The following is a 262049-nucleotide window of genomic DNA, read 5'->3' on the forward strand; positions in this document are numbered from 1 at the left end:
TAATTGATAGTGTCAATAATTCTCAGTGCTTCATACCCTACATAATTAATTTCCTCCACAAGCTGCAATTATATTTTATCTTCTCCTGTGAGTATTTTTTTGCATCAATTTCTTTATGGACATGTATCTGAGTTTTCTGTTTTCCTCCATTTGCATGGTGGAATACTCTATAAGATCATAGGGCTTAAAAAACACATGCTGCATAGCAAACTAACAAAGGCCCCTGAGTAAAAAAAAAACATACCACAGGTAGCTCTGATTTGATGGAATTGTTTTCCCACTGGCTGCAGGAGCAGGATGAAGGTAGCCTCCGAGACCCAGACACCTAATGTAGCATAAAGAACAGCTCAAAATTTGCCTGTGGTCAGAGAAAGCCATTCTGGTAACTAGGTCTCGCCTAATGAACTACAAGGCGCCGTGAATGACAAATAAATTGTGTTTTTCTATTTTTTTTGGCCAACAAAATGCTCAATGCATCACTAATAAGGTTAATTTGAGTCCCAGTGGACACAAGGCATTAGCCTAAGTGTTTATCTGCCTCAGCGCTGTCCCCTGTTAGACTGACAAACAGGAGCAGTGCTTGCAGTGTCATTACAATGGCACTAAGTAGAAGGTGAATGCCCAATTTACCCATCGGGTTTGAGCCAAATGAACAAGATTCAATCATTAATTACTTGTTGCTTTGTATATGCAAGTAAACGTCGAGAGCATCTGCGGCCAGAGAACACACATGCAGGAGTAACATAGATATCCTCCTCTGTGTGAGGTGTTTAGTCATATATGTAAAATGCATGGTTCTCTGCCTGCACGTCCCATTTCCCTAAACTGATTACAATTACAAATTCAAGTGAGGCCAACGCAGCACAACAGTTATCTACGGCCAAATGATAGACTTCCTTAATTACAAATGGCAGACTTGGAGACTGCTGTTGAATGAATTATTTCTCTGCGATGCTCCCACCGCCTCAGTGCTATTCAGTCAGACAGTTTAAACATGCCAGAGAGCTCAACTAGAGGCTGCTGTTAAATTCACCAGGGCTACTGTTGCATACCGTGGGCTAGATAAGACTCATTTGAATAATTCCCATACAGCCCTGCTGCTTTATCTCTGAGTTTACCCATCAGAAATGTGCGGTGCTGCGCTTATAAAGTTGTCAGACAACGCAGCACCACTGTTAATCAATAACAAGCTCTGAGCACCATGTTGTATTTTGGCTCAGATGCTACTGACATCCCCCTCAGACTTTTAGATCTATAATAGGCTTTGCTTTTGCAGGGAAATTGACATTTTGAATTCTTTTCAGCCATGTCTTTGTTGTGTTTGTGAAATTTTGCGGGAGAAAGCAAAGCGAGCTACACGCCAACGCTGTATGTTTCAGGCTTCATGGGAGTTGAGCGTACAGTGGCGAGAAAGTGACTGCCTAAGCTTCAATCCTTCTGTTGGGATGTGTATGGGAAGGAGGGGGTCTAAGTCCCAAGTCCATTAAATCACTGTACAACAGATTAACAGAAGCCTATTAGTTGAAAAGAGTTCTGAGATTTCCCACTCCCACATGTGCTCCCAGAGTCAGCGTGGCACCTTCAAAGTTGTTGGAATTACCTGATGTAAAACCACACACTTTTCGAGTTACGAGTAACAGGCCAGTCTGTGGGACAGGGTGTAATTAAGAGGAGGGTGTTCGGGACGATAGTAAGTCTTTGATTAAATCTACGAAATCTCTATAGACGGTTGGTGCACTGAACACACAGAGTTCCCTCTGCGAGACACAGACGAGAGAGAACAGACAGTCATTGTGCTCAAGTCTGTCACGGGCACCATGCACTATAAAGGCCTTTACACAAGCATCTGCTATCACTACCATGTTATTTCCAGCTGATCCAAAGTGTCCAGTAGATTCAAACTTGCGATGACTTACGCATGCAGACGGACCGAGTCCAAGATTGCCTCTGCAGCGCGAGCATCTGAAGATGGATATTGTCTTGTGGGTGCCAAGACTATTTTGGGAGCCCCTGACTTGTCCCTGAGCACCCTCTGATCAGCTTTGTCATCAGGTGTGACAGCAGCTACACACTCCCTGGATGCATCCCGACACTCACACCTCAGAAACTAATGGCTCTTTGTCACTTCTCTGTAAGGAAAAGAAAAACTGACAAGAGAAAAGAAAAAAATAAGCAAGCCTCTCTGCCGGCTTCACTTTGCTTCTTCAATTCTTGTAGAAATTGGAAACAAAGAGAGAAAAATCTGGAGATGCCATTCATGATAACCTTGAAGTAGACAGCAGGTATAGAGGCTTTACTGAAGCATATATCTCTATAAGAACATGATAGAGGTTAATGAGTAATAGTTTTATGTGATTAACCAGGAACAATGTTGTAACTGTGTATGACCAAAACCCTCATGAAATACATGGTGTGATGCTGATGTTACTCATCAAACATGTTTCAAATGTTTGCTTCTTATTGAAATTGGAAACAGGGAAAAAAGCCAAAGAATTCACGATAACCTGAAAGTAGGCTGCAGGTACAGAGCTTTTAGCATGGGGTATATCAATATCAATAGTGTTCTTCAATAAGAGTTTTAGATGTATTTAACCAACAACACGAAGTTGTGGCTGTGAAACACCTAAAGCACAGTGGAAAGCATGATTGGATGGTTATTAGTGTTGTAACTCTCCATTTCATTATGCATGTTTTGTTTGATTATCAAGAAATTTGAGACAAAGAGATGCAAGGAGTAAATGTGAAGATGCCTTGGAGTTGGTGACAGGAGGTTTTCCTGGAGGACATTATAAAGGTAAAAACAGGCTTTACTTGGAACAAAGTTGTGCCTGTGGATGATCACACGCATAATGAAAGGCATGATTTGATGGTTATGCTGAGATTCTCCAACCTTTTTCATTCTGCAGTCACTCTTGTTGACTCTTTGACGTTTTCCATTGCTTGTTTATTCCGTTTCCTATCTCATTGCCTATTTCTGCTTACCTTTCCATTTCCTTTGCGCGGCAGATGCGTGAGCCTAGATGGATTCTGCAGTGCGTGCTTATTGTTCAAACACGCCGGAGCACGCGCATTTACGTGCACATTAGCGCTTCCTTTCTCTACTTCTCCTTTTTTTTATATGCTGGTGCGCAATGGTGAGTGGACGAAGTCGCGTCCTGGAGAAGTTTCCGATGCGTGCGTCAGGACAGTGGCGCATTGGACGGTTGTAGCAGAGCTGGATGCGCTGCGAGAGGAGGAGGAGGAGGAGGGAGATCATACATTAACTCCTGCTGGCTGCGGGGACTCTCCACTTGATAGAAGCCAAGGCGGGGAGGATGCGCTCAGAACAACACTGAGGAACCAACAAATGAATCGCAACGGAAATTTCACTTAATTCTGTTCTTGTGGCTTCTTCTTGTTTTCCAGGGGATTGTTTGTTTTACGCAGCGCAAAGAGAGTGAAAGAAAACGCTGCAGAGATGAGTGTCGCGTGGTTTTACATGCTCCTGAAGGATCCCCTCTCCTGATACAGGGACCGAAGAGGACAAAACAAGGCTGCCCATGATATTCCCCAAAAGAAGAACGCAAAGGTGGAGCGATTAGAGAAGGGCTGATGACGGGACTATTAATCCTTTCAGTGCATCCAAAGCACCAAAGGGTATTGGAATCGTTTGGATGGAAATCGGGCGAGTGTTTAGAACTGTTTCTGGTTTTATATGAAACTGGTGATTAATTGTTGTGGCACATCTGCAAGGATTTTTTATTTTTATTTTTATTCTCACTGCCTCTTTTCTTTTTTCCTCTTCCACCGAAAGGTTTTTATGGTATGAGCGGCTCCCCGCTGTGAATTTCCAGAAACTCATCTCAATCTTTATTTATTTTTCTCTTTTCCAGTATTCCTCAATCTAAATGGAATTAGTTGAGCCTGAAGCCGTTTGTGAAAGGAACAGACATGGTACATGGGCACAGCTTCCATCACGGTAAGTCATCCGTATTCATCGGCTGAAGCACACATGGTCAGAGCCTCTTATTGCATATGCTCATGCTACCGAGGAAACAGAAGTATAGTAATCCTTGAATCAGACTCTTAAATATCAGAGCAACAGATTGAACAGAAAATAGCAGCAGGCTCAGGGTGATTTCTTTGGATAAAAATAAAAATGATCAAGAGTTGATATAGAGACACTGGAACCTGTAAACTCATCCTTGAAGGTCACACTGCACGTTCTTTGCTTTTCTTTGAATTCATCATTTTTTTGTGTTTGGAAAGTGATTTGAAACAACTTACATGTATCTTTTTATTGATTTTAAAATAACTTGAAGTCATTTGTTCGTTCTTTTTTTGAAAGATTCATTATTTTAAGGGGTGTGGAGAAGATTTATGTTGGAAACATCAAATTATATGCTTGCACAAAGTTCTCTATTCAGAGTCATGAAGGTTTTCATTTGTTCTAATCACAGAATATTTGAACCTAATTGCTTCTTACCATCTTTATTTCATGAATTATTTGCTGTTTTGAGATTCTTAAGGTTATAAGGTTACACACAGGTCGGGTTTAGCATTATAGCACAATGCTGATGTAAAGTGCATGACATCCAAAACCTGAAACGTGTCCCACGCTGACTCAGCTGAAATCAAGCCGTGCAAAAAAGAAAATCATTTTCATGCCACAGTCTTCAACCCAGAATGTGTTTGTGTCTCCTTCTGTTCTTCCAGTAGTTGCAAGTCTTCTCATACTTGGGTTGTCTGGGGCAACAAAGAAGGATACAGCAGGTAATCTCCATCACCACAACCACCAAGTCTTCTCTGCACAGATATGGCTTCTCCTCCACGCTTTAGTCCCTGACTCTTCTCTTTTTTGCTTTGTGTTACTTAGTGAAGAACAATTCTGGAGTGAAGCCTGCAGGTCAATGTGGAACGTGGGTGAAAGAACCAGACGGAGGCCTCTTCACTTCTCCCAACTACCCGAACAAATACCCCCCAGACACCGAGTGTGTTTACATCCTTGAAGGTAAATATTCTAGAAGCAGTATAAGGAAAAGGAAGGGGATCCAGCTATTTATCCTCCACTGATGCTTTCTTGTGGTTGTCCTTGGTGAGGGTTGGGGATCACAGTAACTGCTCAGGCAATGATGAGATGGTTTATTAAAAGTGGCTATTTCAGGCTGTTATTTTTTCCCACATATTGAGATGCTGCTTGATTTATCGCCAAAGATAATCAGGTTAAAATATTACCAAAGTGAACATGGGAGCTGAAGACTTATCACAGCTCCACTGCTTTAGAGATTAATTGACCAGCAGCCAGGATTGCTGGTGCGTATTGAGCGTGTGGGTGTGCTTAAATTGAAACACAGCGAACATTCATCAGTGAAAGCATGGCTAATATTTTACTCCCCGCTTTGTGCTCAGTGGTAATTATTTTCATTGTGTCTTCCAGCACCCCCGAGGCAGTGTATCGATCTGCATTTTGAGGAGAATTACTCAATCGAATCCTCTTGGGAATGTAAATTTGACAACATCGAGGTTCGGGATGGACCCTTTGGCTTCTCCCCAATACTCGGACGCTACTGCGGTCAGCATAGCCCGCCTGATATCAGGAGTAGCGGCCGATATCTGTGGATAAAATTTGTTACTGATGGAGAACTGGAAGCGGTGGGATTTTCAGCAAGTTACAACTTCACTGCAGGTACATTTTTTGGAATTGTTTTGTCTTTTTGCATTGGTCACAGCATTTCTTTCTTTTTAAGCATATTTATGCTTTATAGCTCCAACAGCGAGGCTCCAAATCAATAACAAACGTCATCCAGGGAACTCGGCCTTGAGGGAGCCTCTTGCAGTTTTATTGATTGTCTGTCTGCAAACACTCAGCATTTCCATTGGCAATATACTGTCACTGGCTGGGTCACTCTTGTGACTGGCTGTTATTTCTTCTCTCTTTGTATCCGGAGCGATGTGTAACAGTGTCAGATTTTAATTCTCTTCAGCAGCACCACTCCACAGTTTACAGGGCTGGGAGAAGCTGAGAGAGTAATCTGTATTGTCGAACACAATCATGGCAATTATGATCATGTGTAAAACCTTGGCTTTCTTAATTTGCCTCATCTTTGGTTGAGATCCCATTACTGGAGCACTGTGAGTATTGATGACAAGGAATCAGAGCATAACCATGATTTAATATTCCTTCACCTACACTTGACTGGGTTTAATAACACTGTCAACTTCTTTAGTGTGTTTGAGGCTTGATAGGCACTGTGCCAGGAGGTACGAACGCTATGCTAATTCGTTTCCACAACCAGTGCACCTTCGGGGGCATTTTACCATAGGAGAAACAAAGTAAGAATGTCATTGTTAACACAATGAACACTTATGCAGTACATTTCACTGAAAAACAGGCTACTAGATACAGGTGTTTAAAAACAAAGGTATTGAGGTCAAGAGGGGTCATATATTTATTTCCAATTTCTGTCTGTTAGCTATTCAAGAAATTAGAATGATAAATCCGTTCATTGGACATTATGGTAAAAGAAAAATTGCAGTCTGTAGCAATGAAATGTACTGAGCAATAAAGCAAAGGATTTCATACCATGGGTTGTTAAGCAGTAGTGCCGCGCCAGTAGATTTCTGAGATTTAGAAATGTATAAAAAAACAAGAGGAATCTGCTGGAACTCAAATGTTTTTCATTGTAATCACATTGAAAGTTACAGTGTCAAATATTATATTTTTCATATAATTTAAAAAAGAACTTGGAAAGATGGAAAAAGTGCACGAAAAGTAAAACATGAATCGGCACAAATGTGAAGAGTGTCAGGCGTGGTTGCCTTCTTTGCTGCAGGGATTGCTTTCAGCTCAGGTGTGAGGCTCTTATCCTGCAGCTGAGTTTTACACATCAATTGTTCTGTCAGCTTTGATATAAGTTTCACTCTTAAGAAATGCACTTGTGATACTGGAAGTGTGTATTTCAGTGAGGCTAGTTGAGAAACTTAACTCTTATGACACAAGATGGTCTTCAGCCCAAAGTTAACCATGCTAGCATCAAAGAAATGAACTATTCCTTTGATGGCTAGCATAGGGAAGAATATAAACTCTGTGGAAAAACTACACAGAGCTTGGCTTGAAGCTGTTAACTATACGTTTGTGTGACAGTGTGCATACATTAGCTCAGTCTGATCTCAGAACTCCAGTTGTTTTTGGTATTTACCTCCAGTTTCTTTGTGCTTTCTTCTCATTAATGTAAGATCATAAAGTAGACCTCAGTAAGTACAAATTGTTTTGCTCAAAGTGACACATTTCCATTTCACGCGGTGCATTTGTTTGCTTCATTCACACCAACACAGGGTCATTTTGCCCATAATCTCTTTCCATTTAGATTAATTTCCTCAAAAATGTGTTTTGGGTTCATGACCTTCTGCACGTTTTTTTAAAACAAAGAGGTCCCAAAACTGGGCTCAGCCAATAGTCTTTTAGTTTTTCATCAGTCAGTAAAGAGCTCAACTGATATTTATATGGAAACGTTTCTTTAATATAAAAACATTTTTGTTGACATCTACAGTTTGTCCAGCTTGTCAAGTTTTGATACCAATTGAGCACACAACTTCATTTTGTTTGAGTGACAGTGAGTGATGTTCTACAAAGTCCTCCCTCGTGGATGAAGGACAGCACAAAACACCTTCAAGTCTACATCTAGAAAACTACACAGGAAAGACAATTTGTTGTTTCCAGCTCTTAGAACTACTACTTGGAGAGGAAGAACCCAGACTATGTAAAAAATATGTAAATTTCTTTGTTTCTTTTTCCTGCTTCTCTTGGGAGCTTCATTGAAATTTTGCTGCAAGAAAAGAAAAAAAGCTCATTCCTCTTGACTCAATAGGCAATATCTGTGGCGTATGATTTGCATAATTAAAGAGGATAAAAGTCCTGAATTCACTTGACTTGATAATGTGAAATCTGGCAGCATGAATAGGGTCTCACATCTGCATGTGCTCTGTGAACCAAGCTAATTCACACAGTCCTCCACTGATGAATGAGAGTGATGGAGAAGAGGCAATGTAGCTGACGTGAATGAGCTCCTTTCACTTTCTTTCCTCAGTCATTTTAGGAGCCAAGTAATAAAAACTCTTACGTCTTCTCCTCACATTCTGCCAATGTTCGCTCACAGCCCTTGATGACTAATGCGAGTAGCACTAGTGAATGAAAAAAAGCAGTAACTGGAATCTCACAACATCCAGTGCCATATTATATGTTGAGGTACTTCAGGGAAGCACTTAAAGTCTGCAGATGCTATGTATTCAATTTATATGTGGGGAGGAAGTAGGAAACTGCGGGTGTAACAGACACTAGAGAATCACTCAGAACAGTGACTAAATGAATTTGGCTGCCACAGTGATGTGATGCGCAATTTATTTGTCAAACAAATTACACCCAGATGCCTCGTGTAAGGTCTCCTCTTACGTCAAAGCACAAAGACAGCAGTCTTTTCCCACCGCTGCAATAAATACTGCAGCTATAGTTTTTTTTAGGGTATAGAAAGTAAAGGGGAGTGTGACAAAACACTGAAAATCATATATTCAATTTCCTGTTTAATTCACTCGTCAAAGTCACACTGTCGGTGATGAGACAGTGTAGCACCTCCATAGAGCTCAGTATGGAGCCCATGTGATAAGCTGCAGGTGTGACTCTTAAGTTAACTGAGTGAGCATATCTTGCACTGTAGTCAGGAAGCACCTCAGCCCACCTACAGGCTCATATATGCAGCCTTTACTTATGAGAACAGATAGGCTCCAATAGAGGGGGAGAGGTCTCCCGTAGCAGTCTCCCACAGTCCTTCACTTTTCCATCACTACTGTCCAACTGGCATTCCATTCCTGTCCAGTCTCAGTCCAAAGTCTTTTCTCAAAAAGTTGTTCCTCATGTCTTATGAGAAATATCGGCGAACCCCACCAAACAGAGATCAAAATGTAAGTGTGTAAGGGGCTGTAGGTTTAACCTTGACATATTATCCTTAAACAACTTTGAAGCCGCATGCAGAGCTACTGTGAGTGTATACCAGTAGTCATCCGGTTCTAGTGCTCAACTTTCTATCCATATCCAAAAGGCAGTTCAGTCATTCTTCATTAAGACAGGGAAGCCCGAGACAGAGGAGTAAAGCTGTAAACCACCCACGACAGCAGTGTTGACTGAGAGCCTCGGGCCACAGAGGAAAGACTGTGTTTGCAGAAGAATTCCTTAGATCATTTTTATATCGTTTTTTATTTTCTTTGTTTCATCCTCTGTAGCTTTCTGGTTATTTTGCGCAAATATATTCAGAGTGAAGCAAAAATGGAGTTCTGAAAGTGTGGCAATACATGAAAGTGTGACATTGAGCTGTCTGGTATTGTGATGTCTTTAAAAGCTTTATATATACATGTATATACTATAGATACACACATAACATGTGAAGTTGCCTGCCCTAGACTCACCTCATCTCTGGAGGTCAGCAACAAAGCAGAACAGTTAGACTGCATCATTGTGACATATGCATTCATGTGCAGTAGTAATGACACAATACAAAATAGCAAGTCTTATTTCACTTGGATAGAGTATGCACAGCAGGGACAAATATAGAGTAGGGAACCATGGTGTGTATATTTCTGTGCATGTGTGTGTGTGCAAGGCTGTTTAAGCAGACTTCTGCTGTTCAGGTTGTCCTAGAGCGCCTTGACCTTAGGAACCCTGTGGACTGGTAGATTAAGTGGTGTTTCAGCACCTTTAGCCAAAGCCAGAGCAAATAAAAGCTGCAAGTTCTCCCCCTCTTGCTCCCTGCACTCTGATCATTGAACATGCTGTTTGCAGAGCCAAGACCTGGTCCTGAGGCAGATGCTGCTATATATATAAAAAAAGAATGTTTATGTGTGTATACTGCTGTGATGTAAATCTCTTTTTTGGGTTTGCAAATTGTTTCAAGCAGAAAATATTTCACTTTACAGGGTTACTTCAGAAAAAAATACATCCTATGTTAGATTTCTGTAGATTTGTACATCATGTTTTTTGTTTGAATATGTATGAACCGTATGTTTTCTACACTAAGAATTCAGGCCATGACTAATGAATCTATAATCAAGACGACTCTGATTGTCCTAAGCACCTTATCGCCGCTCAAAGCTCCAACTGCATTGAGAATCGTTTTGGAATAAAATGAGTCAAGTGGTATTTATGATTATGGCTGGAATAGGATATATGGGCCATTCATAAAGGAGGCAGAGTCATGTGATTGAACCTAGATGGGCTCAAACTGGAAAATTGAAAATTGAACCGAAAGAGATTGACTCTTCGCTCTTGGAAGGAACTGACTACACGGCCGCACCGCTGCAGAGCTGGACAGAAAGTTCAGTGACTCCCCAGTTTCGCCTGTCTCCAAAGTCTGTCGCTGGCAGTGTGCTGTTTTGTTCAGTTGCATCCTCAAATCACTGACAGTCACCTGGTTGCCAGAGAGACTTACAGTATCATAACGTACGATTGTTGTCATTTACTGTACCTCAAGTTAAAATTAACAATTCTCTAAACCTAAAAACATAATTAGACACATGTCAAAGGGAGTTTGGCAAAACATGGACAGTAGTATGCAAACAGCTAAGGCGATCTTATTCAGCAGATGCGAATTCGGGCAAATGGATGTTATCCACCTGAATCTTAATTATCTTTAAGTGTGAAATATGCTATGCAGTTGCAAATTCATGACACACCATTTCATTAGATTTAATGTTCGTTGATAGAGTCGATGTCATGAGATGTGTTCTGGATTTTTCTATTGCATTACCTTTCAACCTAAATCCAATAAAAACACTGTCAAAACATTGTCCCATGCTGCGATCACACCTAAGGCACTGGGAGTAAAAATTCATTTTCTACACCCTAACACTGGTAGGGGCTCAGATTCACTGTGGAGCACAGAGAGAAGATGAAATTCATAAGCAGAAATGGAGAGAGAATTCTCCTGTGGTGCATTTTCTTGTATTCTCCCAAGATCCCTGTGAGGAGTTTGTTTGCCCGAATGAGCCACTTGCATATAGTCAATCATAATAAATCTTAAAAGGACAAAAGAGATTCTCTTTCCAATGTTTTGCTCTAATGCTTCTTGTCATTAGTGCTCCCTTCAGTGCCGGTCACATTCCCTGGGCGTTTTCCCCCTGATTGTTCAGCACTGCCTGCTGTTTCTCTGATTGTTATGGGTCTATCTTTTTTTTCACCAGGAAGATGTGTAGGTGTACATTTCTCACAGCATATGTATGCTTTTATGCAGTTTCCAGAGATGCATGATGTAGATATTTTTCAGATGATGCATTTCAATGTTACAAAAGGTGATGGTTTAGAAAAATGTGTTTCGAGAACTGGTCGTCTCTGTTGGTTTTCCTTTGGAGTCCCTCACCTTGCCTTGTGTGTTTAAGATCCGACTGCCCACACCAATCTCATTTCAAAGAGAATCCTTTTGCTCATATGCAGTGAGGAAGAATAACAGTTGCTGTGTTTGAGCTCAGAAGGCACCCTTCCCCTCACTCTGCCTCTGTTTTAGCAAAACGAGATGGATGAAGTGAGTTAGCATTGCAGGCACACCACTCGCAGCTGTGGAAGAGGTTGGTCACACCCTCGCTCTCCTCACTCATCTCCCCGTCTCTCTCTGTCTTCATCTAACACTACCTCTTTTCTTCTCTGCTACCCTCTCTCACTGCCCTGCCCACTGCATGCTTCCTCTGTGTGTCACACCACATTCATATGAAGGCTGAGGTGTTGTTTGTTTCCTTAAGATAACTCAGTTTTTTTATAACCTGGTCATAGATTCTATTGGAAATTTAACATGGACAAAAAAAAGGCAAAAAGCAAAACCAATCGCACGATCACACAGGTTTTAAACAATAAGACAAACACAGATAACGGTAGTCTACAACGTTATCATAACTGATTGACATGATGGGCACAACCATGTCAAGCAGTAAGAAATGGGGATTTTAGGGAAGGAAATAATGAATAAGCAAAGTCAAAATATAAAAATCAGCTTTGTAAATCACAAAGTCATCCCTGTAGCAAACTGTAATTAACTGTGAGACAGAAAACACTGCTACAAATCTCTTGAAACTTAAATATGTTTCAAATTAAACTGCACTAGTGTGTTCGAGTCTAGCTAGTTTTTCAGCGGTTCACTAACCACCTACAGCATTTTGTCCACCATGGTCAGTACATTAAGTTTTCAGGTACACACATCACTAAAACATGGATGCTTTTTGTTGGTTTCTGTTGTGCCACTAGCTAGTGTGACTGAGCGTCTCCTCTCTGTCTCTTTCTGTCCCACTTGTACTCCACTCCTCCCATCACCGCACCTCTCTCCCTCCAGCCCGGCACAGAATGTTCTCTCGCTTATCAGACGACGAGCCTTTGCTTGGGGGACAACCAGTCAGAGTTTATCGTCCGGTGCAACTTAACTCACTATTCAGCAGGATGGCTGATATTTACGTCCTTTGGTTGACTCAGCCACTCCTAGCCAATTACCCTGCAGATCAATCAGTGGCTCACTCTGCCTCCTGCTTCCATCCTCCGTGGCAGTTTGTTAGCCAGGCCTGCTGTTCAGCTACAGATGCTGCGCTGGTCAGGGTACCGCTCTGCTGTAGCTGCAGTAATGTAAACTGTGGTGGTTGTGGGTTTGTTTTTGTGGCCTGGTTTTGGGATTGTGAATGTATGTCGACTGTATGCACACCATATGTGTACATGCAGTTGCTGGTACATGTGTGCCTGGGTTTGTCTACATCATGCATCTCTCCAATCTTGGCTGCTTTCCTACTCAAACCACTGAGTCCTTTCTTGTGCTGCACACACAACAGTTCAAGTTGTGTGATCCCACTGTTAGCTACATCATACACATGATGCATATGTGGTGTTTGCTCTCTGAACTGCATTGAAAATTTGCTGGACTGTTGCAGATGCATTTTTCCCCAGCTCCACTCCTCTGTGGGCATAACAGCTCGCCCTGGGCTCTTTGTTTCATTAGCCTATCATCATGGTGGATCCTTGGCTGTCATGCTGAGCTCCTGACTCTCTCCATTATGCTGTATTAGGCAGCGATGAGATTGAGCTGTGTGCTTTCTCTCTGCACACATTAAGGCCTCAACCCATTGAAAATGTCTAAGAGAATTATTCTGTGAAGGGATGATTGAAAAGGTCTCTTTGTTTTTTGGAGAGTGAATGAGTTTTGTTTGCTCGTCGCTGCTGATTTGTACGTCTGATTTTGAAGGACATCACAGAGCAGATTGTTCGCCATGCTTGACGAGTTTTGTTTTTGTTTTCATCATCCCATCAGTGGTATACTTCCTGCGGGGGTTGGCGTATTAACATACCGGAATGAAAAGTCTTCAAAAGGAGTACAAATGATGAATGTTGTGTTTTCATTATCCACACGTTGCTCCCTGCATTTACTTTGTGGCCTCGGATTGGGCTCTTATCTTATCATCTCACAGCAAATGATTCCAAAAGGATCTAAATCACATTTGGTATCCCAGTTATCCAATAGGTAATGGCAGGCTTTTGTTTTGCCGCTGGGAGAATGATGTCAACGTTAGGCAATGAATCCGGGCAGGACGATGATGGGATTATGAAATGTGGAGTTTGAGTAATCCTTCCAACATCTCCGAATGATAAAACAGTTGTGAATTTAAGTGGACACCCACAACAATCTATAAGCTCCCTTGTAGGAAATTACAGTGAAATGAGTTGATGGCGCATTTCATGCGACGAAAGTGCAGCAGGGTCATATAATGCCTGTCCCATTCTATATACTGCTGGGACTGTGTTGGAGGGTTAATGCATATCATTACCATTTTATAGGCTTATGGGATCACCAAGACAAGTGGTTTATGGTTTGCAGCTGACTGTAATTCTCCAGCTTCCCTCAGTCCATCATATTTTATTTATTCTAGGGTTCCCTAGGTTGAACAGAGTAGGAAATATCCAATGCAGTAATAATGGAACAAATTGCATGCAAAGCAGAACAAAATGGCCAATATGGGTCGGTATCTGTGCTGGATTGTAAGAGGTTGTTGAAGTGATGCTTTGTTTTGCAGCTTACTCATGACAATACAGCAAAAATTTCATGAAGACCAACCAAGGCTTAATTTTCCACAGAAATACCTGCTTGGTTCTTCTTCTTCTTCCACTGTCCCCTGTGAACGATCTCTACCACACCTAGAGGATCCATTAAGTGAGCGTGCACACTGCTAAACTGTTTCTGCAGAAAAAAACAGGTCAAATTTGACTGTTTACTGTTTGACGTCCTAATGGAGCGTGTGACATTTGGTGTCCTGGAGGTGTGAAACAGGTTGTGTAGTGTTCTGTGCAATCGTTTCAGTACATGTTGAGCCATTTTGCTAGAGGTGTCAAGTATTTTCTTGGCTCCGAGACCTTGAGTCTCAAAGGCTGAAACGGAAACTGTCAGGATGACGGCATTAACTGACATAAACACACTTTTAGCGAGGTGTTGGTTTCCATCAGCTTTTCCTCTTTTTTATCGTTTTTCATGCTTTCAAGCTCAAATTGCTCATCCATCTGTCATTATAGAAGTGCAGGAAGGTGCGAAAGGACAACTTTTATTTCATGCTCAGACCACTGACTGTTCATCAGTGAAGTCCAGCGAGTCAATTAGAACCTTCTAATCTTCTCCCATGAGATGACTGAATTCTTGCTGGTAGATTGCCAAGAGCAAGGACCTGGAAAAGTTATAAAGTCGATCATGCGTGTTCATATCAAACCAACACTAACAGGCTGCTGGACAGCGTGGCCTCCATGGCATTTCATTTTCCACTTGGCAAGCTCAATTAATCACAGCGCTCCTATACAATGCAATGCACATGGCCACCCCTTGGTGCTGGCTCTCATTATTCCCCGATGCTGGGAACTGTACAGCAAGAGGAAAGTGAGGCAGGGAAAGAGCAAGAGAGACACCACACCGCTACATTACTGCATCTACTATGTACATATGAGTAGGCAAAGACTGAAGAAAAGAACACAGGAGTCAGAAATGGAGAAACAGGTTTGGATTGCTGTGAATAGGTTATAGGCATGCTGTGAGGAAGACTGATAAAAGATTGGGGCTGCTCCATGTCCCCTCAAGGCTTGGCTTCTATCTGAATATTCAGCGAGCTGACACTGGCTTTTCTCGCCACCGTCTGTAAAAGGATGCCAATTGGCTTTTACCTTGTGGCTTCTAATAAGCCGCTGTGCCTAACATGCATACAAACGACTCTTCATAATACCCAGACGCGTCGAGTGCTGCCTGCGTTTCTATATAAACAGCCTTAAAAAAGCGCCTCAGCTGTTTGCTCTCTGTATGTTTAAATTGCCAAGCATGAAAAACGCTTTATGAGATAACAGTTTTTTCGGTGACAGTTGTTTGGCTTCATTTCTTCAGGACTAAAATTGAGACTTACTAACTTTATCTCCTTTCATGCATACACCGTGATTGTTTATTCATTCCGTATAATGAAATATCTGATTTGCTGCAGGGGGAGAAAATAGTTTTGAGAAATCCTCCTGTTTGACTAAAAGCAGATTATTCATCAATTTCAGCACATTTATATAATTTTCATTCACTTATGAGCCAACTTTTATAAAATTCATATATTGCACAGGACAAAGAACATCTTTGCTGACAATTCTGAGGCAGAGTCTGTTTTCTGTGAAAATCTGCAAATTAAACATCCCATAATGATTGCACATACTGAGAGTGTCTGTAAACAAGCGAACTAACAGTTGTTTGATGCATGCTCACTGTTCACATACACGGAGTAGCAAACATGCAAACACACAATGTTTCTCATCCAAAGCGTGAGTCAAGCTGGATTTGGGGAAAAACACTCACATGTGTGTGTTTCTCCTAATCCCCTCACACAAACACAGACATACACACTGCACCTCCTGAGCGGCTACATCTGAACCCTCACATAAATAGTCCTTTTCATTTTGTTCTCCAGTTTGTTTGTAGAGGTCATGTTTGTTCTCCAGTTTTCGGGGCAGAAGTAAAAACAGTTCTGCCAGTGGAGGGGAGAAATAACGTGAACTTTCTACACTTCATGTGAAAAATACATAGAGTGGAGTACAGCATATACTTCATATTCATAACCAACCATCTGCACCATGTACAGCAATCTTACATACTCAGGCTTAATCCTTCTGGGCCTCTTCTGGTGAGATGTAGAATTCAAGTGAGATTAAAATCACCATCCCTTCCCTCGATAGCCGTGTGCCACAGGGACATAATTTTCTTTTTCTTAAATTAGAAAAGATTAGGTTGAATCTGGGAGGCTCGGCTGAGAATTTTGTCGCCCTCTGGGTAACACTTTATTTTCTAGTATTCCAAAGTCTTCCAACTTCACCTTCTGATTAAGTCCATATTTCACAGTCTCTCTCCGACTCTCCGTCTCTTTGTTATAGAAGGGGAAAGTGGGAAGTGGACTGATTCATATACCCAAGGAAATCTTTATAATTCCTTGTGTTTATAATCGCACGTCTGTGAGTTAATGTCCAGACATATATCAGACAGAGGAATAAAGAAAAGTGGGAGGTGGGTGATGGTGTTGTAGGATTAAGTTTAAACCCCTTTAAAAAACCTCATTGTGTGTTGGGAGTTTATAGGAGAGATTGACTGATCAAGTGCGGAGTCTGACTCATTGATTTTTATCATGTGGAAACTCAGATTGTGGCTGACAAAGCTCAATGAAAATGCTTAAACTGAGTGTGTGTGGAGAGGAAGGCTTTGGTGTGGCTTAAATATTAATTTGATGGTGCCTCTCGCTCTGGAGTGAGGTTTTAGCTCCGAGCTCTCTTGACACACGACTTGTGAAACATCTGTGGTTTTGGCTCAAACAAAGCTGATTGTAAAAATGTAGCTGCAAAGCATTTGTTGTTTTCCTGTGAAGAACGAGGAAGGTACCATCGCTTCCACGCTTTGAGAGAGGATTTAAACATATACAACACATGTAACATATTTCTCTATTGCCTCTCATGAGCCTGAAGTTTGTGAGAGGCAATAAGGAGCCTGTTTAGTTGAGCATATTGTTTATATACTCAGTTCTGAGTGGACAGTAATTCAAGTGTTTTATTTCCCGGGTGATGCATTTCCATTCATTACATTCAAGTCACGGGAGCTCAGTAAAGTTATTTTTACTGAATACTGAATGGAGAAACTGTTGACTGTCTTTTTCCTCACTTGTTTAAAATGCTTTTAAATTGAGATCCAACAAAAACAGCTGAGGATGTAAAAGTATGATCAGTTGACACTTTCTCCATGTTGCACTAGAGGACTTTATTTGACAGTTCCATCCAAAATGAATGGCATCTTGTCACTCCATGTGTTTGAGTCCTAAAATCGGATAAATCATGTGTAGGGACTAGGGTGTCTAAGGTGTTTGTGTATGTGCATGTACTGTTTGTAAAGATATGCAGTGCACTGTAACTGCAATATCTTGGCTGGTAACAAAATTACAGACGTTTTGTGTTGTGTTTATGGAACATGCAGGCCTCACAAATTCTACATTGAATCAAACAAACTTAAAGTAATTACTGAATGGGTCGTAATAACTTCTGATTAATGTTGGTGTTTATTGGTTAAGTGCAATGTGAGTGCAGGTCAGTGAGGGAGTGGGCAGGGAGCATACACCGGCAGGATACAAGGCTACAGATCGGTGATGCATTGCATTTGAATATTGCTGTGATAACCTTGTATATGTTCCTGTCAAATAAGTAACGAGGGTTAAAGCATGGTAGGTTTACACTAACCACCTCCTCCTACAAGGAAGATCCTCAATTAAACAGCTTAAAATCACGAGTACATGCCACGGATCCCCCACTGGCTTCCCAACCTGTGAGCACATCCAGTTTTTTTGTTTTTAAATGCAAAACCATGCCTGAATTACAAATTTTCTCAGGCTCTGTCGTGGAGTAATAACCTTTTGCTTTACATGCACCCCTTATAAAGCTTTATTTAAAGGTGAAACCCATAACTTTCTACTCATTGCTGCTGTGTTGAGCAGCAAGGGTTAATGCAGTCATTGTGATAGCATAAGAGTTGTTGCTATGGTTTTTAGGATACTACTTCAGGTGTGTATTGAATTAGCCTCTTCTATGAATGGAGAATGTGCCAGCGAGGGAAGCGTGTTAGAACTATTTTTAGTACCACAGACGAAATGTACTCTGAGCTTTTTGCTGCTTCATCATACAAGGTCAAGTTTTCCTGCTAAACTAGTATTTGGATTGTTCGTCCCTACCCTCAGATGCAACCTACAGGAGTAAGTAACAGTAATAATAATCAGCATGAAGTCTCTGTTGTGAAACGGTCATGGTATGGTGAGGGACACCACACTGGGTGCATGTGCAGGGCGTGACAGCAGCTTCACTGATCTGTTCTGTCTGTTGTTCACACAGGGAGCGTGTCTGATGTATGTCTGCTGCCGATGTGCTTTATGAGGTTTCTGGTACGAACACTGTGTTTCCTCTGATAAAAGTAGGACTGTGTATTTAAATGCCAGGGCTCTAATGAAGACATACATCTTCCAGTCCTGCAATAATATTAATAACCTTGTAAAACAAATGATTGGATTTAGTTAACAGAAACGCTGGAGGCCTTTTACTTTGAAACAGGGGCAGGAAGTGTTATAAATATTTGTCTTTGTTACATATCTGACAGACAGACATTGAAATTGTGGTGAAACATACTCGGTGAAAAGTGATATACAAAATGTTCCACAATGCCCACACACACGTCCAGTGCAGCATTAGGGTTAGGTTAGGTTAAATACTTCCTTAAAGTTCGAGGTCATTTGTCATGATATGGGTGTAGAGCATTTGTGGATAACATGGGAAACAAGCAGCGCTCTCCCATGTTGAAATCCTGTGTTCTGTCAGCTCATTGGGCCGTCCTGACCTTCTCACAGTGCCGACTTTGTCATTCTTTGTCATCTACATTACTACGGCTGCTGGAAGTCATCTAAAAATAAAACCTAACTCTGGATCGTAATAAGATGTTTGTCCAGACGACCTTTGGGATTGTTTTTCTTTTACAGGACGTTCTCATTAACAAGCATTTCAGGTACCACTCTTAAAGTTATTGTGGTTCACTCTGTCCAAACCATGTGAAACTGTAAAGTCAAATTGCTGTTTTCATCAGTGAGTGTAATGTTAATTTCAACTAGCTCCAGAATCTCTTTTAGGGTGTTTGCAGTGCAATCCTGATTGGGATTGGATTTATACATTTCATTAAATGTGAGAAGGATTTCATCAGCTTGAGGCAAAAGTTTGCCTGGGGATCAGATTTGCGAAGCAACACAGATGATCGTACTTTCCTCAAACTAACAGATGGGATTATGGAGCATTAGACACTGAGCGACAAAGGAGTTTACATGAGGGCAGAGCAGGAGGAACAATCAGTCCTTCGGTGCCAAAGGTTTCATTACATTTATTATAACAGAGGGATACTGAGTTCTTAATGACTTTCCCTCAACTGTCACTGCACCTTCTATGAGCAATGTATGCTGCAACTTGGCCAACGTGATTAGCCGGCACACCATAGAGCGGCGTTTCATTCTATTGGAGAGAGATCTTTATTTGATCCTACTCCTGTAGCGCATTTCCCTGTTAATACCCCTTCTGATGTCTGATTAAAACTCTTGCAGTAATATGCCTACAACCCCCTGAAGCACACACACACACACACACACACACACACACACACTCACACTTCCCCTCCATTAGGCACAAAAAGCCAATTTGAGAAAATTAAAAATCTTTTAAAAGGATGTAGTTATCTCACCCTTTTCCAACGGACATTTTTATGTAACTCAATTGATGCATGACTGCCTCCATTAACTTCTGATCCCTAAGTTGGTATAAATACTCTTTTCAATTTAGATAGTGGCGAGTGGTGAATGGGGCGTTGCGGCGGCGTGCATGCAGAGTGCCGACCTCCGCAGACTTCTTGACGAATCATTCATTCTTTGGTGATTAAGCTGATATTCACCTACTACTGCACATTCGGAGACCCAGATACTCATCTCTCAATCTGTTCCGGTGACTAAAGCCTGAAATTGCAATATCTAAGTCATTTGTAACACTACCCTGTGACGCCATCTTGATTTTTTTTCCTACGCATTCACAGTCATCGCAATCAATTTGCCTTCAAGAGGCACATTGTGGTTATTCCTCTCCTCTGTCATCCACTTCACTCACCCAGCAGCATCCAACCACCTTGTGTTCTTGCTCTCACACCCATGCCTCTGACGGTCTTCCTTGCCCCAGAAAGAAAAAGAGAATGAAAGAAAGAGAGAAGGGGAGAGATAGTGACAGTCTAATGGGGTTTATCAAAGTCAACCTGAATAGTCAAACAGTGTGAGGCTGGACTTCAAAGCTTCCTCTCCACTCCACTGCCAGCTCCTCTGGACATCCATCAAACAACCGTGCAGGGCGAGATCCTAAATACACTAAATTGGATGAGGGAAATGTTTGTATTGTAAAGACAGATACTCTGATGAAGGTCTAATCCCCGAGTGGCAGCGTGACTGAACGAAGCTGACATTGTAGGGAGTTAAACTCGAAGGTGTCACATGAAGGAGAAAAAAAGAACGAAAAAGCAGGAGTCATCCTCATTGGTAGATTATGCCAGAGCGCTGCGAGGTCTGCTCCAACATACTTGACATGCTATCGATTCAAGACAAGATGAAAGGAAATGCTGTGTGATTTGATTTCTCATTCAGGGGTCTTAATTCCCCCTGATACGCGTTGAGAAACAGACTGTCTTTTTGATTGCAGTGAATCTGACCAACAGGGTTATTCTCTCTGGGAGATCAGAGTGTTTCTCCCATTTTTATTAGACTTCAAAGGTTACATGCAGAAATAAATGCAGTGTATATACAGTATATATATTCGTATTTTTTAGATAGCTGTGGACACACTTTAATCCATCATGCATCTGTGTCCATTTGGATGCAGAGTAATGTTCCTATACTTTCCTGGCTGTGATAAATAATGCTCTATTTTAATAATGATAATTTTAAAAGAGCATTGACGCTTTGCATAGTAAACCCATGTAGGGGATAAAAAGTCATTATGTGAATTGCACTTTGCATCCTCCGCACGTCACAGAGGCAGATATTTGCATAAAGCTGATCATGCCTCACTTTGAACTGCATGTTGACGGATCATCCTCTGAGCAGCCATATTTCTCCACTCTTGAATGGAGCTCTCTCATTAGGTGCAGGCGCCAAATAACAATGGTCGTTGCTATCGTGCCGCAGCTGAGTGAGATTGCAGTCCCTCGTCTTTGGCGTATTTGTGGCTGTGATATTGTGAAAGGAGAATTTAGTTGTGAGATAAAGGTAATATATTGACCATGTGCTTCAGTTTGAAGCTGCACTATTTTTAATCATAGACTGTATATAAACATGCAGATGGTATATTTAAACAATTAGCGAAGCGATTGCATTGTATATAAAGATGGATGACATGACTATTCCTCAAAAGTGAAGCCAAAGCGTCTTGATTGCCATCTAGTGGATGGCTGCTGTTGGTCATAATTAATGCCTCCTCCATGTTAGTGGATTACATCAAATGCAGATGGTATCTGTCATGTTAGGCAGCTCCTATCACACTGATGTTCAAGTGCTTATTTTTCAGGCAAGTTTGGTTATAATTAGTTATTTGATGCAATGAAAACAGAATGAAATATCATGATTGACAGCTGGGACTGACTCGTGATTGGTTGAGCAAGATTAGCAGAAAATATGCAGAATATTGTTCAGGTTTGTACTTTATATTATCTGTCTTTTTTTTCAGTTTGCATGTAGCCATATTGGTGCTGGGTTTACTTACTGCAAATACAAACCTAGTCCCATTCAATCATCTGGCAGTTAAATAAAGTGCATGAAAGAAAATGAGCAAATCCTTAAATGTTTGTATTGAACATCAGCTACAGTTCGAATGTATTAACAACCTTTCTCTCCTGTGCAGTGACTAAGCACTTACACTTTGCGAGGGCAGCCATTAACAGTCCAGCTCGATATGACTACTTACTAAAGTAAATGGACAAATGTCAGAGAGGCCACTAGATTTTAGACCATTTCGAAATTGTGTCACCATTGCATAGTTTGCAGAGAGCATTAACTAAAGTTGATTTTCCAATTGTAAAACGTGCCTCCTAGAATGAAAAAATTGTCAGAATTTAAACAGAAAATAAAATAAAATATCTCTATGTACCACATGGCTATTTCCACCAAAGTAGCGGACTGTCAGACAACATTTACCATCCATGGAGCCGTTTAGTTTTGCTAAAACTTAAAAACATCCTTAAGCACGTATCCTCCTGTCATTCATGTATTGTATATTTTTGTCTCTTCCTCGTAGATGCAGTGCAAGCAAGCTGCAATGGCCAATGAACCAGTGACACATACGCACGCACACAAGCAGACACACACACCTTAACTGTGCAGTTATTGATTGCTCCTCTCTATTTTGCTGAGACAGATGCTGTTTCTTCGAGGATGGTGCTGGACCACTTGGCTCACTCTCCCCCTCTCTCGCTAGATAGCTATCCTTCATCACCACACACACACACACACACACACACACAAACATGCTCGCACACATTACCCAAAATTGTCACATCACTTGCTTCCTTTACGCTTGTCTTTTTTCCCGTCCTTGTCTGCGTCTGTCAGGCTCTTTTTTACCCACTCACCATCACTTGCTTTTCCCGTTTCTCACCACCGTTTAACAGCATGTATTCTTTCACTTCCCTCCTTCCTCCTTTATTACTCTCCAGAACCTCTCTGTGTCTCTCCTTCTCTTACTTGTTCGACCCTCAGGACCAGTTTTCTTTTACCCATGTCAGTCTCTGTTCCACCCCTGTTACTAGCATTTGTCAGTGGACATGTTGTAACCTGCCTCGATCTCTTAGTGTCACGATGCCAGACGTGTTTCTGGCTTCACTCACCTTTCTTTGTCACTGTCTGTCACATTAGATGATTTACAAGGCTGATGCACACTGTGTCTTCTTTTTTTTAATGTTTCATTGCCGGACTTCATTACAGTTTTAGCACTTAGAAACTCCAAATCACCACAGTTATGTACTAATTATAACCTAAGTTATGGCTTCTAGGAACAATCATTTTCTTTATTGAGGAATCGGTTGTCATGTCTAAATTCCCAAATTTAAGTGATACATTAAAGTGTCTGACTATGGTCTAATATCCAATTACATTCAGTTTACAACATACATATAACAGAGGCAGGATCATCACCTTGACACATTTGAATAATGGATTCTTAATCAAATTAATTACACTAACAAAGATGTTGCTAATATTGATATTAACCAACAAATGAATACAAATGAATCAACTTAAGCATATTTGTAAATACTGAAGAATTAACATTCATTCTTAGCATTAAAATCACATTCTCGTATGATTTTTGATTGAAATAATTATCTTGAGTTTTATCTCTGTTGTGCACCGTGGCACTATACAGAATGAAATCAGTGTTTTGCACAGTATTTTGCGAAACCTAAATTACACTCAGTATCTCTTCACATACTGTATGTCACAGTAGTTCCTGCTTAGTATCTTTCCTGGAGAGATATTCCACCAGCTTGTGAATCAAGCTTTCACTTGGTTCAGCATGGGGTTACTGAGCACTGCTGTGTCTTTGACATTTCCCCTGTAACAGTCAACTCAACCTGCCCTGTGAGTTAAGGCAGCTATATAGAATATGTAGCTTTTTGTTGGGTCTTTTCATACAAATCACACTGAGGAGGTGCTCGGGCTGCAGCAAAGATTGTATATAAAGATAAAGATGGACGACATGTCTGAGGTTCGATCCCCATTCTTGAGTGTCCTTAAAGACACCAAACCCCAAATTGCCTCTGGGAGCATAATGTAGCGCAGTACAAATGTGTGAATGACTGAATGTGACTTTGAGTGGTCAACGCTCTATATAAACAAAGTCCATTCACCATTTATTTTTACTTTCAGACAAATAAACAGAAGACGCATCGGGGCCAATGTAATTGACTCAAATGAATATTGAATTTGGCAGTTTGACCATCGTCCTTCGCAAATTACTGTTTGATGCTACAAAGTTGTTTCAAAGTCGGTGCTTTCTAATAACTCTGACCACTTATGTAGCAGGAGATGATGTCAGAGGCGTCCGTCTTGTCCCCAGAAAGCTTCCTTGTTTTTTCGAACAAGTGAACTGTGACCTGTTGAGTAATTTGGTTGTGGGAATCACAGTTGGAACAGATTAACCAGCACTAATCTCCTCATCTGCTGTGTCAAGCACAAGTGTGCTTTCTCTCACTTGTTCGCTGGCACCCATCAAAAATAGATATAGACTATTTTTAACTTGGCACCTGTGTAATAATGCATGTGAGGGGAAGATAATGAATGATCATAGCAGGTGTCAGAAGTATTCTGGTTTAAAGCCTAAGGGCTGGGGGGAAATTGGACAGATCTTGCTGTGTTTATTTATTCATGCCCAAATCTGGCAGACATGTAGCAGAAGCTATGTTGTGGTACAGCCTCCCTGCTGCTTAGACCCCTACAGCTAGTGCTGAGAGCTAGTGCTTGGCTAGCGTCCTGTTGCCTTCTTATTGTAGTGGTGGCAGGCGAGAGTCCCGCCGCCAAGTAGGCCTTATCCTGACTTAAAGCTGCAAGTATTACATGGGAAAAAAGCACCATCACTGCTTCTAAATGAGGTTGGAGCAAATTGTAACTCCTTCAAACTCAAGTTGTTGCTGAACTGGAACTTCCAAAAAAGCAGAGAGAGGAAGATTTTGTATCTTAATCAGTTGTTATATTGCTGTGGCATTAAATGAGGAGTAAGAAGTCAATCAAGCATACTTGTGACACAATTTAAGCATTTCCTTAGTTTTATCAGATTGTAATGTTCAACTCTGCTATTGGTTCATTAACACTGGAAGGCAGATAGCAGAGTAACACGTTTTTTTTGCCTGGAATCAGTATTTCCAAAATGAGTGTAATTAACAGCCAAGTACATCATCACTGATTAGGGTTGTCAATCATTATTTAAATTTGAACGTGAGGGGGAAAGCTTCTATTTGAACTGTAGAAGACGTAGAACCATCTGAAGTAGTTTGCCTCATAATCCAGCAGAGGCCGTTAACTATCAGGTTGACCTATTTTATGCCTTCTTGACGTATCAGTAAAGTAAGTCAGTAATGTTATGTTATTTACCTATGAAAGTGGGTGACACTAGCAAGTGAGACACCAAAGCATCTGAAGCTGTGTGTGGAAGTGTTATGAGTTAAACATCGTAGACGGCAAGGTAACGAAAGGTGAGGCTGTTTGTCGTCTTTGCACAATCTGTGGCCTCACCTGTTAACAGCAACGGAAGAGTCACCACAGACGAGTGATCAACCTCGTCTGTCTGCATGCGCGTCCGTGCACAAGAGGAAGAAATTACATGTCGTGTTAAATTTGTTCGCACTTGACGTTTGGAGAAAGTGACACTCCTATCACAGATGTATTCCCATGCTGCCAATGTGACTACCTTGTAAACGTGATAGCATCAAGTTTGGGCGATCCATCCAGAATCTGGATTAACTGTGAACGTAAGTAAGAGATGTAACAATAAAAAACACAAATGCAGCCACAATAATAATTCTATTGGTTGGGTAATTTCGACAGGGTAATTTCACAAAATCCAAAAGTGAGAGCAGAAGTCTCAGAGCAGATGTTTCACAGGCCTGAGCATGAGGAGATGGTCTCAATCTCAAGCGCAGGACATTTGTGCAGTGATATGTGATCTTATTTGCTGGCACTGGTGCTTGTGTGGGCAGAGTTTTGAGCAAACGCTTTACAAAATCTGAACATGAAATGAAAAAATAATGCTCTCAAAATGAAAGATCACGCTCTGGAATAGAGATTGAAACTCCATATGCTTTCACATGCGCCCTCATAAAGCTCTTGATGTAAACTCATAAACTAAGACTAATATAAAGTTGTTGGCCCACACTCGGCACTGTGATGAAAATTTTATGAAATCAAAGTGCACTCACATCTTTGTCACATTTGCATGACTGGTGGGACTTTATTGGTCTGTGAGACTCATTTGGAGCAGTACTATTGGCTCTATACACCTTATTAACACTGTTAGCTGTAAGCATTTGCTTTTGAATGTAAATGTACATCAAGAATTTTCAGGTTTCAGTAATTTTTAGATGTATGTATGTAGATTCAGCCATTTTCCATAATGAAACGATTGTAACTGACATGATAAGTGAAGTTATCATGTGGATTTTTTGTAATTCAAATTCTGCCATTGCTTTAAAGCTATTTATCTGATTGTGAGTTTTAGGCAGTAACTTGGCATCCAATGTTATGATGTGCTAACAAAGGCTGTAAACAAGAAGAATGCTAGTAAACAAACAACTTTGCACAGTTTAAATATGCAAAAAAATCAGCTTTGCAAATATTTTATGCAGGCGAGATGTTTGATAGAGCTCAAGGACACAGCAAATGAGTTTTGGTGAGTAACACTGACTGCAAATATAACTTTTTGTTTGTTTACAAGGTAGCTTAAGTCATACATCTGGAGTTAGAGTTTTTCTTTGATTTCTTTGGAAAACAGAAGTAGTTTCGGCTTGTGAAAATATTTGGGATGATACGAAACTTCTATGAAAGGAAAAAGATACAAACCAACTCTTAAAACATTAAACTTGTGATCAATTGGCTACAAGAGGTGCTATAAAAATAATGTTTATTAATATATTGTTATTATTATTATGATGTTTAATGTATGAAAAGAGACATTGCAGTTATTTACAGTGTGCCTGCGCACAGGCTCGGGTGAATATAACATCTGATGTGTGAGTGATAGTGTGACTGTGCTTTTGCAGCCCTGTGCATCACACTGACACTGCTGCCCATCATGTTGGGTGCCTTGACTCAGTTGTCACATTTTTAACAGCACGGCGCTCGACATCCCTGATGCACAGTGATGCTAAAGATGTGTGTGACATGTTGAGATGATGAAAACCTCAGGGTCTATGCATGGTGTGTTTGTCTGAACCAACGCTCTCACGAGTCCTTTTGGCTGCTGACCTTAGACCCTCTCAGTGACAGCGGAGTGCAGAGACCACAGCCCCTGAAACCTACACTGAAACTTCTTATGTCAAACACATTGAACTCCAGCATACGGAGCTTGGATGTTAAACAGAAAGCAGGAGAATGCATGCATTGGACAGTAAATTTGATGGGTGACAATGTTGACAGCGTGACATACAGTGGTACAATGACTGTCTGTTTGACATTTCCATCTCGAGAATGATGGGCAAAGGCAGAGAGATGAAAGAAAGAGGAGGGAGGCTTTTCTAACCCCTCTCTGGTCTGCACCATGGGTAGAGAGAGGTTGACAGGACAGGAGAGAGAAAGAGAGGCATGTTGACAGCTGCGATCTCTCACTCGCCCTCTTTCTCCCTCGCAAACTAAAGTATGTGCAGTATATATGCATAAGCAGAATAGGGGCTTCTGTATGCACTCTAACACAATTTGTACCATCTAACTCTTTTCAGGGTTGTGGCGTGTAGCTGTTCTCTCTTTAATTTGTTTTTAAAAGTAGCCTAGATGAACACTTCCCCCTTGAAAGTGAACAATAAAGTGTGCCAGCAGCTCCCTGAAGAGCAGTGTGAACATATTTTAGTGAGATAATATTAAAAGTGTACCGCAGGAGCTGACAGAGGGCAAAGCTATCAAAACTACCCAGAAAGGATTTGGCAAGAGTCTTTATATTCTTTTTTTTCATTGTTTTCCAGATTAAAATCAAAGTAAGAATGGATGACAAAGGGTTTGACTGTGTTGTTTTGTGTTGGGTGTTGCTTTTAAAGAAAAAGCTAATGATTTATATTCAGTTTCATGTAATTTTGTATTTTTCTAATATAAATGGCAGTGTAGGCTACAGTGAAAAAGCTGAAATCTAAATCTCTTAATTCATAACCATATCCAACAATTTATTTCCCCATGGGTTGAGACCTTCAGATTTTTCAGTTTAGTCTGAACCAACAGGTGTGACAGGAGCCTTCGACCTGAGTCAAAAACAAAGGACCAAAATTTAGTCTAACTGAAAGAGGTGTCTCAGTCCAGGATCAAAATGAACCATTTGAAAACACTGGATAGTTCCGGACTTGGATATTGCCTGTAAACAGATACTGATAAAGAGGTAGATCACAGAAAAGCAAACAGGATGTGAATAAGATCCAGAATAAGCAGCACATCAATTCAGTCATTAGACCTTTCCCCTTTACTCTCAAGCCCCTAAGTCCTCTGAGTGTCCAGACTCTGCGTTGCTCCATCCCAGGGACATCCTAAGCACCAGGGACACATATAGATTAGTCCTCAAGGGCAGTCTCACACTGAGCCCTTGGTTCTGACTTATTATTCAGTCTGACTGTTCTGCTCTTGCTACCACTGAGGATGAAAGGAGGCAATTCTCAATGACACTTGATACCTTGCTTCCTAAAGTCACAGTGAAGTGCAATAATTAGTAAATACTTCACCAAATGCTGTCACCAGTGTCCTACCATCACGACGCACTCATTTTGCCAAGGTTTTCCTTTTTCAGTAACAATCTATTTGACATTCAAAGGTAGTTATTTCTTGCTTCCAGGAAAATCCACACTACAAGCACTTGGTGAAGTGGCGAGGTTGTAAGCTTCTCTAACCTGTAGACCACTAGACACTCCTTTATTTTACTTCCTGTCATCCCTTATGGAAACGAGACAATAATCTACAGACTATAGTGTTTAGTTGGCATAATATTTAGCATGTTCATCAGTTTTTTTTTATATGCTAACATTTGGCTACAAACAAGGCTGATGTACATGTCATTAGTTTTGCATGAATTGAAAAATAAAAATATTGGACAAAGGTGATTATACTTCATACAAAAGTTATCAGCTGTAGAGACATTTTACCGAAATGTCAACCCCCCATGGTGGAGCTACAAGAAAAGTCAGAGTATGTCCAGTGTTGTTCGGATTCATCCTCTGGGCACCGTGAATATCTCAACCAAATATATACCTGAGCCAGCAAACAGCTGTGGAGATATTTCTATTTGGGCTTTGTTGGTGTACAGTGCACCAAGAGACCAAGACCACCATCCCTTCAAGTGTTACTTTATTATTATTATACTGCTAGAGATATCATCTGCTCAAGGTATTTCTCTTCATTCAAGACCGTAGTATCAATTTTAAATAAATCCACTTATTGTAAAGGGAACATTTTCGAACAGATCTTCATAAAAATTGCAGTGTGATGCTTCTGTTAAGATTTTGAGCTATATACATAAAACTGACATAACGTACTTATTCCAAGGAGATTCTATACTTTTGTTCTTTTTCCTTCTCTACATGGAGGTCAGAGTGCCGGTTCTCAACAGAACAGAGGATCTTTATAAGCTTGAATCAATAGCTTTATTCTCGCAGAAGTGAGACCTTGAACCCCTGCATATAGCTGATACCTATTCATCATCTGTATGAATGCAATGCATAACACTAGCAATCTCGTACTGCTTGAGGAAAAAAGGTGACTTTTCTTTTTATATGCTTATATTGTAAGACTGACAACACTAAACAGAGCTTGCATGTGCCCGTCCAGTAGCACTGTGCCTGGCAGCAGTGCAGTCCTATTATGAGGCATTTCCGTGGCTGACTGAAACGATGAGTCCTTCAATAAGGATGTGTCCAAGTGACATATGGCTTTTATGTCAGAGCAGTCATAAAAGCAATCAACAGCAGACATTGCGACAAAATGGAACATCTGGGCACTTGCACCCAGGCATGTGTAGAAAATGCACACATTCAGCCACATAATTTGATGTGGGTACTAATGTAGGCGCGCTTGTATGAATCACATACACACATATCATCCTATTAAATAAATACATCGTCCTTCATCCTCGTCCCGCAGGATGTTACTTAGACTTTGATTGATCGCAACACCATAACAACTGCATATCTCCCTCACCTCTCAATGAAATCTGTCTGTTCTGACAGTGATCAGTCATATGCTGGGCTGAGGGTGTAATGAAATCTGATGTGTGAGAGGCATCTCTTCCTCTTGCAGCATGATGATGGTGAGACAGGTGAGTGAGGGGAAAAGATGGACCCAGTGGTCTGTAGGTCATTTTCAGCTGATAGTTCAACAATGTGCATACTGATATTTGTTGCTGTGCCAATCATTCACATCACTGCAGTGAGTGGACAGATATTTACGTGTGTGGAATCTATTTGCGTTTGTATGAGAAAGTGATTGGATTCACTGTCTTGTTTTAGTTGTGGTGAATATGTCTCTTTTCTTTACTACTGTAAGGCTGTTGATTTAAAGGAACAGTTTGACATTTTGGGAAATGTGTTTGTTTGTTTTCTTGCTGAGAGTTAGCAGAAGTTGATAGCACTCTCAAGTCTGATGGTGAATACAAAGCTGAAGATTGGAAATGGAAGGAAACCTTGCCTCGCTGTGTGCAACGCTAACTGAATCAAAGTACCAGCACCTACAGCGGGACAATGTCTGGAGCATTCACACTGAGAAAGTGGCAGAGTTGATGACATTTCTTACACAAAACAGATGTGAAACTGATAAATAAATAAATGTGAATATCTCATTATGAAATAAGGTGCCATACAAGAGAGAAAGAGCTGATGACAGTGTTGATGTGCCAAAAGCAAATATGTGTGGTTATGTCCCCTCACCTGAATGCTGCAGACTGTTCGTCCAACTCGCACAATCTCCTGCTGCATTCTTTATATGTTAAAATCCAGAAATGTCTGCACCCCATTAGGTTGACAGAACCAGGTTCACACTTCCCAGTCTTTATGTTAGGGTATAGACTAAGCAGCTGCAGGCAGTAGTTAATATTTACTGGCCTCACAGTGTATGAGCATGATATTGATCTGTTCCTTTAACTCCTGCAAAAACCGATCTCACTTCATGGTAAAAACTAATTTACCTTTTTGCACTCTGTATGTAACAATGCAATAAAACAAACAACATACTCACTCACATCTTGCAAAAAAACCCCGACATTTATAGCTGTCAAGGAAAAGTATCTCTATATGCTTGTTTGCATGTGGGTGTGCGCTGACTTCCACTGCCATCAATAAATGAAACTGCAGCCGCAGTTGATGAAAGCAGAGCAACTGTGACTGTAAAAGTACAGAATAAGTGCTGAGCTTTTAGATTTGGATCATTATGATAAAGTAATTGACAGGTACTCAAACATTCTGACCTTCTCCGGTCCAGTGAGTTCAGGTAATAACTGCTGTAGCTAGCCTTTTCGCTCTCTGCAGTTATTATACCTTGAGATACAAATGCAGGATTCGTCAGAGAGATCCTTGAGGAAGAAGGCGCAGATGTAAAAAGTGTGATTTTTGCAGTGGCCTGTTCATTTGATAGTTTGCTGAGTTTGCAAGTGTAATATGATTGTTTAATGCTCGAGTGCCTGCTGTTGCTTTGAACCTTCTTCACAGGATGAGGGAAGAAAAGCTGAAAACGATAAATGTTCGTTTCCTTTTATTGTGTGCCGACTTCATTCGTCAACAGGCCAACACTCTTACCCTTTAAAAAGGAATAAAACAGAAATAATCAAGGAGATCAAATTAACGAAATACTTAAGTGTGTGAATTTCACTTCACTGTTCAGGCATCTTGGCTGTTTAATTGTTCCCCAATAGCTGGCATAATGCAATCCAACGCTGTGGTCACCCTCCATTACCTCCTTGTCTGCTCTGCTGGGAGTTGTTTGGAATAGTAAAAGCTGAGTTTGCGAGTGTAAACGCAGTCTTCAGTGTGCAGAGACAGATTTAATTTCTATGTGACTGCAGTATGACCCCTCCCTCCTCCAGCCCACTACCCTCCCATCTCTCTTCCTCTGTTGATTGCATTTACTTATTTGGATGTAATGGTCAAGGCTTGAAAAATATGTTATTGTATGCTGCAGAGAAAGCCCTCAGACTGGATATTTGCCATAATTACGTTTAACCACACTGGATGATTACTTACCAAGCAATTTCATCCGATTTCATACTCAAAGTGACATTTTGGGAGAATTGACACAAACTTGTATGTATACGGTGAAATATAAAATTTTGTTCTGAGTATCATGCAATGAAATTAATGTTCCGGTGAATCTTGAAGTAATCTTATGTAGTAATTCTCTGCCATCCTGTATAATCTCCAAGAATAATTTGCGGACTTGTGTATATATTTTTCTGCTTGTTATGGCCTTAATGCCTTGGTTGGCTAAATTTAGCAGGCTTAAGTGTTAGAAATAAACTGAGAAGCAAGAGTCAGGGAGGGTAAGAGCAAGCTGGAGAGTAGCGCCAACAATGCCAGATGGTTTAGTCCTCGAAATGAGTATGGTATATTACTGATTTTATGAGCTTTTGATTTTGTAGAGAGGAAATTAATCCAACTGAATCCAATTCAAACTGATCAAACCTACTTTTACTATTTATGAAGCAATGATTATGGAAAAATATTATGTAAAAAAGCAAAAATAATTCAGCTTAGTTTGATCAGATTTAAACACAGGATTGCATTACAAGAAGGAAAAGAATCGGTCCCCGTGCAGCCGCATGGATTACTGTATCTTCTGGGTTCAGTGGAGAGAGAGACTCAGTCAGAGCGAATACAGGTTGCACAACACAGTGAACATTTCCAGTGGGATTCAGCCAATTTAACCTGGTGTATCCCAACAAGCAGGGGTCAAAATAAAGAAGACAGAAGATCGAAGCTTGTGGGTTTGTGCGTGTCAGGGTCCAGCAGCTTCACTTCATCTTTCCCCATGTCATGCTTGCTTGGCCCGGCTGCCCGTGGTGTTTGTGTGGTCACAGAGGCCAGTGCTGGGGCATGAAAAGGAGCTGCATCTCCACGGTGCCAACAAAAGGCAACAGCTTGCTGACATGTGTAAAGAGAGAGAGTGTGGCAGTTATTAGTTTTGACCATTAGAGAAGTCTTGTCACAGCTTAACATCGAATCAGAAGGAGCAAAGCTATAGGGAGAGGTTGGAGTGATATTATAGCACATTGCACTTTCAAACAGTGAGGCTAGTAAGAGCACGTTTTCCACAGACCTTCCCTGTGCGGCCAATTGCTATATCTGTCTAACCTCAACTCGCAAGTTTGTGAGTATGAAATTGAGTAAACTTCAAATCTGAGCAGAGATGATCCGTATAACCACTGGATTATTTTTTTTATTTTTCTACGAAGCTCCTTCAGGAGACACCAAAGACATTATTTAAGTGATTTCACATGTTGAGTAGTACTCCTCGTGACTAGTAAACTGACTTTCAAGTGTATATTTTGTTGAGCTCCCCTGTAAATGCTGACTGCACATTTTGGGAGCATATGCAGTTGAATAAATTCTTCTAGTGGTCTCAATGATTAACTTTAACTGTTACAGTTTATAAAGTTATATATAAAAAAATCAGCCATTCTTCAAAGCTACTGTCTAATATCATTCTTTGCTATACAAAAAGTTCCCGTCTTGATTGATGCTAACATTTGCTGTTTTCTCATGTATTCAGTGTTGAAAATTTCTTTAGATTACTCCCCAAATAAAATGTGTCATTTAAATGTCCCCCAGTAAACTGCAGTTCATGCTGCCGGCTTAGTTTCTAGTAAAAGATATTAGAAACGGACGTAAAGTCGCCCATGTGTTGTAGGGATTATACTCTCAAAGGAACATGAGTATTAGAAATGTATCCAGTACAGCTGACAGTTACCCGTTGTACTTTTTAGGTTTGCTCAGCCTCAGGTGTAATGACCAGGTCCCTTCAGAGCTGATGTTGTGCTACACAGCTGCACTGTTGGTGTAATATTTGTAATGCAGTGCAAATCCTATTAAGGTTCTTTTCAACAATTTGTCAATCACTTTGGTGCTGTGAAGTAAAGGAAACTGTGGAGCTCAGATGTCGAAATCTTTATCTGAGTCTTTCTCTCTGTTTCTTAATCTCTCCATCATAATCTCTCTCTGCCTGCCAGTCGCTCTCCCCCTTTATTTTTCCTCTGCTTGCTGATTGAGAGTTTATTTAAGGGCTAATACTGAACACAATTTCACTTTGAAATCACATTATTCCTAATCCTAAACCGTATAAACCCAGCACCAAAATTGTTACTGCACTAACACGGCAAGTTGTTTGTTAGTTTAAGAGTGTTTTGCTGCAGTTTATCACCCCACTGGGTCAAATCATAAAATTGTTGCCCATTGTTGGCTTAGAAAAGTGTGTGAGCCGTTGATTCCCCCCCGGGCCCTCTGCAACAGATGCGGAGCGGGCATCAAAATAGAGATTCTGCTACACCTCATAATTCTATTACAGGGAAATGAAACACTATCTCAAGAAAGCAATCAGACTCTCAAATTACCTTTCTTTAGGGGGGGGGGGCATTGTTGGAAAATCAGCAGAACTGTCGCTTCGTCCCTTTATATCCCTTTATCTCTCTTTCTCTGCCTCTCTGCCTATTTGCCCCTCAGACACTGTGTGCAGTAATGAGTGGCAGAGCGGGATGTTGTGTTGATTTATTGCATGGTTGCCCAAATGGAACCTGGATGGAATGTGTCTGTCAATGGGCGTCACTTAGAAGGAAACACCTGTGATGCCTGGGGACAACTAACTGCTCCATCAGGAATGGGTTCCCGCTAGAGCCATCAACGCATCTAACACATGTGCACAATGACACAGTTAAGTGCACACACGGATACACAGTTGCAAGCACAAGCAAAAAGAAAGAAACAAAAGCCTCTGTCAGACGATGCAGACCCTGCATACCAATTGTACCACAATCAGGCACTGTTTGCCTGACTGTCTCTCTCTCATACTCACACAAACACATTGACCTGTCTTGTCACAGCCAAACTGACCATTAGCAGCACCAGGACCAATCCCAACCATGGTAGTGACCGGTCAAAACATCTATAAATGTTTTACCATCCTCTGCAGGCAGGTAGGATTCAGCATAAAATCACTGTCTGCATGTCCCAGCTATGATAGTGTTCAGGGTAAATATGCTCCAAGTGTTTGTATTTATAAGTAATGTACTCAATTAATGTAATTAAGTAAGTTTTGAGGAACTTACTTCACTTTATTATGTCAATCTTTTGCCTCACACTACAGTAGTAGTTACAGTTATTTATTTGTCCAGCATGTACTAATGCAAGGGATTACAGTTAAAAAGTCAGTAATCAAATTATAGTTACTCATTCGTGTGATGCTCTGTTTCTTAGACATTTACAGGATGGTTATTCTGAGAAAGGTTGGAAGGTGTGAAATCCTCTGAGGTTGTGACTTGTGGAGAGTTGTGTCATCACTTCATCTAAACCAGGTGCTGGGTGGTCAGTAAACCTCTACAGTAGGTTTTGTTCAACCTCAAAGTCTTGTTTTCTGTTTGAGTTGTTTAAAGGCACCTTCTGTCTTTGGCTGAATAATTAATGCAAAGTATATAATAATTTGCGATCAGTACTTGATAACATATTTCAGGTAACTTGCTGAGCAGTGACAGATTGTAGTTATTGAAATATTTCCAAAGCAATGGTATGATTGTCTAACAACAGATTTAAACTGTTACAACAACAACCCAACTATGAAGCAGTAAAACCTCCACATCTACTCACCTACACCACCACAGTGCTTAACCATACATACAAACAGGATCGGGGACATTGTTCACAAGGTGCTGTAGTTTCTGTATCAGCTTTGTGCCTTTGTAATTGTTTCCCAGGGGCATTCTGGGAGGAAGGAAGGAGGAGAGCAGTTAACTGCTTGATCAATGGAAGAGATGGAATAAAACACATACACACACACTCTCTCTCTCACATACACACACAAACAGAGAGCTGTGGGTGCACACAGACACAAAGCCATAAACAGATTTCTCAAATCCATCACTGTGAATAAATGTGCAAAATGAAGTGAAACTCCATCCCACCGACCAAATTTCCTGCTGTCCTCCTAAAGCAGGAATCTTCATGGACACTTGTATTTGATGTGGCATATGCAGTAGCTAACTGCAGAATGAACCGAGCCTCTGTGTTATCTACACAAGAGCACACCACAAGGGGGGGGGGGGGGGGGGGGGGGGGGGATTTGTGGACAGAGGATGATGAACGGACAAATAAGGAGATTAATTAACAAATAAGAGGTTTTCTCTTCAACACCAATATGCTAAATGGACTGGAAACATGGGTGAAATATTATTCACTGTAATCAAAACTAATTAAGAAAGTAATTGAACAAAACACACAAATTTTACACCATCACATCAGTACAGTTTCATAATACAATGTATTGTATACTGATTGAACTGGATTAGAGCAGAGATTGCCAACAAGGGGTACTTGTACCCTAGGGTATACACAGGCAGAGTAGCTCAACAACTCAAATTAAGAATATATCCACATACCAAGTTAGCTGTAATGTCTGAGCAATGGAAAGTGCAATAAAAATAGCTAAATGATTATGCATGGACCATAGACTTTCATTGAAATAGCTAAATATTGCTAAATATCAACTATAACTAATTAAATAACAATTTAATTAGAAATATATCTACATACTGAGTTGGATGTAACAACTGAGCAATAGAACCTGATAGGTAGATGGCTAAATGGTAATGAATGAACAGTTCAGATTGCTAGGAAAGGAAAATGGACAAACAGTTTAAAATCAGTTCAACTACGCACATTTAGAACATAATGTGTAGATGAAGGGCTACTGTCGTGTGTGGAGATTAGAACTGAACCACATGACCCTGAAAGTCACGCGTGTTCTCTGCTGAGGTGTCCTTGAGTCCAACACTGTAGCCCTATCCGATTCAAGAGCTCTTCTATAACTGCCTTCCTTATGGAGATCAATACTGTATCACATCATTAGTTCACGCACAAGGGCAGAGATCACAGTTTTTGTAATGTATATGCCACTGAATTGCTGTCACAGTCCGTCCTCCAAATGCTGACGCACCTGACAAATGATCTTTCCTTTTGTACAATATTTCTGGATACTGTACACCTCCTCTGGAACATATTGGGGTTAAGTGCTTTGCTCAAGGACAATGGTGGCTGACGTAAAGGTGAGGATTATTTAGTAGCTTTTTATTTTCCCCCCTGATAATTTCCCAGTCAAAAGCTCGCCTCGCTGCGTCACAGACGGCACTTTGAATTCAGTGTGTTCGGTTTTGGTGGCTTTTGTGATAAATAGAGGTCAAGGGCAGGTTGTGTTTGAATGTGAAGCAGAATTAACCTTGCCTGGATAAATTAAAGGGGCCTGGATAAATTTATGTCACTTTTTGCACCAGGCATGGTGCATGAGGCGCTCTCCTTTTATTCCCTCTCTTTTCCCCCGTGATGATTCTTTCAGTGCAGTTGTTAGCCAGCTTGTTGGTGTGTAGCTGGTGTTGTTTGTTGCGTGGCATCGGGGGTACATGTTGCCGCTAATCGCTGTTCAGGGCACAGACCCAGCTCACTGGCCATGACACCCATGCAGGGTGTGGTGAATCCTATCAGTCCTTGGCAGATCCTGTGGTCGCCTCTTTTCTCAGGCACTATCCTGTGGAGCCGTGCTGTCATCCGCGGGGTCAACAAAGCACCGGCAAGCGGGTATTAGCTATGGCTAATCTCTTACAGCACCGTTTGATCAAAAAGGATTTTCACAATGGCCTTTTTGTTCTCAGGCAATGTTTTTTTGAATAGTCCACTATGTAATGTGTATGTTTGTTTTGGGAGCTGGAAGCCGGGTTAACGGCTTGATCGAAAGCCACGGATACACAGTCAATAAAAAACTCTGAGAGTATGACAGTGACAATCACCTCTACCAGAATTGTTCTTTCGCTGTGATTGAAATGGCTGGAAGTCATCAAACTGAGAAAAATCTTTCTCTTCTCTACCCTTCTGTCCATCTCTTTCGCTGCCTGTCTCTCAGACTCCTTCCACAGCTGGGCCCGGTGTGATTAATGGCAGCCATTCATTAGCTTGATCAACCACTTTAACGGAGATTATTAATCAGATGCTTATTTAAATGTCACTGCCGAGCAGCGGAGAAGAAACAAGGCCACTGATAAATTTAGTTTTTTGTGTAGGGGGGTTATTTGTGTGTGTGTGTGTGTGTGTGTGTGTGCACTCAGCATGCTGGTGTTATTTGCTTCCTGGAGTGTTGCCACATAAAGATTACCATGAGCTTTATTCATATGCTGCTTTACATACTCTGGCTCTCAGCTCATACTGACGGGATGTGGCAGTGAAGCCTAACGTTCAATTCCTAATGAGCTGTGTTGAGTCTCATTAATAAAACAGTGCTGTGTTTGAATTTTAAAGAGCGATACATTACTCAGGCCCTTTTCAGACCCGGTGTTAACCTCCATCTCAACTGATCCAATCACGAGGGGACAGCTCTAAGTACGTCAGTTCACACCTGACATTAGAATGCGTCTCCACATCCGTCTCCTATGACCACTTGTGATCGGATCTCACTTCCTCGCTCTATATGCAAATAAACGTGTACATCATTTGTGTCAGCAAAGACCAAGTTGTTTTGTTATTAGCAAGCCTGACTATGACAGAGGGGTTCATTGTCAATGTGTTTGTATGTGTGAAAGAGGATAGTTAAGAGAGGCTGAGAAAATCAATGTGCTGTGTGCAGCTCGACACTGAAATTTTTATGAGATTTTACTAGGGATGTTTATTTTAAAAAAATCTTTCCCCAATAGCTGATGCTCACTAAATGAACATTAAAAAATAATGTTAAAAAGTACGATTTAGAATGGTTGAGTGTGACACCAAATCAAAATTGTTCTTGTTTTTTACATGTATATTTCTATGTAATTGTATATGCATTGTTCATGTATATAAATATTCACTGCTGTAAATGGAGTAATGAGCTGAATGGTTTTAAGTAAATGGTAAATTGTTATCAGACATTGTTTTGGACAAAAAGAGATGATAACAACACTAAATTGTATATTTGTGTCCAGAAATAACAAAAATAACTTATCATAGCAAATAATTTCCCCAAGCATGTCGAGTGCAAAATTTAAACCTCCAGTTAGAACAGGTTCTTATGATGGAAATATGTTTTCATCCTCAATTTTGGGGGTGTTGACACCTCTACTCAGAGGTTTCCACTGGTGATCAGATAACCTGAATGTTAATACCAGGTCTGAATGTGACGGTGCAGTTATTACAGCAGGTTACAGTGTGTGCATGTGTCCTCAATACATTTCCAGCAACACATCTAAACCAAGCTAATTAGCTCTTACTTATCATCTGATCTTGGTTTTTTTTACTATTTATTCGTTATGATTATTTTTGTGTCTGTCTGCCAAACTGAATCACCACCGCTGGTTTTATGAACGAGTTTTTGAAGCAGTGTGATGAGTCAAATTTGAGCCGGCACTTAAAAGCTGCTTGTGTTTGCTTCTCTGGACATTTTCACCAAACTTGTCTGAATTGTATTCTCTCGCTGTGAATCTCAAAGCTTCAATATTAAAGTGTATAGATAATCTATATTTGTGTGAGCGTACATAGTTTTTTCCACTTTTGTATCAGGATTATGTTTTGGAGAATGATGCTCCTCAAGCGGCTCCATATGTGCATGAACACCGCTGATGGTGGGGAGCTTAAAGTCTGTCTCTTACTTTACAGCGAGCATTTTCTATGTTGCACATGCAGGGTAAATACAGTAAGCCCCAGAAGATTACACTCTTAGTAGGGCTTTATGAAGAGAGGAGAGGGTGTGGCCATGTGTGGATGTGCTCTGAATTCAACTCGCTCTGGCAAAGTACACAATGCAACGGAGAGAAGGCACGCAGGCACCACAAAGAAGCTGCAGTACACAATGAAAACACAGGACACACACATTCCACATCAGCACATACAGCAGTGGTTACATTTCTATACGTGTTTACGTTTGTGGTGGGTACTTTGCGTGATCGTTGTTATTCAGTGGAGTGGATCCTTTTGAATCGTGACTCTGTAATCAAAGATGACGCGGTGTGACTGGACTGATGCAACCGGCTTCATAACAGGGTGAAATCACCTGCTGTGGAAAGAGTATATGCACTTTATACAGTTCATCAATCATTTTATCAATCCATGTAATTGATTGAATCGATTAATCAAGGAGGGCATAGAGGGAGAGGAGGGTGATTGATGGCAGATGGGATGGAGTCCGCCTGATTGAAATTCAGGAGCCCGAGACTAAAAAGGTCAAGGGTCGCACGAGAGGCATTTACAGGCAGAGCAGCCTCTTAGTGGGACCTTTGTTGCAATGTTAATAATAGCCTTTATGAAAAGGTGTGTGTGTGTGTTTGTACGTGTGTGCCTGCAGAGATACGTGCATCTATTTCTCGGAGGTTGCTTGGCCTTGTGAGCGAGATGGGTTAAAAGATGCCAAAGCCAAATAATAAATCTCTGATGCAACCAGCACAGATAACCTGAAGGTCACTGTTTCATTAAGTGTCTTCCACTTGGATTTTCTCATCCCTTGTGCCTGACTGCTTCCCCCCTGCCTAACTGCCCATGACACACACGTTAACATCCCGACAAAGGCAACATTCAAAGACATGGATCAAATACGAAATGCAAAGATGTGTGAGAAGCGAGCCGGGTTCTGCCCAAAGATTAAACAAAAACAATCTTAATGTTCAACTAAGCTTTGGACAGATCAATCAATCACACTGTATTTTCTAAAGCACAACAGACTGACGAGCCTATACCAACACAATTTGCAGATTTAAAAAAAGATCAGCCATAATAACAATTAAAAAAAATGAAACAGTACAATAAATAGAAGAAATAATAGTCAATGATATTGGATAAAAACAGTGGCAGATAAAAACACAATAGTTGTGTTTAAAGATTTCAACAATTCAGCTCGGAGCACAGAAACTAAAGGTTTCAGTCCGGCGCTTTGTAACAGCTAACCGGTACGAAAGCAGAGGATCTGAGGAGCAGAATTGGTTTGTGCACTTTGCTGCTGTTAAATTTAGCATCACTGCACCATTACCAGCATTCCTTGACTGCACTGAGCATGCTCACAGTTGTCGTTGCTGGTACTTGACCGATCGCCTATGTAGACTTTATCTCCAACTACTGGCTCGGCTTGCTTGTTTGAGCATTTGTTGTAGTTTTTTTGCTCTCATCAGGACCGTTTAATAAAGGTTTAGAGAGGCAGAGAGGGTAAATTTGTTTGAACAATGCATTACTTTCTAAAAAGACCGGAGGAGCCACTTGCTTTTATAAATGAGATGACATTCAGCACTTTATCGATTGGATCATTTGGGTCTTAGTTGAAAGCAACAGTGAATCAGGAGGGAAACGTAGCAAAAGCCTCTGGAGAAGCTCTTGAGTCGACTATAAGCACGTCTACGCTGTTTCTGAGTTCACATGAATGTTTTATTGCGAACTGCTTGGTGTTGACAGCACTGAGGATAGAGGGGTTTTTCTGCAGCCCGGCTCGATTTGTCACAGGTAGTTTTCTCTTCACTGTACGCGGAGGTTCATCTCCTCTGAAGCCCCACGACAACACAACTGAAATCAGGCCAAGAATCTTTCTGCTCTGATTATAGGATTTTATCCAGAGAATGTCATCATCAAACACACTGAATACGCCTTCCTCCCTCATCCCCCTCAACCACCGTTTCATTCATCTTTTTTTTCTTTATCTGATGTTCACACAGCATAGCCAGGTACATGGGATTTTCCCCTCATGTCCATTGCGCGCACAGCGAAGCTCTGACTCGTGTCTAGACGGGAGAATTAGGGCATACACACAGAAAAAAAGAAAAGAAAAACAGTGACATATAGGCAAGGGGTTCACGCTGTGCAATCAGAGCTCATTTTCCACACTGAGCTCAGTCAGCGGTAGCCATGTCTCGATTTGGTGAGGAACAATCAGATTTAATGCAAGGCCTTTTCTGTGTTTCCTATTTCCTCAGGGTCTGTCCTCCAATGAATTCATCCCCGTAGCTCTTGATAATGGCATATCTTTTAAAGCACAACCGCTCTGTGGCTGTAGGTTGGAGTCACATGGAAGCCAAATGGAGTTTTTATTATTTCAAAGACAATACTGTTCGTCATAGCATTAGTGACAAGGTGACATGTGATGCTATTATAATGGACAGAAATTAGTCAAAGTACAATTATCCTGTGACGACTTAGTTGGTTTTCATTTTTTTCTTTCCTATTGTCGTGTTGAAAAATGTGGCTGAAATATTTGAAGTAAGTTTTTGATAAGTATGTCAGTGCTCATAACAATAAAACAGTTTCCTTGTCTCTGTTGAGGTGAATTCTTCTTGCATCTTCCTCCGTTTCAAAGTTGGTTTTTAAATTCAGCTGGAGCTCAGACACGCACAAGCGTCCCTACGAAGCACATGTACGTAAATGGTGACGTGAAAGAGCAGCTTAGATAGTTCAAGAGTAATTTTCTGTCGTCTTTGGAGTGATAGTGAATCTCTGGAGATGTAAGAGGAGACTGTGATGCTGCACAAGCGAGCAGAGGAAACACACCTCAGACAGGCCGCGCTTGTTGATGTAATTTATTGCAATATTATACAGAACGACTGCTTTAAGACTTTCTTGCTTCAAGCTGACTTTCAAAACTTTACACTCCCCCCTTATCCTATTCACACGCGAACTTAGCTCCGCTTTGTTAGACTTTATTTTTTTGTGTTTGGTTGAGGATTAGATCCATAGTCCCCAGCCGTCTACTAAAAGTCTCTGAAACCTTTGTAAAGGACGTTTTGATGTTTTTGTTCTTTCATTAATCTCTGTTAAGCTTGAGTTCTGTTTGTTCTGATGCTGTAAAACAGAACAAAGATGTAACTTATTGGGTGAGTACTTACTCCCATGTGGCCGTCCAAAACAATTATTGCAGTGGTGATTTTGAGAAACGCACACTAAATTGCACAACCTTCCATCTAAAACCTTTCCTTTCTTGCCGTCCTTACATGCATGTGATTCTCTTGTGGGTTTTTAGTGGAAACACCTGAGGTCAACCTACCAACGCCCCCCTCCCCATCTCTAGCTCACAAACTAGAAGTAGTGCGTCAACTCCAACATTAATCGACCCACACGGTAAAATCATTGACATGACATACCTATGAGTGATAGAAAAATGACCACGTGATTTTTGGGGGGGGGGGGGCGTGCCACCCCTGGCAAGCTATCGAAATCTGATATTGCCATTTTGTATTCTAAATGTGACTTAAGAGTATCATGAGTACTGTTAATCAGCAAGTCATCGTGACATTGATTTTACTGTCAGGACTCATGCCTTCATCTTTGATTTAAGATTCCTCCACAACTGTGTTCAGCTGGTTTACACGGTTTTGATTCATACCAGTGATTTTTACAGCTTCTGGGTCCTCAAAATATGGCTTCAATCTACTGACCCCAATTAAACCATATCACTGTCAAAGTTGCTCCGACACGCAGCTGAAAATTTTACTGATTACCACGTTGAATCCAACCCCAAGAGAACATCTGCAGTATTAAAGCCTGACCTTGGTCCTCCAAATTTGCGTGTAAAGTCTTAATTGCCATTAAATTTGGTCGACTCCACTGTGGCTCTAATGAGGGTCATTTTATATGTTTTTAGTGGAGTGCGGATTCTCATTCTCTTAATTAGTTTTACAAATAGCAAAAGAACTATTCTATGTTTTAGTTTGAAAAAAACCCACTTTTACACTAATAGGGAGAATTTGGGGAAATCTGCAGTCTTCACAAAGTTTAACAATCATCCGTCACAAGCCTGAAACAAAGAATCTCACTCTCAAGAGCCTGTGTCCTGTGAGCAAGTTTTCGACTTGTGGGCATGACAGATGGTTTGTGCAACAGCTTATGTTTGGGCGACACCAGAGAGGAGACAGTAGCAAGGTATTCAAGGTTCCCAAAATACTTCAGGAGGAAGAGCAGCTCTTTGTGGGAAGTTCCTCAGCACGATGTTACACCTGGTTGTTTTTGTCGCTGTGGAAGATCCGGATTTTGTAATCATGTATTAAAAATGAATAACCCCTCCTCTCCTCTCTCCTCAGATCCGGACTTTGCAGACTTGGGAGTTCCTCCACCTCTGCCCTGTAGGTATACTCCTTCTCTCTCTCTCTTTCTGTCTCTGTTTCTTCCTTTCTCTTTGTCTTCTACATTCACTCTCTTTCTCAGCACACTTTTCATCTCAAAAAAGGCTGTACACTGTTTCCTCCAGTTATACATACAGTATATTGTGTGTGTGTCATATTTGTTAGACAGTGTGTGTTTCTGCATCTGTGTTTGTTTCAGCCTGTCAGTATGACATGGTTGGTCCAGAGGGTATCGTTGAGTCTCATCAGATCACCAGAGACGGGAAGGCTGGCGCTGCCGAGGCCGTCGACTGCAAATGGTACATCCGTGCTCCGCCACGCTCCAAGGTTAGTGACATAAGCTCCGCTCGCATCCGACTGTGTATTTGATTTAAAGGCAGACGTTGAAATGTCAAATAAAATAAAACAAAATGAAATTGTGTGCTCCCATCAAGCTGGGTTGATGACAGCAGTTACGTCAGAAAGCAAATCAACAAGGAACACAAATGCTGCAAGACTTTTGTTTGTTTGACAAACCCTGTGCGTCTCTTCAGCTTATACGGAGGATGGGTGTTTTTTTTCCTCATTAATTTGCGGTTTCCGTCCTGCATCCATCCACACATGCGGTGAGATCACGGGTTGCATCAGGAAGCTTTGATATTGCATGTGGGTTTGTCTGTAGCTGTCAGCAGGATCCCAATGTGAGCCTTCGTGGCTGTGGGGAGACTTGTTCCCCTGCTAGGGTCAGACAGATAGGCAGAAGGGTTTATTTGGAGTCAGGTCCATTTTTTTAATCAGCAAGCTGTTGCCAAGAGGAATGGAGGGATGGAAGGAGGAGAGAGATAGAGGGAGAGAGAGAGGAGAGGGAGTGGTTGTAGACCAGGCAGAGAGGGAGGCTGCACTGATGAAATAGTGTTGCCATGCAGTTTGACCCTAAGGCCTTCATCCGCCCGTATTTGTTTTCTCTGCCAGTGTTCACCATGCTGCCCTGCATGCATATACAAATACAGACATGCATGCACACACATACACGCACACGCACACACCCACACACACACACACCTTCCCTACATCTTATACATATTAGACACTCTTCCTTATCTACCAGAAGTACCTGTGCTGCATTAACTCTGCAGGATTAAAAGTCTCCCAAGGGTAGAGCAGCAGAGCAGGAAAAGGCAACTTTATAAATGCCATAACTTTCCATGAGTCTATACTGTACGACTCCATCATATACGTGCACACACAGTCCAGTACTTGGCTGCAGTAAATCCAGCCGTTAAATGCTGTTAGCCCTCTTCTGGGTGCATTTAATTGAACAAAATAAGACCACATTTTTACTTTGACTTCTACCTTGAAAGAATTCTTTCAAGGACAGGAAGTATTATGAAGCTGTTAACTGAGGATTTAAAAGATTTGGCCACATTTATGATACTGTGACTGTAAATGGGGAGGTATAATAGACCTGTTACTATATTTTTAGCATATGTGTGAATATCTCCAGAAATCTGTAGACGTGTCTCGTTTCAAGGGCTGCATCATTTAGAAGCTGCATTTGAAGGCCGATTGCTTCATTTCAGCACGACTAGGCTGTCCCATTTCGAAGGCTCTGACAAATGTAGCCGACGAATGCTTCTTCCATCGCAGAGAAATGAAAGCTTCAATGGCTGGATCCTTCTCGGACAAGGCAAGGGACAAGATGTCCGATGTTTGAGTATCAGGCTTCAATTCAACCAAACAGCTAACGGTACATATTAAAAAACCAAGGGGTGCCAGCAGTAAGCACGGAACAAGCTGGTCATGGAATCCTCTGTGGTCTGACAGTCAGACCGTCTCATTTCAATTTGCCCATGGTCCTCTGAAGGAAGTAGCCCCCATGTTTTTGGAAAGCATATCTCAATAACCATTCATCCGTACTTTCACATTTAGCATGTGTATTGTTCATAACCTAAAATTTGGTGTGTTTTGGACATGTGAGATGTTCAATATTTATATATAAAATGGATAAACTGACAATCACAACAACAGCATGTTCACGTCAATGGGCGCAGCCACGACAACGGATTCTCCAGTTCAGGGCTCTGCGTACTGAGTTCAGCTTCACCAAACTGTATGCATTTTGCCATTACCCCCAAGTATGAGATAAAGCTGTGCAGCTTAACCGTGTCACTATTTGTTTCACTAATTCAGCGCCTGTTAATTCTACAAGATGTTATCCTTTCCTGTTTGGGGCCACCACGGAGATCTTTTTAAACTCATACATTACACATTAGTAAAGCTGTTGAACTGTGTTCTGTCCCAGATGAAAACATTTATTAGGTTCTCAGTACGTTTTCATGCTGGTTTTTCATATTGTGCTGCACGCTCTTTTAGTGTACACACACACACACTGGTTTATGATATGACCAGCTGATAATGTTGGAGGGACTGTGATTCATGGCCATGGCAGTTGCTCTTATCTGGAATATTCTTGGGTTGCATATTTCCTGCTGAAGCCCTTGGAATAAAAGGTCTATTTCACCTTTTATTATTCAGAAATGTCCTTTAGATTCAGCTGCTTTAAGCTCCAAGGCCACAGGAACTGTACGACTGCATCACTCACCTACAACCATTATCATTAGCGATCATGTGGAGCGGCACAATAGGTGTAACATTGAACAGGTAATATCCACATAAATTATTGACCCCAAAAATGCTGCACGGATTCCCCAGTCCCTTTGAGGCTGGGCTCACAACAATTTTGAAATCAAGTTGCATTCCAAACATAAGGAGAGATTTCACAGATATTCTTCACTATAAATGTAAACACACCCACAATACAAGATTAGAAAATATTACACACTAAGAATATGTTCTGAAAGTCTTGGTGAACCTGGGTTTTATCTCGTCTTCTTGTAAGATTTTATCTTTCAATGTTATAATATCTGTCACCAGAAGCACATTAGCCCGTAGCACTCTGTCAGCTTCAGAGGATTGTGCAGATGTGTCACCAGCTTGTCCGTCACTTCCTGCTGTCGCCGAGCAACAAGGCTGACTTTGGACAGGACGACACAATTTTAATGCCCCTCAATTTGTGTAGCATTAGCTGTTCAGTTGGGTTGAAGCCTGATACTCAAGCATCAAAAAGTGTAGCCTCACTATTGTCTCTCTCATTGGCTGAAGTGGTTCCGCTTAGAAAATATTGACATAATCATCCTGATTTTAAATTCTAAATATCAAACATGTTTGATGATTATCGGGGTGGCCCAGATGATTCTGCAGGCAGTTAAAGGTGGTTTAAGAATGGTTCTGTAACCCGTCAAACTGGGCCGAACATCAGTACCGACCAAGGTTCCAGACCAAATTCCTCCTCTGATGAGGATTAAATCAGCCTGAAACTCCTGCTGTCTGAGCCCAGTAGAAGTAAAGTGCACAAGTCAGCCAATACATTGATGCCTCTGTGCCAAAGGGGTCCATAAGTCAGTTTTGTGGCACATTCATGAATCCACATGTGAAGCCGAGGCCAGGTGTGTGCATGAAAGAGCAAAAGAGTGACTGAGCCCAGCAGGGTGATGATGTATTTTACCTGGTCTGAATCAGTGTCATATTTCGCCTTGCAGGAGCGTCTCACAAGGCGAGTCATGGGGCAAAGGCTGACAGTCATTGACACTGATGGACAAGGCAGCAAATATATTTTTTATCTATTACACAGAGGCCCGGAGCTCTCATACCCCCGTCACCACCGCTCACACCCAGTTACACGTAAAATATATAAAACTTACAGAATCTCCCTTTGTCTCCTCTGGCTCCTCACTTCTTCTCTCTGTCTAAGACATTTATGCTCACATGTTACTGCAGTGAAGGAGATGCACATGATACCCCCCCCCCCCCACCACCACCACCACCACCATCTCTCCATCACTGTGTGTGCATGCATGCAGGGCAAGACTTTCATTTCCCGATGCTGATACAGTGCTGCACTGTACCCAGTGTGCCAGAAACAGCAGAGAGATAATGACATCCTATACCGGAGGCTCTAATTAGACTGCACCGGAGCGCTCCAGAGAGGGAGAGACGAGGAGAGTGGGACAGAGGAGGAGGTAAAATGGGAAAGATATACTTAATAATGCATTTTATTGAAGATCTGAATGTATAGAGAGGGAGTTAAGGGCTGAGGTGGCAGATGGCAGAGAAGGGGTGGCATGAGAGTTGAGGACTGAGTGAAAGGTGTACCTGCAAGTAAGCAATAATGACCATGTGTGGTTGCCAGAAGTGACAGCACTGCACCAATTTTAATGCTATAATGTGACTGCTTTACATTTCCATGTGTCATTTTGATAACAGCTTTACAGATGCATGTCTCAGAAAGAAAGAAAAGTAGATTTACTGGTAGTCAATAAGTAATGCAAAAAACAACATGCAGCAATTTACCCTTTGAAATTTAACTAGTGAATACATCAAGGAAGATAAAGACATAATTGATGCTTCAACAAATATAATTGGATTCTAAGTTTTTCATAATTACACCTCTTGTCAACTACACTCTGTTTTTCTAGTAGTATTCCTCCTCTTGCCCGTTTAGACAGCTGTCCGAGACAGCTGTCCAGCTGACAGTTGTTAGCTGGAGAAGAATATTTTTTCACTCCCTCATTTTAACTTATAACAGCCTCTTTTTTTTCCCCACCACACCTGCACCGCACCGCCTGACACCCCCTGCTTCTCTTTCCCGATGATAATGGCCAAATATGGACATTCATTCTGACTGTAATGAACAAGCGCAGATGCTTTTAAAAGAGAACAGTGAGAACATATTCTCCAGCAGTCAGTGATGGATTCTGTGCCATTATTGGGCGCTGCGGAATCAATGACGAAACGGGCGATTTTCCTGCTGTGACCAATCTCTCGCCTTATAAATTGGTGATTGTATCTATCTGATCCATTGCCGTCATTTGGCTTTGAGATGCCATCTGATTTTTCTTCATCACTGGTCAGTTAGAGGACTTCATCAATTGAAGCTGTAAAAAAAAAAAAAAAAAAAATACATCAAAAGCTTTTATTTTTGTTGCTCTAACTCACGGACAGTTTCTTTAACACCAACCCAGGCACGTGTTTAGGATGTTGCTTTAGTGAATGGAAAAGTTGAGCAGAGATATCATGGATGAAAAATTGTGGTTATTAATAAGGATGTGATTTTACAGCACAAAAGGGTGCATGTAGTTGGCAACATGATGGAAAGGCTTTTTTCTTTTATCAGTGTTACTCTGCCGAAGTACCGATAATTGAAAATGCTCCTTTTACTTTGTGTTATAGCCTGCAACTATTAGCACTTCACTTCTTCTCACGATCCAGAAATGAAGATGAAATATTTGGGATACGAGCACTGCCATGTTGAGTGTTTGTTGCCAAAGTCTGCGCAGTATCGAGGTCCCGCTGATACAAAGCATTAAATACCCAAATAAAACCAGACTTACCGAAAAAATAAACATGAACAAACCAGCGCGACAAGAACTCCCTTCAAATGACAGAAACAATCCGTGAGAAAACATCGTCTAACGTGTACTTTTACTTTATTCTTCATGCCCTATTCATAACATGGATAACCTATACTGCAGCCAGCCACCAGGGGACAATTGAGATGATTGGTTTCGTTTTTAGGGCACAGTATTAAATGTTGACCTGATAATCAGTAAAGGGATCAGTTATGTAATTATCGTCATAATTGTACCATGAATGTACAAAAAGTCACTGATTGTTCCATTTTGTGAGATATTTTACAGAATAGGCTGTTTTGACCTGATGTCGGCACGAAATTATAAAAACAAAATGTCAGTATGATTCATACTCAGTGGACCATGAATGTCTGTACACCTCCCACTTCATGATTCCCTCTACATTCAGTTATGATGGTCATGATGGGCGATTGTGCTTAGTAATGAAGGTCATTTCATTACTTTTATCAGCCATTAGCACCAAATGAAGTCTATTAAAAACGGAGTGTTTTATCAACAATGTTTTTCTATTTGTAATTAGTCTCCCTTGAGTAAATTCACTTTTATGGGTTACAGACTACTGCATTTAATGCTTTCTTGGTACAAAACTCCATGTCTAATTTGGCTTCAATGGAATGACGGGGCCAAGTGTCCTAATTAACATAATCATTTGTACTTTTTTCCAATTATTTGCTTCTTGAACTTTAAAACAAATGGAGACAAATTTGGTGGAGAGCACCGAACCACAACCTTAACCTTGATTTATGACCTTTATAATTTCACATTAACTTCTTTGGTCATGTGCCACATGGAGGGCAGCCATTTTTAAACATCATTCACTCACAACAGCTACTTTTCCCTAAATCCTAATACACGACAAAGCATGGAAGAGATGTTTGAAACTTGAGAAAACCAAGTGAGGGAAGACATCTAACTTGGCAAAGCATCTCGCCATCAGATATTCTGACCCTTAAAATAATCCACAGCGAGACAGGTTTACGAATATGATAAATTACATAATCATGACAACAGATACGAGTTTGGTGATGTAATGAAGAATTTGGCCCAATGTTCAGACTATCTTGACCATTACAAGCTGTATTATTCACAATAATACAGATAAATAACTCTACTCTAATGCTCAAATTAAACCCAATCATGGCATGTACAGCTTTGTCAATAATTGTTTCTGTTTAGTGTGTGTGTGTGTGTGTGAGTGTGTGTTTGTGTGTAGAGTAAATATCTCAGCTATTGAGGTGTTTTCTAAAACACATTTAATTTCCCCTAGCAAATATAAAGTGTCAAAACCTTTAATTAAAATTTAACATTTTGAACTTGATCCAATTATTTCCATTTTGAATGTGGTAAATGTACTAGTTCCTTCTCAAAATACACAAATATGTGTATGAAAAAAACAATTAAACAAGAAAACATTTCATAGCACATAAAATATAGTTTTATTAGCATGAGAATAATAAACAACATCAACTTGTGTGCCGTCCATTATCGTGCTCCATCTGCGGCTCTTATCTTTGGGCATTTAAAGCACCACATTTCCCAGTCACACTTCAGGAGTGGTCCGCTCATTAACCGTAATGATGGCGAGCGCTGTGCCCAGTCGACCAGAACCGTTGCTGTGATTGGGTGATCTCAGCCTGAAGAATGAGTGACAAGCAAGGATGCAGAGACAACTGGGACACTGTTGTGAGGGTCAAAGTGAAAAGCAAGGGGGCTGTTTGGGTCCGTCGCCATTTACTCTCGTATGTGGTAAAAATGTCACAAGTCTACGTAAAGTTTAACGAGGGTGTAGTTTTTTTGTGTAATGTTTAATCTCAACAAATATGGATAATGAGTTCAAAGCTAATAGACTCTGTCTGTAGACGAGTCCTCATTTGATATGCGAATGTAATGACTTTGTACAAGCTGCACTCTGTCAGTCTTATTTCATTAAAGAGCTGCTATATCAGGCGCCGGCCTAATGAGTGAGATGCACAGGCCATAATGGGAAAGAGCTGAAATCCCTCTCTTCTCTCTCTTTCGTTTTGTTCATGTCTTTCCACTGTGTTGTCACATCCTTTAATTTCCCTCAATTAATCTCTTCTTCTCCTCCTTGTGTTTGCTTTCCTCTCTGCCTCCTGGACAGATCTACCTGCGTTTCCTCGACTATGAGATGGCAAATTCCAACGAATGCAAGCGCAACTTTGTGGCAGTGTACGATGGCGGCAGGTGGGACTTTCTGAAGTTTTAATGAATCATACAGAGACTCATTCTCCCTGTCTTGGGCCCCTTATCTCACATCATCATTTAATCGACTCTTTATCCTGAGATAACAATTTAAATTATGTGCTTTTAATCTGAACAGAAGCTAAAGACAGTATTTTAGTGTCCTTTTTTGATCAATACCATCAACTGGAGCAGAAACAAATAAGAAATTTGTTGATCAAATCAGATTTAGCTTTTCAATACAAATATTTTATGATTCATGTCTTTTTTTGCATGTAGACTACCATGCCATTTAAATTTGAACACAACTTTACAGGCAACTACTTGAGACTCATATATTAAAATCATGATCAATGATAAAATATTTGGTGTGTTGAGATAAGGATATAATGAAACAGTGAATTGCAGTGTGCTTAAAACAAAATATGAGCTCCACAACACTCACTTGTGATCACTGGATAACAGGACTTAAATATTTATAACCACCACGGCTGCTTTGACTTCCTGTTAAATAATGTGCATCTTTTGAAAAGCACAGCACGTGTGGACGCTATTTGATACTAAACACTGCCGTTCTTTCTCGCCCCGTCTCACCACAGTTCGGTGGAAGACCTCAAAAGCAAGTACTGCTCCACGGTGGCCAACGACATCATGCTGGTTTCCACGTTGGGCGTCATCCGCATGTGGGCGGACGAGGCCAGCCGCAAGAGTCGCTTCCGCATCCTTTTCACAACCTACCAAGAACGTAAGGCAGCACTCGCAAATACCAGCACTTTATTATAAAGACGCGTACTGCAACCTACTGGGATGATCTGAGTCTCTTTGTTAATCACTTCACGACACCATGACAGGGAAGTTGATGCCAGATTAAAAGAGGGCTGGTCTGGATGGAGGCTCAGAGACCACATTATGTTGAGTTATATCAGATGCTGTTCATTGAAACTGTGCTGTCAGAGGTTTCCATTCAGTTTTATGACCATTTAAACACCAAGCAGGAAAGCAAAGGGACATGATTTCCATTATAATGAATATCGCCTCTGGGTGATCGTGAACATGACGTTAACGGTGGATTGGACCTCCACTGCAGAAGAACCACAGGTGCACTGTTTATTCCCTTGTTTTTAAAAAAAGGTGAAGAGATTGGGATAAAGAGAAATCAAGAGAGAAAAAACAGAGACTGAGACAAAGGAATATTAGGATGAGCTACAATATGTTCACATCTACCTGTTTTTCTTTGAGCCAAACACCTGGGAGAGATTAAAATTCACACACACACACACACACACACACACACACACACACACAGCTGTCCTCTCATTCACTGGCTCCTCAGTGATAGAGCGTGTAGTTTTGACAGGGGTTGCAGAGGGTATTCTTTGTACTAGTGAGGTGAATGGCGATGGTCTGAGGCTTATGAGTATGGCCTGTAAATCATGTCAGCGTCACTCAGAGTTTCTAAATGCCCCAGATACAAAAACATAGTGAACACACCCACAAACACACACACACACACTGCACTACTGAACATTGCATGTGCATTTTTGGAGCTTGAAAATAAAGAAGAATTCCCTGAATTCCCTGTTAAATTCTGACCCAATGCTTGATGCCTCCTCTCAGAAAGCTTTACGTATGCTTTATGCCACAGCGCGTCATTGGGATTATGGTTGTTGAGAAGCTGAAATAATGCATCTTCGATAAAGTCACAATCCTAGAATGGTTATTTAGAAGTGAGTTCAGTTTGTTTTTCCTTCATAGGCCGCAGCCGATTGGATTTATTGAACATCACAAAGTGCAGCCACACCAATAAGGAATCACGAAACCCTGAAGGACGATTGGTTGATGCTCCTCACACAGTCGTATATATCTACAACATGTCTGTGGGTGAAGATATGATAGTTTTGTGACTATCTATGGAAGGGGTGGCAGCAGCAGCTGAGTGGTTTGGGTTGCGGAGTCAGTGTCCCCTTTGAAAGGCTTTTTTTTTCACCAAGCGGAGCCAGGATGTGTTGTTGCCGGGGCAACGCCTCTGCCTAAGTCACTCAGGCGATCCCCCAGCCAGACCTCAGCCTTTAGAGCAACATCCACCACAGCTCAGCAGCACTGCACCAAACCTGTCAAAGCTGTCAATGAAGCAGGTGTGTGAGAGCTCCGGAAAGCACACACCGTGACACAAGTAACTCCGTCTAGTGTGCGCGCTTACCTCGTTGTCATGGCAGATAGTTTTTTTTGTTTGTTCGTTTTTTTCTTAAAGAATCCTGCAAAAAGTAGAACACGGTACTTTGCATTGGTACATGTGGAGGGATGCAGCTGGATTAGTTTGGAGAAAATCCGAGTGAAACTAAATATATATGTGTACTACGCGCGATTACATTTCGTATTTTTGCTATATTAAAGGACAAGATGTGATTACATATAGACTGATCAGATACAACATTAAAACAAGTTACTTGAAAGAAAAAAAAACAGAGTGTTGTGGCTGATCCTTGTAAATATCACTATACATCTTCAGAGACACATGTACGTCCATCTATACATGTTTATGTATTATTTTACAGATGGATCCTCAATTTCTCTGTGATAAGTTTCAGGCTTTAAAACCTAAAGCATGACCCAGGGAAGCTCATTAGATTAGTGTGCAGATCTGGATCAGGTGGTGGATTGAGGATTTTACTTAACATTGTTAGACGGGGCATTTTACAAAATTCATGGGTCTTGATGAGAAAAATCAGGTGTGATTTTTGGACTGATATTTATGAGTGTGTAAAACTTTATTGCAAACAGTAATAGGAAGATTTAAAGCCACTCATTGCACCAAAGCCATTCAAATAATCTTTTCGAAATTAATTTGAGAGAAACAATTTTATCAGCAGATATTCACTCAGAGAACTAGTCATCATTATAGTGTGTTTGAATGTTTGCTGTTCCAGAGATGTTTTTGAAAGCTATTGAAGGCTAGTAAGAAGACCATGAGTTAAGATTGTCTTATCAATATATATCATGGTATGTGATGCAGGTGTGGCCAAAACTATGATGTGTACTACAAAAGCAAGAGAAATACCACAAAAGCGTCGTAAGAAATTACTACAATTCCACTCACTCAAGTAAAAGCAAATTGTAGAACCGCTCCCAGTGTGAGAGAGAGAGTGTGTGTGTGTGTGTGCGTTTTTGTGTTAGAGGTGCACTAACTGGATTTGCAGCTTACAGGGCACTTCTTACAATAAGTGTTCCCCTGCCACAGTAGATCCTGAGCCTTTCTATATTTTTTCACAGCTGCTGGTTCCCAGTGGGACCAGCAGCTTTTAGAGAACCATTCATAGCTGCTGACTCCCAGAGAGTCGCTACAGTGCAAGAGCAACATTCCCGAATGCAAACATCCACTTTTATCATTCACGCTGTTCACACCTGCTGATCTCACTTTATTTCTGAGGTCACTTTCACAAACACATGTATGTATGTGAGGTATAAGAAAGCGAAACCTTTCTTTACCCGAGAAGCAATTATGTCTCGGGTGATGTGTTTGCTTGTGTGACGTCTCTGCTGTCAGAATCGTTACGCATCATCGACGGATACCTGTCTCCGGAGCTGCAGATGGAAATTTTGCCCTGGCTTCGATACACACATCACTTCTCGTCTCTTGTAAAGCTTCTTAATTGTATGCATGAAAGCATTGGCGAACAACACAGTGTGCTGATATCTGCTCACGTATGCATCTTTGCTCTGTCTTAGATCAGATTACATCATCTCTGCACACTTGTTATCTCGGTTGCGTTGGGATGGAGAAGAAAACTCTGCACTAGTTATTAGTGAACAGAAGATGTAACGCAATCAATTTTCTGACAAGGCCCTCTGTTTTAATTTGGTGTGTTTTATACTGCATACGGTCTCATGCATAGCAATGGTTTCACTTCAACAGAGTACAAACAGAATTTTGCATATGTCATATCAGTCAATTCACTTATGGAGCACATTTCAAAAAAATGGGGGGTTGCCAAAATACTTTAAGAAAAAAGATTTTTTTTAAAAGGTGAATCAGATGTTTCCAAGGTCTATCCCACCTTGGATAAGCGGTAGGCTATAGATAATGGATGGCTGGATGGATGGATATGTAAGTAAGTAACACTAGCAGACAATCTTAATGTTAATATTAATGATTAATTGCCTTTGTGAGGCAGTTGTAAAAAGGTGTTTAATTTAAAGGTGGAAATAAAAGGCACCAGCAAAGGCTCATTCACTTCTGGGGCGTGTGGACATGGAACGACGAGATTTGAGAAATAAGCGGGTGCTGGTCCATGCTATGCTGTAAAATCAAATCAAATAATCTTTAAATCTAATCTACAGTATATTTCACTGGTGACACATGAAGGGACATCAGTTCCAGGGAGATATGGTTCATCTTTTTTAGCACCAATAAGGAGCATTTGCAGGCAAAGTAGGGAAAACACAGTATTTATGATAAATCATATTCATTGTTAATTATTTTGGACAATGATGGCAAGAAAATAAGAATATCATGTCGATGAAATGAGAGATTACAGTGCTGGTAAAAATATCTTGCAAAATGAAAACTAGATTGATACAATCAGAGTAGAAATAGTCTTACTAAACACCTAAAAAAAAAAAAACAAACGAAACAAATCTATAATGACAATTTGAGTTGAAAAAATTCATTGCAACCATGTGAGGCTTCCAGCGCTTCACTGCAGAAGCCCCCCTCCTCTCCCCTCTGCAGAGACACTCAGACTATTTTCATCAGCCACTCATTAAGGAGTTAATTTATGCTGCCAGCAGTGGCTGTGAATGTTTCTGTGCGGGCAAAAGGGCACTTTTATTACAAAGTCTTGAAATTAATTTTGCAGGAGATTAGTGTGGATCACGCTCTTTGTTACATCGGGTCTCACCCTGTGGTGTTCGGAGGAGAGAGGGGGATGTAAAGCTGCAGAATGAGAAGAACTGAGCTCCCTCTGGTGGTTGTTAGCAAATAAAAGTTGCAGTTTTTGGCATATCCAGTGAAAAAACAGAGGTAGTGGGGAGAAAATGAGAAGAGGAGTATCAGAACGCACAGCAAGAGCCAATATGGCCCAAGAAATTCTGGCAAAGTCCCAGGATGGGACACAGAGGGAGATAGAGATAAGTCACTCTAATTTGGTGTGTTATTATTCACTTGGGATGAGTGCTGGGCTGAAAACAGCCATACATCACGGTGGTAACACTGTCAGATAGTCCCCAGCTCTGCCATACCACTGGCAAGCTGCTTTAGTGCACAGTGCCAGTGCTGTGCAGGAGAGAGCAGAAGATAAAGAGAGAGAGAGTGAGAGAAAGAGAGAGAGAGAGTGAAAAGGGAGAGGACATCTCCTCTAATTCCAAACAACTATCAGCAGGATAGAGCCATCCATTACATTCATGTCAGGGGCAAAAATGGTAACTCTTGGAATATGTGCAAATTGGAGGTGGTATATTCACTACTTCTCCCCCTGCACATACAAGTACTTTCCCCCAAGGCCAATGGTACATGGTTTATTCTTTACTATTCTGCAGTGGGGGAACCTGGCTAAGTACATTTACTCAAATACAGCACTAAACACAATTTCTATTTTAAGGTTTGCCTCAATTTCAAAACATTAAAGATAAACTAAACTAACAACTAAACATATTATTTCGGCAAATCAACGAATCCAATAAGATCATGTTGTTGCCATTGTTATCAATGTCCTGCTGCTGTACAACTAAATATTAGTTGTATAAATCTCATAACTAGGATGGCGACCTAAACCCCATTTCAGTCTATATTTTTATTTGGATCTGCACCAAATTTCACACGCATAATACCAGTCCCTTAAAAATCACAGCATGAAAGAAAGTGATCAAAATTATACCTGGATCTGCCACCTGATACGGATCTGCACTAAAATGTAACGGATTCTTCTCTGGCCCCAAACCACATCCTTCCACTGATTATCGTGGAATTTATTGTATAATCCTGCTAAATAAATAAAAAATCTAGACAAAAGCACGACCTCCTTTGTGAAAGTAATAATCCTACCTGTCTCTACCGGAGAAATGACGCTGTGCCTACGGTTTGCTCACCACGCTCTATTGGGATTGACAGGGGGAAGCAATGAATTGACCAATCAGGTGGTTTATTCATTAATCTGATTGGTTGCTGAGAGGAAAGGGCACCTTGGGTTTAAATTATTATGTTGCTATAAGATGATGGAGCCTGAAACATTATCACTCTGATTTTTACGACCATGTTCTGCTGATGTGTGACTCACAGAGGCGGAGACAATGGCAGCTTTATGTCTCATGGCAAAAGCAGGTGTCGTGATGGATGGTGTGTATGAGGACATGCTCGTGTTTATTACCTGGTTATGTGCCGACAAGGGCTGCGCACAGAGGACAAATAAACATCATCTCGCATAAATAGGAAGGATTTGTTGTGGGTTTGTTATGTGTGCAGATGATACTGAAATGTCATGGCAATCTCTGCAGACGCCACAATCACACACACATTTTCCAAGGAATTCATTCACACCCTCAAGTTGCCTCTGCAAATGTTTGTAGAGGAGCTTGAGGATGAAAATTCATGAAGAACAGATGGGTTCATGGGGAACAGGGCTGATTTGAGTAATTTCCATTCAAATGTATTTCTTCAAAATCTGGCAGACTGGAACTTCTCCACAGCTGTACTTCAAATTCATCTAGTGTCCTTCTCATTTATTGTTTATAATGAGGAGATATTCACTAAAAAGTAGTTAAACCCTTTACCGAAATGTTTCTATGGATTTGGATTATAATGTAAGTGAACAAAGGTGGTATGACAGATTTCTGTTATCTATTAATAACCAATATGTAATAAGCTTTCATGTTAATTTGCTTTCCTCTTTTCCAGCTCCTTGTGATGCAGATGCCTTCTTCTGTCACAGCAACATGTGCATAAACAACACACTGGTGTGTAACGGCATGCAGAACTGTGTCTACCCCTGGGATGAGAACCAGTGTAAAGGTGAGATGTTACATTTCAGCTCCTTTGACCCTTTTGTCCCACATGAACCAGTGGTTGTAAGGGTTGGAGAAAAGGAAGATACTTCTGCTGTGTATCAATCATCCATACTTACACTTGCTATCTCGAGATCATAAAAGTGTGCACAATGACAATTAGGACAATATGCAGAGCATTATCACTACCCAGATGGTGCAACAGTCAAAAAGTCACGTTTGAAATGTTTCGCATGACACTTATCAGCCTCAACAGTTACCAAACAAATTTTAAACCTTTGAAAATGGCAGCTGAGAAAGGAGGACACATAAATAATATTTGTGTTTAAATTAAGAGTGAAGCAAAGCAGCCAGTCGATACTGTCCTGTTAAAATTCACAATCTATAAACCAGAGAATTTACATACTCATAGTGTACTACATGTGAGAAGTATCAGAGATGAGACATGTAGTAGTGTTGAATGTTTCAGCACCATGGACAGCGTCAGAGCGTTAGAGTTTGAACCTTAGGCTGAAAATAAAGATGGACGACGCGACTACTCCCCAATACTGAAGCCACAGCCTCTCGATCGCCATCTGTGGCTGGCTGCAGTACAGGCCAGGAACCTCCCCTCCTCCATGTTAGTGGATGAAACATGGACCACTCTAAAAAGTCAGCTTACACGTCATCATTGATAGAAGAACCAAATAAACCACAGAGCAGTAATCCTGGTTTATATATTACCATGATGTACAAGTTATACAACTTAAACTGGCTTGGTGAGATTCTTCATTGACTCAATTCATCTGGGACCAGGTTGATGTACAAGAACTGCTCTCATGTCTTTGTTTTTGTTCCTTGAAGGGAGCTCAAGCTGAGTGAGGTTCTGTGAACTTCCTCAGTGTGTGACACTATAAGATTCTTTTTCTCCACACAGAATTTTAAAGCTACTGGATCTACACCTTTGTACAGTACTGGCACAATGTGCAATCGTCAGCAGGCTGCTCTTGCATATGCAGAATAAACTGGTACAGAAGGGTTAAAGTGAAGCGAGATTGTCCACTATTTAAAATTATATTGAATGGCATAATTCTCTTGGACAGAGACAAACATTTTAATTGCTAAAATGATGTTAATGTAACTGGGTTGCACGCCCCAAGTAAAATCTTTATGTGTGTGAGATAATGCTGGCAGCTCGCTAATCTGCACCTCTGATTTGAGATTTCCCTTTTTGCAGCATCCAAGTCAATGATTCTGTTCCAATATCTGAAGACTGAGGATGGGCTAGTTTTTCACTGCACTACTATATATTTCCAATTAATACATGGTCTGGTCCTTGACCTTTACAACCCATCACTGTATTCCAATACATATAAGATGTGATCTATACTGCAGATCCCCTGAGCCTTCAAGCATTTCAAACTCCCACCTCATTAAAGGTAGTATTTCTGATTATCATTTATGTATGGCAGAGATGTGTTCTTGTCCAAACATAAACTCTGTCTCGGCTTTTATAACATCTCAATTTATTTTTCTGCAGCCTCATCGTTCCCCTCATGTCTTTGAATCAAAGACAAAAGTTGTACAGAGAAGATGTCTGTGTATTCTGTATATACTGCAACTCTCTCTCCTTAAGCCGAGCCAATGACAAATAGCATCAATTAAGTAAATCCTGCACAGCCAATTCCTCATAGAGACTAAGATACCTTTCTGAGTTTTAAATTGTGTAGAACTCAGCAAGGAGGCGGCCATATTGCTCAGCGGTTTACTCTGCTCAAGTAATGCGTAGGTCCACCACAGTGCGCACTTTGTCCTCATTAGTGGTAAAATGTCAGGTTTTATTCCTTCCTGCTTTACGCCTCTGAATGTATCCATTTACTGTCACTGAAGCTCAGTGCGCCGTGCTACAAGTTCATCCAGTATTTAAATGTCACACGTCTCCCCACAGATTACCCCCACGTGTCCTTACAAGTCCTTACACTGTCTCTGTTAGTTTGTGCTCCTCTGTGTAGTTTCCTGTGTGATAAAGAGAGCACAGCTGTGATTTATACAACCTTTCTGTTCTGTTTGATGCATCATAAAAGTCACAGCCTCAACCTTGGACATGACAGGTTTGGATTGTCAGGAGATATCTTTACATGTGAGCTATGGTTTCTGTTTCTATGAGCTGTTGCTAAAGGACGTCTTCATGATGTTTATTAGTTGCTGGTGCTCTACCTGTGAAGCTTCGACTCTTATGCATGAGCTAAATAAGCTAAAGTTAGATCTCTGAATTGTTAGAAAAGGTCTCTAGCTGTTTCAGCAGACTTGTCTTGAAAGAATAATCCATTACTTGATTAAGCCAAACAGAGGTTACTTGCTGAAATGGTGGCCTTTTCAAACTGTAGGTTTTACTTTTAACTTAACCAGGAAAAGCTTTTCAGGATGATCACTAGCCCATGGGTTTGGTGAACAGCAACACAATCTATAACCCCTAACACAGCCATTCCTTACATTAGAACTGAGAGACACACAGTTTAATCATCTCATTGAACTCTTTCATTTTTGGTTTTGAAAAGGAAAAAAGATCCCATCATCTAAATTCTTTGTATACAGAGTATTTCTCTTACTAGAGCCCCATACACACTTCTTAAAATTGCAGAAAAATGACAGGCCTACCGTGCCTAGTTTCAGTTGGTAACCAATGAAAAACTAATGGTTAATAACTGGGAATGCAGTTGGGAATCTGTTAATTACAAATTGAAATATAATTCGTTTTGTCCAAGTGATTTTTTAAGCTATAGGGCCATGTAGGTTATATTCTCATATGTTCTGTCTCTGCCCTGCTCTCTCTCTCAAACTCTACAGAGAAAAGAAAAGCCAACATCCTCGACAACCTGAACAACACAAACGGGACCATCATCGGTGTCACCTGTTGCATCGTCCTCATCCTCCTCATCGTCTCCGTCATAGTCCAGATCAAGCAGCCACGTAAAAAGTACATCCTGCGGCGTGAGGACTTTGACCCCACCATGTTCCAGGAGGTGTTTGAGCCACCTCACTATGAGCTGTGTACATTACGGAGTGCCACCACAGCCGCAGCAGCATCAGCAGACTTAGTAGACCTGGCGGAAGACTTTGAGAACTACCACGCCCTTCGCCGTGCCTCCTCCCGCTGCGTCCACGATCACCACTGTGGGTCCACCTCCAACCCCGGCTCCGCCCACTTATCCCAGCTGTCACTGAGTGGACGAGGAAGCCGCGGAAACTTGAACGGTCGTGACGGAGCTGCGGCCACCCTGCTCACCGACCTTCCACAGCCGCCCATGGCAGTGCGGCCATTGCTGCCGGCCACGGCAAACCGCAGGAGCATCTTGGTCATGAAGCACAGCTACTCACAAGAGGCAGACAATGGATGTGACCTGGACGATGACCTGGAAGAAGTTCCCACCACCAGCCACCGGCTTTCACGCCACGAAAAGGCAGTACAGCGGTCAGTATCCATAGATTTCTGATGAGGGAAGAACAACAACTGTAGAGTTAACTATGGGGGTGTTTGAAATGAATGAAACATTTTTTTTGTTTTCATTATTTTAGCTTTCTCCCTCTTCCTCTCATTACTTTTTTAGAATTAAGACAAGCTTCTTTGTTTGCATTGATCCCTGTTATTTGTCCCCTCTCTATTTTCTTTTTTTTTCTAACAAAGGGCTAAATTACGCTACCTTTTGCATGCTCATCCTTGAACATGTCAAGCACTCCCTGTTAGCTTTCCTCAAATGGTGATACATAAGTTATATCCTAAACCCGACTGTACTTTGAGGTTTGTCCGAAAGCTTTTAAAATACAGACCTCAACTTAAGAAATATTATTTATATAATCAGTCCAACTCTGACTGTTAAACAAAAGGGCTTGAATTGGTGCCTGATATTCATAGAATTTCCTTTTTTATTGACATGAATGCAAATTATTACACAAAATGCATTTGTATTTTAATGATGATACTGAAAATATATAGCTTCACATTTTGGCATGAGAGATTTTCAATTTAAAAAAACGAATTTACTGTGTAATTGCAACTTGACTGCTTGAAAAGTAACTGTATACAAAAACTCAATGTGAAGGAGAACATACTTTCTCCTGCATGCACTTTTCTATGTGAGTGTTCTTGACTGTTTATCTGCATGCGAGGCTCCCATGAGACTTAACAGAGCCCTGATGAAGTTTATTGCTGTCGTGTAGCACAATATGAGTTCTGACCTCTCTATGCAAAATTTGATATTAAATGAAAGAGCCGTGACATTTCAGGTTCTGCCTCATTGGCTCTTTGAGCAAACATGAATCAGAGTACAACACAACTAGGGTCTAAGAGACAATCTCAAGGTAAGCACCCTTATCAAAAAATCAACATCTCTATATGTTGTTGTGTAATCATCATTTACCCAGTCAGTATATTTTCTGTATTTTTATCCTTTTCTGTGGTTATTTGCACAAGTTTATATTTTATTTTTGTTTTTTTTATTGTTTTTTTTTCCACTAAGATGGTTTTCTTGCTTGCAGCCATCTTGTCCTCCTAGTGAGTTTGTTTGACGTCTTTGTGATGCTCCAGTTTATACTGTATGTCCTCTTTGCCCGAGGACATACATTTTATCACTCAGTGGATATTTCATCAGCATGGATCTTTGTCAGGCATCTTTAGTTAAAGCTGTTCAATCAATGAATGTGCCTAACCTCTTTTTTATCCCAGACAGCAAATCATTCATTTCAAAAATGTAAAAGTAAAAGCACAAATTTGAAAGCAAACACGATCCCAGGTGTTTTCATGACATTATATCAGTGGGAGGATTTTTGCACACATTCAAAAAAGCACACTGAGATAAATATCTCATGAATCTCTTTGTAATTTATAATTTTTTATTAATCACACACACATACAGACCTCCTCTGTAGCTCTGCATGATTTATGACACTTTTAGTGTTTGATTTTTGTTTTTGGTCAATTGTGAAGCATAATATTTGCGCTTGTGTGTAACATTTCATGTGCACGCTCCACAATTGTGCTTTCATGAGGATGCTGTGAGCACGACTCGATAAATTGATATAGAAAATGTTGCATGAATATGAATTGATAAGTTGCTCTTTATTCTAAAGTTAAAGAAAACATTGCAACTTAATGTCTGCATATTGTGGAGCAGTCACATGAGGTGTAACCCATTGTTCTGTGTTTTAGTGTTTAAGTGTGTTGTCCTGTGTATGTGTATGTGTGTGTTTGTGTGTGTGTGTGTGTGTGTGTGTGTGTGTGTGTGTGTGTTTGTGTGTGTGTGTGCGTGTGTGTGTGTTTGTGTGTGTCTACTCATGTTCAACATTATGTTGCATTGTCTCCATCATGTAGACTTCTTGAGAATAGTGAAATCCTGGATCAATACGAACGGGCGTCACTGACATATGAAAGAGCGGAGCGGAGATTTACACCAGCATGATGCTGATGATGATGAAGGGACACTGTGACGACTGAATATGTGTTCATGTGCAAAGACGACACAAAGGACAGCTGCAACGCTGTTAAGCTCAGCTCTGTGTTCTACATACTGTAGGCAGTCCAGAGTTTTTTGTCAACCATGGAATAATATGGACCTTTACGATGAACGTGATTATTGACATTTAAATTTGGGACGTTAGTCAGAATCATATCTGTCATTGTCCTCGCTGATGGCAAAATTATGTGGTTAAACATCTTCAAGTTAATTTCTACGCATGTGTTTTTTAAAATGAGTAGCATACATGTTTTAAATTTTGATAGCAGATTATAGAGGCTTGCAGTTTGTCAAGTTTGGGAAGATTTACGTTATTAGAGAAAATTGAATTAAACTAAACAAAATAAATGACTAACCTAATTAGATTTTAATAATTTTGGAATAACCAGAAGCATTTTAATTTGAATTACTATTGGAGGTCCAGTTGGATGGCTTGTGCATGCTTCTTTTATATCCATTTAAACAGGAGCATACTTAGAATAAAAAGAATAAAATAGGAAAGGCCCCCATCCACTAATACATAAATCACATGGGCATTAGAAGTGGTTAAAATAAAGCATCTGTAAATGTATTCATTACATTGCATGCAGTCGTTTTGCTAAATCATTAGATTAATAAGAGAATTGAGCAAATAATTATCATTATTTTCATTTTAACTCAAATCCCTTTTGGTTTATCGACTAACTTTCAAACAGCAGCTTCATTTTGGCAAAGAAGAGATTTTGGTTTCTTTGTTTGTCATCTAACTCTTCTACTGTTGGAGCTTACAATCTTTGTATTGAAACAAACTTTTATACAAGGGCAGATTGAACAGATGACAATTTTTACAGGTACTCAAACTATCTTTCAGGGCTGATTTTATTGATGCTTTGTAAAAATAAATAACAATAAAGCTTCACCTTTTTTTCCTTTGTGTTATTGGCGTTTGGTCAGAAGTTTCTCTGTCCCATTAGCGTGTCCTCAAACTGTCAGCAACTCGCCATCCACGTCTCCCAGTCAGGCTTTTTCAGAGTTTCGTCTATTTACTGTGGCTGATTTGCTTTAGAGGAAGAACAGAACCAAACCAAAAGGATTAGCACCATGAGACAGGACAATAAAATTAATCCTAGACAAATTAAATTATCCCAGGTTACTGACAGACTTGTTAAATGACAATTTCTGTTTGTCCTAATGAGATTAACCCGATATATTTACTGCAAAGGGGAAGAATTTGCTTTTTAAAAAAATTAATACTCAAAGTTTGCAGGTTGGTTTTGTAGGAAAAGGTTATAAAAACATTTTGTTAAAAGTTAGAAAAATAGATCAGCTCTGAGCACATTGACATAAAAACATGCGATTCATTCACACTTGCATATGACACATCTATTTGTCTTCTGCTGTCATTGTCAAAATACCTGTTATTTTTCTTCTCACTGTGTAAATGTTGTATTTTCCATTATGTGCACGTTATTTTCTGTAATCAGTGTAAAGTATGCTTTTTTACGTCCATGCATTCCGCTTTCTTTTCCTTCCATTATCATATTTCCATGACCATACACAGACTCATGTTCCTGCAGACACTGAATAAAAGCGTTTTTTTCTTTTCTACACAAACTTTGTTGTCCTGTGTGTTGTGTCTGGTTCACAGCTGTGTCAACACATCTCATACAGATAAGAAGAAACTGTTAAAAACAATTCACACATACATTTACTCTGTTTTTCACTCTCTTACACACAAATACAAATCATCTGCCACAACACAGATGGAGGAAGACACCTTGGTAATAAGTCTGTACCGATATGATGTGAAGCAGCCGAGGCAGCGGATGAGAAACGTGTGGATCCCGGGAGAGACTTCAAGTAATAGTGTTTTCATTTCTCTGCAGATACATCAGACAGATGCATCATTCTGCAGCATCTTGCCAAGTTTGACAGCATTCGGAGCTAAGGTTTCTCACCTTTATGCATCTTGAGCGAACTGTTGCCCCGAGCAACTTTACCAATGTAGAGTGTTGTGATGAGAAAATTAAATTTAAAGAAAAAAAAAAGGATTGTGCTGTATGCATCAAGTTTAATGTCTTTGCTTTGGATCGCAGAGGTGCTTTTTTCCCAACCTGTGCTCCACAATGACGAGCCATGGAACACTGATCGTTTCAGATACCTGACTGACTTTTTTTTTTTGGAGAAATCAAGAACCTTTAATGTAAAATTGTTCGTGGAGGAAAAAACAACAGAATCAGGTTTTTTTTAAATCATTTTCTTGTAAGCATTAAAATATGAAATTGCATATTTCAGCTGCTGAGTTTAACTTATAATTGATCTTATTTTGATGTCATGCCTTTCTAGTAGAGTATCAGGTTGTTTTTAATGATTAACTAAAAGCCCTGTGGGGAAGAGAAAAGAACAGGATGTATGAAATAAAGTGATGTGAAACTTTAATCAATGAATACTGACCCATCAACTAACTTTCATTTATTCCCACTTTTACTGATGTCTGAACATTACTAATTTATATTTTTGTCTTTGTCCTTGTCAATTTTTTGAATCCATTTGCTGATTTATTTAATAACACATAAGAAAGAGAAAATGATGGACACGTTTTCAATAAACTAATGTTTACTGATTTTATTGTGATGATTTATTTTTTTGGTTGGGCCTGTTTTCCTGTTTTCTGGAAATGTATAGGTTCTACCAATACTACCAACCTGGAAGAACTTCTTTTTAATAAATTCAGCTTTTAAACAATGCATGTTGAAGACATATTATCATACATATTGATTCCAGACAAATATTAGAATAGATGAGGATATTCTTTTAGGTGTTTGTAAATGTGTAAATAAATCTTTTAGGTTATTGTAAATGTGACTGCTTTTAGCTCATCAAACCACAGAATAAAGGATTATGTAAAATAAAGGAATTAAAACTTGCAATTTCATAAAACGTGAATATCCAAACACGTGAATGTGCTATAATGTATATTTTGTATAATAATAGTGGATCAAATGACCATGTGTAATATGAGACGTGCCGCTAATAATGTCCCACTGAGAATTAACCTCTGAGCCGATCAGATTTACAGAGCTTTAGAACATTATTGATTTGTGCAGGTGAACACACACATCACTCAACATGAATGCTCATGCCTGGTAAAAAAAAATAAATAAATAATGCTTTCAGAGATTTTAGTCCCGTCATTACATCGCTTGACAATTGAAATGCTTTGGCTTCACTTTTGGAAGCGGCCGTGTCATATCACACAATCCAGAGCTGAGACATATTTCACAGTTTAACCTTTAACACACTATAAATAACGAATCCTTCCCAGGCTGTGAAGATTTGTACACAAGTTTTTATGAAGGGGAAGTTTCTGTTTCCTTATACAAACTCAATATCCCATGAATCCTCCGGATGATATGTGACGACACAACTATGCGCCACGATTGGTTTGACATACAGCACCCCTGTGGCACAGGATCACACAGTGTTCGAGTAGGTTAGTGGCAGATGGTGCATGTTTATATGTGGATTCCTATAAGAACTTTACATCATTATTGGCTGCGTTAGGTTACTTCCTTAGCTTTAGCTTGTTGTCACGGTGCACAGAATATAGCACCATAAGTTGCTAGCTCGTTGCACTGATAACATAGCAAGGACAGTCATGGCTTACACACAGATACTGAGAACCCTACATCGGAGTTTGCAGTACTCGGCCTCGCATCACTACACGGTACACACGTGTAAACTCATGCAGGTTAGCTTGTTGATCCGCGCACACAGGACCGCGTCGACCCCGTCCTCCACACCGAGCTTCCACAGCCGAGCCGGGGCTGCTCTGCCCGCTCTGCCCGCTCTGAGCTGCCTCGCACGGCGGAGTGTCCATGTGGACCTCCCGGCCAGAAACCGGAGCAGCCCCGAGGACAGAGACAAATCCGTGTCCCGGTTTCAGAGCCCGACACCTTCAGCTTCTCAGAAAGGTAAACAAGAGACTCCGAGACAGACACGTGTCCTCTGGGGTTTTACTATCTTTTTAAATATGATTCATGGCGTGTGAATAGTAGTTAAATCATAGCACACTTTATTATTTATACCAATATTGTCGTAATGCGATGCTACCGCCTATAGGTGGCGGTAAACGTGTTTGCTAAGCGTCATTAACCAACAAATTAGAAAGAAGGTGTTGTATTATATTATGTTATTTTATATAAAGTTTTGCAGTATATAAATAAGAGTTTTAAACTACAACCTTCAACAGGAGCTATAGTCTTTAAACTGAAAATAAATAATGTTACCTTCATTTTGATAATTATCGATAATGACTGATATGAAAATGTTTTATCTCAATATAATTTAATGATATTTAGCCATTATTATTATTATTATTGTTATTATGGCCACTGTAATAACCTCTTCCATCTCCAATCTTTTACAGTTAAGGATGCTGGCAGAGACTTCACCTACTTGATAGTTGTACTCATAGGACTTGGAGTGACAGGTAAATAACTTCAAAAATTATTCATCTAACAGATTTATCACCTATTTTACTAAATTAAGTTGAAATGTTTTGTCCTATTCGTGTGTGTGTGTGTGTGTGTGTGTGTGTGTGTGTATCAGGTGGCCTCTTATATGTGGTGTTCCAGGAGCTGTTTTCTTCCTCCAGTCCAAATAAAGTCTATGGGAAAGCCTTCGACAAAGTCAAGTCACACCCAGAGGTCAGAATGAGATCACTGACTGCCAAGGCAAAACATTATCAGACTCCTAAACTGGTCATCCGTCAACTGTGTGCGTGGATTCATTAACGTTTTTGTGACATGTGTAGGTGATCGGTGCATTCGGGGAGCCGATCAAATGTTATGGTGAGACCACACGTCGAGGAAGGAGACAGCAAGTCAGGTAGGAAATGAATAGAAAATAAATGTCCAAACAAAGTGCTGATTAGTTGTACTAGTGGGTGTGTTTTAATATGTTAGTGAAAAAAACTACCATCCCTCCTATGTTATTGTTTTCAGTTTTAAATAAGTACGGTCCTTCTGTAAACATCTTTGTTGTGGTAGAACTGAGGTACTATCTTGGATACTTGTGTTTGCTTCCATCTCAGTCACACGGAGTACCTGAAGGACGGACTGAAGCATATGAGACTAAGGTTTTACATCGAAGGCTCAGAACCAGGTCTCAAAGGAACTGTACATTCAGAGTCAAAAGAGGTTGGTGTTATTTTGATTAATTGCTTAGAGTCAACTTTTGCAATAGATGTGACTTAAAGGCCAGTAAAACCAGTACAGTTCCTGTTTAACCACGATGCCTAAAAATTATACATTTGAAGTGAAGGTTAAAATCAATGGACTTATAACTTTCTGTCATTTTACAGAACAATGAAACAGGTAGATACGAGTTTCGATACATATTTGTGGATGTGGACACGTACCCAAGACGGACGATCATTGTGGACGATAACCGATAAGAGAAGATGTTGGACTCGCTGAACAAATGTGGATAATGTGTTTAAGGTTTGTGTTATTGGAAAAAAAGCTATGGGTGTAAACTGTAATTTACGAATAAAACGTGTTATGTTAAATATCAACAGTTGTAATTGATTGAAACTTTGCTGCAACAGTGTTCTGGTTAGAATTTGATGAAGAGCTTTGTTAAAAGTCTATTGACAAATATAAAATTATCTTTTGACTCTTATGTGTAAATGTAATTAAGAATGCATTAAAAAACTGTATTTTCTTCATTTTGGTTTATTGTTGACAAAAGGACATGGATCCTTATGTAACGTAATCAAAATGATTTTAAATTATAATGAAAAAAAATCTTATTTGCACAGGGACACAAATACAATGGAAACATCAGTGCTTATCTTTTTCTGACAATGTCTGAGTGATCTTTTGGCTGTTTTAAATTGTACGTAGGGTTTAGGTTGGAGCTTTGGTGGTAATTCTAACAAAAAACAGTGTTAAAAAATACAAGTAGTTGAAGAGATATTCAAAATTTTGTATATTAATTTGATTTTGCTTGAAAATGAACACAGTCAAATAGACTTGCTCTTAATTCTGATTCGTCTGCTTTATTAAAACGTACATGTTTATTTTGTCATTTATTTGTTGCATCATTCTGCAGTTTCTTTCAGAACTGTCAGACTGCTTTATATAGCTGTGACCACTAGATGGAGGCAAAGAGTTGAGAGATGAGACAACCTGATATGACCTTTGATGATTATTTCATCAGTTTTCACTCACTTACATATTATTACTCATTTTAATTGATGATTTGAATAATTCTCCAATAGATGTTGAAAGATTTTAGACTTCCCCAGACTCGACATGATTAAACAATGAACACATGTTATTCTTAATAACATCCTGTCTTCATGTTATGTATTCATGTTGACTGGATAGATGTATGATCCTGTGATCTTATGATATTAACATGTATGATCCTGTGATCTTATGATATTACACATGTGTGATCTTATGATATTAACTTGTGTGATCTTGTGATATTACACATGTATGATCTTATGATATTACACATGTGTGATCTTATATTAACTTGTGTGATCTTGTGATATTAACATGTATGATCTTATGATATTAACATGTATGATCTTATGATATTAACATGTATGATCTTGTGATATTACACATGTGGGATCTTGTGACACATTTTGTCACATAACCAGGTTGTCTGAAGAATAATAGGCTACATTTAGGGACCCTCGGAAATATTAGCACTCAATCCATTTACTCTGAATGATCAGCTTTTTATCACGTGTCACCACTGCTGCATCGTCGCGATCCTCTGATGGTAAAGAACTTCAAATGCTACCCATAGTCATTTGTCAGACATATTTTTAAGGTATTTACATGTAGCAGCCATATTCAAGATTCAAGATGTTTATTGTCATGTGCACAGCAGATAAACAGCTTGTAATGAAATTCTTACTTTGTTTTCAATCTCCCAGCATACAAATATTATACAATAAAATAGTGTTAAAAGAAACAGAAGAAATATATAGAAAGAGGAAATATATAGAAAGTTATACTTTAACATCAACTCAGTATTCCTTCCACTCTGTGGCAGATTGCACTGGCTAGTGTTCACCAACAACATGTCAACAACATCAACATCACATGAACGTAAAATGTTCCTGTTTATTACCGGGGGGCAGTTTTACGGGAAACATGAACGCACCAGTCATTGAACCCCGCCCACCGTGCAACCTAAAGCAGCCTTGAACGCGCAGAGATGAGCTAACAGTGCTAACTCCGTTTAACCAGAACCAAGACCAGTCCGGTTGTTTCTCGGGTTCGGACTGAACTAGCTGCTTTCCGGGTCACTACCTGGCGACTTTGTGTGTGAAAGCAGGAAGTCATGTCTTTGATACAGCTCAGTTCCAGCTGTTGTTTTGTTCTCCTCCTGGGTTAATGTCTGCTGCTGCTGTTGTTGTGGCCTGCTACACGTTAGCCTAGCTTAACAGGCGGTTAGACTCCGTCGGTTCCTGGAGCTCATCACATCCCGCTAACGACGAGGGGAAATGACTAACCTGGGCAGCAGATAACTTCCTACAGGGTGTCGCCATCAAGTAAGTTGAAACCAAAAACCATGTGTAAAGTGTTTAATGTTGGAGTTTCCGCTGGAGACTTCGTACTAAAAGTTATCATCTGTTAACGTTTAGTGAAAGTGCCTGCTCGTTGAACTCGTATGTTTTAGATGCCACATCTGATTTCTTAACGCGAGTCCGTGTTGATCGATAATCATTAAAGTATTGAAGAAAACGAGGTTATGATCACTTCCTTTTAGATAAACGCGAAAACTTTTGTTTGTTTTCAGGGCAACTTGTGTTTTTGGGCCAGGGATCAGTGAGTTATTCCCCAACTATGAGAGCCTCTACCCAGTGACATCACACAAACATGGAGCTGTACTGGTACATGTGAGTATGACATGTGTATTTACATTTGAAAAAAAATATGATTAATGTATATATAAAAATGTAAACATCCATCCATCCACCCATTCTTCTGTCATCCACAGAGTTGTCATCATATTCATCATCATCAAGATATTCTTCTATGTGTGCTGGTACCGATCCAGACAGAGGCAACTGGCAGCCTACCTGAGCAACCCACGCAATGCTCAGATAGTCATAGTTGGAGGAAGAGCCTACCTCCATCAGATGTGTGAGAGACAGAGTGTAAGTTGTGCACACAAACACTTAGCGTGTCTTTTTTTATTTCAATCACATGAGCTACCTTTCAACCCCTGATGTGGTTTCGTGCCTACAGGATCTATATTTATTGTGGTGGGGTATAAGTTTACAACACCTCCATTGAATTTACATATTGTGTCTCACTGTTCTATAAAATTAGAGCATAGAACACATGAATCGACAAAAAGTGATGGAATCTTTAATCAAATTCGGCAGACAGTTTCTTTCTATAATGGAAATGAAACTGTTCTGAAATATGACAGGACCATGTGATGCGCTGGTAGCTTTGAATCACTTCCACCTTCATGTGGGTGGCCTTGGCTCAGAAGGTAGATCCCCTAACCAGAAAATCTTGAGATTATGATCCCCGGCTCCTTCTGTGTGTTTGCCGAACTGTTTGGCAAGATAAGATAATAATTTGAAACCTACCGTCTGTTTTTTTGTCATTATCTTGGTGTCGGAGGAACCCCTGCCCTGAAGGATTAGTTTATCACCATTTCTGTAGGTTAACTGTAAGTTAACTACTTAAAATGCTTAAATTTCAAGAAAAAGTGGAGTGCTCTTTAATCAGACTTGAATTGTAGGTTCTAGTAAAACAAAAAGAATCCATCTAAGCTGTGAGACTTGAGTATCGTACACAGAAATAAGAGGATAGACCAAGAGTAATTCTAATAAAGCCACGGTTGTGTAAAAAAATTTTGTGGGTGAGTTGTTTGCTCTCTCGAGAGGTCATGTGATTTTCAGTCAGTCACTTTCCCTTCGAACGACAGCACAGGCTACATTTCAGTTTCACTTACATACTGAGTGAAGTTTGTTTAGAAGGTACACGCCTCTGGTCCTGTGTGTACTTGTGTGTTGACATTTTTTCAGTGAAGTTTGTTTGACCTTGTTGACACTGGAGGTCTGGTCGGGCAGGTCCCAGCTTTGACAGTTCTTCACTTAGAAAGAAGTGCAAGTGTGTGAGTTGATGTTTTTAAGCACATTCGTAACATTTTAACCATACATGAGAGATTTTTGTGTGTGTGTGCAAATATCCCTAAAGTCACAGACTGATTTACAGACAGCAGTGTTATTGTTGCTACGTCTCGTCCTTTGTAAATCAGATAGATAAAAAATAATAAGATTAACTTGCTTGACATAGTGAATAGTTATGTGGTTTGTCTGCGCTGCTCTTTAAATGTCACATGATCATTGAAATAATCGTCATAGATTTTTTTGTAGCCTCTCTTTATCTTTGAAACTCGTGCTCTTCATTTATCTTGTGTTTTGAAAACGACTTCCAAATGCAGGGTTCTCTTTTTATTGCCCCCTTGACGATAGTTTTATTTGTGTTGATGTTTTCCAAGAGCTCCTGAATAGTGGTGCCTTTCCACAACATCAGCTCTTACGGTGTCATTTCTGTGGACTACTCCACAGGTTTAAACAGTCATCATGTACGTGCTTCCTCCAAGGCCTTTCTGCTTTACTGCCTCTCCCAAACACCTGGAAGCAATCCCCATGATTCACAACCTTCCTAAAATATGCTCCGTGAATCATATAAAACAGGTTTCTCTTGCTTTCGCTTGCACACTTTGCACAGTTGCTGGAAGATCTAGCAATAGATGTTTTATACATTTCTAACTTGTTTATACATTTTTATCTGAGAGCAGATTCAGTTAAATCCAATTCTTCATCAAAATTAATTTAAGCCATTTTCTATTATCACTCTGCTTTAGTTAAATGCAAGAGGCACAGGCAAATATATTTTTAGCTTTTATTGAATATTTGTGCAACAGGAAATACCCCACTGGTTACAAAAATAAATTCACTTCAGAGTTTTTTGGCCCCTTAGATTTCCTCAAACCAGTTATGACATCCTGTTTACTATTTGACTTTCAAAAATGTCCATTCTAGGATATGATTGCCATACTTGTGTCTTATTATCTGACATATACTGGCTACATGTCCAGTAACCAGTAACATAGAAGATCTCCAACTTCCTTCTTGCACTCATCCCTTTTCTCTTGAGCATCCATCGGATCGTAATATCTTCTTGTCCAGCAACTCTTCAGTTTGCTCCTACTATCTCTCCTGCAGTCTTCTCCTTTCTTCGTCTCCCTCTTGTTCTCTCTGCTGTTTCTGGTGTATAATGTTGCCTGTTTAGATTTTAATGGAATGTGCAGCAGGGAGGCCCCACAGTCATCCATTACCCCGCACCCTGAAAGTTCTCTGGATGAATGCCAAGACGACTCGAGTCTTGGACTTAAATGAATCACACACGGTGGGGGGAAAAAGTCTTGATGTAGTATCACTCACTAAGCCTCTTGGACAGTCTTATTCACGGCTACCTGAAGAGGCAAAGTGAACCCAGAAGAATGGTGGAGGGGAAAAAAAAAAACTTTGATACATTCTGGCCAGAGATAGAGATGGGAGAGATTGATAGTTTTTGGATTATAAGGCCTCGTTTTATTGGTTTCTGTCTTTTTTAATCCTAAAGATGTTTGTGGTTTTTAATGTGACGTTCTGTCTGTGCTGCATCTTTCCCCATCAATGCAGAAACAACAGGTTGGCAATTTTAAAGTAATTAAGATATCAGTTCACAAGGTTATCAGTCTATCATCAGTGACCTTCCTGCTCGTTCTGCATCTGCATTTAAAGAGTAAAAAGCATTCTTCAGAGGAGGTAGAGGACATTAGAGCTAGCAAGTGCTGCTGTAATGCTTGTCGATCTTGCTAAAGCAATTTTTCAGAAATAATATGATCTTTGCCTTTCACATATGAAGGACACAGCAGGGGATTGTCCGGGTAACATCAGGAAAATCTCCGGAGCTGTCAGATGAGTGGTGGCGCCTGGATAGAGCATGCAGGAGGCAGGACGTGACGTTTAAATTCCGCTGCAGAAAGCACACTGTTTTTGTTTACAGCACATCAGCACCAAAGTTAACATCTTCTGTCTGTTCCATGTGTATGGCTTTTTTTCGTCCTGAGGTATTTGCATTCTTTTGGGTGTTTTTTTTCTTCAGTTTCTACGTCCGTCCTGTGTTAGAAATATCATGAACATGGCTCCTCGATCACGGTGAATTCTCTGGACATTTTCCTGCTGCATTCTCATGCTGACTTACTTACACATTCTCCAGAGTTTTCCAAGAAAAAACAAAGAATGCCCACAGCAACTGAGTTGACATTTGCTCACATACAGCCCTGCTGGATAGTTTCAGATTGTCTCGAGTTCAGTGCATGTCTGAAAGCAGCTTCAAAGATCATCTGATAAAACTGACTGTGACGAATGACAGAAGCTGCAGGCTCTCCTTCATTCTGAGCCATCATTGGCAGTGGTTGTAATGTGTACAGCCACTGCCTATTTATGTGATGAACTGGCAGGCGTCTCACTCCTGCGGTGTGTAAACAACTTTATGTGGTCCAAAATGATTCAGCAGGTTTGAGGTGAAAGTGTAACTTGCAGGTCAGCCTGGTGCTGGAATACGACCCAAAAAAGAGGTGGAAGACAAACAGTATCACGGTCTTCTCTGAGAATTTTGTTGGCTGTTTGTTTAGTGATGCATCTCCCTGTGTGTCCTGAAGCAAAATATTTTAACTGAAAGAGCAGATAGATAAATATATTTAAGAAGCAATGTCTCTCCAGAGGTGTGTGCAGAAAAACCTGCTCACTTAGTATCAAGATAGTGCCAGAGGTGTTTGGGTACAAACTGTTAGCTTCAGCTCATAGATCTGACTGTGTAAACTGCCTCTTTTAGCAGTGTGTGTGGCCACAGATGTGTGTGTTTGTGTATTTATGTGGACTTATGTGCACTTCTGCATTTCTGTGTGTATCATTAACTAAGTATGTTTTCTTCCCTCTGCAGCAAACATCTGTGTGGCCTAGTTGGTATGGTGTTCAGGATGACCTGTCGATAGAAGAGCCCTCCACAGCGCTGCCGCCCGCATCATCCATCTCCCACCTCGACATGCCACCACCATATGAGGCAGTCTCTGGAGGTAGCGCACGCATTTAAACACACACATACTGTGCATCTGCTGCTTCATCATTCATCCAGATGATTAAAGTAAACCAGAAAAACATTCTTCCTTTTTTTTTTAACCCATAACTTCCTGCAAGCCACAGTCTTCCACTGCTGTGACTGACCCTAGGCTTATAGAATTATTAACATTAACATTATTAATTAACATTATTATAATAATGTTAACATAATTAACATTATGAATTCATCATCCAAAATGATATAATAGATGATCAAGCCAGATCATGTTTTAATTACATTTCCCATAATTACTGTTTGCATTGTTACATTTTCTTCATGGTATAAGTAACAGTGGAAGAGTCTGTGTTGTTTCATCAGTGCAAATTCTATACGGTCGCTGTATTTACATAGCTGTATTTACTGTGATAAAGAGTTGAGGTCACTGTGAGCAGAAGGGTTGCAGTGGAGTTGTTTTGCTCAATGGGTTTTGTCATCATCATAATATATATATATATTATATCAGTGAATTTCTGATCAGAATCACATTTAAGGGCTACTGGTTAGTTTTTGCTACTGCCACTGTTAGCATTAACAGCTATATAGTTACTAACCTTTGCGACCAGCTAAGTGCCATCTCCAGCCATTTCAAGCAACATCGATGTTGACTTCTATTTCTCACTTTATTTCTCTGAAGTTAGAAGTAAAAGTTGTGACTTTGAAACATGTAAAGGTTTTGTCTGTACTCACCTTGTCATGTATGTAAGAGATGATTTCATATATAACCATAATAATAATAATAATTAGAGATTACACATCTTTTCAATCAAACTCCCAAAGAGACCTTTAAGTGTGTGGTGTCATAGATCATCACTGAAAATGATCTCTATAGAAATGAGTGGGAACCTGCTTCACACTTAACTACAGAGAGAGAGAACATATTATTAACCCAGGTACCTGCATATTTAGGGGTCATTACCACAACCAGGAAACTGACACCAGATGGAGTCTAAAGATGACACTTCTGTACTTCTGTAAACTGACAGGAGTAGTTCTGCTTTAAAAAGACAAAGTACACACAGTAACCTTCAGGTTTCTTTATATATACCATGCTGTGCCTTGTGTGCACTGCTCATATGCCAGGGCAATCTAGAGTCAATTCATTTCAAATCTAGTAATGGAGAAAACAGTCTGGTCATATCTTGCCCATTTGCTACTGTCCCCCCCATGCCATCCCATCCCATTCTTCCTATTTCTTTATTTAATTATTGCTATACTTGGTCTCCCTTATTCTTCACAGTAATGTTTAAAGGAGAGGAAAGGTAGTCATATAACCAAGCCTCTGAGTCTTTCACACCACTGGCGACTGCTCAGGTTTCAGTCTCTTCTTGAGAATGAGTTCTCATGCGATGTGAAGCTCTCGTTCAGCAGGATGTGGTTATATGGTTAGAAATGGTTCCATTTCACCACTAATTGTATTACATCACATGTGATGCTTTTTCCTATCACACGTATCAGGGGGTTTTAGGGTTAGCTCTCATAGATCTGTTCTCATTTTGCTAGTGCATCAAGGTAGGAAGGCCTTTATTTCCAAATGTGTCTGCACTGACACCATTTTGCATGCCTTCTTGATGAAGGGGCAAGTATGTGATCGGAATAAATTGCACAAAAAACTGTACAAATTGACAAGAAGAAGAAGCTGCAACACTGAAGAAGTGCGGCAAGTGGTTCAGGTGATTTCACTGCCACTGACAGTTATTTTTGTAATGGTGGATATATTTTTTTCTCACCATCAAAGAAAAAGGAATTACCTTTTTATTTCACATTATCTTAGTGATGTATTCACAGTGGTGTTTTGTCCCCCTCTTGCTTTGCACAAATTCTAATGTGGAGTTTGCTTCTGCACCTTCAGGAGAAATTGGGAGTATTTGTTTTGATTAATCGATCTTTAGTGCAAACGCAGCAAAATCTTGATCACATAAACTTCAGATTAGATTGTCATCGTTTGTTGTTTAATCTTGCCCTGATGTTATCACTTTTATGTCCTTGTGTTTATATTTTTCGGGAGCTGTTTCGCTATTTGACTTTTCTCCTCCTTTTCCTTTCAGAGGACGACCTCAAGCCCCCTCCCTACAGCGAGTGTGCCCAAGTTGACGTGGCCGACGCCCCCTGTCCCTCCCATTGCACTCCTCTCATTTCTGAGGAAGGAGACTCGTCCAGCATAAACGAAGCCCCGCCTCCCTACACAGCGTCCCCCTTCACACAAGTCAGTCTACAAGACGGCCCTATTAGCCTAAGTGAGTGCGAGTCAGCGAGCAGGTCTGCTTAATCAATCCCTGATGCCAGTTTGCCTTTTCCATGCACTGCCTTCCTACATGCAACCTCAGTGATCGTCGCCAGCCTAACTCTCATCACATGAGAGCAGAAGTTTATTTGGATGCGAGTGTGTGCGTGTGTGTTTGGTGGTTTTTAGAGCCAAGTTGTTTTTCTACTTTGTATTGTTGTCATCAAAAAGTGGTCATCTGATGAGCGTGGCAAAAACAGATGACAACAGCGAGTCTGTGTGCCTCAGTCAGGACCGCAGAACCTGCCTCCCAGCTAGGATGAGGATAATACCCTCGACTCAAAGCTCACAGGAAATCGGTGAGCTACGGATAAGCAGATAGAGAGAGACTTTAAAGTGTTTTTTATATTTTTTCTCCAAAGTTTTCTGTTAGTCCGAGGCCACTTCCTTTCACACATTAGTTCACTTTAAAAGCGGGGGAAAGTTGGGGAAATTAGAGGCTTAACCATTTTAGTACTTGCTGCTGTGATGCACATTACTTCATGCTTGTGTGTTGACACTGTTCTCATAACAATAACCCAATAACAATCTACGGTAGAACATGCGTGGCGTCTAAAATTCAGGCCATCTAAATATGTACATGTGGATGTGGATATTAAATGAACAGTCAACTTCTTCAAACTGTTTGCACATTTTTTATGTGCAGACAAAGTATTTGGTAACAAATGCACTGCCCGTCTTAGATAATGACCTTGTTAGCATCACATCTGTTGCTTAATATATCATCAGGATTATTACAATGGGTCATTATCAGGCGACTCCAGTGCTTATTACGTCTGTGAATGGAAGTGAGCGAGGACAAGCAGAAACGGGGAACACGTTGAAATAAACAGAACACATTGTGGCAGCAGACAAGAGATTGTTCTCTGTTGATTGTCACTGTGACTTCCAGGTTCTTTTCTGTTCCTGTTCTACATTAACACCCACGTGCCAGGATGCAAGGTTGTGTACGAACATCTATCTTGGTTAGTCTGACTTAAAGGGTCTCTTTAAGTACAGACCTGGTATTAACATCCGTCCTGTGAGTTCTGATCCTACGTGGACATCGAAGGTCGTCTTTTCACCCCTGACTTTAAATTACATCCTGAATGCGTCTTCTGTAACCACTTGTGATTTCACCCCCCCACTCTATATGCAAGTAATCAAGTCATTTCTGTCTCGCAAAGACCAAATTGTTGTTTTTAGGGAGTATATAGATGTGTCCGTTGTAAATATGTGTCTACTTGTTTTTGTTACATCTTTTTCATAATACACACTTGTCAGGACCAGTTGTCCTCATGGAGACCAAAGCCTGGTCCTTATGATGCCAAATGTCATATCTGAGGTCCTGGTTAGGGTTTGGGGTAAGATGTGAGTTGTGGTTAGGGTTGGGTATGTATTAGTCATGATTAAGGTTCCAGATATAGGTTTTGGTTAGGCTGCCCACAGTGTTTGGAAGACAATACGTCATCGTAATAAAGATAGCTGCGCCTACGTGTGTGCGATGATCGAGAGAGGGTGTAAGAGCAATCAATGCGCATCTTTACAAATCAATCTGATTCTAACAATTGGGTCATCATTTTGTGGCCATCAGTATTGATCATTTATTCCCAAAAATAAACTGCAGCAGATCAGAGGCGTCAGCTGAGTGAGCAGTCGTCCATATGTGGCCCAGGATGCATTCGGGAGATGCGTTCACATCTGTATTTCGTGCTTGTCATCAGATCAGCCATGACAGATGTGACAGAAACCATGTCTGAACAGTTTCAGCCCTTGAACTCATGACTAGACCTTTTATGTAGTTGTTGAACCAGTAGTCGGATCAGATTTGATGTATTGAATTGTAATAGTCAACTTGGATGATGTGTTACAATCCTCAAACAAAAAACACACGGCTTCCCGTTTATGCTCGAAAGTCGTCAACAAAACTCAGTGATGGCTTTTTTTTAATCATATGAAAACGACCCAAAAGAAAATGTTGCCATCAGTTTCTGTTCCTTGTCATCTTCATGTGAATCTACCACAGGCTGGTAGAGGTTAGTCAGCCAACTGTGTATTTTCCTGTTTTCTATTATTGTATTGCTTTTGGAAAAGGTTATTGCTGTGCTCTTTGCTTTTTAAGTGTCACTGCATTTCAGAGAAGTCGGTAATAACGCAGTAAGATGATGCTCCACCTCTCATGTTTTGTTTCTGCAAAAATATAATCTGTATACAGTTTCTGATAAAAATAGAAAAAGCAATTAAATGCTGTATAAACATATTTTTTGGCCTGTGGGAAACTATATAAAAAGGGGCATCCATAGAGAATCTAAAAGATGTCCCAATGCAATGTGTTGTAATGATAATCCTCCGTATTGTGATGACAAATCGTGGAGCATCCGTCACTGATGCGCGCCACACAATCTTTCCTGTGGTCATACGATCTGGACGATGCAACTGAGAAGCTGCATTTATACGACACAGCTCGTAAAAATACATGGCCTTGAACTCAGTTGACATCACTATAGCAGCAGCATGATGAAGACTGACCACTCAACTTTAGTGTTACAGGCATCCACTGTAATCTACAACCTGTTTGTTGACTTCATGTTCATTACTGTGGTGGGTGACCTGTCGGATCTCTCCAGTGAATAGCTTTGTGAGTTGAGGGGATTTTTTTTTTGTCTGGTTTTGGGGAAATGTGTCTTCTGTATTAAACTGTTGTTCATAATCTTGCCAGTGTTCTTTTCTTTCCTTGTGTGCAGAGTCTTCTCAGGAATATGTGGTTATACATAATTTACTTATTTCACTGGTTGGGGTTCACCAGGTACGGCTTATGTTTATCTTGGTCCCATATATCTTGGTAAACTATGTTTAGGCGCTCAACCTTAAAGGGATACAAGAGCAATTTCACTTCGAAAAAGACGAGTGGAAAACACAAAGACTGGTCACAATCGAAGAGGTAGAGGAATCATGAATTTTAGCCTCTCGTATTGGTCAAGCTCCAGGAACACTGGTTCCAACATTTCATGTCTTCTATCTTTATTATTAACTTGTGCTGTCTCCCCACCAAGTTTCAAGAAAATGGCTTCTGCTGAAAGACAAACAGCAAAGAAAGCATAATCTCCTTGGCAGCGGCGATAAACAATAAATAAAAGCAAAGAAGTAGGAGTAAAGTTCCAGCACATTGTGTTGGTAGTTGAACCAAACTGAACAAAAGTAATAAAAGCACTGAAGACAAACTAATTAATCAAGAGCAGAGAAAAACAGCAGAGTTTCCAATTTAAATGTGAGAGAGGCTGGAGTTTGGTTTCATTTGTCATCATCAGGAAATTGTGTGCAGCATCTTAGCGGAAAGCAGTTTTACCCTGTTTGGTTCTGACTGGTACTAACATAACAAAGATAGTACAGTACCGATTTGTGCCACTTCAGGCAATGATGAGGCACCTCTGTCCTCGTGCCCCGGACCACCCAAGTGTCGTCATTCCGCACCGTACGTGGGCTGGATGAGAGAGACAGTGTGGGCCAAAGACTGCCACAACGATTTTTGCCTAAAGATCTGAAAGCTCAACTGAGTTTATTTATATTTTACAAATATGTACTTGAGATTGTTGAGTGGTTTCTAACCGAGAGAAAAGAAGAAGTGAAAAAGTAGGCTACAAAATGCTGACACTGTATTTTTGTCAGGTAATAACTGTCGCTCTCCTCGAAGTCTAAATTACTATCTGACAATCTGGGGCAGCCCTGTCATCATCAGCCGGACATCTTTGTTTGCACCCGTGTCACCACACTTTACACGACTCTGTCCTTTTCCCCTCAGAACTAGACGGAGTGCAGCGGGGCGGAAAAAGCAAATACTCTAAGGTGGTATAGATGGTTTTTCTTGGCTCTGATGTCCCTGGTGCTTTCTCTGTCTGTCCTTCAAGGTCTCTGACACGCTGCATCTTGTCTCCTTTCCTTGGCAGAGGGAGAAAATGCAGGAGGTGACATTGGTAGATAAATTTCACATCCCCTCAAAAGACATCTGTTTCCAAAGAGATCAATAAAGTATAGTGTGCGGAGGAGATGCAGCGACAATCCAAGTGTTGATTGTCAGCTGAATGTCTCATCTTCTCTGAATCTCACCAACGCTCCAGTATTCAAGGAGCTGAGTGAATTCAATAGATCTGCTCAGTCTCTTTTCAGTCATCCTCTCCTCTCATTATACAATGTCATTGGTTTTGTGATGTTTAATATTTTCCATAATTTAATCATTTCTGTCACGTCACCATCTCCTTGGGAAAGCAGTACATTTTTAGTATTCTCATTGCTCACCCCTGTTACATCTTTAATGTCAAAGTTACCCACGTTCAGAGTTGACTTTCCCCCGCAGTCTTTTTGCTCTCTGAAATAATCAGAATCCTCTCGCTGCTGTGTGAGAGGTTATCCGTGTCATCTGACGGGCGGCAGCGGTGCAAATCTGCTCTCAATACGCAGCTCAACACAACAGTTGATCCCTCATCCAAAAACGTACGAACGCTGCCAAACACTTCATGCATGTCTCAGGATGAAATCTCCACCAGGAGACGTCTGAGGGCGTGTGTCTCTCAATGCTATGGATGGACTATGAGACAGTGGGTGCCTGAACACAGTAAAGTAAAAGCCACAACCCATCCTACAAAGGATGTGCACACAGAAAGCTTTTTGTCGTCATTTTGTTCGGTAGTTTCATGTCTTTTTGTAGCCGCTGTGCATTTGTTTTTAGTTGCTTTGAGTATTTTGTGGCTGTTGTGTATCTCTGTGGTAGTCTGGAGTCTCTTTGTAGTTGTTTTGAGTTCCTCTGGTCATTTTCAGTCACTTCATGGTCGTTTCTTCATCTCCTTGTTGGCATTTTGCAGGACCTTTTAGTCAATCTGTCAATTTTTAACAGCAATTGTAAACTGTGGCTCCGACTAGTGCCCAGTAGACTCATTCCGTAATCCATCAATGCCCAACCTCCACGTCTTTTCTGCTTTCTTTCTTTATTTCATTTGAGATGCAGCTGTGGCAGAATGTAGAAAACGATTCTCTTATTTAGGAACTAAAGGTGACATTTTCATGATTCTAGTTTCAAAACAAGTCGAGTTTTTACATTTTAACCAAATTGACCTCTGCTGAGTTGAGGGAAGAGTTTACTTGATGTTGAGAAATAAATGAAACAAAGTACAACAGTCAAATGCCAAAATCAACATTTAAATAGATTTTGGTTGCTGTGATTGTTCCTCCTTCCATCTCCGTCCAAACCTTTTAGCAATTAATGGAACAAATAAAGTGGCTAACAACCTATTCTCTACATTTCAGTTTATAGTGTTTTTTGTGTATTTTTATTTATTATTCTTCGTGGGTACCTTTTAATATTTTCACTTGATATGTGTAACAGAACATCTCAAGCTTCGGAGGAACTTTGGTCCCTCGTTTCTTCACTGTGGATATGAAGGATGATTCCAGTGACCTCAGAGCTGAAATGTACATATGAGTATGTCGATATTTCTGAGACAGGTTCACATTTTTCTCAGATGTGCCACTAGAGAGCAGTCTTGCACCACTGATGGTTCCAGCCATACATTTGTCAGCTGCCTGCACTTGTTGCTGCAATCACAGTGACAGTAGAAGTGCTGCAGTGTAGATTGATGTATTTTATTACACGTTATACTGACAGGGAATAAATGGCATTGACTTTTGCTCCAAAACTTTATGCTTTAGATGGAAAAAATTATTGGGCTCCATCAAGATCAATGTAGAACGTACAGCGGCGTTTATACTCAAGGACATTCATTTTTCATATCTCAGCCTCTCAGCTGCTGCATCACTAAGCTGCATACAAATAAGCACATAGACCTTTATGGTCAGGAAATTATGGGAGGTGAAGCTGTTTATTATTCAAATTGGAAAAGTATTATTATAACTGCTTGACCTGATATTAATATTATGCTTGCAAGCAGTTATTAAAAACACTTTTAATGTTAGATTCATGTTTTATGCTGTCATTCAATGATCCATGTGTTTAATATAATATACTGGATTTAGAAAGTATAGGATAATCACTCTGTTTTGCTTCGGGGAAAATATTTGTATTTTTGGATACAGCTAAACAATGCATCATGTGTGAACCACTTACATGTCTGTAAAAACAGCTGTATAACACACACAGTAGAAATCACTCCTCAAGGATTTCTTCCAAAGCTTCATCAGGATTATCAAGGTGTTTGAGTTGTCATTTGAGAAACACAACAGCTCAATTACCGTCTGCAGTCTGTCATGTTGCACTCCCCAGCCTTGCATTAAGGTGCGTTACCTATCAGATGACATGTATTTTGAGACTGGTATGCCTGCAGTGACCATGACACAAAAAAAACAAGCACCACACCTTTTGAATTGAGCAGGAAAGCACATTCCAGACATGGGTGAGGATGGATAAGATGTCAGAAACACTGCGGTTAATACTTCTGTTGACCTCAGTCATTTCAGACCAGAATACCCGACACTAATGTGACCAAAGATTTGTTTTTTCAACATTATTTTTATTATGCTTCAAATTCTAACACAACAGAAACTAAATGAGTTTTGCAGGTCATTAACTCCAAACAGATTTCTTCATTTCTCTGCCTCCGCACCATCTCTTTCTGCTCTAAACTCTGTCTTTTCTTGTTAATTTGGTTCATTTATATTTAACCTGATATTGAGTCATTTGCATTTTGGTATATTTAGTCAAAGTGTGTAAACACTAAAAGATATTTACCACTTCCATTGTAATTACATGTGGAAAACGGACCTTATTAAAGAGACCCGGCTGAAAACTAAACTAAAATCAGGTTCCATAGTCCATTCTCAAGAAAAACTTTAATCAGAAAGGGTTTCTTTAACGTTTAAATATTGTCTTTTAAATCTGGATTTTGAAAAGTGCTCTCTAAATAAAGATTAGTATGCTTGTATTATATTATTGTAAGCTTATTTTCTTTGAGTCTATATAAAAGTAGTACAAAGTGGTCTCTCAGTTTATCGCCCTGTTTTTTTTAGTGAGGGTGATTTCCTGCCATGCATCTGTCCCAGAGTGCAAAGTGTCTAAAAATTAACATCTGCTCATATATAAGTCACAAACCACAGAACGGGTGCTGGAGTGTGACATCTTTATCCATCAGGTTCTCTGCTCTGTTCGTGACTGCATTAGGTAGAAAGCATCACATTTTAGTAAAGTAGCATCTGTATGAACTGGATTATGTTCACACTCTTATGCAGTGGATGTTTAACTGCATTTCTATTTAATTATTTTCTATTTTCCACTAATAAAAATTAGAGAGAAACAGAGTACTCTACTAAAATGATTTGACAGATATCCTCACAAGTTACTTCTTTGATTAAGACTTGACATAAAATAAAAAGGATGGACTTTGTTAAAGATTTTGACTTTTCAGCCTTTGGAAAACACAGTGTTGTTTGGGGCCCATTGTCGCGTTGCAGACGCCAGTTCCACCAAAAAGTCAGCTTTCTCCTCTGGACTCCATTTCAGTAACTGTTTGAGGTGCAAAGAGGAACGTCTCCGATGTTTCCCCCCCCCGAAAAGCACAGAGAATATTTTAAATACAAATTTCTGTTGCACACCTTTGTTTTTCTGTGTTCCTTTCTTCTTCCCCATGAATCAAATCATGACCCCTCAGATTTGTCTTGGTTCCCTCGGGACCGGCCAGAGTCTTGGATGGGAGCAGTTGGAATGGGAGCTAAAATAGCTCCACTTCAAGCAGCTATGAAGTGAAAGGTCAGCATTGATAATTGAATATAAAATATGATATCAAGTATAACTATACTTACTTTTACTGACACTTCATTATTTTTCAAGTTGTTTAAGTACATTTAACTGATGAAACACTTGCACATTTACTTAAAAGATTAAATTCAAGCCCTTTCATTTGTAATGTAGTATATGTAAATTTTATCAAGGATCTGAGAACAAGCAAATAATCCTGCTGGGTTGTCTGATCTGTTTTCTTTTATTATCCATCCTGGGTTTTCTAAAGGGCACTGATGTCAGCAGTGGACATTAGCTATTTTTTGTGGGATCAGATCATTTTTATTTAAAAGGCTTTGATAAGAGATAAGAAAAGAAAAGCTCTGACTGTTTGCTTCACTCCTCAAACACAGTCGTCCTCTCTCGCTTACATTCACATCAAGCATTGAAAGTATGATAAGCAGGTTCAGCCTCGGCCCACCGCTGCAGATATAATCTAAGGGGCCGGGTGCTGTGCTGCCTTTGTGATGACAGGATAAGTGAGGATGTCTGAATGTCAGGATGAGCATCTGGTGCAGACGGGCATTCGTCTGGGCATAATGATGTTGCAGCAAAGATAGCTGGTTGTTAAATTTTAAGAATGTATTATTACCTTTCTGAATATAATCATCATTCATTTCTTCAGGAATTGTTGATGGCTCCATCATAAGCCTTGGTTAAAAGAAGCAGAGTTTCTCTCGCACACTCTTAAAGTTGCTGGTAACACTGATTCGATATGTTGTGCAAGACTTATCCCAGAAAAAAAGTTCTGCAAATGGAAAGTTGTCATCCGAGCACATGTTTGTGACTCACTTCTACCAGTGGCTTCGTCTGAATGACGGAGGGTAAAAAAAAACTCACCTCCTGGAGGACCTGCAGCTCTCCTCAGCTCTGGTCTATGAGGAATAGCATTTATCTATCTATCTATCTATCCATCCATCCATCCCTCTGCTGCTCCCACTGCACTGTCAAACAACAAATCAGCTGAGACGAGATGCGAAAACAGTTTGGAAATAAAACATCTCACTCAGAGATGTCGTAATTCTTATCTTGATTCACATTTCCAATGTGTTGCGTTTGCCCTTCAGTGGATTGGGTTTAACGTGACGTGCATCTCGTTCGACGAAGCTTTTCAAACCACCACAAGTGGAAGAAATGTGTCAACAGCGTCTCTTCACTTTTTCGGTTTGTCAAAAACCCTTCAAATGTGCTGGTGCTGAGCAGATTGAGTTTTTCTGGGGAGCTGTCAATAGCAGACAAAGACCTGCAATCCACAGAAGATTGGAGTCGTGCAGGAGGGAAGAGGAGAAGTGAGGGAATTGGCAGAGAAAAGACGAGTCTGTAAATCCCTCTGAATGACCTGAAATCCTGCCGACCTTTGACCCTGCGTGTATTTTCCCCCAGCAGCCCGCGGGGGACTTTTGCTCTCCTGCTCTCCCAAACACCAACTTCTGATCTCTTTGTGAACAGGCGCCTCCTATCTGGTGCCCCTGGAACTGAGGACTGTTTTTCCTTGTTTATCAGCTTAGTGAGAATTCACATTTTAATTGAATCGGGATCTTTGAGCTAAACTGTGCTTGCTGCGGGTTAGTGGAGCCCCTTAAGAGCAGCACCTCGCAGGCTTGAAGTGCGAGTCCACTGAAGATGACAGCCAGTCAGAGCCGCTCACGTTGACGATGCAGAATTCAACATCATGTGCCAGGATTGCTCATACTGTCATCACTGGGAATATTCCTGGGTTTGGAGCGTGCAGGAATATCACAAAGCTGCAGCTGGGCTGGACGTGTGCGTGTTTACACATCAGTTGTTTGTGTTTTCATGACTTTGAACGTGCCAAGATTTTTCATGCTTCCATTGCCAGAGATATACTTGGAGCATGTGTGTGAAGACAGCAGGGAAGTCGTGCTCAAGGTGTGTGTGTGTGTGTGTGTGTGTGTGTGTGTGTGTGTGTGTGTGTGTGTGTGTGTGTGTGTGTGTGTGTGTGTGTGTGTGTTCTCACATCACTCTCAGCTCAGTGCTCTCTCATACTAACGAGGATGGACGCGTCCACTCCTCCAGTGTCTTTGATGTGTCATGTTGGCCAACTCTTCTGAGAGTCTGTCTGATAAGATTTGAGATAAAAAGATTGGATAAAGTGATTTGTCAGCAGCTCCTGCCTTTGTCTCGTTAACCTTTTACATCTATTTAGAATATTTTATCAGACAATACGAGGGCGCACGCTGTGGATCCATTTTGCGAAGCCTTGTGGTTTTTGTGGTGCTTACTTTATTCTACTTGTATCAACAGAGGTCTGGTTTGTTTAAACTTATTCTAGGTTGTAAAATTCATTCATGTTTTTCTCTTTCTCTCAAACTAGATATTGAATATAACCATTCATTTTTTTCTTTATGTCTTTAAAAAAATATGAATCATTATCGGTTTCTCTCACTTTCTGGATCAAATATTTAATAGTGTGTTCTATGAAATATTGATTTGTCCAACTTACAGTTTAAAAACCCCAAATTCTTTCAATATTACATCATAAAAGTTGTTGCACATAACTTTTGTTTGCAGTGCTCGCCGCAAATTGGTCTTTTCTGTTGTTCTGCCCACAAACTTTGGTCCAGACTGAAAAAAAGTTGTGTAGAGCATTTATTGTAATATTATTATTTTTTGAACCCTTTCAGTCTCTTCCTAGATGGCAAACCTACACTTCTGGCAGTTTTGCTATGCAAGGTAAAATATTTGCTACTTTCACAGGAATGTGTGACAAGCTCTTCGCCATTGTTCTTCAAAGACCAAATCAAGTTCGAATCCTCCGTGTGAGAATTTAAGCTTTTCCCATTTTCTCTAAACCTCTTTCTTGGAGGTACTTTTATTTGTTTGTTTTACAGAAGGAACCAGATAGAGGACTTTATTTACTCTCATTTGCACTTTGGATGGAGGCTGAACTCATTACGGCTCAATTAAAAAACTAATTTCAATGGTAATTATTACATTATATCCAGACTGTGGCACCTGCAGACTTCATGTCAGTGCTGTACATTGTAACGAGATAGTGATTGACTGCTGCAGAAAAACCAAACTGAAAAGTCAAGCGCATGAATTGAGCGACAGACCGTCAGAGCCACTTTCTAAAAGAAGCCATTAGGATTCTGACTAATTGCATCAGGTCTGACCTTCTCCTCTCATTGCTTCAACCCGAACAAATACACGTTCTGCTCTTCGCCCTGATGCGCGTATGGGAAATGAAAGGAAAGTTGTGGTAATAAATTTTAGCGGCGACATTGTAACTTCTGCTTTGGTGTGACACTGGAAGTGTTATCGTTGTTGCTGTAAAGCTGATAAGGGCTAATTAACTGATAATGGTACTCCATTCACTGAGATGAAAGTCAGTGAACAGAAATGAAAGCAAATATGGACGTTCTGTAGATCTCAAAGAAAAGTAGATACTTTTATTCCCCCTGATTAGGTTTCACTTTGGGAAGGCGTGAATGTCAAGAATGCTGAGTAATCTTTAACACAGCTGCCACAACAATGACCTACACCAAGGAGTATGAATTTCATCACGTCTATTTCTATACAAATTACATGACAAGCTTCGCGCAGACAACACTACACCTGTCACATCACAAGCTTTGATCTCGGGATGATGACCTCTTTTATTCACTCCTACTCTTCCTCCAAAACACGGAATAAGACAGAGGAGCAAATCGATAGCAACAGCATCACAGGAAAAAAATGCACTGTTATTGTGTATATTTGGGGGGAAATAAACTTAACAAGCGAGCAAGAACAGCACAAATCTTCCTTCCTGTATGTGAAGCTTTTGATCAACTTTCCAGTCGGGCGGGGCTCTATCGTCTCTATCCTCCTCTCTCACAAATGAGAAACAATGTGCTTTATTCCATTACACAGTAAATCCAATCTCATGCTTCACGCTCCGTGGAAGAGTGGCAAAAAGAGCGAATGAACGAGATGGCATGGGGAAATGTTGACACAAATCCCGCAATCCCCATGGTGATGCCGCTCGGTCATCGGGGTACAGTTGAGGGATTCTGAGCAATTAGCCAATCAATTAAGGGTTTTGATCGGGCTCCTGCTGAGCCGCTATGGTGTTACATGTGCCGTGTGAAGTGAGATGTGTGCGCTTGGCTCCACAAAGCACCAAATCTGGTTGTTTATTCATTCTGTTGCCTGTTCCAACCAAGAAGTCGCACTTGGGAAATCAGCGACCGTCCTGAGGGAAATCTTTCAAGTCTACAATTAAAAATAATTAGCATTTTGCGGCTTAAAATGTAGAGCAGGGCACAAAGAAATTCAACTAATATCACCATAGAGAGTCATACAAGTCATAAAATCAAATGAACACTTCTGAACATGACTGGATTAAGTGTCTCTAGAATTCCTCCATTACTGGTGTTGACTCCCCCAGACATCTGATGAATGCCTGAATTAATAATGGATCACAAGGAAATAAATATTTAATTTCTTTAAGTCTGTTGCAAACAGCTCGTAATATTCACAGATCTTTCGTCTGCATGACTCACACAGAAGTATAAAGCCTTTAAAAAGCCACACGCCTCAAATGTTCATGAAGAACAAAGCAAGCAGGTTATGATTTTTAATCGTCCAGACTGTGGATTGAAACGTCTCTTTTCTGGTTAGTAGAGACAGTAGTGTAACATGTCCAAATCCAACATGAATATTTAGCTAATTTAGTAGTGTGGCTCCACACTAGTTTAGCATTTGATGTTAGCGATTAGCTCAAATCACATCACCAATATTGTGGCTATAGCTTAATAGAAAAATATTGGACACTCCAGGATAATATAACGTAATCAATGTTTATGTTATTGCAATGAAAATTATTTTGACTTTAGAAACAGAATAAAGTAAAACATTTATTGTTGCTATAATTGTAAACTTAATTTATGTCACACTTTCAACCTAATTGCTTATGATTTCATTTGCCAGCCATCAGACTTGATTCATTTTAGACCGAACACAGTCTCGCTCCTCTGCTCACTAGAGAATTGTGTTTTTACAAATTCTCTTCCAGCCTGTGATGATTCTTCTTCTTGTAAGTACAATGCCTCTCAATTTGGCTAGTTCCATTATAAACCGTCGGCAGTCCCTTGTTCTCCTTTGAATTCCGGCTTTTAGAGGCACTTTACTTCACATGAGCCGTCCTCGCATAGTTTGTCTCGCACACCCTGACTGAAGTGTTCAGACATAGGCTTTCATCTCGTCCAGAGGTATGCCTCAAAGATGGGAAAAGGTCAACGCCACTCCCAGAGGGGGTGAAAAAAGGCATGTTCAAAGCCCAAGCAAAAAGAGTTTCTTCCTTTCTTGCCTAACTTTCCCAGAAGCGAGCGGGTGCTTCCATCTTAAATTGCCATCTTCACGGTGGCGTTGTACCGCGGGAAGACAAGCCCACTTTTCTCAGCACACGCCCTCCCATCAGCAGTCAGAGCAGCTCTTAAATAAAAACTTCAGACAAAAGTCTGTCCAAACATATACACTTGTCATCACCTGGGTGTGTAGTTATGTCGTCTTTGATAAATGGAAACGTAAACATCAGACTCTACCTCCTCCACACAGAAAAGACCGGCACTTAATTCTCACCCCCAAACAGGAGAGGTGCCAGTAATTGAAATTAATTAACTTGTCCAAAGTGAGGCAAAAAAAACAATTACCCAAGCTCCATCTCGCTTGTCAACAACAGCTCATTCCTCAAGAGAAGAACGGGCAGTGTGTTACAGTCCTTCGCACTTGGCTCCTGCAGGAGACATGCACACATGATGGATGTCTGTATTTCCAATCGGTGCCTCCTTTTTAATGAGTTCCTCTCCCATATTGCAGGCTCGTTATAATAAAACAGGATCTGCATTCCTGAGAATAATAAGAAATGATAATATCCTGCTAATGAGTGTGATTATTATCAGTTAATGCAAGTTTTGGTGACTGTTTGCTGGATGTTGCTGTAGTGCTGCGGAGTCTTTGAAAGTCAGTGATATCTGACGGATACAAGAATCAGCTCCGTGAAATACAAAGACGTGACGTTCTAGGTTTACTAGAGAACATACATATTTTAATATAAGTTACTGAAGCCGTTCTGTTTCTTCAGTTTGTGTGCATACCTGTTAGACTGGCTGACTGAGAAAAAGCCCCTCAGATATTTTGACAATTTCTCCACTGCCAACAAACCCGAGAAGCAAGAAAAAATAAATAAATCAACGTTTTCCCAAACTCTGGAGATAGAAATGCAGCATAGCAAGAGAAGATGATTTTCTGCGCACACCTGCTTAGAGTGCATCACGGTTCAGGCAAATAAAAACACCCTGGGTCTGAGGTTGGGGTACGTTTTGTGTCTGCATTGGAGCCTGAGAGGGACAGAGACAAAGCAACAAAGTGTTTGCACAGTCGTGCACGTGCGCATTAATCAGCCTGGTGTTTGTGAATGCAACATTAGCGTGAGTGTGATATCTGTGCCCTCGGTTAGACTTGAGAGAACAGACGGTTCTGTACGGCGAGAGGCCAGTTGAGTCACCCTGAAACATGAGATGGTGTCAAAAGAAACAAATTGCTTCTGCTGAGTTTGAAATTGGAGGATTTATTCCGGTTTCCTGTGATGGTTTGGTCAGCGTCTGTCCCCTGTGACCACGAGGAGGAGAGTGCGCACTCTATTTGTCTGATTAATCTGTGATGTTGCATCGATGTAAACCTCCACTGGAATGAAGTGAGAAAAAAGTGTCTGTGTCGGTGCCACATGTACGAACTGGACAATTTCAACCTTTTTAGAATAAAATATAATTTTATTTCGTGGTCTGCCTTCAGAAGATTACAGTACACAGGAGAGGTGGTAGTTCTCCCCTCTGCAGCTCCTCAGGATTATACGTGCCTTGAGTACTTACATAAGTGGCTTTATTTTTCTATCCATTTAGCCATGGGTAGCTTTTGCCTACTCTATCTCTACTTAAATTGCTTTTTGGCTTCTGAAAATTACTGTCGGGGAATAAAACATCTTCTTAACTCCAATGGAAATCAGCAGACGGCACTTCTTCACTGTGAACGGTGAATGCCATGCCCAGGAGTCACATACATAATTGTCCTCCTCAGCCTCGCCCTCTCCATTTTGACATTAATTAATCTGAAGCCCTGAAACTGCCCACTGGGCCAAGACCTTACGCCTCCAACACTCCAACTTCCCACGACTGAATTTCAGAGAGTTCATCTCTCCAGCCCTTAACTTTGCCACTTTGCTAACAGTGATCGAAAAATAGATAAATAAATGTAAGACTAAAAAACAAGAGTTAAAAAAGAGTAAAGAAAAATTCTTACCATCAGCCGTATTCTTTTTGCTATCCATCACTGGCCGTAGAGGGGAGGACAAAGACAAATACAGCCGGCCAGAATCCGGGCAGAACGCGAGAAAGATGACCCTGCTGGACTGGTGCTGCATTTCATTATCTCACGCAGTCCATTCATTTACTACCTTTGGATGAACTGAGCTCTAGAAACACTCTATCATGCTGCACAGTGCTGGGACTGATGTGGACAAACCCACAAAGAAAAGATGAAGAAAACATTAGTGATGATGCTACAAGTGAGAGGGGGGGTATATAGTGATGACAATGCTGTCATGTTTATGCTTAGCAGTGCATTGCTTTACCACATTCACAATCTTAGTTGATAAGTAAAGTGCATTCTATCGCAAAGGCCCAACAGCCTTATGAAGCCAAATTTGAATTTAATGCAATACATTTCACACACTCATAAATATCAGATCCATCGATAATTCAGAGAGATTATACTGTATAAATAGTGAGAAGCATCCTATCTCACGCTTTCATCCATAAAGTTTTTACCATCCACACAGAGTCAGACCTTAGAGTTTCTGCTACAGTTGTGCGCTGTCCCACAAGTTCAATTCAATTTTATTTTATATGTATAGCACCAAATCAAAACATACATTATCTTTCACTCTGAACCTGTTGCACGTGGGAGCTACCTTTATGCAGGTGTGGGAAATGCTACAAAGAAAAAATGTCATGGTAGTAAATTGTTAGTAGTTTTGGCTTAATCCTGCTGTCAAACAAACAAACAGACAAAAACACAACCACAATGGAGGACATAATAAATATCATCTCATATGTTGTGATAAATTACTACCTCTAAAAAATGTTGCCAAGTTCATCTCAGAAGTGCTGTCCCTCCTGTCACAGACACACTTCCTCTAACACTGTGATAGTTACAGCATTGTTGTGTGGCAGTGAAAGTAGATGCTGTGGAGTTCTGGTACTGTGAGGTCTTGGCTGCTGCTGCTGCTGCTGCTGCTGCTGCTGCTGCTGCTGCTGCTGCTGCTGCTGCTGCTGCTGCTGCTGCTGCTGCTGCTGCTGCTGCTGCTGCTGCTGCTGCTGCTGCTGCTGCTGCTGCTGCTGCTGCTGCTGCTGCTGCTGCTGCTGCTGCTGCTGCAGGGACACAGTAAGGCTGAGTAAGCCTGAGAAATCACACGACTTTGGCCCTGCTGCAGCGTTTGGATGGCTCATTGAGTCTGCAGGTATGGATCAGAGTGAGGAATGACTGCAGTCTTTCACAGCTGGCCAGCTTCTCACTCTCTCTCTATCTTTTCTGTCTCTTCCCATATCTCCCCCTGACTGTCCCCACTTTTATTCCCCAGCTTCTCTTCTCCTGGGAAATGACAAAAACACCCTCCTCTCCCTCACCTGTACTCTCTTTTCACTGAGTCAGTCAAACTGGCAGTCACTCCTGCACAATCATGCATGCGTGTCCGGATCACAACCTCCACATGTGAAAATGTTGCCTTAATGTGTCAGAGAGTAAGTGTGTGTGCATGTCCCAGTGATTTCTACTTTGCTGGTTGTGTTTGTGAGGTGTGCGCTGACCTGGGGCTTGAAGCGGCAGAGAAACTGGATGACAGATGGTGTGTTTGAAAGAGAGATTTTGAGGTTCAGCACTGGTCAACTGAGGTTTGGCACCAAAGCAAGGGATTGGCCTGTTGTTTCCCCTCCTTCCATCACTATGCACAGACACACATAAGAGGGACACAAACCACTGCACATGCACATTTTCATATGAGGGAAACACAACAACGCCAGGGACTATTCTCAAATCAATATTTTGTCTTGCAGCCTATGCCCAACCAACACGGGTTGATTAAATGCTAGCTGTGAGCATTGACTTACACACCTGTAGTTGGCGTAAGGAGAGCAAACAATGTAGTATGGAAAAATAACAGTTATATTTTTAATATATATTTTCAATCGTTAAAATCAAATTAAATATTAAACTTAGAATAATGTAGAGCTGAATATGGAAATTGTATTTATATTTTTCCCTGATACTGCTTATAAGTGTCGTTTATTGTCGTTGAAGTAGCTAACTGACGAGTGAACTAGATCATCAGCTACACTTCCATTTGTATGAAAACAAAGTAGGAAAAAATGTGTGGAACCAACTTGAAATCAATCCAAAATATCTTGGATAGAAATGATGCCATCTCGCGCCATCAACATGGAGGAGGTAGGGTTTATGACGTATACACCAGCCAGCCACCAGGGGGTTGAGACATCTTGGCTTCACTTTTGGCGAACTATCATGTCGTCAATCTTAAATACAGTCTATGGTCAAAACCAATTGATTGACATTTAACTCTGCTCAAATTTAACAGTGGAACCAATCAAATCACAGCAGGTGGGAGTAAAACTATTTCGTATAACCCATTCTGCCATACAGAATGATGAAAGTTGGGTTTTACTTTTTTATTTGGTCAGTGCATTGCTAGAGTCAAAAACATATATATAACATTTGAGTTCTTCAAAAAGCAGAAACCAAAAACTGCACAAACACACACTCAGTGAAACACATCAGGAAGCACACACACACACCCTGCTGAGATCATACACAACCAGGTGAAACATAGCTGGTTTTTTGGAAACTGAATTTTGTGGTTGCCTGGCAACTTCAGTTTGTTTGTCTGACATCAAAACGGAAACGCTGAACAACAAAGGTGCACACACACACACACACACACATACACACACACACACACACACGGGACACGGCTACAGTTGTTTGTTCAGACTGGAGGAAATAACATTGATTTACAATAATTTCCCGCATTCTTACTCTCATCTACCATAACTACTACTTAACCCTAACTTTAACTCTTCATCTTTAAATTTAAGGGGGAAATGCTTTTTGTCCTCACACAGAAACCACGTCCTGTAATGTCAACAGTTTTAGGTAGTAGAGTGTTACCTGGACAAAAAACACACACAAGCTGTAGGGGACTTGATTACTGTGTAGGTTTAATTCATCTGTCTCAGGCCTCCCATCAATTAATGCACAATAATCCATCACACACACTGATGGCTTACTCATTTGTTTTTACTGGTGAAACTTGCGGTGCAGCTCACACTGCTCCAGCCTCACTCTGAAGTCTAGCCGGAGCTCTGTGGGTTAAGCATTTGTCCTGGAGCGAGTAAAACCTCTATTCTTGGCCTACAGGAGAGCAAACCATGCAGAATGTGAGACAGAGAGACTTAAACTCCTCAAGCAAGGAGGAAAAGTTCTGGAGGTCACAACACTTTCGGGGGAAGGAACTATATTTGATTGCTGATTTTCCAACAACTGATTGACTTAGTTTGCTGTATCACAACTTAGTTTATTGTTTCTTTTAGTTTCTTCAGTGTTTGCCAGGCACCAACACTGCCTATGGCTATACATCCACCCAATCTGCTCCGATATTTTAAGAAAACGGATCTGCTCCCTCTGTGTCTCCCTGCGCAGCAAGAGAAAGGAAAAGGTTACCCACGCGTTTCCCAGAGTTGCACGGAGGCCACTTGAAATGTAAATCTCAGCTTTACCCCCCCCCCCCCCATCGTGGGTTGCTACATTTTTATGAAAATCACCTGATTTGAATTTAGATGTGGCTGAACGGGAGCCGAGGCATTCACAGAGGCACGTTCCTGTGTAACGAAGAGGCGTATTATCAGGCTGCTGTTGCCTCTGCTACGTGTCTGTCAAGAAGACAGACACACACTTTGTGTCACAGCCCTAGAGCTGTGTACGGCACTCTCGGGGCTTTTGGTGCTTGATAGAGGCTGCGTTCATTCACCGGGGGATAAATAGGTAATTGAACTGGGGATGTCACTATAATACACAAAGGCACAGTAACACACTCTCAGTCTCTATTTAGCCCCCCCCCCTCCACACATTCTTGTTTCTCTGTAGTTGTGAGGACATTCATTACCTCCACCAAGAAGGTTATTTTTTCATCCCTGTTTGTTTGTTTGTAAGCAAGATCAGGAAAAAACTACAAGATGGTTGTGAGGATGTTGTGGATCTAGATCAGGGGGCAGATCCAGGTATTTTTTTATCACAGTTTTTTTATCTTGATGATCCATGTGCTCCATATGCACTATACTGTGCAGCCAGTTCTTTGTGTAATCCTAAAACAAATCTTATCCCTCAAAAAGCTCTTTGAAGAGGACCGACCAAAATGTCTTCACATCGTCAAAATGTCCTCGCAATTTCAAAATGTCCTCACAATACTCAAACTATTCTCATAACATCAAACTGTTCTTGCAAGGTCAAAATGTCTTTGTGATGTCAAAATGTTCTTATTACATCAACATGTCCTTACATATTGTCAAAATGTCTTCACAAATTCAAATGTTTAAATGTCCTCATTATGTCAAAATGTTTGCCTCCTAAAAAGACACATTTTCTGTTGCTGAACCTTCTTTTAAACTTTGAGTTTTCTCATTAAAAAACACTTTTTGGATGCACTGCCATAAAAAACCCCCACTTCATCCACATTTTCTCAGCTGCAGTTTGCAGTTGCATGACAGGGTTCAAGCCCCACTTCCACTAAGCATCCTCTCTGCTCAAGTGTCCTTGAAGCTGACTCCTCACCTGCTCTGTTTTGGGGGAATTACGCAGGTGAGAAGTGGTTCAACTACTGCTTGAATCAACGTGACACCATTTTGCATTGAGACTACAAATGTCACAGTAGCTCAAAACCAGCCCAGTTGTCCCTCATCCCAATTGTAGCTGCAGGTTAGTGGGCTGTATTCCTCTCCTCCACCTGCAGGACAGCTGTGCGCCGCTGCCACGTCTCTCCTCGCTGTTGGAGTGGACGCGTAAATTGGGGGCGCACTGCTCAGCCATCAGAACGCAGCCCGTGAGATGCACAGCTGTGACTGAGAGCAGCTCTTTTGGACTCATCCACCTCCACTGCTCTTTGTTTTGTTTTTTTGCGCACAAGCACTGAGTGTTCCAGCTGAAGGGAAGTTTTGTGTGCGAGTGTTTTTTTTCCTCCGCGGCGTCGCTTTTACGCACCCGAGTTCTCCTCCTCCTCCACTGAGCGGAGGCATATTGTCTGTGGCGCAGCGCGACAGTGCGGGTGTCCGATTACAAACCGTGCGCCGAGGAGCCGCCGGTACAGAGCGCTCCTCTGTGGGGCAGAAATATCGCAGGGACTCCGGAGAGAGCGCAGAGGAATCACTGCGGAGAGAGAAGGAGTTTTCACCGAGGTCTGTTTCTGGCCAGAGAAACATCAGGACTGAGGATATTTCATCTTAAGCGCATCTTTGATTTTGTGAGTCCCCCTACTCTTCTCACCGGGACAAGACACGCAGCTTCGCTCCCTGCTAGATGAACCGGAGTTGGGCACCTCATTTGGTAAGACGATGCTTTTACTATAGCCTGTGCACCAGCATTTATTTATAGATGTGACTCAGGCTTGTGCTGCAGATATCCAGTCTCCAAAACGCAATAAGGCATTTGTTTCCTCCTGAAAACGACCCACACTTCTCTTACTTCTTATTTGGGGTATTTTCACACATTACTTGTTTAAAGAGCTGAGAAAAAGATCATGCGTAAAGAAGGAAATTGGAGCATCTTGCAGGAACCATGCACTAACCCCACGGACCCCAAACACCACAACTGTAAATCATCAGTTTTCAGAAGTTTTGCATTTTGTTTTTTGCAACTTCTGGCCACTTGGTGGTGCTGGCAGAGTGCAACCTCCACCAGGTCCCTGTCTGTCTGAGAGCTTCCATCAAATCCTTCTTTTCAGCAAACTCACACCACAACACAGAAAACATTGCTTTCTCTCTTGTCTGTCTTCTTTCAACATCTTGTGATAATTGATCAGTGTCTGGTCTCAGTAGCACATATCTCCTACATTCACTGCAGCAAGTGCACAATGAGAGAAGGTTGAAAATTATAGCTTTGTTTGGGTTTATAAAAAGAAAATGGTCTTGAGAATCAGTCAGTGCCTTGACAGCCCACATTTAAATTCACACTCTAGTGTTTTCTGGTTAATTGTAGTGTTTTCTCTTGCCTCATTTCTTTTTTTCTAACAAAGCTGTGTTTTATTAGCATCTGTGGAGCATTGTTCCTGCTTTTATATTTGACTTTTAAAGTGTTTTCTATTCCCTCTCAACACTGCATTATGTTTAAAACCAAAGATTGTCATTCCATTCGCTGAGGAGACATTATGCCAGTTTTCAGTGCTCAAAGGATGTGCACTGAGTGGCTCCATGCCCTTTATAAGACACAGATTGTGTTCTGTATTATACATGAATTTTACATTTAATGGCCATAATGTGCAAAGCTTCTTTTATTCTCCACTCTCCTACTTGAGGTTCTCAGACCTTCCACCCATACAACTCACACTCCAGTCTTCTCCACACAATGCTAGAGCCACAACCAAGTCCTTGAAGGTTTTTTAACCTGTATGGTTTTGTCAAGTTATTTGCACAAAGAGCTTTTCTTCTACTCAAGATTTCAAATTTAACTTCCTGTAGCGTTTTTTTCTCGCACAAAAGTCACACTGAAACATTATCAAATGTGCTGTTTTTCCCTGGATCCTTGAAGCTTAGATGAGTCAACTCTTCAATTGTAAAAAGCTTTATATGTGCTGGAGGTGAAAACGTGACTGGCAAGGAGATAATAAATGTGGTTCAGGTGCTGAGTGAAGTCTCAGCCCTGCAGTTTGCTCCCGGCTCTGTCCCTGACTCTCACTGTTCCTGCAGCAGGTTTGGGTGAAAGCTAACCTCCACTCCTCATCACGCTGATTAGAGCACAATTTAACGAACATAATTGTCGACTAACTCACGGTTGTGTTTTTTATTCTCTTTTTAAAGCCTGGGGCCAGCATCTTTTTAGAAAACATGCAAATTTATTCTCAGATGTGTCCAGATTATAAAACTCTTTTCCATCTCATTAGTATTCACACGTGTCCGTGGTTGTTTTGCTCGTGCTAGCTTTTGGGATTTGAAAGCCGTTGTCCTGATGAAGGCAGTCAGCTCTCTGTGATCGTGTGGCCTCGTCTCGACAAGTCACACTATGCTCTCCGATGGATGAAAAAAAAAGTGCCCCTCGTGATCCGCAGGGTAGAATCATTTTAAACTCACATTGTCCGGGCCTTTATTAGCTGTCGGATGCTGAAATCCCTCAGGAGAAAAAGAGGGAAAAGAGATGAAAAAGTAAATGAGGAAGAGAATGATGGGGTTGAATCAAGAGGTGTGACATTCTGCCTTACGGCAACGGTTGGCAATTTATATCACAGCTGAAGCGTTTGAGGCATTCAAGTTTCAATTGATGGATTACTTGATCAAAAAGATGCATCTGCAAATAGTTTGATTATTGACAGTGACATTTTAAGATATTCCAATCACTTCGACTGCAGCTTCTTCGGCTTTTTTTCTCGGTCGTATCGTATCTCACTGTAAACTCAACGTATTCGGGTTTTGGACGAAAAGTTGTAAAAAACAACATATTTAAAAAAAACACGTTGCACTGTGAAAAACTGAGATGGACATTAGTCTCAATTACAAACTAAGCTGGTGATTGATTCATTTATCTGCAACTGTCTTTATAACTGATTATTCATTCAAGTCGTTTAGTCAAATCAAGAATATCACTTTTAATGTTAATGTTTTCTCCAAATAAGTAATGTGTAGTAAATGTACTATTCTTTGGTTTTGGGCTATTGGTTGGATAAAACAATAAAATACAATCTGCCAGCTTTGAGAGCTTGAATAGGAGAAAAAAATCAGTGATGTGCATTTTTCGGTATTTTCTGACACTTACTAGACAACAGAAATAATTGATCAGTTAACAAAATAACTGACAGCCATAATGGTTCTAATTGTTTGTTGCAGCCCTAAAGACCATTAACACTTACACTCCTGCCATGGTGGATTCATTTCAGAGACGAGCAGCAGTTCCAGATGAGCTCGTACTCTGGCAGCCAGCGCCACATGGCAGAGCAGCATATGATTAGTGTGATTGATATTTGGGCTGTGTTGGGAATTTGCCCGAGCGCTGACACTGAACACCAGCACAAACACGGCAATTAGTCCCGACCAAGGAGAACTCCACGATGAAAATGACCCCCAGTGGCCTCTGCGGGCTGTGTGGTCGCTATGGAGACCCACGACAGACCTATTGTTGTTGACCTTTGTGATTCGGCGTCCCCTCAGGGGTCGATCCCTGTCGGGAGCGAAAGTGAAAGGCATTGTCATGCACATGTAAACCAAACAGCCTTTAACCCTTGGCCCCTCGGTGCTCTTTAAGGCCCTTTGGTTACTTATTTATCCGACACCAGCCAGATGGGGTGTTGGGAGAGTTTGCTGAAGTACACGCCGCCTCACAAAAGATCCGGCTTTATTGGCTGTAAATAACACAGAAGCCCTGATTTTACAAATTCTCCTCAGCGGATGATTTATTGCTTTCGCGCAAGTAAACCGCGAGACTCAAACAATAGCTGAAGTTGTTTGCTGTACTTCCCTGCTCCTCTCACCACCACAGGCTATTTATACATCACAACCACTTTGCCATTATCTCATTCCTTCCCTTGTTCCTCCGGCCACTTGTGATTTGAAGATTGTAGTGGCTGTGGAGAAGCATCCCACATGTTCTGAGACACTGATTCAAAGTGTTTGGGTTCAGTTCTAGAGCTCGTGGCTTTTGAGTTTGGATACATTTTTGACCTGTCCCTTCAGAAGAGAGAGTGTTGTCGGGGTGAAAGTCAACAAACAGTCCTCTTTGTCTTCGACCGCTCCAACTCAGTCACGTAGCGAGATGGTGTGATGTTGCTATGGCTACCTCAAGGTTTCCTGCAGGGGCTCTGAGTGCCCACCCTTCACAAAAGGGAAAGAAAACGCTGGCAAAAATTAAAGTTTATCATCCATGCTACTTGTGTTCTTTAAAGGGCAAAGTGTCATGTCAGTTGCCATAGAGATTGTGAGGAATCTATCAAGTGGGATGCACAATGCAACCTCATCACATCTGTTGTCTGCACAAGTCTGCATGATGGCTGTGTGGCTGCCATACAGATACAGGTTCAGAGCCATTATGTTCGAAACATATTTTGACTTTATTTTCTGTAAAGAATCGGTCATAACACAAGGTTGTTGTATATTATAAGCTTTAACAAGGTTATAACACAGGTGGAGTATAGGGTGAGTTATAGTTCTCCATCCAGTCCATCCATTGTCTATACTGCTGAGCAAATCCCAGGTACACCTGGGGCAGGTTGCCAGCGTATCCAAGGGCCAACAAGTAGAGACATTCACATATGGATCATTTAAAGTCACCTAAGCTGTTTTCAGACATGACCTCAGAATTGGTTTCGCTTTTTCTCCGGAATTTGCTTTTCTACACAGCGGGAGATTCTCGTGCACAACAGCAAAGAAATCTCCGGAGCGTTCAGGTGATAGCACATCTGGCGACGGCCCAAAAACTCTCTTCATCTTCATCATCGCGTGGCACCAGTATTTGTATTCTTTTATTTTTTTATCTGTCGTGTTACAGACATCATCAACACACCCACCTGCTCGTGATGAATCCTGCGGAGGATCTCCTGCTGTGTTCTCATGTCGGCACATTTGTATACTCTAAAGTCCCGAAGCTCTCACTCAGACATTTACTTTTTCCACACACAGCCCCTCCACAGAATGTCTGGGGAGTCCTTGCAGTTCAGTGCATGTCTGAAAGCAGCAGAGACGCTCTCATACAAACCAATGAACAATTTAATACCACCTGTAAGCATATCCCCAATCTGCACGTCTTTGGACTGTGGGAGGAAGCTGGAGTATCCTGAGAAAACCCACACAGACAGACAGGGAGAACATGCAAACGCCACAAAGAAAGACCCGGGGGATTCAAACCAGAAACCTTCTTGCTGAAAGGAGACACTGCCAACCACTGCCCCGAGTTGGAGTCAACGCACACAAAAAGAAATCTCATTAGGGAGAGGAGCTGGAAATGATGTGGTGAAAAGTGCATGTGTGCTTGTTTTGAAACACACACATCAGCTCTCCTTGTAAAACAGGCAGGGGAAGCTGTGGTGATTTCACACTGCATGCTAAACAGCAGAAACAGCACAGAAGCAGGTGTAGGGAATCATTTGAGTTCACGGTGCGGCAAACGATATGTGATCCTGGATGCACCATTATTTCTGCTGCTTGGATCCAAGAAGGACTGTCTGCGGTTTGAGTAAAACATCCAGTTTCATGTCTTTACGTCAGAGGGAATTAGCACTTGCCAAACCGGCCGCACTGATCCACTACATTAGCTCCGTCCCTCTCTCCACTACAACCTCAAACCCCACTCAGGCGGCAGAGGAATCTTTTTAACCGCGATGCCAGGCAGCGCAGGAAGACGGGAGAGACTCTATTTGGGTCACGATTAAATAATCCCCAAAGCCTCTTTTTCACCAGGGATGAAGGCGAGGGGCTGTTTGAAAGGTTAAACAGAGACGGGTCCAAACTTCCTTGACAACAGGAGAAGCTATTATTGTAAACTCCTTTTAAGTTTGGAGTTTGCTCCCTCTTTCCTTTTTTTTTTTTTTGCAGTGTCAGTGTAAGAGTGCAGCGTGTGTCGAGGTGTAATGAGTCGGGGGAGAGGAGGTGAAAAGAGGATTTAAAAATAAGCAATCGAGGAAAAGAAATAGCGAAGAGGCTTTGCTGGTCTTTGTTTATTGACTGATCGAGCGTCACGGGGCCATTTGAAGGGTGAAATGAGTCATGAGTTGTCACCAAACTTGCACAGAGACACTCACACAGTTTTTTTTTGTCTCTGGGCCGTCACCAAGCTGTATTTCTCCGGGAGATGAATGAGTGTGAAGCATGAATGAGAGGATCATTTGATAGCAGCGCTCAGCTCGTATATTTCTCTTTTTATGGGAGCGTCTTCTTTTTCAGGCTGCGGCTTGAACCTCTGAGGTGAGAGTGAAACTGGACTGGCTCCTGCGAGACTCTGACACTCTCCGCTATGTATAGTCACAGCTAAATGAGCAGCCTGTGCACTTATTACTGAAGCAGGCACGGGTATGTGCTTTCCATGTATTTATTGATACGTCACGTGATGTGTTTGCCATATGTTTTTCCCATCGGAATGAAGAGGCCTCGCAGCAAGTCTTTCGTGAGTTTTTTACTCCTCGTGGGACGTGCATCACTGTGTCTCATCTCCGCAGAGCATATCATTACGAGATAAGAATCTCTTTTGATGTGATGTGTTTGGGACTATCTGAGCTGCATCGCTGCACTGCAAACAACCAGAGAAGCTTTAATTTGATCAGTGAGAGGATATAAATACGGAAAATCCTTTAATCTCCAGCAAATGAAAACATTTATCTCTACTTTGAAATCATTACGAAGGAGTAATCAGAGCAGCATCCTCCCCAAAAAAATATTCAAGTTGCGAGAAGATCTTTCCCTCAGCAGATGAATGAGAGAAAGAAAATTACAGAGCGTGCCATATTCTTTTTATCCGACCTTATGTGAAAGTTTGCGATACCATCGGAGAGATAACGTGGCCCACTACTTGTAGTTCAGTCATGCAGGAGAAATGGGAGCGGAAGGAGAGATGAAGAGGGAGATTAGGGGAGAGATATAAAGAGAGAAAGGGAGATTGGACTGAGCAGATATGATGTGGAAAGAAAAGAAGTGAAGTTTCCCAGACAAAGAGGGGAGATGTCCGCTTTTTGAATGGAGGAAGAAAAGGGCAAAAGAAAACAAAAAGAAGAGGAATCATAAAGAGATAGAAGAGGCGATAAGAGAGAGTTTACTGAGTGGGTCTGAGAGAAACTGTTAAAAATATATATATATATATACATATATTTTTATATATATATATATATATATATGGAGGAGCTTCTCTCAAGAGGCTGCAGGCCAGCTGATGCATCTTTCTGCTGGATTCATCTGTCAGCGCTCAATGTCCCAATGCAGGCGAGGACAGAGAGAAAGAGCAAGAGGAGAAGGGATGAAGGGAAGGAGACATGAGATCTGACGGGACACAAAGATGAAGTAAGAGGAAAGGAGGCAAAGGTGATGAAGGACGGAGGCTTGCCATTCTTCACTGTTCAAAGTCCTCAGAATCTCATAACCCACAGTTTCTGTTTGACCCCTTCACTTCAAGATGTCCGAACAGCGCCCTCCTGCAGTGAAATCAAATGTTGTTGCTACTTAAGTCCAGAAATGGCGACACGCTCACATGAATGACCTTCAATCACAACCATTAACTCAGGTGATTTGGAGACTGTCTTTTTCTTAGGGTACAATCAACAAGTAACCAAACACATTTACCTAAGTGCTGCACTTGTCTGCATCTTTAAAGTACTCATGTTTTTACCCTTTAGTGCTTCTTTGCCTTAATACATTTCATGATTGTGTTTTCATTTCACTACAGTTAATACTTACTAAAAACCTGATGAGCTTTAAAAAAAGAGGATTGAGAGAAACTCAAGTGTCTTAGATTCTACAATTGTTTTATTTAAATAACTATTTCATCCCAAAATATGCTGAAATAATAAAAAAGTATCCGATATTTCCAAAAATGTCTGTTTATCACCTCACGACCACTCAGGCTCACAGAATCTTATGACCCCTCGGTTGGAATCGACTGGAAAAACAAACCAAACGAGCTATGTGCCCACTCAGCTACACTAGTAATAAATGCTACTCAGTGCACTAATAATGCGATGAATAAAAATAAACCAGCCACAGGAACTAGTCTGAGAGAAAGAGCCTTTACTTTTCAAACTTTTTGTACCTATATTGATAACACTCCTGTACTTTTCATTTTTGAAAAACTCAGCACTTTTACTTGTAATGGAGTATTGTACTATTACTATTACTGTCTGAGTACTGCATCGAGGTGAGTTCATCCTATTGGCTCTGAAGGGACGACTGCAGACTCAGAGGCAGAAAAAATTAGTTCAACATTTTCATGTAAAAGAACATTTTCAATATAAATCCAACAGAAGTGAGCATCAGTCACAAAGAGCAGAGGTGCAGATACATTATTGTAAAGGTCTCCATCAAGGAAACTCAACTTGATTTAAAGTGGGCTCAGTGCATTATTAATACAGCAATTTACATAGTGATTCACTGAGGGAGCACTGGCCTCATTGTTTGTCTGAAACCGATGCCCTTGAAAACAAGATGCAGTAAAAAGTCTGAAAAACAGTGTTGTGGTCTTTAAACACACACACACACACACACACACACACATACACACACACACACTTCCAACCCCTTGCCCTCAAACACTTCACTCTCCACACACTCCAGACATGAGACTCCCATGAGTCATGGCCTTTAGTGGTCTGAGTAGCGCACCGACGTGAAATGTGTCTATCCTGGTCGCAGAAACAATGCCGCCTCAGTTCTGAAGGTGGAAACCACACAGAGGATGTGTGGTCTAAACTCAACCACCAGCAGTGAACAACAAACCACTCATTTCTCCTACTGAATAACATTTCATTCTTCCTTGAATAAGCCATCAGGAAGAATGAGCTCTCAGTTAGGAACTCGGCTGTCTGCCATCGGCGAACACCTTATTTTGTTGACTGCACATTTACGACGAGTGAAGCCGACTTGTTATTTTTTTGTTTTTTTACCTGCATGCATGAGAAGAGGTGGTCATTTGGAGTTGAATACCTTTGTTCAAAAGTAGGAGTTTGGTTTCACGGAATATTTTTTGTTATGGAACATTGCAAGTCTAGCCAGGTGCTGGACTTCAGCGATAAGAATATCAGTTGCAGCAGAAGATAATGCAGTAATTCGAGAGGTTATTGCCAGGAGTGTCTTTCTTTTCCTCCAAAAACCGAGTTGGTTGGCCATCGCAGCGGTCCGATTATGCTGTTCATGAAACAAGAGAGTGTTTCTTTTCTCCCGCTGTGGCTCTATTGTGTTGCTGAATTCCCCTGAGAGGTGAGTTACGTTCAAGAGTTGTGCTGACTCGCTGCCTGTGCTTCCTCTTCTGCACTGCCCTGTTGGGACCAGAGTGGATTGTTAAAAGATTCTGCAGGATGAAATGTGGTTGTTTTTTTCCTCCCTCCTCGTGCTTGCATAAAGAAGAGAGGAGGAGGCAAATACAAACAAACGTCAAAAGCGCCTGAAAACACACGTCAGTAAGGTGTTGTGCTGCGCTCGGCTGTGTTGTCTCAACAGAAGAGCTGAGCGTTAGACCCTGCAGCGTCTTCCAGTGTAGGCTGAGATTTGACAGAGAAAAGGGAGAGAAAGATTAAATCGACAAAATAAAGAATCCCCAAGAAGAAGCAGACCAGAGCAAGAAGGCAGTGGCAGAAAAAAGATCCCTGTGTATGAAAATGTTGTTTACTTCATGTTCTCAGGTGCATGTGTTCGACCTCTGCAGGTCAGGGCGACTCCAAGCTACTGAAAGTAAAAAGATCCAGTTGTGCTTTTCTCAGGGACGAGTCTGCTGCTGTCGACCGACCACAGCTGGACCAGACGCAACCCCCAACCCTGACCTCGACCTCCTTGCCGCCCCTTTTAAAGACACATACATGCAGCTGTGGGCAAAAAGCGTGAAAATGCACACACACTTTTCAACGCTCATCATGGCAGCGGGGGACTTGGAGGCGCAATTAGCATTTCCCTTAATGAGGATAAGCCGGAGATCGTCTCAGTGAAATCAATGTAAACCGTGGATAAACTGGATTTCATTGCGAGAAAACCTGTGTTTCAAAAAAAATGTTTGACTTAAGCTTGTTGCAGAACTCGCAGGCACAGCGAGGGAGAGAACTCCTACGCAGACGATACATTTCCTCGGGACTTGCTTTACCACAACGCTTTGTTGCAGTGCTCTTGTTGTCATTAAAAATAGACCTCTGCCCTTCCGAGGCGAGGGGCCCGTGGTGTTCAGATCTATTTTATGCTCCACGCCGTTCCCCGAAGGCTCTCTATGTAGAAAGGTTCTCCTTCCACCGCATCAGCTGAGGGCAAAAAGAGGGGGGGGGTTCTTTCCTACAGGGACGACGTCTTATTTTTTTTATTGACTTTAGCAAAGCACACAAAAAGGAGTTTGCGAAAATGAAGCTGTTGCTAGAGCCCATCAGGCTGCTGATACTCAGGAGGCAATTGTGCGAGTCAAGGTGGTTGAGGTTTTTTAATGCCTCTGCAAGAAGCAAAAATATGTAGCTGGAGATCTACAAACCATTCACAACTGTTTTTAGAGAAAGGGAAATGTTTTTTCCTTCTGTCCTTTCTCACCCTGCAGTGAAAACCATAATATTATACAACACTTTATTCATCCCCAGACGGAAATAATCTCTTTCAGTCGCCCTCCTCCTGATGTGGAAGGTCGTAGTGCAGGGTTTGGGATACAGTGGGACACCGGCGATCCTGGTGTTGTGTGTTAAAGGATGTGAAACAACAGTGCTTGCAGCTTCCCGGAGCAGTTTTCAGGCCACAGGCAGCGGCAGGTCTCTGTGCATATGAGATCCCACTGTAAACAATCATTGTCATCAACAGAGCTCCACACCCTCCCTGATCCCCATTTATCATAATTAGCACTCCAAATACTTTTTGCCTGCTTAAAAAAACATGTCACATGCTTTTTTAGTAATTGCATACAGATATGTGCGCACACGCATGCTCCGAGTGTGATTTCTCGCCCTCTCTCGTATATCCAGGGTTCATTGGTTTTTACCGATGCAATTACAGTAATTGGCAGGTTACAGCCACTTTGCTTCTTAGTCTTTTGCTTCTTTTTCTCCCCCACCATGTGAATCGAAGAAGTCCTGCATCAAAATGATTGCTTTTCAGAAGCAGCAAAAGGTGTTGGCGGATAATAAAATAAAAATACCTCCTGTGAAAAGGCACACAAATATTTCTGACATCCACATTTAGCTGCAGAGTGATTACAGTGAGGTAAAGGATGTTGATTGCAGTGCATGACTCACATGATTTACTGCTATTGTTATAAAGCAGTGGTAGTAACCGTAAGAAACAATTACACGAATCATACTGTTATTTCTAAACCATCAGTCTGATACAGCATCTGGTCCCACACAGTCTGTCAATCAAACAATCCTCTGCAACACATCCACATACACTCATAGCAACTTTCATACATTGTGTTTATGCAGGGAAATGCAGCTTGATTGATGCGGATGATCCAGGTGCACCATTGTCTTGAGAACAGAAATCTTTCACATGCGCATTTCTACAGAAGACGAATGTTCACGCAGGGAAAGAATAGATTTATCGTTGGCTGTTCAGCCATAGTGGGATCATAAAAGACGGACAAAAGCACAAGTGGACACACACTTGGTGAGTTTGGAGGTTAAGAAGGGAGAGAGTTGGAGTTCAGCGCACCTGGAGGCCACATGTGGATTTCTCCGAAGCGCCCTGGGTTGGAAAACTCCACCGTCATCATTCTAACTAAGGGCGGAGGGGAGGGATCATTAAGTCATTATTTATGTGCTCGCTGCTGTTTTATCACCTCCAGACACAGTCTCACAATGCAGACACCCACCCTCACAGACCCGGGAGAATAACATAATTGTATGAGGCGGCACGGGGGGGCCGGTCCAATAGAAAAAGTGCAGACATTAACAGTCTGGTCTGGTGGTAGACACGACTAAGTCATTTCCCCCCCCCCCCTTGTTAGGCTCGTTTACACCTAGTTGTGTTTGTGTTTATTCACCCGCTGCTTCCAGAATGAACCTTCACGTCCAGGTTTTTTCCACTTTGAGGGATGAGGGAGCGAAGAAGGTTTCATTGGCAATTTCCGCTTTACAACTACAGGAGTTTGCTTGTTGAGCCCAGACAAGAAAACACAAACGCACCACACAAAGCTGATTCTGGACCCATTTTAGTTTCTTCCACCACACAAAGCTGATTCTGGACCCATTTTAGTTTCTTCCACCCGCAAACATTTCCTATCTTAAGCTGCTTCCAAACATGCACTGAAGCTCGGATAATGTCTCCGGAGGGGTTGTATGCGTGAATGCAAATGTTTGAGTGAGAGACTCCAGACTTTTCTTACACCAGCGCCCTCGCAAAAACTCCAGAGAATGTCCAAATGAGCCTATGTGAGGATTCACTGCGAGCGAGAGAGGGTGTTGATGACTCTTCTACCAAGCGACAGACGCAGAAATCTAAAAAAAGGTGCGACACACGTAGAAGAAGTAGACAAAGATATCAAGAGAGCTTTTAGTGATAAGAGCCGACACCGGCGTCGATGTGCTGATAACAAAAAATCTCTGTTCCGGAATTATGCCTGCTGCTCCACCCCTCACCTGAACACTCCCAAGATTTCAGCGTTGTTGTAAATGATTCTAAGCAACAATCTTTCGCTGCTTTTTTCACGTGTCGAGAACAAACTTCGACTCTGACATTCTCCGGAGTTCATGTCTGAAAACAGCTGTGTAAAAGCAGCTGGGTCATTAAAGGTATTTCTTGCGTGTGAACTGGTTTATTTCAGAAACAGACATTATGAGGCTGAGGTGGTCTAAGAAAGAGTTGGACGTTAAACAGATCCTCTCTGTGTTGCACCTGGAGCTGTGGTTCTTGCGAAAGGCCGCATGGAGTCAGCTCTCCAGACGACGCGGTCCCAGATACTCTGCTGTTATACTGCCGCCCCCCCCGGTGTTTCCTTTCCTTTCAGTTTAAAACAGGCGACCTGTTGCTTTTCCAGCTGTGCCTGACCACCTCACCCGGCGCCTGTTACACTGTTGTTTTCATGTCCTGATTCAATTACCTCTGCGGGACTTGCCCTCCTGACACATGACATACCGGACTCATACCGGAGAGATGTGAGGCATTGCACTTTTTATGGCATGTGGTGTGCGTTATTTATGGAAATCCCACTCTTCACTGCAAAGCCACACTTTCCGATCCTCCTTTCACTCCTCTGAAGTGCCTCTAAACTCCTCTCCCCTTTACCTTCTTTCCATCTGAATTCGGCTTCTAATAATCCTTCCTATTCTCCTCCTCGCTCACCGCTCCTTTTGTTCCTGCCTAACCTCTTTAAAACCCCTTCCCACCTCCTTTATCCTTGCCCCATACCCTAATTTCGTCTCATCCGACCTCTACTCCTCATCCTGTCCTGCATCTCCTTCAGTCCTTTTGTTCCTGTATTCCTCATTATCGCCAACCTCTCCGTGGTAATCTACCTCAAATGACTTTCTCACCTCCTCTGTCTCTCCAGTCTTTCCGTTCTTGACGTTTTGATGAGCAGGTCAGTATGAGACTGAAAGTCGTTACTTCATCGTGTTTCAGTCTAGTCAGACAGCTGAGCAGCCTGGAGCCTTCAAGAATTCATGGGCAGACGCCATGGCCGTAGATTTGAGTGTGGACATTTGGGATATGATCCCTATCAGTGTCCCAACCATTATATTTACCCATCATCCCAATGATCTTACCATTTTACCTCTAACATGTTTACAGATGTGGAGAAAGGACAGTTTCCGATGTTATTGCTGCACGTAAACTGTTTCATCAGTATCTATAAACTTTAAGAAAGTACAGAGACTATGGACAGAAAGCTCCATCTGTTTCCTTATACATATGTAACATTAGTATAAATTATCCTTTGGCGGATTCAGAAAATATGTTCACTCACAGTCAAGCTCATATGGATTTACAGTACAAATGCACATATGTGAAAATAATGAAGGTAGAAAATATATTGTGTTTGAAAATGAGTGTTCGGCTCTAGCATAATGTGCATTCAGAGAGTGTCATACATTTATACATTCAAACAGAATAAAACACTTCTGAATTCCTGTGAATGAGTCAGACATTTTTGCATATGACACTGAAAATAAAAAGAGCTGAACAATTCCTAGCTTGTGTTGTGTGCTGCTGCTTTACTATAAAAAAATAACAACATGTAGTATTTCATATAGTTGGGAATTACTGAATTATATGAATTATGTGAGGGTAATAAGAAATAAGAAGATTGGTGTTAAATACGGCCAAATTGTTGCTAAGCTGCCGCTCTAGCTGACATTGTAAGAAGGAGAGGGGTGATTACACTCCAGTTGTATTAAACATAAAAAGCCAGATGAGCCTCAGACTATACAAGAAGTATGACTGAGATTATATTTTGCAACTTTCCAATGCCATGAACTTAAATTTATATAAATCACTGTATACGATGAACATATATACAAAGCGATCTTGAGCTGCTTCTGCAGAGATACGCACATTAATGTTTTGGTAAACCCACAGAGGAAGATATTATTTCTAACCATAGGTCTCAGAGGAGCCGATGCACACACCTCCCAAATCACAGCAATGCATGCCCAGTGATGTTTTGGCAAAACATTGGAAAATAAATTTGTCTTAAAATTACTTAGAAGTAGAAAAAAAAATGGTATTAAAGGGGACATATGCTCATTTCTAGCCGTGTTTTATTATTCTGGGAAGCCTCAAGAGAGGCTTTAAACGAAATCACAGTTCAAAGAAAGTTCTTATTTGCTTTTTATGCACCCCTTCAGTTCAGTGATGTTAGCTCAGGCCTCCTAAAAGCCTACTTTCTTCTGAGTGGCAAAACTTGTCTTGCCTCCATGTCCCTATATGTAGCTGCTCTCTCTTTGTGACAAATGATAATGTGCATGTAGGTGTGCATGTAGTGTTGGAGGTTCACTGTTGTTTTACCCTTGGTGTCTGTCACTCCGTCTTTCCCTTTCATGCCTCTACCGACAACTAGACTCTTATTGTTTTTTTTGCCAGTTGTTCCAGCAGCTACTACCTGGGGAATGTCATCGATACCTAGCGCGGAAAACAAAAGTGCTATCGTCTTTCTGGTTTTTGTGTTTAGTGTTTGACTAGCTCATAAATCATGTCGTTATTAAAGCTCTGTAAATGCAGAGACTCAAAAGCAAAAGTACCCACATTATGTCAACGCCTAAGGAAGAGACGTCTAAATATAATAAATAGGACGGGATAAACCTCTGCGAACAACAGACATACAAGTGTTGACATACGACAAAACTATCGTCGCTGTAAACTACTCGCTGAGAACAAACAAGCAAACAAACTGATACAAGTGGGTCAGGTACACTCACACTGACAAAGCGTTTCAGCAGTAATAGATACATTTGGGTCAGGTAGACAGCTGTGCACACACACACACACACACACATGCTTCAAGGTAGAATAGAAAGCATTCACAACACACAGAAAACAAACATAGAACAGACAGGAACATCTGTTCTTGGCCTACAATCAAGTCCAGATGGACCCCAGCACCGGTGTGTCAACAACAGCGGAGACCACACATTAAATACGCCCAGTGTTCTTGCGAGTGACTCCTGGGGATTTAGAGGCAGTGCGGGGGCATTAATCAGGACCACAACCTGTAATTGTTATCATAATGACAGGAAGATATCTCCACATTAATGCGTAAAATAATAATTTCGGTGGGAATGTAGGTCAGTCGACCAAAATCTGAGGAGCTCAGTGTCTTGTGCAGCTCTGAGGTATCGTAAGTGCGCTTCATGAATATGCATCGCGAGGGCAAGTTAACTTTTTTCCTTTTTTTTTCACCTCCGCAGCAATATAAGACAACCTAAACATAGAAAGTGAATTAATATATTAGAGTTAAAAGTGATGATATTCAGCTTTGATGTCGAGCCATCAAAGGCCTTGTGAAGCTACATGGTTCAGAGGGGCAGCGTTGCACTCCACTGTATATTTAGCTGTGAGCTTAAATTAGACTTGTCACAGCTGTACACACATGCCATACCGGCTCGTGTGTGTCTTCTTCATCGGGCCGGGGATGTTGCAGCTTATTAGACGTTATTGTTTTCTCTGCTGGGTGGCATTAGGAGGGGCTGTAGCAGCATTCATAGAAAGAGAAAAAAAAAGGAAAATGTGTAAAGATGTGTGTGTGTTTGTCCCTTTAACATTTGTGTCTGTGTCAGCTTGTCCTTGTGCGAGCCCTCATTTCAGCACAGAGAAGGGCACAACCACCTGGCCCATACCTGCCCAGTCAAGTTAGCTGAGGAGCCTGCAGCTACAAGGGCTCCCAGAGTTAATACTGGCTCAGATAGAGACTCCAGATTTCCCACTTTTATCCCTGAACCCTTGGAGTCCCCCCCCCCCACACACACACACACAATGCTTATTGAACAGCAACACGAACCCTGAAGCCGCCCTGTGCATTTACACATACACACCTGCTCCCCTACTGTAAAACTGCTGACACATGCATTCTTACTACAATTATACACTGCTCTCCTGCCTCCGAGCCAAATGGCGAGGTGAGTTTTTGATGATTCCATCTTAATAGTTTTACCCAGACGAAAAAATTTTAAACATATGCTGCATCACCTCTGACTGATAGTGTCTGTGGTCATGACGATTTTTGGGGGCTCACAGACAGACATGCTCACTCTGTGCAGCCTCCAATGTCTCTCTCTCTCTCTCTTGGTTTTTTGGAGTGATGACACATTATCAAAGTGATTTCTATTTGTTACGCGGCTCATTTGGGTCAATTAGAGGAAACTTGCTTTGTGTTGTCAGTGTTTTTATGGGGCACCTCGGCACCGAACCCCAAGGACTCACAATTAGCTGTCTGAGCCTGACGTCCTCAAATATTCACAAATGTTTGTCATGAAAAGTCTTGAAAGGCTGCGATGTTGCTCGGAGGCAGTTATGGCATGAGCTGAAAAGAGCATCGTTGTTTTGAAGAGTGATCAGAGTGGTTGGTGTAGTGTGTATGTGTATGTGTCACTAAGTAAAAGCACTTCATAATATGAGCCCCTAAAGAGTAGTCATTTTCTGTTAAAATAAGGCTTAGATGGGTAGATAGATAGATAGATAGATTGATCGATCGATGTCCCACTGATACATGCACTAATTTGAACAAACAGTGCATCGGTGTGATAAGAACTGAGTAAAATTATTTTGATGTGTACTATTATTTTTTGATTGGTCCATGTCCTATCCACTGACCTGGATGAGGCAAGGTTTGTAACCTATACTGCAGCAGCCACCAGGTGGCGATTGAGACACTTTGGCTTGACTTTTGGGGAACCATCATATCATCCATCTTTATATACAGTCTGTGATATTAGCATATGTTACTTGATAGAAACAGAATATATGTATTTTTCGAGGATCATTATTTTATGAGTAAATACAACAACCTTGGATTTATTTTTATGAAAGCCTGACCTGAGGGTAAATGTTATGTTCAACATGTCAAGTGACACATGCAGATCATGCTGGAGGATTAACTGGTGCTGTGTAGACATATTCAGTCTCAGTATGTGATAAAGTGTAAGAAATTGTATTAGGTCTTGTTCACATGTTTCTGCAGGTCTTCATCAAGACCTCTGTGCACAACCATGTTGTTTTTGCCATGCTGCTGCCTTTAGGGTTGGCAATTCCACCACTTTGGTCCAGACTGAAAAATCTCAACAAATATCTCAAGGTTTATCATACAATTTGTTACAGATATGCACGGTGCCCCAAAGGATGAATCTTATTGACTTTCCTGTTCTCCCTGACATTTCCTGTAGCACCACCTGCACATCAGAGCTTTCACTTTTTATTTACTTTGTCCACGCATGTACTGTTTCTGAAACAAAATTAAACTCAATACAAAAATCAATCCCTTGTTACATTAGCTGCTGCAAACAGCATTTCAAGCAAAGGCGTAGCATGACCTTCACATTAAAATGCTTTCATTGTAAAGCAGATTTGGGAAGTGATGATATGCTGAAACTGTATTTACTGTAAGGTGGATCTGTTGTTTCTAGCTGACACCTCATCTGCTTAACATGGTTGGGAAAATACTGATCCTGTGAATCAGACCTGTGGAAGACCATGTCTAAAGGCAATTGCTCCAACCCTGGATTGTGTTTGTGTGATTTTTCTGTGTGTGTGTATGTGTCTGTGGTCTGCGCCCTGTGATCTAATTTCCCCCACTTTCACATTCTTCTCTCCCCTCCCTCCGTCTAATGTGGCGTGTTGATGATTTAGCAGTACACTGGCGGAGTGGATTAACTGTGCAGGCCACGCTCCCTGCCTGAAGTTTGGTGCTTTTGAGGGAGGGTAGAGTGTCATTGATCAGCGAGAGGGAGACAGTGTGGAAACATTACAGTGAGACCTGATTAGTAAGAGTGCAGCGTGACGCGCCAAGGGATCAACATCAATAATGGCACCCGGAGAAAATTCTGGAAAAGAGTTTTTTCTGTTTCCCTCAGAAATGCAAAGAATCACCCCCTCCTGTCCTTATCTGCAAAGTGTGGTGTGTGAAAGTGCATCATATAATCTGAACTTTATGGATTCCTATGTTCCTATGTAAATGCTGCAAAGTCAATTATCAACTTGACAGCTACACTAATAGTATTTCACCTGTGGTCAGTTACCCTGTGCTACCGTTTTCTATATCACTTCTTTTTATTAAGGCAACCCACTGATTCAACCGTGGCACGCTGTCAACTTGTGCTCTAATTCACTTGTCGTGACCTTCCAACTGGCATTTACAAAGGAAATCTACCTGCACAAAAGCCTTAGTCACAGTGGTTAATGAGCACATGCAAAAGGACAACTCGGTCATTAAGCCAGTGGACCCAAGAATCTACATGTTGGCATGTACTAATGTGGAGGAGGTAATGATGGGAGCATATACGCTGTGGTCTTAATTTCTTTTAACCTTACAGTAACACAGTTGTATTGACTCAAAGAGATATTGCAACTAATTAATTTGTCTGTTTTTTAATGAAACACATTGATGTTTCTTCTTGAACTTGGATTTCTTGGACCTTGCAAGGCTGAGGCTGCTATAGAGTCAACCCTTTGGGACATTTCTACGTTGTGAGATCAGACTGGGGAAATTGTGTTTAGAGACAGTGTGATCTGATCTAATTCCAGCAGCGTAGCCTTGGGTTGACAGGCGACTGCAGCGCCCGCACACTCACCTGGGTAAAAGACATTATTGGATTGGATGGCAGTGTGTCGCGCTTGATATATTGGACATTATGTGGAATGGTAATTACATAGCTCTATGACTTATTTAAACGTTCACTTACATTAGCCCTCTAACAAACATTACGTTACCTCCAGCCTCTCTTGCATTTGCATTATCTCAACCCTGAGAGCTGTGGCTTTGCGCATAACTGAGTTGTCTACTTTAGGGGATTCTGGAGACGTAACATCCTCCACTTCCTGTGTGGCAGAGGTGTCTTGTGATTTTGTGTCCCTCTCTATTTTTGTGGCCTGAAAATGTCCCGACAGTGACCCTCTCACATCCAGCCCCGGTCCGCTCACACCCTCAGCCCCCGGCCCAGATTTTAGATTTTTATTTTAGGCTCAGGGCTGGAAGATGGGGGATCATTATTGGTTGTTGATGCCATCAGCAGGAGGACTATTATTATGTGTGATATTCTGTTGTGATGAAGAAAGTGTGTTCTTTGATTGCCGTCTCCACCATTTTGTAGGACATCATTAGGGACAGTGCTGAAGCAAACTGTAGTTTTGATTCTTGAGAGAAAACCTCATTACCCAGGCTTCATGATGCAGTGATGTAATGATGGACATCTCTATGTCTATCATCTATTAAAGAGAGAGTGTGTTTGGCTGGAGATGCATTTGTTGTGTTTGTTGTTTGCTGCTCCACAAACAGCCCGTCCTCTCTCATGGGGAACATACACTGGATCACAGAAGGAAATGCAATTACCACCTCCCCGCATGCTCCTAATCACCGAGGCACTGATGGTCAAATTTATCCTCTTTAATGTTTGAATTTCAAAGACATAGCACAATATCATTTGATTCGCTCACTCCCATCTTCACAGGATGTAAATAAGCTTATTAACCAGCTGTTCTTATAATGTGCATCCCATGACCTCGGGAGGAGCGACTGACTTTTAAAAAAAATAAGGTCTTGGAGGACTCACCAGTCAAATTAATGCATTTACATTTTATATATTTATTGACAGTAATACATTTAGTTAACATGAAATATTCGGTTGGTGTGTGTATTCTCATTTGTGCTACCTTCACATACGAAGAAATGCGTCCTCTGCGCCCTCATTCTTTCATGCGTCCTCTACCTTGATTGTTTTGCAAACCAACCCTAAAGGGCAGCAGAAAGTCAAGGTTTTCTGACAACAACAAAAATGGTGACGGTCACCACAGAAGAAGAGTCCGAAGCAGCCACGTTTGTCTTTGTTGGGGCAAAGTAACAACATAGATGCCTATTTTCTTACCAACTGTCCTATGTTCATCTTGCTTTATTGTGGTACTGCTCTGATTTTGTCTGTTTTAGCCATATCCATAAGCTTTCATTGGACGAAATTAACGGTGAGTATTCAAAGAAGGCTCTGTCCGTTTCTATTTCTGAAGCATAAACGAGCCTTTAATGGCTGTAATATTTCAGTTTCTGCTGCTGTACATGAATTACAGTACGTACAGTGTGTGTGTGTGTGAACCAACATGTTTCAATTGCTGTAGCTCCTTAATTGCACTGCAGACTAATAAAGTCTTCCTCTGGACTCCAACTGCAGATGAAAAATTACTCAAGTTGTAGTTCTGTGGTTCAGCAGCAGCTTTTCGCTTTAACATGACTTTAATGGATACAGAGACACAAGTTGCCTGGGGCTAAGGAGTTCAGGTTGGTTCTGAAAGTGGCTGCAAGTCTCTGGTGTCTCTATTTTCGAGGAGGTTACCTGTCAGAGTGGACTAGTCCATTCAGCTCCTGGTGAAACACAATCCTTCACAATCCTCACCAGCGCGCATGAAAGACGGGGGGAGACAGACAGAGGCAAGACGGAGGGAGAGGACATCTGTTTGCTTGGTTTAGCAGAGACACGATCACATCGGATGCCTGCAGGCACCGTATCAGACTCTGCTTGTCTGTTGTTCCACTTTACCCTTGGGAGACATGTTCGGGGAGACGGAGACACAGAGTCACGCGCATGCACAATAACCCACGCACACACACAAGACGACTTCTGCTGCATCCATTCTGTGTTAAAACAGCTGCCGCAAACCAAACTCATCTCTCCCTCTCATTAATGCAATAACTTTCTGCTATTGTGCCCGTCTCTGGTGTTAATGGGGGAAATTACAAAGGCCAGACACTCAACAGACACACACACTGACGTGCACACGCCCCGGTAATTAATTGGTTCCACTGGAGCCGAGAGCTAATTTACTATCCCTCCTGCCACATTTCTTCAGATACAGTAAGACAAGTCATCTCAAGGCAGCTTCCTTATGGCTCCTTCCCCATCAGATCCTCTATGAGTGTTGAAGAACGTGCCTGTGATTTTTTTTCTTGCCAAAGAGGTGGTTGTTTTTATTTTTCAGGCATACAATTACCGGGCTGTAGAAGTTGGCAGGCTGTGAGGCTTGTTATCCTGCTTGTGTTGATTGCAAGAAACGTAGGAAGATTGATTACAGTTCACTTCCCCCGTCCCCGTCTCCGTTTGACTCTGACTGGGTTGGACTGTTGTCAGTGAAGGATCTAATTTTAAAAGAGAATAACTGTGATGAAGTGTGTTTTCTTTAGCGCTCCATGTTGTCATGTATAAGGTGGTGAGAAAACCGGTCGATCAAGGCTTCTAGTTCAGTAATTAATCAACACCTTCAGCAAATCAGAAGTTATCAATTCACAAACAACTATGCAGACTTTAAAATGTGTAAAAAGCAGTATGATGACATATGATATGATGACAAGGAACAGGTAGGATGACTGTCTCCACTCAAAATACAATGATGAGGAATTGTTTGCATATCTTCTATGGATGTAAAAAGGTATCACAAGATTCACTTCAAGTTGATTGAATGCAAAAAAGGTGTATAAAATAAATATAAATAAAATGAATTAGTGTAGAAATAAAACAAAATAGATTTTTTTAAGCAGAAAAACATATCTACGACGTTAGTTTACTCTAACGCATCATTATTAAGTATTAAAACTATGATAACTGATTCCCTGGCCTCTTGATTCCTGTCACTGCAAAATTATTCATTATGGAAATTGTAATTATGGAATATGTAAAGGAAATATTATGCAATTATTTTTGCGCTTCTCCAAAAGCGCTTTAAAGTACAAGTCGCATTCACACACATACATGGTTCAAAATGCAACACTTTTTCCTTCACACACTATTCATACAAGGTCAGCTTAGCTGTCAGGGTCAATTTTGTGTTTGGTACTTGGCCCAAGGACACTTCAGGATGCAGACTGAAGCAGCCGGGGATCAAACCACGGACCTTCTGGTTAATGCATGACCTTCTCTACCTCCTGAGCCACAACACCCCCCAAGCAGCTTCGCAGTAACTGGTCTGTATAGTAGAGAGTACAATAGTTAAAAGTAAAGTATTAAGCTAACCTCTGAATGTCGTTGAGTGCAAGTGTAAGACCTCAAAAGCTGCGTTCAGATTAATGCTGAAGTGCAGTATTGGGATAAATGTACATTTTTAACTTTTCTACTTCGGCTGTGAAAGATTTAACAGATCATACTGTACAGTTGTAAGTTTGCAGCCCAGGGGCTTGACTTCTCCTGCAGAGGAATCATATCTGTGAGAGATTCCATCCATCATTCCCAGAGTCATATTCTGTCACCACTAAAGCTGATATGATTGATTACAATATTAGTAATTGGATGATTCAAAACCGCAGCTCTATGTGTGGAACCCCCCAAAAAAGAGTCTCCATTGACTAATTTCACGTTGTCAGCGCGTTGTCAAGAGGAATTCACCCTTGGATGACTGTAATTTTCTTTTCATTTAGAGTATGCTTAGCACCATTCCTGTGTTAAGGTAGTATTTCATTCTTTTCTGAGTCATGTCTGTGCTGTTTTTTTGGAAGTCTAGATCAATGAGCTGTTCCCGTAGTTGGTAGTTACCTGTGATTTCAGCAGAGCAGCGAGTGCCCTCACTTTGCTTCCGAGGTGCAGAAAGCAGGTGTGTTTGTGCCAATGGCAGTTTTAGACTCACATCTATGCACAGGTGTAGACAGTGATAGTGTAATTTTGCACCCGGTGAGACAGTCGGCTAGCCGTTAGCCAAGCATGTAATTAAAGCTTTAAAAATGTCACCATTCCTCAGCAGCCGGGCTTTATGTCCCTTATCACTGCATTCCCAGGTGAGTGTGTATGTGTCTGTTTGAGTGCAGGAGTGTAATGTTTGTGTTCCCTTTATGTGCAGTGAGTTATTTTGTTAAGTCTTGAGCCATCTACGCACCGCTGCCTTGATCAGGCGTGAGGTGACACCTCTCCTCGTTCAGGGATGGGCCCTGCTGATGCACCACACAGAGAAAAAAAGCTTTGAACTTGAAGAAATCTTTGATGCCGACGCATTATCTGTATTCTTCAAACATCCACTAAAGGATTGTTTTGATCATCTCCAGGGTGAAAACAAACTTGTCTTATGATTGCAAATCAGTTTTTGTTTTTGGGATCTGTGTTAATCTTCAGTTTTAGCTGTTAATTAAAAGTAATCAGTGACTTTGAAACTAAAGAAGAACCCTGAAACTTTATTTAAGGTGACTGGCAGCGAGCGAGCACTTGCTTTCCTGTCGGTGAAGTCCCTTGTTCTAGAAATATCATCTCTCAGTGAGATGTAGTTTTTCGGACAGTGGTTTCTTCTCTGAGATTTAAGCCACTCCAAGCACTTCAAGGATGTTGTGACAAGCTGCTCCCTGTGAACAGCACTTCCTTGACATTGAGAGCAGCTCAGACAGTAGCCTGAGGGTCTGGGTTATGTGTCAGCACTGCTGTTTCAATAGCTGATCAGTGCCTGGGTCAACCACTAGATTTTTTTCACAAGTTGATGATTTATCGTACAGGCACCTCTCAGCAGATGCAGTAGCCTGCTGTACAGGTAGGGATACAACTTGTAGAGAAATGTTAACTGGCACTTGTGCTGTCCATAGCTCCTAAGACCCCATCTTACACTCGATACAAAGCAACACCAAGCGTGATGTTAGTGTCTTTGCTTGTTTTAGAATGCTGTGGTTAACTTACTGTTCTGCACCCACGTTGTTTAAATAGCAATTGCATATGGGCCAATTTGAGGCCCATGGGTGTGTTGGTCTTAAAATCAGGCAGTGGAAGGCATTTGAGACGATTGTCCTTTCCACCAAAAAATCACTGGTCTGAAGTCATTGGTGCAATATATCACTGGAGAGAAGTGTTCTTTCTACTAACTGGTAAATTAATCATTATACAAGCAATCCACCCGTATCCACCCGGCTTTTAAAGGGAATGAGTGATGGCGCTCTGATTTTCTTGTGGAGAATTTGATTTGGTTTGATTTTAATTTGTTAGTGAGTTTTGGAAATTATGGTTGGATTTCATTAACCCTGGACAAAAGCAGGCTGCCTAGCTCCTGTGCCACATGAGCTATGTCAGCTAGCTGGTATCAATCTTCCAAGCAGAAAGAAAGCTAAAATGTCAAAGCTTTAATAATATATATATATATATATCTTAAAGAATGTACTCCCTGTATCTTTTTTCATAACATCGTTGCCAAAAGCTGAAAGGAAACCAACCAAGCAACCTGGGAGATGATTAATTTTCTGTAATTATAGAGGTGGCTGCATGTCCTGACTCTGCCTTACCTTGACCTAAATTTAGAAGTGCACAGTTTTGAAAGCCCTGCTCTGTATTCAAAGTGTTACCCCGCCAGGCTTTAACGTAATGCTTTTTAGTCACAGGTCAGATTGAACTACCTCCAGCAATCATGGAAGCACGAAGACTGGGCCAGGTCATGCTGGTAATTGCTGTCTGGTGGCGTGTGAGAGCTTTTCACGCAGATGTTTCTCTCCTATCAGGCATGATGTCGCGTTTTTTTCTGCCACACACTGCATGTTGTTGCAGCCGTCCCTTGCCTGGAAGTTATGCTGTGTCGACACGCACACACACACAGACGGCGCTTGATGCACGTGGTCGTGCATCAGCATGAGCGCTAGAGGATAAGCGAGTTGAGTAAAAATAACAGCAGGATTTGGGAACCTCTGGAGAGTTTGGGTGGGACACAGATGAAATTGCCGGGTGTGTTTTAGAGCAAGAAAGAGAGATTTGGTGTGTGTGTGTGTCAGTCCATGTGTGTGTTTCTGTGCCTCAGTGATTATCTGCAAATGTGTGTGATGTACAGAACGTCCTGGTCCAAAGCTATGGACATAGTACACAAACTTTGTTGTGTTTAAAAGTCATTGTGTTTGTGCAAAGAATAAAAAGAAATTGCAGCGGTATGGATATGTACAACCATTACTCAGCAGCAGGGTGGGTGACATTATCTTAAATTGACCCTGACCCAACCAACTGCAAAAGTTTTAACAGAAATTTCTATAAACAAACTTCGAACTAGGCTGAGTACCTGCGATTTTTCAGCACACCACTAAACAAACTTCACCAGGAAACAGCAGCTGATTTCTCAGCTGTGTTAACACAACAAAGCACAACTTTCTGTTTTCAACGTCTTTTAGCAAACCCGCTATTTCTTTGAATAAGCTTATATTCCAAGTAAGAGCTGTTTGTGGATCAGTTTGATTTTCAGACTGAGGAAATACAGTATCACACTACAGAAATACAAATTCTCAGTTGTGAAGATGTGTGTGTACCAACATGTGTGTGTTATTGCAGGGGGAGAAGTGTGAAAATCAATTTTGACAAGAATGGATGTCACCTATGTTTATATTTTCAAGGAGATCCAAGATCCTATTTTCTTCTGTGGCTCATGAGTTATTAGGCAAAAATGCAAATTTGCTTTTACTGCACCATCGGTGCCATTAACTTAACTCGGTTGAAGGCTCAATCAGGGAAGCTTTGCTGTTTTGTACAGTAATGGAGAAATGGAAAACAGAAAAAGTGAAATGACCACATTATCTATTGATTTGTGCAGACAGACATCTATACAAGGTCAGATCACTACTTACATGCATTGCTCAGGTCTTCCAGTCGCCTTTGATTCGATTTAGTTTATGGTGCACATAAACAAGACTGGAGGGAAAAAAACTATGTATTCGGGATTGAAATAGAAAAGTAATAGATATTATATATAGCAGATAAAATACATTGACATAAGCTCCAATATGCGACTAATTTTTTGCTCATGCACACACAAGTATGATGACTGCAGTTGGGTCGATAGTATCTGATGAGCCATGTACAATTTACTGCTGTGCCAAGGCCACCAACATCAAGGAGTGGAGGAAGGGGGGGAGATGTGCAAGACGCACGTTATGTCTGTTTACTAGAAAGTTGGTGTGATTTTTTTTGGGGGGGAAGAGGAGACAATGTGGACACAAAAACATTTTGACACTTGCCCATCCTAAAGGATAATTTATGCTCAATGTTAGATATGTATATGGAAACTGATGGAGCCTTCTATCCTTAATCTGCCTTCATTTTGTCTGAGTCTGTGCACATCTTCTGAAAGGTTATGGGTACAGATGAAACAGATGCAGTACCACAGTTAATCATTAGGGAGCAGTGTTGCCAGTGGTAGCTGACAAAATAGGACACGAGAAAGAAATTTCAACAATGGGGGAACTTTGAGGAGAGATTTTTGCGAGTTAGTAAGTTGGCCCTCCACTGTGTATAAACGATCAATGATCTCAACTTCCTCCATCGTCACCATGTTTGTTTTTGTCGGAAACTCTCAACACTGTGCTGCCCTCTAGTGGATGTATTGCATACCAACCATGCCAAAATAAAGGATGCATGGGAGCATATGGCCATGGTCCTCCATGGTCCCTTGTTTGTAACAGACGTTTCTCAATTTAAGATTAAGATTCCTTTTTATAAAGGCAGCATAAATGAGCTTTAATTATGACTTCTATTGAACCCAACAGCAGTAAGGTGTTGCTTCAGAATAAGGAAGGTGGAGTGTGAAATGCAAACTGGGCTGGAGAGAGAACTGAGAGAGCTGTTTACTCAGTGTTATTGTGTGAAAGAGTGGAAAAGACAAACCACACATGTGCACATTTGATTTGCGCTTCAAAAGCCACACTGCTCGCCACAGATAAGGTTCAGAAACAAACAAGCCATCTTGTCCAAGTTTGCTTTCCAATCCCATTCTCGGAGGGACATGAACATTTCCTCGCACGGAATTAATCTGCCCCTTGATCTGCGAGGTCACCGAGCGGAAAGAACCCTGCTGTGCGGCAATGGACCTTTTGATGGTGATATCATCGTTCCATCATTCTCTGTTTCATCATCCGCTGAGTCCATGAGACATCCAGTGGACTGAGGCTGACTGAAAGCATAAACACTGAGGGAAAAGGTCAATGAAAGGTAGAAACCTAGAAGGCAGGGGACAGGAACAACAGACTTTGAATAATTTGACAGAAAAATCCTCAAAAAAATGCTCATTACAGCCAAGAAGGAATAGAGGTCAGTCAGCTTTCCTCTTGATCCGTCAATCATGTTGTGTTTTACGCAGCAGCCATTCACTCAGTCATCACTCTCTGTCAGTCAGTCGTCTATATTATGTTATCTTGGCAGATCACTTGTCATTCAGTCTGCCCGCCTGGTCATCTAGTTTGTCGGTCACTCAGCCAGGGAATCAGTTGTACATTTGGCCAGTGAGGCAGCCGTTTCTGAGCTGTGATAGCTGGAGACATTTGTCATTTCCATCATTTCTTTTCTTTTATCAATCAATAATTTAGCTCAATTGCAAACTAATCAGTCAGAAAATCAAGTACACAGCTGTCCCTGTCAGACAGCAAAGTAAAAAGCAAACATCTCCGTCATCTCTCTGTGCGTGTTTGTGTTTGCTTTTGTCCAAACACAAGACGCCAACCTCATAGCTACCAGTTGGCAGACAGAGATGCAGAACAACAAACAAAAACTGGCAAGTATCCGCCTGATAGACAGAGCGATAAACAGCCAAACACCCAGACGGTTGCATCCAAGCGTTCTGCCTCACAAATCGTATACAGCCACGTATATATATATATACGTAAGCTCCGTGTTTGTGTGCTTGGGTGTAAAGCAGGCTGGTTTTACTGGTGAGTGTCTTGTCTGGCCAGAGAGAGAGAGAGAGAGGCATCCATCAGCACTGTGGTGTGACCCCAATCTCACACTACCCTGACTGTGTTTGGACAGATGGATCATCTGCACCATTCATGTTTGACAAACTTGTTTATGTGCGAGCGTGTGTCGCTGTGATGAACACAAACCCGGTGATTGTTTGGGGGTCTATTCATTATGTATGGTGTAATGTAAGCATCATGAAGTCGCCCTCAGACAAAATCAATGTTGGTGTTAATATGATCCTCTCTCCGCTCGTTACTGCAGGAAGACTTCAATTGATTAGTTAGCCGACACCTCAACAGCCGAAATGCAGAGATACGGAGTGTGTGTGTGCGTGTGTGTGTGTGTGTGTATGTGTCTGCACATTTTTAGTTTTTTGACCTTTGGCAAGACATTTTTAGAAAGTGAGGACATTTTGGACATTAAGACTTGGTTTTCGAGTTCAGGGAGATTTTAGAGTTATGGTTGATCATTTAGTTGTTATGGCTAAGGTTAAAGTATGGGTCTGCGGATCATGAAATTGAGATTGAACTATTTTTCCTAGTCTCTAATGGGCAAAGATTACGATACATCTTATTTGTTTTTAAGCGATGGTTATGATGTTGTTTTGCGCGGGTTTTACGGCAGTTGGCTGTGGCCCCGAGTTCAGAAGAGGTTTGGTTGAAGACTACAAGGAAGAGTTTGATTTTGTGCCTGGGTCCCAAAAGTTCCTTAAAATGCTCCTGCTTACGGTCATGCATACTTTTCATGCAAAGTCTAATATCTGATTGATGACTGATTGTATTTGTGACATTTTCATGGATGACTGTGTGCTATGGACGCAGAAACGACCTCGGATATAACCCTGATGAGTTTAACATAGCCAGAAACTTGCATGTGTGGGTGATAAAGCAAGGTACTGATGATGGTCTGTAATCGTGTTGCTTTTCTTTTTTATTGCATCCGCCAAAAAGGTTATGTTTTCATGGCTTTTTCTCTCAGACTTATAGCAGGATTACACAAAAACTACTGAACCAATTGTCTTGAAAGTTGTTGGAAACTTTTGGATGTGGATTTCTTTAAGTAGCCGATTCCAGCAGAGTTTTTTCACTGTCTTTAATATTGCGATATAGGACGCTTTCAATGTTTTGGGGATTTCTTTTAAGCGATTTGTATTATATCAGATTTTTATGATAAATTGCACAGAGTTTGCAGACAAGTTCTTTTGTACATCGTATCTGATCTCAATACATCTACAGTTTATGCAACAGGGTGGTAAAGTCCAGCTTTGGTGGAGGTATGTTCTGTAAGTGCCCTTCTAGGTTTGAAAGAGCAAAACAGTGCATATCACGATAGTAACAAAAAGTGTATGGTTAGATATAATACACACCTTCTTACAGTTCTTATGCATACAAATACACAAGCAAACCAATCAGATGAAAAAAACTCAGAAATAGAACATCAAAGTTTCACATAATCTCGGCTTGCATGATATATTATTATCTGCTCTGTACATACATTTCAAATGACAATATCGTTTACCCCATGTTAAGTTTTTGTGTGGCTCAGGTTCTCTCTGCTCCGTGCACTGAATGTACTCTGGTGTTATCCATCACCTGGTCCCAAGGTGATTTCACTGTGTGTATGTGCTGTAAATGCTTCGGCGCTGTATGAACGCTCCTGTGTGTCCATATTTGTAGAAGTGTGAGAGAGACGGAGAAAGGAGTAGGAGTGGGAGCAGCAGGAGGAGGAGGAGGAGGTGGTGGTGGTGGTGGTGGTGGTGTAGGCTTGTTCTGATGCCCTGGAGAAGATTTAGGGTTTAGACCACCGAACAGCTCAGAGAGCTCTTCCAGTTTTCTCCCACAGGACCTGTCAGTGCATGGCTTGTTGTGAGTTAAAGAGAAAATCGGATCCACCAGAGATCACTTCAGGGGAATGAAACAACAGTTCAAATAGTTCGGTTTTAAATCATCTCCTGGCTGACACTCACTTAAATAAAAAGGCATGATGCAAATGATGTGTGGTATAAATCAGGTTATCCAAGGGGCTTTAAAGTGACATGTGCATTTTCTTATTTATGGCTTATAAATATTTACAGTATCTCAGAGTTTAGAGGTCTCCTGTGTGTCACTGCGTAATGGCAGGTTTTCATTAGAGTTCATCATCATGAAAATGCAGCAATGGAAGCATGTGGAGAATTATTCAAACCAGATGTTGGAAGTATAAGGCAAACACAATGAGGGCTCATATGCAATTTGACTCTGACATTAAATATGCAAAATGCCATTTCTCACTGCTAAATAAAAAAAAGAATTGAGATTCAAAGAAAAGTCAAATTAGACATAATTGAGATTCCTTCATTCTTCTAAATCAAACCTGCTGTTTTACATTTTTTTGTTTATGACCTCTTATGATATTATGAGCAATGGTTTCATTAGTTGGTCCCGATATGTATCATGTACAGACTGAATATAAAGATGGATGACTTGATAGCTCCCAAAAAGTGAAGCCAAAGCATCTTAATCACCACCAGGCCATAAATCTTGCCTCGTTAAGGTTAGCAGACATGATACAAACTTTTTCTCAAAGATGGTTCTTATCACACTGAAGTGTGTTCAAGTATTATCTTTTCCTAAAAGGTTGGTTTTTATTAGTCGTTTGATGCTGTAAAAATGAGTTGAAATGTCACGATTAACAGCTCAAGATTAGACATTGCTATCGCAACTCCCTCCCTGGATCAGTGCTGCACAGACAAAATGTGCAAGATGGTGGCGTTCGCATCCTTAATATTTTGGCTTCATTTGAGGATATTGGCAGGAAGTGGTAGACCTGTTGCCCATCTTTATATAAAGACTATTTTATCATGCAGGATGCAAAAACTCACGCTATTCCATTGACTGCCAGTTGGTGGTGGTAATGTGCAAAAATAAATTACCAATGCCCCAAGAAAGGCAAAGAAGAAGAAGACAACGCTCTAGCAAACATGGGTGATGGACTTCAAGGAACACACAAGGTGTTTAGGTAACAAAAAGTTTAGTTTCTTTACAAAAAAACTACACAGGGCATCTTTAAGGTTATATTCAACCACAATCAAATGACTTTTAAAATCTCATTAGCTCCCCACGGAACTCAGAGAAAGCTGAAATTGTCACGTGATAGCTTGCATAGAAGTAGATATGACACATGTACGTGATGGTGGAACTTGTGTGATTTTTGAATACGCATGTGTGCGGAGACATGTACGGGTTGACAGGAGGTCGTGTGCAGAGATGTAGCAGAGGGAGCAAGGTCAGCAAACCCGCTGACCTCGGCTCCTGCTCCTGTCACAGGGAACGTCTGTGTGTGTTGGAGTGTGTGAATACCTGCAGTATTTTAAATTACACACACGACTGCAAAAACAGCAATAATCTCATTTCCTATGTCAAGTTCACCTCTGAGCCCAGCAGATTATGAAATATTTTTCGCTTAGTGAATGCAGACATAAAAGTTTATAAGACTCAATAAAAAATGACAAGAAGAATGTTCCAGCTAACAGACGACCCGCTGAAAACGACTTGCTCACTTTCAGCTGCAACAGGTAAAATGGCTCTCTGGTGACTGAGGAGAAAAATTAGGAGAAACTGTCAAGGAAAGTGGCAGACAAAGAAAAGTGACATGTAAGATGACAGAGCGACTAAAGCGAATACGCAAAAGCGTATAGAAGCTGACGAGTGAATCATCAAGATGAACGGAGAGAGGAACAGAGAGAGGCAAGTGGCAGTGGCTGTCACTTGGTTTCCCCCCGCTGTGGATGACAGGTGTTTTACATTACTCCGCGGGTGAAGGCAAACCACATATCCCCACTGCAGCGAGCACTTATACATTGGACTTTAAATGAATTCCATAAAAGCCCCAAGGTCACGAAGCCTATTCATGCACACTAAAGGCAGAATAAACTTTCCATTCTAGGTGTGTTATGTTACCCCAGAGCCAGCTTTCTAAGGACGATTTATACTTCAGAGAGGAGTGGAGACAAGGTTTGTCTGCAGAGAGTAAATGTTCACCACCACAGCTCCGTTTGGCTTTTGGCTTTTTTAGCACTGTGCAGATTTTTGTGCAAAAAAATAGTTTTGCTTATTCACCACTTGATCAGATCTGTCATGGACGGAGGATTGTTCTGTTCCTCCTCTACAAAATATTTTTTTCCCCCAAATGAGTGGACAACAAATGAAAAGTCCATTTCCGCTCCGCAGGCTCGGATACAGAATGCAATATGACACATTTTAGCAAAGCCAAATTGCCATTACTCGCCCTTTTATAGCGAAGATATTCACTCATAATGTGGGATACAGTCAGGGAGGCTTATTCTTCTGATGTGCTCAGCGTGAATCATTCCTTGTTATAGAATGACATGAATGATTAAAAAGTAATGATGTAGATGGTCTAGACCGCTTATCAATACACCCCCACACATAAGAGAAAGGAATTATGAACAATTGAGTTGTGCAAACGGCTTTGTTTTTCTTGCAGCAAATAGCTTTTCCAGGATGAATGAGTAGGCTGTAAGTGTTATAGTATAATATCCAGCAATTTGAGGATACGGGTGTGTGAATACAAACAAATCAGATTTACCGCAGCCATAGGGTTTAATTGAGCAATGAGGAGGAGTGCCGTGCAGCTGACACATCCATCACCCACAAAGAAACAGTCTCTTAATAATGGAAAACACACACGCACACATGTAAGAATGGCTGCCCTTCATCATTAAATACAAGAAAGCTCCTCTGCAGTGGGAACAAAGACACGCACAAAGGGATGTAATCTGAGATATAAGAGGACGCACTCGCATAGAGGCACTCATTAGGTGTTGGAGTTCATGCAGAGCTGTGTGTGATTCTTCCAGCGGGTTTCAGAGGTGAGAGAGGTGAGGTCTCTGTGTCTGTGAGAAGCCCGAGCTCCCAACACTTTTCCCCCCCATCACTCGCTCGTCTTTGCACCTCTCTCCCTGGTTCACATTTCATGAGGGTTTATTTTTACTGCTTTGCATCTGCTGGAGTGATGCAGAGGTGCGATAGTGTGCGATAGCTTTTTTCAGCGCTTGGATTAAATGAAATGTAAGATCAGCCTTTGTTCAAACCCAAACCTGACTCTGTTTCTCTTCCCGTCTCTTCAGGTGTGTCTTTCCAATGGTCTTGGCCCCCTGAGGCCTGAGGAAAAGTGAGCCAAGCCCAGGCCCCCATGGGACGCCCTTTTACCCAGCATGCACTGCTCTTGCTGCAGTGCATGCTGGTCCTGCGGCCTGCAGGCGTGGCCGGTAGGAGAGGGCCAGTGCTGCTGCCTGAGTCACCCTGTCACAAGATGGAGCACCCACTTGTCCCACACTCAGGTAAGCACACACACACACACACACCAGGGTGAGACCATCGATGCACCTCATTAAGTTTTTATTTCCCTCCTTGCATGTGTGAACTTCCAAGTATCTGTACCTAGTAATTTATATCCTTTCATTCATTCCATTCATCCATTTCTCCCTCCCTTCAGTCTTTCACTCCAACCTTAATCACGTTCTTTCCTCCATCATCCTCTACCTCCTCTCGTCACGACAGTAGATTTGTAGACCACATACGGACAGTGACGTTTTTACTGTTGCTAGGAGACAAACGCATTCAGACACATTTTCAATCCTGTGTTGTAAGCAAATTTACGACAGAAAGAAAAAGGACAGAAGACATTGACATTTTTATTGGGCAGCTAGTTAACACAGCTAGATTGTTAGTGTAATTTCCTCAAGCAAATGCGACCGAACAAGAATGCTCCACTGCACGTTCACAAAAAGAAATGATCATTATGATCAGTTTATTTTGTTGAAAGTAACAAAAGTAATCTGGAGTAAAAGTGTCAACCTCCAAAATTGTCTTCACAACACAAAACCCAGACAGAAATGATTATAAACATGTCCCAAAATAATTTGGGTTTAAAGAACCTGAAAACAACGAGCCTGAAATTTTGATAAGATTATAGACAGACAGATTTCACAGTTTAATTCAAAATTAGTTAATTTAAGGTGAACTGACTGTTAAACTCAGACAATTATTTTCTAATCATAGCTTTGTGACCTCTCAAGCTGTGTTTCTCTCTCTATATTGAAATGGTACAATTGGGTAATACTGTGCAATTAAAACAGTTTTAAGGATAGTTTAGTTTTTATTGGCCTTTGCAAAAACACAAGCAATAATGTCAGGGATAGATTCAACAATGTTATTATACTCAAATAAGAAGCCCCTGCATGAGATTCTCCTTTTTAAATAACGTTACCGCATTAGTCAACTCCAACTAATTCTGGAAAACAGTATAGTGTCAGTCCTGTTGTCGAGTAGAAATAAAAAACCTGCTTTTGTCTACATCTGCTTTAATCAAAGTCAAATAAAAAAGTGATTATTTTGACAGACATATATTCACGAATTTCTTGCTTTTACTAGTTTCTTCTTTATCGTCAGAAAACTTCATATTCTTTCATTTTACGATTTTAGGCTGCGAAAGAAAACTTTGTGCTGTCCTTTAATTTTCTTTTTTTCCTTCTCCATTGTTCGTTAAATGAAGATGTACATAGCAGGCTGCACAATTACCTTTGTTGTATACTTTAACTACAAGGCTCTGCAGTTTTTTGATACAGTCCATTGTCCTTTCACTCTTTCTCACATTGCTCACTAAATTAATGAAATGCTGTGAAACTTGGTTAAAAGGAAGTATCTGTAGTGATCTTTGCAGTTCTCTGTACTCACTACAAAACAGCTAAACGTCAATGAGCTGTTTTCAGCCCAGTAGACTCCCAGTCAGATAATCACATCGTATCTTTTGTGGATTAAGTTAAAGGAAGGACCAAGGTCACTGTGTTTACTAAGATCCATGCAGGCAAAAACTCATCTTCACCACCCGGCACTGGCTCTAACTTCGTCTTTCTTCCCAGTCTTTGTCACTTCATTCTTAGCTGAGGTGGTACTCTTCCCTCTGTGCCAATTGAGTGCAATGATGATGACTAACTGCCCAGCTAACGCAATACGTTCTCGCCCTGTGCTTTCTGCGTGCGGAGGAACACACACCAGCCAGCGGGTCAGCTGTGGTCAATGCGTTTGTGTTCTCTAATGTACCACAATGGCCCATTAAGCTCCGGTGGCTTAATGCTTTAGTTGAAATATGGGAGCATTGATAAAGGGGGTCGACATTTCGGTAAGCAATCAGGCATGGTTCACTAACACAAAGGCAGCTGCACAGAGGAAAGAAAGAGAGAGGAACTCGCTGGCTGCGGATCAGTGTCTTTAGGTCTGAGTGATCAGCCGCAATGATACAATGGTTTCTTCCTGCGGCGAGCTGGATTAGAGGCTCTGCAGCTTCAATGGAGACATATTGTAGTAGCAGTGTGCTAAGTACATTATTAAGTACCACATTGGGAAAGTCTTCATTAAGGTTCTCCTCCAGAAGCCTGAAGCTTCAGGGCACGTTCAGGATTGAGCTGATCATTTACATTGTAATTTACATCTCCTATCGCTGCTATACCAACACATGACAAAGTAGTTCATTTCCTGGAGTATCGTCTCTCAAAGTCTGACTCTGCATATAAACTCGAAGCAGTTCCTTTTGTGTGCCATAGCTGGATTATTTATACTGTGGAAAACTTGTAAACATTTTCATTTTCTGTAAATATCTTGTGTAAATCCTAAACAGATTTAAAAACTTTAATTCAACATCTGAGATAATAATACCCCCATCAAGTGTAGCAGCATTGATATGATTTGACAAAGTTGAGTGACTGTTTTTGAAAACAAGAATTATTCCCCTCGCATTTTATTTTACCTTATGTCTCACCTGTCATCCTTCCTTTTTCAAACTTTCAGAGAAATGTGTTTCTGTCCTTCATGTTTCTTAATACAGTTTTAGCTGCTTGCTAATGTTAGAAATGGGAAGCTGTTGATCAGCATGTTATCAGCTTTGTGTATCACTCTGTCCCTTTCCCACAGGAATCAAAAGAAGTGTGATAATTCGTCTCTTGGTTCTCTTCCATCACGTCAGGGGAAGTTGATCTGTTCTCGACATCCCCAGATCACACTGACATGCAGCTTTTGAGTCTTGACTCATGGTGGCTGGCACTTGGATGAAATTTCACAGTTCAACTCACAGTGAATTACATCCAGTCAGTGTTTCAGTGTTTGACTTCACTTTCCTGCTCTTTTGGGAGTGTTAGGTTACGTGTAAAACCAGATGGAGTCTGCGCAAACTATAAAAAGGTGGAATTATTTTTCATAAAATTAAACTGCACTGATCCAGAAACAGGTATGCATGTAGATTTCATAGGCTTGTTAAGGTTGTTGATCCCTGAAAGTTCATCCAAAGTTTCTTACGAGCTTGTTAACTACGTGCACATCAGTTTTGTTGCCGTGGTCGTAAACACTCCAAAGCACTGCAGACTTTGCATGACTAGATGTTTTCCTACTGTCATGTGGGGACAGGAAGTTTCCTCACAACACAAGTTTTATCATCGCACTTTGTTTACTTAGTTCCCCTAATCTGCCAGAATCAGCACCTTTGCAGAGCAGCTGCTAAATCCCATGGTCTCACAAAGAGCTTTTCACACCGTTTTTTCAGATAACTCCTCTTTCATGGCCTGATGATAGTCTTTGTGCACTTCAAATGCATCTCATAGTTCCAAGTTGTACAGTATACATAGCTTTTAAAGACTGCCAAATTATAGGCCTTTGTTTTTTTTTCAATAAACGCCCAAGAAGTGTTAGTCATGATGGAACATACAGTCACATACACGTTCACGCAGATCGTGTGCAAGGGAAGAGAAACCTCTAGTTAGACCTATTTTCATTCTCCTTTGTGAGTCATTGTGCACCATGTAATGTAGTGTAATCCCTGGTCGTAGAGATTGTGAATGTGTCATCTTCAGCCAAGCTGGGAGAACTACAAACATTAGACGTTCCCTTGTGGATCATAACAACACAACACTCCCGCTCCACTCAGGGTAAACCTTGGACACACACAGACATACATTTTAGAGCTGTGGTTTCAGTCGTACTGCCAGTGTTCAACTGTACAGTTGTTTGATGGTGTAGTTTCGCATTTTGTTATCAGAGACTATGTTAGAAGGGTGTCTGTTCATTACGGCTGCTTTCAGACAATTTGCTGTAGGCTCTGTATATATGAGAACCCAAATGTCTGTGTCGGTTTTTTTTTGACATTTTCCAAAACACCTCCTGCCAGCCCCATGGTGAAATGTCCAGAAATTGTCCAAATAATCTGAGTGAGCTTGACTTGAGAGTGCAGCAGGAAAAGGACAAATACAAAACTGAAAGAGAATACAGATATCTCAGGATGAAAAAGAGGCGCCCTCCATGTAGAAGACACAGATGACGATTTGGTTGGTCCTCTTGGGAAGACGACATTCGAGAGCTTTTGGCGATATGATCCAATGCTGGTGTGTAAACAAAAACATGTGATGGCTGCAGCTGAAATTATACATCATGTCCTGCCTCTGGCACCACCTTGCCTCAGCATCACTATATTCACTATATACTGTATTTTCCTTTTGTTGTGAGATCATCTGACCAAAACGATCTCCTGCTGAATTCTTTATATGTGAAAGACAAACAACCGAATATGTCAGGACCCCATTTTCTGGAGTTCATGTCTGAAAACTGCAGGTGAAACAGCAGCTGCTCAGCTTATCATTAAGACTATAAGTAGAGAGAACCAGCTCCACCAGCTCCCCTTGCTCCGTCTAGACACGCCTATATTCAAATACAAGGTTGGCTGTGACAGTAGGGTATTTGGAAGTAAAAGAGTGATATTCTGCTTCACCTTTAATTAGTAGCTCTTAAATCTGAACCTACTCCAATGTGATTCTTAGACTCACTGGAACTGCTCACAGCCTCAGCTGGCCTGGTAAAAATAGAGTTAAACAATGCAGAGCCCAAACAGTGGTTATGACTCGTCGTGAGAAGCCAAGGTCAAGGGTTTACCGACAGTGTTCCAGCCTCAGTGTTCATTTCTCTCTATGTGATTGTGGCCTGAGTGTGGAAGGGCGTGCCTCGCAACGGTCTGACCCCACAAGGGATGGTGGTTTTCTGACTTGGCACAACACTTGGCTGACAGAACTGCTACTGTGGTGCAAGGATGCTATAGTCCAAAGACTGTTTTCTGCTTTCTATGGTGGTTTCAGAAATGTTGGGTTTCAGAAAGAAAGTTCAGCAGCGCTCCAAATGTTTACCCAAAAGGTACACGCACTACGCTCTCACAAAAAACAGGTCTGAAAATAGCCACAGCAGAGCTCCAATGTAAATGTGTCAGTCAAATGATTATTTTAGGAGAAGTGTTGAGAGATTTAATCCCCATTTCTTGATGATATGTTATAGCAAGTCTTATAATCAAGCTTTTGCACTGTTATTGTTGCTTAAAGCAGAAATATTCTGTATTGATAAAGCTTTGTATTTTAGTATTCCTATGTGAAGGCCTGAAGGCTTTTAAAGGTTATAAACTGAAGTGTAAACAATGGCTTCACAGGCCAAACTGAGGACCATGTCTCTGAGGAGCAGAACCGCCGGACATGTTTTACAACCACAAGCCGAACTCGGCTTTTATCGTCCCTAAACGGCCAGCACATCGTTAGAGAGAGGGAAGCTAAAGCAGGAAAATAAACAAATGGCCTCACAGCATTCATAAATGCAACAAGCTACAAACCAGCATCACAGATCCTCCAATTGGTCACATGGGTATGATTACTTTGGATTTAAAACACTTTTAGGTCTTTAAAGTTGAAATTCCCAAACTTTGCTCTACTCACGTTCAAGGTCAGCCATGTTGGAGCCATGTTTTACTTCAAAAGCTGGCATGGGTCTGCTCATATTTTTGGATTTGTATACACCCCTCCAGGCAAAAGAGCCCAAATACAATTTAGATTAAATATTTTATTCTGCACTTATTTGCGGCTTCACAGTGGTTTTGTTTTGCATGAATCACTTGTTGCCCTCAGGCCACAGCACAGCCACGCTAATTTGACTTTTAGGACTTTCAGCAGCGAAATGCGCTCCTCGTTTTTTCTGCAAATAACATAATGGGGGGAAACCGCCGAGCACAGAGCCACGTGTGAAGGTGCTCACTGACCTTGCCATGCTCTTTAGATTTTCTCAAACTCAGCAGGTGTTTGTTTTTCGACCACTCCGTGCACATTTTTTTCTCTCACCAACTTGACCAATTAGTTGGCATTCTTCTGGTGCCTATTTCCACGGGGCAGCATTTAGCGTGAAGTAACTCTTTATTCATTTAAGTGCCTACTGCCACCCTCTACTTAGACCACTCACAGGAAAAAAAAACATTCATGTTCCAGAAGTGGTTCCACATGTGGCCGTTGCTGTTGGCCTGGCAGCACTATAGAGCTGTTACTGTGAGCACTGGCAGACTGAAGGCTGGTGTGGCCTCTGATGCTGGATGTAAATATTTATACAGTATATTCCTGTCATTTTGTCTTTGTGTCAACTTCCCCGTGTCAGAGAGGGGAATAACAAATAGGATGTGAGTGATAGGCTGTTCTATTTTGAGGAGGAGGGAGACAGGGGTTAAGAGGATAAGATGGGTACCGAGCAGAAGAAGGGGGCGAGGGATGTGCATTTTTATGTGTGTGTGAGTGCGTGTGTGTGTGTGTTATTACGCCTTCATATAATCGGCAGCCGTCTCCTGTAAAAGCATGACTGGTGGTGATGTGATTACATTATCACATGCTTTTAAAGTGCAGCTGACATGAAGCCATGTAAGAGCAGAACTGAACTCGAGGAAGTGGGATAATGAATAGGACTGGGGGGGTTTTAGAGGATATTTATTAGCTGAGGGTTGCCCTACTGAGGGTTTCCTTTTTTTCGAGGTTAACAATAAGGGTGATTTGTTGGCTCTATACAGGATCATAAACCCCCGCTGGGTGCCCCCTGAAATTATTACCACCCATCTAAAGACAAATAAATAGATCAGAGATCAAATCACTGTGATTAGCGTCTGTGGCGGAGCTAAGCCTGCAGCCTGCAGCGTTGTTTTTGAAAGTCTTCTCAAGTGTGTCACAGTTTTACATCATCAAACTATGATCTGCTTATACCCCGCGAGTTTGACTTTTGGAAGCTCCATATATTTCACTGCAGAGCCTTGGGAGGGCACATGCATGCCGGATATGAATGTTTATGAATAGTCCTTGGCCTCGTCACAAAGGGCCATCAATCCTTTGAGTGCTGTTCAATTAAAACCTTTTGCCCCCTTTTGCACACTCCAACAAATATTCTCTCTTCCTCTCTCGCACACACATACACTCCATTACTGTGTTAGCATGCCTCCCCCGGTGAGTCAGGGAGATTTATGGGGAGAAGTTTGTCAAGTGTCGTCTTCTCCCAGAAGGGTGCCACAGCTCCATTAGTATGCCAGGGATCCTCTAGATGGCATAAAAAAACAACCCCAGTGGTGCCGAAGGATTCACACATTCAAATTTTTTTTTAAATGAAATCTTTGGGGTGAAGTCTGTCCTGATCTCTCAGATATTTATTTGCCTGGTTCTAATGAAAATGCATTAGTGGTGCAAAACCAGACGCGGGACACTTTTTCCTCTTGTCGTTCTCTTGTACTCATCACTGGAAACTTGAAAGCAAACAACTGTCTCACAGCAGATGATGTTTTTTGTAAGGAGAGACAGAGTTTGGTCCCTCTACGTGAGCTGGAGGAAGTTTTTTGGAAGCTCCCGTTTTCTCGGTCTGTTTGTCTGTCTCGTTTTTTTTCTTTGGAAAAGCTCCGAAATCCCACGTTTGTCACAGAAACCCAGAGCACTCGCTTTTGATGCAGTCAAGGGAGAACATGCTTTCATTTGAAATGCCGCCTGACAGGTGTGTGAAGAAGTAGATAATGTGTTTTGAGGAGTGTATTCAAGCTGTCCTCTCTCTCTCTGATCGGCCCTGTTGGAAGGCTTCCCGGTAATTTGAAAAAGTCCCTTTGAAATTTTTTGTCTGGAATTATCTAACAGATGTAGTGATGAATGATTTTAAAACACTGTAGCAACCGTCGTTAAAAGCTCAGACTTGATGGAGAGCTTGAAAAAATTCCATATGTATCGCTCGCTGCAGAATATGTCCCAAATATGGAGACGTTTTCTTCAAGTGAAATCCGACCTGTGTGTACAGCACTGCCGAGAAAAGTTATTAAGACCATGGATCAGGCATGTGACGAGCGATGGAGAGCACACGTCACCGAAATGACTGATTGACCACCCGCAACTAACTATCGGATAACCAGATGGTAGACAGGCCGTCCTCATCGCTCAGCAACCACCCCGGCCTGCGATGCGATTGGTCAGGGGTTAATGGGTCGGGCGCCATGAGAACAAGCAGGTTGTGGATAAGATGTCAGTGACTGTCTGGGATATCTCTTGCTTTCTCTCTCTCTCTCGCTCTTTATGTGCGTAGGTGTGTGTTCACCAAAATGCAGGAGATGTGGTCAGTTTCCATAAAAAGTCAGAATCTCATCACTCTCCATGGTTCAAACAGGGTATACAGTATGTTTCACAGATGAGTCATAACACAAGAAATCTAAATTTCACTCTTTTGTTAAACTTCCTCTTACGTCTCGGCTGTGCTCTTGTGGTTTTAAGACATGTAGCCAGAGGAGCACTAATGTCTGAGTACTCTGATCCATGTAAAATGATTTTTTGAACGAGTGACCTTATCAAGCAAGGACAGCTCTTAACCTTTTTTTATTCTTTATTAATTCTCCTCTTCATTTCCTCCAGGAGCGCTGGTAAGAATGTTGAGTTTGACCTGAGCAATTTTGTGAATGCATTGTGAGTGTGATTATAGAACAATGACAAATGTGCATCTGAAATATAATTTCTAGATTCATGGCCTATGGCAGAAGGAATTTACGCTAGTTTTTGTTCGTTTATTTCTTTACCTTTGAGACAAGAAATCAGTTCAAGTTTACTTATAAAGTCCAAATTCAATAATTGAAACTAGATTTCATGTCACATGATGGTGGAGTCCACATGTAGGAAACATCTGGACACATGTGATCACATGTAATCCCATTTGTTAGACACAAAAACCTACAGGCTTTACACATTTTCACTCATTTTCACATGTGAAATTAACGTGGTCTGTACAAAATGTACTTTTTACTTCAAAAATGATTTTAGAACATAAGTTTCTGTAGCCATGATGCAGAGAAATGCCCCCTGTGAGTGCGATGTTATTATCATATTAATAGATAACTGTTACTGATGCATTCATATACAGCAGTTTAATGTTTTAGCCATTTGTCGTGGAGTCCATTTGAAGTGCTTTACATTCTGTTAGGTAGTTTAAACTTTAACTATGCATCACATTTTAAAATGTTTTAGGCATTTATAATATTTTAAATATGTAAATCTTAATCTGCAATGCACCACAGCTATTAAAAATGCAGTCCAATTTCCCCCTCTGAAATATAGATGAGAATTATTAAGTAGTATAAAATAGAAATGCAATTATTCTAAAATTAAACTTCACCACTTGAGTAAATGAACTGAGTTACATTCCACCATTGTTGGCCCCAGCGTTCCCTCTCACATTATTGAGCAGGATGTGTCTGAAGTGGGATTTGTTTAGTCTGAAGGAGGCTGAACTGAAGCTTTACTGATCTGAAATAATGTCAAGCTGTGATAACTCACTGTAGACGGCAGGTACACAGCCGCCCCACGCAGCTAATTACTTTTAAGTAGCCTCCACCTCTGCAGAGTGTTGCTGCAGGTCGCTGTGTGGTGTGGCAACAGCCAGTCGCACACGTCAGCAGCGTTTAGCACTAATGACCTGTAACTATAGAGCAAAATCTCATTCAGTCTGCAAGTCGACGTGACTGCTTCTTGCCTCATTAGTTTAGCATTTTATGCCACACACGTATTTGAGCTAGTCTGAGTGAATATACACCACTTGTAAATAAAGCTTTAATCTAATGCACCTGTAGTTGAATAAGTGAATATCAGCCAACAGCAGTAGTGGAGTGAGTTGTTGTTTGAAATCCCTACTCTCTTCCAGTGTCATGTGTAAAGTCACAGCAGATCGTTCATCACCACTGCTGTCTTCTGCAGTCGTAAACATAATCCGCTCTGATTGGCTCACTGTTGTTTTTTCTCCTGTCCTGTCATCGGCAGAGATGGAGCCGTGGATCTTCAGGTTCAAGGCAGAGGGCACAGTGGATTACTCGCAGCTGACCTTTGACCCCGGCCAGAACGAACTGATCGTCGGTGCCAGGTAACAGGTTTCTTTTCTCTCAAGCTGTTTTCTCACATGGGCAGGTCTGGACGTTGTCTGGAGTTGACTTTCACACATGTAGCACACAACAGGAGTTGTCTGTGTCAGATTCTCACCTACTGCAAAACAGGTCTGTTCGTGTGGGCTAGGGGGGGGTGCACAAGTAGAGCGTGCAGGAGACAGGATATGACGGAAAAACTGCTCTGCTGAAGTCACAATGTTTTGTTTATGTCAAACCTTAAATGTGTCTGACAACTTTGGCCGACAGAAGCTTTCGAATCTCATCACCTCTCGGTTTGACATTTTTGTCTCCATTTTTATGTAAATATTCCATCCTCTTCACTGTCAGATGTTCCTATTCTTAGCTTCACGGCCAGTCGGCTATTGAAATGTCATCAACACGCTTGGTGGAAATCTTCTGGATAATCATTTGTTCTGTTCACACATGGACTCATTTGGACATTAAACACGCTTGCAGGGTAGAATCTGTTAAACGTCTGGTCCAATTGATAAATACATTTGCATTCACACATACACCCCCGGGGTAATGTTTAGATAAGTTCAGAGTTGCTGTGCATGTGTGAAATCAACTTTGTTCGTCCCTCCTGTCTCCTTCTTTTGTTTTCTAGTCATTTATTGTCCTTTTTTCCCCCAATGTTTGCTGGTGCATTGCATGAGCAATGATCAGTTTCTCTATAGATGTCAAAAGTCAGACAACAATGGCTTCGGAGATTGTTTCCATGTACATTTTCTTTTTCAAGCCCAGCCAAGTGTGTGTGTTTGTGTGTGAGAGGAACAGGAGTATATGCATTCACGCTGGGTGATTCCAGATGAAGTGTGTTGTGCACTTCTCTTAATGGCTTTAGTTGTCACTAGAGAGAAACTCACTCCAACGTGCGCAGGAGATAACAACAGGAAAGAGAGCAGCAAAATAAACAGAAACAAAGGGAGCCCAGGGAATTTACTAATGTACTGCAGGTACTTACTGTAGATGGTAAAGACTAATCAGAGAAAATGCATGTGTGTTTGTGTGAACAGATTAAAGTAAAGGTTGAAAAGGTGAGTAAATTCCCCTGTGGAGTTAATGGCCTAATCTATAATATAATATAATATTAGATTAGATTATATAATTTAATATAATATAATATAATACACAATGTTTTTGTGTCCATGTGTTATTTTTAGTTACAGCTCAGTCAATCCTATCAACACCTGGTATCTGCAACACTCAAAAGATCAAATAAGAGATTAAGTTCAATTCTGTGTGCCAGCACAGCGTCTCCTGAGTCCGACTGTGAAAGATGATGTGGCTCGATGGATGGCTGCAGCCTGAGTTCGAAGTATGAGTGATAATGGAAGGAAAGAGGGATCAATGCAAATATCAATATAGTAAAACAGGGCTGCGCTGAGACCTGGCTGATAGCCACTCTTCAGGAGATTTATGGATCTCGGCAGTGTTTGGATGCATGTGTTTGTGCGTACGTGTATGTGTGTGTGTGTGTGTGTGTGTGTGTGATAAAGAGTTTAATTCCAAAATGAGATATCTGCTTGATGAAAAAAACAGTGGTTCACATTCAGATGGTACATTATGGATTATTTTTTGAAAGCTATTACTAGATTTTTAAACATAGATCAGCTAAATCTCTAAAAAGTATTTCATTTGTGAAATTGCCCCAAACTTGAATTATTGTTTCAAAGAGATTGTTGGCACCAACCAAAATTCTTACACTGGCACCCACCCATAGAACAAAAACTACAAAAAATGGATGATACAGAAATCTCAAAGGTAACATTACGAATAAATTACACCTTTAGTCCTAATTGTCAGGTTTCATCGGATTTCATGTGTTCTCCCTTTGTGGTCCACAATGGTTTTACTAGACATCCTTAGTCATTAAGCTACAGAATATTGCTCTTGAGAGGGCATTCATTAGACACATTTCTTGAAAAGTTGAAAATAAATTTGGAAGTGTTTTGTTTGTGCCTTGCAAATTTGAAAAGCTTCAGGCAAGGCACTTATTAGAGAGAGGTTTCACCACCAGGATTTAATATTTTTCTCAGCCTGCCTCACTCTCACTGTTCCTCATACACAGAAAACCAGGAGATGTGAGGATAAAAACTCAGCGCTGCTTTATCATGTCTGTTTCGCCTTCTAATTATGGTTTGGAGAAACACAGAGGTCAGTCATTTGCTATGGTGGCTGAATCCAGCTGTTCACTGACTTTGGTCACTGTGAAAAAACTGACTTAACTCTTTCGACTTCTTATGTCCTCAACGAAAAATGTACATTTTTACTGCTTAGTGGGAAAACTTCAGATTTAAATTGGAAAGATACAACTATTTTCAAAAAGATTACTATTGCACATGCAGAAAAAGGTTGTATAAAGAATTGTATGGCTCCAGATTGTGCTGCGCAAAGTTTTAGTGTTGACTTTACTTGTCAACGTTCGCTGCAGCTGAAGACAAGTTTGAAAATCAAAGAACTCTGGGGTTGTGGAGTAAAGGCTACGAGATCTCTGTCGCCTGCTTGAAGCAATAGTAGCTCTATGCTACATTAACCGTTACCATCACACCACCTTTAAATCCCTGAATGAACTGGTGGTGGTTGAGTTCCATTGTGGATAATGTAGATGCTTTTATCTTTTATCAAGAAAGATGAAAAAACCTTTCTGGCCAAAAGTTCAAGTGCTTTCTACTGCCTCAAGAAAGCAATGTGCCAACAATACATCAAACCACATCCATTTTTTAAGCCTCTCTCCTGTGGCTTAGCTTATTAAACCCCCTAAAACTCCTCCTAGTTCTTCCTCAAAAAATTAAAAAGGTTTGACATGAAAAAAATTCTCCTCATGGTTTTAAAATGGCTAATATGTAAATTTACACCTTCTATGAATATGCTAGTATGGCCCAGGCTCCCTTGCGCCACGTCTCGCCACCGTCACATCTCACCTACTGTTATGGGGCCTTTCTAGCTACTGAGCTCCCGCAAGTTGACAGGATTGGTGTTCGCTGTTGACTGAGTATGCTTTAACATCCTCACTTTTCTTTATTTCTTTATTTGCAGAAAATGTCTCCGTCAGCTGACATGTTTCCTTCTTTTCACAGAAATCACCTGTTCAGGCTCAATCTGGAAGACCTGACACTGATCCAGGTGAGTGTTTCTTCCGCCTGTCTATCTGATTCTCCATCAGTCTGACTCACACACTTTTTCTGGGTGAATATGTACTCGCTCTGTCTGCTCAGAGACGACTCTTACAGTCACACAGTGGCACCGGCGTCCACACCGCTGCCTGTCTCCGGTAAACACGGCACTATATAGTTGCAGCGCGGTGCTGCCAGCTCCCACAACCTAAAGCTGTTACAGTAAAATGGTTTAGCATTTCACATGTCACAACAGCTTCTCATCCAGTGGAGTGACGGCGGGTTTGGTCGACTGCAACGTGGGTTGATGTGCGGAGAAAGTGTTGATGTGAAGTCGAGTCAGTGTTAATACCCTCCATGTTTAAATCCAGTTTGAGACTATATAAAATACCCTGCAGCTACACTCCGTTTTTACTTTTCCACAGGGTATTAACACCTTGTGTATGTTCTTTATTTTTGATATATTCTCCTGCTCTTCTCAAGGTAGAAAGGTCGAAAAAATGTGCACAGAGGGAATAAAATGTTTTGAAATGCTTAATAGAAATTTAAGTGTGCTAACTTCAGGGTATTTACTTCTGCCTGTGGTGACATGTTTTAAAATTTACACAAAAATACCAGCAAACTCAAGGTGGCAATTATTCTACTTTCAGTCTGTCTTTCATCTCCCTCTCCCATCATTCTAGTTTTTTCCTGCAGCTTCTCATATTTCTTCTTTTTTACCCGCATCCCCCCAAAGAGCTGAGCATTTTGCTACCCTCTGAGTTACCGTAAAACACAGACACACTAGAGGCTTCACTTCTTGGTGGTAGCAGATAGGCTTCTTCGATGGTTAGGAAACTCTCGGTGTTGGCCATTTACACCCTGAAAATCCAGGGGAGAGGTTGAGGAGAAAGAGAAACTCGGGGAGTGAGGATGAATAGATGGAACAAACGGGGCGAATAAAGGGAATCAGTGTTGATATAAATCCGCCTGGAAAGCATAAATGAGAAAAACGGTCAGACGTAATAAGCGGCAAGGCTGCGTTTGTTGGAAAGAAGGGAGCGGGGGGTGGCAGCACACAGACTGAGGGAAGAAAGCGGAGAAACCCCCTCCCACTGAGAGAGATGAGGATACATGCCGAGCCCGTCTTTTGTGGCCGCTCACTGCACACACATGCTTTTTAAAGATGCTCTTTGCCATCCACGCACCCAATCATCCCTCTTTCCTTTACTTCATCCTGCGCTCGGCTGGCGCTGCATAATCAGTGAGGAGATTCCAACAACCCAATCAACCTCTCCAAGATGTCTTCTCTTGAGAGAATAGGACCTGTTAATCCCTTGCCAAGGCCCAGGGCCAATCTCAGATGACCTGTGCACTAGTCCCTGCTTTGCATTTGACTGGGATCAAGCTATAGAGTCAAGTGGAAGGCGAAGTTCAACTGCTGAAGTGTGAGGAGCTATTTTTCTATTCACCCCCCTCTGGCGTCTCTTTCTTTCCTTGCTTCTTTTTCACACTGCCATGGAATGGGGGAGATTTAATTGCATGGAGATCCGCTTCCCTCTGTGGCTGGGTTTACACATATTTGTCAGTGTTATTGTTGTTGGACATGAAAGACTTGCAGTGAGTGCCAGAGCAAACAAAGAAAGTTTGAGCTCAAACTGTCTTAGTTGTCCAGTGCGTTTTATTTTGGTTGCACAGATGTTCAAAAGAGTTGCATGAGGTTCTTATTTTTCTTTTCCTGCAGAAGGGGGAGAAAAGAAAAAGCTAAAAAGCTACACCCACGTTTGTCTTTGTGATTTCACCCCTTCCCCATGCATCAGCCCTGTCAGATAATGCTCGATGGCAGTGATTTGTTCTTGCATGGCTGGCAGCGCTAAGAGGGAGGCTGTGTATGGTTTGACGGAGCACAAGGCTTCGAGGCAGAGGAATACAAACAGCCTATAATACAGTAAAGAGGTGGATGTAATTACCATATGATTGATGATGGGCTGACCTCATCTTGAATGTACATGCATGAAACATTTGTTTAAAAAAAGCAGGGGCGTGATCTTCTGCTGCGTAAAAGTAGAGTGAATCCCACCCACTCATCCTGCACTTGGCTGCAGAGTTATTTTCAAGCATTCTGTGAGGCAGTAGATTCTGAATACCTGGTAGACTTGATGTTGTATTATGGAGAGTTCAGAGAGTAGTGACACTGAAGGTGGTAGCTAAACACCGCTGTTCTAACCCAGTCTATTGCACACATTGAGTCGATTCGGTATGAGCCCCGGCAGCCATAATCTCCTCAGTAAATGCCCTCCTTGCTTGGAGTTAATAATAAAAAGAATAGAAGAACCAAAGAACATCAGGACTTGGAGAGAGGGGACCTTTGTTAAAAGAGTTGATGTTCTGTCACTTCTGAGAAATACAAAGGTTTGTATGAGGAATGGTTTATACAACATGGTGACACGTTAGGGATCATCTATCTAATAATTACAGAAAACTCCCTCCGTCTGTCTGTCTGCCTTTATGTGGAACACATATCTCACTGGTTATCCTTTAGAGGGAATGGTGGGTGGAGCTGGAGCCTATCTTAGCAGAATTGGGCGAGAAGCGAGATACATCCTGGACAGATCACCAGCGTTTCACAAGGCTGACATGTTGAAACAAACGCTCACCTATGGACAATTGAGATTCTCCTATTTAGCCCCAGTCAAACCAGGATTTAATCTGGGAACCATGTGAGGCAACAGTGCTGTGTCGATTTGGACAAACAATATGGGTAATATTAATACACTTTGAATAAACAGGCTGCAGCGGCTGGGACTCATCGAAGTGCATGACAATGCTGTACTGCACTCTTAGAGTATTAGCAGAAAATCCTCCATATTACATGAACTTGTTTGCACGTACTCAAGCTGAATGGTAATTTTGGGTTGAAGTGGGGAGAGTCAGACCTTGAAACATGACTCATTCATCCCAATAGCCTTGATTGGAGTTAATATCTGGTACTTAAAGTTTTATTTCTGCAGCCTGAAGAGGCCCTCCTCTACCTGTCCACCTTTTACCCTTGTCCTCTCTGATCTGGACACTGTTGAGAGCGAAAGGTGGTAACTGTTCTCCTTGCTCCACTTTCAAATGTGTGCAGCTCCAATAAAAGGAGACAGGGGCTTAACACTGCTGCATGTACAGCTAATGAGACATTTAGAGGTACCACAGCGAAAAGATCAGCAATAAGCAGCCACAGAGGAAAATATCCATCCCCCATATACAGGTGAATCCCACTTTATACCCCCCATCTGTTCAGTATTGTCCTTCTGCCCCCTCCGTTCCTCATTCAGCTCCCTGCCCTCAGCTGTTGCCAACCTTGGGCAGGTGACTCGACGCTGGCATAGCCATTATGCACCCTCCATGGTCAGCTGCGAACAGGGGGACAAACACTGATGAATTGGGACCTTCTGCATTTGCATTGTATTCAATTTCCCATTGTGTAGCCAGGGCTGATGAATGGCCACGCCTGCTGATGTACCTCTCAGCGTTTCCGTCAGCCAGTGTGCCTCTCGGATAATGTCCTTTCATGATGCTGAATACAAAGATCCCCCTCTGTCCTTTTCCTGTAGCTCCATCTTTATCCTTTTCTCACCTGGTCTAATAAGAGACTGCACTTTTAATGCTGGTCCTGAAAGTGTTTAATTTGCAGGTACAAGTTAAGCAAAGAAAGATGAAAAAAAAACATTCCTTTAGGAATCCAATGTTAGCCTGCTTCAGCACTTAATCGAAACAAGAAGCAGACGATGAGGCCGAGCTCGAACAGAAACAGAGTGGCCTGACGCTAGTCTATAAGCACTGGGATGAGAAGGATCAGTGGCATTGTTCACCATTCAATACAGCACCAGAGGAGAAAATAGTGGATATTCACTCCAGCCCCTCTCTCTCTCTATCTCTCTTCCTGCACTGGCACATGAAAACACTATCCATAACAGCTCCCCTTGGCAGCAGACACGGTGTTGAGATGTATATTGTGCCTCCGTTTTGTTCTTTCTTTGCCTCTCCTCATATTGTCATGTCGTAAAGAAGGACAGGGGACTCCAAAGAAAACAAAAGGCCCTCTGCTCTGTCACCTGTTGTATTTCACGACCCTGTCTCTTGCAATTACACCTCATCAGACAGACAATTAGCCCTGCTAATCAGTACCTAACAGAAGCTATCCTCCATAGCTCTGGCAGCATCGCTAATTCAATCACTGGAATCCACTAACTTGGACATTTAAATGCATGGAATAAAAAGCATCAATGGGGTTGTAGATATAGATAACAGCTCGCTCTGTGATATCATGGAGTTTGACGGCCTATTTAAGTAAGTGGGTGGTGATTTTTAAGCAATAAGAAACATAGCAGGGGGTCACATCAACGCTGACTGATCATTTTATGGGGTTACGATGATGTGCGGTGACTCAAACCCCACACTCGTACTCCGACACGACGCCAAGACAAATTTTAAGCGTAAATCTTTTGACAACTTACATCAGTAGTAATCAGCCTAAATAGTAAATATTGCACCAGTACATCAAGAGCTAATATCAACTATTTTATAAAACAGATTAGATTTTCCCGGGTGGATTTGTCGGCTCTCACTCTCAACCCACCGTCCTCTTGTAATGAGACACGCAGCCAGTCATTTCACAAAGCTCGACAGCTGTCAGCAGCGGGTGTGTTCTCTGGACCCTCTTTATGCAAAATATATTAATGTATTCAATATCATGTCTGGAAACAGCGCTGTTTTGGAATTCAGCTCCTCACTCCACCCTCTGTCTCACTGACTCTGCCCACACTGTCTCCCTCGCTGTGGCTGACTCCTAAGTTGGACTCTGTTTTCTCTTTGTTGTTCTTTCTGCCTGTTTGTCTCAAATTTTCCCATTTTCTGTCTTTTTGCCTTCTGTCTTTCCACCGGCTCCCTTGGTATCGCTCCTACACCCACCTGCTGGTGACAATAGTCCCTCAGTGTGAGGGTTTGACGAGAGGCTTGAGCACAATGGATCATCTCTTTGGATTGCGCCCTTTACAGGGCAGAGAGAGAGAGAGAGACAAATCTCAGCATTTTTTTCTTTTTTTCAGCGTCCCTGAAGAAACAAATGTCTGTTATAGACTGAATTCCCTTTGCCTCTTTTTGAATTTCTGCACCTCAATGATGCTTCATCTTCCTTCACTCAAATGTAGTCTAACGTAACGCAAAAAAATAGACGATCAGTTGGACACTGATTCTACCTTGACCTTCTGTACCAGCCGTAGTTTTATCCACCCTAATTATTAATGTCATTCTGAAAACTCTCATTTTTACTGTTAAAACATCTGGATAAATATTTGGCTTCTTCATATGCCTAATCATCCGACCACCTATTTCAGACACAGAATACCGGCTGCCCTCACCTCCACCCCACCTCCCCACGTCTCTCTAGTGGATCCTCAAATAAATGTTCTCATCTGTTCAATCATTTATTAGGCACCGATTTTTACTGCGCACTTCATAAAGCTGGCAGTCACGGAAAATGATTTTTACAGACTGATCTAACATGAGAATAAGCTTCTGAACAATGTGGAACTGGCTCATACAGAAATTCATAGTTTTATTAAACTGATTTTATATTTTTCTTGGGCACAAAATATAATATTTACTGGACAAACTAATCAAACATAATAAGGTGAACACAATGCACGTCAAATATGTTTCTCTGCTGGTAATGCCAACTTAATATCAATAAGATGGCATTCCGATCACAGTTTAGAGTTCAACCAGTGACACATATACAGATATGTTGAAAAAATAGCTCATTTGCCAGATCTTAGCATTTCTTTGGTGAATGTAATGTTTTCATAACTGACCCTAATCCCAATCCACTAACCCTCCGAAAACAGACAGCGGGTGGTCCTGAACTGGAGGCATTAAATTGTTGTTATAAATAAAATGAAAACCATAATAGGCAGTCATACACAGCATTTATTATGGTTCGTTAACTTACAAAACCTTTTAGCTTAGCTTGAACAGATTTTATAGATATGGTGTTTCACAAGTCCAGTGCCATTCTATGATTTTTTTTTATGCGGGGCCAAATTTAAGATACACACCAGCTCACCTCGCTCACTAAATGTGATGCCACTCTCTATCTTCTTCTTTACTGCCTCTCCAAGTCTCAGAAAAAGGCTTTTGTAATGCTGATTAAGCGAAGAATGATTATTTAACGAGATCTTTTTTTAAATTTCAGTTCTTGGCAGATTTATCTGAGGAGCACAATGGCCGAACAATAGCATGTTAATGAGCTTTTAATGTGTCTTAACGACATTTGGTGCTTGGCTTTTCATGGCTGTGATTCTGTTCTTTAATCTGGACCATTTGAGACAGTGCACAGTCACAGAGTGTGGCTGTAGCGGTCAATGATGCCGGCACATCCCCCCACTTACAGGCTTACGAGCGTAAACTTCCTCACTGGCCATAAAGTTAATATCCTCGAGACGCAGCAAGAATACAAAGAGTTCTGAAAATCTGTTTTTAACTATGTTGAATGACAACAAATGACATAACCGGGCCGCACTGACAAAAGCAACCACATTGGTCACTTTAATGCGATCTCAAGTTGTAATTTTGCATTGTGTTATGATTGATTTTTTTACACAAGGAAGGTTTCTAGCCATTAACAGGATTTCTCCCCCAATGCGATAAGTGAGAGCACTTTTCATCACCTACATTCAACTCAGCTGGGAGCGTGTGTGTGCGCTGCTTTGTGCTGATGTGTGTGGTTTGTGTCTGTGGTGGGAGCATGGCCCCAGAATAGCCTGCTTTGGCCTGGAATGTGAACATGCACACACACACACACACACACACACACACACACACAGAGAGAAGGAGAGAATCCAGCTTCCATTAATACTCCATGTCTTATCCTCTCTGAATACCACCACACACCCTCAGCTCTTGCTTCTTTCTAAGCTCCCCCCCGCCGCTGCCTATGTGTGCATTTATGTGAGTGTGTACATACAACAGTTTCTATGCCTCCCAGTAGAGAGGCCACTGAGCTGAAAAAGGCAAAGTTCTTGTCGTAAAACACAGAGGAAACTCCCAGAGCCTTCTGGAAGAGGAAATGAAAGAAGTTCCGCTTAGTACTGAGGGGGTTTGGTTATTCTTCCCCCTCTTGTCCTGGCATAAAACAGCCCTGATACCAAGGTGAAATCTAAAATCTCTCTCTCAGTTAGCGATATTTACTGTAATCCCACTGAGAGCAGTCCTCGGGCTCTGGCCACTAGCCCGGTTATTACTGCCAGAAAGTCGTATCTCTAAGAAGTTGAATAGTTTTACTTCGGGAGACTTTTTGTGACTTGGCGTTAAACTTGTCATTGCCAGTAACACTGGAGCTGGTGGGAGTATAGCAGCTACTTCTGCCTGTCAAAGCTTGAGTGCTGTCCAGAGGCCAACATTCATTTCATAAATAGGAACTCCCTTCCTCCCCAGAGGTCACGATGAAATTAAACGGTAGAAACTGGAGCACGGTGGTGTCTTCACCTGAGGAGGAGACGAGACAAGGGTTTAGTATCTTCCTCGCTCTCATTCCTCGCTCTCCTGTTGTAAAAATTTAAAAGCTCTGTTTCTTGCTCACATGTAAATTACATTGACATCCTTCTCCAGGGATTTGCCTGTTATGTCTTCAGAACCCTCCTTTTCCCTCACACATAAATCAAACTGGCATTCAGTTCGGCATTCACTTCATCGTCGCTTTTTGAGGCCTCTGCTTGATATGCACCTTAATTGGATTCTGTGTCTGTGTTTAACATGGCTTATCAACTTGTGCTGTGCTGTGAGTGTGCATGTGCGAGTGGAAGACTAAAAGCTTGTGCACATCAATGGCGACACAAATAAAGGGCACGAAAAAGAAAATGTGCTTAATGTGAAGAGAGCCTGACTCTTCACATTAAATGTGGCGCTATAATAATTAGAAGTTTATTTTCTAACCGGAAAGCTAAGACCTCTGTCTTTCACCTCATCACAGTGTAGACTAGTGATGATGTCATTGCGTTACGTTACGTACAGTGCGAAATGTGATTTCATTTGGTTGTTGTGCCAGGAGATTGTTGTTTGCATGATCTGGTTCAAATTGCTTTAAAAACCAAAGCGTAATAAGTAGATAATTCATTCCAGGTATTTATCTTTAACCTTATGTTGTTCACTTGTGATAAGATCATTCATTTTGTTACTTGCGGTGACACATGTGTTTATAACGTGTGTTTCACCAGAGAGTGATCAGAGAGGAGCAGAGAATTAAAAAAAGAAAAGCCCCCCGTTAAGATAATTTATGTTAACAAATATTTAATTCATGTTTATGTGTTTATTTAAAATTGAGAAAATATGGTCCTGGTCCTTTTGCATCTTTGACGGGAGTTGGGTCGCCTATTGCTTGGTGCTAGCTTTAATTAGCTTGATAATATCATTAAAGATAAAAATAACTATGAGCACTGGCTAAAATATAAAATAAAATATATCAAATAAATCGATAAATAAAATGTCAGGATAGAGGAGAAGGTTGTTCTTCTACTACATCTGATGCTTCACATTGTCGACAACACGCATTCTGACTGGTTAGGTGTGTCCATGTAAAAGGAAGAATTGACCATGTCTGAAAAATGAAAACCCACAATGTCACTGAGTGAAGTTTCATTGCTGAGTTGAAAGCTTTCATTGACTGGATACAGGTGCGAAAAATATATAAAACACTCCTGCAGCCGGCGACACTGACGGATAATTGCAGACACTGATGATGAAGCTCATCATCATTTAGTTTTCTGTGTTTTCATGTCTTCTGTGGCATTTTTTTATTGCCGCTCTATCTCACAGAAAGTCCCCAGACATCAAATTGACTTCAGAGAGGTGGGAATTTTGCCACAGTTGAGAGCCAAGCATTGTTTTGTTTGGGTTCCCAGAGTGGTTTTCAGAGTGGTTCGTGGTGACATGGCGCCGAAATGTTTATGATGTGTGCTTCTCCTTGATGGTTTATTGGGAGCCTGACACTGCTTTTCCTCTCTCTCTCTTTCTCTCCCTCTGTAGGAGGCTGAGTGGCACTGCGACGAGTTCACCAAGGGAGCCTGCTTCAGCCGTGGAAAATCTGAGGTGAGTTTAAGTGACGCCGGAGCATCAGAAATGTCACACTGGTATATTGCTTTATCACGATGCTGAGGAAAACAAGGTTTAGTTGTGGTATTGTTAAAAAAAAAAAAAAGTCCTTGTCCACTGTAAAGTGTTTTTCATGAATTTGGCTCGGGTGTTTCTTTGCTGTCATTTGAATCTGTTGTTAGATGCAGCTCAATAACATCTCATCATTATTCACTACATGTTTTAGAAACGCCAACATATTTCAAATGCCACACACTGTTTGCAACACCACAATCTTTGGCCATGCTACTGGCTTTTTGACACCTGGTCTCAACATCCGTCATGAGTGAGAGTCAATGCTAAGTTCAGGTCTGAAAGCTCCCGAAGGCGTCCTCTATGCGTCCTGAGATCTGATCTCTCAGACCACATTTTGGAGGTGGAGAGATCTGATCACAAGTGGTCACAGGACGTTTGTCTGAAGAGACATACTTAAAGCTGTCTGATCAGATTTCCCATGAGGCATTTCCCCATGAATTACAATATTTTTTATCAGTTACTTGTCTTGGAGACAATGACATCATTGAGAAGACTAACATGTCTCATCCGACTCTAAAGGGAGAAGCATGCTGACCTTGCGTCTTAAAAGTACATACATGCATATGTCACATATGGTCTTCAAGGGTTAATACCAGATCTGAACAGGGCCTTTGAGTTTGTATTTAGACCCAGAGGTGACATGGCCATGCTTTGAGCTTGCCACAAATGTGACTAAAAATGTGATGACTAAGCGTAACCCGAGATTAATCTGATGACATCACACAGGGTATTTTCCCAGACTTGACAAAGCACCCTACAGAGCCTCAGGAGACGACTGATAAAATTAATGGAAAGTCCCTTTAATAGTGTAACTATAAGACACACAACTATAACAATCTTCTTGACATCTTGACTTGGAGTCAGTGGATTGATTGTTCTTCCTGTGTGATGTGTTCTCACAAGAACAACACATGGAATTTACCTGAAGGCCTCCGCTGTCAGAATTTCCCACCAGAGCATCAGTGCTGCTGATGAACTTCTAAAGACAGAAATCATAGATTTCTCTGCCATGTCGAATCACCTCCAGAGAACACATCACAACCAAATAGCTCAGCAAATCAAAAACTCTCAAGTTATGATGAAACATAAGGAAGCCTGAGAGCAACATGGAGCTCTCTGTTCAGACGTAACGTATAGACTCTCTCGGAATCCCTGCTTTGTATATGTGATCGACCTCAGAGAGGATTCAAATCAACTTGTTGTGAAGTTAAAAGGTTCCCAACCACACCTTCACTCTTATTTATAGACATCGCAGAGAGGGAGTTCCCATTGTTTTTGGAGTTTCTTCGCTTTGTTCTCGATTGTATGTTTTTGTGGTTATAGCTGGCAGGGTCTCTCTACCCAACAGCTGGTTTAGAGCTGAACTTGACTTGTGGGTGAACTGCCCAGCCCTGTGTATGTGTGTGTGTGTGTGTGTGTGTGTGTGTGTGCACCACCGTGTATTTATCCTCCTGTGAAAGGTGGTTAGAGACCCATAATAGGCATACACAGGGGCTGGCCAGAACAAGATTGTGAATTACAGACCAAAGCCACCTCAGTCTTTGAGAGTCGCTGCTGTCTCTTGGAGTCCAATTGTTTTGCTCACTGAGGATCGTCTCCTGTTCACTAAGAACAGCATTAAAAGTCTTCATCCTCCTGCAGCTGGGCTTTGGATGGTTTATTACCTAACTCAGTGTGCACCAATATACCATCACTTAAGCCATTACAAAGATACCTCGCCTGTGTTTTCAGTGAATTTACAAGTGATTGTCTTTCTTTTCTCTCGTAATGCACACGCCCGCTCTTTTCTTATGTATTTGATTTATTCAAACCAGGAGAAGAAAGGAGAGTTAAATTGACTTGACAGGACTTGATTGCCGCCTCTGTTTTGTTTTATAATGCGAGAGCCAACAGCACAACAGATTGGTATTACAGTACAGACGTGGAACATTTGTCAGGAAGTTTTCACAAACAAGTCAACACTGTGAGGCTGTGCAAATATTAAATATGTTGGTATTTACTGTAGAAACAAAGAAGAATTGAATTATGTGGACTTCTTCAACTACACTTCTCCAAGCACACACCAACACACACAGAAGTATGCAGCACATAACACGATGTACAAATAGCACAGATATATAGGCATACATTACAAGTGTAACTAAACACACACACTCATCTGTCATCTGTTATGAACAGGCACACAAACAACAACATACACACGTGCTTAAGCTGTGCTTAGCACCAGGAAACAAGTTGTTTTATGAGTCAACCTCTGTCTTGATAGGGAGAAATAAAACCCCTCTTCCTCTCCTTCTTCCCTCCATCTCTGCTGCGGTGCCGTCCGCCTCTAAATCAGACTCTTTTGTCGCCCTGGGCACCTTGAGTGGCTCAGACAATAGCAGATTTACAAGGTTTTAAATTTCTACGAGGGCCCCTCTTCAACCCAGCCACAGCCCCTTTCAAATGGAGGGGACCCATGTATTACCTTGTCCCAGGACAAAAACAAACGCCGCTCTCTGACATGATTACCGACTTGCTGTTGTTACATTTACTGTGAGTTTTCTTGATGCTAATCCCCCCAGAAAACCTGCGTGAAAGAGTTCACGCCAATCAGTCATTCCGTCAATCATTCTCTCCATCAGTCCTGCTTATTTGCCAGGCGCTTTTAACTGAGTGGTTTGTTCGTCAAAAGTCAAGTCAAAACCTCAAAGTGGAGAGCGAGCCAAGACAAGAGTGGTGAGCATGTACTTCATCATAAATTAGAGACAAGTGGTTTGAATTGATTAATGTAGAGAGCGAGGCTAAAAAGAAACATGATTGAATGATGTATATTAGAGGCTACACTTCTAATTCACTTTTTGACCGGTCAACAACAGCCGCAGGGAATTTTCTAAACTAATCCTGAGTGGTCCTCTCCCACGCCGGCTGCATTTATCTGTCCTCCACCTTGTTCAGATCCCTCTCCACATCTGGTGCCTGTTGAATTAAGATGTGAGACAGCTAAGCTGTGCAGGCATTAGCCTTGATTTGACTCTATCAAGCTTGGCCACGTTTTAGAGTCGCTTTCTCGCGGTTGCAGGTTTTTGTCTCATTTATTGGCACAAAGTGTAATTTTGCCCCCCTGCCCAACACTGCTGCTTGTCAATAGACAGATAATGGTGCTGCTGCTAACTGCTCTCTGTGTTTCCACAGGAGGAATGCCAGAACTACATCAGGGTGCTGCTGGTGAACGGGAACAGGCTGTTTACCTGTGGAACCAATGCTTTCACCCCCATCTGCACCAACCGAACGGTAGGAACAAGAACATTCTCTCTTCCATCCATGATTCTTATATTTGGTTCATACCGTAGACATAGATATATAAAGATGGACGACATGACTGCTCCCAAAAGTGAAGCCAAAAGTAAAGAGTCTTATCTTATCTTAAAGGCTATTAATCGTGCCTCCTCCTGGGATAGATCAAGTACATTTTCTTTGGACATGAAAGGGAGTTATATGTGCAAGTGTTTACGATAATTTTGGCTTTGATTTGTTCTTTAATGCTAGAAAAAGGAATGAAATATCATGATTGATGATATTTTAAATGTTATTGAATTATCTGCTTGTTAATTAGTCTTGTGAAAGGGGCAGATTACATAAGATTCTTCTCATTTCTGCCCCCTATCTTTCAAGATTTGAGATTGGGTGTTTGCATTTATACTGTCTATAAATGAAAAAAACTATATAAACATATATACGATTGACAGGTGAGACTGATTCGGGTTTAAAGTCAAAGTCCTGCATCTGGCGTGGCTCCATCCACCGATCACTGCTATGTAGACCCTAAATTTGCAAGATGGCAGTGTTCATATGGGTTATTTGGCTTAATTTCTGGATAGTGGGATAAAGTGGAGATTGGTTGCCCATCTTTACAGTCTATGGTTAATTCAAATACTATTTAATCTTATAGCCGTTAAGGCAACTATTAATATGTAAATGACCTTGTGAACACAACCTGTAACCTGCTCACTGACAGTCATGTAAGCTATCACTCTGGTGTTATCTTATGTAAACCAAACTATCGGCAGGCTGCAGCTGTGGCCCTGGGTGTTATGTTGTTTGGGTTGTCAATCCAAATTTGGTGTAAATGCTAACTTGGACTGTTTTTTTATTTTGTTGAGTGGTCGCTGTGATGTAACACTTCTCACAAAATTGTCACGAGCAATAAAAATAAGCCTCCAGCAGGTCAATTTGCTCAGGTTGTGCTAATGCAGCTTAATTTGGCGTGCGAGCAGCAGTAGCTTATGTATTTGCAAATCTTTAGTGACTCTTCTCTACTTCTGCAAAAAAAATTAATTTCATTGCATTGTTGATTCGCGGAATTTAGAGAATTTGAGTCAAAATCCAAAAGCCTTTTGCCGCTCCGCAGTGCAGAATATGGATGTTGACAGCAGCTGCAGTGGCTCCAGTGTTTTTTTATATTTCTGTAATTCTGCATGTGTCACATTTATTAGTCACTGTGCCCTGAAAGTCCATAAGTGAACACTCCAGAAACGGACGTTAATAAACCATTATCCTTGAATAAGAGTAATATTTCATACACAATAAGTCGGATAACACTACAAATAGGATTTAAGTGTTATTGATCGAACCAACAATGTCAGAAGGAAAGGTCAAAGATGATCAAGGTGCGATTGAGTCGTGCTCTTCATATCTCAGGCTTTACAGTATCGGCTCTCATAGCTGTTCCCACCATGCAGTCAGTGACGTAGACAAATTATTTGATGAGTCTTATGAAGCGTGATTATTTCAGAAGTGGCGTTACCTGAAACTTGTTGAACATAGCAGTCAAAATATTGTCTGAGGCTCATCACTGCCAATAATCATGTTTATGAGTAAACACAGTCTTTGTCTCAATGTGCTGCTTTGCCCTTCTCATTGCAATTATTAACTTCTATATTCTCTATATAATCATGTTGTCTTTTCCTCTATATTTAATTGTAGTTCTGTGTGGTGTATTTTACTTCTCTTTCTTAAATCTCATGCTGACACAGCAGGGTCTTGACACAGTAAGAGCATTATTTTTTTATATAATTCACCACTGGTTTGTGCTAAAAACCATGTTTCTCTGCATAAGTATCAGCTAAGAAACCTATTGGTGACCAAGGCCGACTGAAGTGAAGTTTAGAACAACATGTAAAATTTCAGAGTGTTGAAGCTACGTTTCGTGCAGTGGGATAACAGAGGAGCAGGAAGCATGGGGTTTACCATTATGATGACATTTGTTTTTGTCCAAAAGCACTGCATACAAAGGTCACTGACTCATAATGGCTGTTTACCACTGTGGAAATACATATAGTAGAAATGTCATGACATTATTATAGCAGTATTTCATCAGACCTGTCATATTTATCCACTGAACGTCCGCTAATGTGAAACACTGGTCAGCCACAGGAACAGCCATGGAATCACGCTCAGGAAGATTTACTATCAGCTGTGATGGATGAACAGGGGGTGCAGAATATTCTATTAGTTTAATCAGAGCTCTGGTTATAGATTAAAGTGCTTCCTCTGACTTTTAGCCATTTGTTGTGTACGAGCATGATAATGATAATGAAAGTTATGAAAAAAGTTTCTCCTCCCAGGTCATTGAGGGAGGTCTCAGTCAGTTCTCTGTACAAACATAAAAGACATATTTTGAAGGCTTTCTAAAGTGAAAGATAATTTAAACAAAGAAATATGTTGTTAGTGACTGTCATGTTTCGCATTATAATTCAGAATCAGCTGAATTGTTTTCCTTATCATCTTGTAGTTTTAACTGAAGTTTTAATGGTAAATAATCAAACAATCTGCCAGTAACTCAGATTGCAGATGATTAGATAATAAGGCAGGTGTTATACTGATGGACCTTATGACTATAAAGCTGATTCTGTTTTTTGGTATTTGAGTTCTCATTAGCTTTCCCCACCCACATGGAAAAATACTACAGCAATTAAATGTATTTCTATAAAGCACCATTAGCAAATAACATATACAATATGCTCCTGTTCACGGTAGTCGGTAATTAAATAATACACAAAGGTGCAGTACTAGTATGTGATGTACTGTATAATCAGTGTAATATAATCCTGCAGAATATTGTATATATTATTTATATATTCAATATTTTATATACAATATATTATTCAATATATTGAATATATTATGAATATATTCAATATCAGCCTACAAACAACACTGACATAAACTGTTCCAGTTATAAGGTATATCTGTAACTGTTAGTAAATTGTTTAAGTTAATAACCTTGTGTATACAACAGTTTTGTTTAAGTCTGACTTTTGGGAAAGCCTCCACATCTATTGAAACCATTTGCATTTTCAGACATATGATTATTACACTCAGCTGAGGTGGGAAAGTTTGCGTCCTGATAAATCCGTAATGCAACAAAGTCCTGTGGAAACTGACTGGTGATGAGGAGCTCCTCCAATTAGTACATGAAACAAACTAATTCTGTATCTCAGCTTTGTTTTCTCCACATTGTTTTCCATCATTTGAAGTTTGACTGACGCTCCTTCGGTAACGTCATTTTGTTGTGTCCTCTTGGTCTGCGGTGCCATAATTACAAACGACTGAAGAATTGTTATAAAGCAACTGTTAATCTCTTTGAACAAACTTATATTTGCACAGCGGTAGGGGATACACACACACGCATTCATTTGCATTTCTTTTTGCTTTTTACCTGGAAATTGAGTTCAGGAATTGCATTTGGATGGACACCTGACTATTATCCTCTGTTTAGATTAATCATTTCGCTGTTTTAAAACACATGTTAAAGTTGTAAAGTCATGCTCACGTTAAGATTGAGCAGTCTCCAGATAAAGAAGTTGTTTATTACATTATGTTCACACTCTTTTGACGGATATAGCTGTGAGGATTTGTCATTTGCCATCCACAGTGAAAATCCTATCCACTAATAGATCTCAGATCACATGTAATGCTTGTGGCTACAATCCCTGTCATTGAGGGTAACTGAAAATCCTCTCAGTATTCATAAGAATGTGTCAGTAGCACAAGACGTGGAACCCAACCGGCTCTCACAGCAGTCTGTCTGAACTGTGAGCTGTCCCTCTCAGAAACAGTCTCTATCAGAGGCATTCAAAGTACAGAATCCCACAGCTGCTGGGGCCACTATAGAGACCACTTTCACTCCGCTCCCTCAAAATGCAACGGATGCACTGCAGTCAATCTATTTATCTCTTGGTTTTTTTTTTTTAAATGACCCAATTGACCTCAGAGTGGCTATTCCAGCCCACAGAACAAACCCCGTCAATGCCGGGCTTTCATCCGAGGTCGAGGCTCAGACAGGGCTGCTCTGTTGTTGTTGTGGTTTGGGATGGAGCAGAGGTGGCAGGAGTTAACAGAAACCCCTTCATCTAAATTGACCGGCTCCAGGAAATTGGCTAAAGAAGTCGCATGCCCCCCCCAAGGAGTGAAAGGAGTGTGACCTCCTGTGTGGAAGAGCTGCCCACAGATTATTCAGTCGGTGAAAATCTGAAAGTGCGAGGAGCGAGGTGAGATTGAACTCGACAGCCTTCACCGTCCCTCGAGGTCTTTCCGACTGAGTCAAATATGTGGAAGCTGACTGATTGACAGAAAATTGCGAGTAGAATAATTTTAATTGCCTTTTGCACATTTCAAAACAGGATATAAGGAGAGTGCAATCTTTCTTACTTTGCATCAGCCCATACTTAGATGGCCTTGGATGGAAGTACAAACCACGAGCTAATCCTCATACCGTGTTTACTTTTGCACCACAAACTGTAATTACATCTTGGATTTAAAAAAAATACATTCGTCCTTTTCGTATTCAAGGCTGAGTCACTGAGCTATGGCCTGTATTTTCTTTAAAGTAGGAACCAGTGCAGTGTGTCAGGACTAAGCCAGCGTCATGCTGTAAAGTATGTTTTAAAAAGCGGGGAGTCGGATTTGGCTTCATATTCAAAGGCAGAATGCAAAGAGAAGACTGTATCCTACATCAAGGCTCTTTTGAGTTCACACAGCCTTTTTTAAGATGGGCTACGGTATAATAATGTTATAAGCAGGCTAACAGCTGGCTGTGTGGTGCAGACATCAGAAGCCAAACCAGGGAAATGCTGCATTCAAGAGTTAACTTGATTTAAGACGCCTGTTGTAGGAATTTTTACTGCTTTCTTAACAGGTGGTTTCTTAACATTAGATTTGAGGCAGCTGCTCTGATTGTGTGTTTTACACTGCTAATGATTCTTAATGCGTTTGCTGATTATGTTTTCTATTCCTGAAGGTTTTGCTCTTATATATCTGTGTGTGTTTGGCAGGAACAAACAAATTATTACCAGACTACTCCTATTTGGATTTTATTGCTGCCCTTTTCTAATTCCTCCTATATTTTCATGCAGGTTTTCTACACTCATCCATTATTTAGAAATAACACAAAAATGCACCTTGCTCCCACAGATATTGTTTCTTCTTATTTTTACCGTCTTAACTTAGGGTTTACTGCTATTCTTTTTGGACTGATGTCTGTGTCTTGTAAACGCTGATTTTTTTCCATTTTAAACTTTTCTTCCCTATACCGCTTCCCTCTCTGTGTTACAGTTGACTAATCTGACAGAGATCCACGATCAGATCAGTGGGATGGCTCGGTGTCCCTACAACCCGCTGCACAACTCCACCGCTCTCATCACCTCCAGCGGGGAGCTTTATGCCGCCACTGCCATGGACTTTTCTGGGCGAGATCCCGCCATCTACCGCAGCCTGGGTGGCCTTCCACCGCTGCGCACCGCCCAGTACAACTCCAAGTGGCTCAATGGTAAATATTTTAGTTTATCTATCTACGAATTCCTTAAACGTATGTGAAAACCATGAGTAATCATTCATCTTATCAGCTTCACACTTGGCATGTGTGTTGTTAGCGACCCAGGGAAGTGCACTGTTCGGTGTGATTTGGACATGAGATTATCAATAAACTTTGAATAAACAGGCGACCAGTGTTCTCTAGCAGTCAGTTGGGGCAGGGCTTAACAGGTTATCTGTGAACCGAGTTTAAAACATTGTCTGCTGCGTCCTCGGATAAACGACAGCAGAAGTCGAATCCTACAGCACACGGATAGCAACATTGATATAAACACTTCCTCTTTTGCAATTATTATTATACAATATAAAAGCTCCACGTATTTTTTTTTGCTGCAGTGCTTTACATCTAGCCGAATCACTGAGCTTTTATTTTGAAAAGCAAGATTTGTCTATAGTAAAGTAAATCATTTAAACTTATATATAAACCACACCTGAACAGTAATAAAGCAATTTAGTTTCAATCTATGAAAAATATTGATGATACAAAATATAACAGGATGCGGTTGATAGCTGCAGTCAGTATCACAGTCTCGTTTAGAGTGGGCACTGCATTAGTGTAAAACATGCTAGAATAAAAAAGATGGATATTTAATATTAAGAAACACAATAACGGACAAAAATGACATCAATGCTCCAGCTGGTGGGGATTCAGCGTGTTGCACAAGCATAGTTAAGCTTGGCAGATGGTTATCTAACATGGGAGTTTGAATCCGTCGCCCTCTTGGTTAAAGGATTGTTCTGCTTCTCCATTCACAACCAGGCTGTGCTAAGTGGTGCAGCGAATTCAGGAGAACAAGATTCTGTCTTCATAACTGTTCAGTTGCCTTTTGTCTGCAAAAAGCAATTATCTCGAAAGTTACTAAGCAACTAAAGAAATCTTTATTCATCTCAGCTTTTCTGTGACAGACGTAATATTTATCCAAAATCAATGTCTTCTTCCCTGGGAGCTCAGACTCCCTTCAAATGCTGACCCCCTCAGTGCAGGTCGGAGAACTTCAGACATCTTAAGGTGTCAAGCCCGCAGCGGAGCAGCTGAATCAGTATCTTGTCAGCAAGTGTCTTTTATCTGATTCACATTTAAGATAAATTGAAAATAAAAAGCATTCAACCTTCTGAGAAAAAAGTTTAATCACTAATTTTATGGGAAATTGATTTTTTTTCCTCTGTCTCCCCCCCTCCCGCCCTCTGAGGGTGCCGAGGAGAGGGGATTGAAATGAGGTGAGGTGGGGGGGGACACACTTTCATTTAAAGGTGGATTAAATCACTGTCAGCGAGAATAAAGTGTGCAGTTTAGATCCAATAGTGTCATACATAAAGATGAACGCCTCGTCGTGACAGTGTTGTGTAGGTTGCGTGTTTCAGATACACCGAGAGTTATTACGCTGCACCTGTTTTGTCCATTTCTCATCTTCACCTTTAGGTGTAGGGAGTGAAAAATTAGTTTTCTTATTACAACACAACGCCATTAATAACAAAGTCTGTAGTTATTAATCCTGTTCACCTGCTGTTGTGTGGGCCGCACTCTCACACACACTGAGTCAATCAGTCATAGCATACACCCGCTCACTCTCCCCTTCCCTCTCGCCACCGCAACCTTAAATATTTTTCTTGTGGTATTTCCTCCCTCTCTCTCCGCACTCCATCTTTCTCTTGGCTGTCTTCAGGTTTTATTTCTGTGTTCTCTCTGTCGTTCTCCCACTCATCTTGTTTCCGCTTTCTTTGACAGAACCCAACTTCGTCTCCTCCTACGACATCGGTAACTTCACCTACTTCTTCTTCCGGGAAAACGCCGTGGAGCACGACTGCGGCCGCACCGTGTTTTCCCGCGCTGGGCGAGTCTGTAAGAATGACATCGGCGGGCGCTTCCTCCTGGAGGACACATGGACGACCTTCATGAAAGCGAGGCTGAACTGCTCCCGACCCGGAGAGATCCCCTTCAACTACAACGAGCTGCAGGGAACATTTTACCTGCCTGAGCTGGAGCTGCTTTATGGCATTTTTACCACCAACGTGTGAGTAACATGAGATGTTTTAAAGTTCAATAACAAATCATTTACTTTCTTCATACTTACAAAATGTGACAATGTTCCATTAGATTTTTAATCCACAGTTCAGACCCCATCACTTAGTTTACAAAATTCATCAAAAACTTGTAATAATTTTCCGACGAATCAATGAAATCGTATGTTTTCTCGTTTCTACCTGGCAACGTTCAGTTTAGTCAACGGAACGTCAACTGTTACGAGCAGATATACAGTACTTATTGTTCAATACATACTGAACATTAATGAAAGACATTTGACAAGGTTTTTTAAGGCCAAGTAGTTTAATAACTAGTTTATTTTAAAAGATAAATCCTCTCCCAAACCATCTTCAAACATGGTTGCATAACGTAGCAGCCATCTGACATTTAAATCTAATAAAAGAAGGTTATTATTACACTGTATCATGTAAACAGAGCGGGATGTAGCAGAGGGATGTAAACTATTGTTTTCTATTTCACAAACACATCAACCTTTTCTTCTTTTTATCTCGCCATGTTTTTTTTGTTTTTTTTCCTTCTCATACTTACACACACACACACACACACACACACACACACACACACACACACACACACACATTTACTAAAAGCTGAGTAATCTATTCTTTATGGTCAACGCCTTCACTTTGCTGAAAAAGAAGTTTTTTGAAGGGTATTGGAAACATTTCCCCCTGCAGGCACAGAGTTTAATGAACAGCCGCAATGGATTATAATTCACATCGCCCAAGTCTCACAGTATGAGTTGAGAGTTAATACTCTCATTCTTTACTTTCTCTTCAGAGGGGAGAGATGGTACTTGTTGAAACTGACAGCTTAAAAAGTCAAAGCTGTATTTCAGGCCTGAGATCTGAACAGTTAATCAGACAAGCTGCACAGTTTAATTGTGTCCTCTGCCTGATTTACAGCCCATTAATGACAATCACTTACAGCAACGTCTGCATCCGTCTATTTGGAGTTTGATTTGTATTTTTGGGTGAATGTAGTAAACGTAGAGAGGTCATCTTTACAAATAGCAACAAAATCTCTTCAGTTTCCTGCTGGTGCTTCGGTGTCCTTTTCAAAATGTCTTTACTTATATACCTCCCTCTGCTTCTCCCTCTCTCACCCACCATCCCCCTCCATCTTCTCATCCTTTTGTTTCCTCTTCCCTTTTTCTCCTGACATTCAGAAACAGCATTGCTGCATCTGCGGTTTGTGCCTTCAACCTCAGTGCCATCACGCAGGTTTTTAACGGGCCCTTCAAGTACCAGGAGAACTCACGGTCGGCCTGGCTGCCCTACCCCAACCCCAACCCGGACTTTCAGGTAACAAAACAGCTTGTTTGTGGAAGAAGACAAAGAGTTTACAGCCAGCTCTGCTCTGCTCTTTTGGAATCATTGTAAAGGAGGTTTTTGTTTCCACCACTGTCCTTTTGTTTCTTGGCTTGTTAGTTTTAGAGAAAGATTACGAAAGAAAAACAAAAACATTATGGATCACCAGTTGGGGGAATCATGCAGAATACATCAGGGAATAATCCATTACATTTTGGTGCAGATGTGAATCAGGGGGCAGATCCATGAACTTTGTTTGGCGAGATTTTTAACATTCTAGTTTATTTCTCAGAAAATAATTTATGGATCTTGATGAAAGCAATCAGGCATGTGTGGAATTTGGTGCAGATAACAACCAATCAGACAACAGGACATTTCCATCTCTAAAGCCATGTTAGTTGCACAGTTAAAAACATGTTTATTCAGATGCGTTGTAAACTCCCTGTGTGAATTTAAATGCACAGCTAATGGTGAGGTAATTTATACCCAACACGCTGTCCAATCAGCCAAACAATATGCACAGCTGGGTGCACGCCTGAGGAAATGTATGCATATGGAATGTATGTGTTCATCCTGATGACTCTGCCTCTGAGTCCCAATGAGGGCATCACTCTCACTAATTTCCTCAGCCCTCTCTCTGCTCATGAGCACACATCACGACCGCTCGTTATAGAATTCAGTGACTTTAACAATCGCACAGTCGCTCCATTAAGATGCCTTCTTCTTTTTCTCTGTAGTCCTTCCTAATAAACTTGTTGTTTTGCACAAGTGCCACTTTATGTTTATACTCTGTCCTGAAACCAAGGGGTGGCAATCCCCAAGCAACGCTGGGGCACTTCATCCCGATATGAGGCGCTGTTCAATCCCGATGTTTTATTAGCAGCAGAAGTGGCTCTCAGTTGTAACAGGCTTAGCAGATATTGAGGGAGCTAATCCACGCGGCTCTCCATGAAGGATTGAATTTCCTCTGACGCCCGGCTGCCAGCGGATGACACACGTCTCACTTCCACACGTGTTTCCCATCATGGCCCTTCCATCATGTTTCCGTCAAACCGGGCAGAGGCAAGGGGCCTCGTAATGCCTCCTATCGAGAAGTTACACACACACATGTTATCTATAATGACATGCTCATGCAGAAAAAGTGCTAGCTGTGACAGTTTAGAAAAAAAAAAATGCACATGCACACTCCCACAAATCTGTGTGACATATGAAGTGTCTCACTGCCTTCATGCATGCACATATCTCTGCTTGTCACCCGCTAGTAATAAAATTTGCTTAGCCTCAAGAAAACCAATTTTCACTATCTGGTCAACGCTGACCACAGATTTATCCAGTTCAGCACACTTCAGGTACATAATAAAGGGGTTTCCATGTACCATAGGCTTTCATAAGGCTGTGTTCCTCAAGGATAAACAAGGATCAGTTCTTCCTCTCTATCCCCATCTCTCCACTTAAGCCCCAGTACAATAGCTTCTCCTCAGCGCTAGACTGATGCGCACTTTATCTAGGTTTCAGTGACATCTTAATCAAGCATTTGTCAATGTTGGGGGATTAGATTTACGAGCTCAGGATTTATGGCCTGTCTGTTTTCATCCCTCCGTGTGCACACACCTACACACATGCACCTGCAGAGATATATACCTGGAGAAAGCCACTGACCACTTTCAAGTCTTATAGACAAATACACACACACACACACACACACACACACACACACAAAGACAGGGTTATAGACTGCTGCCAAATAGGGATAATTATGACTGTGAACTCATCACAACACACTGGTCATTGATTGAGAGCTTAATTCTCTGTCTGTCCCCTATTTATTTGAACCACATGGATTGATCCTGCTTGGTTTATTCAGGCAATGGGTCATGTTCGTTGTGCATTAGGAGCTAATAATGTCTCTGTGTTGTATAGGTTTACTGTCACTCTCTAGTTATTTACTGTAAAAAAAATACCTTCATTATTAAGCTCCATATATAGGAAGATATGTAAAGTTAAACTCGGAGCCAAATGCTGATGGAAAGTTGTGTTATTTCAAACAATTAATGAGACGTCAGTTTTCTTTGCTTTCCTTTCAACATGATAAATGATTTGATAAAACACTGTAATTATGATTTGGATGCGGGAAATTTTAAACAACTCAGGATGCATTTTAAACAAAAGCCCATTTTGCAAATACAAGTCTTACACAACAACCCTACATCTCAGTGGCGCTCATCATTCTGGCAGAGCACCGTGAACTGATGATGAGCGGGACAGCTGGGTGTTGTACGGGCCCTCAGCCAAATGATGTCCCTCACCTTGACTCTTCAACGGAAATCATCAGCATCCATCTCCCTGTGCATTCACAGGTGTCGCAGGCCCTCAGTGGTCAGCGCCTATGCTTTGTCTCACTGTGGCAGAAATATGACACATTTTAGGATTTAATACACACACACGCAATGCAAGGACAAACCACAAAAGGAAACCTTAGACATTGGTCATTATGTGGCCGACACCAGACGTGTGGAATACATTTTTGCCATAAGCAGGAGGCATATTTGCAGCACACAAACACTAGTGTCGCATTTCCCTCGTCCTTCAGGGCTTTAATTTCCCATCTTCTGATGTAGCGAGGGCACTGATCCGTTTCCCATTCAGGGGAAGCCCTCCGCGTCTCTCATCTGTCATTCCAGGAGAAGGCCAAAGATTGATCTGTGTAAAGTCTCAGTGCTGCTGCTACTGGAGCTGGTCAGCAGGAACTAATCGCCACCCAAGGCCCCGTTTTTATTCTTGTTCGACGATGCTGTGTATGATTAGCTTCGAGCAACTTTGTGCAGCCCCTCTGAGTTGCTGTGTTCAAAAGAACAGTATAGTCATTTGGGTTTGTGTAATGGTGGATTACAGCTTGAATTTTTTTTCTAGGAAAGGGCCTTTTCTTTGTAGGGATGGGATTTCAATCCAAAATCCTGACCCCAGCCTGAGACCTCTTTTACTGAAAAGGACATGCATGGTTAGCTTTAGTCATTCCGCTCTGCCTCAGCTCAGCAGTGAGCGTCACCTTGTCCGGCTCTGTTTGGCAGAAAAGACACTTAATGTACACCCCAAAAGAGAATATTGTCTCTGTCACACCATGCGAAAAATACCTATCAACATGTAAACTTTGGATATTATTATTGGACAGTGGTGTTTAGTCGTGCCTCTGATCACAGTGTATTATTTAATATACCATATCCTATCCAATACAAACAGACCTTTTATTGAACTCAGGGGAGAAAAACTGTGGGAAATATCTTACATATCAGATATTTCACATTATACCTGTTTGCTGCGATAGTAATTCTGCTGCTGCAGCATAACTAGACTGGGACATAGAGAGTCAACAATAACCAACTCAAATGCATGAGAATCAAATCTACTTGTGCTTATTAATGTGAGATACCACTGTGTTTGGAACTGCAATGTTTTCTAGGCTCCTGAAATCTCAAGTGTGAGTCATTTTGATACTTGAGTCCCCAAAAAATAGTATTAATCTTCTGGGACTCATGTTGTGTGAATGATATTGCAACATTTTTATTTATAAAATACGAGTATCAGTTAAGAAGCTTTAAATATGATGTCATTCTTAAAATGCTTTTTTCTGAAAAACATTATTATTGGGATACCAGTAAACCTCACCAGCAATATATATGCATATGAGGAGGAATCTAATAAAAGATATAACTACTTGCTCAGTTCAACATTAATTCACTCTGCTTCCATCAGCCTCAGTGTATTGACTACAAGGCCTTAAGGTTGAGAGGACAGCAAACCACTGCAATGAGGAAGCAATTGAGTTTAAAGCCTCTTCATTTAATCATTCAATCCCTCACGTTTCCTGTCTGTGGTTGAATTTTTGGATTTCTGATCATGACTTCGTAGGCTTATTAATGTCGCATGCCTTCCCGAGGAGCTCAGCTTTCAGTCAAACCTTTTCCTGTCCCACTTCACCCCACAGTGCGGCACCATCGACTCGGGCACCTACGTGAACCTGACCGAAAGAAACCTGCAGGACGCCCAGAAGTTCTTGCTGATGCACGAGGTGGTCCAACCCGTGGTTCCCGTGCCGTATTTCATGGAGGATAATGTGCGCTTCTCTCATGTGGCAGTGGATGTGGTGCAGGGGAAAGACATGCTGTTTCACATCATATACCTGGCAACTGGTAGGTACCGGCAGCATTGTGTATGTGTCTCTACATGTGTCCTGTGTGTCCTGTGTGTGTGTGTGTGTGTGTGTGTGTGTGTGTGTGTGTGTGTGTGTGTGTGTGTGTGTGTGTGTGTTAATGGTTGTTTTCCTTTGCTTGGCTAAATGTTTAGCAAAATTGGTCTGTTTTCATCCATGTGTGGTATCTATGTTTACATGCTTCATTTATTACATTCTCCGAGGATTTGGTGGTTTCTTGAAGTCCCTGGAAACACATGTTCTCAATGGGCTTTTTAATACGAGCAGTGGGTTCCTACATAAACACACACTTTGCTTTAAAATATAAGAGTTTTGGTTATTTCACATGTGGTTTTGTTTTGTCTTTTATGTTTGTCTGTACTCTTGTTTAGATGGGGCTTGTATGCATGTGCACCATCAGTTTAGTGGTTTGAAGCATTAGGCTGCTTTCTCCAAATTCCAAGTTTGGAGCTGATCACGGTTCTCCACGCACGCAGACAGACAGACAGAGATTTCTGGAATTATTAGATAGATGCACATAATATATGCAATAATTGTTGCTTATACATTAATGACCATTGATTTTTATAGATAAATACTTAAAATTTCAGACCATTGATTTTTATAGATAAATACTTCAGTTGCTTTACGCCCTTGAAGTTCTTTTTTGCAGGAGAAAAACAGGCGTGCAACAAGAATAAAGGAGCCAATAGATCTTCAGTTCTGAGGAGACATCAAAGCTCGTTGTTTCGACACAAGTTTAATCACTTTTTACCTCCATGTGTTCTCCATATGCACCGACAGAACACGCACACATAGCACCACATAACTATATGCACTTTCTGCACAAAAGAGCATAGTAAGCACGGGACATGTCAAAGGAAAACAGGGGGTAATTAATAATACACACGGCTCTCATTTAACCCTGATACTGTATGAACTGCATGAAACTGCCTGCTTATCAGCACAATGTTTAATCATACTGGTGAGACAGTATGTGATGTTAGACTTGGCAAAGAGCTGGAAACTGTATCAACACGATGGCAGATTCATACCAGTGTCTGTTCTGTATTATGATGTAACACAGTGTATGGATTACGGCCGGATGTACAGAACAGAATTTGAACATAGTGACCCATTTCACTGTGATAATGTACCGTAGGCCCAGTGGGAAATGTCAACATGATCTTCCTGTAGTTGTGTTATTTTAGGATATGTCGCTGGCAGTACAGGCACACACACACACTCACACACACACAGACACACAACCTGTTCCAGTTCACTGCCTCGGTGCTTGGCATCTCCGTCAAAAACTCCCCTCTCATTGTTTGCATGGTGCTGTGATCAATGTAGTGTCAGACCGGAGCTGCCCACACTGCAAGTTCCCCAGACACTAACCAGACGCTAATGAAAACATCTGAAACACTGCCAAAGCCATTGGGTAGCGTACATACTGTACCTAATCGTATGCCATTATTAATGCTCAAACGCACTCTGCTGATTGGGGCCGCAGCAGAGAACCCGATAGATCTAAGTTAGGGGCCAAAGAAATGGATTTCATCTAAATTGTCATTTGGCACTGGTTAGTAATTTCAAGCCTGCAGCAACTTTTTACTCCTTCAGTCAGCATGAGCAGCATTCAGTTATAACATACCATATAACTTAAATGTCTAAAAAACTACTAGACTTAAGTTACATATTTTGTTTGTTGTATAACTACAATGTTCAGATGCAGAGAAATGCCCAATTTTATTCAAACTAATGGGACTTTTCTTTTTGGTTGCCTTTTATTTGCATTATATCCCCTTTGTCTGTGGTGTGGCCGTCAAATTATGAATGGCAAATAAACACACTGTAAGCCAGTTAGCCAGTTAGCAGTCAGTAATTTTCTTCCATTTTTTGTATTAGTCACACATAATGTATCACAGTTATTCATTGCCATTTGCTGTGTAATGTGAATAAAACTTTATTACAGTACCTCATCCGTGAGCAAGAATTGCACCTGAGTTGCATCAGGTAGATTTTCATCTGCAAAAAGGATAATTTTAATACTATCACTGAAAAAGGGCATAACTTAATAATGTAATTAATAATACAAAGGTGCCTTGAATTAAATTCCCACATTTACATGTCACAATTATTTTAACACATATAAAAAAAGAATGATAAGAATAGTGGGTGTTTTAAAGTAAAAGTAAGGAATAAAAAATAAAAAATAGTGAATCAAAAGAATAGTAATTATTCAAGTCCTTATTACAATGCAATATAAATACATAATAATAATAACCATAATAAAAGTACTGCAGTCCCGTCTTGAAGCAAGTGGTAAAGTGTGGTTTTATGGCAGAAAGGTTAAAACGACATTGTATTTCAGTCCATATCATACATCACTGAGAATGTGGGCCCCATGGCTCCATGTAGTTTTGAAAAAGGATCAGACATTATATGACATTTATTATGTCATTTTCTCTGTATAACGTAATATTGTATTAATGTCTAATTGTAAAAGTAATAACTCACTATATGGTTTAACAAGCATCTGACGACTGAGCCACAGTTAGCACTCTCTCTCCAGATGTGCTGTCCTCACAGAGAAGCTGCAGGCTCGTGCAGGGCAGCTACCTTAGTTCCTTAAAGCTTCTTTGCAGTGAATAACATTAGCAACCCCCTATGAACACACAACATGTGAGTCATATGCTACTGCCCAACCGCTTGGGGCAATACTTAACTTTTACATCCCTGCACCTATTAGCAATTCACCCTTCTTCCTTTGGCATGTCCGTGCACCTAATTACTTGTTTCTGCACGCAGGGGATTTCATGTATAATAGATGATGTTTGTTTTAGCTCTCCCAAAAGAAAATCTGCCACTAACTTTATCTCACAGGGGCCCACCTTACATAAAATAAAGGTCAGGACGTATTCACAATGACGTTGATTTACACACTCTTCTCTTAGAAATGCTAAATGGTTTCTTTTTTTGGAATATCTCCTTAAAGAAAAGTGGGACAGAAATCATGTATTCAGTTGCCGTAACCACCTCCCTGGTTGCATCGACAGCGCTGTATGTTGATGGTGAACTGAGCTTGGCACGCCGGCCCCCAACAGTCTTTTTGACTTAGTTAGGGAGTGTTTGTTGGGTGGTTCACGCTGAGTTCGCGCCAGCTTGTGTTCAGTTTTGCTTATCCAAGATGTTTTTTTGTGCTTGTTTTTCTCTTCTTAAAACCCAGCGATTCTTACCCTCCCTTTCCTTCCCTGCATCACCTTTACTCGTGCAGATAAACACTCTCCTTCTTCTTTGTGACCAAATCCTTCCCACGTCCCCCTTTTCTTTCCTTGCAGATTATGGGACTATCAGGAAAGTGCTTTCCCCTCTCAATCAGTCGACGGGGAGCTGCTTGTTGGAGGAGATCGAGTTGTTCCCGCCCAGGAAGAGGCAGCCGATCCGGAGCCTGCTGATCCTTCACAGCCGCAGCGAGCTTTACGTGGGCGTGAGGGACCAGGTCATCAAGATCCCGCTGAAGAGATGCAGCTACCACAAGAGCAGGGAGTGAGTGCATTCACACACAAACACCATTAATCTCAATGGAAATTGCCAAAAGCAAATGTGCACACAACAAAGTTTTAAAGCTCCCTCTTTCATAAGATGCTCTTTATCTGGGAGGGCCAGGCCTGTTTTGTTGGTCAGGGGCCTTTGCTGAGATTTAAAACCCTGTAAATCAGCTTTTGTCTGAGCCACTGGAGGTGCCCATAGCTGCCCTCTGCCCGTCTGTCTCACTGTCTTCCACTAGTTGTCTCAGAAATGTGCATGTTTCCGTCTCGCGCACAGTTCTGCTGCAGCAGTGCCTGTTTTTATCAGATATATTGAGTTTCTGTCTGTGTGGAAGACGCTCCGTCGAGGCATAAATATTGCCAAAGAAAACCAAAGACACAGACACAGGCCGAGGTGTGAAGACTCACCCCAAAATTGGGATCCCATTCATCATCACGCACAGGGACGGGCTCACACCTTGCATTCCTTATTCCGCACACATTGAGCTGTTATTGGAATGCACGGAAGAGTTAAGGCTTCATATTACAGCTGTGACTCTGTGTTATTCACTGCAGCCATTACAGCACTTCATCACCTCTGTGACATTTTCTTCTTCTTTTGAGAGAGAGCGAAAAAAAAAAACAGCAACAACAGATGAAAAGAAATGAAACCACGCGTAGGGACCGGCAGCTACAAAGAGAGTTACTGGGTTCATCACTGACATTTCTTTGAGGTGTCCTTGTTTGAAATATTAGAAGGCTGTCTGTGCAGCTCACTGATGGGCGGTGTACAATCTGCCAGGCCCTTAAGGCCCCCTGAAAGACAGGTAATAGCTTGTTTCTTTTCCCTGTCATTTAACACTACTGTCGTCACCCCTGATATCCTTTCCCCGCACAGATACACACCATAAGTCTCCGCTTTCTGTAAGCCACCCAGACGCTACGTCAGCCACATTCTGCGTGCAGACGAGCATGAGCATTTCTACGTGTGCATACGGATGAATGCATGTGATCTCACGCCTTTTCGTGAGCGCAGTTGTGTTTGTGTCTGCAGACGAAACCCACAGACAATTTTAGTTACATTTCACAGGGGACATGTCAGGCTACATTGCCACTGCAGACTCGTATTTGCATGAAAAAAAAGAAAGTAACATCAGGGATTTTATTGCACTCAATAAAGCACCTGAAGCAGATACAACAAAGACAGATACTGCTATCATCGCTATTTGTTGGGCTGATAAGTTATTTGAGTCAGAAATGAATGTGTGTTTGTATGCAAATGAAAAATTGTAATCCTGCTCGTCGGCAGAAGATTACCTGAAAAAATCAGTCAGCACATTGTGTTTAGACATCATTTTCCTATGCTGATGTGATGCAGGCATTGTAGAACATCCCAGTGCTCCACATTCAAAAGTAAACAAAATTAACATTTCTCTTCTCATGCCCTTTTCAGTTTTTTTCTCTTTTCTTTTCTCTCATTTCAGTTGCTTCTCTTTTTTCTACTCTGACGTCTTTTCTCCTCTCCCGTCTTATCTCTCCCTTTGTCCCACTTTGTCTTTTACCTTTCATATCTCCTTCTTCAGTCCGATGTCAGATTTCATGTCTTTCCCCAGTCTCTATTCATGCATGACAGGTTAATATTCCCTGAAGTCCACTAAAAGCAAATGACTACTCTCTCTCTTTCTCTCTCCAGAGCATGTGTGGGGGCCAGGGACCCGTACTGTGGCTGGGATCTGTTGCTGAAGAAATGCACCACCCTGGAGGAAAGTGTCAGAATGAGCCAATGGGAGCAGAGCATCACCAAATGCCCCGTGAGTGTCACCGCATGCTGCTCCCTAATCTTCACGTACTTTATTGTAGTTCACTTTCTTTTTGCTGCTCTTGTTATTTTTTTTTCTCATCCTTACTCTGCATCCGTGCTCACTTGACATATAGAAGTAATACTTTCATCTGCTCTCACAACTTACCAGAACAGCTCCTCAAAGCAGCCATGGCAACATATCCTCAGTATGGAGAAAAAGTACATTGGGACTGAGCTACTTGACCTCAGAAAATGAATCAAGAGTTGTGCTTCAATCATTCACCTCTGACTGCTTGTTCATGAGAAAAATAGCTCTTCCCTTTATTTTAATGTGCATTAAATTTGAGAGCAGTAAACAGGGGGAGGTAAGCCTCTCAGTTTCAGCATGGCTCAGCTTCTTTTCAGTGTTTTGCACATCATTTTCTAACCGGTCACAGCAGAGAGTGCTGTGTGCCTCCATACCCTTTTATTTTGGCTTCGTGTTCAGAGGAATATTTGGCACTGAAGCTACCGAGCACCCAGTGGCGTCTGTCAGCAGAGCGGAAATTTACTGCAACCACATGCAGACATATGGACACAGACAATCGTGGACGCACATGTGCATAAACAGGCACATCTTCAGTTCAGCGCGTCACTCTCGGCTTTAGCTGTGTCCCAATTCAGGGGCCCCCTCCTTCAGGTGCGCCGTCATTTCGGTCCGCGCTGGATTTCCGTGATTTGCGTCAACAGCTTGTCCCATCCTTACTGCTGTCGCCTAGCAACAGACCTGCAGTTTAACACGATGAGAACGTTTTAACGCCCCTCGGTTTGTTAACATGTATACTGTTAGCAGTTCAGTTGCCATCATTATCTTTGAAAATCAGATCGACACTGAAGCACAATGAATCCTGGGATAGGTTGCCCTGAGACAGATCTGTCCATTGGAGCTGTCGTTGGTTGGGTGTGAAATTACGCATTTGAAGGAGCTTTCGAAAAAGACACAGCGTAGTTGTAGCCTCATTTAATCCATCTCAACCTGTAACATGTTATCTAAATTGCTAATATTTTGAGAAAGGCCCTTTCTGCATTCTGGCCAAATTTAAATAATAAGATTCATACAACTCATGTTTGCGAAAATATGGAGCAGAAATGATAGGACAGTGTTTAAAGATGAAAAAACGTCCATCTACCGACTCGCCTAAAGCTCACTAATTAACAAGTTCTGTGTTTAGTAGTGGACAGGGAGTTGTTGCTCCTTGCCAGAAAATAGTCTGGCTCACTTTCATAAAAAGTACAACTTCTCCTTTTTTACACATTCTTTATGTCTAACGGTGTGAGATGTCTATCTTCTTAAAGAAATACATCTCCTCAAATGCCAGATTATTACTTTAAATGCAGCAGCTGATCAAAGATGATAAACTTAATTCCAGCAGCAGCAGTGTGGCGACTAATCCTTATGTTGTGGTGTATTTGCAGGTGGCCTCATAGCACAGCCAGTGCCTACGCCTCTGATGGAATATTTATTAATTCACTTAACCTTTGTTAAACCAGGTCCATCCATTCAGAGTGAACATGAATTAGCTCTGGCAGTAATAATGTTGTATGCTGACAGAGAGAAATGGCTGAAGCCGACGAAATTCGTCTGCTTGCAGCAATGAAATGCCAAGACATGAAATCTGGACAGGAAGATTTCCGTCGCTTTTATACCGGTTCAAGTTTCAATTGCGATGAGTCCATCAGAGCTAAACTGGCTGAATGTCTGCACTAAGTGATTTTGTAAGTGCCACAGCTTCCGTAAAAGTAATTGTAATCAGCATCCACTCAAAAAACTTGATGTTACAGAATAAAAAGGAGTTTTGTAATTTTGGTCGGTATAAAGAGAAATTATTTATAACCACAGAAAACATCATCCTTCAGAAATGATCTGTAATCCTGTTTCTGGTGTCTCCTCCTTTCTATCCTCCCTTTTTAATTAAAGAAATTGGGCATTTTCTCATCCCTAAAAAGACATTTACTTTAAAAAATACATAATACAAATGCAAATAAAATGGATGCATGTACCGTATAATTTATAGTCTCAAATGATTTGTGAAAGAAAGGAGCCTTTCAAGCTGTTTACTTTCTGTGATGCAAATGTTCTCTGTCTTAGCCAAGCGTCGCCCATTTAGGCTCACAGCAGAGTTCAATTACCAGCAAGAGCACAGGCGAGATGTTATTTCTGCCTCTGCCAAATCAGCTGATGATAAGGCTGTCTCTTCTCCTTGTGTGAAAGTGTTCTTTTGCATTTTTAAATCACCCTGAAATATCGCCACGACAAGCCTCATTTCACCTGCAGCCCTGAATTTCATACCAGTGATTTTTTGTATTTAGCTTGTATCGGCCAGGACATCACTCGTAAATTCACCGCTCCTGTAATATCGAAGACCTTCCTTTTTCATTCTGTTTTGCCTCAAATATTAATTTATGGGGCCACTTTTTATTTCCTCAAATTCTACCTTGTGTGAATGTGTCCATTCACCAGCTTTCATTTGCTTTTCTGAATCACTCGTTTTGCTTTGCTGGAATCGCATCATAACCTCTGACAATTTTCATACATCTTCCTCCTGTTTAAGGCACATTTGTGCTCCTGTAACTGCACAGTTTTGAATGTGCTATAAACGGTGCTGTGCAGTTATTTTTTGCATCTGTTTGAGGGAAATTGATTTCTGTTCGCACCCTCCGTAGCCATAGGCTGTTTCCCAGAGCAACACATTACTGAGAGCATCGGTCTAATGCAACAACCGGTTTCAGAGAAAAGCTATTACCCTCAAATGTTTTATTTCTGCTCCTTTTTTTCGTTCCCAACAGGTCCGTAATGTGACGATCGATGGAGGCTTCGGTGCCTGGTCAGGCTGGTCCATGTGTAGTCATACTGACGGCGGGAGTGCGGGGTCCTGTCTCTGTCGGACGCGAGCCTGTGATAACCCTGCCCCTCAGTGCGGGGGCCAGCAGTGCCACGGGATCAGTGTGGAGGTTGCAAATTGCTCGAGGTAAAATGTTTTAGTGATGCACCAGTAACACATCTGAAAATCATCCTGCTGTCTCTAACAGTTTCCTCTACATTTGGATAAAGACAGAGAGAGACACATATAAAAACTCTGTTCCTGCGTCCTCACAACTATTCAATAGAAATCATGTGACTTATATAGCGTCAGTTATTTGGTGTTAACTGGTTGTCAGATTTTGTTCACCTTCTCAGCTGACGTACTACAGATTGTAATTGAGTTAAAATGAACTGAGATGTTCCTGCTGCACATCTGAATGTTTTCATTCATCAAAGTTCAGGGAAAGCAACTGATACTATTATTGTCATTGCTATTTTATCTTTTTTAACCATAAAAATATGCTTTACTCTCATAAATTAAAAGAAAAATGCTCAAAGGTACAGTGTGTAGAATTTTGTAATATCTAGTGTTGAAATTTCATGTTGCAGCTGAACACCCCTCACCTCACCCTCCCCTTCCAAAAGTGAAAAAGAACCTGTGGTAGCCTTTAATTGTCATAAAAACTCAAAAGGTGTTTAGTTTGTCCAGTCTGGACTAATGTAAAAAACATGGCGGTCTCCGTAGAGAGGGTCCCCTCGATGTGAATATAAAGTATTTAAATATAAAGGACCTTTTCTGGGGTAAAGAAAACTACAATTCATATAATTTAGATGAAACGAACTAGTGAAAACATCATGAGACCTTTAACATGAGTTACCAGTGCTCAATGTTAAAACTCAAAAGCCTACTACTCACATATGAGAGGCTGTAACACAGAAATATTATATCAAGTATATAAGTAAATGAGCCTTTGGTTCATTTTTCTTTTTACTGTGTACTAGTCACATGGCCTTAACTCATATGACATTAGTGGTGAGTGATTATTAAATCATCCCAGTGTCACCTCATATAGACTTGTATATCTCTGTAACTGCAGCATTAGAACACTATTCATCAAACTATAAATAGAGGAATCTATATCTGCCTGTCTCCGATTGACTTCAAACTTGGCAGGAGTGTTGCTGAGGACCCGAGGAACTGCAACATTGACTGTCAAGTTTTGGATGAGTGAAGTAAAAAGCTTTACTTTACGTTTTGTCGTAATGTGAAGTGCAGGCAGAACTAGACTAGGAGGGAATTGCAGTACCTGGACACAGGGTTTCTCGCTTGCACATCAAGTTGTTTGCTGGTATTAGGAAGCTTGAAACCTCTGTACAGTCACAATGTTTCTATCACAGATATTAAGTTTGGATTTATTTGGGTGATTCTCTCAAAAAAAGCGATGCGCCACACACCGACAGTAGATTTATATAAATACGTTTTACAGATTCAATTCTCAGTGCAGTTGTGTCCAATCAAGTCCACCTCTTTATTCCCGAACAATAAAGATGGCGGAAGAAAGATTTAACTTCGAGCGATGATAATCTTATTGTGATGTTGTGATTATCTGGCCGCCTCCACATTAACGGCCAAAGTAACTCACACCAATGTTGCGTCTCCATAGAAACGGAGCGTGGACTCCCTGGACTGTCTGGTCTCCCTGCAGCACCAGCTGCGGCATCGGCTTCCAGGTCCGTCAGCGCTCCTGCAGCAACCCGACCCCTCGCCACGGAGGGCGAGTGTGTGTGGGCCAGAACCGAGAAGAGAGGTATGCATCACACACACCCACGTGCTTCTACATTTAAACACGTGTGCTGATTAAAGCAAATGCATCCTCTACATGTTTGGATTTCTGTCCATGTGAGACGTGAGAAAAAAGCTATTTCGCTCGGTAATGTGCAACCTACAATTAGGAGGTACAACTTTGACTGTGACTTTTTCTTCTTTTTTTCCCCTCATATTCTGTCTAACTTTGTGACAGCCAATTAAGGAATGAGTGGGATGGGACTGTGCTAGGGTAATTATCTGGCTTTCACACACAGACCGAGTCTACGTTTTGAAGCTTTGGGGGCTTTGGCGTAAAATAACAGCCTTTTTAAAGATGTTTGTTTGGTTCCTAAGCAACCCTCTAGGTCAGAAAAAAAAAAAAAAACCTCAAGGACAAAGTATGTGAAGAAACACAAAGAGATAAACAAAGGAGCCCAGGTAGATAAGGTCAGGAGTTTAGAGTTAAAGTTTTATTCTCCTCTTAATTTATTGTGGTTATCTGAAAGTTTTAGTCGGTGGTTTGTCAAATCAGCAAAAGATTGTTGTGTTTGAAAATTTTGACTCCAGTGGTTATATCACATTATTTGAGCCTCCCTGGCTCGGACTGGCCCTCTTTGTCCTCTACAGTGTCGGTGTTAGAGCCCATGTTTTTCATCCAACTCCTCCCATTAACCAGCGCTAAAGTGCAAAAAAGATACAGTGCGGATAGTGCAGGGAGGGAGAGAGGAGGAAAAAAGCTTACCAATCATCACCACGGCAACAGAAACAGCATTGCAATGGACAAGTAATTGGATACGGCCTTCAAGGATGAACCATATATTACATCCCTCTTTTCCCCCTCCTCGCTCTGCACTTTTTCATTTCCTCTCTCCCTCCTCTAACATCCCATCGTCCCTTCCTTTTACTCACTAATGCTCCCGGTGGAGCGCTCCTTGAAAAAGGGTCTGCTTCACGAGGAGGGAAAGTATATATGGAGTGACCGACACAGCCCAGTTACTCATGAACCACACCAGAAAAATCACTGGCTAGTGCCACAGGAGACTAGGAGCAGGTCTTCACATCCCCTCTCTCCTTCTCTCCCCGAGTTTTAATCTCCTTTGTTTCATCTTCCCCCTTCCTGCTTTTCGCACTTGCTCTGTTCAGCTATTTAAAAGACTTTAGGCCAGTGCAGGGACCAGCTCCAAGGATCTGTGTGGGTGTGTGTGTGTGTGTGTGTGTGTGTGTGTGTGTGTGTGTGTGTGTGTGTGTGTGTGTGTGAGTCCAACAAATGAGCAGACATAGAGATAGAGAGAAAAAGTGTGTTAACAGATGAATTATGCTGCGTCAGTTTGCGTCTGCCTCAGGGGGTGACAGGTAATAAGATGCTAGATTTCTTTTGGACTGTGTGTTCCATATGAGCAAATCCAGATGTTTCAGAAATGTATATCCCGATGAAAAGAAATAGGGCAAACCTCTCACTGGATGTTTGGCCTGTGTAGCGGTGTCCAAAGAATTCCACTACATCTGTTGTTTATAGTTGCCCATGTGTGAAATGTCTTCCGTGCAGACTTTTATCCACATGGCATGAAAAAGAGGCCTGGGTTCTTTCAGGGAGTTTGTTTTATTACCATTTAAAGCCAAAAAACAAAAAAAATGTGGAAAAAAATGTATTTTCTGGAAATGAAAATCTTTTTTGTTTTGTGGTTCAAAATGAAAAACCTGAAAGTACACAGCCCGATTATTTTTCAGCTTTTGCACACTGAATAATTATTTAATACCACAACAGGCTTTTATTTTATGGAGCACAGTCGTCCTCTTAGTGGTGTCTGCAGTAAGTCTTACTCTACACTTCCCATGTTGCCTCAAGTCACCTATTCAGATAAATGCACAGGCCTTCTGTTTAAACATGCATGCAGTATGGTGTGAGCTCTTATGATCAGATACGCAAAATAAAAAGACCATGAGACCAAACCAAACCTCCGCTCTCACCTCTCGTCCCCTCTCTTTCGGCCAACAGCCTTCCTGTGAGCTCGGCCCCTGATTGTTTTCAGCAGGCAGGCCTTTTAAAGATGAAGCAAATGTTCTGAGACTGGCCGTGCACAGCAGTGCTACGGGCTCAAATCTGGCTGCTTAATGCCTGCATTTATAAACCTTCTGTTGGTATTTCTCCCGGCACTCTGACATGGGCCGCACTGCTTACTCAGCCTATAGTGAGTAATTAGCAGCGTTTCTTAAGTCCAATCAGCTCTGTGTATTTCATGAGAAAGAGAAAAGGGGATAAGATAAGATGGAGCAAAGCTGCCGTCTTGTCTGAAATGATTACACTGTGTACGATGATGATTCCGAAGCTCTAATCTGCTTCATATTGATCGCAGCAGTTTTTTGTACTGTGCTGTGGTGCAGCAGTGGTACGTTGTGTGTGTGCGTACAACCCTGTATGCATGGATGTCTGTGTAAGTGCATTTTTCATTTCTTTCTCTCAGGCCTGATTGTAATCCACACTCTTCCTCACTTCTCCTCCCCACAGCATCATCTCACTACATTCCCAAGGATTAGTAAAAGTGGTAAAGAGCGTACTCCTCTAAGGACTTTTACTAGCAGGGTATACAAAATGAAGCTTTTGATTTACCATGAACAATAGCAGAGCATTTGGGAAAAGCACAATGGAAATATCCAGCCTGAGCCTCCTGAGGAAGGGTTTAACATTAAAGCTATTTAAGCACAAGGTTTTCCTCAAAAGTCATGTTCCAAAACACAACAAAATAGCAATAAAAGCAATTTTATAGCGTGTGTTAAAGTTATAAAATAAATTATATGGCTCTAATAAGGCTGGCAATCGTCTATCGTTATTTTATAATGAGGACTAAGTAATTAAGTATTTTAGACATCGCTATAATCCTGTCTTGTAAAACGATGTAATTAGAGATGATGCATGCATCTTTGGGGCTTTTTAAATAGGCTGTGTCAATAAATTATGCAAAGTGCATATGTATGTTCATTACGGTTTGAGGTGGACTTTTATTTGATGTACTTTTATGCAACATTGACCATTACGCCACGTGCACACACGCACCACAGACACCACACAGTCTCCGGTGGCATGATTCTAGAAGATGTTCAGGCTCGATCAGTGCACCGTGTTCCCTGCACTCCGCGGCCACTTCAAAGACATGTGCTGGGTTTGTAAAAGTTAGTTTCAAGTGAAGTTTACACGGTTTTTACAGACGACCTTGTCTTGCGGTATAGACTCTTTGTAGCTATTTCGGTTCAGTTGCAAGGTTTCATAAGTGTGGTGACATCGTCAGTGCCCTTCACATGATGTGTGATTTGATTATTCAGTCAGATGAAGAGGTATCCCATTTCCCTGAAAGTCAGCTAATGCAAGTTTAAATGCGGAATTATTTGATGGTGCGATGACTCGATAAAGGGAGAACGGTGTCTCTTTAATTCCCACTCAGCGCCCTGAATGTTTGTTCTTGCATCATGTATCTTTGGTGAGTGGGTGTGATCTCTCCTGAGAAGATCCTGACTAAATGATAGAGACAGAAAACCCAGAAGCTCAGACGTACTGTTGAACTGTAGATCAGTGAAGAAACTTAGAAGTCATTCAAATTGGAGAGACTTTATCTCTGATATTCAGCGAGGAAACTCTTTAATGACAAACTTTAAAAGTGTGAAAGACAGAGAAGGAGTGGGGAAGACATGTAGCAAAGGGCCAGGCTGTAACCAAACCTGCCACTGCTGCAGCAGGACTCAATCCTCCGTACCACACTCAGGGCACCCTCACCTGGTTGAGTGGGCGGCCCCAGGCGTGTTAGAAACAGACAGCTCTTCTGGTTCTGGAAGCCTGGCATCAAGAGGAATATAAACCATATGGCCATGTTTCAGTCCAGTGGGTGTAACTACACATGTAGCTTGTTTTCTTACATGAAAAGCAACTGAACTCAGAGCCCAACAGACTGAATCACCACATGTTGCTGTAGAGATTGCTGTTGCAAGCAGAAGTTCCTTCATGTCACTTAAAAGAAAAGGGTCAACACTTTGGGAAATTACTTTGTGCTTTCTGCCGTTGTTCAGAAGATTGTTACCATTCTCATGTCTGAAAAGTAAATATGAAACTTCAGCCACCAACTGACTCAAATATTCAAATATTTCTTTTATTTTCCCATAAACATAAAAACAACTAACCATTCAATTGGAATAAAGGCAAATTCCTAGTTTCCACATCAGCCAGTATTCGGAGGCCGGTGTGCAGCCCACGATTTGTGACCGTGCTGACTGTACGTGTCGGCTGCACATGCTCCATCCACAACCATTTTAACTACTTGAATGGAATGTGGGATCAGTTATGTAAGCATGGAACATCAGACCAACTCTTCCTTACGTAATAAGAATTTTTAATTATTTGTTTATACTAGATTTTTGGCTCTCTGACTTTTCTATTTTATTACCTTATCTGCTGGTTTTGTGATTTTCTGGTTCTCAGGTCTTTGTTTTCTTGATCACAATGAGAGGATCTAAACAAATAAAGTCACATGCTCATCCCTCGTGTCTGTTCCAACTTCTTCCCAGGTACTGTAATGAACACCTGCCCTGCCCGCCTCATGTCTACTGGTCGGCATGGTCGGCATGGGAACGCTGCACTGTGCCTTGTGGCGGAGGCATCCAGTCACGACGCAGAACCTGTGAGAACGGCAACGACTGTCCTGGGTGTGGTCAGGTATGTGGCTCCAAACAACAGCTCCATCTCTCTCTACGTCTTTCTCTCAGTCCATTCATTGTTAGGGAAGTCATTTGATGCAATACAACAGTCAGTCGTGATGAAACTGGAACATCTAACATGACTAAATCCCCAGGCTATATTTATACGGTGGCAGCAGCCATCAGATTTATTACCGAGACCTATTTACTGCCATACACACATACAATAATCACCCCACATATGAATGAGCTTATTTTCTGCCACAAAGCTTTTTCCAAAGCACGGATGATGCAAGGAAGTGTTGAAATACAAGCGTTCGCCTTGTTGACAGAATGATGTGATGCTCGTGTTATATCTGGTGCTCACAAACACACACACACATTCTCACACTCCCTTATCCACAGGCCTGGTACAAAAAATAAAAGGGAATGTACATGATAGCGGCAGCTTCTTGTGTCCCTCTTGGAAATGGATTAAAGAATATGGGTCAGGGGCTTGTGAATACATCTATACCCTTGATACCCCTCATTTATGTTACTTCTTCACCATTCTGACATATAATCAGAGTTTTCGATGGTTTACTGTAAAGACAAAGCTCAGCTGAATGTTAAACATCACTCTAAGATTCAGATTTAAGTTTTAACCCATAGGAGTCCTGGGCTACTTTGGCAATTTTTGAATTTTACCTTTGCATACCATATAAATATTGCTCATAATAATAATAATAATAATACAGAAAATCCAAGACGAGAACCAATTAAAAAAATTAAATGAAACAGGCGTGTAGTGAAGTTAAAGTGATTTTGCTTGAAAAACAAAATCTGGAAAAAAGGATTCAACAACCAAATCATAGCTAAAAAGCTAATCCTACATATTGTGTAATGGCCCATTATAAAGCTAAATATAACATCCCACAAGCCTTTCATGCTCAAGAGTATATACATCATAATATCTGATAATTGTCCATGACATATTTGTTAGTGCAGAATGACTAAATTAAAAGATTGACCTTCTATTAAGAAGCAATTTAGTCACACCATATCCTCTGCTGCTATTTGTACCTCCCTACATACTCTCTCTCTCACACACGCACATCCCCGCCAGATGACAGCTGTCTTACTCCTGTCATTGCATGGCAACCATTATCCTCACTGAAGCATCCTGGGAATGCAGCGGCATTCCTGGAGGAGCTCAGTTCACAAAAGGAAACTGATTGCTAGCACAAGGGAATCTCGTCGCTTTCTAAAAGAGAAAGCTCGCCTCTGACTGTCAGTCATTGTGGGTATTTTTTTTTCATCCTCAGTTTGGAGATGTTACGGCTGAGTGAGCGGACGATGTTAGAGATGGTTCTTATCGTGTCAGGGGAAGGGACATGATTACAGACATGGAGGTGGACATACTGGTGAGAGCTGAGACGGGTCACTGGGAAAGGTCACAAGAGCGCCACTGTCATTGTCAGTTTCACTCGCTTAATCTTTTTTACACTCGTCTCTTCACCATTAGTCTTGGATTTTTACTTTGTTTTGTTTACTCTTCTGCTTCTTGTCGTCCAAATTTGTGACATGGACTTAATTGGGGCCATCTGAGGCACAAGCGCTGTAATTACATGCAGGTTTCACAGACACCTTGTCTTTCCCCGTGAAGACTTTACTCAGACAGCTCAGCTAACTTGTATTATAGCTGCACATTTACTCAGATAAAATAAACATTTGCCGCCTTTCATTTACAGCTCTGATAAGGTGCTTAATCGCACAGCTGTTAATGTATAACAACTGCCTCAATGCACTTAAAGCCACTAAAGAGCCGCAGCTTAAGAGTTCGGCACAGGGAACTTTAAAAATCGAAATAACATCCAATGAAAATAGCGACAAATATATTCGTCTTTCACACTTAGAGATCAAGGGTGATGGGAATATGTTCTTTCAATTTCATCGAGGACCCCCTCCCCTCTGTAAAAAGTAAAAAGTGTGATAGAGTTTGTTTTTTATGTGCCATCTGTCTGTATCCACTTCCCCTGGACAGATCCATGTTTAATTAAACAGAAGGAGACCACACACACACACACACACACACACACACACACACACACACACATACACACATACACTGAGTTTTTTGTCATCAGCTACTTTTTTAGTTCAGACACCCCACTGAGACTTGATAAGACGAACACCGTGTAGGTGGGGGTGTGTGTACGTGCGCCTGTGCATTCATGTTTACCTGTAAGATTGATATTGCTTCAGCCACCTGTGGTCAGCTCCAGGCATTTTTCCAGACATAAATCAACAGCGATGAGCTAACATCTGCTTGGTGTTTTACAGGAATGACAGCCCAGTAATTCTGGAGAAACACTAACTTTTGGAAATCCGAAAAGAGTAGAAGTGGATTGAATTTGGTGATACTAGCCTTCAATATGATGGAGATAGTTAACATTCACAATGTGCTGAAAAGTGAAAAAAAGCGATGTAGCTGTACCTTTGTTGTGATTTTAAACCCTAATTTAATTTCTTATCGAGGGTTATCCTTTGCGAACCACATTCAATTACTGAACACATCTCAATCTAACCTCTCTGCTATATGATAGCTGGAACTGTTTTACATGGCCATAAAGCAGTTCCAGTCCAAAGATAAAGATAATTCCTCCCTTGAATCAAACTCTGCTATAATCCCATGCAAAAATTTAATCGTGGAGTGCATGCAACTGCCGAGGCCCAACAGTCCCCTTATATCAATCAACCATATGGTCTAATAGCTGCAGCAAACATCACACACTCATAGATATCAGTTCCCCAAAAATATGTCAAGAAATCAACCAAAATGTTGAAAAACTATCTCACCATGTTAAAGAAAGTGAACAAAAATGTTGGATCCGCCCCCTGATCCGGATCCACACCAAAATGTAATGCGCTCTTCCCTGATCCATACCGCATCCTTCCACTAAGGTTTGTGGTAATCCGCTCAGTAGTCATCAGTGCGTAATCCTGCCAAATAACAGACAAACAAACAGATGGAACAGAACTTCCCTCGGTGCAGGTACAAATGGCGAGGTTGGCAGTTCGTTGCGTCAGTAGATTCACCATAAGCCAGAGAGAAATGCTCAACGTTTCTTGTGCTTTTTATGTATCTTGTGTCATATCAGTAATTTTCGCTTGAAAATTGACATGCACGTTTGTATTTTTATGGCCCAGAGGCAGGAGGCTCCTCGTGCGTGACTGTTCCCCTCCACATGATGCACAATGCAGAGTCAGGGACAAAATAGCTGAAGTGAAGCCAATAGAGATTCAGGTCAAGGACACTTTAATTTAAACACAGGATTCTCTTACTAAGCAGCTCTGCTCCCCTGAAAAAAGATGCCACATACATGATTTGAAGGAACTAACTCTCTAGGTGCTTTATTTCCATCCAACCTGCCATAATGTTGCCCTGTGTGTCATTGCCTTAAGCCTCAACAGTCTTATCATCAGGGAAGTACTTAGTCCTGAGGTGCTCGGTGCCTCATTTTGCTGATATAAAAGGCCACATGACTGCAAGTTCATCAGTCTGAGTCCTGGTCCAGGCAGTGCTGCTCCATCTCTCTGCTTTCATTAAATCTGCAGGATTCAATACCCCAGTGAAACCGACAAAATCAGGGCTGGAAATAAACAAGCCAGGCTCTGGTGGCCCAGCAGTGACGTACTTTACCGTACCCTGAGCACAATACTTGCGCTGCTTTTTCCCTGTGTGGCGACCCAGGCAGACAACCTGGGATGAACTGGAAAACCTTTCCCCAAAACACTGAAGCAGTGAGTCACTGGAAAAGAGGTTCACACACAGCACAGCTGCAGGGATCAGTGAATAGATATCCACTTAAAACTTTTAATTTGGCAAAGTTTAAATCCACCTTTCTGTTTTGAGCTACCCCCCCCCGTTAAAAAAATGTTATTTAATGATGCACTTTTTCTGATTATAATACAATAAATGATTGTGTTTGTTTTGATTTTAATGTAAAACATAACCCAGCAACTAATTCCTGCTCTGTGTAATACGATTCTCCTCACAGTCAGACTGTAGAGTTTGGACAGAAGCATTATGTTAATGTTTTTTTTTTTTGTTATTCTAAACCAATTTAAGACTAATACCACATAAATTCAGTGTTGCATACAAAACTTTGAAATGTTTTGCGTGTCAGTTTAAGCAATTAGTTGGACTTGCATTAAAAAGTACTGTATATACTCCAGAAACACATGAGAGAGAAATTAAAATTGCCCCTGAACTGTGAATTGCACCCTGGTGTTCTTTTTTTACTTCCTGGTATACAGATATCATTCGCTGCTTTATACAGTTAAACACATCAAATACCCCTCACATCCAGGCATTAAAGACGGGACCATTCTTCCCGGCTGAGCGGCACATCTTGACTCTGTCTGTCAGGGTTAAGTAAAAGTCAAATATGGGCCACGCACAGCTGACGATGCACAGAGCTGCTAAATGATATCGAGAGCTGTTCTATTTACCTGCCAGGAGTTCAGACGTGCGGCCGGACTGTGAAAGGAAAGTTAAGTAGCCAGTGCTTGTGTAGGCAGACTGACGTGTGAAAGTACTTGTGTGTTCTTGTGTTACTCAGTTTAACGTATTGTGTGTGTGTGCCTGCATGCAGGCACTGGTGTGCAGCCAGGAGACCTGCTCCCTGCCGACAGCGGGCTTCATTATGGAGTCACACTGGTGGGGAGACGGAGAGGGGATTCAGTGTTTGACTAAGTGTGTTTTGGTCTGCAATGCTAATTGAACTGATGTGTCATGGAGACTTGAGGAACATTAAGTGTTGATTTCCACGGCCTCCAACCACAATAGATAAAGATGTAGGAGCTAGAGAGGATTAGTCACTCTCACATCAGGACCATTCACTTCAATGTCAGGGTAGTGGTGTGTATAGTCGTCTGTATATACACCAACACATAAGGAAAGCAAGTCCCAACATCAGTAATACCTGGAACCCACACACACACACACACAGTCGTCCGCTCCAGTAAGAAGTATAATGATGGTTGGAGGCTCGAGAGGCATGACTCCTTATTATTCACCACCCACAGCTGGTCAGATACAATAGACAGTCTTTGGTACACACACACACACACACACACACAGATGTACAATGAGATACATGTTTATCACCCTCCACTCCACATTCCTACATTCTCCAAATAAAAAATAAGAAGGGAGGAAAGTCTACATTTCCCCCAACACGCTCTCTCTCTGCCTCTCTCTCTCTCTCTCTCCTCTTCCTCCTTCTGTATCCCCTCAGCATATAACACCTAAAAAAAATCTGCAGAAAGGTCTGTGGAAGAATGAGATAGGAACAGCCCGAATCCATAACTCAGCCATGCATAAACTTATAAACATGCAAGGGCTTCACTCCTCACACTCACACACACACAGATCAGTGCCAAAGTGCCAGTTTTAAAGCAAAATGTATATAAATGCACATATTATTGCATATATACACCCAATGCGAACAGACTGACCACCACGTCCTCACTGACCCACCAGGCAGCTTGTTTCTGTGCCACAGTAAAGATGCTATCAGTCGTCCTCCAACCAAGCTCTCCTGAGCTCCAGCCAGAAACACATCACTGTGCCAGTCTGAGAGCAGCTGCCTGTTAAAGGTGTTGCACAGCATAAAATCACTGCTCTCCATTTGCCCATAATGGATCTCACTGTTGTAGCCTGAAGGGGGGGGGGGCACATATACGAATCGACATCAGTGGACTAATTGAATGCAGTATTGTTTTCCACATGCCACTTGTCACATCCGACTGCTTTTTGCCTGGTTTTCACTTTTGCTTAATTTCCCTGAAATTGAGTGAAATGTGAGTGTGGCCGAGTGAAGAGAAATGTTTCCGTGTTGTTTTTGTTTGTGCAGTTTTATTAGCTGGCCACGTCGACTGGAAAGAACGAGATGAAACATTTAAATCATCACGCTCAGCTTCTTCTGCTTAAATGTTTTCGAACAGTGAATCAAAGTTAAATTCAAACTTGGCTCAACAGCCACATTTGCATGGCCAGCGTGCACTGTACGCCTCACATGACCTCTTCTCTGCTCTGGTTCGCTGAATGTCATTTGAATGGAATTATTACATTTGCTTGTAGGAGTATGTGTATGTTGAGTTTATGGATTTCTAAGAGAAGAGCTGGACTATTTCACATCTACATTGAATGCATTATTTAAAACACGTTATAAAAATTGGCACCCTTCAGGCAGAAGAGACCGTTTTTATTATTTTGAAAAACATATTCATGTGCCATAAAAAGGCTCTTTTTATTGCAGTAAAAGACAATAAACTGTCCACCATCATTCAACATAGTTAGTGTATGTGATATAGTTAAGATTCAGGGTCTCCAGTTTATTTGCATAGCAGCTGGTTGTAGTACTATTATTGTTTCTCTATTTAATTTTAATTTAGTTTAGTTGTATTTAATTTTCAAAATAAAAGTCCCATAAATCTTTCACATAAGCACCAACACACGGTCATGAGTCTATTCCTGTCCACACAAATGATTCATTAAGGGATAATGATCCATCAATTGTGTGTTTAATGATCATAATGAAGGACATGAGAGTTAGTTCTGCTTTGTTTAAGGTCGTCTGTGTTCAGTTCTGGACACATTTCTTTTCCCCCCTCTGGTCACCTTTTTCTTCTCCTTCCAGGACTTGATTTAAACATTTCTGGAAATATGAAACACATCAGAAATGGAATCTGTATGGTTCACACTAAGCAGCCTTTTAGATTTTTTATTTTTAGCAAACTCAAATTCTCAGTGCAAGTGCAAACAACTCTCTTTTTTGGAGTCATACACCTGTCAGCCAATCAGGATAGAGAAGTCTTAGTTGCTTTTGTGAAAGACAAATAAAAATCTAATGGACTAGAGTAAAAGAGGAGATAGTGTGACATCCTCGTTTTCACTGCTTTAAAACACTTGTGCAGTACCTGGTCTAGCTCTCTCTGAATGGGCTGCTTGGTCTGTGATTAGGCTGGTTTCTGAAACTGTAAAAGTCACCTGCAGTAATATTAGACTCAGTCTTTAGAACCATGAAGCTGCACCAATGCTGCTGCACAAAGAGCGGTTCACCTGTTCATTCAAAGTTCAGTGAATCTCGACTCAGTAGGCAGAACCTTGAACTGGAGAATCACTTGTTGTAGTTGTGAACGCTGTTATCGTATCGACAACGCTGCTTACGTTGATGAGTCCCAACCACTGCTGCTATATGCGCCTGTTTATTCAAAGTTGATCAACATTTAACATACTGACTGTCTTAATCACACAATATTCAACACTTGACCATCGGGGCCTTATCAATACACGTGCCATGTGTGAAGCCGATAAGATAAACCGTTCTCGAGATATGGAAGCCATAAATAAATGTCTGTTCTTCAGGTTTTCCAAAGATTTTCATTATTGTCTCTTTTTCTATCCTACACTAAAAATCCGAAATCTCAGTCTGTTATTCTGTCTCTGCTCTGGCTTTTTTGATGTTCAACTTCTCAGCTGATTGATCTCAAACTTAAAGAGAACCAAAGAAACTGCAGTTTCAACTTTTTGGACGAGTGGTTGTCGAGACCCCGTCTGTAACCCCTCCATTTGTTTTAACCTGCACTGGTTCAATGAATAAACTGCAGTCTGTAAATTTCAACTATCAGAATATTGGATTAAATATATTATATCAGGGGGACATTTTCATTGCACTCACACATTGACCACGGTGCTGCATATACTTTAGCTGTATTTGATGTGGATGCCATTGGAGACCTTGAATGAGGTTTAGCTTTAAACCCAGTAATTATCTCCTTAACCCTCTGCATCGACACTAATCCTCTGAGAGCACAGGGAAAAACGCTTACTAGACAAGCCTCATTAAATATTTATTGTGTTTGGCCACCATCAACAACTCACACAACAAACACTCCCAGATCGTTTGCCTTTTTCCCCTCCATTCATGCTTTCGTTTTTCTGTCGCTGAAGGCAACGGTGAGACACCGAGGCTGACCTTTTTTTTTTTCCTCCTTCCTTTTGGTTATTGGCTGATAATTGTGGATTGTGGGACGGTCTGCGGTGCGTGATCATGTTAAATATTAATGTCTGGAGACGATTACAGAGCTGGATGGAGAGAGGCAGGAAGTGCGGTGGCAGTGACACTGTCATTCATCACAGGGGCCCTAACAGAATCTAAATCCTTTCTGTGTTTTTAACCTTGATACCCCTGGGTAGAGCAAAGGAGAGAGGAGGAGATAGAAAGGGAGGCGTATAGGGAGAGACAGAGCAAGAGATGAAACAGCGACACACGGAGAAAAAGAAACAAGGAGAGGGAGAAAGACGAGCGGAAGCAAAGCGAGTTATGAACACTGTGTGGAGAAGAGGGTGAGCGAAATATAAAGGAAAAGATAAAAAGATGAATGGAAAGAGAGAACATACAAGAGGATGGAAGATGGTGAAAAGTAGAGCTGCATACTGTATGATGTATAAAACTCTCCTCAGCTGACCCGTCCCATGTGACGGGCTGACGGATGTGCAGAAAGGAACTCTTATCTTATTTTGTCAAGGTCTGGCAGTCACTCAAGGCCTATTCAGCATAAATAAACAAGCAGTGAGGAAAATGACAGTCATCTCACCTTCTCCTCTGTGGTGTCATTTTCTCCAGACATATCCCCTCCTCCTTATTTATTTAGCTGGGCATAAAAGGGGTCTGGACTGCCTATTACCCAGCTTTTATCTCTGTGAATCATATCATCAAATATCGCACCAGAGAAAAGGAGGAATATATTTCCTTGGCCTGTTGCATAAATTGGCTCAGGGAAAATATATACGGCATGAGAATCATATATATTGTTTGAGCTTCAGTGCCATGTTTTCATTTTTATTACCCAGCACCCAAAGCCAAATGCAGATGGGAAAGAGAGTTGCCATTATTGCCTTCTTTTTCTTTCCCCTCCACGTCCTCATGTCTCTTTATTAACTTTTCCTCACCCTCTCTCTCCTCCTCCATCCTTCCCCCTTGGTAATAAATTAAACTTGACCAATGACCTTTCCTGCCTGGCTTGTTTGCCTCTCGCAATGTTCAGCAAGTAGCCTAATGGGTCTGTATCTTTAGTGGGTGCGTGCTGGCAGAGTGGCAGGCTGTGTTGGGAACAGCTGAACGTGCCTGTGTTGATTTTTTTTGAGGGTGAGTGGTACTGGACCCAGCAACATACAGAAAACCAGTCTGAACTGGAAACAAGAGGCTTTTCAAGGATGAAAGCTTTGAAAAGGCTTTTTATTTCCTCATAAAATATCCATTTTCATTTCATTTTTCACTGCTGTGAATTTCAAAAAGCCATTGTCTCATCCATTGTTATGCCTGGGATATACACCAGACATTTCTGTCTTAGCTTGTCATGTTTAATTATTGCTTTAATGATTTGTGATCACTGGCTGAAGCACTTGATGACACCAAGGTACGATTGAAGATATCATTTTCATTACAACAACCAGTCTTACAGAGCTCAAATGTGATGGGTAAACTGCTCCGTGGCCCAAAATAAATGTAACTGAATTGAATACCCCTTATTGTAATTTATTCTTCTTCTTGCCATGGATTTTTTATGTGAAGCACTTTGTAACTTTGTTTAGATGTGCTATACAAATACAGTTATTATTATTATTATTATTATCTCTTCCCACGCCAATTCACACAAATTCACCTCCAGACAAATGTGCTTGCAGTGAAATAGAAAAGAAGCTCCATAATAATGCCCCAAAATGTGTCTGTCTCTTTGGCTGCAGGAGTACCAGTCGTGCAACACCCTGCCATGTCCCGACCTGAAGAAGACCACGCCATGGACTCCCTGGACGCCCGTCAACATCTCAGACAATGGCGGGCACTACGAGCAGCGCTTCCGCTACACTTGCAAAGCTCGCATCCCGGACCCCAGCCTCCTAGAAGTGGGCAGACAGAGGATCGAGATGCGTTACTGCTCCAGTGATGGATCCACGGGCTGCTCCACCGACGGTGAGTACAGTGTGGTAGAGACAGATGGTTCTCTTTTCAGCTATCTCAGCCTCTGGTCGTTTCTGTTATCTCACTCCAACTGGTTTTCTGCGTCTCTGCAGGCTAGTTACTGGCCTCTCGCCTCAAGTCTTTCCTTCCTTATACGTGTCTGTTGTTGGTTAGATTTTGCCTCCTCAAACTTTTCTTCTCTCCATCCTGCAAAAAGTTAAAGGAGCACAATCTTAATCGGCTCCCGTGCTTTTGGTCCCTTCTCCTCGACCATATCACTGGATCAGAGCATCAGCACAAAGTTCAGTTGTAGGAGCCCAAGTGCACGCTCTTTATCCATCATCTCTGTTCTTTCTTCCTTCCCGAGTTAATGCACCACACAGTCACTTAGCCACACCCCTGCTGAACACAATTTTTATACAAACAGGACACTAATTGACAAGTTGTTTATGTTGTCAAGTGGAAGAATCCATATTAGAGAGGAGACCAGCCGGGTGGCACCACACCACGGTAAACACGACCAGAGATCTCTTAATGCGTCTATATTGCTCCCTGCTTCTGAGGGAGAAGCATGTTTTTTTTATGGTTAACGCCTGACTTGCTGCAGTGACCTCCCATCAATTTAAGTTCACTTATGTCTCTGGGTGGTCTGTTGCTACCACGTGGTGCCGAAATCACAGAGGTTAGCCTTTAACAGTGGGCTTTTCTCTCCTCTGATCTCTCTCTTCATCCTCATCTCTGATTGTTAATCTGTCTTTCCCTCAGTGCCGTCGCTGCTGTAAGTCGTTCTCTTCAGACTTTGAAGCCAAAGTTTAAATGTTCCTGGAGGGTTTTTAAATGAGCACCAGCAGGCACGGACGAAAAAACCTGACCGCAGACTCGAAACCTTACGAGAGGGACAGCCACACATCCGAGTCATTAGGGAACAAAGACTTGAGCTTTAATAGGTCTGCCTTGTTCCCTATTAGCGAGAGGAAGTAACAGACACAACGTGTTTGATTAGAGGTTTTCACCAGAAGCCCTGAAATCAGATTAGTTTCAGTGTTAATTACACCAATTGAAAAGAGAAGGCTGGGGTTTCAGCCGTCACTTTTGACAATGTGTTCGCGTGTGTTGCAGAATGTGAGCAGCCTATAGTTTGCTGCAGGCAGATGGTGATGTATGATAGCACAGTACACACTTTAAATCCACTCAACAACCAGCGTACAAACATGGCTGTTGTTTTCTCATATCTGCTCTCTGGAAACATTGGAAACACGGTTAACAAAGCTCATTGATGTGGTAATTATGCACCAGCACTGCTGCAGGTGAAATGTAGACCTCTTTTTTATAATTGTGATTACAGTGTTAATAGAAGCAGACTTCATTAAACATTCAGTGACACAGTAGTGATCAGTCATGACGCTATTGCATTTTATTTTCCACTCATTTAAACTCGATAAGTTATGATATAACATCACTGCAGGCAATATAGCTGTTCTACATTCCCTCAAAGCATGGCCTTGTTAGATTTTTAAAAAAACGGAACGATTAAATGTGAAACCAAAAGTGTATTTTTCCATTCAATTTTCGTAAATGTTCATTGAAACAAATTGCTTTTCAACATCAGACCTGGTTTATTCAAAGAGTGTGTGTTTGAAGGAAGAAACTTCAATGCAAAATATGAAACAATTTCATTCTTGGAAAAAAAAGACAGTTTGGCTCCAGCTGTAGAGTTTGAAGGAAAACAAGACCTATTGTGGTGAGTGTGGCCTCTGTGTGCTACTCTCCCCTTGTCCCAGGTTGATTGTTCATGTCCAGACTTCAATATGATTCACTTCTCTGAGGAGTTTTAAGTCATAGCTGTAGAAAAGAGGACTGACTCTAGTGATCCACTTCTTCATTTCAGCCATTATCAAACCTGCCATCCATCTGGAAAGCACTGGTGTGTGTGTGTTTGGGGGGCGACAGGCTTTATGTGCCTGTTTGCCAGATTTGCTGTTGGGTGGAAATGTGCGTTTGATTTTGTGTGTCCGTGTATGTGTACATGAAATTTGTCCTCCTACCATCCACCTCTCACAGATGTATGGGGGCCTGAGACAGCAGTTAGCATTTCTTAAAGCAAAAGGCCATCGCAGGATAGGGACCCTTCAGCTCAGGTTGGCAAAAATTGATTATTGTAAGCCATCTCTCTAAATTCTAAATTAATTCTAAATTAATTGCTTCCGTCTGCATATATGTTATTTTAATATAATCACCTTTTATATATAAGTTATATTTTTATGCAGAAAATGCAGTTATCTGCAGTGATCTATTGTTCCTCCCCCTACAAATCATAGAATTCCTGCAGTCAGCCTTTGACTTTCAGTCCCATTCTTCAGGTGCTAAATTCAGACGAATCCAAATTCCTGCTATTTTCAAAGGGCAAAGAGGGAACATTTTCTCTTGCCAAGATTTCAACTGAAATGGTCAGAACATGTTTTCAGATAAATATATTCCTGAGAAATCGTCTTTGAATTCTCGAAATAAAAACCTTTCTAAGGTGATGAAACACTCGACTGTGGCAACGTTTTTACCTTTATTGAATTACAGTGATCATTTCTTTACGAATACACCTGACCTGTGCAAAGACTTTGGATACTGTACCATTGTGCTTCATATTTTACTACTGGCTATAGAAATCTTTTACAACACTGCAACTCTTTGTGCAGTGCCCATCTCTTTATGTGCATAGAATTCTATATTTTATTATTTATAAGGCCTTTCTATTTAAATCTCTGCTTGAGCTATAGTTACTTATTTTCTGTACAAAAAACAAAATCAATATGGTCTGTGCTCTCAATAATCTTCATCTGTTGATCTGTTAGAAGTGAATCAGGCTAAATAAATAATAGTGCTGCCACCTACTTCCTGGATTAATGAACAGAAGACCTAAAACTGTCAGAAGAGCTGATAACCACAAGGATATTTTGAAGAATATTCTTGTTCAAAGTCATCACTTCTAAATTTTTAGAAAATTGTACCTAATTTATTTTGTTTGTCTTTATTTATTGAACTAGTACTGCATGTTAATCGAATATTGTGGTCTCTTGTTCGAAGTGTGTGACAGTTGTATTTGTGTTTATTGATCCAACAGTGTTTATGTTGTTGTCTTGGCGAGGTCACACTAAGTGACCTCCACTTGGCATAACTAAAGCCGACAGCTAAAGCAGAAATATAGAGTTCTGGCTGTCTGCTGAGGACAATAAAAACTTTATGGGTTTTTTGACGGTCCACTGGCCCACCGATGCGGCAAGATTCCTCCTGTTGCTCCTGATGCCCAGTGCGACTATGACAGATGAGTCTGTTGTCAATGTGTTTGTGAAAGAGACAGAAAGAGAGTGACAGCAGGGCAAAGACAGCTTGGTTCAGCTCCACAATGATGCAACGGCACAAAACACTACTTTACAGATCCTAACTCCTCAGCAACCTGTAATGATGAAACTGGCAGAGAACCACCATACACAAGACTCGCACCAAGTTTCAAAGCAATCGAGTTTCTTTGAAAGTTAAGATAAATCTTTCTGTTCTTAACCACACTTCCAACACATTCAATTATACATATTTTAATGATACTACACAAACAATAATTAAATGAGTAGGTATAGGAATATAAATTAAGAATACAATCTAGATAACCCTAATTATGAATTAATTGTAATAAACCTTTTACTTGATGGGGGCAGTAAAGGACTTATATAATGGAGAGGAAGGTGCTTGCTACAGTCAACAATGTGTTTTTCTTCTGTCTCATTAGAAATCGATGCATGACCTGTGACAGAATCTTTTATCGTCACTTCACATCCCACTGATGTCACTTCTCAGCCACTCAATAAAAAAGCCCGTCCATGCCCTCGACTCAGGCATAATGTCACCGCGTTTGTAGCTTTGAGGATCAGAGCTGTCAGGTATACCTGACATTTGATGATGTGGATTGTATTCAGAGACGAACTGCGTGTTAGTGACATGCAGCTGGAGGTCTAATCTGTGACGCACAGAATTAATCCTCCATCAATAGAGAGAATAAATAGATGTGCGAGATCCGCTCGTGATTTCCAAACCTCTCCCCAGCCTCTCTCTCCCTTTGTGTTTAAGATTTCTTATCTGTCTTTATTAGGAGAGATAAATTATGAGTATATGATTTAACCAAGCATTTACAATGAGCTTTCATACAGTATGTTTCGTTTCAGTGATCATGGCTTAATGATAGCGATGAGTTAATTACTTAAGATCTGTGGTGATTTAAAAACCTCTCTTGTCATGTACGCCCAGTGATTAGTCTCGTTACTGTGATAGCCATTTTTCCTTTTTATCATAATTCACATGCCTGAATGAAAAACAAACATTTCATCATTTACATAATTGCCATGTATTTTTGAATGATCATATAGCAAAAGATAATTCATAAAACATGGCCTTTTTTATTTTTATAGCAGTGACTCTTCACTCAATAAATGTAGAATATCTTCATATAATATGTATGTTTTAATACACATTTCATAATTCAAGGTCGTTTACACAAGGCAATTGATGTTTACATATTCTACATCCCACACACTCCTCCATAAGGTCATCTCTTTCTCTATAGATGGTGCAGTTGTGTAGCATACCAGAAGCTCGATGTCTTACTCACAGAGTCCTCAGTAGAATTAGGAGTGTCCAACGCCTGTCATCACTGTTTGGCTGCAAGCTTACACATGACGTTGTGTTTTAAGTTTCAATTTTACAAGGATAAAGGTGTTTAGGACGAGGACAGTCTCATGTGTCTGCCAAACATTGTGCTAGTATAAACCCTTGGAATCCTTAATTTCCCTCAGGATCAATAAAGTATCTAAACATCCCCATAGCCAATAAAAATTAGACACTAGCCTAAATTCTGATCCGCAATTGGCATTCATGCAGAGGCCATGAATTATCAGAACAAGTCACAAATGAGACCTTTGTATTGTTGGTTTGATTTGAACCAATATGCCCTCATACTAGTGGAATATAATGTCATGTCAGCTCGTCAATAATGGTGAATCCTGATGGAGGACTTTTGCTCTTGTGTTAAGGGTTAAAGTCTAAACAAATACAATACAATTTTTTAGCTTGAGAAGAAACCCAAGGATTGACAGGCCTGCTTTGTGTGCTTACAGCTGTGTAGTGGTGAGTATATGCAATTATAAGGCATTTACCCACCTCTGGGCAAAGGGGGTTAAACTACGTTTATAACTACCCCAAAATAGCTACAGATACATATCAGTAGACTTCTCATGTACTACAGGTAATCATGGAGTCATTTGTGTCATTTACTGCAAACAGGAGACTTTTGTTCACCAACTTTAGCCTCGAGGGCAGTGCCTCTCTACGGGCAACATAAGCACCCTGTTAAATCTGCACCAATCCTAAGGAAAAACGCTGCCTGAAGGACAAACACTGGGAACAAAGAACTTGTCTCCTGATGTACCATAATCCGCAAGCTCCGCAGCTCACGCAGCTATGAAGCAACCAAGGGAATGTTGTCTAACTATAATTCCACCGACAACAATTGGAAGGAAAAACATCTGCAGAAGGAGATGATAAGCAAACATTAAGTTAGACCATGCAAAAGCACAGGGGGAGTGTGTTCATCAGTGCTGGAGGAAGGAGATAGATCCTAAAGTTGCGAATAATATAAAAAATACTCCACTGCGAATCGTGACCTTTATTGACAATAATAATAATAGTCAATATAAAACTGTATTTTGTGAAGTAGAGATACAAAATTGGCTAATTTAGTATACAGTACAAGCACCCTTAACCTACACTCAAGTACTTCATCTACATAGTTTCACATTGCATTAAATTATGTTGATAATGACCAGGGAAAGTGTGGGGTTGGGAGGTTAGATCCATTGAATTTACAGTATACCTGCCTTCCTACACACCAATACATCACCGCAAAGCTATGATTGGAAAATACTTGTTGGGGGGCTTTGTTGGAGGGCGTGCCAGACTAGCTGCTAGGTGTCCATTATGCAAATGTATGTAACACTAGGTAAGATAAACAGAAAAAGCATCATAGGTCTCTGTTGAAGTGACCATCCTGCTGCAATCTAAAATTACAGTAGATGGAGTTTGCTCTTGTCAGAGGCCTCAAACTAACTGCCCGTCTATAATTAGTCAGCAAAAAACTTTGGTTATTAGTCTCCCCCTCTGTTGCCAGAGGCCAGCTCACTGCACCAATTGACCATTTCATTGATATTTTCTTCAAAGCTGCTTGTCTGTGAAACAGATATTCCCGTCTTATTTAATCAATATCTCTACATAATGTGAAGAGTTAATAGTTCAGTGATGCTGCAGCGGTCGTAAAATGTAGCTTAAAAAGGTTTAGAAATTAGGCATTTTTTCCCCATTTGCATCTCACGAAGGCAGATGCGGTCCAGCCAAGAGAAAAGAAAGCAGTGGAGAGATGAAAAGACATTTCTGCAGAAGGTTGTGAGTTTGTAATTTTACTGACTTGTGGCGGTGAGTGATGGCTTTATTTTTCTCCCAGGGAGAAATGGTGGCGTGTCAGCAGCCTGATGTGTTTCACTTCAGCTGATCTGGTATCAAGGCCAGGGCTTTCTCATGGGCTACAGATTAGTTTCTTCTGCACGGATGTCATGAGCAGACACAGTAGACACAGGACGGTGCTGAGGGATGTCTCTGACGGATGACAGCCATTCCAGTATCCTTATTGTTCTTTCTGTTTTCCTCTCTCTCAAAAAACAAGCAGAACTACTGGAGCTAACAAGTGAAAGTTTAGGCTATACATTGCAGGGTGCCTTTGAGAAACCATTACAGAATTACAAATGTGTAAGCAGGTTTAGATGACCATTGAAAAGAGAATCAAATGTATTTCTTTTTAGAAAAGTCAAGGTTAGGGCAGGAAAGCAGTTTCTCCTAACATTTAAAGTCGGGAAACTGCATTAGCACACATGTATTTCAGATTGTGCAGTTGTAAGTCTGAAAGAAAGACACACTCACAGAAGAAATATCTTCCATGTTGAAGTTCTGCCAAATCGTCATTGGTAAAGAGAACAATGTGTGGGTGTGTTTTTACTTCATGAAATGTGCACAATAACCATACATGCAGTTATACTCCAAAATACATTGTGGTATATGATAGTTTAATAAATATGGTCGTGATATATGTGAAATCCTTCTCTTTACTCCCTCTGCCTTGTCCAATCACCACCAGGTCACCTAATCTTAATGTCGCTTGATTGGTGATATTAGGTGTTGTTGAATAGATCTTTCTTTAAAGGCTTCTCGCTGCCTGTTTTGCGAATAACCTGTGCCCTCTCTGAAATTACTGTCAGACAGAGTTTAAAATCTTGCTGCAATTATCCTTGACACCACATTTGTTGGGTACAACTGGACTGTCAATAAAGCGCTGCCTCTTTCACCTCTGCCCCCAGTAAAGCATTCAGTGGCATGGATATTGGTGACATCGCGTCAACATATTTCCAAGCCAGCGTAGGCGATTTAAAAAACACTGCCTGTCAGAAAAGAAAAAAAATGTTGTTGGCACAAAGTCACTCTTTGCTCAATAGTTCCTGCAAGAAATCCTGGCACTGAGCTCTTGAAAAATATTATAGCAGAAGGTTTTGATGGCATCTCCTGATCAGGTTTTAACAATAAAGATTAGCCACACTCATGGAAAGTTTATGTTCTCACACGTCAGGATTCAGTGATGTGCTAAGGTCATCATGAGCTGTCTTTGCCTGTCTTCTTTCCAACCCTGGTTGTCTTTCCTCTGAGGTCGACTGGATGCTGTGTCTTTTCAGAGAGCTGTGCTGTGGTTTTTACCAAGCGCACAGAAAAAGGCTGTTTTATTGATGGAAGCAAGTTTCCTTTGGCAGAAAAAAAAATCAATCCTGTTTTTATTGTTTGTGGCAATTTCAGGGTCATTGCAGTTGAGTCATTCTTTTGATAGCACCTGCACTTATGACAAATATGCACCTAAAGCTGACCACAGCCAGCAGCGCCATCTGGTATTTTGTGTTACCTGTAATTGTATTGGCAAGAAGGATAGATGGAGAGAAGCTTGTTCATTTATTTATATATTTCCTTTTTCTGCTTTGTCCACAAACACAAAGCTGGTCACAAGAGGGTGCACATGAACCACGGTCAAGATCAACATCGGTCAGTTTTTACTGGCGGAATTTTGCATCGGAACAAAAAAAAAAAAAGATCACCAGTCATTTACTTATTTAAACCTGTTACCATTAATCTGTAGCTAATTCACATTGTTGCCAACAATTTTTCTAAAGCACACTATTAACTTATAAACTGATATTCCACCTTCCCACCAGCTGCTGCTTTCAATCTATTTTCAACACAGTGTGAAAATGAACTGGCAAAGAACATGCATGTGGAAGGTCATTCACAAGCATGCAGGTGCTTTCACATCCTGGTCACGTCACCTACGAGTTGTGTTATTGGAGCGGTTTGTAGCAGCAGGGACAATTTTCAACCCTGCTTCATCATGCGTTATATTGTCAAACATGAACTCAAACACAAACAATTACAACCATTGAATCTCTGGTTACTGTGTATCCGTGTATGCATGTAAAAGAGCGTTTGGGAACCGATAAGGTCATAGCTTACTTTGTAGAATAAGCTTCTGCCAGAACAGCAACAAGCTCATTCAATAAGTTCTTCTCTGGTAATTGACAGAACATTGACGTACACTTTATCGCCACTTACTCGCCCGATATTCTGTTTGAGCATTTGTAGTCAGTTTTGTAAATGCGGCTCGTGTTTACTTAAAAAATGTCTGCAGAAGAGTGCATGTGGGCCTCAATCACAGAGTCAATGCATATAGCTCATTCTTGCAGAAGGTCAGAGATTATGCTTTCTGACCTTGAATTCTTAGTCCTGACATTGCAGAGAGACAGTGAATAAAACCTCTTAATTCCAATAACAGTATGAAAGTGTAGGTATAGGTTTGCATGTATATCCTTGACTGTTTGTGCACTTTTGTTTCTGTACATGTACGAGCACTGAGCAGTGACGTTCTTCAAGTTTGGGATTTTAATTGAAAATTTACAAAACTTTTAGTTGGCTCTTGCAGAGTACATCCCCCTAGAGGGTCTCTGAGTTGAGCATTGCTTGGCAGATCTCTGTGCAGCTCAGAGAATACTGCTGCAAGTACCTACAGCTGCTGTGTGGTTTTATAAGGCATGACGTAAAGTATGCAAAAACAGCCACACATTTTTAGATACATAAATGAACAGTGAACATTCAAAGAAATAGTTTCCTTCACAGGGAAGAAAGTAAATGAGGAGGAAGAGGGTCGAAGAGTAATGGGGAGCGAATGTGTCGTTGAGAATCTAGGACAAGCTGGCAAAAGCACTTCTCCATTTCTTTTTTCTCTCGGTGTGGTCCAGCGTTCAAGCTTGTGTCGATAAATCTTTTTTCACACATGACAGTGTGTCTCCCTTCACGGCTGAGGGTTAGCGATTTTTCCACATCTCCGTATCTTGAGCTCTGTTCTGTCATGCCAGCTTGGACTGGGAGGGTGTTGAAGTGCCAGTGAGAACACCAGCGTGGTCACCCGGCTCAACAAAAAAAAATCCAGACGAACGCTTTTATCTCCTCTTTCTTTGCAGTAAGGGACGTATGCCTAGGAAGACTTAACTATCAAGATCAGATCAGCTTTTCTGCATCAGTCTGGTTTGTCTGTCTTCTGTGGTGGCTGACGTGGGGAGAGGTAATGGAGATGCAAGTTGCTGTCAAGTGAAGATGAAAACGACTGATGTACCCATTGATCCAATCCAGAGGCAGCAATCCCTTCAAATGGGCCAGTCATAGGGCTCCTCACACTGTTCAGGAATGAAGCCAAAATATCTCAAACATTTTCTGTTTGGTCCCGTCCGCTAACATGGAGGAGATAGGATTTGATGGTACTCTCTGGCTTAATTTTTGGGTTATATACTGTCATCACTATATATTGTCCATCATCATCACATACACATATATACTGACACTGATGCGGGGGGAGAGACATCAGCCATGATAAAAAACAAATACAACCCAGGGTCGTAAACACATCTGTACTTCTTACAGCGGAGTTATCGCTCCGGTTTGCAGATACCATCTTATCACCATCTCTGCATCTATCTCTCTCCTCTGTTCTCACGTCTTTCACTTTGAGTACACACCCCACTAGATTGCACAGCATTGCGTGGCTATGAGTCCCGATTCGTCTTTTTCTGTATTCGCTCTCTCTCCTGCACACACACGCAAAAGTTCACAAGTTTGTTTACAGTGTGTTTTGCCTTTGAGCAGGGTGTGAGGTTGAGCACGGGGAGGGAGGGAGGGAAACTTTTTTTTCTCGTCCTAGTTTCTTTTGCAGTGGGGATGTCGCGCTTTGCCCCTCTGTGTTTTGGCTCAGCCCAGCTCGTCAGGAGACAGAGGATTAATTCTCCCTGGCAGTGTGCGGATCGATAGATTCAGTCGCTACCTATTTAAGAGGGAGGGTACCACGCTGTTTGTTTTGGTGATGGGATGGCAGCCCCTGCGAAGTAGAATGAACAATACCCACAGTGTATTAAAGCAGTCTCAGGCCAAAGCTTGTGCAAGCAAAGAGAGCAAAGCCGGGTGTGAGTATTGTGGGAATTAGCACAATGATGTGTAGATGTTTGCCTTTGTATATCCCTGTATTGGGGTTTGCATTGATGTTTGAGTGTTTGTGAGTGTCCGTGTGAGGTTCTTATCATGTGTGTTTAAGTGTGCATGTATGAGAAGCATGATTAGGAAGTGCTCCATTGCCTTCAGAGCAGGAGTGCAGTCTCTTGGGCTACAGATAGATTGATAAAGAGCACGGGTCACAGCTGCAGGCGGGGCTGTCCGTGCCACTGACTACTCAGAATCGATAAAGAGCGGGGGCCTCGGCGGGCCTGTCAGCTCTCGAGCCAGGTTGATGCCGCTGCAAGTCGGCCCCCGCACTGCCAAGGTCGGCCCATGGTTATGAACAGGTCGAGGATTTGTGTCAGGTAAACACACTGTCCTCACCCTGAGAATACAAAGCAGCCGCGTCACGATAACTGTCAGTGAAAAGAGCGAGCTGACAAAACAACAAGGCCAGGTTGGAGGACGGGAAGAGACAGAACAAGACAAAAATCAAGAGAATGTTAATGTGAAAGGAACAAAGAAAGAAAGTAGGCGATGGATGCAGAGAGGGAAAATGAATTATTATGACTATAAGTTAGAAAGGTAAGTGCAGCACCTTTAACAGAGCAGAATCACAAAGTGCTTCATAAAAATATAAAATATAAACTAATCTGTAAACTTCTATATACATATACATGAGAGATTAAATGGAAAATCAGACAAAAGAGAAAGTTCACTGCAGTATGGTTGAGAGGTGAAGCCTCAGCTGTCCAGATGTGCCTCCGCTGTCCGTTTCAACAACATTCAACAACACAATTCTCTCCCCTCTCTCCCTCCAAAGCAACGGGAAGAACGAGTGTGGGAAGAGAATGACGCAAAGCAGAAACTGCACGGACATAAAAGTCTTGCATTATTATCTGAAAAGCTAGATAACAGCCCAGTGTGTTGAATGAGTGAAGCATCAGAAAAGTGCCTGGACGGTGACTATCATTTCACTGGGTTTGATTATTATTCTCCCAAAGAGACGAGCTCATGCTTTTCATTCAAAAAGGGCCATGGGCTTTCTCTCTCTCTCTATCTCTTTTTCTCTGTCTCTTTGTTCATCTCTCTGTCTTCTCACCACGAGGCAAATTTCCACACTGCTGATTAATGCACGCAGTAATTAGAGTTTAATAGAAATTACGGTTTCATATTTCATTAGGAATCCTCTGCTCAACTCATTCCAGATGAGAGTACACAGATTAGTCAGATGATGTTGTTTGATGAGCGAGCGTGTTGACAGGACACTCAACTGAATCCATCCATCCATTTATCTATTCATCTATCCATCTATCATGTATCATCTATGGAGTACAGATATATCTATCTATCTATCTATCTATCTATCTATCTATCTATCTATTTATCCATCCAGCCATCCATCTATGAATCTATCCATCCATCCATCCATCCATCTATCTATCTAAGATACAGCCACTGTTCTTGGTCTTTCAGCACAAATCAAGTTGAAGCTTTTCGAAGCATCTCCCAGCTGCAGGCATTCGCCCTCACCAATAGCTGTTATTGATTCTCTGTCAAACAAATGCACACAGTGATGTCTGGAAACAAAGACAAGTATCATCCATGTTCCTACAGAAAACAACAGGAAATGTAATTATAACGTTGAGATACTATTCACAGGAGATAATGTGCTGTGGTACCTGTTGTCTTTACCTAATAGGTGAGGTGCTCCGTCTCGGGAGGATGTCAGGCCACACAGTGAACGGCGGCTGGTCATCATGGGGTTCCTGGTCCCAGTGCAGTCGGGACTGCAGCCGGGGGATCCGCAGCCGGAAGAGGACCTGCAGCAGCCCAGAGCCCAAGTATGGAGGTCAGACCTGCCTTGGTCCGGCACAGGAGTATCAGGAGTGTAACATCACCCCCTGTCCAGGTAAGAAACTCAGACTAAAGATGTTTTAGATCCACACAATAGGGTATTGACTTTTGTCTGAAGTTTGCCTTTCACAATCAAAGAACGCAGCAGGAGATCCTCTGGTGAGACGCGGTCACAGCAACATAAAAATCTTCTTTTCTTTTTCAGTTTTGCATCCATTGCGTGTTGAAATCATTCAGAAAATCTCCTGCTGTATTCACACATGGGCCCAATCAGACATTATCTGTTGGATAAAACCCAGCAGAATGTCCGGAGCCTCTGAGTCAGACAATGCCTTCTCACATACAGCCCCCTGGATAATTTTAGGAGATTATCTATAGTTAAGGGCATTTCTGAAAGCAGCTATACAGAATGCAGGACACTTATTCTCTGCAAGATAAGACCAGGAGTCAATTACTCCACCTGCTCTCTACCCACCGCTCTGAACCAAACTCAAGCTATGTTTTCCTGGATTAATAGATAAAGAATTTCAGTGGCAAAATAATCCACCACATCATCAGGAATAACAAAAGAAATCAGCTGCAGATAAGAGGTGTGACGAAAACCCAAATTCACACCAGGAATCAAAGAGAAAATCCCTGTGGTGCTTCAGCATGTAATTACATTGCTGGGTAATTATGCTGCCAGCTATGGGAGGCCTTATTCTGTTGTGGAAAGCCCTGAGACAATGCAATTTTAACACAGCTCTAGTGGAAGACAGCAAGAGGAACCTTTTCTAATTAAAAGAATACTCTGTCTGACAAGGGAAGTAAGCTGTCTAAATGGAAATCCAGTGCTTAGTTTAGCATAAAGTAAACCTGGTATCCAGCATGGGTGCAGAGCAGACAAGCAGGACGTTACCTCAGTTGATTATTAATCAAGCCCCCTGGAGAAGGGCTCAGGTATCCTTCTTAAAGCCTGGATCTTTGCGTCATCTTCAGCAACCCCCCCCCCCCCCCCCCCCCCCCCCCCCCCCGCGATCCGTCTTTATAAACGGTGCCATGCTGTGAGCAAGCGAAAGAAACAGACTGAGCGATCATCAATACTATTTTTACAGCCTGTTAATTCATTCAGTAAAAGTTCACAGCGTTCCGCTCGCCAGCAGCTTGAGCGCGGCCACTAATAGGGTAAGCTGTTATCAGCTGTGAGCTCAAATGAAGACTTGGGATGGATCTGAGAGCATCAGATTTGCTTTATCCAGCAGCGCTCTGACTGTATGGTCGCCACAAGGGCTCCTCTTAAAATGTTGAGCAAATGCACTTTGATTTTCCTGCGCCGCATCACTATGCTAATACAAGTAGTGCACCCATACTGGGACGTAGGCTGTAATAATACTAAAGCTACAGTACATTGATGAACAACTCTGTACTCCTGTCCCCCAAAGGAACTGACTTAACCCAGCCTGAGTAGCAATGAATACTAATACATACTCAATTAGCACCCCTCTGAAAGTGAGATATTATTTTGCGGCATGCAGGCTGAGCCAGTAGACCAATTGTAATCCTCCTATGGCTAATCCTGTGCTTTTTTGAATGCATTAGCATACTGTGAAGGAGAATGAGAGAAAAAGGTGTTGTGCCCGCCATCCATCTGGTTTGGAAACAAATGAATCTGTGTTTTTCTTGCATCTGTGCCTGAGATGAGACGATCCGTCATTGAGGGCCAGGTATCGACTTATGTGTCGCTTTGTGATAGAGAAATTACGCTGAGATGACAAAGAGCATCGGCAACTTCAATTACCTGCACGCCGCTGCCAGCCATCCTCAGGTCTTTAAAAGCAATTCTCAAGTGGTTCCGAAAAGGAAATTTCTCTCTGCCACAATGAAGTGAGGTTTTATTCAGATGATTGGTGGAGGATATTTACCTCTGTTGTGATTCATGGACATAGATTGCCACCATTTTATTGCTCTCTTTTCCCCTCTCTTTTTATTCCTCCCCTTTCTCCTTTTAGTCATGTATTTATATGTTTTGTGTGTGTGTGTGTGTGTGTGTGTGTGTGTGTGTGTGTGTGTGTGTGTGTGTGTGTGTGTGTGTGTGTGTGTGTGTGTGTGTGTGTGTGTGTGTGCTGATATTGTCATGAATTCTCACCTGTCATTCTCATCTTTGCCACTTTGCAAAACATGGAGGGAGGATGCTTGGGATGCCTCATTTATTTTCATTAATGCACACACACATGCACACATATTTAAATTACCATATATTTTCCTGCCATGCATCCATAGTTAAAATAGGTTGAAATAACGTCTGATCATGGAACTTTTTCTGCAGTCTTACATTTCTTACTGAAGTAGAATAAACAATATAACTCTTGATGTTCTGGTTTTAGTGGATGGCAGCTGGTCGTGCTGGTCTTCATGGTCCAAGTGCTCCGTGACGTGTGGAGGGGGACACTACATGCGGACGCGAACCTGCAGCAACCCCCCGCCGGCTTATGGAGGGGACATCTGCCTGGGCCTGCACACTGAAGAGGCACTGTGCAACACGCAACCTTGTCCAGGTATTTACACAAACACACACACACTTCAGTGTTAAGCAGCATAGAGCCCCAACTCGGCCACCAATCCATCACAGGTCCACTGCTTATTTTCTGTACTCTCCATCGGCCCCTCGTGCATGACTAATATGCAGGTGAGGGCACACAAACATATGCAGTACACACACACACACACACATGAACATATGGACACACACCGGACAGGCTGTGATATATGCTGTCATTGCCATTTCCAGAGAGCTGGTCCAGCTGGTCTGAGTGGTCCCACTGTGACTCCAACGGAGCCCAGCTGCGTGTGCGTCACTGCGATGTCCTGTTTCCCACTGGAAACCAGTGCTCGGGAAACAACAGTGAAACAAGGCCATGCCCTCCTGACTCCAATTTTATACCAGGTGATCTCTCTCACACACACACACACACACACACACACACACACACACACACACACACACACACACACACAGTATGTAGTTGCCCATGTGAGCACACACAGGCTTCTTCTCTTTAGTAAAGTCTCGGCCACTTATGCATGTGGTTTAGAACAGGCACACGTTCTGCACCCCCCACCACCGTATGCCCACAGCAGTAATTCATTTCATTTCAAAGAATCCTGCAATAATGAAATGCACTATTGATCCCTGGGAGGGACTGATCTGAGGTCAGAGGTCAGGTTCAGCGACAGGACAGCACTTTTGGGGATGGTCGGTATTAGTGTCTTGCTCAAGGACTCCTGAGTGCGGCAGATGATTACACGGGGGCGTGAACCCGGGTGCCACACTTAAGGGCAGCCTGCCTGCTCATTCCAATAATCCTGCTGCTATATTAGTTTCATTATGAGCCTCGGTGTCTTGTCAGGCCATGCAAAAAGCTCTTACACCAGCACTTTTACTTTTTTCAAATGATGCAGGAGGACGTGGCTTTTATATACTGTGTCCTGGCCATCAAAGTGTTATATTTTTTTGCATCTGTGTTTCAAGTACGATTTGCGCTTTAATAACAAAATTGTGAGCATAATTTGATTAACTGTAGTGTTTAATAGTCAGTGTGTGGGAGCTCTTGTGGTGTTAACAGTGCAAATCAATAGAAAAAATGTCTAAATGTCAGCAGACCTCACATTTGTAGCCAGTAACCTTCAATGTTGCCAGATTAAATGAATCTGTGGCAGGGAGAGCTTCATGCTATGTCTAATTTTAGCTTTTTCAGGGTGACTGTAGTTATTAAACTTAGAACCTTGAAACAGGGTCTTAAATATGCCGTCATGGCTACATGATAAAAGACGAAGGCTACAGCTACATGCCTCAGGCTAAGACGCAGATGATGATACATTAAAATATGATACATTAAAAATGTACATCTCGGTGAAGAAACTGTTAAAAGTAATTGTTGTTCTTGTTTTGCAGTGTAGAGCTAATTGGTACTAATATTAAGAGAATCATGAGGGGAAATGACGTATGTGCTAGCTTATGCTATGTCTTGAAGAACTACATTTCCCCAAACACAGTAAGCAGAGCTGATGTTACCCTGCTTTCAGCATCAGTGGGAAAATATACTTAACAGTGGATTTGCTACTTGTAAATTGGGCTTCATTTCAACATAACCCAATAATCAAAGTTTTTTTTAAACTTAGGGGACCACTGAAACATTAATATTTCTGTAAATCTCACACCACAGTATTATTAGGCCAGATTACCTTCTTAAATCAGCATCACCCCTGCGATTGTTGGGCGGACTGAATTCGTGGCATTTTTTAAGAACTAATACACTATATACAAACCTTTTTGTATCAATTACTTTACACCTTTACTTACTTTTCATTTGGCTTTCGCAGAGTAAAAAATTGACATCGCCTTTCAAACTCTTAAAATGCCCATTAATAAATCTTCTTACTGCCTCAAAGATGAAGCATCTTCATCTTTTATGGTTGCCATGCTACAATTGGAGAATTACCTCTTGAAAACTTTTGGAAAAATCGACTGATAGTTTAGAAAGTCCTGCTCAAACCTTAATATTCATCTACACTGTACCAACACACACACACACACACACACAAACACACACCATTAGTATTGATATCCTGCTTAGACAGGCATCTCCCTATTGACAGCCAGTAATGTGAGACACCCAGGAGCATTGATCAGTGCTACATAGAGATCATTAAAACCTTTGAGGACGCTTTGTTATTCACATTGTATCTCTGCAAACACTGCTGCAGCTGCTGCTAGAAAATGTTTGTGTATTCGCTGTATTTAAAAAAAGTATATTCATTTTAAACTCCAGGAATCAATCTTCATGGGCCAGAATAAACATTTGATTGAAATATATATTTATAACCTTTGTCTGAATTAGCTGGGACATAATACTCATGAAAACAATTCACAGGTCTTTGTAGAAATTACCCAATTGCCTTTATACCTTGTCATCCATCCGCTTAAATGGGAAAGGTAGTCCATTAAGGTTCATTAGAAACGTCTTGTTCTTCATTTCCTATAATGAGAACTGATACTTTTCATAAACCACTCCAGGTGCCACAGCCGCGATCCGTTTTTTTTTTGTACGATTAATCTGGTTTGTATTGAGTACAGCTTCATCTTCACACTCGCCTTCAAGGATACAATTAGTCATGCTAACAGGAGGGTGTCTGATGTGTGCTCCTAATTCTGCCTCTTTTCCCTGTTTCCTTTGTCAGAAGTCTCCATTGCACACTCCAGTCAGGAGGAGAGGCGCTGCGGAGGTAATGTGTGTGTGCGTGTGCATTTGCTTGTGTGAGTACTCTACGTGTAAAGCATAAATATTGACCTTGTCAGGACCAGTACGCCTCATGGGGACCAAAGCCCTGTCCTAATGAGGCGAAACCTTCATTTCTGAGGTTCTGATTTGGGTATGGTATAAGGGTTAGTCAGGGTTACAATTAGCCAGGGTTAGGAGTTTAGGGCTGGCGTTAGGGTTGACGGTTTGTTAGGGTTATTCAGGGTTACGGTGACTATGACTGACTCATGTGGAGGAAATCTAAAATCCATTGTGTAAAAGTTGTATCTTTTTAGAGCAATAAATATCCGCTCCTGTTTCAAAAACAATGCCATCTGAAATTCATTGCAGCTCAGCTTATTTTTCCACCTTATAAACCGTGAGCAGTGCTGCACATGATTTATGTCCAACTTTTTATTCGCCCCACCTATGCAGAAATATCTGAAACCTGGAAAACCTACCAAGGTGAATGACTGTAATGCAGTAAAAACAGTTCCAGTTTGAGTTTGAATGAATCAATAAAATCACTTTCAACAGCCTCCTCTCATTGCCCGGCTGCAGCTATACGCTGATATACAGTAAGAATGCCATGAGTTGATAAAAATGCAGATAGACTCATCTACAGTAAATCACTTTGACTGGTGTGCTGCACTCAAAGCAATAAGAGAGAAGCAAGGCTTTGGGGACCTTTTCTGTCCTGTGCTTGCCTCTCATCCAGGCTGTGGAGTGTTGGTACTATCGTTATGCAGCCAGCTACATGCAGTCTGCAAATAACTCTACGGTCTGCTAATACTTCTGCTGCACTGCTCAGAGAAATAACAACCAAATTAACACTCTCTCCTGTGCTCATGTTTGAAGCTTATTCAGGAGAGAACAATGCTCCTGATACAGAACAGTAATTCATTGTTAGCGACTGAACAAACTATATACCGCCTCAACTTTCAATTTAGTCTTTTTCTTATAGTCATTAAAAAGCACATATGTTTAATGAATGCAGAATATCAAGTGCTATTATTGAAGAAAAATACAATAACAATGAAAGCATATTGTGTTATTGATATAATTATCGCTAATTGCGTTGTGTGGATTCTGTTCAACAAATAACATCCTCTGTTTCAATACTATGTAATTGTTTTATTTTTGCATCCTCGTGAATAAAATGATTGGAGCTTTAATGCAAATTTGCTGTTTTTGGAAAGATAATGAAATTGAATGAACTGGATCATTGCTGCATATTTGAGAGCTGAAAACACATTCTTACAGTAATTGCAGCCAACACTATCTAAATAAAAACTTGCATATTAATACCAGATGCAAACTGTGCGCAGAAGTTTTGTTTTACATTGGTTTTGGAAAACTTGAGAGCACAGAGAAAACAGAGGAGACAGAGGAAGAAAGGAGACAGAAATAAGAAGAGACAGATATATTCTTTATTTTCCTCATCAGTCCACAGGGTGTTTTTCAGTGCAGAACACCCCCTCATTACCATATGAATTGCAGTTTCAATTACCACATCCACTTGTGTGAATTGACAAGAGAGTTACCCTCCAACCTCTCTCTCTCTCTCTCATCCCTCTTTCTCTCCTCTCGCAGATTTCAACCTCTTCCACATGATCGCCGTGGGGCTCAGCAGCTCCGTCCTCGGCTGCCTGGTCACGCTGCTCGTCTACTCGTACTGCCAGCGCTACCAGCAGCAGTCACACGACGCCACCGTCATCCACCCCATCTCGGCCGCGCCGCTCAACACCAGCATCACCAACCACATCAACAAGCTGGACAAATACGACTCCGTGGAAGCCATCAAGGTCTGTGGGCAAGGTCGCAGTCGAGATGCGCAGATGCAAAGCAGCAGTTTCTAACATGTCTTCACTCTGTGACCTTAATCAATTGATGTCTCTCACACACACACGAGTCAGTGAGCAGCGTTGTGCCTCTTCCTCCGGTGTCAGTTGTGATTAAATACACTTCTTACTGCATGACTCTCACTGTCATGCCACCTCCTGTCATGCACTGACACTCTCCAGCCGTGTAACAGATGTGCATACATCCTCTCTCTCCGTGTGCTCCTTCTGCTGTGTGTCCCAGTGTGTGACTTTGTTGTGTGTCAGTGGTCATACACTGCTTACTCATAACAGGCTAATGCTATTACTCCTCGGCATGTGGGCAGGCAATCAGCAAAATGGCTCCACATCTGCATATTTCCCTGTGTAGATGGGGTTTTTGTGCTATTGTTGAATCCCAGAGTGCAAACAGTTGGATGCACCAGAGCCAGCGATAGCGATCCAGCTACACTCACAGTGCAAACAGCCTCTTATCTACTGATACATCGCAGCTTTAGTACCAGACTGAGCAGCTGATTAGCACTTGTCCACTGCTCCAGCTGGGCTTTTTATAAGGATTCCCAGTGCTCTGTATTAAACACTGCTCCAACCACTTTAACCTCCATGTCAATTTTTATCCCACTGGCACATAAAACAGAGGAATACAGTGATCAGAATATCAGTTCATACGTCCAGAACTAAAGAAGTATTTGAAAGATTTTCATTCAACTTCATGAAATTATGTAAATCCGCTAATGAAGTGTTGTCGTTTGATATTTTTGGTTGAATAACATTTTTATTTTTTTGTATCCCGAGCAACATTTTTGCTGGAGGCACAGTGTACCTGTAATGATCCCCTCAAACTTGTGTAGTACTACACAGGGGATGTCACAGTATGAAGGTGATGTGGTTTGCACAATGTGTTATAAGGATAATTCTTTGCCTTGGAAGTACTGCTCTGTTTCTAAGGTAGTTCTTGTACTCTTACATACTTTAGGCAAAGCAGTTTTGTTTTAAATGTTTCATGCACAGAGGTAGATCCCAGGTGCTGTACAGAGACTTTAAAACAACACACAGAGATGAAGGTAAAAGAAATCAATTCAAAGTCAAAAAGCTCAGTTCAAAACAATTGTTAAAAGGAGCGAAGTAAAAGAGATTTTAAAAAGCAGAGTTAAAAGGGAAAGGGATTAAAAAACATAAAAAAAGTAAAAAGGATACATTTCTATGCAAACATTTAAACATGTTAAAGAGTTAAAATATGAAATATGTAAAAATAAAATGTGATTTTGTCCAGAGAGAAACTAGACACACTGAGGGAATAAACACACTGTTAAGTCTGCTCCTTACACTTTTGCTCTGGGGAGAATTTTAGCACATAGTCAGCTGGTCGTCTTCCAAGTTTCAGAGCAAAACTCACACTCAGCTTTATTGCAGAGAAAAAAAGTTTTTTTTAGGCTGGTTAGTTTTAACATGTCTGTTATAAAGATATTGGACAACTTGAAAAGTGAAAAGTCAAATCTAAGAAAAATGCACATGAATATTTGAAAATCTTCTCATTTGATATGTCTCCCGTTGGTTTGTAATGACAGCATGCACTCCAGCTGGCGTAGACATTTGTGCAGAACCTGACGTTAAGCCTGCAGGATTTGACAACGAGCCTCTGTGACGTCACAGTTAATTAAGGTCAGGTGACTGTGGAGGAGAACCTATGACAGTCAGGACTCATTCGTCTTTTCTTGTCTTCATGCAGTTCTTATAAAGTTGTGAAGTGTCTTTGGGGCTATTTTTGTGCGAACCAGAGGGTTTAGCATGTCTCTGAAGAATGTAACACACCCAGACTTGAATATTCTCACCATCAATCTGCTCGTCACCTCACACACACCCTTCTGTTAGCACCATAAATCTCTAACCTGGATTCACCAGTAAAGAGAACTTTCATCCACTGTGAAATGCCTCATCGTGCTTCGGATAGAACTGATCCACATTCTGTAAAGTATTAGAGTTTCACTCACTGCCCCCTGAGAAACCTTTATTTTAGCCAAGATGTAATTCTGCGAATAAGAAGTTCTGATGTCATTTGAGTTGAGTTACATGAACAAGCCTCTGATTAGTTGATGCACATGGTGATGATGTTGCACATCCTGCTGAGAGATACAACGTAAGGTGATCAGACCTTTTGTAAAAAGAAGTTCAGTTTGTCAGTTCCCCAAATTTGCATAAATTCAAATGTTGGCCTAGAAATAGCCCAGGATTTTACTTTTTGTATGTCTTACAGGAACTGATTTGATTTTGGTCAAGGTGACTTCATTCTCTTGTGAACATAATATGACATTATTTCATCACATTTGATAATAACCAAATATAACTTGGACTCAGGGGTGACCTGATAAGAAATTGGTGCTCAAAGGTCAAGGTCACTGTGCCTTGTGACCACTTTATATTAAATAAACTTCACCTAATCAGTTCTGATTAGGTGGTCAAAGGTCACAAATCATGTTTTTAGCCTCTTGAACATGATGTCTTAAGTTCAGGGAATTTATTCAGACATTTAACTAGTTGTGGCCTGGACTCAAAGATTAACTGATTGGATTTCAGGACTCAGATTTCGGGACCACATGGAGGGGCTGAAACAACACTGGTTGGCGGAGGCACACAACTGCAGTGACAAACATTTTTAAATGTTTCTGAATCTTCCACCTTCCGCATCACTTCCAGGTTTCTGTGAAAATATTTAACTTTAGACACCTGCTCATTATAAACTTCTTCATAGATATAGACGTGTTATGTAAAACTACAGAGTGAGAACAGATCGTCTCTAAATGTAATTTAATTGCAGATTAAAGGTGTGGGGAGCGTTCATCCTTCACGCAATTAGAGTCGGAAGCATAAAGCATAATTCAGTTAGTTCAGTTGTAAATAGCAGCAGATATGAATGTAGACAGTGCAAGTGGAAACACAAAAAGAAGCTGCATGACAAATGGATGCTGCATTTTGCCTCCGAGCGTCATTCACTGAGCACGAGCGCTTCAGACGTGGCAGTGAATTGAGTTTGCAGAGGCACGTTATGACTGTGTTGAGTGTTTATGGAAGGAGTGATGAACGCCTGACACCATATGTTACACTTTGTGGCTGAAATCCTGATGTCACATTATTCATTGTTATTATTATTTAGCTTTAACTGGAGTATTCCCTGGAGTTTTCCAATATGTCACCATGTAGCTGCAGTTTTACGTGCACGTCTTTAAGTTTCCAGACTACCTGTGAGACAGAAAATGGTTGAGGGTTTCTTTGAGGATGACCTTTTGCCCGTTCCTCTCCCCCCTTGCAGCCAGACGTGTCGGTACTCTTGCCCTTGGACGACCCCGCCATGCACCAGCCTCTCTCTGCTAACATGGGGGTGTCCATGCGCGGCCTGGAGATTTTCTACTAACCTCTGAACCTCTCTTCAACATCCCGCCTCTTGACCTCCCACCCTACACAACAACTCTTTGATCCCAAACGCCACTACTTCCTCTTCCCTCACCGTGTCCTGCCATTCCACTTCCTGTGGCACTTCCTGTGTGTGGCAGGTTGGCGTTCAGTACTCTACTTTCTCTTTCTCTGCTCAGATCCCTTCATCCCTTCACTTCCCTGCCCTGGCTTGTGAGAAGGCAGTGTATCCCTCTTTTATTTTTCTCTTTCACAAGTTTCTCCATTTGCATGCTTTTATAGTTTTGTCTTTCTTGTTTCGTCCTGTATTGTCCTGTGTCTTTTTTGTCCTACCTTTATTCAAGAGTGTGTCTTCCAGTTTGAGAGCAGGACTTATTGATATAACAAAAGGCTCTTCTTGCGATCACATCAAATCTGCTCTCGAATTTTCTCTTCCACGCTCCGGTTTTTTGTGCAACAAATTCCACCAACCAATAGAACGACGAATTAAATCCCCCCCCCCCCCCCCCCCCCCCCATATCATAATGCTCACGTGAGAGCCCTGTTCTCAAACTGAAAGACCGTGCTTTTGAATTAAGAAAGAAAATTACATATATTTTTCCTTTAATGGGTTGAGAGAGTAAATTCATTATAATTCTCTTTGTTTAAGTTCCTCTGTTACCCCTCAATCACTTATGCTACTTCGCAGTTCAAGCAAATTTTGTTTACACCTCCGAAAAACTCAAATTGAATCATTCTTCAGCCAGTTAAAGAGGTTTTTAAGACAGGGAGACAAAGTAGATGATGGAAACAAATATTGTAGCACAGCTGTTTAAAAGCAGCCATGGGGGCCACCTGCGGAGACACACAACCGTCTCCGGGGCCGTGGGAGCATTGATTACATTCCCTTTGTGTGCAAATCACATAACGGGAAAGGAGCGAATATGAGTTGTTGTTTTTTTTGTCGAGCACACTCGCTCCCTATCAGTGTCAGTCGGAAACATCCATCAACCGCAAATGCAGCATCATCAAGTGTTCAATTACGCTGCCCCGAGGGACATCCAGCACACACACACACACACACACACACACACACACTGTATACAGCAGACTGGATATGAACACATCCATTTGCCAAATTGCTGATGTTGTATTGAGCAGCACATCAGAAGCTCATTCCATGTTTACCATGGCACACGGGGACAGAGAAGACGCCCCCGTGGCTCTTCCTTATTGTTTAACAGAAAAGCGACTCTGCTCTGATCGATTTTTGCGGCTCAGATTTGTCCCAGAGGTCCAACAATCCGGGGGCCATAAAAACTGCTGATGCCACGTATCAGAGATGACAGAGGTGGACATACAGACTTGCATCAAAATAATTTCGCCCCTGTGGTGGCTTATCATTTGTTTCCAGCCTGTTTACAAATGCTTTGACCTTGCTCTGTGAAATGTATGTTTCATTCACTGAGTGGCCTCCCATTGATTTGTGTTGCACCTGTTTTTCCCCTTTTTGGGGGGTGGGGGGTAGATGGATTTGCTTTTACCTTGGCATCTGGGCTGAATAATCACTTCATCCACATGTCACAAACAAACCGACGCTGACTTATCTTCTCTCCCTCCTCTTCTACTTTTTTCTATCCACAGGCCCTCAACAAAAACAATCTGATCCTGGAGGAAAGAAATAAGTACTTCAACCCACAGCTTGCCGGGAAGACCTATACCAATGCATACTTCGCCGACCTCAACACCTACGACGACTATTAACTTTCGATTCGGCAGTTCACACTCCGCACTGGGGAACACCAACCTGATCATCCATTTTGACTGTATTCTTTTCTCTGTGCTTTGTATTGAGATTCGTGACACCATGCGTGGGATAGACCCACTCTGAGACTCTATGGCAGCTGGTATGTAATGAAAACACAGACACACGTTGCCAACAGAGGGAAACCCACCTTCTCTCAGGTGCCTTGGGGTACAATTGGAAACTTCTTTTTTTTTCGTCGAGGGGGGGCAAATCTCATCTTGCCTCTCGCTGGGAAACGGACAGCTGGATTTCCCAACATGGACAAGAAGGGAAAAATAAAAACTCAAAAGTGACTGTGGGAAACGTGATTCCCTTTTAACTTTCCTGTGACGCCTCGACAACTGACCTGTATTTGTAATGAGGGAAATAACCACAAAACTGGCTTTGCATGATTTCATCCTGACGTGTTTTTCTCTGCTGTTCTGTTTTATTTTGCATGATTGAGCGCATTCCAGGGTTGTTGGGGGACTCTTTGCTGGTCTTAGGTTCAGGGCCGGTATCGGAAGTCATGGAAAAACAAAGGCTGCGGTGATGTCTGGTGGCGTCGACCATTTACTGCTGCAGACGGATCAATATCCACCCCGGTCCCTGAATCAGGATGTAGATATTTTAATTTTTTGGTCAAGTTTGTCTTTGTCTTTGTTTTCTTTTATTTTCTTTCAGGGTCTAGCAGTTAGCGAAATCTGTGTAAAAGCTTTTATGTTGTTCTTATCTTTGCTTTTAAAGACATGTTTTTTGTACAGGAGGTTAAGTTCAAATCCTATGTCTTTAGTTTTTCTTATTCAATGTCTCAAGTGTTTAAAGATTTTTTCTTTTGGAAAGAAAAAAGGTTTATGTGAATTCTGGCAAGTAATCGCGGGTTTTCATGTCAACCTGCACCATGTTCAGTCTCTGTCACCGTACTTTTTATATTTTTTGTAAAAAAAAAAAAGGAAGAAATGTTTTTGAATTTTGATAGTGTTCGCAATTCTTTTGGCTTCTGAGTTCAATATGTATTTGTGAGAGCAGGATGTTAACAACATTAACTGTACAGGTGAAACATAGCAAACATTATTTTCCTGAACCCCCACCGGAGTGCTACCCATATACTAGAAGATGAAATCCATTCATCAAGTTGAGATATTTCCGTTCAGAGTGTATAACCACATATTAGGTTATTCAATGGTTCAGTTGTAACTAACTCTTTTTACATGTTTGCTTGTGTTTCTGTGCATAAATTAAAAACTGCTTCGTACACAAACGACTTGTCAGAGTTTGAGTTGCATAGATTTTCATGTATTTGAGGTTGTAGACTTTTATTTTCTCTCTGGCTCCTCTCAAAGTCCCAAAGATGGCTTCAGGTTGAGTGGATGAAAGCAGACAGTGAGGTAACACACTTTGTTATAAGTATGAGACACTTCTGTCCAGTGTGGTTTATTCTGACAACTTTGGAGACTTTGATATTTCTCTAGCTCAGCACTGTAAAACACACACACACACAGCAGCACTTCATAAATCACTCAGAAGCAGAGTAAAATACCCTCTCCAGTCTCCGCCCATTTCTAAAGGAGTCTTCAGTGGGGCCCTGCAGTGACAAATAGCATCAGCGGCAGTGGAAGGATAACTGAAGGATACAAATCGCATGAGGCAGCAGGGTAAAGGTGCCGTCTGATGTCCAATCTCTAATCTGTATGACGGGGGGTAGCACTGCACGCCGCGCTGTTCTCCATCAACCTTCAACCTGACGTCCCATATGTGTGCACAGGGCAACAGAGGGGGGAGTTATTAATCACCCCCGCTGTTTGGTCAGTTGAGGCCGGGGGTGGCAGGAGGGGGCTGCTGATCCAGCTCGATGCACAGCCCGAGCTATGTCCGACTCCGCAAAATCAATCTCTCTTTACCTTGACTTTATTTTGGAAAGCAACACAGCAGCATGCACACACAGTTTTGTGCAGCGGCTAGAGACAGCGGGTATATAGTCTGGTTGGGAAACTACTTAAAATGCATTTTCAAACTACATGTATGACATATAAAACAGCTCTTTGCTCTATAATGATCCTTCTAAATGTTGATTGATGAATCATTACCAGAGGCATATATAATATTCATACAGCATATTTCCATCTACTATCAGCAGAGTGGATCTCGTCAGCACTTTCATCTCTCTGTGAATTCAACATGAGCTCCGCAGCTCGGTCAGACACATGTGACATTCTGATTTGACAGCAGGACTGAGGACAATAAATTACTTTCCAAAAGTGGCCTTTAGGGACTGTTAAAGGTCACAGCTAAAGGTCACAAGAGTGAGGCCTCAAAGACGTGGACTGCGTAAGTGCTTGTTTGTTCTGTGTACAAAGACGTCAAAGTGTCATGAGATGTGATCTCACAGGACGAGATGAAACAATCTGCAGGATCGTACAACTTTTTCTCCGCGATGAGAATCACATTAGTGTATTGAGGTCTCAGCATCCACTGAATGAAAGGTTGTGAAATGTAGTAAATTACAAACATTGGCCCCCTCACGAACAGATGACAAATCTGGGTGTACCCATAACATTTCATATACCTATATATATATATATATATATATATATATATATTAGTATAGCTAACATACTAATCACTGCTTGCGATTTAAAGATCATGCCTAATATATTTTTTCAACAGAGCAAAATCAATTTTTACAGTAAAAAATAAAAAGAATCATCATCTAATCATTCTAATAATGCTGTAACCCAGGATATTTTCAGTAGTTAAGGCCTGGTGCACATGGATTTTCAGCTCTTTTTTTAGATTTTTAATATTATAATCATCAGAACACACACACACACACACACACACACACAATGTAAGACCACACATTTCACAGTGGTGGTTCCAGAGACTTGGAATCTCGAAGAAACTTGTGATATCTTCTTCTTCTTCATTAGTCTCTGTCAGCTCGCTCTCATTGGCTATTGCGGGTTTCTTTCAGTGCCAATTATCCAAGATCAAGAGGCTGTGACTCAGTCAGTAGAATAACATTATTTCATAACCCCCCCCCCCACACACACACACACACACACACACACACACACTTCAGGATTATTTGGGCAGATAATCAGCAGAGCGACCTCCAGTGGGGAACGCCCCTGCGATTTTCGGGGAAGAGCCAAATCGGTTCCTCACCCAGTTACTGGCGTTCCTTAAATGCATCACCTGAAGTTCATGGCAGTTACGCAGCTTCCTAAAGTCCCTTAAATGCATCATCTGCAGTCTGTCGCAGGTGCAGGTCGTGATGAAGACGAGCAGAGAACTGAAGTTTGGTCTGAGACAAACTGAATCATGATCAAAGTTAAGAGTCGAAGTGACCCCAGTGTCTCCAGAGGGAAGAATCACCGACCACTGACCTACCGACGAGCCCGAGGAGGATGAGAGTCTGTGAGTTCTTCTGAAGGTCGAGGGTTATCCTGGTGAGACAGCTGTTAGCATGTTAGCTTGTTGATCAGCTGTTCAGTCGCTCCTATAAATTAAGCTAAGATACATAGTTGTAGCTGCTACGGTGGCTCAATTAAGCTTACAAGTTTTATGTTTTTATGTAAAATGGGTTATAAAGACAGTAAGGAGGAACAATCAAGTGGAATTGCACTGAGATTTATATTTTATTTACACCTTTTATTTACGGAGATCTTACTTCACGTGAGGATATCTAATTTAATTAATATTAAAATGTGTTTATGCATGTGTGATTCATTTGTTGTATAGTTTATTGTATAATCTTGTATTTTTTATTACAGTATACACCTTTACATCTGTATTTATATCTATTTATAGTATTCCCTTAATGTGAAGCAGTTTCTTTGAATGAAATGTGCTGTATAAATAAAATTGCCATTTAATTTCAGTGTGTGGACATTTCAATTATTTCACTTAATTCTTATGGTTTTAATTTATGTAATGGTGTATTTAAGTTTTGAAATGGTTTCGCTTTAAAAAGATCTTTTTCGTTAAGTAAATGTGCACAGAGAAACTACATGGAATATTCTATTTAGCAAATCTATGTTTTTCTTACTGTTCTGATAAATCAGTGTCTGGTGTGTTTAGTGTGGGCTGGAGGTCTCGCTGCCAATCTCTTCTCCAATCGAGTGAATCCAAGAAAACATGACAAAGTAAGATCCTGTGTCCAAGATATTTAAGAGAATATATTGAGATATTGCACTTCTAACTCATGTCTAACTCTCTGAGCTGTGCAGTATACATTTTCTGGCAATCCATGAATGGCACAGACATTAAACTGAATTATGAATGAATATGATGATGCTGGTAAAACATCTGAAACACTGTAGTTTAGGTTGCATGGTCATTTTCTAAATATTAGTTTGATAAATACAGAATGCATTTACAAAAAAAAAGCCTCTTTCTTCCCCCCTAGTTTCTCTGCTTGTCACCGTTGGAGCATCAGGAGCTGTGTTAATTAGCAGCCTGTGTACGGAGGCCTCTGAGTGACAAACAAGGTGAGTGAGTGAAATGGTTCCTGTCAGACAGGTAACAGAGCATGAACATCCCATTAAACGCATCCTTTTTTCCTCTTGGGACTTATTTCCTTTCATTCACACTTATCACTGTGCTTGATTACCGGCCTTTCAGCGCCTCCCTGAGCGGTAAATCAGTACACGGATGCCTCAAAATGACCTCCCCAGACTACGAGAGGGCACCGCAGCTGCTGCTGCTGGTGGTGTTCAGTGCCAGTGGATAATCCTGCCAGAGCTGTTAAGTCATTTATTACTGCGGAGAGAACCAGAAGACGTTATAGCTGCGTCTGGGAGTCAGACCCCCATGCAGTCAGCACAGTAACACTCTGAAAAATGCTTTGAGGGAGAGAACCCAGTGACGAATGTGGGATGTAGCTTTAAGTTTGCATGCGCTAGGAGAAGTGATGGAAGTAGATGTTGACTGAACAACCCCGGGGAAGACGGAAGACTACTCAACCATTTATGAGCTGTCACGAAATGTTGTGTTTTTTGCGGTCGGAGAATAACAGTGATTACCGACGCCTGTCATTCAGTGGATGGAGGGGGAGGGGTAACACTTAGTTCACGTTTATCCGTACATGCACAGACGCTTTGTTTTTCACAGTATAGCACTGCTGTGGATTTACTACTTTGCAAATAGACCCACTCAGACAGAAGATTCTTTAACTATCCCCCAATGTGTTTAAGCATCCCTTAAGTATATTTTCTCAGCTTTAATGTTTTGAAGCAAACATTCCTTAATGCAGCTTCCGTCCAGATTAACTTTACTATGTATTCAAAGTAAAGAGATGTGAGCGATTCTTCAAAGCACCTCTAATCTCCACTACGCCCCGGCTGCAGCACTTTAAGAAAAATATTTTTCAATTCACCAACATCTTTGCTGAAAATTCTGTTTCTTCCTTCTCCGCCATGAATCCCACACTTTCATTAGCATCTGTTCCTGGTAAAGCCTTCCAAGTTTCCAGTTAGCACGATGGTCCAGTTTCCTCCGTTTCCTGCACAACCTCTGCTCTTTCTTCGGTTTCAGACAGAAGCGCTCACTCACGCAGATATGTGTGGGTAGATAGGAAGCTGGCACGACGCTGGCGGTTCCGACATGCCAGACTGAAGGATGAATGTCACCATGGGCGCTAATGCCAGTTGAGAGATGCCACTGTAGATTCCACCCCGAGACATCTGGAATCCCAGGTGCCTGTCCCACTGATCCAGGTCTAAGCTGCAGGAAGCCAAGTGTCCTCGTGGATGCCAAGAGCCTCGCAACAGCAGCCAAGCTACACTGGAGCTTATCAGCGCCACCACAACCCTTTATGGGCCTATTCACCTCAATCAAAGCTGTTATTTAGGTAACGGGCCAAGATGGCGGATATTGCTTCGCTCCAATTACCCACCATGTCTCCTCCGCGTTTCTCTGCCAGCTTCCCCACAAGCCCTGATTCTCCTCCGAGGGCCCAGGTGCTCTGGCGCTGCTCCGCTTCCTCAGTGTCTGTGCAGAGGGAGAGCATTCAGAACAGAAGAGCTCTGTCAGTGCTAGATTCACTCACAAGGGCTATTGATGACTGCTGTGGTGTTTGTTACAGAGAGTTGTGTCAATAGTGGGAAAGTGTCTCACAGTGCGATGTCAACTACAAATCAACACATCTGAAATCAGATTTTTCTCCCAGAAGGTGTTGATCAATATGATAGAAGTATGAAAACAGAGCTGTGATGATCAGTTAAAGATTCTTAATGAATCTGTATAATATTTCAGCCATCTGCAATCACAAGTTCCAAACATGTTTGCACATTAATAGATTAATAATTTACAGTCCTAATGTTAAATGCACAGTTCTGTACAGACATTTTACATTGCTTATACTTTGTCACAATAATCACCACACCCTGCACATTTTGTACTTTTAATTTAATGGTTGACAACTTGTTAAATACTCTGTGCCAAGTGCTTATTAACAGTTCTTCAATGGTAAACATAATACTATATTATTGGCACATTAGTGTTGTCATTGTAAACATGTGGGCATGCAGACATTAGTATTTAAAGTTAATTTGAATTACTAACTTGCTGCAGTTTTAAGCTATTTGAATTGCTTTTGTATAATTGTGCTTTAGAATATGTAAAACTTGAACTTCAGTTTTTTACGACTTTAGTTTTACATGTTCTTATACTATGCATGTGTAGTAAGTGTAAGCCTATATATGTATGAATATATTTATATTCCAGAATGACAACTTTATTTTAGCATATTTTTTTTATCACTACCAAGTTTCTGGGCAAACCTAGAACATGACAGAATTTAAAATCATATTTATAATGGTCTCAGAATAATCTCATTACACAGGTTGGAAAGGCAAGGAAAACTCATTTGTATATCACCTGCCAAGATATAAACTCAACATCTTTAAACACAACCACGTTCTCCATCGTCTCTTTGGTTTAGATACGACCACAAGTTAGAGTTACATTTATCTGTAGTTCACATACCTCATATTAAAACTTGGGTAGGGAACATTTCTGGTTTCAGAAATGTATGAACCCAGAAACCTATGAAAAATATATGAAGAGCAGCAGTTGGAGCGCAGCTTTAGGTGACTGGTGCAGCAGCAGGTATACGGCAAAGCAAAGGAGAGAGCTGAGCACTGACAGGCGTCACCGGGGTGAACTGAATATATGTTGCAACGAGGAGAGTGTATCACAACCACACGTTGTCTGCCTGGTGTGGCTTTCCACATTGCATTGTGGGACACCATGTTTTCCCACAATACAATGCACATGCCTCTCTGTTTGAAAGGGATTGGATAGTAATCAGTAACTAAATTAACATTGTACGTCTAAATTGTGCATAGCCCACTTCATAGTATTGTTGGAATTGAGACAAGGTAATTGAGTTATATCTGCCTCCAAGTTCTTTCTGAAATAGTGAATCTCTTATCATCTGAGCAAGATGAAAAACCTTTTGTTTTAGAAGATTGGCTGAAAAAGTGTTCTTTTAAAAAACTGGCACAGACATTTATAGGTGTCTATATTCTATCTGACTAACTCCAGCTTGATGATAACATGAAATATCACCAATAAATGTCATTTTCTTGGGAGCTGCAGTTCAGTCATGGTGCTGTTCGTGTCCGCTCTAAGGTTATCACTTCCATCTTCTTCTCTCCTCTTTCTTTTTTATTAGCTTTCAAGTGCACGACATTCAATCTGCAATCTTCTGATCATTTCTATTTCTGACAAATATAAAGAATAAGAAAAATCACCTCACTGATTTCCTCATTCGTTCATTTTGAAACTAAATTGTCAGGTCTTTGTATCTGGCAAAGCAACATACATGAGGACTGAAAAAGGTTTGTCTTTGAATTATCTTTCCATATATAATAATAATAATGAAAACTAAAGAGTAAAAACATGACTAAATCTGCAAATTAAATAGAGAATGAAACTCCCAACAGTCCCACTAATTAAGAGGCATAAATGAAGATTACATTTTATAATTTTTCTACATGAAATTTGTTATTCTGAGTGGAATAAAATAAGTTTAAGGATCACATTCAATATCCTACCTGTATCTTTTTTTTTTTGCTCGATCTCTGTCCTCAATTTTCCTCTAGAGTTGCACTTGAGACTCGGCTCGTCAGCGCTCGTCTGTAAGTGGACACTTGAGCTGATTGTCTTGGTCTTTCTCGCTTTCCCCTCTGCAGATAACACTAGAATTAGGAAGAGGGGAAAAGCCAGACCTGCTAATGTATATGTGCATGCAACATATCCAATCAACTGTATTTAATATAACAAGAAATCAAATATACAATATTTAATATGGCTTTGAGAGAAATATATGCGTGGCGTACAATTTATGAGTCACTGTTTCAAACAAAAACAATGGAAGTCATAAAAATTGATATCCATAAACCAGACTTCAAACAAAGCAGAACATTGTCTTGTGGAAACTGTTTGTTTGAACTTTTACATCCAGATCACATGTATATCAGTGCAGCGCTGACAGTTACTGAGGTGGAAATGAACCCATACGCCTGTAAATCATTGACGATATTATCTCTGTGTCGACAAAGTCATTGTCCCATTTCTTGTCATCCTGAGAAGAATAAGCAATTCTTCAGTGCTGTTATAAATCATCTGTTTATGTTGCTGGTGTGAGATTTACCCAGTTTCCCCCAAACTTTCCTCATGTACTTTTTCTTCTGACAGACATTGTGTATATATATATATATATATATATATATATATATATATATATATATTTTAACATAGCTTTTAATATAGTACTTTTAACATTGTGGTATGTAAAGTACTATGTTGGGAACAATTCCAAATTCACATTAATTCACATGAATCTAACAAACTCCTGCTTATATTTTCTATGAAACCATCTCCGCCAGTGGTGAAACACTTTTTCCCTGTAAGCTCCCTGTTTTTACTGCCAACTATTCTCAATTAGTCACGGCAGTCACGTCATCCAGTGATGACATGGTATCAAATCCGAACCGCATTTCGGAGATAAACTGAAGTGGTGCCTGGTACATAAAACAACAAAAAAAATGTTTGAGGGCAGAGTGAAAATAGCGAAGAAAGATAAACCGCTGAATGAACTTAACAGCTACATAGCACAACTGAGATAGTTAGATTTCAGAAACATCATTATTCTTGATAACAAGTCTTAAATTTAAAGCTTTAAGAAATTGAGACGAGATTTCTACTCTCGCCGCAGATCCTCCTCCATCACTCCCTCCCAAAGCACGGCTGCTCTGTCCACCTTCTCTGCTGTCACCTGGAACATCTAAAGCGGTCGAGGACCTCTGCTCTTCCTCCTGCCCTCTTTACACAGTTCCTACTGCATTTTAAAAAAACTAAAGCGAGCGCCTCTGTAATCTGGAACTTTGCCCAGACCTCTAAAATGTGCAATAGTGCAATATTAAAACAGAAAAGTCTACACCCCTCTATAATTTTTAATTACCATTCAATCTCCAATAAGCCATTCCTTAGTAAATTATTAAAAATGTTTGCGAGCATAATCGGTGGAGCATCTGACTCAGCAACCTCCATGATGCATTTCAATTCACTCTTCCACACTAACTGTATTACTGAAACAACTCCCCTCGATGTAATCAAAGATAAAAGCAATAATGGCAACAGTTATATATTGGTACCAGTAGATTTAGGTGGAATGTTTGATACCACAGACCAGAAGATTTCGATTCAGAGGCTTCTAAATTAATGATCATTTTCTGTGTCACTTCAGAACATCTTCTCTGAACTATTTGACACCATGGAGTCCCCCAGGGCTCAGTACCAAGTCCACTAGTCTTCGTTTTCAGACCTCTTCTTTGCCATATGATACATAAACCCAGGATATACTACTACCACCTGTCAAATCCCTGGTTGAAATAAACACAAACACTTGAATGTTCAGCATCTTCCTAAGGTTAGTTGGTGGTAATCCTCTGCAGCTGGAAATATGTTCTCATATGGTCTTTATTGATTCAGGCTTCAACATCTGATTTCTATCATAGTATACATCCAAAGTAAGAGGCTCCTTGTCTCAGGCAGATACAGACAAACTTATACATGTATTTATATCTTGCTGGTGGGACTGTTGCACTACTCTTCTGATTGGTCTAGATAAAAAGAGGATTTTGGCAACAACATTTTGGCGCAGCTCTAACAAGCGAGAACAAAGTTTGATCACATCACACATGTTGTAAGATCTTTGGATTTGCTTCTGATCAATACATGTGAGAAATCAATCTTCTCATCTAATTTTCAGCAACATAGCGAGTATGCATATTTCTCAAAACTGAAAACTAGTCCTGAAACAATATCCAACCTGACGTGAAGGCTCTTTGCTTTTATCTGTGAGACTGTTGCCAGGGTGAGTTTTACATCCTGAGCCTAAAAAAATTGTCCTGTCAACTCTTGTCTAAACAAAGATTACGGTATATTTAACAGCTCGTGGCTGTAACTAAATCCTGATTATGGCCAGTGGCGGAAAAATCGCTGACATACTGTTCCTTGTGTATTTGAAACATGATTTAATTTCTTGTTTTAGTTTGCAAGTGTTTCATGAAAATATCAGATATGAATCTGCAGTTCTCATGAGAAAGTATTTGAATGTTTAAAAGTTCATGTCAATGTCCAATCTAAAATGTTTCTGCTTTTTCATTTGTCATTGACTGTATCAGCTATCCCACTGGTTTGCTCTTTTTCCTGTGACTGCTCGAGCAGAGAGCGAATGACAATCTATTAAAACTGACGTTTTCAGGTCCGCTAAGAATTTAAACAAAGGACATTATGCGTGTGGTGGCGTTATAGGCGAGGAGCACTGGCTATGAAGGCTTTTGAAGTGTGACATTAATAACTTAGACGCACATTTACCTGACTTTGATGGAAGGGGGCAAAGGAGCTGATATTTGTTGCATGTAGGTGGCGGGCCGATGAGATTGATGCCGCTGTTGTATCATAAATGCCTGAGTATTATATGTGTATAATGGTGTTGATGTGACTGCATCAAACCTGAATAAAGTAGTATTTGCATAATTAGCTGCGGGCCTCGTTCCCAGTGTTTTTATCGGTTTGCCTCACCAGATGGCTGCGGTTTACTGCATAAAGATCATTCATATAGTGTCTCGTAAGTTGTCAGTCAAAGAAACATACTCATTTTCTCCCTCATGCTTTATTGTCTGCGTGACAGCTTCAAGTCTTTACTGTTTATTACAGTTTCCCATGTGAAAAGTCCATCACAGCTGGTGTCTAAGACAGGGTTACACAAACCGAAAAGAAGAATGTTTCCAAACATTATTTGACCCAACACTCACTCTTGGTTGCGGGAGCTTGAAGACGCATGGCTGATAGCTCGTTAGAGAGAGCGTGGAGGTCAGAGTGAAAAACGTTGCACTCATCACCTGCCCGATGACAAATGAACCGCTCATGAGGAAGGGAGGAGATGAAAGGGAGAAAAGATAGTCTCAGAAAGAGTCGAGTCGACACATAGAGGAGTGGCAGTGGCCATGGTGGAGATGGATGCAAGCCAGAGAGAGAACAAGACAGAGGGAGTTACTTTTGTTATTGTCTCTTCTGGTGCCGTAACATCTTTCATTTTTACATATTATGAAGTTTCTTTTGTTTCACCTGTGTTTTCAGAATTTACAACGAGGGACCAAACATCCCTCCGAGGTATGGTTTGTCTCTCTGATTAATGGAACCACTCCACATAGGCAGAGGGACACTTAAGGGGATTCATTCACACAGGGAAATTGATTACCTTTAACTAGAAAACAATGGAGAATGAGGAAGTGTAATGACTGGGCACCTGTTTCACTTCATGATCATTACAGGGGCCAGAAAAAGCAATCAACATGTTTTGTAAAACTCTGGTATTAAGGCTCTAATAAGTGAGTGTAAAACATCACTAAAAACACTCATTTGCTCCTTGAAAGACTGATTACCCTGCAGCACAGAAAGAGATGAAACATTAATATACCGTCTCGATTTGCAGGCAGCAATTATTTTTTACTCAAACTTGCCAGTTGCCAAACACTGTAAAGTATTTGTGAATCTGAAGTGAAGCCATTTGCCAAAAGTGTTTTGACAATTAATCAGTAATTAGTGATCAATTTGTACCCTGCCATACCTTATAGAAAAACAACCAGCGACCCATTCTCTCATTTCCTCACCACTATCAATTAGATTTAGGCTTTACGGCCTCAGATTAAACCAACTCTTCATTTCACCACACCATTAGATTCATCCGCTCTGCTAATGGGCCCTGTGATGAGCTATTGATCAACAGCACGTGTGTCAGGAAATAAGAGAGAAGTTCACCAAACAAAATGCAACAAAAAAAGAAACTAATCTGCTCTGTAGGATTTTCAGACTGTGTTTAATGGACTTATTCCTTACACATTTTTCATTTCCAATAATCAGGATTGACTTTTCACTAAGCCCCTCAGTCACTGCTGTTATGCTTGTCAAGCTGTCCATTGGTGCACGTGTATATAATGGTGCACGTGTTTACCACTAAGTAATGGCAGATACACCACTCAAATATATATACATTTTTAATAGGTCTTTGATTTCACATAGATGTAAATCTATCAGGTAGCACTCTAGCATACGATGATGCTAACACTAAAACTAGAATTATGGGATATACAATTATTAGTATTAATGATAAAATATGTGATGACAATTTCTGGATATGTACTGCTAATCCATTAATAGAACATATAACTCGTTTTATATATGCCAAACTGTTAATGTACTCTGAAACCATATTGTACATAACCAGTTTAATGGCTGACTTTAGCAAATCTATCGGCTGGAGCTGTTCCCCAAACTTAATGGTAGTAGCATTACTCTGTGGGAAGTGTGGCTCCCACCTGCGACCTGCACCCATTGGACAGGACCAGCTGTCAATCACATGGTATCCACACCCTAATGCATACCGTGCTTTATCGTCTGTTATTCTAACTGGGTTGGCTAACAAGCGATTGGCACCATAAACCCAGTATGACAATGATTACTGACGTTGGGTCATTTCCACATTTATTTTTGCAACCAGTAGAGTCGTCCTCTAGTGGCAACTCACAGGAGTACAGGTTTCAGGCACTTCTACGTTGGCGTTACATTCCAGTCAATGATTTCTCTACACTTTATAGCAGAAATAAGGTGAACAAGTCAACTGCACTCAGCTTCTTAGGCAGACATGTTCATTTTTGCAGCCTCCTTTTAAAACAAATGCTAGTCTTAATATTTTGTATTCAGTTGCATATCCGTTGTGGAAGCATGGAAATAAAACACAACTTATTCACCAGCCATTTGAGAGCCACAGACCAAACAGCTTATCTTTCTAAATGAATGTTACTGAGTCATTACCCCTTCTGACATCAGTGTTAGTTTGTCAACATGCCCTTTTCCTGAAAACAAAATGTGATTAATTTCACCTCTGACCACCTTGAAGACAAAAAAGTAATTTAATCAAATATCAGCGAGAAACTGCCCCGCTCAGTGAAACTCCTCCTCAGCAGAGTGATATTAGTTATAAGTGCTGAGATTTTTCATTTCCAGAAGAGGATCAGATACATTAGGCAAAAGTGACTGATGATGGTAATTATGATAGAGTCGTCCTTTCTCAACCTCTGCTCTTCAACCTTCTCCGGACCTGTAAGGACTTTTTCTTTTCTGTCTCAGACCGGTTCTGAATGAAAGATTAATGACGTCCATCACTTGGGCTGTGATTATTAATCAGGCTTCAGACCTGAATCAGCTGGAGGATAAGATAGTAATCCTTTTTTTATAGTTCACTTACACAGCGATGTTTACAATGTATATCCCTTTCATCTCCAAAGAGATGGGAATATGATGAGCAATTCTGTCTGATATGCAGCCTGTAATTATCCAGAATCTCATTGATTTACTTTATATCCAGCGCAGCCAGACTCCCCACAGATAGTTTATAGACACAGATATCCAGGCTCCAATTGGACTCTAGTGGTTCCAACACAGCTCTATTATATTTCCTACACTTCTCCATTTATTCATTGTGTGCTTCGCCTGCTGCTCGGTAAGATTTGCAAGGCAGTAGAATTTGATCCCTTCCAGAACAAATTGAGATGTACTGTACTTGCAGCGCTCAGCAGTAGGTCTATCCAGCAGCTCGGCGGAGCCATGTGCTGACTAGACTTGAGTGCTCATCTCAACCGCACACACCCACACAATGGACCTTTATTCCCGTGCGCTGTAGTGAAAGCTGAAAAGCGTGCAGGTGTGTGCCCCTGCGAGTGTGCGCAGTGCATGAGCTGATGTGCTTTTGAGTTTAAAGGCTACATAAATTTTCACCAGATGAAAGTGAGGGTCTGTGTAAGTACACTTTTGTAGTTGCAGTATATGTGTGTGTATGCAAAAAAAATGGAGAACATCCATATTTCACTTCTAAAGCAGAGGAAGAGTGGGATGAGAAAAAGCAGGTACTTGCACATCTCGTAGGTTTTCTGTCCAACTGTGAGAGCAGCAGACACAATGATTCTGTGGTTTAGACACATAAACACCACAGAGAGCCAGCCAGAGGCCTCGGAGTTCACAGGATTGATGTAGCAAAGCCGTATCTCCCACTCACTCTCTCTCATGCGTAGACCCATATACACAGAGAACTGTTTCTCAGCCTCCTTCCATCTCTTTCTTTCTCCTTCCCTTCCCCACTCACCTTTTCTCATGATTAGGTTGACCGGCTTTGTTTTGTGCCCAGAGGCTCAGGGCTGGAGAGCCACTATGAAGGGGAATTGCCTTTAACTGAGATGAGGTTTGTCTCAGCTCGCTGTTGGCTCCAGTTTTAAGCCACAGGGTATTGAGCGTGCGTCGCAGCGCCTATATGCGTTATCCGTGGTCCCTCGCCAGGCAAGGCAGATGACCTCTCCCAGGTTGACTCCATTTGCCTTTATTTGTGCTGCATACTCCTTCTACTGTGGAAAAATCAGTCTGGAGGAGAAACGTGGCCACTGAGCGAAAATGAAATTAAGATTATTTCTTTCTGGAAGTGTACTGACTTTACGGCGAACTGAAAAAACACGATCCACTGCATCTGATGCTGCTGTGACATTGGATTGTCCTTTCAGTTCTTCCTGTGCGACCGGGCATCATTATGAGGAATGGACGCACTTACAGTGCAAACACCACAGCAGTATATCATTGGATTTGTACTTGCAGATGATTCACAGACGGGCACCGCTAGCTTGAGTTTTTTTCTTCTTTTTTTTCTTTTACACCTCGACTTCTTCCCGTAGGATTCATATCAATTTGTCCTCATTTTGCCTCATCCTGAAAGCTGAGACGCAGACAAGGGAAGAAAATGTGCGCATCTGTGTGTGTGTGTGTTTGTTTGTGTCAGACAAAGTCAGAGAGGAAGGAAGATAGAAAAGGAAAAGAGAAATAGTGGTGAGGTTGGCAGGTGGAGAGGGGGGAGGTAGTCTGGGTTTCTTTCTGTGTCACGGGTAGAGTGTCTGGCCCGTAACAAAATGCCACCCAAATGAGGACGGATCAGGGGGCCGAGCGTGAGCCACCCTGAGCCCCCATTACTGAGCACAGAAGACGGATGGGACTGCTCATCCTGAGAGAGAGGAGAGAAACGCGCACATGCATTAATACACACCCTCACACTGACATCCACATGCAAAGATTCAAGGACACACTCAAACACAAACACTTCTGTGTGTGTGTGTGTGTGTATATATATATATATATACACGACACATAAAGACATTAAGATGGGAGGAAATAGATGGAGGCAAGTAGATAATTTAGATAGACAATCCTTGAGGATACACACATGTGAAACTCTCCATAGAGGATGGAAGGCAGCACATAAAAGCTCTGACTAAGACACACACGTACTTAACACAACAAATGTCACTGCTCGCGGAAGCTGGTTATGTTAATTCACATACGGCAAATCATCAACCATGCAGCCAGCAAACAGCACTGTTGCATCATGATGAAAGATAATGTCATCAATTTTTATCTCTAACCCAAATCTCAAATATTCATTTGGCGTCTCGGAACACTCAAGGACTCAAATTGTTTGCTCGTCTTAGCTTTCATTAGACTTTGCGATGCCTTTGAAACAATCCAGAAACACGACAAATGATTTTCCTCCCTGCGTTCTTCAATGACTGCAGAAGTGCAACTTTATGGGGCGTGACTAAAGCACTTCGTCTTATTATTGCTTCTGGTCAATGGCTTCCATCAGGAGGGGAGCGGAGGATCAGAGGAGCAGGAGTAGCTGAACGAGGGAGATTTATGGAGCAACCCCAACGCTAGTAGACCCACTGCAAATGGCACGACAGCAATCAAGCCTTTTCCAATGACTGAGCATCAGGCAGTTCTTACAGTGTAACACAATCATAATATTACCCCCGCTGAGAGGGAAAGAGATCAGAGGGGTTTTAACTTGTTCAGTGACTGTTCGAGACACCAAGTCTGAATAGTCACACCAAGCCTCACATGTTCTTATACATCTATACTAAATACTTACTTTGTTGCACATGTACATTGTTCTAAGTGCTGTGTTCTCATTATAGCATTTTCTACAATCACAGCAACTCTGCATCTTAATGCTTGTTTGGATGCCATTAAGTTTTATAGTTTGATGTACTTCTTACTGTGGATACTCATTTAAAAAACTTCAATCTTTTTTGAACTCTGTTGATGAACTTGTGCCAAAAGTCTAGAAACGGTACATTAACTGAACCTGAAAGCCAAATCCTTCAGAGGACGTCTTAACCTCAGCAAAAGTGAGATGGTGAAATTCACAGACAAATGGCCGCATGTGGTGGAAGGATCACACAGTTTAAGATCTAAGAAGTTGGCAAGTCTGTTGTAAAAGTTTAGTTTTGTCTTCCTCCTTCCAAAGACTTTTGACTAAACTTCAGTCTGAAAATCACTCTGCTCTGTTTACTTCAGCTTCAACAGCCTCCATCCTCGCAGTGTCATCCATTGTCTGACTGTATCTCAATATGTGGAAGCATAAGCAGTGGCAGACTGCACATCGGGAGCACCGGGACATTTCCCGAAGGAATTAATGGTTAATGAAAAAATTTAATAATTAAGATAAATAAAATGAATTGAACTATATTAAAAAAACAATTCATACAATTAATGATAGAAAAATTATGACTGCGTGTGAAACTGTTTCAGAGAAAATTAAGACTTAAATTAATGATTTGTTAGTACCACTGTGTGAATATACTTAATAAGGAAAAACCTCAATTCAAGCAACATTTTCATGGAGACTCATTGAGAAACGACCTGTTTCCGCAGACTCATTTCACTTCACGATGACAGTTCACCACCTCAGATTGTCACCCAGACAATATCAGGACATTCTGATGTAGAATTTCTAAGTAAAAGCCCTTGGAAATATTTTCACTGTTTTGGTTGTTGCAACAGAGAAGGAGATTCTTATGGCACTGGAGAGATGACATCATTGAAAAATGGCAGAGGGCATTGAGTTACTGAGCCGCCCACTTGTTCACTATCTGGTAACAGTTACATCAGCAAATAGGGTCAGCCGACAAAAACTCCCAGCCTGAACTATTGTCCCAGTCGGCCCCTTGTGAGAGATAATAGTTTTATTCAAATTATTCAGGATGTGAATTGTTGTTACCAGCCTTTTTGCTTGAGTTCACATTATGGGTCAGGGTTACTGGAAAGTAACTAAGTACATGTACTCAACTACAGTTTTAGGCATTTGAGTATTTCTTTTATTTACTTGCATGTCAGAGGTAAATATTGTACTCCACCACATTTATTTGATAGCTTTAGTGACAAGTTACTTGTCAGATGAATATATTACACCACTGATAACATGCCAAGCTTTTGAGATGCAACAGATTTCAGATTAAACCAGTGTTTTTTATTCTTTTAGACATTTCACACCCGAGTTGTTAACTTTTTAACTAAATAGTGATTTTTTTCCTCAAAATTTCTCACATAAGCTCAGAAAAAATTAAATAGCAGAGGGAAAAGTCCAAAAACTGAACATTTCTCTATCATAACTTTTGTTTAAACCTGTCAGATTTTTCTGATGACCTTGTGTATAAACTGCATATTAAGTGGTTCAAACTGGCTCTATCTGAAATAACATGCTCCTGAAACAATGATGCTTCAGTATTTACGATACAGCCATGCCATTTATAATAACATAACAGAGAGAGGGACCAAACCAGTTCCGATTAAGAACCATTTTATTTCATGCAGGTGTATAGTTGTAATTTACCACAAGTAAAGTGTTTTTTTTTAATATAGCTGTACTGTACTTTTTTTATATAGCCGTACTTGAACTTTTACCCTCAAATTCAAAAGAAACAAAAATTGATCTATTCATTTCTAATTAAAATTTTTTTATTCATAATGACTTACAACTGAGAGACAACACTAAAGCTTCGGAGACCTTGAAGTAAGCGCTTAGTGTTGAATCTGTTCAGTTAGACAAAAAGGAGAATATGGTTGAAAAACACAGTCAGGTTTCTGCACCTCTGTGTGTCCCTCAGGCAGCACATCTACTTGGTACATTCAACTTTTTAGGCACGAGAGAGAAAGACAAAGAGGCATTTTAATCCACTGCGGCACGGCTGTGGATATAAGACACTTTTTCAAACGTCCTATTTACGAACACATGGTTTCCAAGGCACACCTTTTCCATTTGATTATAACTGTGTCTAATCATAAGTACGACTTGAGTCCAAGAAATACCAATGCAATGTGCAAATGACCTACAATGTTATGATGCAATAGATTGAGAGGGATGGGGATAATTTGAAAAGAGGAACAGAGCAAAGGATGAGATTAGATGTTGTTATGGAAGATAGATGTTATCAGAATCCACTGACTACACTGCAATAAGTGATACATAGCAATGCAGTGCTAATTGATGTGCATCTGTTGCTGCTTTGATTATTGGCCTCTCGCCTGGCATCCAGTGGTGTTGCTTGTGTGACTGTCAGCTCATATGGAATAATGAGCACTGATGGCTTGTTAACCACCTATGGGATGCAATAGTGCATCAATGCTGTGCTTCTGTATAATCTGATATTGGTTGGTGTGTTCCAATTATTGGTTCTGTCGATGCATATAGAAAAAGCAGAGGAGACGAGATGTGCATTTAAAAGAGAGAGGAGAGGTGAAGAAGAGGAGAGTTAATACTGTGTCACAGTTCAAAAGGAGACCCTGTCACACAGCAGCAGCAGAAGATAGGACAACAGAGGTTCATTTTCAAGATTGAGCAAAGTATTGAATCTGGCATTTTATTTGTTTATCGACATCATGGCTCATCAAGATTTTACTCCTGCTGCTGAAAATTCATTTAGTAACAAAGAATGAAACACAGCTTTCACATATTTTGATTTCATGTGGTGAAAATGTGGTAAAACTTTCTGCACCAAAGCCAAATCATATTGATCGCCCCCTGGTGGGTGACTGCAGTTTAGGTCAGAGACCCTGCCCCCTCCAAGTTAGAAAAATGACAGGTTAAATAAATGTTTTCTCAAAGATGGTTTCTTATGGTATCACGATGATATTTTTGTGATATATATTCGTTGTTTGATCAAACAATTATGATAACCGTGCAAGATAGCAGCAACTGGATATTTTGTCCTAAATGGGAGGAACTGGAGACACATCATCCATCTTTATATACAAACAATGGCACAAACTCCAACAACAAGAAAGGAAGCACAGATTTCTGCCCTCTGTCTGCAGTTAGCACCACAACAGCTGGGATGTGACGTCATATTCATTGTTTGAAGCTTCTTTGATAGACGGCAACAGTGACAAACCCTCAGTGAATCATCAATGGATTCAATTAACTCAGGATTTTTCACCCTATAAACCTGCCAGTAATTTGTAGCTGAGAATTTTCCAGTAATTTCACAATAACTGAAATTTTCCTTTGAGGTAAAAATGACCTGCAGCTTTATTGTTCTCGCTGAGGTCGTATGAAATGGGAGGACTATTAAACACAACAGGCATTAGATATTTTAAGCGAGCCAGCAGCATGCTTTATTATTACAAGCAATTAGTATGGATGACTGTGCATGCTAGCTGTTTTGTTCTTTCACCTTTGATGAGAGAGTATTAGGGCAGGACAGCCAAACCAAAAAGCAATAAAGTAAGACAGAGGAGGAGGCGGTGTGTGTGTGTGAAGCTTCGTAACCCTTGTTATTTCCACTCCACTCCCTGGAGGATTGGTTCCTATTACAATTAATCCCTAATCAAACTGGGGGCAGCAAACATGATCTGATTTGGCCTTCTCGTAGGGAGCCTCTAATCAGTTTCTCCATCCAAATAGGATTTGGAGTGAGGCCAGAGGACACACACCTCCTCTGTTGCAGAGATTTGAGATGTTATCACACACTTTGACGTGTCCTACCCGGGGACACCAGAGAGTCTTGCAGAGGGCGGTGTCACCACGCATAGTTAGGCAACTGTAAACTTGAATGCAAGGTGATGGAGAACGGCTGAGTTATGTGTCCTCAGGCAAGTTGGCGGCTCCTGAGTTTGTACAGTGCCAGGGAGGGAGGACTGGTGCCGATTGCATAATGTCTGAGGAGAGAGGAGTCTGTAAACACAATCTGATGAGTTAGTCAAACTTTGTCAAAAAGATATCCACCGGCACCTGATGCCTTGATCCGCAGTGACACAACACATATGCTAGCTAATGATTGTGACTGCAACTGGGGCCGCCTCATCAGGGGCATCAGTCGTTGCCCCACTGCGAGACAAGCGAAGAAACCGCCTTAAGGCCGAGCTGCTGCTGTAATGAAGAACAACAAGCAGCTGCAAAGCACCGGGAGAGCACTTGCATGAATCCATTAAGAGGCTGAGACGCAGCACTCATGAGGAAATAACTGCGGCGTGCGGAGAAAAGTGGAGAACAAGAAGGAATTAAAAGTAAACTGAAAGAGAGGCAGTGGTGGAGTGGGCGGCTTGCACTGAGGAATGCAAGACAAAGAGGCAAAAAGATTTAGCCGGGTTAGGCGTTTAACTGACCTGCTTCTGATCACATTCAAATACAAGCAACTGTATTTTGAACTAATGTTTTCTCAGGAAGCAAGGACACAGGGACAGGACGTTTTATTACAGCAGGAGTCAAACCAGAAAATATGGAATAATGCAACATCACTGAGTTATGACAGGAGAGTGTCTGCTGGAGTCTTTGCACCCCCTATCATAGATTATGTTGACCTGAGGTTAATTTAGTATTTCAGTGCCCCCTGGAGGTTATAATCATATTTCAGCTTCTTTGCATCCAAAGTTCTACAATATTAATAACTTTGCTCATTTTTGAGGGTCGCATATTTACTTGCAATCAAAGTTTGGTGGAAAACATTTCTTAGAGTTACTTTAGAGTTCCCTACTCAAACCCTGTATCAACATTGTGAGGATCCCATTTTCAGTTTCAAAAATCGCTAAATCGCTAAATTATTCAAGCTTCACTGGAATTGTCTGGTCATATAAGACCCTCACAGTAAGATGCTGATTGAGAAACTATGTGATCAGGGCCTTTAGGTAATGGTTTCCTACATTTCCCAGAATGCAGCACCATGAGTCAACTGTCTGTGAAGAGTAAAGCCAAACGGTTCAGATTCCCCTGTGCTATGGAATTAAAGGACTCATTGAGCTCTAGATTTAATATTTATTTTTTCATTCCCAAATGTTAACTTTTTCTTCACTTTGATTCTTTACTCCTGTTATCATACAGTATTTTGTATTTGTATGTAATATACTGTTTTGTTTTGTATGCCATATACCAGTGAAACATACATTTCTATTCCTACATAACTACATAAGAAAGTTTGGAATCTTGAATCTATTGGCTGTGTAGATGTTCTTTAAAGAGACTTAATGTCATTCCAGGCTAGATATCGAGGACTTGTGCTGCTTTGAGGCTGCAGTGCATGCTGGTCCTCCAAGGTTTATCATTAATAAACTTTTATCTTTGCCTTTTTTGTGATGGATTTGTTCTTGTTTGATTGCTGAATGTTGAGCCTTGAAAAAGAAGCTGACATTTATCGGCAGTGGTTTGTACACCTGGGAAATATTCTGCAGCCGAACACAGTGCGAAAATAATATTCAGGTTTGTGCACATCTCATCGCTCAATACCTGCACTCTGACAGATGACAAGATAGGCACAGAAATGCAAAAGGTAATTGCTGAGTCGCCATAAGTGTTGACTCATTCCATATCATTTTCAGGGAGTGTACGTACGCACACTCACAAACGCACACTGTTCATCTTGTGGTTCTTAAGAGTGGTTGTGCGCATCAAAGCGTACCTCGCCTTTCATAAAGTGCAATGGAAAACAAACACCCACTTCACTCAACTCTGAAAACAGCGAGCGTGGAGGGAGTGCAAGTAAAGTGAGCACCTCATTTATCAAATCCCAGTTGGCCGTCGGTGGGTGGGCATCACTGTCAAAAGGCCAATTAACAAGGAGCCCGTTGTGAGCACCGCGGAGCAGCACGGGAGACACTGACTGTTCGAAGAGATTCATCATTAGGAGATAATGGGACCAGAAGAGGAAACACGTCCTTAGCTCCCAACACTGTCACGGTATTTCCAGCTGGAGAAGAGGCGCGAGTATCAAGTATCCGTCTTATGATCCTCTAATAAAATAACAAACTTCTGATTTTAATTTTTTTTAACTCCACAAATTTCAAAAATCCAATGCCTCCAAAACCATTTCAATTAGGAGAACAGTATTAAGAAATAAGCCAGAGGAGACGCTTCATCTCAGCGTGGAGCCGGAGTGTGTCCACGATCGCTTCTTGTCTTGAACTAAACAGGTCAATAGGGAAGATGGATCTCCAATCTCAGGCATGAATACGAGCAGGAGGAGAAGAAGAATGGAGATGTCCCGCAGCGAGCGATCGATACAGCCCAGACAACATAGACATTCATTTTTTAAGATTGGTGTTCAGAGGCAAATCTTAAAAAAGGAATTTGTGGGATTAATTTTTCAGCGAAGACAATAATGAATCACAGAAACCTGGAGGATTTAGTGTATATACTGTGTATGTAGTCCAATATGCGTGTGTGTATTGAATATTGAAGCTGCGGCAGTCTGGGACAATAGTTTGTGAACTTTTGAACTTTGAGAATTTCTGTCTCGTCGTTTTAAATCGATCACGAAAATGAAAAGTTCAAACTAAACAATCTCTTTCTAATAAATTTGACATGATTATTGATCAAGAGTATGAGGGGTCACAAATGACTTTTTTTCATAAAAGTCAGACAAAAGAGATTGTGTTTGTTTGAACGATAAAAGCATTATGGTAAAAGACATATAGAGCTACATGGGTACGTGTGGAGGAGGAAGGCGAGAGCTTTGTAAAAAGTCTTCTGCGTTGCATAAGAAATCAATTGAGTATAATAATAAACATGGGGACGAAAAGAAATAGATGATGAAGGAGGAAGAAGAAAACCAAGGAAGGAACCAACAATATAAAGAAAAGAATAAGAAACAAGAAGAGGGTAACGTGAGATATAAAAGGATGAGGGATTATTTCAATAAAGCACTGATGGTTTCAGATCCTGCAGGTTATAAAACTGCTTCTCCTGAAAAAAAAAAAAGACTCTTAATAATTCATTCAAATAAAATCTTGAAGTAAATGCAGAGCAATGCCGAGCACCTGGCCCCACAGCCTCGACAGCTCCACAAAAAGAATCGACCTTCCCAACTTTCTGTTCACTTGGCTCTCACCTTGATTCGGCTCGCTGGCTTTTCTGCAGGTTCACTTTGAAAATGGGCTTTTCAGTTAGCGAGTGGGTGCCTGTGTGTGTGTGTGTGGGATTTGATGGCACTTCATGTCGAGGCTTTATGTTTTTCCCCTGAAGACACACACGCACACATTAAGAGGCTGTGTAGTGTTCAAGTGGCTCTGCATGGGGGCAGCAGTCCCTCATTGGCTGTGACCCCTGTCTCTTCTGAGGAGACCGGCTCATGAACCTGAGAGCCCTCGTGCACGTTCTCATCTCCACTGCACACGGCTTGAAATTCACCCCACACACACACACCAGCCATTGCAGTCTTTACCAGGCCGGGACAACTGAGTCTGCAGTCCCCTTTTTATCTCCACCTCTGTCGTCTTTTGTTCCATCTCTCTTGTTTTGCCTGCATCTCTTTCTGTCTCATGCTCCTTGTTTCTCTCGTCAGCTCTCTCCCCCTTTCTATTGTTTCTCTGTGGTAGTGACTCAACATACACATCCACACACACACACACATACACATCTCTTTCTTTCTCTTTCTTTCTCTTTCTCTCTGTCTCTGCCAGACTCAGAAACATAACCTGCCAAGGTCAGCCACAGTGATCAGCTGTCAGTCAAACTGGCACAGGCAGGGAGGCGGGCATGCGGCGAACAGAGTGCATGTTGAAGTGCGTGCAGAAATGTGTGTGTGTGTGGGTGGTGCAGGGAGGGGGTTGCTGGGTGTGTGTAAGGGCGGGGTCTGCCAGTGTGAGGCCTAAAAAGATAAATACAGGTGGTGATGGCGGTGATAGGGGTGACCTTGCTGCACAAAAACAACATCTGAGTGCCTCTGAAGTAGGAGACAAAAAAAAGTGAGCACAGAAGTTTGGAACGAGTGTTACAAAAAAAACTTTACGGGGAAAGTTTGGGAAAAGTTTTCATGTCTGATAACTTTTCAGGCACAAATGCCCCGTGTCAAGAGTAAAGAAGAAAACTAAAAACAGAAAGATTTTTTGTTGTCATCATGAAAACTTTCATCGCAGTTCTGCCACCTTAACTCCTCAGAAAACACCAAACTCAACAACATATAACAATCAGTTTAAAAAAAAAGTTAAAGCTTTTTGAAGCTTGAAGCCAACGTTTTCTATGCATGAGCCTAAAATCTCAATTACTTCTTGGTTTGCAGCGCCGCTCCTTGTTTTTGCCCCTATTCGTTTTTTAATTGAAAGGAGGTTCATAGCTTTTCGAGGTATCTATTCGCGATGCAATGGAGTTTAAAATGAAGTCATAGAGTTCTCAAGAGGTGCAAATTAGCCTCACACACACATACACACACACACATCCACTGTGTCACCTCATTACTGCTTGTTTGCGTTTATTGCATTCAGGCCTCTTTGGGATATATACACAGTGTTAGGCTGGAAGGGAAGAAAGCTGTTTATCTTCTCTCTCTCTCCTACACACTCACACACTCACAAACTAACAGAAATCAGTCGTCAAGGGGCGTTACAGTGGATATCAGTGTTAACACAAGTAATTGCCTTCCTGCTCGGGAGCTTGTGAGTGTTAATCCAGCTTGACAAAGTTTGCTCCTCAGCGTGTGACTCACAGCGTTTTATCTGCACCACTCTTTGGTTTCTGCTCCTGCCAGGACCACCTCTGTGGCATGTGCTGCATTAGTCTTACAGCTGATAGGACCACAGAGGGCAACTTTATCATCTGTCGGGAAAACAGGCGGGGGAAAAAAAGAGACGTCCGAAATTGGCTGATGAGTGCGAGAGAGAAGTCGAGCGAACCTTTTTAAAAACCCAAATCTCATCAAATGAATACATGATCATATTTCCTTGCTGGAGGAAGAAAATGTTGGAATTGCTATGCTCGCAGCAGCCACGCGGTTTCTTATCTTTTATCCTCCCGATAAGATAAAACCTTTTCTCATTTCCTTTGTTTTACATTTCAGACGCTGGAGACAAGGTGATCCCTCCTGGAGGTGTGAGTGCCCATGTTGAGCAGCCTGTTACTGACAGGAAAGATGTCATTCATTATGAAAAATGCTTAATGAGATCCCTCCCGATACTGCCTCACGATTCCAAACTAGACTATCGCCCCTCTGAATTGTTAATGGCGATATAAAATATTTAAGATATGAATAAAGACTGAGTTGACAAAGCAATTAGATATTGACTGACCTTTTTGGTGTGTTTAGTATTCAGTATCCCTCGCTCAAGATTCATTTTACAGCCGCGCTGATAGGAAGCCGTGGTAAAAGATCTATTCCAGGCAGTTGTTGCCGGAGGAGTCTGGGGGACAATCTCCAAGTTTTTCATGTGCTCTGCAAAGCTTATGCAACAACGCAGGTTGATGTGACATGGAGTTATACACTGCTGTAGTCCTGAAAACCAATGGAAGGACAATTTCTGCAGGAACGGCGCCATGTATTTCTTGATCAGGAACTCCTCAACGTAAATTTCAAAGGAACTCCCTGCGAGAGGAGGCTGCAGGGAAAATGCCAAGCTCATTATTTCACATGTATTCATCCTGCTGGATTCTGGAAGAAAATGGCAGCGGTGTGAATTTCATCAAGGTCCAGCTTTGTACCAAAAAGGTTGCAATTAGAAGGAAACAGAAAACGGTACATGCAAAACTTGTATGGCTTCACACCAAAGTACCCAATGAAATAGAAATGAAAATCTTTTAAATGTGAGTCATGTGAAGAATCATTCCAGCTGAATTACTGCGGCCTTCTTTAAATCACTGCAGTGACAGAGAGCATTTCTCACTCTGGGATTTTCTATACCATCTTATTTTGGGTTTCAATCAGGTTATTTTCACTCACAGCAAATATAATAGACAAACCTTGTAGCCACACAAAGGTGAACCACGTTCATTAAAGTCAAAGCTATTGAGAGTGTCTCCAACCATTGACTAATGGGCTTGAAGCATTGGAAGCAATTAGAATGGCAGCTCTCCAATTTCCTCTTCCACAGCAATTACAGTGGAGTCTCTGTGCTTCCTCCGCCGGCTAGATAAGGAGCTGAAAGTTGGTGGGGCGGGGGGGGGGGGTTAAAAAGAGAGTAGAGTGATGGCTGAAGGTCTTTGCACACAAGCAAGTCTCCTTCTCCTGCAGCCAAGGTCCCACAACACTGCAATGTTTAACCTGGGCTCGAGATGTGATCAGGGAGACAGAGGAACAGGGAGCAGACCTATTACCGTCGACATGAAGCAGACACAGATGACATATCTCAAGCTGACACTACAGCAGAAGTTTCTCACCCCGGGTGTTCCCTCGCTCTGTGTGACTGTTTCTGGCAGCAGCAACAATACACCACCAGCATATTGGCCTGTGAAATGGCCTGCAGTGGGCGAGTTCATATTTTCAGCCTGACAGAGAAAGAACTGTCCTGTGTAACCGGGTATGATGAGTTGAGTTTCTATATAAATCTCATATGACAAATGTGTCAGGCTTGGTTCTTATTGGTTACGTCAGGCAATGCAGATTGTGATTGGAGAGGGGAATGAAGTCCTGCCAGGTATATGTTTGATTGTGTGGATGAGTGCTATAAGAAGCAGACACTGGTTCAGTTAAAACTTTGGTCATCTTTTCACATTTTTTTCTTTTTACCAAGTTTACTGCTTTTGAGCCACTCTGCCAGGTTTTTCAGATTTCCAGGATTACCCTTTTGGATGACAAAGGAGATCGAGATACCGGTTTATGTTTGAGTACTCTGGGAATTCTGGGCGACTTACACAAGCATTTCCCGAGGCGGAAGTTAAAAGTATCCAAATTGTCGATCCTGGACAGGAAAGAGATCCGAATGCCACTCAGTTCTGCCTCATGCTCCCCTCTGAGCAAGCAGTTTGGAGGAGAGCTGATGTTAAGGCAGGTGGTATAACACCATCTTCACAGACAGCAGCTTGAGGGGGATTCAGACGATGAGTTTGAAAGGCTCCCCGGACAGCACCTGGAGGACCTTAAGTACCTCCCACTGAGGGGCGGCTTCATGTCTCACTGATCCTAAACACCTGATCCCTGGTGGGAAGAGTTTCTGGAGGGGAAGGCTGTGGACTCGCTGCTCCCAAAACCCAAGAAGAGATGGCTTGAGGCAGAACATTTTTTTCAAATGCCTGCAATTTCTGCTGTGCAACATCTATGGAAAAACTGGCCTTGCCAACACGTTTCTTGACACCGTGGCATTACAACTATAGCACATGACATGGGTGCATGGGGGAAGACAGGTTTCTGCTACTGTGCCTCTCACCGCCCCATTACAATGTGTCAGTGTGTAGGGGTTGTAAATAATAAGCTCTTGTGGAGCTATGGAGACCTGAGAGAGAATATGAATCCACGAATGCTGTTTATGTGTCTACTCTATACTACCCTGTACTCAGCTTCATTGTGATATGCTATTCATAAAAGCAAGCAACCTCCATATTAGGTCTTTATTAAATCAGCTACATCAACACATACCTGCAGCAATGACATTAGCAACACCCTTTGTCTCCTGTGTGTCTATCTCTCTCTCACACACACACACACACACACGTGAAAGAATAGAGAGGCCACTGACACCACTGGCTAATTAGTGACTGGCCTCATTAGTCACATAGTCTCCATCTCTGGCCTCAGCAATTATCTCTCTCAGGACCACACCAAGGTTGAGCCTCTGTGTTTTCATCTCTCTCTCTCTCTCTCTCTCTCTCTACACTGAAGACAGGAATGTGTGTGTGGGGAGATTGTGTTAGGTTTCCAATCTTAATTTTTTTTTAGTTGCTAACAAACGCAAATCAAGTGTTTGTGCATCTTCATTTTTGGTGTTAGGGGTCCCTCAGTCAAGTTTGATGATGTGGTGAAGCGTAGGATGGTGAAAATGTACCTGACGTGACTCAGGTGCAAATCAAGTGAATGGACAAGGTCATGTATTCAAGTTTTATTCATGTTACATAGCAAACAGCATTAACTAATCGTTATCCATTACCAGTGACCAACCAGTTGAAGGAAAGTATAATGACTGGCTAACTGGCTAGCAGTGTGTCTTGCCATGGTCATACTTCACTTGGCCTGGAAGTTATAGCAGAGACCAGCAAACCATGGGTAAAGTGGATTTGATTAAAAGGTGACCGATTTCTCTGAGTTAGAACATTGATGGAAAATGTTGGGATATGTAAGTACATGACAACAAACACTATAACATAATGTATAGTTGTTGTTTTATTTTAACAAAGACCTGTTACATATTATATCTTAAACACAGCGTTCATATTTGCAACATTGTTATTTTAGGCCTGCATTATTTATTACTAGAACATTTCATTTAAAACCCAATTTGGGTTGTAGCACTTTTGTTAAATAAACATATTTTTCAGTCAGCTAATTGCAATATTAGGCTCCATTTCATTAAACTTACTCTTCTTAATACCCATTTTTCTCTTTCAATGCGTGTGTTTTTTAAGGAGATTCCTGAAGATACATCCATTTCCTTGCAGCACATTTCTGTATTTAGTCGTCTTGCTTCTTTTTGCAGCAGTACTGTCAAACTGATGAAAATCTTTCCTTAATTTGCTCGGGTTTTCTCCAGCTGCAGTGTGTTGAGCTCTCAGGGCCACTGTAAATAAGCCTAAGTTGATTTACACAGGCGACATGAACTTAATTCCCTCTCACACTCCTGGTTATCTGCGGCCTGGAGGCTGTTAAGAGGAAGCATTGTGACTGTGTGAAAAACAGAAGCACTTCCATTAACACACTGTAATAACGCTCTGAAGACGAGGACTGGCTTCTCTGGGGTAAAGGCATCTAGCTCTATTAACCTAAAAGTGACCCCCGACAAATCGCTAGTATGACCCAAACTTTGAGCTGCAGTTGGTTCGGTGCAGCCTTGTACCGAGTAGATATCACTGCTGCACATTCAGCGATTATTTCAAATAACAATTAGGTCAGTAAGATATGAAGTAACCCTGTCACAGGAGTTATCTCTCTGAAAAAGGTTGGGATTTGAATAAATCAGTGGTTCAGAAACGTAGTGAAAAAACTGAATATTCTCACTTACAGTAATTCACTGCAGGGTTAAACCACTTTCCTTTCCCTCTGATTCAGCAGACTGAAGCATGTCCACACAGGTCAGCTCAGGTTACTCAAATTATTGGAGGTATTCGCTTCTTCAAGTGCGGCTGAATCGCTGAGCACACACTGGAAAATTACCAAAATATTATTGCACATTATACAAATGATCATTAGAACTAATTGGCCAACATGAAACTCTTGGCATTTTTTCTTTACCTCTCCTGTGGGTCTTGAATCTTTGATTCTTCATTAGAGCTCACAGACAAAATGTTAGCCCTTTCTGTCAGGTTGGGAGCAGAAGAATATTTTGTTTGTTGTTCTCTTTCCCCCTGTTCTAAAATAAAGGCTGAATTTTAATCTGGACTATATTTAATAGGCCGCAGGATAGTCCAAGTAGCAGGTATTTGACTGGCAAATTATTCGGATCATCACCATGTGCCTATCTGCCCCCCATCTCATTTTCTCCACCACTCGAAGGAATAGATAATTAGCTGCCTCTGCCTTGCATGCTTTGTTTTACAATATGAGCAACTCACACAGGGTGATATTATCTGTTCAGGCCAGATCCTACAGGTAGGCACTAAAACCACAGCTCTCGCCCCAGCCACACACTCTAAAGCAGTAAACCATGTGTAGTATTCTCTACAATTTCTGCTTCCTGATGCTTGACTGCTTCGCTTATTTATTTAACATGTAGGTAACTGGTGAAGCTTCTGCGAAACATAGCCGCTTTCAGACACCAACTGAACCCCAGACATTTTCAAACGGCCTGAATGTGACAACACAAATGTCAGACAAACATTTTCCGGAACTTTTCCTACAAGCCCCCAAAGGACAATGTCCGAAAAATGTCAGAATGAGCTCATGTGATAATATATAGCAGGAAAACTCACAGTGAGTGAAACATGGATGCAAAAGTGGCAAAATACAAATAAGTTATAAGTAAGTAAGAGGCAGAAGATCCAGGCATAGAAGTGAACTTGGACAGAGCTTTTGGCGATAAGGGCCAACACCAGTGTCCATGTGCTGTAAACAAAAACACTGAATGTTCCCGAAATGTTCCTGTGAAGGCTGCTGACTTGTTGCGTTCTTCATATGTGAAAGAAAAATACGAAAATGTCAGAAAACAGCTCATCTGACAACTTCTCAAGTTTGTCACTGTTCTTGTCGTGCAGATATTTGTCTAACGTTATTGTGTTTCTTTTTCACAGATGCAAATAGTTCTTCGTGTCTTCTCCCTGTCAATGCAAACTGAAACCTGGGTGTTTGTGAACAGCAGGAAAGGAGAAGACGGATCAACCCTCCAGGTGTATGTGAGTCAAATCACGGATGGAGACGAACCGCTGGCTTGTGGCATGCAGAGTCAGGTGGAGCAATTTTCCTTGCAGCCGTGTCACTCCAGACTTTTACATGTATTCATTTATTCAGGAGTTTTTAGCTTTGACAGATAGTCTTGATCAAAAAGTTCAGACTTTGAAACTGACAGGAGTTGTACAAGTGTGCAGAGCAACTGTCTAAAATATGTTCTCTGTAATGATTGATAAGGGGCAGGACCTTTTCACAAGAAACACATGTTGTAGGTAAACCAAGAAAATATGGTGTAAAATCAAGGCTGCATACAGGACCACGGGCTGTTCATGGACTGTGTACTTTTATGTAGCTATACATGGAGGGCAAGATATTTGTGGCACTTGAGACGTCAGCAAGTCTTGAGTATCTCTGTGACAACTTTGTTCCTCAGCCAAGAGGTACTGTGGGGAAAACAAACCTGATGTTTCTCCTGCACTGCTTGCACAAAAGGTCAGACTCCTCTCTCCATGAAGTTTCAATCCAAAAGCGCTGAAACAATTTCAGATACGGTCCCAGTGAGCGAGAAACAACCTGAAGGGAGGACAAGGAGCTGGATGTACTCATTGTACTAATTAAAGCTGGAATCAAAACCTTGATAGGGAAAGTTTGGTCTTGTAGCTGAAAATGCATTGTTTTGCATTTTGACTTAAAGGTACAGTGTGTAGAATTTTGTGATATCTAGTGTTGAAATTGCATGTTGGGGCTGAATTCCCCTCACCCTCCAAAAATGAACAATAAACTGTGGTAGTCTTCAGTTGTCATAACATCTCAAAAGGTGTTTAGTTTGTCCAGTCTGGACTAATGTGAAAAACATGGCGGCCTCCGTAGAGAGGGTCCCCTCAATGTAAATATAAAGTATTTAAATATAAAGGACCTTTTCTGGGGTAAAGAAAACTACAATTCATATAATTTAGATGAAACAAACTAGTGAAAACATCATGAGGATTATTCTACATTAAATTTCTGCCAATAGTTCCCTTTCACCTAAATCTTACACACTGGAACTTTAATGCTTGTTACTCAGTGTTATGTTTTATTAATCTTTAAAATTATGTTTGCATGGCTTCTTGAGATTTTTGTCATTTTCTCTCTCAGGTGTTTTATGTAACATTCAGTAAGATATTATAATAACAAAACTGTGTAAAAACCATAAAATGAACTTCTAGAACAGCACTCAGTACAGCAGATACCACAAAGCCCGACAGTCTGCTTAAGCTGCACCAAATTTTACACACTCATAGTCCCCTAAATATGTCTGATTAAAAGAAAATCTAGATCTATGAATTTTCTCTGGAAAATCCCATCCTTCACCAAGACAAACCAACCAACTGGCCGACCGACCAAGTAACCAACTAACCAGCCAACAGGGATGAAAACATAACCTCCTTGATGGAGGGAATAAAAGTTTAAAAAAAAGCAAAACTAAGGATATAGACAAGATGAAATTATTTAAAGTGTGTTTTGCAGCAAAGACCCACTGACAAGTGAGGATTTAGGAATCATTACTCTGGCCCCGGCAGAGGATCTGGACCAGTGATCAAGTTAATATGGAGTTAGCAGATCGCAGGTTGGAGCCTGATAATTCAAGACTTTAAATACAAGCAGGAAAATCTTGAAATCAATTTGAAAACTAACAGGAAGCAAGTAAAGGGCAGCGAGTATTGGGGTAATTGTTTCTCTTAGTATGTGATAACAGCCTGGCAGCAGTGTTTTGTATCAACCTCAGTCTGTGAATATTTCCCCTGCTGATACCAGATTAGAGTTCATTACAGCAGCTGAGTTAAAAGAGATAAAAGCAGTGATGACTTTCTTTAAGTCTGTTTACTAAAGGTAACAGCAACTTAAGTTACCTGAAAATCAGAGGACAGATCAGAGTAACTCGGAGGCTGCAGGCCTGTCTCCGAACATTATTGGACAAGGCAGCCAGACAAGAGAAGAGGTGATTAACGCTGCTGGTGCTGGGACCACAAGGGGGGTAATTATAATTACCTCTGATTCTGAGTCATTCAGCTGCAGGATGTTTTTGGACATCTGATGTTTGACTTCAGTCAGTGGGGGGATATGTGACTGGAGCAGGATGAGACATGACAGGACACAATGGGTTGGACCGGGTCAAACTAAATATGTAGATATTATGATTATATTAGAAATGATGTTCAGGTCAGGTTGGGCCTTGTGGGTGGAACAAAAGGGAATGAACATTTGACTGTTGAGCAACTAAGATGGGTTACCCATGCTCTGGCTCGATGGTGGAGCTCACCACAGTGACGCACAGGCAGTTGACTGAGCAGCGAAATTACATTTTTAGTGAAATGAATCAGAGCTGGGTTATAGGACCAAAATCTCATATCCCCGATATCCAGATAATGATAGATGACTTCAAATGATCAGTGTTTGTGCTTTTTCTCACCATTGTGTCAACCCTTCATTCTCACCCGTGTCTCCTCACCCGTGTCTCCTCACCCGTGTCTCCTCACCAGACCTGCTGAGACTGGAATCATGTTGCCTGATGAGGTTTCACTGTTATTCGCCTTGACTTTGTATATTTGATACTGTTGATGGATTTGACTCTCCACTACTGGCACAGCACTAAAACAAAGTGTGAGGATCTAGCTGTGCAATGTTTTTTTTTTGTGGAATTGGATTTTTAAAGCGTAAGATCGTTATCATCTAACTAGCTAGCACCCTATAGGTCTTTATCAAGGCCGCGCAATGTATTTATCAAGGCACTCAAGAGCCAGTAGGAAGGTCACATCCTCTACATAGAAATTAGTCGTATTATTATTTGTCTTCCCAACTGAGAAAGTCGGGATAAAAAGCAATTAGTTTATGTAAAGTGCTTCCTTCGAACCATGTTGTATTTGCGACAAAACAATTCTCCAAAAGTCTTCTTCGACTTTTGATTCCGGCCTCAATGTCCGGCCAGCTCTGAGGTCTCACTCCATCCCTCCTCTTCTGAGGGCGAGGTTCATGAGCCTGCATGAAACCCCAAGATATCTGTCAGAGGAGGTGATTTATCACAGAACCACAGCCAGTGTGCAAGCAAATAGCAAAATTTAGGCTTCAGCAGAGGGTGTGTGTGAGAGAGAGAGAGAGAGAGAGAGAGAGAGACATGCATACATAAGCACATGCGCTTCAGCTCTCAAGGGAAATATATTGCATACTCAAACAGCAGTTGACTCTTCATTATTGTGACTACTATTTTAAAGGACAGAAGGAAGACCATTCCCCTCAATTTATTAGTTTTGGTGACAGACTGTATCGTGAAGAGAAACAGAAGCGTGACCGGAGCCGTAACCTTGGATCCGGTTGTCCTCGGAGACTTAAAGCCTGCTGAGTTTTTTTTTTTCTTGGCCTGATTTACACCTGAACACGCTGCAGTTAACTCGCTACTGGTAGAGAATCAGCTTTACTGTGGGTGGGAAACCATCAGACTGGGTAGAACAGGTGTAGTAAAGTGAGCCAGCAACATGTCATTACAGTATATAGCAGAAATTAAAACACGGAACAAAACATCAGCAAGTGGACTGAGAGGAAAGCCACAGCGGGACTAACATATCTGTGTGGAGCAATTGCTGCTGCTAAAAATTGTTCGCTTCCGGGCACGTTGACTAGAGAAATCAATCATCCTGATGGGCTGGATATTGCAGCATGCACTTTCTGCGTTCAAGTATGACACAAATATATCATCAAATGAAAATCTGGTGTTTGCTCCGCTGCTCCTGCTTCGATGGGACAACTTGCACCATCATGATTGTTATTAGTCAACAGATAATAGACCTTTGGCACGGATTCTGCCTCGTCATAGCAGAGGGAGCACAGATGTGATGACTGGCTCGTGACAGTCAATGGTCAGCTCTTCTAATACCAGTATAGCTAAATAAGATGGATTCACATTCACTTTTCCAAGCTGTGAAAAAGCCGCTTTATGCAGCTTCATACTGGGCAGACGGTTGATTAGCCAGAATAATTGAAAGCACCTCTGTGGGCGTGCAGGGTCTTTAATGACTTATTAAGTCATTCGGACAAATTAATACATCTGGTCACTGAACTAATAAACCACACGAACAAGTTCACGTTGCACTGTGAGGCTACCTCAGGTCTGAGTGAATAGCTCCGCACTGCATGGCCCAATTTAATTTTTAATACGGCTGCCAAAATTACACATGCCAAATTCATTTTATGTTGTAGGGATGGATTTGACCAGAAGAACACTCTTCTACGAGATCAGAATTTTAGTACTGTCATTTTTATTGTAATTTTCAAACTTGGCATGTGTATTACACGAACATCTTTTTCTCCTTTGGTTTTGTAATATATATAATATCATATATTATAAACATGGGCAGTTTCCTAGTGGACAAAGTGATTAAAGGCTGCGTTAAAACGACTTGTCTACAATTACACATGGCTACCTAAGCATTAACTTTTTATGATACTACTGATTAATCTGAATAAGTTGGTCCTCTTTCATAGAAGACATTTTACATTTCACAGTAGGAAAGGTACAGAAATAATTAAAATAACTATGTGTCATTTCCATGTGGCTGCTTTCGGTTGCTGGGTCTTGGTCTTGCATGCTGCGTAATGATCGTCATTACTGTTATTAGTAAGATCTGTGATTTTCCTAGTCGCAATGTCAATGAGGACTGTAAAAGCCATAAGAAGATGGCAGGGAAGGGAGTGAAGGAAAAAGAGGGTAACCAGGTCAGCTTGCCATCTTTGTTTTGTCCCACAGAAATAGTTTCTTTCTTATAAAATGTGATAACAATTCTTCTATATTCTATCCAGAGAGTAAAACCTGGCCTTGGCAAAGTTTTAAAGAATTAAGGAGGATTCTTTAAAAACATGATTTGTTTAATTACTATTATTTTTGAGGTTTTAGTTTCAGCAAAACAGACTTGAAGTCCAAAAGTAATGAGAAAATAAATGAATCAATCGTGAGGAAGTTTTATTTTCTATTCTTTCTGCTGACGCAATTACAGCATTTTCATCCCATTAGTTTTTTCAAATTAAAATTAGATTAAAGTGAAATTAAAACTAAACTGCAAAACAATTAACTTGCATTACATGAAAAACAGAATCACACTTCATGCGTGTGCAGATTGTATGGCAAGAAACAAGTGGCATGATCACAGCAGGTGAAGGAGCAGAGCGTCTCCCATAGTAACCATATCCCATAGTTCCTGTCGTGCTGTCAGAGAAACATCCTCCCAGTTTTCTTCCAGCATCAACATGACATCGTTACTGGAGAGTTGCACACTACCACGTTGACAGTTAATGATAAAGCTCTGTCTAATGTTAGTGCAGTGATGAAGAGATCAGTTGGCACACCAGTTACTTAGCAACAGCCGTGGCAGCGTACTGTTGCACCACTAAATGTCTCGTTTAAGCTCTTTTTAAAGACATGGCATGACACGTACAGTGTGTAGTTGTTTGGTCCATTGATCTAATGCATTCTGTGATATAATACTTATATGTATGTATGTCTGTACCTGATGTATCAGGTAGATTGTGTTTAGAATATATCAAAGCAAAGAATCAGTGTCAGTAGCTTGTAGTAACAGATCTAGAGATTCCCCTTAAATTAGATCAAGCTGCACACCCGAAGGTATCATTTCCCTCATAGCTGCTGCACAGGAGTTTCAACTCTTGACTGATTTTAAAAATGTAAAACACCTCAGACATAATGACAGATTTAACTGACCTCCAGTCAGGAATTATCCTGTGATTGTCAGAAGAGCCAAATCGGGTTTAATGTCAGCCTGATTATCCTCCAGTGTGCAGCAGCCTTTAGATTTATGGAGCATGTTGGCATCTTTTAGGACGATGTTTTGGTTTTACAGCACAACTTAGTGTTTTGGTTGCTCTTTCTAGTCAAAGCATGCACGTTGCCTGCAAAGCAACAGAAAGGACAGTTTTTCTCAGTGGTGTGATGCTTTCTTTTTTAATCTCCACTTTTTATGCGTGTGTATATCTCTGGATATCAAGTTTATTTTAAACCCAATCTCTCAAATGAACAGAAAAAAATGTATTTCTTAAAACGATGCATTATTTGTCTTGAAGACTGTTCCGCTGCAATACAAACAGTCTTTTCTGCAACTAGTGTAATTGCTGTTTGTACATATAGATTTTTCAATAAAGCATTAATTACCGCGCCAAATCCCAACTGTCCTATTACATGCACACGGACTGTCACATTATGGGAAGATGATTAATAACACAAACAACCGCTCATTTTAAAATACATCCTTAATGTATTATTTTGTCTCGGGGGTGATACATCACCTCCTTTCCACAGGAGTCAAATCTAAAAAAGGTCCGGTTGATGTTATAACTCACCCTGGTTCACCTCCCACTGCACCCAAATCACAGTAATAGATTCAGAGTCAGGGACCTGTTACATTTCCCCAGCTCACCCCTACGTGTTCCTGTTTTCATGCACCACTTTTCCTCTCCATCCCTTATCTGCCCATCACTTTCTCCTCAGAGGAAGATTGTCTTCACACGACTCTTTCTTTGTCCGCTCCTTCTCCAAATTTTATCCAATTTGCAGTCAGTCCTTGCCTCTATATGCGACATCTCCCTGCGTTCTTTCTTCGACTTTCTTCCTTCCTTTCACTGCATGGTGCAGGGGGTGCAGCTGGACATCAATCGGCCACAGATGAGCCCCACTCACCAGAAAGCTCAAGGCTGCTTATCAGGCCTTGGGTAAGATTTGGATGTTCACCAGTGGCACAGTGGAGTTTCAGTGAGAGCGCGATGAAAAGACAATATAAAAATAGTCTCGTTACCTCTCAGATGTCTCGATAAACAATAACTGAAGTGGTAATAGTTTGCGTTCACAGTAAAACACCTTTGATTAAAATCTTTAGAAAAATTAAGCAACGCCGCGGTGACCCTCCCAATCCTCTCGCTGCCGTCTCTCTTTATAACTTTATTTTGATCTTTTTGTAGTTTTATTTCCTCTTTGTGCAAAAATATCAGAGCGAGATCAAACTAAATCGAAGGTGACAGTTCACACCTCTGTTCTTTTTCATCTCCGCAGTTCTACAGACAAACAACGCCCGCGGTGAATATGTTTAAATTAATTTTCTGCACATGAACTTTCAGGTCTCGTCTCCGAAGGTAGGACGTATTGATCGAGCTCCACGGCAACACACTCGTTCGATGTTATCCCACACAACAAATAAAGACAAATTTTAAGTGTACACAGTTTAACCCTCCATCCATCTCCTCTTCCATCTTCCATCCATCCTGAGTTGTACATTCATCTTTTTTTTTTTTGCTGAACAGTCTCATCTAAGCACTTAACCTCTGATTTGCATAAGTCATTATGGCTGTCAGGAGTGAGCCGGCTATAAATTCTACTAAGTATTCATCCATCCTTGTAAGTTTGAAAATGCCCAACCAATTTAAAAAAAAATGTGACTAATGAACACAGAAAGAGCATCCGTCACTGAAACATTGTTAATACATTTGATGAGCCAAGCAAACATTCATTCAGTTCACTACCTGACTGGTGTTTCTTAAACAGGTCACATTTCCTGTCAGTAATTATACACGTCAAAAGTTATTCTGACGTATTTTTCTCAGTTTTCTTCCTGGTCAGCCAAGATCTAAAATAGAAGTATTTCTTTTTAAACCCTCGGGGAGGAAAGCAATGCTTTCTTATTGAATTCTTCCTCCTCCTGCCAGCATCAATTACAGCAAATGTTTGTTCTGCCAAATCGGAAGCAGGGGTATCTCTCCTGCTCCATCAATAAACAGAGACCAGAACAACACCGGTACCTCACAGTGAAAACAGGAAACTCAATAGAAGCGCTGCAGCCTTTTTAGAAAAACATAGATTTTCCTCCAGCACTCCTGACAGATGCTGGAGTTAAAGTGTTTGCACACAGCTGGGACTCGGGAGAGCAGGCGGGTTGTGGCTCTCGGTGTGTGTGTTTTGTGCACGTGTGTGTGTGTGTGTGTGTGCTGTCATCGTTGCCACATCAAAGAGCTGACTTGACACTCCTGGGTCAGCGGCTGCAGCCGGAGAAACGGCAGAGACAGAGTGGAAGTGTCCTTCTTAATGATAAAACAACAGGTGAGGCGGAGCAGGAAGAACCTGGAGAGCCTGCTGACTGCACTAATGCAAGAAGACGCCTCCCTCAGAGTGAGTCAGGTTTCAAACTGAATCGACACTTCAGTCTGCTCACGGATCACAGTTCTCTAAATCTATAACGGGATGAGCAAGCGATGGATACATTATTTTACCAACCTTTCAGGAATAAACAGATTCTATGTGAATCTGCAGAATCTGTAGTTGTTTGATTTCTATTTCTAGTTTGATAAATCACACCTCAGCCCCCCCAACCCCACAATAACCGCGCCAAAGACATGAGACCCCCACTTTCCAGAATATTTCATCTGTATGTGTAGACTGAGCTGCTGCAAATGATAATGATGCTAATGTGTCATCATCTCTGGAGTCACATGGAGACATGGAATCTGATTTTTATTTTGAATTTAACTCGTATTTCTTAGCTTTTGGAACAAATACAGCTGGAATATGATATTAAGAATTGTATTTGACTTCTGGAAATAATCTTGCGACCCCTCTTCTGTTTCTCGACCCCTAGTTTGGGTACCACTGGTATAGAGAGCAAAAGCAGCAGAACACATTGACTGAAATGCAGCATCTCTCTGCTTTTTAATTATCTGCATTAATACAGAATCTTCTTACAGATAATCCAAAATACCGTCTGCACTTACAGAAAGTATCACTGTTTGTGTTTTGTCTGGAGAACTGCCTCAGCAACAGACCCAGATCTGCAGATCTGAGGGACAAAGCATTGTACCTCCTACTTGCCGTTTACTCCTTGTGTTGCTTGAACTTCAGTCGTATCCACAGACCTAAGCCAAAGGAATAGGACATATTGTCACTTCACAATTACGGAGAGAGTGGGAGGTTTCTGTCCTCATCATCACTGTGTGTACTTTCTTCACATAAGGAGCCAAATGTTACACAGGTCCTTCCAGGCTCATTCACACAAAGTGCGTCTCCACTTGGCTCACTCCAGCACTCCCGTAATAACAGTAATTATCCTCAGCACACATCTTTCTGCTTCATTTAAGTCGATCTTAACAAGGGGTATTTATCACAGAGGTGCTACTACTAGACGGTTGCGCTGACCTCCACTGCTCTGATTTATTCGCAACCGTCTCCTCAGCTCTGTCTTTCGCTCTCGCTGCGGGACAAAAATCACCGCCGTGCACCTTTTTAATTATGAGGACATAATTTAAAACTCCATCAGTCCTGTGCGGCTGCTGGACGGGGTGACGCCAGCAGCCAGCAGGCTCTCCGTCTTGCGGTTTGGGTCATTTTTTTTTAACGGGGGCGAGGGCATGTTAATAGGATAGCTAAATAATAGCTGTTCAGTTTAAATTAACTTCATGGTTCTGAAACTGTATTCACTAATAAGGATCACACTCATGTCAGTCTCAGTGGTGGAGGAAGTACATTACATAAGTAAAAGTAAAAATAGAAAAATAGACCAAATGTACTCAAGTAAAAGTACCACATGAACTCGTCTATGAAAAAGTAAAAGTTCTTGCCTTGTGTATGTGTAGCCCATTATCTCGCCACAGCTAATGAGTTATGTGATCACACTGTACGGTCCAATGACATGATCTGACTTCTCGTCCCATTTTGCTTGATCATATGGGCCATTGTGCACGTCGAAACAAAAAAAGTCAGCATACAGGTGGATTTAAAGACGTGGGGACTTTTGGTTTGGCTATTTTGCAGAAAGAAAGCAAACTAAAACAAAATTGATCACAAGCTACACTCTGATTCCTTTAAGGACCCTTTTTTCTGTCTCAGCTGTGGCCTCTTCTGAATCCACTTTAAAATCTTTCCTCACCAGTGATGCTGCTGAAGGAGACACGCCTTGCTCTGTTTGAAGGAGGCTGGGGTCTACAGTTCTCGTTATTGATTACATGTAACGCAATGCTGTGTACAAATTTGAGTAGAAGTGAAAGGTACCTGTAAATAAATCTACTTCAGTAAATTACAGATACACGAAAAATATACTTAAATACAGCAATGAAGTAATTGTACTTTGTTTGTAATTGTATCCCACCACTGGTTGCTCTGATTCATTTCCCTTTTTGGTGCAACATGTATTGTTGGTAATTCCAACAACAACCCAATCTTGCATTGAACAGAAGCTACATGTGAGATGAGACTGGTGGTGTTGTTAAGCAAACGGTGCATCATTATTTTGATTTGGTCGTCCTCCGCTCCTTTGACTTGGTGAAGCAGCAGGATGCTGAGAGATGAGGGTGAGGAGGTGCAGCCAGCTGCGCTTGGACAAACACGAGGATGGCTCTACCTCTGACAACACTGTATTAAACCAATTATTCACTATCAGGGATTGTTTTCTGCGACAGCAAATGTTTTGTTTACTTGGCTCCAAAAAAAAATTGTAGCACATAGCATGTCATCGACGGTGCAGGCAGCAGAGAGTGTAAACATGTTTTTCTCTCCCCTCCCTACACAAGGATAAATAAAACGACTGCTGTTAGAAGATTTAATTCTGAGAAGCCTCTCTCTGGGGCCCTGCGCTGCACTGAGAAGCCCATCGCGAAAAGCCTTCAATTAGCAAAGTATG

The 262049-nt window shown here is 41.3% G+C and overlaps 3 protein-coding genes and 2 long non-coding RNA genes across 10 annotated transcripts; 4 read left to right on the forward strand and 1 right to left on the reverse strand.

Moving 5' to 3' along the window:
- Positions 1-3001: 3001 nt before the first annotated feature.
- neto1l (neuropilin (NRP) and tolloid (TLL)-like 1, like) lies at positions 3002-66874 on the forward strand. 4 transcript variants are annotated; one of them, XM_069512057.1, is made up of 12 exons: positions 3002-3664; positions 3873-3958; positions 4696-4752; positions 4856-4990; positions 5417-5665; positions 44075-44116; positions 44316-44443; positions 51707-51789; positions 52386-52531; positions 58676-58789; positions 61609-62233; positions 64130-66129. In XM_069512057.1, the coding sequence occupies exons 2-12, from the start codon at positions 3931-3933 to the stop codon at positions 64215-64217; spliced, it is 1695 nt and encodes a 564-aa protein (XP_069368158.1). In that variant the 5' UTR covers positions 3002-3664; positions 3873-3930; the 3' UTR covers positions 64218-66129. The 4 variants fall into 4 exon arrangements, with proteins under 4 accessions (XP_069368158.1, XP_019942938.2, XP_019942936.2 ...); XM_020087377.2 differs by lacking the exon at positions 64130-66129 and adding exons at positions 63046-63120; positions 66137-66874 and having other exon boundaries at positions 3006-3958; XM_020087378.2 differs by adding an exon at positions 63046-63120 and having other exon boundaries at positions 3006-3958.
- LOC138405224 (uncharacterized) lies at positions 31225-36045 on the reverse strand. Its single transcript, XR_011238892.1, has 3 exons — positions 35982-36045; positions 35664-35777; positions 31225-32951 (listed from the first exon to the last, which is right to left on the reverse strand). It is a non-coding gene; the product is annotated as an uncharacterized lncRNA (long non-coding RNA).
- A 793-nt stretch (positions 66875-67667) lies between the features above and the next one.
- timm21 (translocase of inner mitochondrial membrane 21) lies at positions 67668-81444 on the forward strand. Its single transcript, XM_020087345.2, has 10 exons — positions 67668-68224; positions 68680-68742; positions 68862-68959; positions 69067-69140; positions 69346-69451; positions 69616-71832; positions 72081-72180; positions 72282-72441; positions 76298-76430; positions 78520-81444. The coding sequence occupies exons 1-6, from the start codon at positions 67909-67911 to the stop codon at positions 69706-69708; spliced, it is 750 nt and encodes a 249-aa protein (XP_019942904.2). The 5' UTR covers positions 67668-67908; the 3' UTR covers positions 69709-71832; positions 72081-72180; positions 72282-72441; positions 76298-76430; positions 78520-81444.
- Positions 81445-99044: 17600 nt separating this feature from the next.
- sema5a (sema domain, seven thrombospondin repeats (type 1 and type 1-like), transmembrane domain (TM) and short cytoplasmic domain, (semaphorin) 5A) lies at positions 99045-221492 on the forward strand. Of its 3 annotated transcripts, none has more exons than XM_020087793.2 (22): positions 99045-99183; positions 131907-132119; positions 141939-142038; positions 145141-145186; positions 154222-154284; positions 157537-157635; positions 162958-163171; positions 164942-165227; positions 166428-166563; positions 170552-170756; positions 174097-174304; positions 175979-176096; positions 178913-179094; positions 180593-180736; positions 185287-185434; positions 195212-195437; positions 207787-207996; positions 210305-210475; positions 210709-210864; positions 213159-213203; positions 214811-215022; positions 220090-221492. In XM_020087793.2, the coding sequence occupies exons 2-22, from the start codon at positions 131972-131974 to the stop codon at positions 220207-220209; spliced, it is 3237 nt and encodes a 1078-aa protein (XP_019943352.1). In that variant the 5' UTR covers positions 99045-99183; positions 131907-131971; the 3' UTR covers positions 220210-221492. The 3 variants fall into 3 exon arrangements, with proteins under 3 accessions (XP_019943352.1, XP_069368960.1, XP_019943353.1); XM_069512859.1 differs by lacking the exon at positions 220090-221492 and adding an exon at positions 218366-218600; XM_020087794.2 differs by lacking the exon at positions 99045-99183 and adding an exon at positions 129760-129775.
- A 2050-nt stretch (positions 221493-223542) lies between these two features.
- Positions 223543-227944, forward strand: LOC109629593 (uncharacterized). The gene is made up of 4 exons (XR_002202710.2): positions 223543-223683; positions 224315-224379; positions 224643-224724; positions 225770-227944. It is a non-coding gene; the product is annotated as an uncharacterized lncRNA (long non-coding RNA).
- Positions 227945-262049: the final 34105 nt, after the last annotated feature.

The sequence above is a fragment of the Paralichthys olivaceus genome, chromosome 17 (genome assembly GCF_024713975.1).
Source record: "Paralichthys olivaceus isolate ysfri-2021 chromosome 17, ASM2471397v2, whole genome shotgun sequence".
Taxonomy (NCBI): Eukaryota; Metazoa; Chordata; class Actinopteri; order Pleuronectiformes; family Paralichthyidae; genus Paralichthys; species Paralichthys olivaceus.

Coding starts and splice junctions, on each gene's coding strand:
- neto1l (XM_069512057.1), top strand. CDS start 3,931: ATGGTACATGGGCACAGCTTCCATCACG. Junction 5,666..44,074: donor AAGTTACAACTTCACTGCAG/GTACATTTTTTG, acceptor CTCTCTCCTCAG/ATCCGGACTTTGCAGACTTG. Junction 62,234..64,129: donor CACGAAAAGGCAGTACAGCG/GTCAGTATCCAT, acceptor TCCATCATGTAG/ACTTCTTGAGAATAGTGAAA.
- timm21 (XM_020087345.2), top strand. CDS start 67,909: ATGGCTTACACACAGATACTGAGAACCCTACATCGGAGTTTGCAGTAC. Junction 68,743..68,861: donor CATAGGACTTGGAGTGACAG/GTAAATAACTTC, acceptor TGTGTGTATCAG/GTGGCCTCTTATATGTGGTG. Junction 69,141..69,345: donor GGAAGGAGACAGCAAGTCAG/GTAGGAAATGAA, acceptor CTTCCATCTCAG/TCACACGGAGTACCTGAAGG.
- sema5a (XM_020087793.2), top strand. CDS start 131,972: ATGGGACGCCCTTTTACCCAGCATGCACTGCTCTTGCTGCAGTGCATG. Junction 185,435..195,211: donor ACTGTCCTGGGTGTGGTCAG/GTATGTGGCTCC, acceptor CTTTGGCTGCAG/GAGTACCAGTCGTGCAACAC. Junction 215,023..220,089: donor ACTCCGTGGAAGCCATCAAG/GTCTGTGGGCAA, acceptor TTCTATCCACAG/GCCCTCAACAAAAACAATCT.